Genomic DNA, 262538 nt, shown 5'->3' on the forward strand with positions numbered 1-262538 from the left:
AAAAACTCAAAAAAGCCTGACATATGACAGCTAAATTCTCAACAACTCTGCTCAAAGGATGGTTTTCACTCAGACACATTCACTTGTATCCTTTAGAATGTCCAGCAAGTACTGTGACTTTTGATTGACTATATTGTATGGTTCATATGGAAAAAGAATGGAAGATTTCTACTTGGAAACATGATTGCTCCCTTCAGGAAGAACATGGAGCTGCCTCCAGCACTGCCCTCATCAGTATACTTTCCAGTTATTACTGATACTGTGTATTTTGGCAGCCTTTGCCTCAAGTCACTTATGATCTGTTCAGTTACATGGTGTGCAGACTAAAAACATTCAGTCATAGTCCTCTGAGGGAGCTTGGAATGAAAATATTAATCTTCAAACCCATATTTTATATGTGAATCTCATTATGTGTTAATTAATTTGAAAATACTGCCTCTCTGGTCAGCAGAAATATACCTTACCTATTAATTTACAATGTAGTTAAGACTGATAGAAACTATCCTTTGAGAAAACATGATGTACTAGGGAGTTGCCCTGAATGAAGTAAGAAGTAGCTGAAATTACCAATTATGTCATGAATGTAATTCAGAAGAATTACTAGCTATTTTCTCTCCATGGAAAAATCTGTCCCCAGGCTCAATCCCCACACCCATGTCTGTGCGCTCAGCCAGCCCAAGGCACCCCAGGCAGCAGGCAGCAACCAGGCCACAAAACCCCTGAAATCCTTCATGCTCTCCAGTGCTGAGCATCTCTCTCCCCTGCATCCCTGTTGCCCTGTTTTTTTAAGATTTTTCTAAGCCTTCTGATGTTTACATTCTTGTCACGAACTTTCTCACACACTTTCTGTAAATAACGTATTGTTTTACATTCTTCTATAGAGGAAGAGAAATTTGATGGACTGTTGGTTTGTCCAGTGTCATTGGAGAGGTGGCACTTTCACCCTCCAATCCACTGTCACTTTAAAAAAATCTATAAATGTTGGAGTCAGAAAAATAAACTTCCCTTTTTTACCTCGAGAACAGCGGTGTGTGCGTGTTGTGTTATTTCGTGTCTCACAGTGACAAACCCCTCTTCCCAGCCTCTGTTTCTGAAGGCACATCCTGGGGGCCTTTCTGATTTGTTGATCAGTTTTTTACTGCTCTGGCAGGTTTGTTTTTTTTAAGTGTCCTGAAAGCTTTAAACTGCTGAGACAGGAACACCAGTCAAAATTCCAGCAGAATTTGGGATTAGTTTAGTTATTTTAAAGCTAATCCAAAACTCTTTGGGGGTTTTACTCACATGCTGAGCTTTTGCTTGCCAGATTTATTCTTGTCAAAGCACTTATTGACCACTCCTTTTATAATAAGAAATGGTTTCTTTGTGCCCCAGGGTTAACTATGCCAGATGTTGGTGATCCCTTTTGCCAAACCAATAAAATGCAAAAAATCTCCCTTCTCCCTCCCTGTCCACACTTAGGGAGGTTACAGCTGCCAAAAGCAGGGACTGTGGGACAATCTCTCCTTCTTTTGTCTTACAAATTGCTCTAAAATAGGTCTTACATGCATTAGAATGCAAAATGGAAAATCTTTATGGATTATGTTTCAGAGCATTTGGCTGAATTTCTGCATATTCCTGGTTAGGAAAAAAAGCCACACTTCAGTAGCATTTGGCTAAAAATTTGAGTTTCACTTATCCCTAAAGCTTAGAACTGATTTTGTCTCATGAAAAAATACAATAATTCTCCTGGAAGTAAAGACCCTTATATTTAAGGCAGTCTTAAGTAAACAAATCTAGTAAGTAAATATAATTTATAACTCATATTTTGTTGTCTATCTACCAAGTATGGCAGCTGAGATGTCTGCTTACTTTTGCCTGTGGAACTTCAAAACCTTGACCTGCTGCAGATTGGCTTCAGCAGCACCTGCAAGAGTTCTACAACTGGGAAGGTAAAATGTCAGCCTAGAGAGACAAAAATTATTCTAAAGAATGATTGATAAGAAGCTGCAGGAGGAATAATAGTAACATCTAAGATCTCAGTGCTGAACTTATAGTTTCTCATGAGTCAGCAAAAAAATTGCTCTACTTGCTGGTAGAGCTGGGGTGTCCCAGGCCACACACCTGCCCATGAATGCTCTGGCCCTTTCACTGAGGGGTGGAGGAGGGGGAGTTATTTGTTTTGTTAATAACAAAGAATCATCAAGTTACCCATGAGAACATGTTTGTAACTCTGTGCTGTGACGCCCTTGCCAGCTTTGGGAAGGGTGTTCTGTATGTACAGATGGCATCAAAAGAGTTCAGGAAGCAACCAAGAAGTGGCACCAAATCTATACTGTCCATAAAATGTTTCCTTACAGATGGGGATATTGGTCTCAGCCATGCTATCAATAGCATAATTTATAATTCACCTTTTTCTTCTTCTTTATTTTTCTTTTTCTTTCCACTTTTCCTTCCTGGGAATGTCTTTGATTACAAGTTCCAAGTGAGGAAACACATCAATCAGTTTTCCAAGGATGTTCAAAAGTGCAGTGCAGGAAATGTTGCATATCTTCAGTCAATTTAGGGTAACAGAGAGGAAATTTGAAGATGTAAAACAAACAGAGGAGTTTCAGAGAGCAGACAGCAGGATGGTCAATGCAGAGGCAGTGCTACTAATGTTTGAGTGAGTCCTAGGGAGTGAACTGGGTTAAGGCAAAAGATTAATTCTGTTTGATAGTTGTGAACAAGAAAATGGTAGAGCTTCTCAAAGTGAAAAGCTGCTGCTGTTCTATGCTGAGCAAATGAAACACTATTTTCCTGTTAATTTTCTGAGTCTTTATCTGAACTCTTAGAATCAAGGATGTCAGAAAAAGAATTTATCTTATAATGATCAGTTCTATAGAAAAGGCTGTTATTCACTACTCTTAGCTTTTAAGTTTTGTAGCATTTTGCCTGGTCTAGCAGAAGATTTAAGGATTAAACTATTCTAGCTTTTAAAATTTGACAAAAAAGAGTTTGTTTGCCTGTGAAAACTGTAATTCTCTCAGCAATGATCTTGCATGATTTTACACGAGCCGGGAATAAACCAGTGGATGTTTGGCAAGCAGGGCCCTCTCCTGGTTCATTGCCCCATGACAGCCTTGGGAAGGCAGAGCTGGCTGAGGAGACACGGGAGCCAGTGCTGCCAGTCACTGCTGATACAGATTTAGGGAAGAGTCCTTTCAGGAGGTACTTATGTGCTTTTCCATGGTTTGCTAAATGTCAGAGCATGCATTCAGAGTTTGCAGTCTGGAGCCACACAGAAAGACCTGAACAGAAAAGGATGTTCATTTCAGGATAATCTGATTTGAACAGCATACAACTTTCAAAACAACCTTACATCCTTCACTTTCCTCTCTTTGCTACAAAAAGTTTAGTCAACTCTACATGAAAGTGGAAAATAAAGCAGTGGTCTTTTGTATAACACTGGTTTAACTGCATTTAAACAAGTCCTTGTATGCATGTTAAAGAGTAACTGCTTGCTTTGTACCCTTGTTAAGTAACAAATGATTTCACTATTTGTACTAAAGTCTGTCAGCTTTACCAGAAAGGTTTTCAATAAACTTTATAGAAGATATTGCAAACCCATAACCTACATCTTCATATTTATTCCCAACCTCATTATCCCCAGTATTTCTCAGACAGATGTATCTCTTTGTCTGGAGATCTGGAGCTGAACACACAGCTAATTCCATCCCTGAAGCAACTGCCCAAGCATGCAAGATTAGAGCAGTTTTGAAAGATCTTGCAGATTCCTAATCTCTCTTGCAATTCCAGGGGGCTTTGCTGCTGTGAGTTTCCAGGTGCAGCTAAATGTAAAATGCTCCTGATAGGATTAAGGGGATCTTCATCTATGTACTATGCATAGTACAAGATAATATCTTTCAGTTTTACTGTTCCACGTCACACAGAAATTAATTGTGCCCTTGGAGGGGTTTTGAATGGTCATCATGTTATTATGAGTATATTATCATCATTTTAGTTCTGAGTATAAGAGTAGGATGTTTTCTGGGGCCGCTCTCAATTTTTTAATTAAAGGCCAGATTTTTGGGAAAAAAATTAAAAACTTTAAACTCTACTTCAAGCACAGTTTCCCACAGAATTAGGTTTGCATCTTATTTGCTGAAAAACAAGTTCATTTTGCAAAGTACATCCTGTCATTTATTTACAAATTGTGCAAGTCAGTGTTTGAACATATCAAGAGTTGTCCACACAGACTATGTAGATTCTATTATTTTGTTTACAAAGAAATAATGATGCTTGACTCTTTATCAGGCATTACTTCCCAATTTAATCATATTTGTCATTTTCAGTTTTAACAATGAGCTCATATAGGGTTATGGCTAAAAGTAGAAAGGATATCAGTAAACATTAATACATATCTTACAGTGCTTTTCCCTTTTTTTAGTTTAATAACATATATTAGAGTATTAGAGTGAAATAACTCTTTATTTTTTAACCCAGAGACCCTGAGAAATTGAAATGTACTGACTAGCTTAAAGGACATGAAGAACCCAGTTTTTAATGTAATTCTAAATGAAAGTCCAACCTTTATAATTGAAACTATTACATTGATGTTAATCCAAGTGTGCTTTAAAAATGGAAAAAACCCCTAATTACCAATAGCTGTGTTACTTACATTCCAAAGAAGAACTCTAATAAATGGAAATCTTTATTTATGTCTCTAAATGCTGTATTAAGAGTGCTAATTTCAGGAACTACTCACTACTGTTTAAATCTAGAGCATATTTTATTCTTCCATGAGACTAAGAGACCTTGGTCATTAACCAAGTGTAAAAACTTTTGATATTTTAATCCTAAAATAGAATCTCATTATTCCTATGAGCAGTAGTATCAAGTTACTGTAAATTCAGAGGGAAAAGTGTGTGTATGTGTGACTTCAAGTTATTGCTATGGTGTTGCAGATAACATACATTATGCAGGAACCTGGTTAATGTGCAGACAGCAGTGAGGGAAAGCAATAAAGCACAGCAGTAATAATTTCAAGCTAACACATTATTTTGGATTCTTCTCAGTCAGTTCTTCCTCAGTACACATGAACTTTCAGCTTCGAGAGTTCCCAACAGAAGTAATTTCTGGAATTAATAAGAAATTGTTTAATTTTCCTGAAAAGTTTTGAAAAACATGCTCTGCAGCTCAATAAAATTTTCCTATACTGAAAGTTGAAATAGAGTATTTAATGCAAGTTATTTGGGATAAGTTATATGGCTTTTATAAAGGCATTTATGCACTATTGATAAGAAACCTCTCTGAAGGCCATGCATTGCTCACTAAGCAGATGTATCAAAGATAGCCAGTATAGTCTGACTGGATTTCCAAAATGTAAGGTCCCTCCCCAAGGGAAAGTCATAGATTTGAGAGGGACAGCCTTGTAAGCTGTGAAATAAATAAAACTAAAATTGGGATAAAGAGTCAGTGGAGAGATGTCACTGAAAGATGAATGTCACAGTCTGTCCTACTCAAGATAAGTGATCTAGAGAAGTGAGTAAATAGGGAGGTGACAAAGTTGGAGTTGGTGACAATATTGTGTCCCTCTAAAGTTAAGCACCATAGTAAAACAGTAAAGAAAACGAATGACTGCGAGAAATTGCAGAATACAGGCTATGAGTTGAAAAGGAAAACTGAGTTTTGATTAATGTAAAATCACACATAAGCAAGAAAAAAGGTGATTGAGGGAGGACCAGAAGGAGACAACTTACTTATTCATCAATCAACACAGGTTTCTCGACATTCTTTTTCTGTTTCAAATCTATTGTTGGTACCATCACAACCTCCATACCAGAACTGGCCACAAGAATTGCCATCCTTGTCATAATACCATTTCACCACATAGTTCCAACAATCTCCTGGTTTCATAGGTTCCAGGCACCTTGGATCTGAAAGTGCATCAGTAAAAGTTAGCTTGTATTCTGGGAATAAGTTATGTTATCTTAGAAGTGCCTCCTTCAGTAAGAAAAGCACCCCTTTTGTTTTCTTTCTTGTAGTGCCTGGCCAAATTCCACTTCCATTAATGACTTACCTGAACAGGCCTAAAAAAATAAACGATTAGTTGGAAGCAAGACTGCATGCAGTTGGTAAACAAGGGTATCATCTGAGTCCAAAAATCTGTCTCTGACTGTGTGTGATGTCTGTAGACAGAGCACCCAGAAATACAAAATGTAATAAAATCTAAATCATATTGGAAGAGGGAATGGGGTTTGCTCATCTTCTTTTTTTTTTTTTTTTTTTTGTTACAAACTTGCTACCCAGAACCTGCAGACAGAATTTATTACTCACTTTTCTGGGTTCTTGCAACCTCTGCTTGCCACGCAGCTGGCTGGTGATCTTCAGTAGCAGTTCCACCAACAAAAGGATTGACAGCTGGGCTCAGGGGTCTGATTTCAGATATGTTATAAACTGGGGGAAGTATTGATTGACTGCGAGGAGAGGTGGACACATTGTGGTCCTGAGCAGATGGCAGAGGTTCAGTGTGTGCGGATCGCGATGGATTATGCTGCAAAAGGAGTCAAAATCTTAAAACTCTGTCTGGGCATTATGCTATGACCAAAAAAAAAATAAAAAAAGATAGAATTATGCACGAAACTTTTGCTAAGCAACATGTGAAAAAACACTTTGGAAAGCAGATTGGTTACTGTGATGATTTAGTATGGAGCCATAATTTTCTGACCATGAGAGCATAATGAAAAGGGAAAGTAATGCCTCTGATTTAGCCACTAAGCTGAATTCATTCAATTTAAGCTAAATTCCAGTCACTACTTAGTCTGCAATACAAATAAAACAAAAAATGGGAAGAATTTTTGGGTAAGTCACTGCTGCTTAACATCTAGTACACTCATTGGGCATGATCTGACATCTTCAATCTGTCCTGTTTCTGGTTAACAGCCAGTTGCCAATCATTAGAATTTCAGAATTTACCTTGATAGAAGTAAGTGTTAAGCAGTCAACCCCGCTCTTCAAATGGCAACTATTATCTAAAGATTTGCCTAATATTTTAGTATATTCAAGAAGATTTGTAAGGTCCCTAGTACAGTATAGTACAAACAACTGCCTTAATCAGACATTGATTACCTACTGAGAGCAGAAAGGAATTTGATACTATTCAATATCTTCCCATTTACAGGCCACCACTAACAAAGTCAATTTAAGAAAACTCTTCAGAGTGATTGGAACTCAGTCTAGGTGGAATGTAAAGATGCAGACAATTCGTCCAGTCCTTTGAATTTTGCATTTCTTCTCTAGGTCTGCAAAAAGACTGTGTTTATGATAGTAATTCAACAGTTTGAAGATTTATCCATAACAACAGCAAGCCAGAACCAAGTGTGTGAGCATCTAGTCCTATCTGATATATCTATGAACCTACCTAAGAATCCTTTCTGATTCTTATCACGTTTTATAAAATCAGCATCTATCTAGGTTTACATTTATTTTTCTTAAAAATACAGAATGTCAAAACTGACCCTCAGTGTCTCACAGATCTGTCTAGATATATTATAAGACCAAAACCTAAATTAATCACACTTAGCAAAGGAGCTCTTATTCTTGGAAATTAACCTAGATTTTGAAAGTGAACTGTTTAATTATGAATGATATTATATAAACAATACTACAAGGATTAATAGTGGATAATCCATTGGCTCCTCCACAGGAAGACACTAATATTTAATTACCTGTAATCTGTATTCAATTAATATTTGAATACCAGTATCATGGTCTGCTATATCCATTCCATGCAGCTACACAGGTTTGTATGTCATATATTTTAAACAGTTTATCCATCTGGTTATAAGGGCAAGCAAAGCTCATTTTGTAAAGCTCTAAGTTTTTCTTGACTATTTTAGGCAAAGCAATAAAAATGTCCTAAGGAGTTGACAAATATCCTAATCTGATGCTCCAACAGTGGCTGAAAAAATACCAGACACCTAATAAGGGAGCTAAGGTGATCCACACCTGCAGAAAATATCATCTATTGCATCAAAGCTCTCCTGTCCTGTCTGTCTGTGCAGCAGCACTGTTTTAGAGAGAAGAACCTCAATGCAGGTCAGGAGAAATTTAAAGCTGGAGAACAAAGAGTAACAAATAAGGACTCCTAGAAGTACAGCCCAATGTGGAAAGTGAAAGAACACCAAAAGATTAATGACTTAGAAATATGGCTGGGAACAACCTGGAAAGTGTCTGACCATGACAAGAAGGATTGTACTAACTAATCTAATCAGCTTGCATATAAATAAATGTCTTATCTACTGTGCACCTGCCACAATAGAAATTTAAGAGTTTTAACTCACTTCTAAGATTAATAAGACCTACAAAAAAATGTGAGGACTCTCATCATTTATTGCAACCAAGAGGCAGCCTTGCCTTATTTCTTTTGTAAACATTTGTTCTCAACAAATAAATTCACTCTAACTTGAAAAGTTTTTTTCAAACACTTTGGTCTAGTCAAATGACACGTTATTTGCATATTGAAATGTGAATAAAGATGGCAAAATATTCAAATTCAAATTAAAACACATATTTTAAAAACATTTCATGACTGCTACTAGTTTACTCACTGGGTTACTAGATCCTTCTGTAGGAAGTATATCAGTCTTTGAAGTGGTTGTTTTAGGTAACAGGCTATTAGCATCTTTCCTGGCAATTTCAGGTTCCGGACTTGGAGAAGGAGATAAAATATTGTAATATCTGGTGTACACTGCAGACTCGTTCTCACAGATTTTTGTGATCAGTTTATTTTCAAGAACTGAAAAGATTAATGAAATAATGACATTTTTAAAGGGTAATGAAAAGAAGTCACAATGATTTAGAACAAGGTTTTAGTGCAGTATTAGTCCTAAAGTTTTAATTACAGTGACTTGTGAAAGACCATCTTCTGTAGTTATGTCAAAACGCAAATGATAAGTAATGAAGTAACACAGTCTCTAAATTATTTTATTTTAGTGCCATGTTGTTCTTTTAAGAAAAAACAGATAAAAATACCAAGTACCTCTAAGAAGTAGAAGTCATAGCAGAAAAGAGAATAACAGTTAAAAAAATGAGGGTGAATGAAAGGAAGGGTTTACACATAAGAAAGAAAAAGAAAAACTGGGCAACAGTTTTCTACTTATTTGTAAAACCAAAAAATACCAGGGACTGGGAATATTTTTATGTTGAATGCTGGAGTCTGAGTCAAGGACTTAAATTTAATCCCAGTGGGAACGAGACCAGAGCTTAGATTTTTGTCAATGTCTTCAGTCCAGACTTAACTTCATTTACAATCTCAGCATAGCAAAATAAGTTGATGCTCAGGAAAAGTATAGGCTGGTCTACAGTTAGTCTAGATCAATGTACCTTTTTTTTTATGGGTCATTATAGATTTCCTCTGGATTTTCTCCTGGTTTCACCCATAGCCACAGATATTTTTCAAGACACATACATTTTTTTCCCTGAAACTAGGGTGAAAGCACAGGTTTCCTTATGGCTTTCAGAAAAAGAAAAAAAAAAAAAAGGTCCTTGCAAGAGAAAGTGGAGGGATTCCAAGACTCACAAAACTCAAAAGAAAGAGAGAGAGAGGGAGTTTGAGGTGTTACACCAAAGTGGAAGGAAACCTGCATCTCTCCAGGACGAAACTCTGGCCAAGCACAAAAGGACTGTGAAGCAAGGCTTATGCAATCTCTCACAGAAGAGGAGTACCCCAAAGAGGACCTGGGCTTAGAAAACTGATGTTAATTGTGGTTTCTTGCCTCTGCAAGAGGTAAAAAATTTGGCAAAGGTTTCATTTGGCCAAAGATGATGTGAAACAAGAGTGAGCTTTATCCAAAAGAGAAAAAAAAGCTGCCATGGGAGAGGCCAAACATTCTTTCCAGCTTCCTCTTACTGAAATAGTTTCTTTTACCTGAAAGCGTTACGAAGTCGTCTATCTGATAAACATGTTCTTCATCAGGGTCTGTTGCAATGAGCTGCATTTCTTTCAGGAAGTCATCAAAATGAGGATCAGTCCTTTGTACAATCCCAATGACAAAAATCTCAATATTTGTAGCGTGGGCCTCTCTTACGATGGTGTCCAGCCGTACTTTATCCCGATTGTCCGCCTGTCCATCCGTTATGACAACAGCCACCTTCCTGACGGCTGGGCGCGCTGCCTGGAACAGGTGGATGGCTTCCTGGATGGCAGAGGCTGTGTACGTGCCTTCTCCCAGGTAGGGCATCTCGTCAACAGCTGATTTCAGGTGCTCCTTGCTGGTGTATTGCTTCAGAGTAGACACCAGGTCCACTCTGTGGCTGAAGTTGATAATGCCAATGCGGGTTGTGGCGTGGTTGGCCGAAACCTTGTCAATGAATGTTTTCATAAAGGTTTTGATAATTTTGAAGTTTTCTGGCCCAACACTTTCTGAGCTGTCAATGACGAATACTAGTTCCAGTGGTGTTGTTTTACATTTGATACCACAACCTGAAAGAATAACCATTTAAGACATTTTATGAGAGACAACCTTCAAAAAATGAATTGGACTCACATATCAGATTTAGTCAGTTAAAGCTCAATTAATGAATCAATTTCTAGTTATTGGTACTGAGCACAGAAACAGATCTGGACCAAATTACTTCAGGTATAGTTCTGGCAACATAGTGAGCATTGTTTTCATATCAGTGGTATCCTGACACACAAACATGCAGATGAAAAACCCATTTGGTCAATATAAATCACTGTGTTTTATTAGAACTACATTTTTTTCCATACTGGAATGCTTACCACATATTTCATGGATAAGTCTGATGACATCTTCTCTCTGAAAAAGAGTATTCATTTGTTTTGTGTTCTAGTGTTAAGAATGCTGAAAAATTTATTTATTTACAAAAATGCAGACAGTGTAATATTTCATAAACAGCCTTGTGTAAGACCACATAGCCTTTAAATAATTTTCCCAGATAAACTGCTATTGCTTCAAATAATTTATTTATCTACTTACCGAAAGACCAGGTTCACCTTTTCTTCCCCCAGATCCCTAGAAATGTGTAGAGTGAGATATTTAACAAAAGCCAAATTTGCCTAGTTTCTACTCTGTAAATTTAAGTAACATGAAAATGTGCTTTACCTTTGGCCCTGGAGGGCCTGGGTCTCCAATCTCTCCTTTGGCACCTTTGCTCCCTGTATCACCTTTATCTCCATAGTCTCCCTAATGGAAAACAACTGTATTAAATACAGTCATAGCTCCAGTTTTGTTGATTGTCAGAGCTGGAAGTAAGGTTCAATGAGCTTTAAAGATAAATTTTCTGGCTCTTTTGGTTGTTCTTTTAATTAATAATTTCTGCTGTATGTATTACAAGGAGAATATTTGAAAGCAGGCTCTCAGATAAACAAAAATGGGCAGTAAAAGCATCTTTAAGAAATTTCTGTGAAAAATTACCCTAGTTCTGGAGGGGGAGTAAAGACATCTGTATGCAAAGAATATATAATGTTTGCTGCTCTTTGATTTTCTTGAAGTCTAAAACAATGTTTATACTGGACCTATGCTAATTCATACTTAAGGAGAGATAACTGCCTCAGATCAGCCACTGTGACAAAACTCACTCCACCTCTGCATAAAAACCAAACAAAAACCTGTGAGCTTTCTAAGGAGAAATGAAGAGGCATGCTTGGGCTGCTAAATCCATTGGAAAATACAATGATTCACATTTAGAAGCAAATTTACAATTTTTCCCTCAACTGACTGGACCTTTTGACTTCCAAAAAGTGAGTGGGTTCTGCATTATAAGACAATTGTCACACAATGCAGGTATGAAACATCATAAATAATATTAAACTTCTAAATTACACCCTTTTTTCAAGAAGAAGATTGTCCAGGACAGATTTTTTACTTTTCTCTGGAAATTACTAACCAGCTTACATTTCACTTGAAATTTTAAATCTTATGAATTTATCTAGATTACTGTCCATTTTGATGTTATTCCTCATTATTGCCCAACCAATGGAATCGCACAGCAAACTCCTCTGTTACAGTTCTTACACTTAAATATACTAAGATCTGATCTTTTGTACATATACAAAATTCCTGCTGAACTAAACCATTCCTTATCATCTGTGTCAAGTCTGCTATATTAATAGCAAACAAAAAGTGAGTATTTGGAGAGATTTACATTGGGTCACAAAGATTAGTCAATATACAAGATGAATATGACAATTCATGAAAACATTCCAGTTATCATTATTAAAATGTGGCATTTGGAATGTGAGTGAAAATAAAACTAGGAGGCAGGAATTCGAATCTGTGTGAAAGAGCTTGATATTCACATGAAAGCTCCCAAGCTGCTAGATGTGAATAGCTAAGTGTAGGAAATTCTCACAATTTTTATAACAACCAGGAAGTTATTCAGTAAGGAAAGACTCAAGCTTGGGCTTCAATCATTGTAGAAAAAACCAAGTCAAGTAAAGCAAAGCCCTTAAATGATGTTAATCATAAAGCAATTCCTTCCTTTTTTTTTTTTTTTGTCAGAGCCTGGCAAATAAAAGGGCATTTTTTAATACCTGAAAAATATGAAAAATAAATGAATACATAATTTTAATAACTTAGAATTATTCTCCTGCCAATGGGGATAACTTCATTCTAGATCCTACTTTGTAATCTGATCCTTAATGACCATTAGGATTTTCACAGACTTCAAAGCTGACAATGAGTAGTAGGTACTTACCATACTAGCCCTATAAGGTAAGGTCTTTGTCTTCTGTTTCTCTTGAGATCTGTCACACCAAATAACCAATAAAGGAAGAAAACCCCCTTCTCTTTCCTTACTGCAAACCTAGGATTTACCTTTCGTCCAGGGAGGCCAGTTCCTACTGATCCCTTTGGTCCAGGAAAACCTTTACTTCCTTTTTCTCCCTGAACAAAATGTGAAACTCAAGTTTAACTGAAAATTAATGTAAAATCTATGCTGTTTCTATTCACTTTTAGACATTTGTACTATGTGATGAAGCACACAATTTTCAAAACAAAAGTGGTCTAAGGTTGGAGAAATAAGCAATTGGCTATTATTCAGAACATACAATAAGAAAAGTATATAATGAAGAATATATTCCTGATTAATTAAATGAAAATTTGCCATTCCACTGAAAGAGATGAAAGACAAAAGTAACTTTTCAGAGGCTCATCCTGTCTAGAAGCAGTAAAATGTGGTCCAAACCAAATTTTCTCTAGAAATACCCATTCATGACCTCTCCAGGGCAGACTCTTTTTTCTGATCTTAAGTAAATGAGAAGACATCTCTACTATTCACAGTGTGGAAAGCAGAACACCTTTCTGCTGATAATTCAAAAGACAGTATCTGGCCAGTTACAAAGCTCAAAATTGTTTATAAGGATTGCTACACATACCCTGCTGCATGTACTTAGACTCAAAAAGCACATCCATGTGTGGGCCCACAATGTTATAAAACACAGTTGTTATATATACACAGAAAATTCTTCATAGGTTCTGGTTTCCAGAAACTTTCTTGCTTTATTTAATAGGGTAACACAAATATTTTTTTACAGATCAACTGCTGTATGCATTTTAAACACAGCTAGAAGTGATTATATTTCTTGGTACATAAATGATTCACCAAAATTCACATTACATACGTAATTCACATAACAGCAGTGCCTGGTGAAGATACCAAAACCAGTTCCAGAGAACATCAATGAGATCAGGAGCAGTTACCACATGTATCAAACCTAACTATGATCTTCTTGCTATAATCTCTTTTTTAATGCTTGTATTGGTGCTCACAAATGGGTCTAAAGGGGTCATATTGCTCATAACAGACAGAGAAATGCAAAGGGTTTCCAAGTATTTCCAGCCTTCACCTAAGGTGCACCAGTGCAGCAGGACTGATCACTGACTATTCCTGCTGTCCTGGATAGGGGTTTATGGATTTCTGCAGGCAAAGAAAAAACAGCACACTTAGCCAACCTTCTCTTCCTTGTACCGAGGGCTCCTGGCTCCCATGAGCTGGGAATTCAGCAGGAGTTAGGTAATGAGAAGCAGCTCCTCAAACACACAGTGCACAACAAGTCATGTCCATGGATGGTTTTCCCTGCTCAGATTCCAGATCTGACAGAGATCCTGCTGAGATGCCAGCTTCTGCTTGCACTGGAGCACTGCTTTCACAGCCTTGCCCTGCGAGTATCTCTTGGTCCACTGGCCCCAAATTGGGGAGTGAAATGCTCTGCTTGCCACCAGGGCTACCTATCCCTGACCTGCTAACCAGTAGCCTCTTGCCTCTGGAAGCAGAACTTCCTCTCTCCCCAGTTTCTCACAGCAGCAGCACTTCAGACAGTATTAGGTAGACTGAAAAACAGTGGGTGTATTAAATTCCATAGCTGATCCACTAGGGGGATTTCCTGTAAATAGGAAATACTCCTAAGGTGATGGGATGCACAAGGCAATTTATTTTGCACTGTTACAGGAACTCACAGTGGCTATTTAATCTAATTTCCTTTAAGTCACTTTTTAGCAGGGTTGTGCTTCTCAGGGCCCTGATTTAGGTATTAATGCAAATGGCTTCTAAACACACTGAAACAGTGTGCCAGTTTGTTTCAAGCCTCGCTGTTCAGCACTGGGACAGTCTCTCCTTTCCACTCGGGTCACCCACAGCTTCCTGATTAACTCCTCTGCAGAGCACATACATATGAACCAAAATGAGGATATGCTGTGTATTCCAGTGGTCCTTCAGTAGTAATAAATGTCAGACCCAACAAAATGGTAGATTTCTTGCTGCCATTTGTTACTGTCCATTTGACATTGTTATGATGGTGTTCAGGCAATGAAACCTGAATGGGTCCTACTGTTCTAAGTAAACTCATACCCAGACAGCTGACATTTCTCACAAGCATACATGTGAGTTTCATCCTTTAAAACATCAACCACAGAATCAAATCCTCCTTCCTCTACTTGTGCAACAAGTATCAATCAACATTAGAAGGGTTTATCATAGACTCTATAACTGAGTAAAACCCAAGAAGCTATTTAAAAATATTTATGGCTTTGACAGTTTAATTCATGTACATAATAAATTCAAACCTGACCACCAGTATTACCAAAATGAACTGAGTGCAGATCTAAGAATGTCTAGACTGTGGTTTTGAAAGGGAACCAAGCATTAAAAAAAAAATCTGTGAATATAGCTGTCAACATAAAGTAACTTGAAAACCAACTCATTTTTGGCATGCCATTCTTACCATATACAGACTGAGATCTCTCTCTTTATATAAAAAAAATACTTGAGTGATATTGGTAGCTAAAGTGCAGTAGTAGAGTAACTTTAATCTGATCATGAGTGGCCAAAAAGAATGAAGTTTGATATGTGAAGAAATAGAAGGATAAAATAGACAGACAGAAGTCAACAAGCATTAGTGTGTGGAGCAAACTGGCACTACCAGAGCAAGACAGTTGCAAAAGTCGCTCAGAAATAAGAATTATATAAAAATAATTACATATTTTTATATAACATTCCTAAGAATTATATAAAAATAATTACAATTTTTAAAGGCAATTGTTTAGAAAATAGAAATGGCAAGACTGATCATACCCACACAAGCCATGGAATACTACAGAAACAACAGGAACTGAGTTTGATCCACCATATCATTACAGTTTTGTTTTCAAACCCAAAGACATTTCATAAACAGGACACATTACTTTCCAACATCCCTAAATTTCACAGCCTTGTATTAGAAACATGCCTTTGTTTGATGGTGTGTCAGTGAACTGGCAAGTCATGAACAAAATAAATTCTGAAGGAATCTGTGCTTTTCTGGTAAAGCTTGTATGAAATAATTCCACAATGGACCAAAGAAAGATTATCCTCTGAATCTTTTTGCAAACAATATACATTTTCATAAATTTGGTTTTTTGTTTCAGAATGTCACTGTTTTCCACTGAAGACCTTTTTGCCACTGAATTCTCTGATGTTTTTAGTATCTACAGCCAAAATCACAGTATGAAGAGGCACCTTTTCTAACCAAACTAGAACATTGACCCTTTTACTGAATCACTGGTGGTTGACCACTTAGAGTTGGAGACCTGAGCACAATACTCTTGATCAAGGGAAATATTCAATCATATGCTCAATTTTAAGCACATTGATTTAATGAAAATTGGAGAAATTTGGGTTGTTCTCCATTGGAGCATCCAGCTTTAATAAATTTTTCCATGCATATATGACAAGGCAATTTAACTATTGAATGCTCAGAATATGTTTGTATTTCTCCTTTTAAGAAGACAACTTGTGGCTGGAACTGGGTGACTAAAAACCCAATTAAGAGTATGTGGGCGACTGCCTAATTTCATTTTTATTCCTACATGTGTTTAACTTACTTTGTCACAATAGGTCTCTGTTACTGCCTTTTACAAGTGCAACCCAGAGAAAACTATGGATCTAAGTAAATCAATAAGATGTGGCAGAGATAAACCTTTTGTCTCCGGGTTAAATAGATTTTTCATTACAAGAACAATAGGAGAGCAATTGGATGCAAACAATACTGAAAATCCAGCAAATAAAGAAAATATTGCATATCTTATGAATACAAAAATTAAGTGTAAAATTAATATTTCCAGGAGTTCACTGATTTGGTGGCAAAGACAGAAAGAAGATAGTGAATCTCTTTAAGAAACAGTTTGAGAAGAAAATGAACAGATATCACATTAGCATGAATTACCTTGTCTCCTTGTATGCTGATGCCAGGGGGGCCAGGAGGACCAGGCAAGCCATCACGTCCCATAATACCCTGTAACAGTCAGCAAAAAAAAGCAAAAAAAGAACGATTGGGAGGTAAACTCCTGGTAACACTAAGGAAATAATCCCAAAGTCACTGCAAGCAAAAGAAGTAAAACCCGGTCAAGGATTCTGGGTCTGATTCTTCTCTTCACTGGGGGTCTTAGCAATTATCCTTGGCAAATTCTCAGGAAAGCAAAGGAACAATTAATTTTAAAATAATCAAAGAATAAAATTTACTCATGGCACAGAGTGATATTTTCCTCATTTTTCCCTGCATAGAAGACAACAGAAACCATGTTAACAGAACAGCCTCATGTAGTCACAAAAGAGAGGCACAACAGCAGAGGCACAAAGGACCAGAGCTGCAAAACGTAGTGTAAGTAAATCTGCCAGGTATTTTAGCTAGTTCTTTGGCACTATGGGCATATGCCAAGCCCCTGAGGTGCCAGAGTTTCTAGGAGCACCAGTCATTCAGAAAATCCTAAGTGGGAAGGGACGAGAGACAAGCCAAAGCAGGATGTGCTGATTTGTATCAACAGTCAAAGTCAGGCAGAGCCCGTGTGTTTGCAGGCAGGCTAATCTAACATTTCAAAGTGACCAAGTAAAGTATATCTTTCTGATTACATCAAAATTAAATGATTGATTTTCCTTTTTTAAAAAAATTATTTTTAATTGAAAAACTTTTCAAAATTTGAGCACACTTCATAAAAGTTTCTGTCAAACTCAGGTTGAACTTTTGATTACTGCCTTATAATAAATAATTACTGTGCTCCACTACAGTAAGTGGAAATCATTCAGTGGTATGTATATTACCTAGATTTTGTATATGTTGAATATTTAGGCAGAAGAACAAGAAACCTTGGTCATCATGAAATATAAATTTATAGATATAAACATTTAACTTCTAGATGTTAGTGATGTTCGAAAAGTCATCATTATCATCTCTGGAGACAAAAAGTTTGTTACAAGTTTTCACAAAACCTCTTGCAAAAAATACTCTCTCTCTATATACATATATATATATACATACACACACACACACACACACATATATATATATACACACACGTATACATATACATATACATATGCATATATATATATGGATCATCTCAACCACAAAGCCTTCTCTTTGGCCAGATGAACAATCCCAGTTCTCTCAGCCTTTCCTCATAGGAGAGGGACTACACACACATCCTCACTCTTGAAAACAAAACATTGTTTCCCCACAGAGAATTCCCCTCACATTTTTTCCTTCTCACAGGCTTTGTGCAAAGAGCACATAGTGTCACACTAGGATTTTGACACTCAGTCCAAACTTACTCTTTTCAAACAGGTCTTGTCAGTATGATTTACCAAGGTATTGAAATTGTTGCAGCTTTCAGAAAGCAAGGTAAAATCAGACCCATCCTGATTTAAAAGTATTCATGCCCGGTTGTTTATGGCATATCCGCAGTTGGTAATAGCAGTGTTTCTTCATTCAGATACTAGTTTATACAAAATGGCACTGGAGGGTTCTGTTACTCTCTGCTACTATGCAAAAAGTTACAAAGGCGTATCTTAAACTATCAGAAAGTGGGAAAATATACACAATGTTTCTCCTTATTGCCTTTGTAAAAAAAATTTATAGAGAAACCTGTAATAAAGAAACCCAGGCAAGTACTGAATTTCTTTTCTTATCAGTATGTCTTTTTAAAATTATAAATCACTTTAGTGAAGGGAGAAAAAATTGCCCAGATGTTGCATGCTGGTTGCTTATAGAATTAACTTTTTGTTTTCGTATTTCTTTCCTAATGGTTTTAATGACAAAATAAATTGGATTAAATTTGATTGAGCAAAAATTGCAAACATAAAATTCACATTTAATGTATTTTCCAGCACAAAATAATATCTTGGAAACAGGATAGATACAAGCAGAAGAAATGCATCATTTAGCTAATTTACCATTCTGATAGCTCTGTTCAATCTCCAGATGTAATCTCATAAAGTTTAGCTGCAAATGCAATTTTCATCCCATTAGTATTCTTCCTAATCCAGTTGCTAGAAGTGTATGGTTAGTGACCATGTTTACATGCTTGATTTCTCCTGAAGCTGCACCAATGTAAATCAATAACTGATGAAGATTTTTTGGCACCTGAGAGATCAGGGTCTGGCTGCCAGCATCACAAAAGAGCACAAAAAACTTCAACATGGCATCATACCAACCTTGGGACCCATGTGTCCCCATCCTGGAGGTCCTGGGGGCCCAGGATCACCTTTGATTCCATGGTCTCCCTGCAAATAGTCACAGAAATGTCAGTCATCACCTAGCAAATGTTACATCTGCCATCCACTTACGAAACAGTCAAACCACTGAGTTTAAAAAACAAGCCAAACAAATGCTACATAAATAAACAGCTGCTTTATAGATAGGCATTAAAAAAAAGCAAAATACAGGCACCCACATAATTTGAGCTCTAGGTGAAGAATATTATTTCCCTAGCAATCCATGCAATCAAAGTCCCCAACAGAGTTAGGACTCTACTTATCAGTTTTTAAAAACCCAAAACAAACAAACAAACAAAAAGTGCAAGCAAACCCATTTGGAAACATCACTGTTTTCCCATCATATTTTGCAGTGATCACATTAGCAGGATGCAGGATGGACAGGAAGCTTACTAGTGGAACCATGATCATGATGCTCTTAACTGATACTGTGCTTGTTCTGACACTAGAGAAATTCATCACTTCCAGAACTGTACAATTTAGGCATTTATGCAAACAGAATGAATTTTAATAGCATCGATGTAGATTATAGCACCCTTTCTTTTTTAATAAAAGCCCTAATGTACATACATTTAGCTTGACTTCTGAAGGAAATAAAGCTTAGGTTATATAGTCTGCCTGGGCTTCTGCTTGTCTGTGTTCATTCTCTTTTTTTCTTCCAGAGTATTTTGAACTCATTGGTTGATTTCAGCCAAAATGATCAGAAATGTACAGGCCTTCACCATATTAACTTTCAACAGTTTTGGTGATAGCTGGAGGCTAGCTAATGGAGACAACTTTTTGACATTGTCAATTTATGCTATTACTGAAGAACTAAGAAAATCCAGAGCGAACTCATCCCTCAACCATCAGGCAGAGAAAGGCAGCAGCCCTCTGGTAAGGAGAAAATGAGGGTAACAGAGAGCCTGGTGCTGCCCCTCGTGCTGCAGACAAACCCAGCAAAGGAGGTGGGGAACCAGGGGACATCAGTGATAAAGGGAATGCACAGGGACACATGAGGCAGTTTTGTTTTCCTCAGACCGTGGTTGTACAAGTGAGGGAATAGGCACACATTCAACACATGATTACTAGAAAAGTTCCATCCATTCCTTGAAAAGAAAAAAGTAGCCTATAACTAATAAATTAGAGAAGCAGGTTATTCTGATTTGTGTGTAGCTTGATATTCCTAAACCTCTTCCTCTGCAGGCAAGTGCAAATAAAGAAATGCACTGAGAAGCTGTTGATCATCCAATATATTAAAAACAAAGCAGAAGAAATGGTATTTCTTGACAAAATTAAAAAGAAATCGTTATACAAACTCTTAATTGTACTTATTTTTGCGCTTGGAAAAGCTGTAGAAAGGGTTGTGCCTGCAGAGGGAGCATTCGATCTAGGACAGAGGTGCAAGTATAAATCATAAATCACAGATGTCACTTGAGTTGTGGTAGGTGAAATGAAACAGCACATCAAACAGATTAAAAAGGAAAAAAAACCAGAATCTTTCACTGCTTTTCTTTACATTCTGGGAAGAATGTGTGCAGTCATTATAGTGACTGCTTTTAGGTGCAATTCCCAAGGTTCAGTCTCTAGTTATGCAAACATACTAGGGCCCAAACTATGCTCAGGTATGAAGGATTTGAAGAGGTGGGAACTCTGATTACAAAGGCTAAGGCTCAGACTATGTTTATAATGCTCTTCTTCTTGATGTAACATTTAGCTTTCGAATTTCTTTCCTGTTTCATCCAAAGCACTAGAGACTGGCCAGTTTGAGTCAGGACGTAGGCATGGTATATGGACGCTCTTAGCTTTAAATTGCTGTGTCAGGGTGATTGGGTAAAACTAAGAGCCATGTTCAGCTGGGAGGAAATTTTTCCCTCAGATGACCTAAGGCATTTTTATCAGACCTTCCTTGCCAATGCAGAGCCATGACATTGGCAATGTATCCATCTTCCTACCTAGTACCTCTTATTATCAAAGGAATATTTGTTCTCAGTGTCCCCACAACCTCAATACAATTTTAAGCTGTTTGTAGACCAGCTCTTCATGAGTAGAAGTTGTGCAGAGCAGCCAAAGCTTTCCCTGTCCAAGCCTCTCTCTGAAATCTGTCAGAGATGTCAGAGCTAAGAAATACAGATATTGCATTAAAAGGTACTTTTTAGGAGATCCTGGAATACTGTGGCTTGTGAAACAGCCTGTGAGCTGCTGTAGTGGAAACTGAATGGGAGGTTACCAAACATAAATGATTCCTTATGGCCCAGTACCCAGTACACCTAAAACCTGCTCTTAGACCAGCCCTGGCCAAAAACAGCCTAAGGGTGACCTGAAGTCATCGGCCTCTTCCTCCCATGGGTAACACAGTCTTCCACAGGGTCGTTGCAGGTGAAGGATTGAATTTTAGCCTTACATGCTTAGTTAATACCAGATGTGCCATTGAAAAGCTCTTTTGTAGAGCTTTATAGTAATCCTCACAGTTTCTGTATTTCTTGGTTTAAAGAAAAAGACTTTTCTTTTGCTTTATGAGTTGTGAAGTGGAGCTGTTCTTTTTCCTAAAGTGTCATACTAAATCGTCCTTCAGGGAATTCATTTCAAAAACGATTAATACTGTTCTTTGATGAGGTCTAATTTATTTCCTGCATTGTGCTTGTAGACAAGCTTGACACCATCAGTAAAACAGTGAACTAGAAAAACACTGCTGAAGCAAGAAAAAAAGAGCTGAGTCAAGACACTGTAAAGCGCAGAATTCCAATGTCTATTCTGTACCTTTTTTCAAGAAAAAAACCATTAAATGGCCTAATGGTCAACTGAAAAGTAAATCTTGGATTTTCCAATATATATACCTCATTTACTGTGAAGGATGTGTATTTGATACTGAAACATACAGCAGACACTGCAATACTCTCTTTAGTGAGAGTTAATGGATACAACAGTATTTGTAAGAATAACATATTTTAAAAAAAGGTATTGCATCTCTACTTTCCACATTTTAGTTCAAATACACAAGCCCCGAGCTGCAAAAGTTGTTTATATTGCAACTGCATCCACCCCAAATGTTCATGCACGAGGGACTGTGCTAAGGATTTCAATAATCTTTCTGCTATCCAGTTACTTGCTCTATTTCTAGTGCTGGGCTCTTGCTCTTCAATGTCTGTAACTCACCTCCTAGCTGGCAACAGTGCTTTTAAATCAATTTTTTATTATATTCTGACATTATGTGCTTCTGTTTTAATGCTAGAGAACATAGGGTTCTGCCAAGACTGAATGCATCCCACATGTTTCAGTTTTGTTTTCATGTGAATTTGACCTCTGATACATAAAATTCCTGTCTAGCAGTGTGCACATATGTGAGCCATTTCTGAAAGCAGAGAGAACAGAGCTTTGATTCAGATGAGTGGAACATTCCTATATAATGATCCTCAAAGGAATTTCAAATTAGCTAGTGTGTAAATTTATGAGCCTCTTTTATCAAATAAATGTTCATTTTTTATATGCAGAGATTGTTGCTGCTCTTTTTTTTTGGGGGGGGGGGGTGTGTATAAGAGGTAGCCAGTGCATTTACATTTCATTTGAAAAAACAGAAGATTTTCCATTTTATGAAAGTTCTAGGGGAATTCTTTCAATTCAAGTGAATTCTTTTTCCTTGTGGCACCTTTACTACCAAGATGTTATGCAAAAATTAAAAAATCTGACTGTAATATGCGAAAAAAAATCAGGGAATTAGAAGAAATGTTTATGTATTTAGTTTCTTTTTTTTTTCAGTGCACTCTTTACTATGTTTGGTGTGGATAAAGAGAAGTAAATAAGACATGTTACATCTTGTTGGGTAATGCTTGCTTTGGTGCACCACTCATACACTGCAAAAGCTACAGCTGCTCACTCTGCATAGAACAACAAACTTTTCATTCAATGTGACTAACACACCAATCTAAGCGCATCATCAAAAAGAAGCCCACCTATTTTAAAGTAAAAAATACAAATTGAATTTTTTACTAGATGTTTTTTACTCTTGAATTTTTATTATCTTGACAGGGTGTTAGATGAGCATTACTCTGAGCAGGCAGGTTTGGTGGACAATATCACACTATAACACAAATAAAACATGTAGATCCAAGAAAAAATGTCATACAAAATTTGGTGTAAGCATGATTTGCCCTAATTGTGTTGTGCTACTTGCAAAGACAGCTACTCTGCAGGGTTCTGTTTTCCAGTAACTTGGACCTTAGATTCAAACTACCTAATTCTGACAATTTTTGTGACAACAGAGATGACTTGATGGAAATAAGATACTTTTAGTTTACATGGCAACCCTGATCTGACCTGGAATTGTCAGGAAACACAAGAATAGTGAGAACTATTTATCAGTTTGGTTTTGCCTAAGATAAGAGAATCTATTACTAGACATTAAATTGTGCTATTAGTAATATTAAATATAATGAAATTATTAGAACTTCACATCCTGGTCTCAGCTATTTCACCTTGACTTAGTCAAATCTGGGTCACAGTACCACAGGCCTTTTGCCAAATTTATTATTAATTTATAATTTCCACTAACACAACACAGATCATATCCCCTTACAAAAAGATGCTACCAATAAACCCCCTTTACTGGCACCATGAATAGAATTCACTCCACACATCTTGAGGAATGGTGATACTTTTTATGCTGTTCATAGCTGGAGAAAGGACCAACAAATAAGGATTTTATGTCTTCATAAAGGAATATGAACAACTCTCTTCAACTGGCAATGATTAACATTACTCAGAGCCAATTTCATCAAGTTTGAATGTCAATCTGGCAGTAGCACAGTAACCCCATAACCACTGAACAACATCACCCAGTGCCAGATCCAGACACCTCTTAAACACCTCTAGGAATGGTGACTCCACCACTTCCCCAGGCAAACTATCCCAGTGCTTGACCACCCTACCAGTGAAAAACTTTTTTCTAATATCTAATCTGAATCTCCCTGTCTTATCCCAAGGCCTGTTATATAACAGCTAACCTATGATTGAATTAAAAATATATGTTATCACAAGACTTACAGTGATTTAAAAATAACTATGATAAAAAGATTAGATGCCATGTTCACCACTGCAAAAAGTGGGCATATTTACTTTTACTTTACACCTTTTACCCCTTCATCCCCAATGCATTTCATGATTCCATATTGTACTTCCATCTTTCGTAATCTAGGTTTTCTGATAATTATACAGCTGAAGAGTTTCTTGTCCCAGCACTTACATTAATTCATGGTTGTAAGAACAGAATGGACTTGTGAATCACTTTTGAATCTCTGGTAATAAACAGGCACCATGATTTTTCCAAGCACATTTCTGTATAGCTGTATGTTTGTGGTACTTTTCAGAAACACAGCCACAAACACTGACTTCAAAACTCCCAGCTGTGAGAAATTTCACTGTAATTATTCTAGTGATTTCCTTTCACTTAAAAAAAGGAAATTATTTATTTTCATTTTGGATTTAACTAAAATTTATTTCTATTACTCCCCTCTATTCCCACTGAAGTTGTCATATACGCTTCTGGACTTCATAATCCTTCAACCATGGCATCATAGTGGGAGATCATCTTTTTTGATAATGTGACTTTCCAATTCCTTTTGCAGAATGCATTTAGGAAGCAAGGAACAATTCAGATGTAATGATACCCTAGACATTCTGAAGTCATAAGTTAAGGCTTTATCAATATCTGCCTTGATAATTTCATACAAGATTCTAGGATTTTAGTGAAATGTTCTTCTGTAGTATCAAGAATCATGTACTATAAGACTACATTATAGCAAACCTGATATTTCTATTTGGAAAGATACAGTCTCATACAGAAAAATCTAATTAGTTTAGCCATTTTTTGTAAATTTATATTGAATAACATAACTGAAATCACTTTTAGTTCTTGCATTACTTGATGTGAAATGCCTTGTACTGATAGGCATTAATTCAAAAGAGAAGCATAAAGCCTGGCTTCCCAGATCCCAATGCCATTAGGACCATCCTGTGGTAATAGTAAAGTCAAATCATTCTAAGAATGAAAGTCCTTCAATTTTCCCTTTATTGGGGATGTTTTTGAGAGGTTATTGCATTTTATTTTAAATGTAAATTCTCCTGTTCAGAGAACTGAAGTTGAAAGTTCCTTCTGTTTGGGAAAAAACTTGTTTGGGCAATATTTCTTTTGCTTCCTTCTGCAACAGGCTGCCTGTTTCTTATTTCACATATGCAATGAGGAAATCATTAATAAAACCACTCTGGGATATTTTAAAGCAATTTGTTGTATGATTCTAGTCTTAAGTGTCTTTTCCAAACTTTTCATAACATAACAATTACTATGTGATTTTTTTAGGTGAGTTACATACTGCTTATTGTTTAATAAGACTTTAGCTATTCTGTGCCTTATGGAAAACCTTGGAAGAGTTTCAGAGTTGTACTTCAAATACCTTTATCAGTTTTTTTGTTTGTTTGGGATTTTTGTGAGTTTTGTCTCTAAACAAAAAACCAAATTATTTTAGATAAAGGTTTATACTCTTCTCTTAGGAATCCAACTTAAAAGATATCTCAGTACATCCATGTAACCCAACTCATTCCTCATCCCTCACACTTCTGCCAGAGAAAGGAAGGGCATAATTATTAGGCAATACTGTGCTTGTGTTGGATCCTGACTTCCACCAGCATCTAGAAGCTTCCTGGGCTTCAGATGTATGGAAAACCTGCAAATTTATATCCAGTCTGAGGATAAAGTGAGAACTAGTTTCTGTCACATCAGAAAAGTCTATCACAAGCTTTTCTTCTAACAGAAATGAAATTGGGAGATGAGAATGCAGCATTTCGTCATATATTTGTAGTTCTTAACCAATGCATTTTTTGGAAGATGTCTACCTTGTTTACAAGTCAGGTGCATTGGTCTACCATTGGACAAATACCTTTGGTCCAGCATCTCCCACGCCTTTTGGTCCTTCTGGTCCTGCAGGGCCTGCTGGTCCTGGAGGTCCCTGGTACAGCAGAGAAATAAAGCATGTGTCAGTAGTTGTCTTATTGTACTCGTGTTTTACAACAAAGCAGATAATTTCTTCACATTTCTTTTTAGGAAAACCTAAAAAGACTCAGATTGGTGGAAAAAAGTACAACTCTTGACTTAAGAACATCATCCTCAGCTCAAGGAAAACAGTGAGAAAGCAGACATTGCTCCATGATTCATATGCTGCATTAGACAACTGAAATACCAGAGCTAACCCATCTAAATTTAGGGGTTAGGTAACCCTAAAATATTTGTGTGTACTTGTGTTTGGTAGTCTGTTCTCCTGAACTCCCTGCTCAATTCATCTGCCCCTTCAGCTGCCTTTCATACTGCTGGAGGCATTCCCAGGCTCCCTTTCAGCATTCATAGGGCAGATGGCTTTGACCCACCCTCTCGGGGCCTTTCTGGGTTGCTGCGACCCCGAGATTGTTAAAAGTCTCTTTTCCCAGCCCGGGTGCTTGAAGAAGGAGTCGGAGTTCTTCAGTTCTCGGTCTCAAGGTTGTTTATTGCGTCTTATCTATAAAAAATTTTCTCCTGCCCTGCTGAGGTCCGCCCAGCAGGACAGTTCCAGGCACACTGCCTCCCCCAGGGCGGTGTTATGTCTTTATACTGAAAACTACCTATACAATGTTTACAATGACTTTCCAATACCTATCACCTATGTTAGACAGTGAGCTTCTACTCTAGACCAATCCGTAAGTGCCAACATCACAGCAAAAGATGGAGGCCAAGAAGAAGAAGAAGGAAAAAGGCTGGACACACCCAGCTCCCTCCATCTTGCCTCCTGAACCCCCATATCAAAAACCCTAAAATCTACTTTTCTACCCCATGATAACTTCATTAATATTCTTCTTAAACTGTTGTGGCTTGCTGATCTTCATATAAGGTTGGTAATTTGCTCCATGGGTCACAATCAAACCCACAGGTGTTTTGGGCTCCGTGTCAGGGCTTCTGAGCCTCCTGGCAGGGGTCCCAGACATCCTGGACAGCCAGAGGGATGTTCTGGGTTCCCACACCACCCTGCTACCTACTTAGCCACATAAATCCTGTCCATGTCTGACAGTGCTTTATGAAGTTGGTCTTTCCAGCTCATGGGGCACAGAATGGCAGGGGAAAGATGTTACCATGAGACAGCGCAACAGAACCATTGCAAATTACACAGCATGAAATGTGTCAGGTACATGGCATTACACCAGGAGTTCTGAGTGAATGCCGCATGTAATAATTCTGATCCCAAAGGACCTTCTCAGCATCAGTTTGAATGATAGGAAATTGGAGCTGAGTAGGAATTTTGAAGCACTCAGGTCCCACCTCAGTGCCTTTGGGAATGCTTGGGAGGGTTGTAGTTTGAAATAAAGCTGGATTAGACACATAAAGAAAATAGTGCTAGTGGAAGTTTGACATGTGGTGGTTGAAGGATGGCAACAGTGGAAAAGTTTTCTAGTGGAAAAGAGAGAGGCTGATCAAACATGTCTGTGTGGTTTTGGGTGACTGAAATTTATGATGATATGTCCTTGTAATGGGATGTGCCAGCTGAAAAACTCAGATATTAATTCCTTCTGAAGCCAAGCATCAGAAAAGCAAGAGGTGAAAAAAATCTTCAAATTAGAGGATTTAACTGCCCAGTATGTTAAAAAAAACGGCTGAAAATCCAAGGAACTGGAACTGCAAAATTTGGTCAAGCAGATGGTATTAAAAAACTTGATCAGAGAAGAGTAAAGAAAAGGGAGGCAGAAAAAATAATTCAAAACAGTGATTATATTTAAACACAAATGAGCAGCCATAAAGATTTTTATGGAATTACATGGTGTCCCTTTTATGACAATGAAATGAGAACCATTTCTATCCAGTTCCAACTCCTTGTACAACTGCTGTTGTATCTAGTAAAGGGCTTCAAAATATCCATGATACATTTAAATTAGCTAAAGGATGATTAACTGCACTTAGTTAGGTAACTAAATTTAAGCAACTAAATATTGTGTTATCACATTGTAATTTTGTTGGGGTTTTTTGTTTGTTTGGTTGGTTGGTTGGTTGGTTTGGTCTTTTTGAACACAAAGTACAGAATTTAAACTCTACTTACAGCTTCACCTTTGTCACCTTTGTCAGCTTTTGGTCCTTCGGGTCCAGGAGGTCCAGGTAGTCCTCGGTGCCCCTAAACACAAAACAGGAAGTCAGAAATCGTGCCACTACCTGGACTATCACAGTATAAAGAATATTAACAAATATGTAAGGAAGCTGTTTAAAATCTTTTTGGAAACATAGAATACCAGCTCTTTACAACATAAATACCAAGAGTTACCAGCTCTTAAAATTCATTCACAAAGTTCAGGAATTGCTATGCTTTTTTTATTGTGGTTTCAATTGAATTAATTTAAAATTTAGAAGAATAAGAATTCTTATTAGGAAGTTGTTAATTTCTGGATTTGTTGTTGCAGAGAGAAATTTCCAGAGCATTGACTTTGTATTCAGCCCATACAAAGTTAAATTTATTTTCAAAAACAAACTTTTATCAGTTTAGGGGTAAGTTTGAGCAATAAGAACTGAATTCAGAATACTGAAACATGATATGCCAGCCTTAAGTTATATGTGCACATTTTGCACTTCCAAGTAATCACATTGGTTCTCTCACACAGTAAAGCAAAACTTCATTCTGTAAGGGAAAGTAGGAAAAGAAAGAAATACAACAGTTATAAGAAAAAGAGCAGTCTAAAATGCTCTCTTATCAAGAGACAATCACTCCTTCTGTTGACCCTTCCACCAACTCCCACTAAAGGTTTGTGCATCTGCAAAAGCTCAATGCTTCCTTTCATGGCCAGACAAGAAGCAAATAGAAAACTTTTCCTCTTTCCTCACTCCAGTGAGAGTTTTCCTGACCTTTTTTGAGAAAATTAGCTGAGCTTGAAATAGACTGTTCACAGAACCCAGGAAGAAAACATGTTGCTTTGAAGCATCTCTGAGGGTATGCTGCTGGTCTGTACTGTAGATGCTCACGTGAGAGTACCAGCAATGGGAAATCCTCATGGGTGCGTGTAGGTCCCTCTGAGCACAGTATGGATATTGTGGCTGTACAGAGAGAGCCGCACACCCTTCGTTCTGTCCCACAGAACCAAGAAATATCGATACACTCTATGAAAGAGAGCTGCAGAGAGCTGTCAGCAACTTCTTGAGTGTTGTTAATGTACATAGGTACAACATATCCTCAAGAATGATTACACACAAATATATGAGTATTTCCCTGTCTACTCCAGTAAAAGGAAATAACAAGGAAAATGAAACTACAAGGGACAGAAAACCGTTCTTTCATTGTGCATTGTGCCTGTAAATTTCTACAATAATATAATACTTCAAGAAATCAAGAAGAGAGACCAGTTAGCAGCTCAGACCTCAGCACATGGTCTGTCTGAATACAATGTCCATGTCTGGACAACAAACCAGCTTGTATTTTAGTAGGGTATACAGCTAAAACAAACTTTTGGCCAAAATCTCCTGTCCCATGAATGTCTCTACCATAGACACAAATAAGGTATTCTTATTAACCAATTTAGTCCTATCAGAAAAATCAAAGAGATGTTTTAAGTTATACATCATAGGTTTAGACTAGCAGGTAGGTAAATGAAAAAAGACAAGGTATGAACTCAATGTTCTGGGTAAGATGAAACCCTGAAATTACTTTAGATGAAATATAGATAGTGATCCAAGCATGCCTTATGCCTAAGTAAATTTTATAAAGTAGGTCATTCCTGTATGAATCACGCCCATTCTTGAACCCAATGGGAGAGTTTCACTGAGAGACTTTAAACAGATGTTGACCACCAGATTCAAACTGTGTCAGCTCTTGAAGATGTCTCTTCATGTCTCCTAATTTTTTAATGATGGAATTTTGATTCACCTTTGTAAAAATTTAAACAACCAGCATGCTTCTAGATCATAAATAGCTTTATAATGGAAAGTCAATTTCATCTCTTCCTGATTCTTAATATCCATAGATCTTAAACTGTGAATAAAATGAGAAATGTTTCAGAAATATTTGATAACATTTTTATTTAACAAGAAAGGAAAACATAAATCATGGGTTCATATCTGTTTTTACATCTAATCTCACGACAGTAAAAAACAGCCAAACAGATGTTTTCATTTAATCCCAGCAGGCTGCTGTAAATACCAAACACATACTAACACATTCTCTTCTGTGAGAATTGGGATTTTGTCATGTGTCTGGGCTAGCTATTAGTAGCATAACCATAAATACTATAAATCTACTTAGGTCAAATCCACGGCCAAATCTTATATAAGAAACAGTTCTCCAGTCCAGATTATTTTGTTGGGGCTTTTTAAACAGTCACACAAGGAATGGCCTAGAAGCAATTCTGAGATTACTGCTTCCCACAGTTTTGTGGTGTCTGGAAGAGAAAATCACAGTGACACACTCTAAGTCAGCGCACTGGTAAGAGAGTAAATGCCCCTGGTGCCACAGACAGTCTGCTAAATGAATTTATCTGCTTTTCCACCTTTCCAGGGCAGGTTCTAATGTGTAGCAGTGTGGTAAAATGGATGGTGTTTGCTGCTATCTTCCTGAAAGCATCTTCTGAGAAAGCCACTGGGGCAAGTACAGTCACTCAATCCACACTCACACCACAGCTAGGCCAGCCAAGAAAGAGGGAAAGGGTCTCTGTGTACAGCTCCAGCAAGGTTTATTGTAGAGGCAAGCCAAAGGAGTGTCAAGCCAGGGACAAAAGGCAAACAAACAGGGCAGGGTCCTGGGTTATTATGGGGTCACAGCCAATCATTTGGGGGCACAGGGGTAGTACAAAGGGCAGGGCAAAAGGCAATGACCTATGGGGAAAGGGCAGATTAACATAACACTGCAGAGCATCATGGGAGAAGCCCCTTTCCCTAAGGATGAGGCATTCTCCAAGGCAGTGGTAAATTCTTCCAGGGAAATATCCTAGAAGTTTCCCTAATAGGGCAGGGCCTCCACACTAAAGCAGTTTTCCAAAGTAATGATATGAAGATAGTTGCTTCTACACCCTTTCAAAACAACAACAAAAAATGTATATAAACATAAATCTTGCATCCATAGTGATTAAAAATGAATTTAAACAGCTATTATAATCAAAACCTAATTGATTAAGGATACGACTGCACAACTAAGTCATGTTCATCACTCCTTTTTATAAGAATAATAGAGTGAAGTAATTTCTATGTTACAGACAAAGGAAATTTGGAGTTTTCAAAAATCAGAAATAAAAGTTTCTGAATGCTTCAATGTGCTATTCACCATCCTCTGGTAGAAGTAGTGGTAGAACTGTGTCAAGCCAGGAGTAAATACCACTACTGGTAAAACATTATCATGCAAAATCTATTGAATTAAGTGGCTTTACTTTGAGCTACATTGTGTTAGGTTGGCATACACTAATTGATTTCTGAATTTGGGTATATTGTCTATATTTCCACAAAGTGAAGTTATGGAATTGAGCAGAATATTTTATGTGCAGACATGGTAAAGGAAAAAAAAAAGTTTCTGAAGAAGGTTCCCAATTTTAGTCTGCAAGAGAGATCATAAGAATGGTACCTTTCCCTGAAATACTCCCTTATCAGAAGTGGCAGAAGTCTTAGAGAAAGTTGCAGCCCAGATGACAAGTGATAGAAGTACAATATGATATAAAGTGTGTTAGAGGGGAAGAGGTGAATTTGAAGAACTGTGTTCCTGATGAAGACTTCCTATGGGAAGTTGTAGGGTGAGGTACACTGGACTAGTTATCTATACAATTTTGTGTTTCTTCTTTGTAAAGATAAGAAGTTTATTTTAAAAATAGACATAACATGGAATGATGGAAAAGTTGAAGAATTATTGAATTCCTTTACTTAAAAGGTTCAAGTGGTGTCTATATTTTCACAGGAGTTTTGCATATGTCTCACACTTATTTACTTTCTATCTTTTGTCTAAAAACTCCTACCGTTGGTCCCATTATTGAATTTCCAGGATGCCCATCATCTCCCGGTGGCCCCTGGTATCCTGGATCCCCCTATGCAAAAAGAAACAAATTCAGAATTATATTAACTATATTCAGTTTTAACTTAAAAAGTTTTACAGAGAAGAACACGTATTCAGTTCTTTCTTACAGAGACAATTTTTGAGCTAGGTAACATGAAACCAGCATTTCTAGAGGAAGGTTTCACTACCTTGATTCTGACCTCTTTCACACTTCTGCTTCTCCCCAGCTGTGTAAAAGAGTTTGTTCTACCTTGACAAATAACTTGATGGCTTTAGTTTTCAGATGAGGGTTGAATGTCATAATTCACTTTGAGAGGCCAGATGCACCTGTGGCTCCTGCCTGCTTTTGCCCACAAGCAGGCTGCATAACCTTGTTTCTGTCAGAGCACAAAGAGGACAGCAAGGAAATTCAAAGACAAGTGCTGAGACAGAGTATGTTTAGAAAGCCTATAGATGCAATGGCACAGCACTTCAAAATTGCAAGTTCCATGGTCTGAAGTCTCAGGGAGAAACTCGAGCTTTCCACAAATATTACACAGCTCAACTCTTTGGTAACAGCTCTGTCAGTGGCTTTCCGGGAAAGCAATCCGGCTCAGAACTCACATTCCTTATGTTAACCCTTCATGGAACAGAATTTGGCTCCTTCCGGTGTTTAAACTTTGGAAACAGATGTTTCACTCTACATAAAGTAATTTACTAAGAAAATCTAAAGTTACAATGAAACACTTGCAAATTCTCAGTGAGAAGAGCTTGCACTATTTCAGGAAACATTCACTAGGGAATGCAATGAAATGCTCTAATGCTCTAAACCACTGAGCAGCTGTAACCATGACAAAGAAATATTAGAAAAAACAGCTTTCTAATGTCACTGTCACCATATTAATAACAGCATAATGATTGTTAAGGGAAATAAAACTCCAGTCCTCAAATGTGGGCATAGCTTAAAAGAAATAAACTCCCAATGGACACAACCATGGCTGCCCAGGAGGTAAGACCTCTACCAATCACTAATCACCCTCTCAGATACTTAGAGATGTCCCAAAAAGACCTCAGACTCCCAGAAATAACTCCAAGCTTTGAGAAACATTCTCTGCATTAGAAATTTATCATGTCTGTCTTCTCAATTGCTGACACCAGGATGTTTTAGGAACAAAATTAATAGTTATAATTGTACTTTCCACAGCTGAAAGATAAAACAGACCTGTGTAGTCTGTTACATTATTGATCAACTGTCCAAAACATAGTGGATATTTCTTTAAATCAAAGAAGTTGTGATGGAACTGAAGAGACAAAGTTTTGAATATTTTTGAAAAATCAACTTGCATTTTATAATTACCCAAATGCTTGGGGTTTTTCCAGCAGCTACTGCCCATATAAGCCCTGCTCTAAAATTTAGTGAAGAATTTCAAAAGACTCCTTCAGACTTCATTGATTTTGGATAATGACCCATCTGCTATGACAGTTGTATGAACTGCACTGAACAGAATAAAATCATAGGTAAAAAGACAAGGAACTCTACAAAATTATTATTCAGCATCAATTTATTAATGAACAACCTTGACTCCCTTACTTGTCTATTTAAAAATGCCACATTTTCCCAAAAATATGCTTTGGGAAAACACAAAGAAAGGACATTTAATGAAACTTGTCCTCATACAAGTTGTGCCTTTTAGCATGTCACCTGTATTCTCCTCACATAAAGTTTGTCACATTATTATGGCTTGAAACCAATATAGGATATATGGGCACCTCACAATCTTCTTTTTTTCTTCTACATGATTATATTTTTACTCTAGGAATACCCTGAGCATTTTGCATTTTTGTCTTTTTTTCTCCTCCATGTACAAGCAATTCCAAAACTCATAATATCCCTCTGTGATGTCCTATTGCCAGACTGTATATGTCAGATATATTGTATATACCATACTCTCCCTTGTACTTGTGGAGTGAAGCATATATATTTTTAAGGAAGAAAAAAAATGGGGATGATATTTCTTCAGAATGATACAATATGCATTATGATTCCCTGATTCTAAAAACTAACACCAAAAGTGAAAAATATCAACTCAAATTGAAGTTACCTGACATATTATAGCAAGAATTATTTAAGTAACAGGAGTACTTTATTATTTAATTATCACTGAATTTTATAACAAGAATAATTTAAGTAACAAAAGTGTTTTATTATTCAAATATCACTGAATTTTCAAATATTTTTAAAACCTTCAAAGTTAGGGTATTTTTGCTGAATCCACCTATTTTACTCAAGAGGGCAAGTCCCAGATATTTCAAGTACATTTTTCCCATAGAGAAAACTATCTTGTACATGACATTTCATTTCAAGTAGGACATACAGGCCTGCTGTTCATTTGGAAGTGACATACAAACACTCATCTCAAAAAAACCCAGCATATAACACCCTAGAACTATACATAAACATATTCTGGCAGGTGTTTAATGCCATATTTTAAGAAGCAAAAAGCATGGCAAATTTGGAAAAAAAAACAACTTCAAACAAATTAATTTCACGGGAGGGACCCAACCAAAACAGAAATATAATAAGTTTTTGGGTTTTTTTAAACAAATGGCTTCAGGAGGAAATCATTATGTACCGAGTTCAGTATGCTATTAAAGGTCCTGGCCTCTAACACTGACTGTTAATTTTTAATACTTTTTAGTCCTTATTTCTTAAATTCAGTATTTTTGTTCCTACAACAAGGAATTTTAAGTTCCTTAAACCAGATTCTTTTAATTTTGACAGAAATGTACAATAGAAATTTCCAATCTGTGGTCTCTAAGAAATATGTATCAGATAGTCACCTTTGGTCCAGGAGGTCCCCAAACAGATTGTCCAGGTACACCAGGGGGTCCTGTCTCTCCACGATCACCCTGTTACACAATGGTATAATGTAGACTTAATAGAGAGTTTGACTTTCTGAACTAAAAATAGCTACAATATAGATCTACCTGCAAAACAAACAATATTGTAAAAAATACTTAAATCAACATATTGTTCTTATGAAAGCTGGTCTAAATGTAATGTTTTAAATAACTATTGGTTGAACTGTGTATTTGAATTTTTTTAGTTTTAATTAATTTTTTGGTCTGGCTTACAATCCAATGGAATAACAAGAACACATATTATTTAAATTTCCTTATAATACGTTCAGAGCAACACTTACAAAATATTTTAACAGAAATACTCATGGTTAGAATCACTCAGACAACTTCAGTTTAGCTTATTAGTGCTCATGCATAACTATATGTAATTATATCTTTAACTATTCTTTTTCTCCTTGAGACTACTGTGTCATTTAGGATAGATGATGGAAATATTTCTGCTTTCCCTTTGTTCTGTTAAGTCTATAAGCATCAGATGCTTGAGAAATTTTTACACTGCATAAGCCTCATAGATTTTTTAATAAAATACAGAGAGAAGCATTACCATGGAAGAACAAGCTTACTTTTGGGCCAGCTGGGCCTATTAGTCCTTTAGTACCAATCATTCCTTTGGATCCTTTTTCTCCAGGGTCACCCTGAAGAAAACAAACTTTTTTTTCAGTCACAGCAAAGATTCATTCACAGCTGCAGCTACAGAAATACCCCAAACCACAACAATAATTATTAACCCATAGAGACGTTTAGATGTTCCACCCCAAAGGAAATCCTGCTCATTTCTAGAATGTGACCCAAATGTCCCAAATTATATGAAATGGGAGATAAAAGTTGTCTCTCTACTAATACATATTTCTAGACTTTTAAATTCATATTAAGATATCTAACTATTCTCCTAATTTCTCTAAGTTTCTCTCTCTCTATCAACACACTAAGCTAATCTGTCAGTTCTGAACTTTAATGAAAATTCTGTACTGAATTTTTAGGAAATCTCTACTCCCTATTAACTTTAGTCTCTGTGTTTAGGGTCTCATTTTGCTGCACTTGTTCAGGCTACAATACACATTGCTCTCTCTCTTCAATCCTTCTAAATCATCAGTTAAAATAGAACTGATACTTATGATATAATGAATGAAAAAGTAGGTCAGAAGCCAAACTCTTACAAAAGTCTGTAGTATTTCCCCAGCATGCACATCAAGTCATACCTTTTGACCTAAAAGTCCTTTGCCAGGGGGTCCTTGTGGGCCTCTTGGACCTTCATCTCCCTTTTCCCCCTGACAGAGATTAAATTATTAATTACTTTTCACATAGTTAATTTTACTGATAGACTTATGAGAAACAATGCTTGCATAAATACTTTCCCTAAAAATGTCAGTAAATATCTGGTTATTTTTTAAATGTGAAGTTGCATTTTTAATAGCAATATTTACTACTATTCAAATATTTTCTGATTTAAAGCCTCTAGTCAAAAATGCTGATTTGCTTTCTCCAAATTATGCTTAGTTTATCAATTCTACATGTCAGCCAGCTGCTACCCTCTTGTAAGAGCTGCACAGTAGCTGTATGGAGGCACCTGGAATCACAGCAGCAGTTAAAAATGCAAAGCACTGACTTTTGCTTACTCAGCAGCTCATTAATTTTGTAAAGAGTACAATTAAAAGCTTTCATTTAATTTTCTCTAAAATTACTATTTTGGCCACTCCGCTTTGCACCCCTCTAAATTACTGTCCGCCATTTTGAAATGTATGCTTCTTTTTCCAAATGTGGTGGAGTTTCTCCGAGATCCTCAGAGTTTCCCTTGAGAACAAAGAGCCCTGGGTTCAGCTGTTTGTGCGGGGTCCTGCACCACAGCTGGCAGCTTGCAGCCGCAGCTCAGCACCCTGTGAGATGCCCTAAGTCCCAGTGGTGCAGCATTACTCCTCAGAGTCAGGAAAGACCTGAGCAGGCCACGAGGAACAGGCTAAAGCCGTGAGCTGTCTGCTCTCCAAGGAGATTGTGACATGTGACAGTAGTTAGTTACCCACAAAAGCCAGGGCTGCTTGCCTGCAGCTCAGTTGCTCATTCAGCTGGGAACCACTGTAAGGAGAGTTTGTTGGACATATCTCAGCCAGTTCCTTATCCCTGGCAAAAGTATTGGCATATGCTTTCCTCAAGGGTGAACTCCACTGCAAACCTGCAAATGTTCTGTGTTTCCTTCATCACCCTTTTCGTACACCTTTTACATGTGGTAAAATATATTTCCTTACCTTGTTCCCTGTCAACCCTTTCTCTCCCTTCACCCCCTTCTCTCCTGGGGTTCCTGGAAGACCTGTAGCTCCCTTAAAGAAGAAAAAATTGTTACATCTGCATATTTAAAAAAATCATTTATTCTGTAAAATGCATTCAACAGTTTGTGAAAATATTAATTAAAGATAAATAGTATTTTTCCTCAAATAAAGGTTGTTATTTCCAGTAAGTTAAATACTATATAAAGACACTAATTTTTAATACCCATAAAGTAAGTATTTGAAATTTCTCTCCAAGTTCCCCACCTATTTCGTAAATCTAGGACTTGTATTAAATAAATTTGTATTTATTCAGTGAATAAAACCATGACTGAATGCTGTTTGTTAGTCTGTGCACAATAACAATGTTATATGAATATAATTCACTTGCTAAGTCAAACACCTGGGACTTAAAGGATGATTAACCAAAAATGTCCAATAATTGACTGGACTAACCCCTCATCATTTGTACAAACGGACCAAGGCATTACTTTTAACGTTTACCAGAAAGAGTTGAAAGAATTCATAAGAAGCAGTCCTGCCAAGCATTTCTTTCAAGATCCAAGAAAAAAATCATTAAAAATAAGATGTATGTGCCACCTTACCTGATTTTGGAAGCCCTGCTTAAGGCATTAAAGATATGGTTAACAGTCTTCAAAATGGCATCTGAAGCCAAAGCTTTAAGTTTTTTACATCTCTTCCAACACACAGGCAGTAACACTGACAACCCTGTTGTCATACAGATTGGCTTTTTTTTCCCATCAGAAAAAACAGGGGGACAGAGTTAGCAACCTTTCTAACAGGCCCTGGAAAGACCCCATTAATTGAGAAAAGATTAGGGGAAAACTTGGTTCCAGTTATGGTAGTGGCAATGCTTTTACGACCCTCACTGAAACTCCTTCTTATTTTGACCCCAGTTCATTTATACCAAAAAATCTTCTACTTGGTTTATTAGCAATTACTGGAAGAATTAAAAGACCATGTAAAGAACAATTAAAAATAAGAGCAGGCTCACTTTAATTCCTGATGAGCTAATTCCTGGAAGTCCTGGTTCTCCTTTTTGTCCAGCTTTACCTGGTTCACCCTAGCAACAAAAAGTCTTTAGTTTAATAGAGAAACACACTTTGCCTTCATTGACTTTTGCACAATCTAATTAGCTGCTTACACAGAGAGGAGGATGTGATGACATTCTACAATTCTATGATCCTAAGTGGTCAAGATTTCAACTGGAAAATTATGTTCTTTAAAATCCCCTGTAACTTGTAGGACTGCATCTATTTTATTTAACCCTGCAGTGGGCAGAAAGTCAAAGTGAATCACTCCAACTTTATTCCTTATGCCTCAAAGCAATTTATTTTTTACTTTAGAGGACTACCTCAAAAACTCTTTGGTCCCTGAATGACAAATGAGTCCAAATAAAGAAAAATCAGAGGTCCTGCTTAAGAGAAAGTTTTAGCCTCCTAATTCTTTCCTCCTGTAGCTCTAAAACAGTTAAAGATATAGGAATTCCATTTTTCAATTTTGCTTTATCACCTGAAGAGAACTGGCCTACCACATCACATGTTTCACAGGTACCTATTTTTCTCTACATTAATATCAAATATTGCTGCTTTAACTGCTGCTTACATGCCAAAATTATACCCAGAATAAAATTACTGGTTTTCTCATGCTTTTTCTACACTGACTAATATCTTCCCTTTAAAGATCAAGGTGATTACTAAGAACACTCCTGATTTACAGTTCATCAGTTCATTCCATTTGGTCTTGTATTTCAGCAATTCCCCTTTCCTTGTCTGACAGTGTTCACCTGACACTGTACCACTAGAGGCCTGGGCTTTCACAGCAATAATTGTTTTCCTCACTTTTGTGTTCTCTTCCAGCTTTCCCTCCTTCTGCAGTGCAGGGTCAGCTAGGTACACTTTATTTCTTTTTTCTGTCCCAGTCTTTCTGTGTTTGGTTTTGTTTCTTTCTCACAACAACCATCGAAGGCTGAAGGCCAGGCTGAAGGTGTGGTGGGATTAGCCTGAAGTCTCAAAACCATCGCTGAACTAAAGATAAACTGGTAAAATTATTTACTTGAACACAGCCTATATGTGGCACCAAACTCATTGGACACAAAGATGTCTGAAATATCCTCTTCTTAAAAATATATTGTTACTTTAGAAACAGAAATTCATATTCACAAAGGCTAAGGGCTAATTCTAAGCAGGTAGAAGCCATATATTCCATTCGGGGAAGATCTTGATAACATGGATGGCTTTCTTTCTAAGATTCAAAAGGAATTATTATCCCCAATAAAGTTACATTTTCTTCTCATCAAACACATTTTTGAAAAGCCTGGAAAAGATACTGTTTTGTGACAGTGCTGCTTTTAAAAAACAATATCTGAACCATTACCTTTGGTCCTGGCCAACCAGAACCTCGAGAGCCTTTTGCCCCAGGGTTTCCTGGTGGACCCTGTGCACCCTATAAAGCAAAATAAGTGAGTTTTAGTGCATTAGACTCTTCCACATCTGAAAATCACCACACGTCCATCTTTCAGTTAATAACAATTTTATCTTATCTTTATAAGAAATCTTCCTTCCAAAATTAACAGAACCCAGAAGATCTTTTGGAATGTTTCAGTTTATCAACTGCTAAAGGGTGTGGTCAGGTTTCAAAGGGCTTGACATTCAGAATTGATAGGTACTTAGCCTTGTAAAATTCTTATGTGTATCACTGCCAAAGCAAAGCTATCTGATTTACCTCCTATGCAAATTATTATACAGATTAGACCAAATTTACATTTGCTTGATTCTAAGACCATTCAAATCAGTCAAAATCAGTTGTATTTACAAGCTTTACTTAAAAATTAGTTTGATACTTTCGAAAATAAAAAATCACAATGAGATTTTTAATGTTTTTACATTAAAATTAGAGCTCTGATAAAATATAAAATGAAAACTTTATGCCAATGCTCATTACATGTCCAAAATGTAGACTTACCTGCCTTCCTTGATGGCTTGGTCCTGGTGGTCCTGGTGGGCCCTGTGGTCCTACCTGGCCTTGGTCACCCTATAGAAAAGGTATTCCCAAAAACTAAATTGCAATAGTCCATGCTATCTGATCAACATATTTAAACCAAACACAGAGTAGCAGGCTTCAAGCTGTATTATCTTGAAGTCTGCTGCTTCTATCTGAATTAAATGGAACTCTGGAATTCTGCCTATGAAAACTGATCTAACAAAAATAGTACCCCTTCTTCCCTACAAACTCTGTCTTGTTTATAACATTACATGATCACACCTGTAATTTTATTATTAGAAGGATCCATAGCTCATCTTTACATACTGAGATCAATTTTAAAGATTTTCTTGTACAGAAATACAGACAGCTTCTTGCACAACACTCAGAAGAAAAACTCACAAATGTAAACACAGCAGCTGCAGAGTATATCAAAAACCTAAAAATATCAGTGTTACTTTGCCTGTTCCAGGCCCATTAGATTAGATGACTCAGGGATTTTTGCATTTTAAAATATTTATTTAAAAATTAAAAGATTTTAACTAGAATATTTCTGAAATTATTTTAGGAGGAAAAAAAAGTACATTTCTTCCCTCATACTCTCAGCTGCACAGAATAGAGTCATTAGTGCTCTAAGTTAACATTAACGGGCTCAGCTACTTGCATTGATGGAGCTGCATGGAACAGTGTAACACAGCTGCTCAGATTCAGGTAAAACATACCTTTGTATAGTTGGGATATTGTAAAAAATTAATTGTAATTTAACTACAAATATAATTGATTACACATACAATTATAAATGTACTCTATGCCTCACCTTGTCACCTTTGACTTGGTCACCTTTTGGTCCAGCAGGACCACGGGCACCGTCAGAGCCTTTTTCACCCTAGAAATCGATGATAGTTTTGAAACTTTTATTTAGGAACTTATAAAGAACACTGTCTTAGACAAACAGGTCATCACAATGTGGATAATGAGGAAAAATGCATTCCTTTACAAACAAACTAGAAATATAATCAGTGGAATTACCAAATTAGAGAAAAGAAATTGGTTACAATTCATAACATACTTCATCTGCACTCGTGTTTTTGAACATAGGACTTCAAAAGGAGAAAATTAAATGCTAGGAGGAAGGAAGTTACATTTTGAAAACATGACAATATGCTCACTAGTCCAAGAGATCAGTTCAGACTGAGTGCAAGGAAGTGACTGATGCCGTTTCCATAAAAGGAAGAAAAACCTCGGTTTAGTAATTGAAGGCTCAAGAGAATCTTGAAGCCAATAAAACAGAGGGATATATTTTGATGGGAAACCCAGTTATGATTTATTCATAAATTTTGTTTGTACAATTATTGTTTGTACATTTTTTAAAGAAGTTGACATGTATTAACCTAGCAAACGCCCTAAATGAGATAACTGTCCACAGAGACTCATATAACTCATCTTTCAGTTTCCCAAAATGGTAAGGCAAAATGAAAGCAGTTGCTGAATATCTTCTTCTAATAAAGAACATAAATAGCTCAGTATTTTCTGAAAGACAGTTTGTCTCACTAAGGCTATCAAAAGAAGTTCTCTTATTAAACACATAAATAAGAGAATCATTAACTTACTACTGATAGACAGGATTGTACAATTTTTTTGTAATTACCTGGATAGAATTTCTGAAATCAGTGGGATATTCTGGGAGCACAGTGATTCAGAAATCCAAGATCCATCATTCAGAATTTTATACCAATGGAACTATCAGCGGCCTTAAATAACTTAGACACTACTTCAAATTTGGTCCACAATGTTGAAGAAAGTAATTTCCATAAAACTACCTTATCTCCTTGAATGCCCTGTCCTGTTGAACCTTTTTCACCTGGTGAACCAGGAGGGCCAGGTGGTCCCTGAAAGAAAAACAAATATATATTCAAACTATACCAGCAGTTCAATTTTTTATAGAAATTTTATGTAATTTGCTAGTACAGGATTTTGCAACACTTATGAAACTGGTAAGTGAAAATGCTTCCACAATATCTGAGTGAGCCCCAGCAATTGAAATGAACTGTAGCAACCATTAGTTGGGTCATTTGGAATAGAATAAGACAATGCTGAATTCATGTGAATTACATGATTAATATCTAAAGACTGTACTCTTACAACTCAAATGAATCTGCAGATTTATTTATAAAAGGATTAGTATTACAGTGAAATGTATTCCCTATAATTTCACATGATTTCATTATTTTCACAGTGAAAATCATCAATTTGAACATATTTTTTGTACATAAAGACAGGTTATATAGGCAACACTAGAGAATGTTAATTTTGATTTAAACAAATACAGAAATAAGTATTTTTCTAACACTTTCTGTCCTCTTGCAAAACTCAGCTAACTTTCAGTTTTTAAAGCTAGTAACTATTTTTTAAGGATAATCTTGATTAAACAAAAAGTTTTCCACATATTTTTGTGAGAAAATTAATCTTTCACAAATGAAAGTAACTTTCAAAAATACTAGAATTAATCTAACATCCATCTACATTTGTGGCTTCATATGCATGAGAAAACCATACATCTTTTACATTTAAGTAAGAAACAGCAGCCATTGAGTATTAAATAAAGAGCTTGCCAAAATTCTATTTATTTTATTCAGAAAATAAAAATATAATTAAAAGCATGTAATTTGGGTCCTTGTTCTTGATGGGATCCAAATTACACATAAGAGTTGAGGGATATTTCATCTCTTTTATTTTCATCTTCTTAAAATTTTAATGTAGACAATTTTTAAAGATTATCATCAACTTAAACAAGCAGAAGTATATATATGTATATTCACACATATATAAAAAAAATTATTTTACCAAAACAGACTTGGATATGGTTTTATTCTCCTGCTTGGACAAGCCACACGCAGCTGCTGATTTATTGGGCTGGAATAGCTTGTGCTGCTCCAGACTAAGTACAAGGTAGTTATGGAATCAGTAGCCAATACAACTACTGACAATCAATGACACTCACTAAGACTTATTTTGTTGCATTTAAATTCTCAATGCATATATCACAGACTTACAGGTAATCCTGGCTCACCAATTCCAGGAGGTCCTCGCAATCCAACTCTACCTTCTCGACCTTCAGCACCCTTGTGAAAAAGAAAATTAGAAAGTTCAATCCCAATTCAACTTGGTACTTTTGAAGAGCATAGCATTTATATATAGGTGATTTAATGGCATCACCACAAAGGCTTGAAATCTAATGTGCAACTTCTCCTAAAGGAAAAAGACCCATACATGATGTTCTCGAAATATTTGAAAGTACCTTTCTATTAATACTTGAAACCCAAGATTGCATTCCAGCACTGAAGACTAAGGGGTAACTGCTTAAAATTGCGAAGTCTAAGAGATGAAATGGATGAGGGAGTTAACTCAGACTAAATTTGGCTGCAGCACCAAAGCAGGAATGCTCAGGTGTGAGGGATGCACACTGTAGCGTCTATCTAGATACTTGAATTGAAGCCTGCTTCAGTGGAATATGGCATTGCATGGGAACTCCAGGAGATGTACAGTTTCTGCATCTTCTACTTACAAGGCATCACAATCTTCACAATTTCTCCAGTTTACTGAGGACTGGGTGCTTCAAGGATAAGGGCACAGAGACTTTTATCTTTCTACAAAACGTAAAGAGACAGGGGGTGATGTTTCTTCTCCATAAACTATTTTCCCTTCTGGAAGGACCGAGTGTTGCTCCTTTTACATGGCAAAATACTGGTTTCTGAGCTCATAAACCCTCTCTGTGTTCTGGGGTCTGCCCTACTGCACAGGAAATATGCAGGAATTCAATGAATGTACAAATTGGAGCACTAAAAGCAAAAAAGTATAAGTGTGTTAGATGGTGTCTTTTGGATCCAAACCATAGGGAAAAGATGGCAGAAAGCTACACCAGAGACTCAGCACTAGAACTAGAGTGAGGTCTAGTTCTGCCCAATTTACATATGTCTGACTCTGAGATGCAGGTCTCTGACAAAACTTGTAAATAAGGAGTCATGTTTCCTATGCAGATGCTTTTGTCGTTTTCCATGAGAAGATCTGACTGGCCAGCATAGGCAGACATGACTTTTCCAGGACTGGATTCCACCTTCTAGTCTCTTGCAGTAAAATGAGATGGAGGAATGAAATGCTGCATGAGAGAATCTTGTAAGAACATCTGTTCCCTAGTGAATGACAAGGCAAATCTCTCACTTGGCCATATATCACAGTGACTGAGATGCATTTCTATACCTGGAAATGTAGTTTACTCATTAGTGCAAGCATCTGCTAGTGCTTGAAAATTATCTCACACAGGTAACCCTCATTTAAATGGCATTGTTTCTGACTTCTATCAATAGGATCATCATAAAATTCAAGAGTTGCTGGAAAAGCAGGTCTTTTATCTCTATCCTACGTGGATACAAAAACCTGTCAATCAGTGATAAGATTTTGACTTTGATAAAACTGTAGGTGAGAAATTTAATTCAAAACAATGACTATCCAGAGCTATCATTTAAGAAGCACATTTCTGAGAGTTACCTTGGGTCCTGGCTCTCCAATGCCAGCGGGTCCTGCAGGACCATAGGGACCTGGAGGGCCTTGTTCTCCCTAAAGAGAAAAAATGGAAAGAAACCATTAGTATGAATACAAGTTTAAGCAAATTCTGACAGAGTGTCATTCCAAAGCCTCATTTAGGGCTAGAGAAATACATTTTATACAAAACAATCTAAACCTGTCTTAAATATGTTTAGATTAGAAGCAAGGCCAATACCCTGTCTATACAAGATATAATAATTTTATAAAGTCACTCTTTTATATGTGTCATGAAAGATTAAAATTAAAAAAAAGCCCTGTTTTTTTTTTTGTTCTATCTTTGGTTCCATCTTTCATCCAATATTTCAGTGCTTCCACAGACTTTTCTTGATAGAAAGATGGTATTTGGAAATGAAGCAGTGCTTAAGCTTCCATTGCACTCAAGGTTCTTGTTGTTACAACAAATGCACACATAGCATGACTGTTGTTCCTACTGCAATCTTTGACTGCAGTTTCTTCTTCTCATTCTCTCCAGTATACTGTGTTCCTAACAAAGCCAACACAGCCACATAGTTACTGATTTTCTTTTTACCACAATGTGTTTGTTTTGTGGAAAGGTGTTAATTTTTTGGGATTGAAACTTTTATTTACTTATAAATGTTATATGCTGAGTTCTGCAACCTTTCAATGAGAATTTTGCACTTGAGAAATTAAAAAAAGTGTAAAAAATTACATTTCCTCACAAAATCAATCAGTTTTTAATCAGCCAAAGAATGAAGCTAAGATGCATATAAGTAAAGATACAGCAGAGGTAAATAGACTATTCTTGAAGCTTAATTTCTAATAAATATGCATTTGTAGTGCTACTGCTGCAACTTTAGATCTAGAATAACATGGAACTTGATGCCCAGACTTAATTCCACTACAGAACAGTATAATAATTTGGAAACAGCTATGAAATTTAAGACATTCAAAATGCAAGATTTGCTGGCACATGTTCATAATCTAATAAATCAATACAGCACCATGAGAAGTTATGTTTTAAAAGGCACAAACAAAACTGCTATCATTCAGTGGAATAGCATATCTCCACATAGGACACTGGTATTAACAACAATTGATATTGTGTTAATGTGGTTCTGTGCATGCAGCTATTGTAGAAGTACAGAACATAGCTAAAAGGTTGACTGTCTTCCCAGATAGAACCTATTGTTTGGGTTTCCTAATAATATTTTCATTAAACCTTTGGACCAGAGTTACAATTCGGTTCATTTGTATACAGATTATCATAAATAATGCAATTTTTACTGATATAAAGCCAATTGAAAATTTACCAGTTTTCCTCATACCTATGTTTTTCCTGATGTGTTCATTTGAAACTGATCAAACAAAAATAACAAAAATTCCTCAAACAACCCATCTTCTATGCTTCCTACAGCCTGGTGCCTATGAAGTTTTGACTTTCAGCCCATAGGCTTCCTTGCCTCAGCACCAACTCTGGCTTCAGTACCTTTCCACTTGACAAGCCACATTAACAGGTTTAGCTCTGTGAAGCTTCAGGGCCTGGAGACAGTTTAGGATGGACAGGGACGGATGCAAGAGGTGCCAGAGAGAGAGGAACAGGCACAGGCTGCTGCAAGGCAAGGCAGTATGCTAAGCATTAGCTGCTCCAATCCACAATCCTTGCTTCTTCAATGGGGAAGGCAGGCTGAAATTTCTGTCATGCCAGGATGTATGAATCCAGAATGAATCAAAAAAATATGTGAAGTTGAAAATATATTTTAAAAAATATGCATCAGGTAAAAAAAAAGTATTTCAGCTCTACACAGCACCACTATGCCCTGGGCATGGCAAATGCCACTCAGCACATTGCCTCCAGCTGATAAAATAAAACCTCTGAAATGGTGTAGGAACTTGTTGCATGCTGAAAAATGATAAATACAGGCTCATCCCTCAGCTGAAACAATAAGCCAATAAGCCAACCCCCTTCATTGTACTTAGAAAGTGCTCTCCATTTTTTTTCCCTGTCACCCAAAGGGACATTGCATTTCCTGTCTATGTTGACAGTCCCTGACAGAATTTCCCAAAGACATTAACTCTGAGGGATGCTTCCTATCACAAATAATTCACTTCTTTGCAAGTTTACCCACATGACAGAGCCATGCCTTGAATGCAGATGGGAGTCCTGCTGAAGTTAATATTTTTCCCAAAGCTCTATTTTTTAACCATGATAAAAACATGACACAGTTTTCCTTCCAATAACTGGTGTCATGTGCCTTGCAGGAGCTGTTGCTGTAGGTATGGTATTGGTAGGTGCTGGGGTAGGGAGAGTAAGAAGCCTTGTGATAAAAGTCATGTAGGGTTGTATGAAAATATTGTTCTGTGACACACCTTTTTATGGATGGAAGAGGATGCCTGAATATTAATGGAGAAAGAAACTCAACCTTCTAGCAGACAATATGCAAAACTTGGAAACTTAAATGATTCAGTCTTTTTTAAAGACAGAATGTTTTAAACTTCAAATGGCTATTAACAAATCTGGGTTTTATCTTCTGTGGTCTTGGTGCAACAGGTAATGTGGAATTTATGAAAACCATGAAGTTCTGGCAATAATATCATGTTATGTCTGCACGTAAAAAGAAAATTCTGCTCTTTCAAAAAGGTTTTTGGTAATAATTGTCTTTGTTTAATGTTTTGCTCACATTCCTTCTTCTCCTCTTATTGAGATTTTCCTTCAGGTGGCATGTAGTATCATCTTGAGCAATGGGAAGGAAAATTAAACTTGATGTGGGCTTAATGTTTCTACATATTGAAATTGTACCATTTTAAGCCTGGAACATACCTAACAGTCTAACCCAAAAAACTCACCATCCACTCCCCCTCACTGTTCATTATGTTAGGATGAGTTCCAGTTAGTGCCATCATAAATAATTTATTTCCTTTTTAGAAAGCCCATGCATACTGTAAGGAACACAAACAGACTGTATTTCAGTCTACAGTGTGATAATGATTAAGCAACAGTAAAAAAAAAATCTTTCAAATTTAATTATTTTATCTTTAAAGTGAACATTGGCAACAACAATGCAAATAGATTTAGATATTTTAACAGATATTCTTGATATTTTGTATTTCTTAGTTGAGACATCTAGGAACTAAACTTGTTCAAAGGAAAATTGGACTTTTTCCCAGTCTTCTGGGAAAGTTGCAACTTGCCACATAAGTGAGGAAAGAATTCATATGTCATCAGAGAAGAAGCAGATCCCATAGCAGCTTGTTCTGGGAAATGTATTCAGGAAAATATGCAACGATGGATTTTTTACAGAATTGTCCCAGGATAATTGTATGGGAAAAACTGCTTTGAATATCCACATTTAAACTTAACCTTTTCCTTAGAAGTTTGAATATATGTCTGTTCATAAAACTTTAGCCTTTAATTGAAAATCTTACTATGCAAATCAAATTTTCCAGAAAGGTTCCTTACTACAGAAGTGGATTTTAAGAACATCATTCTCAGCCTTTCCACGAATATATTGTGATCTCTAGAAACATGCATTTTATATCTAGGAGCTGGTTCAAGAGTTTAAATAAACCCCATGTCAATTCTGAAACAATAACCATAAGTACTCCCTGCTCATCACTTTTTTATAAGTGGAACACAGATCATAAATGGATTTCATGACTCAATTTTATAATCTGTAACTATATAATTCAGTTTGTAATTTATTCACTGAAATTTGTGAATAGTCACTATTATTGTCCTCACTAAAAAAAAAATCTTCAAAAATTACCTTGAATTTACTCTTATGGAACCTTACTGGTGCTATAGCATAGAATACATTGTTGTTGGCTTGAGTTTTTTGAAATAAATATTAGTTAAGCATCTGAAAATAAATTAAGAAAAGACAAAAAAAGTCAACTAGTCTGAGTAAATCAATAGATATATGCATGTCTAAAAGAATTTTTTTATCCAACACTGAGAATACTAGGGGGACCCCAATTTAGCTTTGTAAAAATGCTATATTGATTACTAGAACTCTGTTTTCCGTAAAAATCATGATGATTCTGTTTCTTTCCTGGAGAGGAAATCAAGATGAATTAAGTCTTTTTGTCTTAGAATGTTGGATTTTTCCAGGGTTGTATTGCTATTGAAGGGCAAAACTGTATTTTAATGAGAACAAAACAATTTGTTGGTAAATCCAGCAAAAGGCATGAAGTAACCAGTTCAGATGCTTTTCAATTGTATTAACCAACTGAGTTAAGAGATATGTAGAACCTAAGTAGGAAAATGACAGAAATCAGACTACTGGGAAAGTCAGACAACAGGTGGGATTCTCACTGGATAATCTTTATGGTCATTACTGCTTATGATGGACTATATTACATTAACAGAGCAGAACCAACTGTAGCATGGCTTTTCTTTTTCCCAACTTTCCGTTTCTTCTATTTTTAGTATTTTACTAAGTGAGATGGTGTCTTCTGTGTTTTGGAAATTGTTGAATCATCCAGCAAAATCATATCATGGGCCACCCTTGAATTCTTAGTGAGAGAAGGAACACAAAATCTGAGTTCCTTGCTCATATAAGCTGCAGTACGACAAGAGTTGAGTGTCTTTACCTTAGATCCAGGGTTATAAATTGGTGTTCTGCAAATTAAATTAATTATCTCTGTGTGAATTTTTTCCTATTGGTTTTCTTTGTAATTCTCTAAGTTTTACAGCTGAATGAGGTACACTTTGATCCAAGTTTTTATTTTATGTTACAGTATATATAATATGTGATGACTGACAAAGTTGAAGAGTGCCTTAAAGTGAAGCAAATGTCTAAGAAAATAAAAAGGACAGGTGTGAACAGCATTTCTTTTGGTATTTCAAGTTAGAGAAACAGACAAAACAGCATAGAATTTGGCTTTAAAAATAGTTTTCTTTGCATCTTTGATGAAACTTGTCAATGGGCAATAGAAAGTCAGTAAACCAGGAAACAATTAGAAGAATCTGTGTTCTTTGCTCAGGATTTGCTCTGGAAACAGGACCAAGTTGTCTAGTTCAAAACACAGGAGATCAACAGTGAAAACTGCCAGTTCCCAATTCCTAACAACTGTTTGAGTGAAGTGCCCTGTAATCCTCTAATGTTTTTTTCTTAAATTCATTAAATTCTGTGTTGTAAGTTTATTGTTAGCATGTGAACTGTGAACAGTTTAGAACTGGTTAAATGGAAATTTATTTAGTCAGGTAAATTAGTAATAATAATAATCATCATCATCATCATGCTTTTATGGTGTTTAAAATAAAAATGGAGCTCAAATGTCTCATTTTAAATGCCTTGACCTCTTTATGGAGAATGTTCATATATGGTAATAAGATTATTTAGGTGGTTTTGAGATGTTAGAACTTTGCAGGATTGCAAATAAGAGAAAAAATTATAAAAATTTGCATAACAGCAAAACCAGGTTCTGGTTAATGACACACTGAGCTGCCTTCTGGGCAGGATACAGGTTGTTCAACATATTCACACATGGTTTGAAAAGAAGGTGGAAGTAAAGTGATGAAATTTACTTGCATAATAAAGAAGTTATTAAAGGTAAGGATTGATTACAAAGTGCATTAAAAAGACTAAGAGGTAAAGGATGTGATTCAGCTCCATATGATAGCTCCTACACTTTCATGTCTTCATGGGAACAGGTTGGCTGAGCTCCTGGCAGTGGAAATCTGTTCAGTGCAGGCAGTGTGACTTAGAGAGCTTCAACTCACTACTGTCAACAAAATAAAGTAGTATCATTAGAAGGAAAGTATTGTGCAATAAATGAAACTTCACATTGAGAGATTAGCCAGCAGCTTGAGAATAAGAAAATGCATATGAATAAGAGAAGCAAAGAATGAGAAGTTCCTTTAAGTAATTTCTTTGATAATGTTTCTGGATACCATGCTACCTTGCTTCAGACGAGTCAAATTGAATTAGTTGAAGGTGCAATGCCGCCAAGCCTCTCCTGCTGGTGGCTTCCAGAGCCAGTGGCACCCAGACAGAACCCAGATGACACTGTCCCCACCTGTGTCTGCCACCTGGCACTGCAAAGTGAGAGGATTCATCTGTACCCATAATCTACACTACAGAGGTGTGGGATGCACTGAGCCAGCTAGCTATGTGACAGGACTGTACACTCCACAACTGAGACCCAAACTATCTGTAGGCTGAGCTTGATCTGGAGTTTGTATTTGGAGGAACTGAATCTACTCTTTCAAACCTCAACATGGCCCAGTAACAAAGAATAAAAGTTCAGCACCAATGTTCTGTGTTATGTCACACCAGCACCAATGCCACCAAGAGGAAGTCACCAGTTCAATTCAAAAAGCAGGAAGTATTGGAATGCAAAGGCCAAGGAACTGTACTAAGAATAGACTCATTTACTTTATCCAAGGCTATTATAAATACCTGCCACTTTTCAGAGATATGGTATTATGTGTCATGAAAACTAATTTTAAAAGAGCACTTTAATAATCCTTCTGTGAGGACAAAAAGTATTGGAAAGACTGCTATGTGTCTGAACCAAAAAAGGCCTTGACCTTTACTAGCTGAATGGCTGTTTATTAATCTGAAAACAACCACTGATTATCTGTACTGATCATTAAAACATTTTTCACTCATCTCAAATAAGCTCCAAAATGCCAAAGGTTAGCTTTGGCATTAGGTATGGACAGGAGAAAACCCCTAAACATACATATGATTCTTCCATACTCTTTAAGTATAATTATCTAAGTGTATTAGCTAAACTTGTCTGGCAGTATTTTTATTATTATAGATGTCTGAGCATAGAAAATTCTTGACTACAGACTTTAAACAGCAGGCTGGAGAGTTGAAAGCTGATAAGAGAGGGAAGTTCCTCATTCTTACTGAAAATCTGCAGCTAAAGCCTAACAGACCATAAATATTGTATCCATGTAGAGGGATTCCAGAGGAAGATGTATGTATTATACAGCCATGAAAATATATGAAGAGACTGACAGGAAGACAGACAAGATTCAACAAATACGGTTTTGTATATAATAGAAGTATCTGGTTCTACTGTCTTGGACTCATCAGTGTGAAATGACAGATAAAAAAAATTACTGTCATTTGCTGTGCTGAAGTTAGAGAGAGACATGATTTTTCCACCACATGGATGAATAGTTTCTTTCAAACTTCATCCCATTTCTTTTTCCACTTCTGAAGTACTCTGCAGTGGCTTTCCCAATCAAACATTTTTTTTGAGAAGATGAAGAAATGAGAAGTATGAAAAAGCATTTGTCAGGAGGAGGAAAATCATGATAGATGATAATATTCCAAACTTTTAATAATAAATGTTTCCCCAAAAAAATTTATTTCTGTGAATTTTATAATTAAATTGTTGCCTATGAAACAAAACATGAATGTTTATATAGTGCATCTTTTACAAAGCAGCTTTGTATTAATTAATTTGTCCTGTATAACTTAGATTGTCAGCCAGGCGATCGATGATCCTGTCGTAGAAAGTCTTTGTATCAAACTGATAAATGGAAGATCTTTCTGTACCAAACTTTGATGTTAATAACTCTCCCATAGGCAAGACAACCATATTCACATACAGCAATTTCCCAAAGTTTTGCAAACCAGAAAACTTCTTAAATTAATCACACACTTTATCCAACTGAATTTGCCTGACAAGGTGTAGTCATTAACTCTAAATTATCCATTTTAAATATCACTGAGGCATTAATTGTCATAAAATCTCCTACCTTGGCCAATTTCAAAGTTGCCCTGAGTTTATACAGCACACGAGCAATTAAAAATTATTATAAATAATCAGTCTGAAGGTCTTAACCTTCATGTAGAAATACTTAAAATCTTTAAACACAGGCATTGTAGGCAAAAATATTCTAGAAAGAATCACCAAGTGATGGCGAAAGTCAAGACATATTCAGGTGACTGAAATTCTGACATAAGTACTGTGGCCCCAGGGAGGTCCTTGGTTGCATCCTTTTGTGGATGTTCTTGGAGAAATGTTCTTGCAAAATGTTCTTGGAGACCCAGATAAGAAAGCTGATGCATGTGCCAACAATACCAAGCCCTCATCACATGAAGGTGCAGCACACATGTGGGGACATTATTGCTGTGCAAATAACACCACTAGTAAAAAAGCTACGGAAAAAAAAGGACAGTAGACTATAAAAGTTCTACAGAATTTCTGCATCCTCTCTCCCTATGTAAATAACATATTCAACAACACATTCACAACTACATCTTACCTTGTTTCCTTGGATGCCTTTTGGGCCTTGCTGACCTGGATCTCCCCTGATACCCTACAGAAAAGTCAAAGCAAAGAATGAGCTGCCTTTGAAGACATATATAAATGTTAGGGGTTTATTTCCCCCAAATGGAGTACATTATAATATAGCACAATTCTAAGCTCTAAAGGACAAGAGTTTTCTGCATCATACTCTGTGTAGTGCCCAATACATTGAATATTGTTAATATTTAAAAACCAGAGCCAGCAGAAAAACATGGCTGTTTTTCACAGAATTAACAGGTTTTAAGCAGAAGAACCTTACAGAATATAATCTTTCCTTTTTATTTGGTAGCTTTTAGTTCCCTTACCTGAGGTCCCCGAGGTCCCGTAGGGCCCACAGAGCCCTGCAAACCCTGAGGAAAAAATAGATTCAATTATCAGATTAAATGGAAATTCCAATCTGCTTTCAAATGTCAAGCACTTGACATGTACATGTAATGGCTCAAATCTCTGTTGAAGCACTTTCTAGAGACTTTATCCTCTCACCAGAGTACTGCTGCTCTCATACTGTGTTCAGTAATTGCCACATTCCACCCTCAATATTTGGTTAAAATGTTTTTCATATACAACAAGCATAGTGAATGTCTAATTAACATCTTAATTATTTGATTTAGAAAGTTTTATTTGATACAGTTCTTAAAATTTAATCCCTAAAAGCATATTAGGTACAGAATTCTTAATAAAAATGCTACAATGTCTATACCAGAATAACTTCAGATAACTTTGTCTCACTAACTCAAACTGCTGATGAATCAGATTAATCACTTGCCTGGCAGAATCACACTAAAAGTTCACAAAATCCATTAAAAATGCATCCAAAAAGTTCTGATATACAGCATTAAAACCACTGGATTCAGCCTGATTAGTGAGACTGGAAAGTGGTAATGCATAAATGCAACGTTTTCAAATTGGACCCCCAATCATGCCTCAGTATCCATCAACCCAGTTAAAGATCAACCTCAGAATGCTGGATTTGCTTCTCATACAACTGGCTATATGTGTTCTGTGTCTGATTTTGTCTAGCCTAGAATTCTTTCCTTAAAAATAAAGCCATAACATTGTTCTGTCTTCAGGATTTGTGAATGTGAAGGTGGGAATTCTGGAACTGACTGATCCCCATCAGAGGACAAAGTTTTTTCAGCGCTGTCCTCAACAGAAATGAAGCAAGCAGATTTTTGGCAGCCCTGGCACATTTTCTATATCTAGATTTCTTGGCTGCTTTGATTATGTTCTTTGCCAGCTTCTGAACATTTTCGTTTTACCTTAGTAGATGTTTCACATAATGTCATGCTATTTCTCACATGCCTGAATAAAAAAGGTACGATGTTGCTTTATTCCTCTGAGAGATGCAGCTCTCTCCTTTTCCACTGATATGTCAGACTTTTCTGATTCACTGAAGTCTGAAATTTGCTGACATTTTGAACCACAGTATCCCACAAGATATTCTCAGTCTTTAGATTTTCATTATTGTATAATGCCTTTTTTTCTTTGCAATAAATACTTCTGGAATGAATATATATTAATTCCTATTTGAAATTAATCATAAAATAGCAGCTTTCAGGAAATAAAAAACTTTTCAAGGTGGTCTTTGATAAAGGTAAACATAATATGGGTGTTAAAACTGAAGAAATGTGCTTTAATAGAAGGAGAAGTGCAATCTAATTGGTAGTTCTTATCTATTTGAACTATAAACCAGTGGTTTGCATGACTCATACAAATCTGCTTGTATGAACTCAAGATACATGATTATCTCATTTAGCAGTCCATTATCCTTCCATCTTTCAGAATATAAATAAACCAGGTAAAAATCTGAATTCACTTGCAAGACTACTGCCCTCCAGGTTAAAAAGAAAGGAGAACAGGATAGAAGTGTGAATTCGTATCAATCAGCACAGATGGGCTTGTAGACCTGAAAGTTGTTCATGTTGGATAAGAACCTGCTTTTATTGCAATATACACTCAAATTGAAATTAAACTTGTAAGGAAATAAACTGGGTGCTCTCTGCAAGATGCTCAGTCCTGTGTAAGCAAGGCTTGGCAGTGGTCAGGCCAGCTTCTGTTTTAGGTAAGGATCTGTATTTCTTAGGCAAAATGGAAAAAAAGAATGTGGTGAACAGTTGGTTCAGCTCTTACAAATCGTTCTTCTACTATGAATGTATCTCTACCACCAGGGAATTATAAGGTATTCCAAACTTACAATAGTCTTTTCAAGCTGTGCTTATGAATATGTTCCATGATTTTCTGGTATCTTCATCAACATGAAACAGTTCAAATAAAAATTATACTTACTATTTCTCCTTTTGGTCCTGGGGCTCCACATTCTCCTCTTTCACCCTTTATAAGAAATCAAAGGGTTCACAGCTAAACAAGATTATTTGATTATGCTACATGCATTAAAGACTCTGCAAGCAGTAGCACAAGGGGTTTAGTTGACTCTGAGGACTTAGAAGTGGCATCATTATATATGGTCTGTAGGAGATAAGATCTGCTCTACTCAGGATAGGTTGTTCCTGAAAATGCCTGCAAAACATCCAACTTATATCAGAGGATAATATATTTACTATTTAATAAGCTTTGTTGCAGTTTTTCACCCCACTGCACTGTCCCCAGAGATCCTTTCCATGCTCTGATTTCATTACTGTGATGTCTGAGATTTTCCTGAGTAACAATTGTGATATTGCACATATGGAATGAGGAAAGAATTAAGTAATTTACTGATGATTTAACATATCTATAGACACATAAAAAGTAGACCTATGAGTCTATTGTTCCCATTTTCATGAAATCTTATCACAAAATTGACTGAAGCATTTTACTAATAAATACAAAGATTCATAGAGGCACTGCTTTTATTAAAAATGTGGAGATATAAGTGCAAAATGAAGCAAAGTCAAAATGGAATTATCTCTCTTTCATTTTTGACTATGATGGTCCACTTTGCAATTCATCTCTAGAATCCTCCAAGTCACTGAAATGCACAGTTTTTTTTATCTTCTTGGAGAGACTATATGGAAAATTTTCTTGATCGAGCATTAGCCCTTGCAAATTATAAATAGGTTAAAAGCAAACCTCTTTGTGGTAAGTTTTTTCAAAAGCTGATGTCTGTCACATTATGTTTGCAGTAAGCATTTTCTCTTTCTTTCCACTTAACCTCTTATTCAACCCACAACTTCCTTTTCCTTCCAAAAACTCCTTCCCTGGTGGTTGACACTTTTCTTTTTTAATCTTTAGATTACAGTCTCTGATTTTGTGTGTTTTTTATTTCCAGCATTCCAGTCTGTAAGCATTTACATAAATTTTGAATTTACTTCTAGGGATTGCATCAGGAGCTTTCATGACAAAAAGACAAGACAAGCTCTTTTTTCCATTCTTTCACATACACTGTCAGCAAGTGACAATTTATTTTCAGACTACTTCTACAAAAAACTTACCTTGTCTCCCTTGTAGCCAGGAGCTCCCTATTCAAAAATTGAAAAAAACAAAAAAAATCATAAAAGACATAGCAAAGACCTAACATACTCCTAATTTAAGTAGAAAAAGCCCCAATCCCCCCCATAGTAAAGAACTATGTTTCAGAAGTTCAACTATTCACTACAATAAAATATCTCTCTGAAATTGTTTAACATATAGTTCTCTGCAAATCTAGAAGTGTTTTTTTTTTCTCAGATATTAGCTGTAAATATGCCACTCAGTTTGCCACCTCCTAGCAAATACATGCTGCCATTTAAATGGGACTTTTCAACTGAGTTATTCTTATACAGGGAGTAGTGTTAATCTTTCTCCAGTGAATCAACAAGAAGACAGAGAATTATCAGGTGTTAGAACCCACCAAAGAACCATGCAGTGTTTTTATCAGGTCTCTCTTTGGGATAAGTCTAATGCAATTCAATTCAAAATCACACAGCTTCAGAAGTTCCTTCTCCCAGTAGCATCTCATCTCCATATTTAAGCACATGATTAGACAGTTTCTTTCAGTATACATGCTTCTGTAAACCCCACCTAAGTGTAGGTGCTTTAAATAGTTGAATAAAGTAGACACATAAAAAATGAAAATAACATTTTTAGTTCAGAAAATGTGAAAAGACAAAATATGAGTTAGCACTGTAGTAGTCACATACCTCTTCCCCTTTCTCTCCATGGTCTCCTTTGTGAGCATCACCCTATTGGAAACAAGGAATACAATTGAAATATGTATTTCATTAAAACTAAGAACACTGTTAAACAAGCAAGACTGTTGTTTCCTATTTAGTAACGTTCACACTTCTTCCTTGCACAATCAAAGATACACATTTCCTGATCATTAACATAGAAAACTGAACTATTGCATTAAATGACTGAAATATTAGTTATTAGAGTGAGCCACTCTGATCAAGGGATCTGTGCACTGTTAGAAAGCTCTCAGGAACATGAAGAGCCTTCAGCTCTATTCAGAGACATCTGCTGTCAGAGAAAAACTGGAATGATAGGCAGTGCTATCTTGATAGCAGTTTAGTTTTAAATTTTTATCTCATACTTCTAAAGCAGTAACTATAAACTAGCAAACCTCAACATTTAGAACTTCTTTTAACATACTTTTCCTTTGCTATATTGACATCTGTGGTTTGAATAACTGGATAGAAATTTGCCTTATTTCTTTTAAATTCACATTACCTTGTTTCCTTTTGGTCCTGGGTCACCTTTATCCCCTTTGCTGCCATCATTGCCCTGAAACACAGCAGGAAAATGTTATTATAATTATGAAGATAAAATTCTCCAGCTTGTCTAAGACTATATTTTGGTCCAAAATCATCCTGCAATAAGCTTGATAGAAATCCCCATTGATTCAAGTATGGTACATGTGACACAATATTCATTTAGCTAAACCCATTCTGGCATTATAAGGTATCTACAAATACTTTTTTAAACAATATTCAGTGATAAATAAATTTTCTACAGAGCATCTGAAAAATCTAATCCGGAAGGCATTACAGAAAACAAACACAGTTCTTCCTTCCCATTTCTCAATTAACCACCACTATCTCATCTTCTCTGCTTAGAAACTGTACAGAACAGTTTAGGGTCAATATTCAGCAGCCCTAAGGAAAAAATTACTGCACCATTTTTTGTTTCTCTTTAGAGGATCATGATGGTTGGGACTAGAAAATGTGGTGAATACACATCTGTATAACAGGCTACATCTAAAAATTTGGGATACAATAACTTAAAAATTCTTGGATCTAAAATTTTAAATTGCAAACAGAGGTTCTGGTGCACATTATCCAGATGCACATTATCCACAAGGATTGAATGATAGGCCCTGGTGTCATAACCTGCTAATGGTATGGCTGACCCATTGGAGAATTGGGAGAAAGGAAAAAAATTCTGAATGTACCTTGCTTGTCTCTGGGGAACTATTAAAGACAGAAAAATGGTCAGAGAGGTCACCCACTGTCTGAACTCACAGTTCTCTGTTCCTTACTAGAGCCAAGAAATATGTGCTGAAGTGTCACAAGAGAAAAGAGAGTGTTGGAGGCAGAGTTTTAGACCTTTCCTCATAGATCCATTCCCCTCAGACTTTTGATCCTTTACCCCTTACAAAAATAGAAGTTGGTGGTTGGTGAAAACCTTTGTCTAATGGACCTTTTCTTCCCCTTTCCTTGCAAGATTCAAGAAAAACATTTTTATTTGGGCTCCAAAAGCACCTATTTATCCACAGTGTTTTATTACCCAATAATAAAAACATATTTTCAAGATAGTATCTGATTATGGATAGATTTTTTTTTCTGACCTCTTTCAACAGTGGCCTTTCACTACCAACACAACATGCTAAAAATCAATCTTTTTGCAGTGCATGCACAGCTAATGTCTTGTTCACTTAGTAACCAATTAAAGTACAATGCAGCTTTGATCTTTATTAAAATTCAAATTCTTGAGCCTACTCAAATAAACACATACTTACTTTTTCACCTTTGTCTCCTTTTTCTCCCTTTTCACAATCACAGGTCTTCTGCACACACTACAAGGTTAATGGAAAGATAAAGGAGAATGTTTTTCAAATATATTATTTCAAAGTTTTGAAGCAAAAAATTTTGGTTTTGCCTAGTCACAGATGAAATAATAGTGGAATAATAGGAAATAAATGATATTCTAATTTATTTATTTCTCACATAATCATTAAACTTCCATATAGAGCAATGAACATCCATTACTTTATTTATAACAAAAATAAATCTCTTACTGTAGTGACTGTAGTCACTGTAATAATTAAAAATGCTTAAGATAGCATATACATAGTAAACAGTACTGTGAAACCTTACATAAATTTTGAACCATTTTAACATGGCTATGGTTTTCTAACAAGACCACAAATGAATTTGCATATCTTTCATTAGACCTAGTCCACTCTTGTAGGAAGAGTTCTTTATGTCTTACTGTTGACACTACTCACTAATGAGCTAACATCATAGATTTCTCAGGAGAAAAGACAGAAGAAATGCAGGAAAGTTAAAAAAAAAAGTAATCATGGTCAGAAAATTTAACCAGAGATGGAAGGTTGATTAATCCTCAAGTATTGTTTTGTTATAGAAGAAGTAGATTTTGGGAAATCTAGTGCCAATAAGAGTAGCCAAACACAAAGCTCAAAATACCTACCTGCTTCTGTAGCAAGGCTTCCTGAAAATGAAATAAAATTAAAATATTACTTTAATATAGATATGATTTAATTTAACAGAGTACAAATTTTTCCTCTCTAGTTTATAGACTCCCCGAGGTGAATGGTAGAGATGATGAATACCTTCATCCTTCATTCTTTCCTCAAAGGGGAGAGAACCCATCTGTGGAACTACTCACACCGAAATGAGTTCTTGGTAGGAAGAGAGGGTTATTCCAGGTGACACACAGTGATTAGACAAGACATGAGAATTAATGGGATAGCTAAACAGACAGTATTAAGGCACAGTGCTAACAACAGGGACTGTGAAAAGACTTCCTAATCAGAGACCTTCTTTTAGAAGGCCCTACAAACAAAATATGTAGGGGAAGGGCTCAGTGATTATGCACGAGATCAAGCTACCTTCTAAAGTATTTTCATATGCTCAGAGAAACACTCTCTGTGCTGGGATATGTGATCAGAACAGCTGAGCTACTATCATCCAAGCACACAACTCCTTGGAGAGTGACTGCCAGAAGGAAGCTCCATCTGCCCTGACCCCTGCTGTAGCAGAGAAGGGACCACAAAACCCTCTGCACTGTCTTCAGGGCTTACCTAATCAAAATTAAATGAAATCTACCAAGGATAGACACATGACAAGATTAACATCAGCATAACTTACCAGTTCCAATGCTACATCAACTACCAGATTCTCATCATCCAGGCACAGGACACGTTCAGAGGACGAATCACCAGATATCATGCGCAATTTTTGTTTTTGGACTGCTTTCTTAGAAAGGCCAATGGTAACAAAATGTATCCCAAGACTTCTAGCTGTTGTGGCTATACCCTGGACATTAGGGCTGTTTGGGTGATCCACACCATCAGTCATCAAAAAAGCCACTTTCACACTTCTCTTACGACTTTCAGTTTTGAAGAGATGAGTGGCATTTGAAACTGCATAGTAGGAGTAAGTGCCTTGGCCAATGAAGCCCAGGGAACTGATTTTCTCCTTAAAATTCTGGACATTTTTCCAGGCTGTAAATGGATGATCAATGATGACTGTGCTGCTGAACTGCATACTTGCTAGTTTGACACTATACATGTGGGACTTAACTGGCTTCATCTGGAAAATGCTGTCAGTTATGTTATGAACAAAATTCTTCTGTGTATCAAACAACTGATTTTTGGCACTTTCTGAACTGTCTATGATAAAGACTATATCAATGAGACACTCATCACCTGTAAGGGAACAAGAAAGTTGCATCTATGAATTATGGGAACACCTGCGCAACAGATTTCAGATAATTCTCTGCAAAAAATAATTTTCCCAAAGATTCCTCTGTCTTCCCAGTAAAAATTCTAAGGATAAATTCCACTGTAAAACTCCAATAAATTCTAATGAAAATGGTTATGTTAGGGTCTTGATGGGATTGTTTTAGTATTTTAGTTGATTTTGTACAGAAAATCTACCACATGCAATTTCAAACAAAAAATCAGGTTTCTTATAATTTCTCTTAAGAGACATGCATGTCCATGAAAATCATTGATCAAACTGGAATTCATCTCCAAATAGTCAAAAAGTATTTTCCAGCCCTCATAATCAATATAAATCACATTTTACATATTCACATGAAAGTTATCAATTACTAAATAATTATGCTAAAATGCATGGATACATGGAATACAGTCAATCAGAAATTTTAAGAAAATGGTTTTACCTTCATCTTTTGGCATAGGAGAGTAAATATTCTTTCCTCTTTTTCTGTTTTGCCCATGCACTCTCTGGTTTGTTATCACAGCCAGAAGTATAAAGTAAAAGAAAAAACATTTTTTCCTCATAGTGACTTTCATCCCAAATAGACAACTCTTCCTTCCTGTTAAAAGTAAAAAGCACGTGTGAATACCTCATTAATAGAATAAATAAATAAATAAATACAGATACTTTAAGTACATATTTGTGGGAACCATACTTCTAGAGAAAATATATTAAAAACACTTATAAAAAGTAATTTTGTAGGTAGTTTAAGCACAATACTTCAACTGTATACCAGCAATACCAGCAATACTTCAACTGTAGCTCACTTGGATAGTAGAACTGTTTATTACAGATGAAATATGGGTATAGCACTGCCTTTTCTTTCTTAACAAAAAGCCTGAAGCATGAGTATGAACAATTTATTCTTCTAAGAAACAGTGGCTTAATAATGAAATTCAATAAAAGAATATATTATTAATATTACATGGATGTTACAGAATATGTGCAGTATTTTTCATAAGGATTATATTCTATTATAATGACAATATATTGATAAAATTAAAATTAGAATATTTAAATGAGTGATTCAACATATTTTTAGAGAATACTGAACTAAATTAAATACTGAATTAAAACTGATTTACACAAAAAAGCATGTGATTTACAAAAATTAATTTTAAATATCATTAATAATGAAGACAATATGTTAAATGTAAAAATCCTTCCTAAATCTTCTTTTCAAGTCCATCAAGCAGTTACATATACCGAAACCATAAGTGCAGTCCTCTAAAACTAGAGAGGAAATAACAAAGTCTCTTACCTTTGAAGGCATCCAGAAAGCAAATTGTGGATTAAAAAAGTTTTCAGTGTAGAAAATATGGCCTGTAGGTCATACTGGAAAATACCATTTGTTAACCAAAATAAAGCAATCTACAAATAAATACTCTATCCACTTGTAAATTAGCTTTTATTGCTGCTGTTTAGTTGGCCAAAGCTCAAATGAAGACAGTTGGGCACTTGGCCAGTGCTGAGCCAGAGACTGAGCCATTTCATTAAAGGGACAATGTCAGTCTGGGAGCACAAGTGTTTTCCCACTTCAAGTAACTGTACTTTTAAATTTAAAAACCCCACTCTTAGACAACTTACATCTTTACCTTTCATTCTGCCAGTCACATGTCTTCAGCTTGTCTGTGTTAATGTTGCAGCACTGGCTAGATCAGAAATGTGAGAGCAGTACATCACTAGCAGGCTAGAACTGAAGTCTTACCTGATGGTTTGAGAGTCTGCCAGGACTGCAGGACTCAAAGGTGGAAACTGAAGTAGCAATGACAATAATAAAAGACAACTCAAAAAGAAAAAATTCTTCTTGAGCTGGTTTCCTCAGAAATTCTTCCTGCTTTTTAAATCCTCTGAGGGATCAGACACAGACATGGTTTCTAAATGGTGGTCATGCAGGCAGCTTTCAGAATGTTGCATGGAAATTATATTTGCTCTATCTACTGGCAGGCTTCAGAGTAAAATTTTGTTATCACAGTGTTAAATAAAAGAATGGGATGAGAGAAAGCATGCCAATGATAAGCCTCAAGGAATCAAAACATGCCCCAAGGGAGTTAAGTGCAAATGCCCAGCCGAATTTCCTCTAGACAGGCACTGCCTAGCAGGCAAGACATCCCTCAGCACCCTGGTCACAGGGCAGAATCACAGAGTACCCTGAATTGTTAGGGACCCACAAGAATGTAGTCCAACTCCTTGCCCTGCACAGGCCAACATCAAAAATCACACCATGTGCCAAAGGAGTTGTCCAAATGTTTCTTGAACTCTTTCAGGCTTGGGGTGTGACCACTTTCCTGGGGAGCCTGTTCCAGTGCCTGTCCTGGCTGCCAGGACACACTGTCAACTCATGCTCACCTTGCTATCACCCAGGACCTCTACAGCCCTTTTCCTCTTGTTCCCCAGTCTGTCCTTACATGCAAGGTTATCCTGTCTCAGGTGCTGAATGTGGGACTTCATGTTAAATTTTATACAAATGGTGATTGCTGAGCCCTCTAATTTGTCAAGGTCTCCCTGCAGGGCCTCTCTGATGGAATCAACAGCTCCTCTCAATTTAGTAACATCAGCAAATTTACTTAGTATACCTTACAGACCCGTGTCCCAATCATTTAAAAAAATGTTGAAGAGCACAGGGCCAAAGATAGAGCCTCCAGAACCCCACTAGTGACAGGTCACCAGATTACCCTGTTCACTGTAACCCTGTGCCTGACCCCTGAGTCAGTTGCTCACCCATCACATGATGTGTTTATCCAGTTGTGTGATTGATATTTTGTCCAGAAGCATCCTGCAAGAGACAATATAAAAAAACTTCACTGAAATCCAAAAATATAGTATCAACTGGCTTCCTTTGATCAGCTAGGTGGGTTACTTTGTCATAAAAGGAAATTAACTTAGACAAGCAGGATATTTCCCTCATGAAGGCATGCTGGCTGTGACCAATGATGACTATGTTGTCCTTCAGGAGTTTTTCACTACTTCCCAGAATAATCTTATCCATAATTTTACCAGGCACTGATGTGAGACTGACAGACCTGTAGTTACCAGAGTAATTGTTTAGATTTTCTTGAAAATTTGGCCAACACTTGCCAGCTTCCAGACAACTGAAACCTCTCTGCATTCCCAAGAACATTGAAAAATCCTTGAGTGAGGTCTCACAAGGACATAATTCCTTTGAGTACCATGGAATGAATCCCACCAGGCCCTATACACCTAGCAGAATCCAGCTGCAGCAGTAAATACCACACTGGTTCAGGGTTGGCTGGGATATATTGACTAGGAGCTTGTAAGTAAGCCAAGTACATTAAGCTTTTACATAAGCAGAGGACATTTCCTGCTGATTTTAAGAAATGTGGGTAAAAGGGAAAGAATAGGGAAGAAAAGAATAAAGCACAACTGACCAATGCATCTGTCTTCATTAAGGTCAATAGAAACATTCTTCATGTAGCCTGGGTGCATGCTCTCTCTATTGACAGACTGAACACTTCCTTAAGCACACTCTTTCTGCTTCTCCAAGGCTATATCCCTTTACAGACACTTTCAGCTGAAATACACCTTTGCCAGCACCATTGTCTATTTGTGTGTGCTGTGAGCCATGAGCATGACACCATATGTAACTTTAACTAAATTAAAGTGCGAGACAAATATGAAGAAACTCAAAGACATCTTAGCTCTTAGCAAAGATGGAGACAACTCTAATCTGTTTCTGTTGCTGATTTTGGCTGGGGCAGAGTTGATTTTCTCCACAGTAGCTGATATGGGGCTGTTTTGGGTTCATGCTGGAAACAGTGCTGAAAATTCAGGGATATTTCAGCTGCTGCTGAGTAGTGCTTATGCAGGGTCAAGGCCTTTTTTCCTCATCTCACCCCAGCAGGGAGTGGGCTGTGGATGCAGAAGGAGTTGGCAGTGGATGCAGCCAGGACAGCTGACCCCAGCTGACCCAAGGGATATCCCAGACCATATGCTATCACAATCAAGATATAAAGCTGGAGAAAGGTTGCTTGTGGGGTCAAGGCTCAGTCACTGACTGGGCATGTGCCAGCTGGTGGTGAGCAATTGCTTTCATTTGCACCAATTTTGTGGTTTTGTTTCTCTTTGCTATTTTCCTTTTCATTACAATATTATTATTGTTATAGGTTTAAAAAAATTAATAGGTTAATTAATTGGAAAAAAATTAATAAACTGTTGTTCTCTCAACCCGTGTGTTTTCTTATTTTTACCCTTCCAATTGTGTTCCTCCCATCCTGATGAGGCTGGAGTAAGCAAGAGGCTGTGCAGTGCTTAGCTGCTGGCTGGGGTTAAGCCATGACAGGTTGCATGTGAGAGCTGTACCTTTGCCCTATGACTGTACACAGTACCATTCCCACACAGATTTGTCACTCTGTTCACGCTCTGTTAACATGGAATGTACTGAAGGAACATGCTGCTAACAGAAAAAGTCCTACCTGCCACCACTGCTCACCCTCTTCACCCAGTTCAAGAGAGGAAGGACTTGCTGGCCCAGCAGCTGCAGCCTCATCCTAAAGGGCTTCCTTCCTTGAAACCTCTACATCATCTCCTGCCAAATATGTGTCATCTTTATTGAGGCTAATTTTCTTCATTAAGTAAATGTTGCCTTCATTGCACAAGGAAAACAAAGAATTTCAATGGAAGACAATATTTTACACTAAATATCTGTTAGCGCAACAAATGATAATTATTGCTAGCACCCAGCATCTGTTGTAGTAGAGACACTGGTGATGATCAAACATTTCATTAGCAACAAATTACCCACACAGATCACTCATGCTGTTTACATATTTATTCTTACCCTTAATGCATGCTCAGATCAAGACTGCAAACAGCCTATCACATCAACAGCTATGGAAAAAAAAAAGCTTTTTCCAGCAAGTTTTATCTGCACTATGTGTTAAAACAGAATTGAATGAATGGATTTCCAGATGTGTTCAAAGATTTCTCACTTTTTTGAAGGACCTGCAAACATGACTTTCATCTGGCAGAGATCAGAAAATGTAAACACTTATGATTTTTAGACATAAGAATTTGACTAGTCAAATATACATGTACCCTGGTAGAAGCACATGCTATATTTGGACAGTAATGGGGTCAAGTTTGGTTGCATTTTCTGTCTAGAACATCTGTAAATCTGTCACATGTTAGTCTGTAACTGGTCTCTGGGATCAGCCTAAACTCTTTGCTTCTTACTGTGTTTTGGAAGTACAGTAAAAATCTTGACAGCTCCACAACAGGATTGTTGATTTACAATTCAGAGCTTTTAAAATTTTTTTTCACTAGTAGTTTGTAGTATATATTTTCATAGTTTTGTAGTACATATTTTCATAGCTTTGTATTTACTTAGAATTCAAACTTGATGGAAGTAATGCCTCCAGATTTACAGCACTGTTTTAACATTAATACTTCCTGCAAAGCTTGTCAGTACAGCAGTGTTCCAATGGCTGCCCTGAACCACATGCTCTGAACCAGATGCTCAGCATATTCAGCTGCCAGCACTACTGAATCTAAATGCACTCATTATATGACCATACTAAATTCTAGTCTGCAATACAAAATTTTATCTGTACAACTCATTTTGTGTTGCTAGTGAATTTCAAGTAAAAAGCCCTCAGTACCTGCATACATGCTAAGTCATCTCTTCTACTGGAAAAAACAATTTTTAACTTTTGTTCCTCCTGGTACATACCTGCACTCCTTGAATACTTCCTGCTATTCTCATCACTGAAACTCAAAAGATGGTAAAGAAGAAATAAAAAGACAGAGTTGACAAAGATAAGAAAGAGTTTCTGTATGAAGACAAAGTAAATTATGATTCTGTTGCTTGAAAAGCCACAATGGAATGCCAATGTGATACAATCTATACAAGTATGAAAGAAGGTGAATATTCTAGAGTACATGAATGTAAAATGTCAGAGGACTTATACTATGGGTCAGTTGGTTTGATGACATCAATCAAAACTCACTGCCTTAAATTTATATTTTTTTGCCCCGGTGTGCTCTTCACTCAATAAGAATGACAATAATTACTATAAAGAATAGTAGATTTTTTGTTCTCTGGCTAGGAGACATCACTAGTAGGTGCAACTTGAAATAAATATTTTAAGCAGTTTTTTAAAACCAGTGTTCCTAGTACTAGCTGTATATTGACTCAGTGTTGCTGTTATTCATACACTGTGCAAGGAAACTTTTGATTACTTGCCTTTTAAAAACCAGATTGCAGTAAGTGTGTCAAAAGGGTCACTTAGTTGCTGAATATTTAAGCTATGAAGACATTTATGCTATTTAAATCCTGCCCTCTGGTGTATCCACATGATAATGCATAATGATAGTAATGATAATACTTCATACTGGGTGCCTCATTCAGCATTTAATCATTTATACACACCTGGTAAAGGAGGCTACTGTCTGGGCAAAACATTTGTGCCCTTGTAATAGAAGGTGCAAGCTAAAGACCAAGATACTAAAAGACTGAGAAACACTTTGAGGAGGGAGGATATGTCCTGAAAAATTGGTTTTACTCCTTAGCTCCTACCTGATCCTGAGATTCAAAATACCCATTTCACACATTCCTCTCTTTTAGATACCCAGGTTAAGAGCACCAGTACATCACATGGACCTCCTGAGTACTGCAAAGATAATGAAAGCTAAAAGTGAATGTATTGGCAAAGCAGTACCAGCTGCTGAAGTAAGTACAGTTCTAGGTTGTCAGAGAAGTGGAATTACAGTCTTGTTGTGTTACTTACGTAGCACTCACCTGAGAAGTGCTTCGCATTAGTAATAAGGTGAATTATTACTTATATTTGTAAGAAAACAGCATGGATCAAAATGGTAACTGTTTACAACAGATTCACTTTACTTCCTGGCAGTCCCATTTCTGAAATTCCACAGTTTCCATTTAGACTAGGCTCTCTTTGTTTTCCTTAAAGAAAAGACAAACACACACACACACCCCCCCCAGTGCCCACAACAGAAAAAAAAAACCAAACCAAACCAAAAACCACAAAAAACACAACTCCAAAAAACATCCAAAATTCCAATTTAGAATTATCTGTGTAAATGTTTTACTTTACTAACAGCTTAAAGCAAAGGTGGCCAAACGTGTTGCCATTGCAGCACCCATTCTGTAGTTGCTTTGTGGCTACAAAAAATTGTTGGTTTGAATAAGGGCTTTGGTCAGGCTCAGCAACGTGGAATATTGTTTAAAAACAGCATATTTCATTTTCAAATTCTTTAAACAACCTTTGTAAATCCCCTATGTTTCTGCTTATCATAACATATGATAGAGCTCAAGCTGAGCTCTCTCTCTAACAGCCTATAGTGATCAAAACTGAAGAGTTACCTTTTATTTCATGAGTTTTCCTAGAAGAATACAAGCTTTAATACATAAAAAGCCTTGTCCTCTGTCACATATATCCCCTGCTCTATCCTTCTAAAATCACTTCCACAGAGCAGTTTTTCAGTTAATAAAATGCAGTAGTTATCTTCAAAAAAACCCAAATGTACCTGTGAAATTCTTGCTGTATTTATTCCAATTCCCCTTGCTCACATTTCTATGCATCCCACTGAATAAGTACAGCAGCCACCAGTAACATTAATGGAGTAGGTGAAGCTGAGAGTTTTGCACACTTATCCAAGCCTGTGCAGTTGACAAAGGCCATTCTGCCATCAAAAGAAGAGTCACCTTCCTTACTTAAAAGGATTTTTGTTTTGAATGCCTCAATTAACGAATGACCAAGGTGAAAGACCTGGTGAGCCAACTGGACCTGCTGGATCCTCTGAACCTTTTTCACCCCAAAATATATGGCATTTGAATGCAGTAACTTCCATTATGTTTTTAACAAGGAATTGTATAAAATTAAGCGACAATCCCAACATATACAAAGGAAAATAGTATGATCTGTGCAAACAAAAGATTTTTCAGTAGAATACTAAAGCCTGGAGGAAGCAGTCTTGCAACTCATGCCTATGACTTCAGCAATCATGCTGCTGAATCTTTGTAATTTGGAATCTTTGTAATTTTGGATCTTTATAAAGAGACATACATTTTACATAGACTGAGAGATTTGAACTACAGCTTCAAACTCTCTATGTAATGAATACTTTCTTCTCTTACCAAAAATCAGATAAAGCAATACTACCAGGTATGCCTCATGGCATGGAGAAGTAAAACACTATATGTGAAACAGTCTGCTAGGCTCCATCAAGCTTCTGCAAGTTTAAGTAATCAAAACCCAAGTCAGTAGTAATGTTATAAATAGCAGTAATGGAATATATACTTTTTCTTAAAGGAAGAGCAGCAGTAGACTTAGATAACTAAACTAATAATTGACATGTCTTCAAACCCAGTTGTTAACATTGCATTGAAATATACAAAACTCCAGCAGTACTGGGGTGTTTCTGTATTCCTGAAATGATTTAGCTATTTTGGCCAGACATGACACAAACATAACAAATCTCAAAGATTAACATAAACTAAACAAGAAGCTAGCCTTCCAGGAATCAAATATGAAAAAGCATAACAAAGCTGTAGGAAAAAATAGCTTCCACTTAATATAGAAAAAAAATTAACTAGCCCTGGTATACCTTGACCTCTTATGAATTTTAATGTTTCTTTAAAGAAGAAGATAAGTTCAAAATGGAGCTTCACTGTATGAATTCTCCACAGTATTAAAAATTCTTAAAGCACTCAGAGATTTGTACATAGAGCAAACTTGGAATACTCTGAAGTCAGAACAAAGAAAAAAAAAAATATGCATCATCAATAAAGAGAAATTGCTGAAAATAGTTTGAGATACTATGGCGTAAAAGCAATTGTTACATGTAAGTTCACATTAGAAATAAGAAGATCATACAAGGAATATAACAGGGACTGATCATAAGTGCAGGCAACATTTGAGAGACCAAAAAATGTAGGATTAAAATGAGACTTGATGAAAGTCAAGCTGAATTAGATCCTTAATGATTTGGGGGTTTAAAAATGTAAGTTTATTTAACTATATCAATTACAAGAAACAATGAAATATAAAAATCACTTGTTATGCAACGGTGATGAAGAGATTAATAATCACCTAGGTACAACCTCAAAATTAAACAAATATTCAGTATTATTTACAAATAAAGATGCTGCTATTGGACAAAGATGCATATGTGGAGACAGCTAGATGCAAACCAAAAGGATAAATCAGGGCATGGAAAGCAAAAGCAAAGATTCAAGAGTTTCAAAGGTTCAGAAAACTTAGAGGAACTCACAACCTCACTAATGAAATACTGCTGCAGTATTTATTTTGAGATCAGCACAGGAAACATAACTTCTGCATGTGGTAGAATGATCAAATATAAAACATCAACGTCCCAGCAGTTCATGTAACAGCTCTAGTAACTGTGACACAGTGATCCCTCGGGTGGTAACATTCTTTTGCACCCTGAAACACCAAATAGCTCTTATGTTTCTGTTAACTTACTTTGTACCTGCCATTGCACTAACAGCAGCTACTGCTTCAAAATACCATCTTTCATTTTTAACCTCTCTGAATCTCTCCTGTGCCAAAGACACAGGAAACAGCTCTTCTGCAGCTCGTGCATTTGTTAGCAGTTTATTCAGATCATCACTGGGACTCAAGAAATGAGCAGGATATCAGATAGTTAAGCTGCTGATTCCCTAGGACCTGAAAACTTACCCTTAGAATCAAAGTTAGATGATGTGATTATTGCAGGTATTACCTACATTTATAAACTGAACTCCCATACTTTGCCATGGAAAAATGTTATGAATACACAATCTGATTTTCATCTCTGTTAGAAAAAGAACCACCAGTGATTCTTGGAAATTTTGGTGATTCTTAGAAACAGATGTGAAAAGGTCACTATGTTCCACTTCAACAGCTGCAAAGGAAATGGAATAATGAAACTGAAACAGATAAACATGAAAATCCAGTCTGCCAATTTTGCCTCTGACATATGATAGACTACTTAATCTGAATTACTTTTGTATTTTCCCACATGGTTTATCCTATTTTATTTATCAAAACTGCTGATCTCTTAAAGATCTCTGTTATTAAGGAAAAAACCAGCTTGTTTTATGAAGAAAAGTGCTTTTTAAATGGAAGGAATATTACAACGAAATCTAAAACAACAGGGTTGCTGTTCATTAATTTATGCCACAAATGTCATTTAGTGTTGCAGCACTAAATGACATTTGTGGCATAAATTAATGAACCTGTGAAAAATTAACAAATAAAATGCACTTTGTTATACAAATTCTCCACTGTGCTTAGAGACAAGAAAAAAAGACAACAGACATTAACCCAAATGATGTCCAAAGCCACTCCATACACATTTTTAAACTAAAGGCACTGAATACATGCTGGTTATTGAAAAGATGGATGAACAATGACGTATCATACATTTTCTTTAAAATGTTTTGCTAAGTTATAAAAACATGGAAAGGCCATTAAAAAATATATGCTGTAATTAAAAAAAATTAAGTAGGAAAATATTTAATAAGGAAGCCAAAGTATATTAATTTCATTTCCTTTGTTTTATAAAAAAGGATGTAAGAAAAACAGCTAAAGAAAGGAGCTAATGTCCCGACTCTAACAGAGCTGAACAAAACTTTTAAAATGTGATGTTTAAATATTTCCAGGCTGATATCACTGTTTCCATATGAAGGAAGTTACTCTGAGAGACTGAAATTGTCGAATTAGTACTTCAGTTTATAACTTTTATTACAGACAATTTTAAAGAGCATTGAAAACAAAAGGAGAAAGGTAACAGTTCACATCTCCACGGCTTGCAGAAAAGCAAGTTGCAAAATCCTAGCGCATAGAAGTGAGGAAATATGTTTGGGCTTTTTTCCAGGTAATTTATATGTAAGAAAACTTTATCATTTTGTCATCAAATAATGGGAAAAGTTGCCCAGAGATGGTACATAGTCCCCAGCCCCTGTATTTTTGGCTGTTTGTAGGTCCCCAGAAAGAGGGGACAGAGTGAGACTGGATGTGAGGGAGAAACTCTTTGCTGTGAGGGTGGTGAGGCAGCGGCACAGAGTGCCCACAGAAGCGGGGATGTCCCATCCTTGGAAGTGTTCAAGGCCAGGCTGGACAGGGCTCTGAGCACCTGGTACACTGGGAGCTGTCCTTGGCAGGGGCGTTGGAATTGATACCTTAAAACTTCAGCTTTTTTGTATTTAATATATTTGTAATCCTGCAACTCTTTAGTGTATAAATCTAAACTCCATATAGAGTGTGAGAAACGTAAACAAAAGTGAAGGGGGTGGGGACCAAACTTGGGTAATGACTTCATTACCTGAAGCTGTAACTGGGAGATTAACCCCCAATATGCAAAGGGATCAAACTTATGAAAATATGAAAAACTGTGACCTGCGGTCCATTTTTGGGTGCAGCCCCTTGGGGAGCTTCGTCTGCCTTTAAAGTACTTGGAGGCTATTTAATAAATACAACCGCTTTTTATTCTCGTAATTTTGTCTGGTCTCTGGTTTTGGGCAATCTCAAAAGGCATCAGACTGAGATGCTCGCTGTGGGCACAGAATGCTTCAGGCTGGAAGGGGCCGCAGTGGGGGCTCTGGTCTAACCCCCCTACTCCAGCAGGGCCACCCTGGAGCCCACTGCCAGGAATGAGTCTCGAGGGCTCCCGGCTCTCTCCGGCCCGGGGCTCTCCCCGAGCCCAGAGCCCCAAGCCCCGAGCCCAACCCGGCCCGTCCACGCTCCGCTCGGGGCCGCGGAGGCAGGGGCGGACGGCGGCCGGAAGCTCGCGGGCGGGCGGTGCTTCCGCTTCCCCAGCGCGCCGGAAGCGCCGCGGCCGGAAGCCCTGGTGCGCTTCCCGTTCCCGTGCGCGGGCGGCGGGGCCGCTGGCGGCGGCCGGGCTGGAGCCTCCGCGCGCTGGGTGAGCGCTGGAAGCGCCCGGGAACGGACGGACGGACGGAAGGACGGTGGGTGGCAGGGTGGCGGTCTCCCGGCTCCGGTCCGCCCTTGCGGCCGCCTCCGCGCTCCGCGTCTCCTGCCGGAAACGGGCGGCGGGCGGAGGCGGGGGTGACCTGCAGGCACACAGGGGCGGCCCAAGCGTGGTAAATAGTGCTGATTTTTCATACTTCCCGATCTTGCCTGTCTTTTCCACGGTAATAGCAGAGGTGTGTAGGATCTGTGGGGTCTGTTTGCAGGTAGGCACGTGTGGTGCTGGTAGCTGCTGCAAGTATTTTGACAGTAATGTGCCTTTTTGAATGTTGGTGGATCAGATGCGAACCGAGAAAGGGTAGCATTGGGGCAGGTGGTGGGAGTGGGAACTGTACAATAAGATGACAATTTGAATTTCTGTTGAAATCTTCCAAGGCAGGAAGCCTTTCTAGCCTATGGAGCAGGCTTTAGATAAAACTGCCAGCCTCTAATTTTTTTCGCTTAATGTTTTTTAATTAGGCAGGGACATTTTCTTCTAGATGTTTGAGGGCGTGGCTCTTTCCCAGCGGCACACCCACGTGTCCTGGCACAGCGCATCTCGGGTAATGTCTTCTTGCTTAATGCTGGTGAGGAGTTTGTAAACACAGCAAATCCCGCTGTCATCAGTTTGTAGGTGGTCGTGTTGGTTCTGCCTCGGTATGTACATACCAGCAAAAACAACAAGTGTTGTGAGGAGATTGCTTAATGATTTGGCCTGAAATGTGTTATGAGATAAACTCTTGGCTAAAAATAATTTGGTTTTGTTTGTTTAATGATGATTTTTGATAAAGGACTTGGGTTTTGATAACGTTCCTACAAATTATTTTCTCAACAGTTTCCGTATGCATGGATATCACCTGAATCTTCTTAGCACACCTTAAATTGTGTGTCAGCTTACCCTAGCCATGAGTGGCTCCAAACCTGATATCCTGTGGGCCCCCCACCACGTTGACAGATTTGTTGTGTGCGATTCAGAGCTGAGCCTGTATCACATTGACTCTGCTGTGAGCTCGGAGCTCAAGGCAGGGTCCCTGCGCCTGTCGGAGGAGACTACGGCCACGCTGCTGTCCATAAACTCAGACACTCCCTACATGAAATGTGTGGCTTGGTATCCCAAGTATGATCCCGAGTGTCTCCTTGCTGTTGGACAGGCCAATGGCCGAGTGGTGCTTACCAGCCTCGGGCAAGATCACAACTCCAAATCCAAGGATTTGATAGGCAAAGAGTTTGTTCCCAAGCATGCTCGGCAGTGCAATACCCTGGCCTGGAACCCCCTGGACAGCAACTGGCTTGCTGCTGGGCTGGATAAACATCGGGCTGACTTTTCTGTGCTGATCTGGGATATCAGCAGCAAATATGCCCCAGAGACTGCAGTTGCCACAGAGAAAGTGAGGCTTTCAGCAGGAGATGCAGAGGCAGGCCTGGTAGTTACAAAACCACTGTATGAATTAGGGCAGAACGATGCTTGTCTCTCTCTCTGTTGGCTTCCACGGGATCAGAAACTGCTCTTAGCTGGAATGCATCGAAATCTGGCTATCTTTGATCTTAGGAACACAAGCCAAAAAATATTTGTAAACACCAAGGCTGTCCAAGGAGTGACTGTTGATCCCTATTTCCACGATCGTGTTGCTTCCTTCTATGAAGGTCAGGTTGCCATATGGGATTTAAGAAAGTTTGAAAAGCCTGTTTTGACCCTGACAGAGCAACCAAAACCCTTAACAAAAGTTGCATGGTGTCCAACAAGGACTGGACTGTTAGCTACTTTAACAAGGGATAGTAACATCATTAGACTGTATGACATGCAGCATACTCCCACCCCCATTGGAGATGAAACTGAGCCAACAATAATTGAGAGAAGTGTCCAACCATGTGAAAATTACATTGCTTCATTTGCCTGGCATCCCACAAGCCAGAACCGAATGGTGGTAGTGACTCCCAACAGGACTATGTCCGACTTCACTGTTTTTGAAAGAATTTCTCTTGCATGGAGCCCAGTGACATCCTTAATGTGGGCTTGTGGCCGACATTTGTATGAGTGTACAGAAGAGGGAAAGGCTAGCTCCTTGGAAAAAGACATTGCAACCAAAATGCGCCTCAGAGCTCTCTCACGGTATGGTCTTGATACCGAGCAAGTTTGGAGAAATCACCTCCTAGCTGGAAATGAAGATCCTCAGCTGAAGTCCCTTTGGTACACTCTGCATTATATCCTTTATTTTATTGTAGTTGTTGTCCTAAGGAAGTAATATACCTTTATATATAAATCACTTACATAAAATGCATTAAAATCTTTAAATACAATGCAATGTCTTGTAAATACTTTGAATACATTAACAGGCTGTGGCATTTTTTGTGAAAAATTAAGCTTCCTATATATGAAAATACTTATGAAGCAGTATACTGAAGATATGGATCAAAAACTTACAGGAAACAAAGGTCCCTTAGTTTACACTGGCATTAAATCAATTGTGAAGTCATCTTTGGGTAAGAATGTTCTAACTTTGCTATAAGTATTGTTGTAGTATGTTTGCAGAATGATCCACTCATGAGTTTGTCTTTGGCAATTGTTCAAAGAAACTATTCAAAAATATAAAAACAAAGTCTTTCTGTTTGTGTTTTAATAATGTAAGTTAACAGTAATTTCCAGAGTTTTCAGTGTTCTTGGAAAGTCAGTAATTGTAGAAGCATAGTATCCTCAGAAGTAAATCTTTGAACTGTTTCAAACATTTGAGTTTTGATTATGGCGCTAAGAATTCTTGCTCCCTGCATATTATACTTTTTTGCATAATATTATATTCCCTGCAGAATATTGTATTTTTCAAAGCTCCACATCAGGGTGTGGTTCTAGAAAGGTGACTTTGCTGCTGTCACTGCTGTTGCATTAAGTACATTTGTATGACTATGTTTAAATAAGCTGACCTGTTCTGAAGTGGTGATCAACCCTGGGTCATCACATTCTGCCTCTCATGCTGGCTGAAATATTTTTTAGTATAATTTATTATTTGAATACTTCTTTCTCTCTTCAATATATGTCTTATTAATAACTATGCTTCTTGGAACAGAAAATGAGTCTTCATTTTGGGAAAGCTTCTGGCACACTGATGCTGGCTGAGAGCTGGTAGAGCAGGTGCTTGACAATGTATTATGTATTTTCAATTTGAACATACTGAGAGCTCCTGTCAAATGTAACAAGTGTAGAAGAAAGAAAAAAGACTGAGAAATATGTGTCAAGCTTAGGTGCATAATTTTTAGTAGATCAAAATAATTTTGTGCATGCTGCTCCTTGCTTGCAGTTGTAAGCAATGTTAAAGTATTAAAATGCAATACTCAGCTTTTGTACCCTGCTTTATGATTGAAGTCAAAGCCCTGTGTTGTGATTGCAATTGAAACTGTCATTTAAGCATAATTTAACTTACTTCCCATTTCTAGGAACAACGGAGAACCTCAGGCACAGCAGGAGTGGATCTGATAGACAGGCTGATATTATTCAGTATCTGAGTGAGGAGAGATCTTTGGCTTTGCAGCTCTGTGGGTGGATCAAGAAGGGAACAGACTTAGATGTGGAGCCTTTCCTAAATTCATTGGAACAGGAGGGCGACTGGGAGCGAGCTGCTGCTGTAGCACTTTTCAACTTGGACATACGGCGAGCAATACAAATTCTGAATAAAGGGGCTTCCTCAGGAAAAGGTGTGTATTGTGTTTAGCTTTTTATTTTGGCACTATATCACATTAGTAGATTTTTTCTGTTAACACAATTATAGAAGATAGTGTGGAAGAGATGCCTGTTATGTTGTAAAATTGTTACTTAAAACACTGGTATTGGAGCTTGACAAATCCTGCTATTTCACTCATCAGACTACCATATGCCATACTGTCTATTTAAAATAGATCATATGTTTCAGAATTTCCTTCCTCATAAAAGCCCCAGAAAGACTTATGTTTAGAACTAGTGGGATTCCTTTTGCTTTAATAGAACTGCTGGGGGAAAGAGTGTCTGTCTGTGCTTTCCACAGGGAGGGTTCAGACTGGAGACCTGCTGTTTTCAAATTCAAGAATAAAATTGGACTTTCTGACAGAATGAATATTTAGATTTAATAGTTTTCATGTTTTTAGGAAACTTCTTGGCTTGAAACCTTTGTGTACAATTGTCATCCTTCAACTAGGTCTGTTAAACAATGGCTGGATATACAATCCTGTCTTTTCACTTCTTATGGATGTGAATTATGATGATGACAATCTTTTGTGATAGCTATTTCAAAATACCACAAGTAGTGTGATGTTGTTAAAGAGGCTGTCATGCATGTAGATGCTAACTTACCAAAGGCATTTAAAGTAGAAGCTACTATACATGGTAGTGTATGCACATTAATTTAGGTAGTGTTAATTCTACTGCATTTTATGTTGCATCCTGACAACACATTGTGTTTCAAATGGATGTTTCATTTGCAGCTTTAACTGGATTCTTTCACTTTTCATAAATCAGGTGATCTGAACCTTAACGTTGTAGCAATGGCTCTGTCAGGCTACACAGATGAGAAGAACTCACTTTGGAGAGAAATGTGCAGTACTCTGAGACTGCAGTTGAACAATCCCTACTTGTGTGCTATGTTTGCTTTCCTGACGAGTGAGTCTGGTTCATATGATGGTGTTTTGGTGAGTAAATTTCTGTGTTAGGCTAAAATTTCTTTCTGCAATAGGAGCCTATAGATACATGCACTTATGTAGGGGGAGTCCTATATACTCCAAGAATTAATCAAATTTAAACCTATTCTTTTATCCTGGTGCTGGCAAATAGCATATCTGTCTGCAGAAGAGACATCTCATGTTAGTGAATAAGTCATGCGTGAATGGCCAAAATATAGATTATATTTACACATTTTTAGAGGAATTTTATTTTTAGCACGGAGTTATGAAACCTCTAGAAATATATTATCAAAGTAATGTAAGCAGTGGGAAGCAACAGAAGAGAGATTAATAATGGAAATGCAAAAAGCAGACTAAATGCAGTGGAGTTTTGCAGAACTTTCATCCAGCTACATTTGCAATGAAGTGTATTTTATTTTCCCTTGCTTACTTGTTAAGATAATTTCACTTTGTTGAAGGAGTAAATAGAGTAGTTCCAGGGCTTCTGAAAGGGCTACAGACATGCCATTTAAAGGGCAAACTAAACATGAGATACTTTGAGCCTTTGGAGGAGTTAATGTACTTTATTCCTGGTGAGAGATCAGTAGAAATACCTGATTCAGTAGGAATTATTTAGCCTAGGAGAGAGCTGTTGTGGTGCAGCAGAGTAATTGACCCAAAGCTGTTGAAAGTGAAGTTGTCATATTGTTGCTCTTAGGGTAATGAAAAATAAAAATGGCTAGAATCCCAGAGGAGAGAAACCTGAATTTATTTTTTTTTCTTTCTTTCTGTCTGTCTTTGAGAGAGAGTATTGTTGTTCTCTGGATTTTGGGTAGTACTTTTATAGATTTTTTTATTGATGAACTGGCAACTCACATGTGATAAGGTACTGTTTGTTTGGGTTTAATTTTAGTTTTCCTTCAGTGAGACCTGTTGATGTCTGCATGAAAGATTTTGCCAAGCACATCTTGTTTTGGCAGTGTCAGTCACAATTTCTAGTCTGAGAATATCAGAGGGAAAAATATGGGCATAGCTAAGTGCGAGAATTGATACAGAGAAGTATTTTTTTTCTGTGGTGTCACATCTAGTAAAATGAATAAAAAGCAGAAATACTGATACGCTGCTGTACCTCAAGTGTTAATATACTTCTAGAAAATTAATTCTGGATGTTTAATTTTTGTTTGCTTAGGATGTTCTGTTTGCTTTGTTAACTTTTGTTTGCAATTTAAGGAAGGAATGAGTGGTTAGGCTAGTTATTATGTAAATACAGTAAGCGGAACTTGGTTTGTTTTTCTTCTGCCTGTGACTTGGTGGGACACCTGGCTATATGTGCTGGAAGCACTAAGTCCTCTACAGGACTTGCAAAGTTTGTTTTTGTAGAGTTTCATAAACCATGTAGGATGTGTTGTACCAGACTTTGGGGGTAGATTGTTCCCATACCTGCACTCTCCCTCTGATACCTGTACCTGAGTACAAACAAGTTAGCTGATATTTAGAGTTAGCCTTCTCCACATGCCACATTTTCTTTGTACACAATCAATTTCATTGTATTAGTTAGACAGTAGTGCAACTGTTCTGATTTTTACAATGTGTTGGAAAAAGGGAAGCATGTATCTGATGTTAGTAATTCCCATTTTTCTCTCTGAAGTATGAAAATAACGTAGCTGTACGAGACAGAGTGGCATTTGCTTGCAAGTTCCTCAATGATGCTCAGGTAAGTTTGGGGTTGCACATTTAAACAAACTTTTAAACTGGGCTTTATTCAGTGGCAGAAGAAACTCTGGGGTAGTGGGGTGACCAGTGGAAATAATGAGTCATGAGTGATTTGTTTTTTCTTATCACAGTAGTATATAACGTATGGTATTAATCTGGTTTTGAGTTTGTACTTCCAGCTTAATTTTAGATTCTGCTTTTGGTTGGTTGATTTGGGGGCTTTATTGGTTTTGTGGTTTTGGAGGTTTTGTGAGTATTCATTACATGGTAGTTCAGATGCAGTTGCATTAACTGTACACCTGTTTTACTGGAGAGTATTTCTATGTCTTCAGTATTTATTTCCAGATGTTAATGTTCTCTCAAATTATGGTTTGGTTTTGCAGCAGCAATGTTCTATTTTAAATTCACCGAAGTATTCTAAGAATACATAACTTCTCTTCTTGCATTTTCTATCAGGAAGCCTAAAGTTCGTTTATAAACACTTCATTTCATGCAGTTTCGTATGATATAGTAATTTAACTTCTTCTGCATAACATCCAGCAAGCAATGCATTCTGTTAGCTGCAGATGCTGTTTTTACATATATTTATGTATTTCTTCATATATATTTTTTTATAGCTCAACAGGTTTATTGAAAAGCTGACAAATGAAATGAAAGAGGCTGGGAATTTGGAGGGAATACTGTTAACAGGGCTGACAAAAGATGGAGTAGACTTGATGGAAAGTTATGTTGATAGAACTGGAGATGTCCAGACAGCAAGCTATTGCATGCTACAGGTAAGTGTTTCACTCCAAAATAAATTTTATGGAGGAAAACTAAACGTAGTTTCTTTATCTTGTGAACTAAAAAGTATTTTCTGTATTAAATTGGGACAATTGGTTGGTTTGTTATTTTTGTGGAGTCATCTGAAAAACTGAGTGCTAACTGGTAAGTATGTGTCTTCACACTCTCTGGTTGAGGTAGCTTGAGGAGGTAGTAGGGGAAAGAGGCAAAAGAAAATCGTAATCCTTTTCACAGCTGAACTGGGAATACCCATTTATCTGCTTATTGCTGATGTGTTTCCTGACATTTTCAGGAATTTTTTTTTTTTGCTTTCAGGATTTTGATAGGGAACAAAAATGAGGTTTTTTGTTTTCTTGTAGGCTTTGAGTTTTTTTTTTAAATAATGGATTTACCTTGGCCCTTATACAGTAGCAGCTATTGCCAGTGGTGTATTTAACTGCATATGCAATCATGACAAATTGTGAAACATGGCAGAACTTTCAAATCCTTCATCTCACAGACAGAAGTTCTTAGGAGGACGTGACAACACAAGTATTTTCAACCAGGGAGAAACTGAAGAAAATATTTATCAAACTCACATTACAATTTCACAGAAAATTCATATTTTTTGGGATAAATGACACTGTATTATTTCTTATATCTTGTAGTACACTTTGTAAAGGCTTTTGAAAAAGTGAGTAATATGTATTGTGTGCCTTTAATGTGTCTCTGACATTTTTTCCTGCCTACCTTAGGGTTCTCCATCAGATGTACTTAAGGATGAAAGGGTTCAGTACTGGATTGAGAACTACAGGAATCTTTTAGATGCCTGGAGGTTTTGGCATAAACGTGCAGAATTTGATATTCATAGGAGTAAGCTGGATCCCAGCTCAAAGCCTTTAGCCCAGGTAAATATAAATCCTATATGAAATATGACCAGTCCAGAAAGGAACGTGGCATGGTACTTGTGTAAAAAAACCCTTGCTACTGATATCTTGGTTTTCATGAGGATTTATGTGCAAAAGAAAGACTTCAGCTTAGCCTGCCCTAAAAAAAAGGAGGTGTCACTTTTTTCAAATAACAGGTTTTTCAGAAACTGTAACCTATCAACACTTTTCTTCTGGGGAAACTGGAAACTCAGATTTTTTTTTCTCACATGCTGAAAAATAAAGTCAGAGATGTATCACCCAGCTGAATTGGAACTAGTTCAAATTGCTTTTGTTTTAATTGAAAAAACTTTAAAGCTGTTTTGAAGCCCTTGAACCTGAAAATGAAGTGAACAGCAGCAACTTTCATTATCAGTTCTGAAAGTACAATGACCTAAAAACTAACGCCCTGCCCAAGTGCTATCTTCTTAACATCTGGTGGCAGTTTCAGCCAGCATGGTCTTACCATGGCACCTTTTACTCTATCATGTCTGCTAAGTATGTTCATTCTGAGCTTTAGGGCTTGAGAGTTTCTAGTTTTGAATTCATTTATCAGTCATAGCTGTTGAAGCAGAGTTGTTCCAAGTGGGAGGGAGTTGAGTTTACTGCTCCTTCCTTATGTTGTTTAAGATAAATAGCCCTAAAGAATTTGAAATATGCGCTCCTTGGTATCAAGTCACAACTTGTGACACAAGGGATGTAGATAAATAATATTAGGATAATCCTTATGTTGGGGGTTGTAGTGTGAGTCATCTGACTATAAGAGAGAGACCAAACTTTATATAGTAAGTAGAATAAGCCTAGTTTCTTCCATTGCTGAAGATACAGCTTTTATTATAATACCTTAAATAATATCTTTAAAAGTTTTAGCAATTGTGCATGTTTTTATGTGCTTTTGAAGTTAGTGAGCATCATTAAGGCCTACTTCTAAGGGCTGTGTGCTTCATCTATAAGCCAAGATGTTAAGAATTCCTTCACAAGTAGGCTTGGCTTTCCAGAGCACTCTCTAGAATATCTGGTAAATAAATGTTCATTACCTTGAATGATTCACTCACAGGTATAGCAAAAGTGGAACCAAACCAAAAAATTAATGGGCATCTGTTCTCTTTAGGTGTTTGTGAGTTGCAATTTCTGTGGGAAATCAATCTCTTACAGCTGCTCAGCTATTCCTCACCAGGGGCGCGGTTTTAGCCAGTATGGAGTCAGCGGTTCCCCCACCAAGTCCAAAGTTACGAGCTGTCCTGGTTGCCGTAAGCCCCTTCCCCGCTGTGCACTTTGCCTGATAAATATGGGAACACCAGTTTCCAGCTGTCCAGGTATGACACAGAGGGTTTTAATTATTCAGCTACAGCACTAGTTGGAGGCCACATTAGCAGTTCCTATTGAAAGATCTTCTGTTGCACTTCTTTTTTCTATTTGTGCTTATACTGTAAATATTCATACTCATCATTTTGAAGGGAGAAGGACCATAATTACATCCCATCTGATTTTGGGATGAAACCTTTGTTTCAATTCTTAATGGTCACACAGTATTCATAGTCACTTGATTCTCACAGTTTCCATGAGACTGTCAGTCAAATTCCATGGTTAGACAGATGTAAAGATCCAAGTATTGTGAGGATCAGTATTGTGAGCTTTACCACTGAAAGAAATGGGGAGTGTGTTTTCTTGAGATCAATTGCAGGCATGCAACACAAATCATTAAATGTAAAGTAATTAATTTTTAGCTGGAAGAGGAAGAGAGTTGTGGTGTACTTTCTGTTATTAAGTATGAAAGAAAGCATGGGTCATGCTGTCAGAACTAAGAGGTATTATGACTGGAATTGTTTGCTTGTAAATGCCTTTGGCTCAGCATTGTATAATGTCTAAATTAAAAGGATTTTGACCATATTTTTAAGTCAATCTTATTACAGAGCCATGAGCAGCTGTACAGTTGACGTTTTTATTTACCATTCTCATTCTTTCACTGATCTTTGTTATGACTTCTATACTGAACTTTTTCCAACTCATAACTTAGATTTTGTTGATTTTTTTCTAAAGCAGATGATTTCATGTGCAGCAGAACAGGCCATGGATAATCAAATGGATTATAAATCAATCAATAAGACATAAATCACCATTGAACGAGATTCTGTCTGTAAAACTTGTTTAATAGGCTAGTTTAGCATATCTAAAAGATAAGATAAGCAACAGTTTAGCAGTCTAATTCTTTTTTAGCACTCCTCCAGTTCTTAATATTTTTTACTTACTTCTATTTTAAAATCACAATGCTTTTTCACATTATGTTCCTTATTTCAAAATCATTTTAATGGTGTTTCTGGGACTGAAATGTAAATGAAGTGTAATGATTTACAGCCATATTTGTGGGGGTGGGTTTGCCTCTGGACAGGAGGATCCAAGTCAGATGAAAAAGTGGATCTTAGCAAAGACAAGAAGTTAGCCCAGTTCAACAACTGGTTTACTTGGTGTCACAACTGTAGGCATGGTGGACATGCTGGACATATGCTGAGCTGGTTCAGGTAAGTCAGTGTTAAAATTTTGTTATTTCACATGTGTGTTCTGCACTGAGTAGAACATGTCTCCTTCCCTGTATCTATCATTATAAAGTTTAAATAACAGAACTGAACTGTGATACTGAGTTTTTCTGAGATGCTATACCTCTGCACATAGTAAAATGTATAATTGCAAAATTATTTTACCTGTTTTTTCTTTTTTTGACTGTTGCTATTTAGGGACCATACTGAGTGCCCAGTTTCTGCCTGCTCTTGTAAGTGTATGCAGCTGGATACAACAGGGAATCTCGTTCCAGCAGAGACTGTCCAAGCATAAATACTGTTAGAAAATGTGTGGCTCTCTAATGGATGTTCATCACAGTCTAAGCAGATATTTTAGACAAAGGTAATTTGTGACTTACTGTGAAAAAATGAATTGCTATCAAAGTAGTAAAATGATGTGTGTATGACTGTGCTTGGTAGAAACAGGTATTCCTGAGGTGAGCCTATAAGTACAGTGCATGGCCCTTATTTAGAGGACTGAAGAAAAGTGCTCCTGGAATTGTGGACTCTGAATTTGCTAAAATGCAAAGAAGACCTTTATTAAAAAAGTTTTCAGTATAATGCTGATTGGTCCCAAAGCTGACTTTATATGCTGTGAAAGCAGACCTTCAAAATAAACACTTGAAAAGAAGATGGCAAAGTTATGCTATGGATTCCTCTGTTCATTGTTTGATCACTGTCTTATATGCAAATGTTTGTTTATTTCCTTGTAAATTTATTTAAACTGCCACTGCTAACTGCCTTCTAAACATTTTTATTTTAAAGAAAAATTCTTTTCTTTCTCTTGCCAGGTTTTGTTGATAGTAAAGCAATGTCTTTACAATTCAAGTTCTTACTTAACTAGGCTACATATCTAGCTGATGCAGATTTTAATGCTGAAGAATTTGGGGGTTTTCTCTCCTAGTGATGACTGTATCTTAGAGAAGAGTTCCCTGTGAAGTCATGTGACTGTTTCAGTGCAGAGTGCAGGTAAACTATAGGAGGTTGTATCTGATAAATTTTTAACTTAGTACTGTGAAGATCTGAAATCTCAAGGACTGGAGACTTGTAAATATGTAAGTTTTAAACTACGTGAAGTTTTGACTGCAAAGATATTTGAAGACTTTGAGATAATCAGTATTTCCCTGTACTTCTGAAATATATTGGGAAGTGTGGAATCAACCTGTATAAATCCTGCTTCTGGTCACTAGTGGACACCCATCTGCTCCCAGTTTTGAGTAATTGATCAGAGTACTTCTAGATGTGTTACCAGCTGGAATTAAGATTATTTATTAACTTGAGAGAACATCAATGATATTTTGCTAATACTGTGCTAGGAGCTAATTGGTATTGTTGTCCTTGACTTTGTAGGCAACATTCACACAAATTAGGGAAAAAAACCAAACCTGTTTTAAGGTATGTGATAATAACATCAGTTTACTTGGTGTGTGTTTATTTACAGTATATGAGTTACTCAACACTTGTGTGCTATGAAATATGAAATGGAATGCTAGCAATAAACTGGTACTGTTTGCCAGGACTGTGAAAATTGGTGTTTCAAAGAGAATATATTGTAATATACCACTAGTTCTATGTGCTCTAGTGTAGTTTCAAGAAGATAAAATGTGGAAATGTACAAGATATACATGTACTGTGGATGTACAAGATTACATTCAGGACTTTGGGTTATATTTTCTGAGTTAGCATTAATGTTGTAACACATCTGCTGCATTTATTTTGATCTAAAATTGGCAAAGATAATTTTTAAAGTTAAAAATCTAAGAGGTACTTGATATTTCTAGGCATGGGAGAGCAGTTCCTTTTTTTTTCTTTTTAGAATATTTATTTCTCATTCCAGTATTTTTGCACACTTCACATTGCTGTTGAAGAGCTCTTCAAAATGTTCTCCATTTATAAATGTAAACTGGGGCTTACTGTATGATACCCTATTTATATAAATACGGGCAATAAAGGTTTTGGTTTATGTAAATGAGGATTGGTAAGTGTCAAGAATTTGTTTTTTATTCTTGTGTAGTAACATTTAGTAAATTTCTCTGATAATTTCCATGTTGAGGTGAATGCAACTACCAACATATAGTGTCTCATTTTCTCATGTAAAGAAAATTAATCTGTAACATTTTCACCTCGATTATAACTGTGTGTGTCAAATTCTATCACTAAGTTAAATTACATGCTCACTCTAGTACTTATATCTTTGCAGTGTTTTGGATTATGAATGTGTATATTCTGGCACTATGGGTTTTGGTTGTTGCAATTAATAATCAGGCTTTCAGGTCAGTAGTTACATGATCTGCAAAATTTACAAAGCTAAAGTTCTATGTTTTTTAATTACCAGATTCTTTTTTCCTTGTTTTGTTTTTAAATGAATAGATCTGTCACTTTTGGGGTGATTTCTTGTTTTCAGACAAAAATATAGCTACACCCATTTTATTAGCTGCAGTTATTTTTTTGTTTACTGTTGCCTGGTAAATCTCAGCTCAACTCTGCTGAAGGTGTCCTTGCATGCTAAAATGTTGTGATCCTGTGGCTCATGCTGATGGCATTCCATTGTTGTAATTTTGATAGATGTTCCAGCCTTGCAGCCCTTCCTTGATTAAGTACAAGCACTTTATTGTCACACAGGCTGCTTGCTCATGAGCACCACATGAACTGTGAATATGTCCATGCCCAAACCAGGACAGCAGAGCAGGCAAGCAGGGTCAGCCAAGAGCCCAGCAAAAAGGTACCAAGTCTGAGAAATAAGTAATGAATGTAGTGGCAGTGGTCCTCCTCCAAATAGCATGAACTTCTAGAAGTCTGCTCCAGTTACAGCATTCACTTCCTATGCCCCTTCTCCTCTGCCAGGTTCCCACCATGCACCAGCCTCTTGTCCTCCCAAAGAAGCCACCAGCTCCTCTTCATGCCTTCTATTACTGGCTTTGGTGATATCCCTGTCTGGTGTTTCTGATTCCAGTTGCCCTGGTGCCTCCCCTTTGGTCAGTGTCCCAGGAAGCCCCTACTTCCCATTTTATTATCTATGAGGGCTGGCAGTTTCTCACCTTTCATTGTGTGTGCCTGGGGCCCTGCTAACCATCAGGCCTAGCTGGCATGGTTGTGTCTTTCCCCTGGTATTTAAAGTAAAGTATTTAAAGTAGCTGGCAGTTTTCAACATGGCAATGTAGGAAATTATGCTGATAAATGCATATATGACATGAGCACTAGTCTAGTACCAAGAATGTTTTCCAGTTCCTTACATTGCTGTGTGATTTGTACAGCCATGAAGCCAGGGTAGGCCATTTATTCATACAGACTGATGTTCTGTAGAGAAGCAGACCAATGAAAAGTGTGTAAGGGAAACCTTTAGTTGTGTCCAGCTTGCCCTGCCACCTTTCACTGCTGCAGGACTGACAAAGGGAAACCAGCATTTCCCACTTGGTGTGTTCAAACTTTACCTCACCAGACCTCAGAGCCCAGGCTGGTCTCTGAAGTGCTGAAGCCATCTAGTGGCAGGCTGCTCCCCTGGGCACGGGTGCTCTGGGTAACTGTACATAACATTTTACAGAGTATATGTACACAGATTACTAATTTTCTAAAGCAGAATAGAACAAAATAGTTTTAAATGCTAGGAAAACATGCATGCAGTTATTAAGAATGACATTTGATTCTACTGAACACTTAAGAGTGATGATAGACAGGGCATGGCATTGTGCCACATGGACCTTGTGTTTGCTGTAGGAGACTGATTCCTACTTCAGAAGACCTCCTTCCCAGTCAGAGTAACTGTGTATCTGTAACAGAGTATCCATCTTCTAGGTGGGGAGGGAGAAAAAAATAAATCCTCTGTTAACTTGTTCATCCCTCCAGTTTGTAGCGAGTTCAAAGTGTCAGTTTTTGAAACATATTCCTTGACTAGAAAAAGAGATGTCTATAAGTTAGCACAAAGCTATCAGTCTTATTAAGGCAGTAAATCTAACTACTAATCCTGAAACCTGTCTGTATAAAAGTTCAAAGAATATGGCTACAGTTTACTTAAAATACTTTGAAATACTTTATTAATGCCCAGAAAATATTTCCAAAGTTCAATTTTACTTTAAATGTGTTACCTCAAGTGATGCAAAAATTTTGCCAAGTGTTGTAAATAGCCTGGACAGTAACAAAACTGGGGACTGTTGGAAGTTCCTATGGTTAGTCACCATGACAAACTGGCTGAATCCTGGTACTGCTGCTGTCACTCCAAGCAAGAATGAAGGCTGTGATGGGACTTCAACTGTGCTTGAAATTCCCAATCCCAATTCAACATCTCCCAAGTGTTAGCATCATACAAAGACAAGAACCTTGTACTCCACTTTGTTAAATTCAGCTGTGTCAGATCAAATAGAACAGGAGTTGCCACATATCACTGAAAATAGTACTCTAACATTTAATGCTGACACAAATGGCTAAATGCAGTGAATCTTTTATTGGTGAAGATACCATTTCCAAGATGCAAAATACCTCTTCCATACAATAAATTTATATCAAAGCAAATTAAATCAAAAATCTTTATCAATTTTTTCCATACAAGTTTCCTGTAATGTATCCTAGAACCTCTACCAACTAGAAAAGGATGCTTACAAAATTTCAGTTTCTGACAAGTCTAATCTTGCAAGAGAATGCTCCTCATAGATGCAAAAGGGTTAAATATAGACAGTGAGTGAGACATTCACATTTGTTTTCTTTGCTGAATAAATACATTTTCAAAGAAAATACTCTTCATAGGCAACACTTAGCACATGTAACAGTGTCTTTTCAGTATATCTGTTGAAAATAAATGCAACTGTTACCATGCTGTCAGGCAAGAAACCACAGTACTGTAGTCCCCTCTGAAGCTCTAAATATATGTTAATAAAAATCAAGTGTTCCTCCCAGTACCAAATGGGTAGTATTCAGGGAAATCATGAATAATTTTTAGTGCTTCATTGTAGAGTTCCAGATCTGAAAAAGGGCAAAGAAAATGGTTACAATGCATAAGTTCAATTCCCCACAAGTCACTGACACCATTCAAGCACTGCTTATTTTAAAGCAGTACTGTTGAGAGACCCCAGTCTCCCTCAAGCTCCCGTTTTCCCATGGCAGGAACACTCATTGCTTGTTTTCTGGAGGGTTACTTTTAGGCCTGCTAGCTGCACAACCACACAACATGTAGGGCAAGGTGAGAACCATGTGGTCAGGAGTGGGAGATCAGTGAGGCCACAGCAATGATCTAGACTGGCTCCAGCATTGAGTCATTTCCTACAGTTTAACTGTAAACCACTGTATTTGGTACAGAACTTCTCTCATGACACTTTTCTACACCCTGTACTTTATCTGGCAGCTTGAAGAAAGACCTTGTCTGTTAAAAAAAGGTAACTAGGCTTTCCCTTCTTATTTACTGAAGACAAGTTCAGAACTCAAATGAATATGCCATAATGTATAGTCTTACTTACCAAATGAACTTTTATCTTCTCTGAACTGGACATACGATGCACACATGATGGTTGCCTGATTTGTTACTCTTCCCACCACTTCAATAACTCCTGAAATCTCCTCATCCAGCTAGAAAACACACCAAAGATGAAGTTAGTAACACTAAATAGCTGCTGTCTTTACTCCACAGCTAGGAACTCTCCACAGCTGATTTTTGCTCATGACAGATTCTGTTCCATGTCAAACAATACAGTACTACTGGATGGCCTGGTCACCCTCCCCCAAAAAACCCACAAAAAACCTTGATCCACTTAGAGATTTACAGGTTTTGTAACAGCAATTCAATACTAACAAGAAAAAATATGAAGACGAGTCTGAAGAAAGATACTGGTTCATAAGTATAAAAAACTGTGTCATTTCATCACTGAACAGAGACTAATCTAGGACACAGAGAGAGAACAGTTCTGCTTTTAATGCATTCAAATTGCCTTCAAACCTGTGCCAATTATAGAACTCTGTAAAAGTTAAGGAGGTATCACACATTCCAGAGAGCAGTTCCAGTGTTCCACATTCAGAAGGCATATCTGGAAATCATTTCTTAAGTAATGTGTCAGGAAGTGTTCAGAATACAAAGATACTGTCACTAATAAGCCTTTGGTGGAACAAAGGAAAAAAAGGCTAAAAATTATATATTACACCAAAATAATACAGCTTGCATGTTTTCTTTATTTTTTAAGATACAAATTTTAACAGTGCAGTACCATTTTGGTAATGCTTTTCCAATGTCTAAGTCTTGTTTTTTACTTTCTAGTAAGTTTTCTGGAATAATTCCCACAATTTTAGGGTCCTCTGTTGAAAGAGGGAACTAGACATGCACAGAGAGTGAAATATATTGAAAGGGAAAAAAGTTAGCAAGCATTTTGATTAGCACATCTATTAATTTCCCCACTGACATTGGGTGAACTGGAGAGATGAACCTGGCCTTGTTTTTTTTGCACACACCAGTTTCTCCCAAGGCAGTGGGGCACAGACAGAAGTGCCCAGCACTACAGCTTTGCATTTACAGAGTTCAACCACTTCCACTGTTAGAGAAAATGTTATAGAATCATTGGTCAGATGCTAACATCTGAATTTTTGACAACCCAAGGTAGGAAATCTTTTCACAAACTCAAGAAAAAGGTAAGAGATATTTTGTTGCAGTTTGATGTCAGCAATTTTCACATTTATAAGACAAAACTCTGCCAGATTAAACTGCATTTTTCATCAATAGGGACAGACTCTTGTCTTGAAAGACTGAGAAAGTACAATATACTATTGTTTCCCATGGAAATGGCAAGGTTTCTCAGCACTTAACAACTCATGCAGAGAAAAAGATGTAAATATACACATGCGCTGAGTCAAGCCAGAGCATTTGCCATCACAATTAAAATAATTTTTTAACTACAAGATTTCTTGATGGAAAAAACATACTTAGAAGAGAATGTCGAATTATTATTATTTCAGTCGTAGGTGATAACAAAAGAGGCAGTATTTTTGTTCAGTAGTTTTAATTATATCTTATACCCATTGCATTCATTGCTTGGGGTTTTGTTTAAGAAAGAATGCTTCAAGCTAACTATGGAATTTACTGAAACGCTATGACCAAAGAGTTCTAAGAAGATGAAACAATGTTAAGTCAAAAAAACTTTAAAACACCATGTTCTTTTTGATTATAGAAGCTATAAGAAAATGAGAGGAAAGACTGGAATTAAAATAAAGCTAATAAACGTAGTGGAATATATTACACTGTGAACAACTAATAGAGTAAGACGAAATAGCCAGACAGGGATGTGTCTGACAAAGAATGAGTTCTCTCAGCACCAGCTGAAAGTTGATCAAGACTAAGGCAGCTCATGAGTAAGAAGGCTGACTACAAGTTAGCTGAAAGATGCAAGAAAGAGAGGCAATGAAATACAGGTGGAAAAACTCGAAACATGGAACGGATGTACGGGTTTCAGAAGAGACAAAACCTCCGGAATCCACAAGAGGCGGCATCAGGTATTTCCAAAGCACTCCTTAACTTACAGGCTCGCTCAGCTCCACAGTCGTGTGCTTTCCGAGTCCATCCGCAAGCACGACGAGCTTCCCGCTAGAATGAATCTACAAAAGAACATTTAAGTCTAGAAAAAAGGCCTGTGCGCTCCACAGCCTCGGCCGCCTCAGCCGCTTCTTTCCCGCAGAGCCGCGGCCGCCTCCCGCCCGCTCCCAGGCCGCCTGGAGCCGCCGGGCTGCCCCCGGGACGGCGCCAGCCTCTCCCCGCAGAGCCCGGGGCAGCCCCGTCCCCGCTCCCGGAGCCCGCCCGGCGCCCCGCGCACCTTCTCGACGCGCCCCACGAAGCAGACGGGCTGCCCGATGTGCTGCGCCAGCTGCCCCGTGGCGATGCGCGGCCGCGGCACCTCGTGGATGTCGCCCATCGCCGGCGCCGCTTCCCGCCTTCTGCAGAGGGAGGGACGCGGCCCCGGGAACGCGGCGGCCGGGGCGGGACTTCCCTTCCGCCCGAGGCGACCCGGAAGCGGAGGCGGAGGCCGGTGAGAGCGGCGGCGGCGGCCGCGGGAGGGGGGGTGATGGAGGGGCGGCTGTCGGTGCTGCCGCGGCGGGGAGGGCAGCGGGGCCGCGCCCCGGGGAGGCCGGGGGAGCCGGCCGTCAGCTTCCAGCCCTGTCCTGTCATTGAATCCTTGGAAATCGCCCCGTACTTCCCCTCCCCGGCGTTTTCCCTCTCCCTTCAGGTACCGGTTCCGCTCAGGTGTAGATTGGCAGCGTGCCCTGGCAGCCAAGAGGGCAGGAGGCGGCCTGGGGTGCATCAAGCACGGTGCAGACAGAGGAGCCTGTCCCGCTGTAGTCAGCGCTGGTGTGGCCTCACCTGGAACATTGTGTAGCTCTGGGCTCTACAGAGGAGGGAATCAAAGCTGGTGAAGGCAGTGGTCTGTGAGAATCAGCTAAGGACTTCTGGTTTGCCTGGTTTGGAGAAAAGGAGGCTGAGAATTATTCTCATCATTCCACGGCTTCCTGAGGAGGGGAAGCAAAGACACGCGATGCTGATCTCTTCTCCCTGGTATCCAGTGGATATCCCAGGGTACGTGGCAATGATTCAAAGCTGCACCAGAAGAAGTTTAGGTTGAACATTAGGAAGCATTTCTCTTCTGAGAGGGTAGTCAAACTGAAACTGGCTTTCTAGAGAGGTGGTCCATGCCCCAAGCCTGTCAGCATTTAAGAGGCATTTGGAAAATGCCCTTAATAACGTGCTTTAGCTTCTCATCCTCCCTGAAGTGGCCAGGCAGTTGGACCAGATGATCACTGTAGATTCTTTCCAACTGAGCTATTCCATTCTATTAATTTCATTTTATTTTATCACTGAAATTGAGCTGATGCTCAATCCCCAAGTTTAGAATGACAGATGGATGTAGGGCAGATATAGCATCTGGACATGGCACTTGCATGCATCTTGTCTTTTTCCATGTGTTTTCCCAATTGATCCCTGGCATGGATAGGTTCCTCCCAATTGCTTTTGTGGCAAAGGTGACTCACATATCCCAATCTGCATTTGACGTGGTGTTGCCAGCAGGTGGAGGAAGCTGCTGCTTCCCCTCTGCTGTGCACCAGTGAGGCACCAGAGTGCTGGGTGCGAGATACTGGTGGACATACTGGTGATGAGTGGCCAGAGAAGGGTCACAGCAATGATTGAGGCTGGACCATGTTAAATATGACAAAAGACTGAGAGAGCTGCAACTGTTTACCCTAGAGAGGAGAAGGCTCAGAAGGCTCTTATGCATTAATATAAATACCTCAAGGAAGGGTGCACAGAGGACAGTCAGGCTTTATTCAGTTGTGCCCAGTGAAAGGAACAGGGGCAAAAGGTACAAACTGAAACAGGAACATCAGGGAGCGCTTTTGTCACCATGAGAGTGACCAAGCTCTGATACAGGTTGCCCAGAGAGGTTGTGGGGTCTCCATCCTTGGAGGTACTCAGAAGCCACCTGGATATGTTCCTGAACAACCAGGTCTAAGATGGTTCTCCTTAAGTAGGGAGTTGGACAAGGTGGCCTCTGAAGGTCCCTTCCAAGTGCACTCATTCTGTGGCTGTGATTTCCTTTTCTTTTCCAAGACTGGTGTTTCAGGAAGTACTTGGGAAAATCTAACTCTGCTCTGGCTTAAAAGGGCAATCACAAAACTGTGTGCCTGTGTGCTGACTGTCTCTTGTAACCAGGCACGGCCAGTTCAGCTTGCTAACCAGTACCAAGTGGTTTGGTTAGATGGCTGGGGTAGTGTTGTTATATGGCAGTGGCTTGTGTCAGCTTTCCAAGGAAACAAGCTCCTGCCAGAAGCTGTGCAGAGCCAGCATGTGATCAGGGAGTGCTCTGGACTTAATCTTATATGAGATTTAGCTGCTTGCCATCCCCTCAGTGTCACTGTGACGCTCACCTGTTCAGTATTTCATTTGCAAGAAAATATCCTCACCTCCCTAGCATATTTTCAGAGATTTGAAAGGAGAGATCTCATCACTGGAGCTGTTGGAACGAGGTGCAGCAGGCTGCTGCACAGTGGCCCTTCTAGGGCTGAAGAGTTTGAAGGGTCAGTCTAGAAAAACATGTTGTACAGGTTCTTACAAATGCATGTCTGTATCACACTTAGCAGCTGTTGAAGGTTTACATTCAAAAGAAAATTATTTGAAGGGAAAACAGTGGGCTTCAGCCTGTCGAGTATTGTGTTTCACTAACACCTAGCTTTCTCTTTTTGCATTTCCTGTCTTCAGACTTTTGAATGTTTACATCAGTTCAAGTGCTGTTATTTCACTCCTTGTTTATGTCACCTGTGCTTTTATCGTCTGACTTGGTTGTGGCTGATTTTTTATGATTCAGCCTCTTCAAGTGTTTTTATAGTGCGGTAATTTGGGTTGTATAGCTCTTGTATTTCTGCTTTCCTTAAATTTTATAAAAACATTAAAAAGAAATACAAACACTTATGTAATACAGAAAAAAAATCTTTGTTAATGTTTCATTATACATATATCCCTTTTTAAAAAAAAATGGGTTTCTTGCGGTACTTTCGGTTCTTCTGTTTTCAAGAAATATGGACTAAAGAACCATGACTAATGTTAATGCCAGAGCAAAAAATTATATGGCTTTTTTTTCCTTCTTCATGTAGTAACTTACACTAGGCCAAAAGCATTTAGATTGTTCTTTTGGTGTCACAGAGAATATTTTCAACACACATATTCTTGACTCTTCAATTGGTTGTTTTCATGATAAGAAGGATTGCACAGGGCTGTAAACATCTTGCTCTTTTTCTGATTGCTTCTTTATTGGTGAATCACAGCAGATGGTAGTATGGAAGTGAGAATTGCTCTGATGCTCTGTTTTCTTTTTCCATAGATTGTCTATCTTAAGCTGCTAGATGTGAAATTATTCCAGTTCTTTCTTTAAGGTCAGTTTTGTGTTTTCTTCTGTCTTCATTTTATCATTTATGTAATTACTGGCAGTGTCACTGCAATTCTGCTTTGCTGTATTACTGGGCATTGTCTCTTCATCTTAGTCTGCATCTTTGGTGTTTTTAACATTAAATTATGATTCTTCTCTGGTTTTGTGAACATTCAGAAAAGGCTGAAAACCAATAGTAAATATACTAAGATCTTTGTTGTGTAGAAAAACTTCATTGGATTTAACATATTGGTTTGGCTCAAAGGTCGCCTATAGTTCTTGTTAAAGGGGACTGACAAAATGCAGGAGGAATAAATTAACCCCATTGTGCGGCTCTGTAACTCATCTTTGTCCAGTGCCTCGTATGTTCTCAGAGCCTCATAGAAACACAAAATATTTTTTGCAGCCTCACAGAATTGCTGTAGCTCAGAGCTTATTATTTGCTAATGACTGAAGCTGTGCCAAAAGCATTATTCTTAACTATCAGCGATTGTGTTCACTTTTTTTGTGAGAGAGAAACATGAGGAGGAAGGGAATTGCATATTCCTACCAAGGGAGATTTTTATCTTTAGGCAGTGAATTCAATTTCAGGTCTCCTATAGAAATAAAATTAATCCCATCTGGAAGGGAAAAGTGCTGTGCTATATAGGAGAAATGACTGCAGGAATGTGGTACTATCTCTGAATGGTGGGTGTATTTTCTGTGATTTTGTGCTGACAGCTTTTTTAAAAAACCCCACAACTAAGTGCTTTTTTTCTCAGGTCTGTGTGACTGTGCATCCAGGTCTCCAAACTTCCAATTTAATTTTTACTCTGAAATGAAACTTGTATGAAACTGGTTGTTCTGAGCTTTCATTACCTGAAACCTCATCTTATCTAAAAGTAGTAAAACTGCAGCCCGATTCTGCAAGAGCTTAAACTGTGTCCTTATCTTCAAGAGCAAGAGTGTTTCCATTCAGCTCTGTGTTTCTTTGTTGGATATAGGGGCTTTGTTCTGTTTTTAACATGTGATTCAAGAAATTTAGTGGTTGCATTTCCCGTTGCTGGGGAGATTTATGTTTACTTTTGAAGTAGCGCAGTTGATAAGATTCTTAAAAGAGCATCACAAATGCATTACCTGTCTACAGTCTTTCCCTTACCCATGCTGTACTGTATGTAGCTCTGGTTTTTGTTTCTGTGCCAGCTCTATTTTTTGTTTCTGTGCCACCCCTCTGTTTTTTTATTAATTCTTTGTTTTTTAGTTTATATTTAATGGTGTGTTCAACAAAGCTACCGAAAAGCTGAAAGTAATACTTGGTGAGCTCTTCCTTCAACAAGAAAATCTACAAGCACAACTTTTGTTTCTAAGAGGCTCCTAGAGTAGGAAACATGTTAGTCTTTTTAATACGTGTTTTTTATACTGCCTCCCCACATTCACAGTCACAAAATACAGCAGGTACTGTTTTCCTAGTGCTGGACTGGTGATTTTAACAGCATAAGGATTGAGGCCCGAGCTTTGGATGTACTTTCGTTCATTTTGCTTGGTTTTCTGCCTCAGACAAACCGAAATGTGGGTTTTGATTGTAATTTTGTTTAGTTTGGGTTTTTTGTTTTCTGTTAGAGAAATACTGCTGGCAGTGGAATTAAGCTACTTCAGAAACAGAAAATTCCAAAATGAAGATCAGCACTTATGTATGTAGATAAGATGAATCCTTTGGGTTTAAAAAAAAAAAAAAAAGGGGATAGTGTCAACGACAGTAAAAAATCTAGTATGTGAAAGTGCTTGTAACCTTAATTTGGCTAGATCAAATTGTCCTGATTGCTAATTTACTCTGAATTTAAATGCCTATTATCTTTTAAGCAGTGACGTTTAGGTATGTTAAGTATGGAGGATTTAAAAGACTAAAAGTGCATGGTTCCCTACACAAGCCTTTTGTGCCATGTATATACTGATTAAGATGCTTTTCTTTGTGCTAGAAAGAAGGGAAGGGGGACATTAAGTGATAGAGCTGAAAACTGTACAATAATGCAGATCTCAAAAGAGAAAAAAAATGTGATTGGAGCAACTGCAGCTCTGGCACCTCAAGTGACTGACTGGAATCTGAGCCTTTACCAAAGCTATCTGTAAGATTTTGCACATCAAGTTGATTTTGCTTCTTGTTGTGGCACACTTAGGATGAAGGTAAAATTGCATTTTAAACTGTTCCACAAATGCCTCTCCTTTATACATCATTGGAGCAGAAACCTGACTCTCAAGCATTACAGCACAGGTTTTTACCACTTGAGCTATGGGACTGACAACCCTAATTGGTAGCAGGAGAAGACTTATTCCCTCAGGGCTGAAAAAGGAATATGCTGCTGGCGCCATGTGTTGAGCCTGGGTGTGGGGGGAGGTAAGGAATAAATGAGATAATTAGGAGTTTCTACTGTGTAATCTCCATGGAACTGGAAATATCAGTATTTCTCTTGCTAAGGTAGGAAAACAAGCGAAAAGGAATAAAGTGCTGTAAAATAACATTTTTTAAAAATAACTGCATTCCTGGGATCAGATCACAGAATAGTTTGTTCTGTTTTTGTGCACATTAATGTAGTTTATTTGGTGGCCAGAAGTTGTACTGTGTCAGCATAAGCAAGCAGGCCAGGCTGTGGGCTATTCAGTCTTCAAGTCTCAGGTATCAGGCCACAGTTTGAATAGTTGCTGCTTTTGCCATGATCTATTTATACACTGTTCCAGGCCAGTGCTTACACTTCACACAGGACTTTCTGCAGTGTCCAATCACTTGTAACAGCAGGATTTTAGGTAGTTTATATGAATAGTCAGTACTGAGTTGCCATGGGTCCCTGGCCAGGGCAAAAAAAGTCTTGTTTATGGTATCATGAATATTTGGGTGGGGAATGAAGAATTCCAGCAAGTAGTTAATCCAGGATTCTTATCTGTCTTTTTTTCTTTTTTTTTTTAATCTGCACATTTCACAGTAGCACTCTTCACTCTTTCCCACATTCTAAAGATTCTTCTTTGTTAAATTTAGTGTGAAATAATGTTACTGAAGCTTGACTCCATATTCCTCTTTAATTCTTTACCCTGGAGTCCTTTCCTCTGTTGGAGATGTATATTAGATGTTGCTATTGATTTGTCAGTTCCTTCTCTGTAACATGTTGATGTCTGTAAAATAAACCAGAATTCTGCTCCTCAAACTCTGCTTCAAAGTTGAAATTACATTATTCTACTTTTCCCAGTTTTATGTGGGTATTTTAGTAGAGAAGGTCTTTGCATGCCTTTATTTAAGCCTTCCTCTTTGTGTTCAGCACATAATGTGTTTCGGCCAGACCACAGGCTGCTCCATGGGTTGGTGTTGTCCAGGGGTCCAAGTTCAGCCTTTGAGGGACCCTCATGGGTCCCTTCATAGATTTTTAGTATTTTTGTGCTATTTAAGCTACTCATAATTGCTTCTATGTAATCTTCTAGTCCTGCGAGAGGGGATACTGAGCATTTTCTTCTGCAGTCCATGGTTTTATCCCAGTTTTTTCCTTGTTTTGTTCTAGCAGTGGAGTTATTGGCTGCCTTGGAAGATTCTTTTAATCAATTATTGTTGCAAAAAATTTGTTACAAATTATTTTGCTGCCTTTTTTTAAGGAAATCATTGGTAATTGTTAATCAGACATACTCAACTGTTAGGCTGTGTTTAAGATTGCGAACTGGGAAACTGAAAACAGTCACTGCACTCTTTGAAGAGAAAGCTTGTCTAATCACAATACAAAGTAGCAGAAAAATATGAATACATATTTCATATTTTTGATATAAAATATAAATGCTGAAAGGAGTTTCCATCTTTCATTTTCATTGAGAAAAGTTGAAGTTTTGTTAGTTTGTTGGTTTTGTATTTTTTTAATGATTCTTTTCCGTTCATAACTTTGTATAAAAGCCTTTTGTGCTTCACACTACTCTTGCCTCTTGAAGTAAGTTGCTGCATCAACAAGGTGATTTATCTGACACAAAAATGCCTGATATTTCAAATTGGGTAATAAAGATTAGATATGTGGCCTTACTACATACATAGTATATGATCTGGAGTGCATGATCACTTGTAACAGCAGAATTTTAGACAGTTTATATGAATAGTCAGTACTGAGTTGCCACAGGTCCTCAGCAGGACAAAAAAAGTCTTGTTTGTGATATCTGTTGGTGGTTCTGTCAACTTACTGTAAGTTCTGTTATCATATGTTTATTTAACATATTTTGTCTTCATTTTAGATAACACCTCAGAAGACAAAAAGAACCCAAAGAGACTATGTTCAGCTTCTTCCGAAAAAGTCAAGATTCAAAGAAGGTCACAGTGCCAGAGAGAGAAGCAGATGGATTTGTTATTGTGGGTAAGTGGTGCTTCTGTATAAAGCGATTCTTTCATCTTTCAAATTTTGATCTTGAAGTTTCTTTGAGATGCTTAGACTAAATGAAATGTTAAGAAAAGCCATGATAAAAATTGTTCGGTATTCTTACTTTTCCTGACAAGTTAATTTTCCTAGTCTGCTCATTTGGACTAAATAGCTGAAGTTTTATTTACATAAGTCTGAACTCATATTCAGGACCACTGAAAATGTAATTTCTTGTTTTCCTTTCATACTGAGTGGGGAGAAGTTACCTCCTTACAAAACAGTGATGGTCAAAGTTTAGACTTCCAGCTTTATGAGTAGAATTGTGGGAAGGGAATATCTTACTGCAGTTTTTAAAGGACTGGATTTTATTCAGGTTCCTTCATTTTCATTTTACCCCCAGACTTTTTGTATTAGAAACCAAGAGGTGTTTATGAGTTTCTGGTCATGGTGAATGTACATGTTCTGTCTCAGAACCTGACTCTTTAGTTTGATAAGAATTAAGCAGTTTGGGGTTTTCAAAGTCTTCTTTTTATTCAAAAACTAATCTGAAATATACACACCTGTGAATTGGCTAAATTTGGAGCTTTGATCGAGCTCTTACAATTTTGCAGGTCAGCTTAAGTGTGCAGAAGAGAAAAAAAAATTGCTGTTATGCCAAAACTGATCCTTTTCTTTTTTCTCTTTTGACAATTTGTTTTCCTCCTTGTGAATCTGTCATCATCAATATTCAGCTTCTTCTGCTCTGATTTACTGACTCATTCTTATCAGGAATCTCACGGTGTTTCTCTGTTTAATTGTTACTTCTTCTTGAGCATTTTCAAGTTAGAGAAGCCCTTACATTATTGAAGTCTACAGTATGAAAGACTATTGGAACCCTTTCTGAGAACTTAGATTCCTGGCAAAAGCTCTCCATTAAAACAAATCTGTTTCACATCTGTGACTGTGTTGTCATGCTTAATGGCAGCTTTCCACTAGATTTTGTTCACCTGCAGCAGTTCTGATGGCTACATCAAGTCACTCCAGCATTTGCATTGTGGAAGGGTCAAAGGAAACACATCATCATCCCCAAAAAGTCTGGACACCATTTAGCATTTCAGTTTCTATAATAGGCAGAATTCTGCATCCAAATATTGCTATGTCCCACAGTTGCTGATCCTGATTGTGCATTCAGCTTCATTCCTTTTTCCTGAAATGCTGTCAGTGTCTATTTAAACTTTGCTTACATAAATTCGCATAAAATTTATCTGTTAAATATAAATTTAAGAACAATCAATTTCATTTGAGTCTTCTCTTTTTTATTATTTATTATTTTTTGCTCAGACAGAAGTTAATTTTGCTGTCTGCAATGAAATGGACTGCCCTGGCTGAAGAGCTGCCATCAGCCTTATCAGTGAAGCATATCACTGTCTTGCAAGACAAATGTAGTTGCAGAATTATGGGTCAGGACTTGAGTAGATATTTATCTGGAAGGGGTGTTCTTATCTAGGAACAGTGTCAGTGGGGAAAAAAAAATCCAAACCATACCACTTAGCCATTCTGTTAGTTACTATTTTGTTACTCAGATGGAATATTCTGAAGTTTTTCTAAACTGGTGTAAAATATTCTGGAAATCCAATAGTAAATACGTTTAACACATCTCAGTAGCAGATTTCTAGGTCCATAAGTGTGAATACTGCTGTAGGCAGTGAACACTCTCGGAGGGAGTGAGAATTTAATTTCTGACATTTTAAGTTGGTTCTTAAACCTGGTCTTTCATTCAGGGCATATAAGAACAAAAAGCGTCGTTCGCCAATCTACTGTGGACATAGGAGGAATCTTTCTGTATTGGTTGATACTTGAAAAAGTGAGAAGAAAATTCAGTGCTTTACTGAGAAAGCTCCATCACAGCTATTGCCGTGTCAAATCCCGAGAATGATTTTTTTCTTTTCTTTTCATAACTTCTCCAAGTCTTGTTATAAATTGCTATATTTGAAATCTACCTTTTCCTTGTAAAGTATCAATGCATTTGGGAATTCAGTGTCTGACTAGAAAGGTGACTCATAAAAACAGCAGAATCAACAAAACCAACTTTACAGCCTAGCAGCTGAAAGAAATTCTCTGTTTTAGGTTTTGGGGTAAATATTGCATGTGTGGGAGTCAAGCAAAAGTAATTTGTAATTGTCTCTCTACAAAATAAATATAAAATATAATTTCCTACCAGAGACTAAAACATTTTTATGTCTAACTACCAGTTCACTTATTTTCTGGGTAGTGGTCATCTCATCTCTTCATGAAGCTGTAAAAATGGTGCCTGTTCTGTAACAAGCAGAACTATTACTCTGAAAAGGGAAAAGAGGCATCTGAAATGGGCATAACACACACAGTTGGTTTTGATGAGTGAATCAAATGCAGAAATATGGAAAAACGTTTCAGAGGCTTTCCTGATCATCACAAATTGTTTTTAATGTTGACATTCTGAAAGCCAGAATTAAGAAAACAAGTAATTTTCAGTTAGCTTGGGAATCCTGGAGAGTAGTGGTTCTTTAGGAATTCCTCACATTTTGTGTCTTTTGTAATATAAAATAAATTCCAACCTACCATTCATTGCTAGCCTTAGAGAAAAATACAGTTTTAATGCATTTTGGTTTGGCACACCACTAAAAATCTCCCAGCAGTCTCAAAGACCCAAATGTCCTGTAGTCCTAATCTCAGTCTAAGATCAGGAACTGAAAAACTGAGACAGCAATGCTGCTTCCCATATGTGTTTGGCAAGACAGTCAGAAACTCTGCAAAATCCCCATGGTGCTGATGATGCGACCATCAGCTGGGGTGGGTGGTTTTTGCTTGAAGCAACTGAAGATCATAGAATCATAGAATGGGTTGGAAGACACTTTTAAAGATCATTTAATCCAACCTGCCTCCATGGGCATGAACATGTTTTAATAAACCTTGTCATTCAAAGCTCTGTACAGCCTGACTTTGAATATGACTTTTTTGGGCAACCTATTCCAGTGTCTTATCACCCTCATCATTAAAAAATCATATAAATAACTAAAATCAATTAGAATATTGTTCTGTAAGTCCTCTTTCAAAAGGACTGAGAGAAGTTAATTTTGTCTTCAGGTTTGGTTTAAGAGCCCGATGTGCAGGGTCTTTACTTTTCCTGAGAGAATTGCAGTGAGCCAGAGGGAGGGAGCAGCAAATGCTGGTGGCTCCAGCAGGCAGATGAGCCTGCAGCCCAGCGAGGGTGCCAAGGGTGGAGGGGCTTGGGCACAGACCTCCCTGAGGAGCAGGGCAGTGCCACACTCCCTGGACAAGGACACCACAGCTCTGGGGACAGGGACCGGGGCCAGCTGAGACCCTGGTGCCAGGCACTTCTGCAGGGATCAGACACATCTGAGGCCAGGCCAGGAAGCTGGGTCAGAGCATTGTGGTCACCCAGGTTCCCAGGCGTCCCTGCAGGCTGCTTTTGGCAAGGACCAAGGAATGAGGCTTCTCCCAGAGCTCTCTGCCTGGCCCTGCTGGATGTGCTCAGGCTGCGTTGGGTCTGTGCTGGCCGTGGGCACAGAGAGACAGAGCCCTGGCACTGGGCAGGGGCTGCTGAGCCCCGTGCTGTGCTCAGGGCTGGACAGCCAGAGGGTTGTGTTGTCTCTCACTGTGTCTGCAGGCAGCACAGTTCTCTGAGGAACTCTTGATCTGGTCCTTTAACCATGCCTGAGTTCAAGGCTATGTTTACTTTTGAATTGTGTGCTGACAAACCTGATTTTTAAACATATTTAACTTCTGTTTTCTTGCCTGAACCTGGGACAGATTTCACTTTCATTTTTTAACATGTAAATTAACATGGGCTGTCATTTCAGAGCTCTGCTCTCAGCTTCAGGTGCAAACCTCTTAACAAGTGGTAGGGAGTATTGGTACTTACAGGGAGCACTTAAGTGTCACCTAAAGGTCATTTTCTGAGATTGAGAAATTTTGTAATTAAGTTTTTTCAATGAGGAAGTACCTAAGGAAAAGTGAACAAGCACAGGATTCTCATCACAGTAGTTATTGTCACAGACACAGGGAGGCCGTGGCCATGATAAGACAGTTTGGAGGAATTTGGTACTAAATATACACTTCTGCACTGTGAACCTCCATACTTCCTACTGGGCTTTCCTAGAGCTATCTAGGACAGCCATCTAGAATTTGTGAGCAATTTTTGGTTTAATGCTTATTTGTTAATACTTATCCCTATTGGAGTAAGCATGATTTTTGCCTGTCAGGTTTCCTGTCAATAGAAAATAGTCACAGACATAAGAAATTAAGGGTTTTGAAATCTTTTCGAAATAAATAGAATGCTCTGTGGTATTTAAATGAGTCTTGGATTTGTTCAATTAATCAGTGTCCCTTCTGTTTCAATGATGATGTTTGAAGAGAAGAAACTCTACGGAGCAAGTGTGTTCAGGCTCGCACCAGCATCTAAAATGTCACAGAAAAGGAGGTGGGAACTACTGTTGCTCATCCTGTGAGATGAAATACAGTATAAGGCAATTATTTCTTCCTTATTAAAAATACAGAAAAGAACTGGTACTAATACCAGTTGACAGGTAAAAAATTTGGGAACATTTTGTGAGAAGTGGGATGTTGTTGATTTCGTGATTACAACCAGCTATGACAAAGTCAGGAACATAATGGGCTGCAAAAAGAATACACAGGGAGTTTGATAAATTATGGTGGATGATAACAGCTATTCTTATCTTAAAATTTTGGTGGTCAGGTATGACTTACTCTTTTAAGTTAATCTGAGCAAGGCATTTGAACTTTGTCTTATTTCAAATGAGGTACTTGCACCTTCCTCTGATCAGTGTCTATATTGTTGAGTTAAATCAGTATTATAATTCCTTCTTAGGGAATCATCCTCATCTGTAGGCAGGAGTATCCTCACTCCTCTGTGAAACTGTGAAAAGTATGATTTACATCCAGATGAAAGCTTCCCTTTGTCAACTGCAGTTATATTGCAGAAGAACATCCTTAACAAATGGGAAATCTTCTGTACTGAAGATACCAAAAAGTAAAATAATAAGCCCCAGTCAGCTTTTAGTTTTGGAAATCTAAGTTGTTCTTCCAAAGAACAATTTAATGAATATTTGTTCCTCTCCAAACTGCAGTTTCTGTTTTGCCATGAATTTACTCTGTATGCAGGGAATTTTTTGGAGTACTTTGGATAAAGTGCGTATTTGAATTAAGTGACACCCCCGGTGTTACCCAACATGAAAAAAGGCCTTACAATAGAATCCTTACAGTTTCCATATTGATCTTAGTAGTAAAGATCTCTACATATATTTTTTTAAGAACCCCTTCAATGTTTGCCTCTGAGAGAAATGTATATATGTATAAACTTTCTGGAGTGAATCTGTTATGAAATGGAAATTTAATATATTGATACTCCTGAAACAAAGGAGTACCCCCTTACTAGTTCATTACTGCAAATCAAATACTTTTTCTGCTTCCTTCCCTCTGCATACACACCTCAAAGATTAAATGTATCAAGAGATTTGTAAAATCTTAGTGTTACTGCTGCTGTTTGTTTTCCAGGAGTTAGTAGTAATGTGTAGTAAGTCCCTGTAAATATCTACTTTGCTTTTTCATTAATATTTAAGGAGTTTTTGAGTGGTGCTGGTAGGGAAGGTTGGGCTGCAGTGTTTTAAAATATACTGTTACATTACAGAAACATACAAGGCCTTGTGCCAGTTGGAAAAAAGCAGTGTCTCAATGTCCTTTCATTTTCTGCATCAATGGGCTTACATTACCTATTTTTTTATATAACAGGAAGCACTTGTGTAGTTACTTCCAAACTTATAGTTTTTGAATAACCAAGCTACTGGTTTTTTATGGGTTTTGAGGTTAAAATATTTAATACTAATTTTATAGTAATCTGAGATTTGGGGATATCTGTTAATATTTTTATCTAAAGAATACTTTATACATGTCAGCCTGTGCCACTGTAAGTGAACCCTTTTGATGCACACTAAGAAGTCACAGTATTTGAAGTGACCTCTTTCCTGAAGTGCTGCTTTATGGTTTTTATACTTAAAAACCACTAGTTCATCTGGGCATTGAATTTTGCAGCCAGAGTTGATTGAAAAGGGAGGAGGAGGAGGAATTCAGAAGAAACAGTCCTCTCCTGTTACCGATCCTTAGTTGCATATGGAGGTAATGTCTCCATTCAGTGATGAAGTCAAACTAATCCTCTTTGGGACTAATTTTGCACAAAAACAACCTGCGCTTTTCAGAGGTGCCACTAGATGGGGATTTCCCTCGGATTCAGGGCTCCCAGGGCCCTGCTCTCCCCCTTTCACACACTAAAGTGCAGTAGTAGTAATTATCAGTGCACCATTTGATTAGACTCTAGGTTTTCAAGAGATTTATAAAAAGCTTTTTAAAGCCTAATATCAAATCTATAATGACATTCCAACCTAATAAAAACAATGAAGCTTGAAATGTTGACAGCATGTATCTAGATGTTGGCTTGTAATTCGTTCCAAACAGATCTGTTGAGGCCCATGTGGGACCTAAATAACACAAAGAAGTAAATTTGCATATTTTACAGCAGGGGGAAAAAACAGAATGCAAAAACATGAATAATTAGGAGCACAAGCTTCATGCTATATTAATACTGTTGAAAAGCATGTGTTGATTGTATTCTGAAAGCCAGTAGTGATTTGGTTGAGTGAACTCAGTCAGCATCTCTTATGCAGATTAAAGGATCTGGGTTACAGAACAACTGAAATTCATTGTTTTGCTGTATAAGGAGGTATATTTCTTAAAGGAAATGCTTTTTTTTTCCTCTTGGATTCTATATAGCAGAAGGAGTCTTTCTCTTTAATGCATCATCAAAGAATGTTTTTGTTCACAAATGACTGCATTTCTTCATTTATTTGTACACCTCTAGATTTTAAAAACAGTTCTCTCAGCCACAAATCAGATGTTAGTATATTTAGCACTTTAGTATACATGACCTAGTTACTTTTCATTCCACATAATTTCTCTTCCTTTTGCTTTCTAGGGCTTGAGCCCCTGGAACATACTTATGATGCTTTCATCCTATGAATTTATTATTTTTAAATTTGCAGCAAATGCCCTTCTCAAAATATTAGCATACAGGCCAGTTTTGAATCTGAATATTGTGAATGGTTGTGTTGGCTTCTGTTGATTGTAACATAAAATGTGTGGCATACCTTTTATGAAAGAAAAGGTTATTTATGTAAAAATGGTAAATAGTATCAAAAGTGATTTACTGTTTATTTTGGCTGAATATTGTCTTGGCCCCTTAACTCACAACTATCTTAAAAAGTTACCTGGTTTTGACCGTAGACTCAAGGGAGGAGAAAATAAAGAAGATGAAAACTTCTTGTTTAACTTGTTTTAATGCTGGCAATAAAGAATTATGTGCTGCTGTATCAAGCAGCTTTATTTTGGGACTTTAGGAGACAAAATGCATGGAACCAAACACTTGCATTCTGTCTATTAAGTACATCTTCTTAATTTGCATAACCAAAGGAAGAAAATGGTAAAATGTAGCTGTCTTTTTAGAAGTTGATGTAATTGTAAGAGGTTAAAGAGGCATCTGGCAAAAGGTTGTTTTGAGGTCACACATGCATCTGGCAGTTTGCTGCCAGTCCTCTAAAAAAATATTGGTTGGGGTTGCATTCCTGTTTTTCATATTAACTGCCTTCAGACTTGATGTATAATAGTCACTTTCTACAATCCAGGTCTCCAAAGTGCTCCTCAGAGGTTTGGTCCTAGTGATTTTAATTTTTGCAAATACTGATGGAAGCAGACTATGCTGAAGTAAGAAAATCCTTTTTTTGCTAGAAATTTTTTCTTAGAAAAATTTTTTTGGACATGACTGGTCTACAATGATGTGTTTACATAGCTGAGATTGTATTCTTTAACCTTTCTTGTAGTAGGGTGATTACTTTTGACACCTGGCTTCTGACAGTTTTACTCCCATATGTAGAAGTTCACTCTCTAGTAGCAGTGCCATAGTGTATTGGCCTATATAGCATTCTTTAAGCAATTTGAAGTTGAAATATACAAAAGGAAAATTGCCTATTGTAAAACAGAGTAAAACCAGTAAAATATAGTGTAAAAGTAGGGATTTTCAAATGCTGGTTGTAAACTTTGTTTCCCAGAACATGCTGGTCATTATATCTCTTTTATAATTAAAAGTTCTTTGCTTTATGATGCACAGAAAATAATTCAGGGTATGAGAACATATTTTTAGGCCAAGTCTGATTTGCCTATATACAGTGGACTCACAGCTACAGCAAACTGGAAAACAGGAGGTGAAAAATGTGTTGCAGGAGCACAAGTTGATGTTCTGGCAAGTGATAAATTCAGGTTGAAATCCCTCTTTCAGCAATTTACAGCATACTGACATGGTCATTCCTTGCAAAGATGGCCCTAGTCATTAGCTCATGCAATCACTGCCTGTCTGGTTGGAGTCATTCATACTTCTACAGATGTTAATCAGTGCTCATTTTCTCAGAGGGAAATGTTATGTTGAACTTATTGTACACACTACCCTCACTATCTCTTGCAAATAAATGTTTTTGTACTTTTTTTTTCCTCTGGAAGAAGAAAAATTAGTTGTCCAAAGATATACTGTCTTTATTATTTTTAATTAGATATTATAAAGAAACTCAAGAAAGTTTTGTTCTGTGTTTTACAAGTGCTTCAAATCAGTCATATCATAGGCCTCAAGGTGAAATAGTAACATAAGTGTAAGGCTTTTCCTTAAAAATGAAAGGAGGTGGCTTGTCATCTTGGCCAGAAAGATGTGGGTTTTTTAGCTGCTCCTTCTTGGTATACTAGTTGAGTACATTTTCAGTACATTTCAGGAAAAATAAATTAAAGGACATAGGGAACTTACCCATTCAGTTATTTTGCATTTCAGTGCTATTTCATCTGTTTTTGCCCTAACATGTCTTTGGAGGTTACCAAAAATATAATGTGCTTTCTGATGTCTGCTCACAGAGCTGAATGATCTTCAGCTTCTACATAGTGCTTTCCTCCACAAATGAGGGTTGTGTGGACAACAATGACATTTACTCTCTTCCTTCAGTCAAAAAGAAGCATTTGCACACAACATTGACCATGGCTTGCTGGGGAAATTATGCAGTAATCATTATGTTCTGACATGATAATTTAACTATGTGCCTTTTATATCTTTTAGGAAATCTCCACTAATTTTAGTAAACTAATGCTATTTCCATTGTCATGGGGATATCCTACATGACAATAAAAAAAAAGGAAGAACACAACTACCTCCTAGAACTAGTGGGCTGATTCATTAGTGCAGTTTGTTTATCTGTTAGCACACCCCCTGCTGTTAGTAGTTACCCATCTACACTACAGGATATAATCCCAGCCTTAATTCTGTATATTGTTTCCTCAATTTACACATGGTTATTTGCTATAAAAACTGTGTATAGGGCAAAAATTATAATGGACAGGAAATACTTCAATAGCTTAAGTTGATTTAACTCAGAATGTTGGTACAGTGTGTTTCTCTCTCTTCTCTCTCTTTCCTCTTCCCAGCAGTTGACATAAATGTGAGACTTCATATTCATTCAGCAGATGAATACAATCTCTTCATTTCCTTCTTGTTTTTGCCAGGGTGGCTAGGTGAAGTTAGGGGAACATGGGTTAGGTGGATACGGATTTGGTATTTTCTCTGTAAGAATACAAGTACAAACTGTATGGAAATCTCACAGTTGGAAGTATTGAGTTGTCAGTGGTGAGGCTCATTTGTTTTGGTGCTTTGGTGTCTTGTGGCATTTTTTGTGGGTTTTGTTTGTTTTTTTCTTTCAGTTACCCCCAGATTAAAGATTGTGGTTTTGAGCATATAACTGCCATGTGCAATATACATTTTTTTTCCAGTTAAATTGGGCAAGTTTCCTCAAAATGATCCAAAGTCACAGACCTTTCCTGGAACAAAACAAAGCAAACCAGAAAAGATTCTTGCTGTTACAGTGTATAATTTAAAGTATCTTTTTGTTGAGATCTGACTGGAGCAGCAGTATACTGCAGTTGTTCAGGATTTAAACTCACAATTTTCATACTCCCAGGTGAATAAGGGGGAGCAGCAATTCAAACCCCATAATATTAATTTTCGTCCTTATTTCAGTTAGTTTGAAACTTCAGGGGTTTTGAGAGGGATGGAATGGAACCGGCTATTTCTTTGCCATTTTATTTTTCAATGGGAACTTGCCTACCTGATTCTTTCTGAATTATTTCACCCATAGGTCCTGCAGAAGGGCAGGACTACAGAAGATTTGCTTTACAAAAACATTAGAAAAGCTAGTGGAGCAGAAAGCATTCAATATTATCTTTAAAAGATTCTTATTAAATACAAATACCAATGCACCCTTCATTAGGAGGCAAACTTGTGGAGAGGATTTTTTTGGTTGGAACTGTTTTCTTTTACTAACCCACAAGTTATATCAACACTCTTATAAAAAGATGCACAAAGAGCTTTCATTAGATCTAAATACTGACTCCAGTTGAATATAAACCTCAGTTGGATATACCAACTCTCATGAAAATTTACTTCTGCTTTACCACTGAGCAACCCAAAGGTGAGACCCAGTAAAGAACAAGTAGCAGTTTTCAATTCATTGTACTGTGTACTGTGTTTTTAAAAAATTGGAAAGAGTGAACCTAGAAGTAGAATTAAGCATCTCTGAAATTTAGTTTACAAAATCTGTTTAGAGCATATTTGCCTAAAATGACCTACTGGCAAAAAGCAGAGACCAGCAATGAGCATGAATGCTTGGTATGCTCCAGAGTTGAAGTGTCTGAATCAAGGCACCATACCTCAAGCACATCTGTCCACTTGACTCAAGACCAAAAGCTGAAGTTACAGCATGTTCTTCTTGAAATGTGTTTGGTGTGTGTATTTGTGCTTATTCAAGCATTCATCTGAGAAGCAGGAGACCTCAGCTTGAGCTCTGCATAGGCTGAGTGCTGTCAGATGCACATCATCCAGCATCAAGGTCTAAAAGTCCAGTGAGAGGACTCCCAGTGTTTATACTGTTTGCAGAGTGGTTCTACTTCAATAATGCAAGACACAGCAGCTTCTCTGATACTGCATGAGTCATTGAACTTCAGTGGCCTGTGAGTACGAAAATGGGAATATTGATCTCTGCTCCCTGGCCCATGTGTGTGGTGCTTTTTTTATTTCTTAAAATGAAATGACTAAAGCTTTTGAAAAAAAATTTCAGCATAAAGAGACAGAATGTGTTGCCAGCTTCTAGGCATCAGGCTCAGACTTGTTCTGATTTGTTTTACTTCTGTCCCAGGCAACCTTTCCTTTTTGGCTGAGCCAGGTCCAGCTTCCAAAGAAAGGGGAGAAAGGTTCCCAAGGCAATTAAAGTGTAGCTGACAGAGAGAGCTCCCTCTGCTCTCTCTGCTCTCTCTGGCTCTGCAGCCAGGAGTTTGAATATCATCAGACTACAGGGAACAGATTTCAGATCCATTGTTTCTTGAGTAGGCTGGTTTAGAGGGTGAGGGTAAAAGCAGTATCTGCTCTCCTTTTCCCTGGAAATTAAAACAAGGGGAATGTGCCCATTATGTCTGAAACAGGCAGTGGGAAATGTGAGGGGAGACATGAGTTAAGCTGCTTCCCAATCAGATCCAGGACACTGGTGCAGAAGTGACAGCTACTGAATTTAGGTTCCTAATGCATTTTGTGGCTTTTAGGACAGCTGCTTTCTTAGATTATTGTTTCAAGTATTCTTTTGTAGGCTTCCTACCACTTCTAATCTTGTTGATAGCAAAATATGCATACTGTGTGAAGATAATGAGTTGTGCTTTGTTATAATACGCTTTTCATTTAAAGCAGCATTAACAGCAGTCAAATTCTATACATGTAAATCCTTGCTATTGCACTACTTTTTTAGGAGTATTAAGAAACTTTTAAAACAAAGAAGGGAGCAAAATAATTGAGCATCATCCTTGTGACAGCCATGAATGCATTCATTAGCTGTCAAAATTTGATTTTCAAAAGCCCTACTTTGTTGCTGGACAGTGTGTGCAGGCACAGCTGTTTGGCGGAAGAGGGTGCATTTTGTTTGTGCATATTCCTTCTGCTGGCTTTGTGATCCAGTGGGCAGGGGCTCCCAGCCCTCCTGGGGGGCTGACAGTGCTGGCTGGTAAAAGAAATGGGATCTTGTTCTGTGTAAAATAATAGTATCACAGGATATGCTGAGTTGGAAGAGAGCCACAAAGATCAAGTCCAACTCCTCGTCCTGCACAGAGTTGCACCGTGTGCCTGAGAGCATTGTCCAAACACTTCTTGAACTCTATAAGCCATGGTGCTGTGACCACTTCCCTGGGGAGCCTGTTCCAGAGCCCAGCCACCCTTTGCCTAATATTGAACCTAAAGCACCCCTGACACAAGTTCAGGCCATTCTCTCTGGTTCTGTCCCTGGTCACCCAGAGAAGAGATCAGAATCTGTCCCTTCTTTTCCCCTCATGAGGAATTTGTAACTGCAATGAGATTTCCCCTCAGTCTCCTCTTCACCAGGCTGAACAGACCAAGTGACCTCAACCACTCCTGATATGGCTTCCCCTCAAGGCCCTTCACCATCCTTGTTGCCCTCCTTTGGGCACTGTCTATCAGCTTAATGTCTTTTTTATATTGTGGCACCCAAAGCTGCACACATTATTCAAGGTGAGGCTGCCCCAGCTCAGAGCAGAGCAGGACAATCCCCTCCCTTGCCTGGCTGTGCTGTGCCTGATGTCCCCAGGACAAGGGTGGCCCTCCTGGCTGCCAGGGCACTGCTGACTCATATTTAACTTTCTGTCAACCAGAACTCCCAGGTCCCTTTCTGTGGCACTGCTCTCCAGCCTCTCATTCCCCAGTCTGTCTGTACATCCAGGGTTGCCCCATCTCAGATGCAAAATTTGACACTTCCCCTTGTTAAATTTCATACAGTTGGTGATTGCCCTGTCTCTCTGCAGGGCCTCCCTGCCTTTGAGGGGTCAACAGCTCCTCCCAGTTTTGTATCATCTGCAAACTTGCTTAGAATCCTTTCAAGTCTTGTGTCCAGGTCTTCAATAAAGACGTTGAAGAGCACAGGGCCGAGGATGGAGCCTGCAGAACCCCACTAGTGACAGGTCACCAGTCTGATGTCACCCCGTTCACTGTAACCCTTTGTACCCAACCCGTGAGCCAGCTGTTCACACATTGCATGATGTGTTAATCCAGCTTAATGCTGGACATTTTCTCCAGAAGGATCCTGTGGAGACAGTATTGAAAGCTTTTCTGAAATCCAAAAAGTTACATCAACTGGCTTCCCTTCCCTGATCAACTAGGTAAAGTAAAACTTTATAGTAAAAAAAGTAAAACTATAGTGCAGTAAAAGCTGTCCAGCACATTCTGATTTCAAGTTTGATTATAAGAAGTCATTAAGAACTTCAGATTAAATATTCTTAAAATTTTACTTACTTGCATATTGTTTTATTGAGGTTTTTAAACCTGTAGCACTCAGTACTGCTGTGGAAGTTGGTCTAAATTTGTTCAGGGCCATAGTCCAATAGTGTTTGTCTTGTCTTTATCCTTATACTCCTGAGCTAATTTGTCTTGCAATATTTGGGTCTTTTTGCAGTCTTCTATTTTAACACAGAAAGGCAATACTTTTTTTTTTATAGTTTTCTTTAAAGACTCCTCTCCCCCTCAATTTCTCATTATATCTTTTACTGGTTGAGCAGTACAGGCTCATACCTGCTTAATGTCAGCAGGTAACTTTCAGCTGCACATCTTGCATACTGACCTTTGTAACAGATACTCTTGAGCAAGAAATGTTTTCTTTTCTATTTGATGAATCAGATTTAAATCGAAGGATGTCTATGTTACACTTTTGTTTTCTTATTTCAGAAGGTATCATATCTGTAAGTGGTCTTGTCTACTACTTCCTTTCTGTCTTTTTTCCTGCCCTTTCCCTTGGGTCCAGTGAAACTTCTGAATCCTCTGGGTTTATATTTCTTTAAGTCTTCAGCACATTCCTGGCAGCATAAGCCATCTGTTTGCTTACATTCTGTAGCTAAAGTCAATGAACTTCTTGTGCAGGGAATGAATTATGAAGTTAAGACATTTCTGGTGAGAACATGTCTAGGCACTTTTGATCTTGACTCTGGAGATCCGGCTTAACACGGGGTACAAATGAACAAACTCTAAGAGGCTCTTGTTTTAAACCTTCTATTTCCATTCTACTCCTGCTATTTCCATTCTACTACTGATGACTTTCCTCATGTAGACCTCCTGTTACCTTTGCCAACTGGAGAGTGACCAACCCTTAATCTTGTTATCTGTCTGTGTGACTTTAAGTGGTGTAAGTGCTCTGATGTGAGACTTGCAGGTGGGCAAGTTAAGGACCAGCTGATTGATGTAGTGTTTGAGGAGTCCAGTCTATTCTGCCCTTTTGAGAGGGCCGAACCATGTACTACACTGACATGCTGCAAGCAGATGGTGTTGGCTGATGTACTGTGAGGATATTATTTGACTTTTGCTTTATGTCTGGTAGGCTCTTTATTACAGTGAAACCACCCAAAAGAACAGAACCGGTGTTGAAAAAAGCTGATGGTTTCTGAGTTCAGGATTTTAAGTGCATTATTTAAGATAATTAAATAGATAAATGCTATATAAACTGTCTCCAGAAATCATCTGAAGGTCAGAACAAAATGTTATAAAATGTCCTTGTCCTTCTTTCTTCCTTTCAAAACAACAGCTTCCAACTAGAATTGATATTCTGAATTATAAATTGAATGATGTGTATGAAACCTAGTTATGAAGTACAACGTGCAGGTAAACAGGATAAGTAATGTGACCTCACTTGCTTTAGAAACATGCTGAAATGCTAGTCAAGCAGAAGCAGAAATCCCCTGATGTGTATTTACTTTGGCCATTTGTTAAAATCCTGCCTACCTTTAGGTACTCCTTACTTCTGACATATTTATTATCAAAAGACAGAAGATTTTCAGCTTGTACACTTGATGGACAAAGAGGTATCCAAGAGCTTTCTATATTCTTAGACTCCGCATAATCTAGTAAAAAGTTATTTTAGTTCTTAAATAAAAACGTCTTATTTGTACACATTACTGCACACCCTGAGGATAACCATCTAAGAGATGCAGTGGAGCAGCTCAGGAACACTTTGTAGGTTCCCATTAAACCTTTAGGGTGAGTTTACTTGGGGCTGTGTCTGTGGCCTTCCTACTTTTTCAAGGTGGATTTGTGTACAGTTATTTTTGTCAGTAAACCTGGTTTGCTTGCTGGTGAGTGTAATTCATGCTACAGTCAGGGTGGAAGTGTTTGGATGTTTTGGATGTAAGTTTTGTAGATAGATCAAATAAATACAGTTTGAAGGAAGAGCATTGCAGATGGGGAGGCTTTGTTATGTTTTACCTTATTGTGAACTGAATGTCTGGTTACCATTTTTTCCCTATAAGTTCCATCTGTATTTTAGCATGGGAGGGTCATGTTGGCTTTTCCCCCTGCTTACACAATAGAGCATACACACTAGACAGTGGTATTGACTCTCACAGAACACTACTAAAACTTTCCTGCATGTACACCACCTGCTTCTCAACAAAATATTTCTAGCAATCCATATGTATGTTCTTTTCTATTACCACTTAATTCCTTTCTGAACAGTGAACTGAAAGAATAGCTTCAATTAAAATAAGTGTGTGAAGCAGAAATAAATTTGGTGTAATATTAAAGGGGAAAAGATTCAAAGATAAATGTGGAGTTAATTAATGAAGTGGAGCTCCACAGTTCTTGACCATCCCCTGTGATATCTTCTAAGGGAGGATTCTCAAGCAGTCAAATAACAGGAAAACGGTTAGAAAAAGACTGAATAACTGGTTTGGTCTCAAAGCATAATTTAAGTCTTGTGTCCTGCTATTCTTCTTCAATGAGAAAATACCAGGAGAGAGTCAGGTGTGTCTCTGTTTTCCATGATGATGCCCTCTTGACAAAGGGGAATTTCAGGATGTTAAACATTGTGTATGATGGAACCATTGCAACTAAATCTGCTGTTAATGGCTTAGAGCATGAGAGGAAATGGGAGGGGCACCAAATATGTCTTTGATTTACCTTTGAGCTAACTGATTTCAGGTGGCCAGTCTAGTATGTCTGTCCATGTAAATTAGAGCGCCCTTTTGGCCCCAAAGGTAACAAATTTTAAAATGGAAAGGCAGACACACAGAAAAAGCATGTCTTACCAAGACATGGTAGAAAGTATTAGCTATCCCTTTTCAAAATTCAACTTCTACTGTTCATAAGAGTTACATCTCATGGAAACCAACAGCTTTTGGCCAGTTTCCAGACACATGGGAGAAACTTTAGGTTATAATTGTGCTTTACATCTTCTTTTAATTAAAAAAAAAAAAAATAGAAACAACTTCATGTTTACCACAATTTACGTGTGCCTAAGTGTTTTCATGAAAATAAATACTGTACCAATGTGAAAATTTGGTTCTTAAGAAAGTGAGCCTAATCTTCAGGAGTTCTTTTATGTGAATGCATTTCACAGAGATATATGATTATCTGTTCAAATTCTTGGTTTCAAGATTTGACCACAATAAAGTTTTCTTTTTCTGTGTAAACTGAAAGCAATGATAGTCTACTCAGGAGTATGTTTACCTGTCACTTTTTTCATTGAATGAAAGCTGAAAGTTGATGACATGTATTTTATGTGCAGCTGTCTGTGCATTTTCAATATAGGAGGAAATACAATCAGTTCAGCATGACTGGATTACTATAAATAGTGCTAGAAAATACCTTCATTTCCTCTCCACATTTATTTTTGTCATATGCCTTACTGACTGTAACACATAATGTAACCAAAAGTGGAGTGTTATATTTTTATTTTAAAAATGCAACATTAAAACACAGAGTGCTGTCTGTATTTGAGAAACAGAACTGTAAAATAGAGCCCATCTTATAAAAGCATTTTGGACCTGTTTTGCTCTTTTTTTTAGGCAGGTAAGGAATTTACTAATTGCAGATAATAGTGATGAAAGCAAGAATGCAATAAATTTTTGTGCTAAAACCATAAAAAGTTATTTTGAGAACTAAGTGGTACATTTCTGCATTAATAGGAAAAATTAAATAAAATAGGAATAATTAGATAAAAATTATTGTACAATAGTTCTAACTTAATATTCTTTCTTAGTTGAAAAGTGCAAACTTTGAGTGGTTATGCTTTCTATGTATCATCATCTGCTAAACTAGTGTGATTTGCTGGCTTCTAACTAGGTATCAAAATTATTCATTTTATTAGTCTGGTAAGTGCAGGCTGCAATAACACTGTGCATAACATGTCTGAAAGGAAAAGCACCTCCAAAAGCACTCATTCCATTATGAGCAAACCCCATAGAGCCTGCTCTCCCATTTACTGCTCACTAGCCTTAGCCCTGCTCCCTACTCTCCTTCAGTCCCATCCCTTCTCCCACAAATCTCTCCTTTCATGGCTGGCCAGGAATGGCATTCCCAGGACTAGCTGGCCTGCTGGCCCAGCACACAGTGCCACCCCAGATAAACCTAATGCAGCACTTCCCTCTGGCTCTGATGGGTAGCAGCTGACTCCACAGGCTGCTCACAGCCCTCTAACCCTTGGTTGAGCTGATCTGGCTTAGCAGCTCTGGTTTAGGGACTTGCTTGAAGCTTAATTGACACAGGCCAATCATCACAAAAGTTATTAATGAATAACAAATGGAAACACACAGGCCATCCAACTAAAAAAGCCTTAAAAAAAGTTTTAGTTGTGTACTGCTTGGTTTTATAAAGAGTAGTCAAGTCTATAATTGCCTCTGTGTTACTAAGAAAGTAACTTTCAGGAGAGCTGCAAAAAGGTTACTTATGTGGAAAACTTTAGCACCAATTTTGTGGAAAACATTAGCACTGATTGTTCCCAGGGACTTGATTCTCAGTGTTCTACATGGCAAGTAGGTTTTCCATCATTTGTGCCTGTGCCAGGGGAAGATGACAAGCCATTTAGGCATATAAAAGCTGGATGTTAAGGGGTGTGCCTTCCTGTTATGAAACTTGCTGCAATCCTGAAATTCAAAGTAGATGAGAATGCATGCATGACATTGAGAACAATGGAACGAGAGAGTAGGCACTGAAATAAATATGCTGGAATGTAGATTTGTCAGGTTGACTTTCTGATTAAATATAGCTGGAACTTTGCTGTCCCTAAAAGCATACTATTAAGTGAGTTCAAAGCCTGCCACTAGTGAGCTTACTGATATGAGTAGAAACAATTATAGCAAATCTATCTGAGAGCAACCATATGCCAGAAGCTGACCTAAGAGTATGATGAACCAATGATGTTTCATGGATGTATCTTTCAAAAAAAAAAAAAAAAGAAAAGAAAAGAAAAAAACCAAACCAAAACAAAAAACCCCAAGAACCAAAACCGAAACAAAAAAACCTAACCTACCAAAAAAAAAAAAACAAAAAAAAACCACCAAAAAAACTAAAACTAAAACCTAGGAAAAAAAACCCAGTTGTTTGCTTTTGTAAATATTTACACTAGCTAAGTACCTGAATGATGTGATAGCTCAAATGGAGTCCTTTATAGGAGGAAAGTCAAGTATACAAGAAAAATCTTTTAAAAAGCCCTGAAACCAAACCAAAAAGCATGTTTTTAAAAAATCCTATAAGCTATGAGCAGGATGCCACTGCATTGTTCCCGAGAACAGAAGTTCCCACTTAGGAATATAGTGAAGGCGATTGAGAATAGATGGATGATGTGTGATGCATAGAATAAAGAAGTCAAGTCTGCAGAGGTATTGCTTCATAGCTTCAGAGCCATCTAATTTTAAAGCCAAGTGAAATCTAAAGAAAGTAGATCCCTTAGTCCAAGGGCATTGTTGGAGAAAATACTGACATAATGCTTTTATGTCATTATGCTTTTAAATATACAGATGCATTTTTCCACAATTAATTTAGTACTGTGTCCCACAGTAAATTCAGGTTGGAGGAGGTTGGAAAATGTACTCCAGTCCTAGCATGAAAATGTCTGATTATCAGCAGACTCAGGTGAAGTTAGAACACTGTAAGTCTGCAAAAAAACCGTGTTAGTCTCCAAAAAGAGTAGTCATCATGTGTATTTCTACTCCATGTCTGGAGTCATCTTTTTTCTCCTTCCTTCCTGTTGAACAAGATAGCTCTCACTAAGAATTGCAAAGTCTCGACATGATTAAGTGGTTTTTAGAATGTGTAACAATTTCGTATACTTGACACATTGAGATAAGTTGGTTAATATTTCCTATAGACAGTACCTTCAAATTTATTTTTAGTAAAATGTAAGTATTTAAGAATTCCCAAGTGGTGAAAAAGCAGATATCACCCTGAATGTTTACAGCGGCGAGTTTTAGCTTGTACCAGCTGACTTGGGAGAAGACCTTCCTTTCAGTTTCTGTTCATATCAGTGACTTGTGAGAATGAAACAGTGCAGTTGGTAGAACTGGTTTGATAACAAAACAGTTCATCCATGTACTTTGTCTATATTGCTGTATTCCTTTCACTGTGTAAACTGTGCTAAATTTGGGGGACCTAGAAAATAATAGAATAGCTGAGTAAGGGCAGAGCAGATCCCAAACAATTGCCCATTTCCTGAAATCTTTGTACAGAATTTGGAGGCAAAGCAATTCAAGGAAATGCTCAGTATAAAAATGAGAGAGCTGCAATAATTCATGAGATGGATTGTGTTGAGTGGGTCTAGAAGGTTGAGTGTAGGTCTGGCATTGAGAGCTTCTGTTGGCTCTGCTGACTGAAGCTTAATTTTAGTGTCAGTCGAGAAAAGGTTGATGGACTTGTCCTTCCCTTTGGTTTTACACTTCAGTTGATACTAACATTTGGACAATGGTGAGAGTATGGTGTTTGGAGTCTTTCAGGAATGTGAGGCAGTCTCTTAGGCGTTCTGTGTCTCTACACTCTCGTGTTACTGATCCAAATTGCACATGATAGGTTTCTAATAATTACAGATAGTCTTTCATACCTTGTTCCATTTCATCCTGTCTGAGTACCAAATGAACTCTCGTTCTGCTTTCTGTTGCACAGCAGGTAAGTAGAAGACATTTATCAAATCAAAATAAGTGGTGTTTTTAAGTGTTGAATGAGTTGCAGAGCAAGAGAGCTGCACTTGCCTATTTGGCCATCTGCTGGCCACACTGGTGTCTCAGAACCCATTCTGAGTGGTCATGCTGGTTGTGCCTGCTGGTGCATCTCAGATGAAGATTTCCTAATAACTGGAAAACAAATGGAGTTGTGTTGGTACCCTAGAGGGTGAACTTGTAGGTGGAGCTGTTCTAGGTGGAGCAGTTTCCTCTCTGTGTGCACCACCAGAGGGAGATGAACACCGGAGCTGGCAGGAAGAGGAGTGATTTGTGCCAGCAGAGGTTTGCCTAGGCCTGCCTTTTGCACCTGAGAGTACAATACCATGTCAACACCTTTGTGTGTCAAAATCAAGACTGGAGTGGTGGGTGGCTTCTTGTACTCCTGAGTGGAGATCAAGGCCATCACTGTATTTTGAACTTTTTGCTGCTATACCATTGCCTTAGTTAAACCTTGTAGAAAAGAGAATGGTAGTGATATTCCTATGGGCTTTCTTAAACCTTTCTGCCCGGCTGGCCTTTGGATTTTGCGATTGATTGAACTTTAGGCATATCCTCAGTGTGCCTGGTCCATATGTATGAGTCCAGGCAGATTCCCAGCTCATTTTGCCTGAACTTGGTAGGCTGTCTGACATGGCACTTGTGCACTTTCTGATATGCAGCAGCGTTGGGCTGTGCCTGAGCTGCTGAGCGGGCTGGGAGGCGAGGTTTGGTTGGAGTGCCGCAGTAAATGGGGCTCCATTGTCTGGGCTGGCTCCTGCCAGCGCGCAGGGCTTGGCAGAGGAGCTTGTTTGTCAGCACGGAGCTATAGCGGCACATCCTCGGTCTCAAGGGCAAGTGTGTTACTCATTCCCGTCTGGAAACGGATTGATTTAAAAGACTCTTGAGATGAGGTGGTTCTTTAGGTTCAAGAGCCAAATAGAAGTGAAAAAAAATTTATTTTTGACTAGTGTCTGCTACAGATATTGTACTGTAACTTTCTTTACAGTGTCAGTCTGGTAAAATGTAACACAGAGAGGCTGTATTTCAACTAAGATATATATCTTAAGTCTTTTGAGGATTTTAATGAAAAGGAAGTCCTGTTAAATGCCTTTTTTGGGCATCAGTCTTGTTCCAAACCTGTTAGCTTAGTAAGTTTCCTTAAATCTCTTGTCAACTGGTATAATTTTCTCAGAAACTAAGATTTTTAGTCAATCCTTTTAATTGAAATTGGGAGTTTTCTTTAAAGCTTAGGATTTAATTTAAAAAAACCTTAAGAGTTCATCTTTCTTAAGTGGCACATGTCATGACAAAGTTTCTTCAGATATGTATTCCATCTTTAGAATCTGAAAGCAGAATTGTGGTTTTTGAGTGTTTTAAAATTATTATATTGCATCTTATAATTAATCAAATTATTAGAACACAGAATTTGATTTTTAGTAATCATATTTAACCATTTGTTCCTATGCATTAGTAAACAGAAGAAATGGGAAAAAACTACTTAGATGTAGACTCCAGCTCATTATAAATCTCTGCTTTAATCATAGATCCTGCACCTTATCCAGGCACACCTCAGTGACTTGAGCAGTAGAGTATCTGTGTGTCTTTCCCTGTTATTTGTTTACCTGGAATCTTCTGTTTTTATATTAACAATGTCAACAGTTCTGGCCCAATCTTCAGATCTATAGATTGTCCAGAATAGAACAGAAATTAACATCTGATGATGTACAGGCTTGCCCATGAAATAAATTGTTGATTTTCCTTTGAGGATACATTCAGCATTTCCTTAAAAAAAATAAAAATCACAGGTTTTGTAGCTGAATATACTGGATATGGAAACTGCCTTGATTAAGAGAACTGGAAAAGACTGGGCTTTTCCTGCTGTATGATTCTGATATTGGGATACAGCAATGCTCAGTTTAGACAGATGTGACCATGGTGTTCAAAATAGGAATATTTTGCCATAGATTCTGTCACGTTCTTTAAAATTTATTTTAACACTGTTAACATTAAGACTAAGTAATTTCCATTTTATCTTGGTCTAAAGGTGTTTTGTATTAATAACTAACAGGAAAAAAAATCATGTTTAACGTGATTGTGTTTACCATAGCACAGCAAAATTAGCCAGGTTGGCAGGGCTTGCTGAAGAAGACTTATGAGAAGTTTTTCATTAATGGAAAAGTCTTGTAAATATCAACTTTAAAAATAAAATATTAAAGTTGTATACAACATGTTGAAAATAGTTGTCAGGTGTGTTTACATTTGATTTTTGTCATGGCATTTCTGGTCAGCTGCTGACTTTAAGAGAACCACTAAAATTGCAGATGTGGAATATTTTGAAATACTTATTTGGGGGTTGAATTTTTTTTTTCTCAGTTTGCCCAAGAGATATGCTCTTTAACAAATAGCATGGATCTGCTCTAGTTTATCTGTAATTGTGAAATTTGGGTTTGCTAAATATCTTGATTCTTTACTATTTATTTGATATCAAGGACCACGTTTATTAGTTTGGAAGCTGTAGGGGAATCCAGGCTCTCACGACCATTTGTTTCTCTCTTAGACTTACATCCCAGTTAATGAGTTTTATGTTTGTGGGTTTCTTTTATTATAACTTTATATGGTAAACCACGTTAGTTTTTATATCCTGTGATAAGTACATTTAGCTAGCAAAGATCCCCATCCTTGGTCTTTCTCTTTCACTTTTGTGTTCAGCAGCTCCTGAATAACATACTAAAAATAAACTAACTTTACTGAGGTAGTTTGTTTACATTTATATTCAATGAGTCATTGTAGTGTGTTGCTATATGATTAAGATCTATTTTGGCTTTTAATCATACATCCATGTGGTATACTGTTGAAAACAAGTAGTTGAATGTTGAAAATTCTGATTTCTGTCATAGCAATTTAATGATGTCCAAATCTCTGTAAAGTACTAAACTCAGTTTCTGTCTGTTGTCTGAAGATATCAGTAGTCAGCTACAGTGCATTTTTATTGCAGTAGAAGTTCAAGACTTATATTAGCAATAAAACAGATAGCTTAAGTGACCCAGTGCAGACTCTGTAATAGACTGAACAGGAATTTGTGTGACAATAAGGGACACTTTAGGTACTTTATGAGAATAAGACGTCTAAAATGTAGACTTCAGCTACTTAATTTCAAATGAAGCAAATGAGACACCTGTCATAAGACATGTGGGTTTTTTTAGTAAGATTTTTGTCCATGCAATGTCAAACTTTCTGTAAAAGGCTTGTAGGGCCGATAGAGAGGTTAAATAAAGAAAATCAATATTTTCCAAATAGCATGTATGACAATTTAGATAAATTTATATATAGCATTTGATATTTTCTATAACATTTTAACATTTGCTGTCTTGCATGCTATTTTGGGATAAGCTGGCAGATAGTTTTTTTCAGTCCATAGTTCCGTGGTTATCTATCTATATGTGCATCCTCTGGAAAGTGGCAGCCACATGCATTTCATGTGCCAACATTGTGGTGTGGCTGCATGCAAGTTGGATCTGGGAACTGATCAATTAATCAGGTACACACTGAGTGTCTGGCCTGAAGGTGATGATGCAGCCTGGCTGGGATGAGATGCAGAGGGGGTTTCAGCTGCAGCTTGCGCTTAATGCTGTTTAAATTGATTGTGAAACCAGCCCTCAAGGTAAGCCCTGTAGACCATGTGTGTCCTGACTACATTTTTGTAAACAAACATGCAGTGAAGAAAATCCAGTGCTTCTTATAAAATAATTATTGGACTTTTGTGAATTTTCACAGTACAAATTGCTCTTTTTCACAAGTTTGAATCAGAAAATATGTGTGGGCAAAAATGCGAGGGAGAGTTGTTTTCAGTACTTGTCCTTTTTCTGTAAACTGATAATTTTAAGAAAACATTTAAAAAGTAACTAGTGACATATTGTAGAATTAAGTGGACAACATATTTAAAATAAATGAAAAATCAGTTTAAGTTAGCGTATCATGGCTGTATTGATTCCACTAACATAGTTTTTCAGTACTTAGCGCTGTTACGTGGCTTGCTGCTTCTATTGAATTGCTTTGTTTTGGTGTTACCCAGCTGTATGTGTCAGGGTAAACCAGTGAGGAGGTGAGGATCTCAGAATTTTTAGTAGGTGCAGAATTCTGTCCTGGCATGGGTTAAGGCAAATGTGAACCCTGGTTTCTTAGTAAGAAACATATTTTAAGCAGCTGCAAAATTCTTGGTAGGAAACCAGAAGTTTTTATTCCGCAAAAAAATCATGCCAACTGAAATGTCCAGAGTCATTAATTTATGGTTCACTTTGTCAATTTATGGATGCTTAAGTAATGGTGGTTTTCCTGCAGTATCTTTTCTTGTTGGTTTTGTGGGGGCTTTTGTGTTGGTTTTTGCTTCTTTGTTTTGGTGTTTTGGTTTTTTTGTTCTTGATTTTTTCTTTTGGTTTGTTTTTTTTGGGGGATTTTGGTTGTTTTGGTTTTTTGTTTGGTTAGGTTTTTTGTTTTGTTTTGTTTATTAGTTCATCTTTTAGTGTTCCAGTCAAGTGTCACCAAACTGGGTACACTCTTATCCTTCAGAACAGTTTTTCTTCCTATATTGTTTAACTGTAAAGATTTCAAGCATTTACAGTAAACAGTTTAAAACTGAGACAATACTGCTTCATAGTAAGTCTTGCAAAATTAGGGAGCTATATGTATGAAAATCCAAATTAAAACTACCTGCTTCCTTGCACCATGCTACAACATTTCTCAAGGTAACCAAAAGTAGTGCAGGTATAGGATTTATGTACATTTCCATGTGGGCATGCAGGAGGATCATCCCCATCTCAACTATAAGAGCTGCTGCTCTGTGGTACTAGTGGAGTGATTGAATTGCTTTTTAAATTTTCTGCATAGAAAATTTACTGCATTAAGTCAGTTTTGGGCACATTTCTTCAAGTCAGATCTTAATCATATATTTGTGCTTTGCAGCTTTTTTTAGTTTTACAAAAATTAAGCAGATCCTTACATGTCAATGAAGATGTATGTATAAATACACTTTTTTAATGCCTGATAGTATACTTTTGTTTACAGTGACAGTAGCGATGTTTTGAAGAATGTAAAATAAATATTTTGGGATTCTTTTAAACTGAAAAATACTGTCTCACTTGTCTAGTTAGTTGATTGCAGCTTCCTGCTAAATGACAGATTGTTTCCAAATCTGTTTTTACCAAAAAGTTCTTTTAAACACAACAAAAATAATTTACTCCTTAAAACTGAAAAAGCAGATTTTTTTTCTAGCTATTTGACACATATAGAATGTGGGGGTTAGAATAGGGTTTTAATTGAACAGTGTAAAGATTGGGGCTTTAATCTAGCCTTACATATGAAATGTCAGCATTCACAAAGCTCTGATCAGCGAGCAGGGGACTAGGTGCATGGCAGATAGCATTTCTCACTTGTCACTGCTCACCAACCTAAAGAAGCCATGCAGATATGGACACTGTAGTTTTAATCTTGTGCAGACATGCCTTAAAAAACTGTATCAGTTTGTCAAGAATGAAATCTCACTTTGAGAAATACGTGTATATTACAAGTCTGTAACCGGTTCCACTTTCAAGCAGTGTGCAAGTAGCAAATAAAGGAAACTGCAGAATGAAAGAAAAATCACCTCCACTTTACTGAATAAACAATGTTCTCATAGAGCATTGCTCAAGTAATAAATCTTTGTATTTACCAAAGTTGCGTGTAGTAGAAATAGATGTCCAGCTGATAAGAATTTCTTTTTTATAGCTCCATTTATGGCCCTATCACTATCCACAGGACTTGGAATGTAATAAATGACTCCCACAAGTAGATCAAGTAAATTACAGTTTAATGCAATATTGTTTGGTATAGTGGAGGAGTGATTATACTGTTTCTGAACACTCCTGGCTAGTCATCAGAGGAAGGGACACTGGATTATTTTCTGTGCATCTAGTTCTGAAGTACCTGCTGAAGCAAAATGCTTTTTTTTTTTTTTTTGGGTGGGAGGGGGATGAGGGTTTGTGCAGGGACTAAAGCTTGAAAAGAAACATTCCATTACAGGGAAATACAAGGTAATAAACTGACTTAATTCTTCCTTTAGACATGAACATGTTGAAGGCCAAAGCAAGACATTTTTCACTTTAGGAATGAAATAAAAGAAGTTGTGCGTGGCCTTCAGAAAATTGCAGCTGCAGTTACTTATTCTTCTTTTTCATCCCATCCTTTTAGTCTTTGTAATAAAATTTCACCTCTCATTTAAACAATATCATTGCATAGTAGTAATTCCTGTTTGATAATAACTTTGTTTTGTCAGGTAGCCAACTTTACGATGCAATTATTATGGAAAGTGTCCCTGTGCCAAAATTTGTCATCTGACAGGTTAAGAATTGCGCAAATCAAGAAAAATATAAAAGATTTTGGAGGTTTTTTTTTCTTTTCTAAAAATAAAATGTGTGTGGTTGTTGCTAAGTGGCAACCTGGTGTACATGTTCCAGAGAGCAGAATTATGGGAATTGTCTTGAAAACTCTTATGTGTTTTTTTTTGTAATTTTTCCTACCCCTAACTAATTATTACTAATTTTCCTGCAAGTCATAGTCTCAGTATTTTCTAGTGCAAATAGGCCTAACATTTTGCTTTGAAATGAGATGAAGAACATCAGTAGGGTCTCTTCTGCTGGCTCTTCATTAGGGTTGGTGGCCACCAGCAGTCAGGAAGGGGACTGCTGGTGTCACATACCCTTACTGCAATAGTATGCAAGACTCTAGTTGAGGTTTTGACCAGATGGTGTCAGTTATGGAACCAAGAAGCAACCTCAGGAAATACAGAAGTTAAGGCTTGATTACACTGTGTTAACTGTTTATCCGTACACATCGTATTAACAGCTGTAAATAATGACAACAGCCTTTTCTAAAATAGGAATGTCTGAGATGTGACTGTACGTTGTTTTCTGTGCTTAAAAATTATCTTTGCTTTATGCTATGGATTCTTTGCTCTAATGTCTTTGAACTTAAAATTGCAGAAATTTAATTGAATTTGCCTTGTGTTTCAAAAGTAGATTAGTCTTTGAATTTTTGGTTCAGATTTCTCTTGCTAAACAGTATATGAGGACATACATGTTATATTGAAAGCTTCTGTATTCCTTCTCTGCTTCTCAAAGGAAATGTTGAACAGTTGTTACTCTCAGGTAACTTGATCTCAGTAACTGGTATAGAGTTTGTCTTTTTGGTTTTTTATTCATATATGTTTTGCTTTACGTACTTTGTATGCTTGTTTGGTAAAATGCCTTTAGGCAGAACAACTTTTATAGGCAGATGTAATATCTCCTACTAAACATGAGTATCATTAGACAAACTAGACTATTCTGGTTCCACACCATATGTGGGAATGTCAAGAAGGCACCTTGGATATTTGCCCCTTTACTCTTTCTTAACCACCATTTTACATTTAGCACAATCTACTCTTTGGGTTCTCCAGCAGGCTAGGCTCCTTATTTTTATGAGATAAATAGACATAATTGTTATTATCCCAAAGATGGATCCATTGTATTACTGGCCCCAAAACAAAACATGCCCTTGCACTGGCAAGTTGAGCTTATTTAAAGTGCCAGCCCAATTTAACTTTTCTTGCACTCACACTAAATGCAGCACTTGTATTTTGTGAGCCAATTATTTGCATACGTTTAAAAAGCAATCAGATCTGGTCTGTTAGGTCAAGATAATATGAACATAAATGCACATTCTTACAAATAAGCTGCCCTAAAACATAAAGGAGGAAAACAAATGTAGTGTGAAATGCTAGGAAAAAATCAGGCAAGGCATAATTAGCAAAGGACAGTAGAATTGCTGTTTTGTTAGGACTTGAATAGTAACAGTCAATTAAGTTTTCACAACAGGAAACAGCAAAGCATTTAACAAAGAAACATCATCTCTCTCTACAGCATAAAGTCTATACAAAGAATCACAAAACTGAGGCAATTAATAGATCAGAAGTCATGAGTTAAAAAACCAAATGGGACTGACTTAATATTTCTTTGCAAAGAAATCTATCTCTGTATATTGCAATAATTAATAGACCTAATTTTTTAATATAGTATTTGAACAATGGTATTTTATATAAAACAAGCACATATACAAAGCATGGCTGGGGATGTATGTTGTGGTAAATAATATGTAGGATGTAATTGTATGCTTGACAACCGAGGCATAGCCATCATTACTCAAACTAACTGCAAAAAACTCAGATTATCAGTTCAAAGTTAGCTAGTAAGGATATGATTAATGTTTCTTCCCTTCCTTTTCCTCAGTACCAGAATAATGGAAGTGATCTAAGATGGATAAACAGAGGGGCACAGCAGTATTGTGTTAAATGCAAAGAGAAAGAAGTTATAAGCAAATCAAGAACTCAAACTCTTGTAATAAGTTTGAAACTTATACTGAAAAATTTAGCATTTCTACTTAAGTACATTGAATAGCCCCCAGAAAGCTTTGGTGACCATGTAAATGCACCAGGCTCCAATTCAGGTACTTTCATTGAATTTCTCATCATGTGGAGTCTGTAATAAGCTGATTTTCAGTATATAAACAGTAGAGGCTTTCTCTTGCTATAGTATGATCTTGCATACGAAAGGTAATTGCTTTTCTTAGGACCAGAATCAAGCCCCATGAGAGGATACAAGGATATTTCAAGGGTAACACAATTAAGGGAAGAAATAACATTATCTGGAAATGTTCTGTTATCTGGAATTTCTAGCTTACTTCTCTGAAGCTTTTCCAAACATCACGTGTCAGGGCAGTTCAGAAAGGTACAATTTTCCATTTAGTTCCCCAGAGCATGCAGGGATCTGCTTAGCAATTTTTTGAAATGGGGTTATTTTGAGAAAGGCTGATGCCAGATAGATATCCAGTGGATTTTTAATAGCTGTGCTAAGTTGGCTAGTGATGCCATGGGTTTTGATTGTGCTACTTTTACTTTTGTTTATTTAGTATTTTGAATGCCTGATTACAAAGCATATGTAACCTGATGTTACTCCCCTGGTTATTTGGAAAAAACCTCTCAATTCCTTCCCTCTTCTCTCTCCCCACCCAAAAAGTTTAAAAAAAGAAAAGGGGCTGGGGGTGGAGGGAAGGAAGGAAAATATTTAGCCTTATTTAAAACAGAAAGAAGAAGGCTAATGTAAATCAACTCCAGAAACAGTGGATAAGGAGGGAACAGGGAGAGGGGGAACACAACTTGACTCTGCTTTGCCTCTTTTACCCACAGAGGAATGTTGCCAACAGGAATATGGACTTGTTGGAAAATAAATAAAGTGACCTTACTCAGAGCACAAAAAAAGTAAGATAGATCTGTCTGAGTAGGTGTTTTTTTCAATTTTTTTTTTTTTAATATTTGCTTCTGGGCCAGTGCAACAGCACTGTGTTCATTAGACACAGCAATGAGGTCCAACAGTCATACACGGACTAAAATGTGCTTAATGTGGTGCTGCTGCAGCCCAGGACGTGCATGCAGATGTTGTCCAGCAGTGAATGACGTTTCACTTCACTGCATTGCCTTGGGTTTGCATGTTTCCAAGTGTGTTTTTTCTTCTGCACTGTTTTAAGACATTTGTCCACTGTAGAAGTACTTTAAATGTAATAAAGAGAAGCAGTGGCAGCATCTTGGAAATTGTGAATACTCCAAAACCCTTGGTAATAAAAGACTGAAAAAGTACTGGTATCTTGAGACACTATAGAGTCACAGGCAAATGAAATTTAGGGTATGTGACATTTTGTGCTAAATCCCAGACTGCAATTTGAAAAAGTAATTTGGATTCTATTGGACATGAATAAAGTGTTTGGATTTTTTTTAAATTCCCCTGCTCCACTTTGAGCAGAGCTCTAATAGTTGGGGTTTTTTTCTTTTTACTCTGCCATGGCAGCTTTAAATGCCAAAAGATTCTACTGCTGAGAATTTTAAAGAAACATTCTACCTGTGGATAATTTCAGAACCAGAGGAAAAAGCTTAAAACAAACCTTCATTATGTGCCCCTGGAGGTACCCATCACAAATATTTAATATAAAATAACTGATTTCAACTGCCAAAGACATGGTGCTTCTTGATTGGTATGTTTTCATATTAAAACCTAATGCAATAAACAGTACTGCATTCTGTGCCATAAGTGATGAAATTCTAGAGCTCAGTGAATTGCTGATTTTTAGCTGATCTGCAATAAATGTCCATCAGTGTTCACACACACCCCTCTGAGGCACAGTCTAGGACTAGCTTCAAGGGCCATTCTTATAACATCCTTCTGTTTAAAAAACCAGGACAGATAATTTATGTTTAATAGGAGAATAATCTCATGGGGCTTTGCCCAAGAGACTTCCACTTCAGGTGCAGATAGGGCTGACAAGTTCATTTAACATATCAGTGCCACTGCAAGGGGCTGGCTGCTTCTCTCCTGCACCTGACTCAGTCTAGCCATTTGTCTGATTTCTTGGTGATTTGATTCATTTCACTAAGCTGGTGAAAAACAGCTCACCCACCCACACACATTTTGGGGTTTCCTGCCAGCTTAATAATCTGAACTGTCTCTCTGAAGTGTCAGATGAGCAGCAGAGGCAGTCTGAAGGACCAGCCCCCTTAGAGAAATGTCACTGTGGCGTAGCTGTCCTAAAGCTACAGGCTACGAATGGCTGCGTGGTACATAATTTATAAGAAACTGAATTCTGTTACTTCAGGTAAATACTCTGTAAAGCCAGCTGGAGATACCATTCAGAGGTCATGTGTCTTGAGTTGCAGTAAAAACACAAAGATTTTCTACTGTTGAACAAATATTTTAGCAAAGATGGCAAGTACTAAGGAGAGCGTAAAAAGGAAGTGGTGTAACTGGAAGATAACAATGCATAGAAGAGATCAATTAAGAGCAAAACAAGACAGAAGGCATTGAATGAAAGAGTGGCTTTTTTTGTCATTCTTACAATAGCCATCAAAGACAAATATTACCATCAAGAGTAGCCTGTTTAAGCTGTGTCTCATAGCCCAAAGGAATAGCATTCCCAAATGATGGTTCCCATTGGCCTTAACTTTTGCATGGGACCAGGCAGAAATGTTGTACATTCTGCTGCTGTACCATAAATATAGAAATATTTTTAAAAAGCATTTAGCCCTTTCAAATATGGCAGCCTCATATTTGCATTGCCTCATTAAACTGAGGAGACTTAAAACATAAATTGATTACTGAACAAATGTTTTATCAGTTCAGTGGGAGCTTGCAGGCACTACTTTGCTGACTCTATGTACTAGTTACTTCACTTCTCTGATCTCTAAAACGTCTGTGTGGTAAGACCAGCCCTTGCCAGTTCTGTGAAATGCTGCAGATTTAGGGAGAAATACATATGAAAGTGTGCAGAAGCCACTTGCCACTAATCTAATGCTGTAGGAGGGAGGCCACTGTGCAAACAGTGTGAGGTGATGAATGCCTGTGAAATTTGGAAGTGGAACCCTGTCCAGGATGGTGACTCACATAACACAGACAGAGTCTTCACATGCAAGCTGTCTTCCAAAGGCACTGTGCTTTTGCTTTTCTCTGCTTCCCTGGTATGTCAGTGAGTTCAGCCTCTTGATGTTGTCTTCCAGCTCTTTAGCTTGCCGCTTGCAGAGCATACTTTTAGACTTACTCACCTATTCAGAACAAGTGTGTGTAAATACTGTGTGGAAAAAACCCACCCAACTCTATCACCTTACCATTAAACAATGTGGAAAATATTCCATTGCACTGAGAAGAAACTGGTGATCCTTTGTTATGTATATCCATTTATTGATAATATTAGTGTTGTACTACTGAAGCTTATCTATGGCCTCTTGAAATTACCTCTTTCTTTCAGTTGTCCACACTGAAAAGGACTTTTTTGTAAGAGGTTTGTAATGGAAAACCATGTTGTAGCCTTTGAATCTGGTGGTATTATACTCTTTCAAATATCAGTATCAGCACTGCCACTTTCAAATTAATGGAAGTACATGACTAAGAACAAAGGGCTCATGTGATTTCACTGGTTTTAATCCTGGATTATTCAGTCAGAACTTGACCTTAAAATATAGTAATACCAAGTGGGAGGAAAATGCTTGGAATTTTACTGCTTTTCATAGGAAATGATAATGTATCTAACTTTAAAAAAATGTTTATCTAGATTTACTTCTTAACAAAGGTTATGAGAGTGTCCAGTTGATTCCATTAATACCAGGGTATTTTATCAAAATGGGAATTGGATCCAAACACTTCTGTTGCCTCTTGAAATACTGCTAGGATTGCTTATTTCTGATTCTGATCTTATTTTTGATTTAAACTTTGTAGGTTGTGCCTTGCACTTTGTCACAAAATCCCTGTCAATCTTAAATAGTTGAGATTTCAGAGCAGGTATTTTATGTCCTTGTGATGCCCAGTACAACCTTTCAGACCCTGCTAAAAGCCTAACAAAGACTGCTGTATATGCCAAGTGCATTTTGATATTTCTGAAAGAATATTGACTGGGATTGGTTTTTATTTTGCATATCTAAATGTCTGTGTTTGCTTCCTTGAGAGCAACTATTATGAAGAATATATATTTGAAAATGTTGCTTCAAAAGAGTTTTGTGATTTCACTTAGATTTTTGACTTTATTTCACTAAGTACTTACTAGCTTTCTTTTGAGCTCTTAAAGAATGTCACCTGATTTATCTTACTCACATTGCTGCAGTAGCAGGTCTCTCATCTGAAGCCCTTTTCATTAAAAATTTATTTTCTCCCCCACACCCTCTTCCCTGATGAATTCATGTGAACTTTTTTCATGCCCATACAAGGTCTAGTCCTTTCCATGACTGAAAAAAAGGATTCAAAATAATGAAAATGCCAGCAAATAAGTGACTTTGCCTCTGTAAAATTACTGGAGGGCTTGGAGCAGGCAATGATCCTAGAACTTTTCCAAGTAGAGAATTATTAAGAAATCTAGTGCAATAAGGAATTATTAAGAAACTTTAAAAAGAAAAAGGTGAATGTAGGCTCAATATATTCCCTCCTTCCTCTCCCCCTGCTCCTTGTATGTTAGTTATTCTAAAAAATAAGGAAAAAAAAAAGTTACTGAGAGCAGGAGCTACATGGCTGTTTCTGAGAGGGCTGGAATTATTGTAGTCCTGACTTCTAGAGATTTTTCTTATGATTTATTGTAAAATCTGGCTGAAAGTTTTTCTTTAGTCAGAACATTAATTCTTGTCCACCTCTGCCTTGTTCATGACATCTGTGAAGATGTAATAATATTTGAGACTTCTGTCCTTGTGTCATTTGGTTGAAATATGTTGGTTGCTCTTCTTAGAAGAAAAGCCTGAAAGAGAGACTGTTGTGTGTTGAACCTCGTTTGGTTCACTTTTCTCCTTCTTGATCTGGAATCTTCCTGAAGATTGCCGGAAGCTGGGGGAAGTTATCTCTTAACTGGGCTAGTGTTCAAAGAAGTGCAAATAACTCTGCAAACACCTGAGTTCCAGAAACATTTTCGCGTCAGAGGAGGGGCTGTGGAACATTGGTGCATCAGATCCATTGACCTGGATTTGATGGGTGCACTAACAAATTGCAGACTTTTTCATGCCATTTTGTGGGTCTTCCAGGCAGCCTGTGACTTCTCAGTTCTCAAGTAGCAAAACTGAAAGCTGGAAGCACAGCAAAAATCAAATGTAGATTCAAGCTGTTAAATTTTGCTCCTAGAAGTATGAATTTTCAATTCTCATGCTATCTTATATGCAATCTTACCAAAGTGAACATTAGCTGGTCAGGTACTAAGGAGTAACCTACAAAATGAAACAAATACTTTTGCTTCAGGAAGTTGGAGAGTTGTGCTGAATTCAACTGCCTCGAAGATTTAAAAAAAAAAAAAACAAAACAAACCCAAAGGCCAAACAGCTTGGAAGCAACACAATAATTTTGTGACAGGAACCAGGACTTGTCTAAAGAAAAACAAAACAAAACCAAATAAACAAAACAAAACCACAATTAAAAAAGCCCCAAGCAAATCAGTTCTGTACTGTGAAATATAAAGTTTTGGAAGTGAAAGTAGTGTTCCCATTGAAATCAGTAAGTAAAATTTGGAGATAAACATTTACTTGTTCTCATCTTTATGGGTGCCTTTTTTTTGTTTACAGAACCAACTTTAAAAAATCCTGTAAAATAATTTACAAATCTGTTAACCATTTCATATAGAGTGTCTTGACTTGTAAAGTCAAATCTATCAAGTTCTTAAAATACTGAGATATTTTTAAAGATATACTCAAAAGTTGTTCAGTCTTATTAGATCGTTACTCTGAGTTATTACTTCATTTAAAAAATCCAACAAATGTGTAAAATTTGCTTGGAATCATTCTAAAAATGTTGCAGTGATATGTGTAGCCTTAAACACTCACTAACCTTAAAGCTGTCATTCGTTTGCAACACAAGATCAAATAATTTCCAGCTTCTAAAAGTAGAATGAATTGGTAGACTAAGTTTTGGGGTTTTACTCTTTTTACAAGCTAAAAATTATAATTTAGTGAAGCCTTGTGTAATGTGTGGTCTATCCTTAGCCTGGTGTTTCTACTCTGGGTCAAATACAATATGAATAAAGGCAAAATAAATGAAATAGTCATAGGAAAGCAACAGACAATATTTTAAAGAAAAATCCTTAAGGCAACTCAAATTTTTTTTTCCATTCCTGGGAAATGATTGAATTTAAACAACTTGGAGGAGTTGGTTCTCCTTTTTGCATCAGTCAGTCACCATTAGCTTGAGGAAAAAACTACCAAATATTTTCATTTCAGTAAAATAGCAACTCTTTTTAGCTACGTCCAATTTATTTCTGGCCAGGACATCAAATAACTTTAATGTAGAAAAATAACTAAACCCCAAAAATCTGATTGAACATTCACAATTGCTGAAGTAGAAAATTTAACTGAGGTGCAAAGTGTTTCCTGGTCTGACCATCAAGAAAGTGTTATTAGGATATTGTAGGAAACCTATGTAAAGGTTTTGATTTTGATATTTTCATTAGAGTGGTTTCAATACAGAAGAAAAAATTTGTATTTCAGCTTTTCTGTATGTATGTTTTGGGTCTTATTGGGTTTTTTGTTATCAAAACATATATTTTCTTGTCATTACCTAAAAAATGAGTTGACACATACAGAAATTGTGCATCGTAAGTTGTACTAAACCCAATTTTTATTCAAAATATATATTGCAACTTCATTTGCTGCAGCTTCACTGGAATACGATTGTTTTATTTCATATTTTGTAGAGAAGTGTATATTCTTGGAGAGGAAGTGATCAAGAATTGATTGATACTTTGTCTTTATGAAATAAATTGCAATTTTTATAATTGTGTTAATGTATATCAAAAATAATATTTTTGTTGTTCTTATTATTTTTATTTCCATTCCTTATCCTGTCATTGAATATGATATTTAACAGCATCAGTATTGATGGTTGGTTTTTTTTTTAAAGTTAAGCATTGCAATTTCTCTTCAATACATCTGCAGACTTGCTGTAGATGGTCATTAAAAGCATCTCCAGGAAGCCGTGTGGTGTGTGCATGCCTGGGGGAGGGGTTGGCTTTAGTTTTGTTTTTTTATTCATAGAGGAACATTGATGTAAAAATCAAAAGCTCTAAGTAAAAAGAAAACACTTGTTTCCAGAATAGTGAAGACTTTTTTTTCTTTTTTCCCCCCCAGTCTTTTAAAATTTGGAAGTAGTGTGGTTTGTTTTTATTGTGGAAACTCTCAGGAAGAACAATTCAGAGTCGGTGCCATTCTTCCCAGCTGAATGGCGCCTGGTTTGTGAAATGGAGCAGCTGCGGTAGTTTTAGCTTGGCTCACAAAACCATTTGCTTTTTAATCAAGAACTTCAGATTCTGTGATGGTTGTTCATGATGGAGATGGCCAGCTCTGCCCTGAGAGACAGCTGTAGTATAATTGAGACAGACTATGTGAAGCAAATATAAATGCTGGTTGGATGTCTTAAAAGCAGCATATTCACTAAACTGTAACTGAATTTTTTAAAGGATGAGAAGCTTTTATACAGGCAAGAATTTACTACATGATGAAACATTTTATGTATAGTGGTGTTCTTGCATATATTGCATAAACCAGGATTTAAATCTTCAGCATTAACATTCAAGTTATAGAGTACAGTAATCCAAGTTTTGGTGAAGTGTGTCTATAACTGCATAACGAGAAATGCCACAATTTTCCAAAAGCATCATTGCAAATGTAGTTGAGGTCTCTTTCTTAAATTTGTCTGGGACGTGTTTGTTAAAATGCAGATATGCATGTCACACATTCATACAGATGCTTATTATAAGAAATAAAGATGCTTGCATTTTATCAAATGGAATAGGAGGCCACTGGAGGCACAGAGAGGAGTCATTAATCTTTGGTGGCAGTTACACATTTAGAAAAACTTGTTCAAGCAGGTAAGTATTGTGAAAATAAGTGCTCCATCTTGTATAGTGTAAAACCTCAGACTGACAGTTTGTTTTAGAAGGGATTTTTCTAAATAGCAGTTTGACTAAGTAAAAAATATCTTGTTTCAAGCAAGAAATCAAAAAGTGCTGCCCATATGTTAAAAAACAGTTTTAACATTTTGTAGTAATTTTATAGTCACAGTTAATAACTATTTTGAACTTGGAGTGGGTAGTTGTATGTTTAATGCTGAACTATACACTTTTCATTTACATCACAAGTTTGTTATGGAGTTATTATACCTATCAGAATATTTCACTTTCTTCAGGCAGACTATTTCATTTCCTCACTGATTTTAAAATAAAGCTTAGCTTAACTTTTAAACAAACCCTATTCTCAAGCAATATGAAAATAAGGGGCCTTGTGGCAGAATATGATGTTGCTCCTAGATGTCCTCCTTTGTTTTCAAACACTTTGTCCCATTTTATGTTTCCAGTGTGTGCAGTCTCAAACCTCTTTGATGCTGACTAATTGGGGGGGGTGGGAAGACAATGTAAAAGGGTTAATCCGTTACACTGGTATTAATGAGTCAGCTGGATCCCTGCCATTCTCTCCTTTCTGGTTCACTTAGCAGCGATTAGCACAAATGACACTTAGTTCTGTGGGAAGCAAGCTATGAGGATTGTAGGTAATGCAGACCTCGGAGGAGAGCAGCCTAGTCTCAGGTTAATACACGTAGATAAATCCATGCCATGTGGGCTGAGATCAGAATAATCCTGTTTTCCTACTGGACCCCTGAGAACACTGGGAGCAGTGGTAGGGATGTTTTAAGCTCACACGTGATCAAAAGGTGGCCAGGTTGGTTTCTGAACTCCTTTCTCTGCTGTGCTGCTGGGGATTTGAGCTTTGGATATACTCACCTGACACCCAGGCATTAGAACTGAGATGGTGAAAGAAAATAATTACAGGCACGTCTCTGCAACTGAGAGCCCCTTTCTTAAATGCTAGAACTCCTGTGACAAAGTTTTGAAAATGTTTGATTGACTATTTATACAGTGGTAATGTTTCTTTGGTCTGTCCTGAGCTTTTAATTTGGGATTCTGGGACAGTAATAAAGATACACTAATTCAAAGATATATTGTATTTTCATTACTTTTGATTACAACTGCAACTGTAAATTGATTGTAGAAGCAGGTATGGAAAAGGAAATTATCCTTCAGGATACACTTGTAGTCCAGTTACTTTTTACAATGTTTTTTATTAATTTAGAAACAAATTCCAGCAAGACACACTCAGAATACTTCTCTTCCCTTTTCTTCTTTCCCAGATCTCTGCAGTTGCTGGGGTGATCCTAGAGGCATGCTCACATGCCATATCTGAAACTTCATATTGTAGCAGAGCTTTTCTTCTGATGGCAACCTTTCAGAACAGCTGCCTAGGTTTAGTGTACCCTTTGTGTTGGAGGATGGTGTAGAAATCGTGGGTTAGGTTGTTTGTAGGAGTGTTTGACTTCAAATGTCTTCATCTGAGAGCAATTCTTCCAATTTACTCACTGGATGGAAAGATGCTTCTCTGCATACTGAGCAGGTGTTTAACACAGGTTCCTCCTGGGCACCTTTAGAGAAAGTCTGTTAGCAATACCTGTGTGGGGAGCCTGATCTCCTAAATTAGAGATCTGTGTTACAGCTATACCCCTTTCACAGTAAGTTAGCCCCAAAACATTCTGCACATTTGTACACTACATCTGCATTTTGACAAACAACAGGCACAGTCTTTTAACCTCCAAGTTGCTTAGAAAGTTTGATACTGGATGTTTTTCAGGCCTTTGTTCCTATTTAATCCCTTTGGGGCAGAACAGTAACACAAAGGAGTTTTTTCTAACCACAAAGTTTTAAAGTAGTGTGGAGTGTCTCAAAGGCATAATCCTATATGTTGTTTTCTCCTATTTCTGATCTTGCTAATTTAGTAGTTTTTTGGCCAGTAGTGGTTTTGCAAGTGAGGATAATCTAGATTTTATCAGCTCACCACTACCCAAAAGCAAAGGTGCTACTTTCCTCCACTTCAGTGAATCTTGCTTTGCTCCAGCTCGGGTGTTTGCTGGACTTAGTCAATTGGCTCAATTCCCAGAAGAAAATGGGTTCATAAGCAGAAAGTTCCTTTTTGTCAGAGTCAGTGCAAGGGAAAGGCCTTTGAGTGAGGGGAACAGAAATTCCCTTTCTTAATGGTGGTGAGTGATTAGATGGGCTCTTGTGGTCTCACACAACATCACCTTTATTCAGGCCACAATTAAACATGACTGATCATATTGCATGCAAAAATAGTTGCTCTGTTGAGAAAATCACCCTGTCTTAGGCTAGCTCTTATGTAGCTGGGCTGATCTTTTGTCACCCTGAAGGAGGCCAGTCCCCTTGTCTTGCTACAGACTCTACTCTTCTGCTATTTAATTTTTCTGCAGTTTTGTGAACTTTCTTCTGGGGTAGTGTTATGCTGTTCTAAGAAGGTGAATGGGTTCAAAGGGCTTGAGTGATAGAGCAGGTATGGCAAGAGGGAAGACAGAAGTGGGAGGTATGGATGGAAATGCATCCTTGGTTGTTGGTGCTGCTCAGTTGGCTCTGAGTGTTTCATTGCTCATGTATCTGACAAGGATCCAGGTCTGGAACCAGGGCTAAGATGTGAGCAAATTCAGCCAGCAGCAACAGTTCTTTGATTTGGAAAGAGGAGGGGACAGCCTAAGGAGCCAGACTACCCTCAGAATGGATGAGGTGAATGGCAGGAGCAAACAGCTCAGAGTAGAGAGGAAAGACAGGTCACAAATTCTGGCAGCATTTGGCAGCCACATACATTTTCTGCTCTGTTGCAGTGTTTGTGTGTGTAAAATTCCAGGCACAAAATCTGTTGTCTTCACCTTAAAGGAGGTATGAAGGAGATACAAAGGAAGATATGAAATCAGTTGTCTTCCAGACAGAAGCTGTGTCTTTGGGGAAAAAAATGGTGTCATGTTGTTTATGGCTCTGGATTTTTTTTCCTTCTTGTTTTTTCTACCTATCAGGCTGCATGATGATTGTGAGCAAACTGCAGTGTGATCTGAATATAGGACATGTTCCTGAGTAGAGCACACATAAAGCAGTAACTGCATCATGGAAACTTAATTCTCTCTTGTTTTGTGAAAAATCGTTAATGTACCACAGCAGCTGCCTATCAGATACAGGAGTGCAGGTCTTTGTGACCTAGAATTTCATCTGCCAGCTTGCAGCCAGTTGAATCAGTCTGTGTTAACACTGCCCTTTGTGCAGAGGATGGGTTGATTCATTGGTTTTGTAGGGAGACATCAGGGTGACATTGTTGGTCTGTGCTTTTCTCTGAGTACTGAGTTCAAGTAGGAAGTGATAAGAGCATGGCTAGGAATGGGAAAGAATATCAATATGACTGTTTCAGCCCTCATCTTCACAAAATTCCTCGTGTTCAGGGTTCAGATCAGTGCATCATAAACAGAATTTACAAAAATTGTATGACCTCACCTACTTTCTTAATACCTGAAAGAAATAAAAATACTTGGATGGATTCTTCACATTGACCAAGCCAGATTTTAGATTTTTCATAAAATTGCTTTATCCATTGCATTTTTTCAAGCTAGTCTATGGAAGTAGCTAAAGAGCTGTCATCCAGACTGATACTAATACATCCAAAGAGGGCTCCTTCAACACAGCAGTGCAGCATTGTGTAAAGTGCTCACATGTCTGATTCGCTGGGGCTGATGGAGTGAAAATGAATGCAACTTTCTCATGAGAAGAAAGCTAAAGAGAGAAAGTTGCACTGTTGAACCCATGAAGAAAAGGAGGAAAACTAAGAATATGTATTAATCTTCAGTTTCCTACAGCCTACTGATAATAATAAAAATTAGGATTTCCTAATATAATAGGGATTTGCAATTTTTTTCCTATGTTTAAGAACTTCTTCATGTTTTTGTTATATGAGGTCTAGCACACCTTTGAAACTTTCCATGTTGATTTTTCTTATGTCTGGAGTGAAGTACATTTAGATCCGAAATATCCTGCTTTTTCATGGTGGAAGGCAAGAATGATTCTACGATAGGGTCTGCTTCTGCAAGGCAGTTTGACTGTCTGAAGAAAGGGTAACTGCTTCTTGCTCCTGGCAGCAGGATTACTTTCCATCACCCATGTGCCAGCTCTGCCAGCTCATTTGACATCTCTGATTTAGCTCACAAAACCAGCAGAAAACTAACCCAGCAAAATAGGGAGTGTATAATAGATGTGTTTATCTTTTTGTAAGCCAGTTCAGTGAGCTCAGGCAGCTCACAAGCACCTGGGAGAATTTGGGGGCCACCACAAAAGAAAGAGCTGGAGCACCCATGCTGAGAGGAGAGGCAGGACTGCTCCTGTTGGCAGCACTGAGCTATTAGCCTGACTCAGCCATGTTGTGAAAGCTCACCCTTAGGTAATAATGTTCACACTACAGGTTGACTGACAGTTCTTCAAATAGTAGCCAGAAGGGAGTTACCAGCTGTACCCAGTTTGTTTTTGTAGGGTGGCCTTGTCTGTTTTCAGTGTGCTGTGTTTTGAAACAGATACTTATTCTATTCTAATCGTGTTATTGCATGAAAAAGTTCTGCAGAAAAATTACATGTGCAGGGTGGACCTGTCTGGGAACTTGCTGTTGAGCAAGTGGATAAGGAGCCACAGAACCTGGAAAACTTTGTGCTTTGTGCTGGGACAATTTGCCAGTTGCATTTGGAGGGACTCAGAAACCCTTGTACTTCTATTCTGCTGAGTGTTGCCAGCCTGAAAGCCTGAGGCAGAGTGTGGTCCTTCATCTTTGAACACTGTGAAGTTTTTGTCAGAAGATCTGGTAGCCCCTGTTTATGCAGTTTACCAGTTATCACCGTGGATCTTAAGTGCCCCTAAGCCTGGAGTTCCATGGAAACCTTGGCTGCAGGGTTTGAAACCCACCGTGGCTCACCCCTTCAGCTCCCCAGGGCCTCTGCAGAAGTGGTGGGTGGTTGCCATCTCAGGAAAAAAAGAAATGCTCTTTTTCTGAAAGCTGACCATCTGCCTTTCTGCTCTTGAAGCTGGCATGAATCCTACGTGGGTGTTTTCGTTTTGTTTTTCTTACAAATTGAAATGTTTAATATTCAGCTGGAAAATTCCATTTCAATGCAGAGTTTAGGGAAGGCACTGATTTACAGTGTAGGCATAACTTAACACAAGCATTTGTAGCCCTCAGTTTCACACCATGGACAGCTGATAATAAAACAGCTGCTCTGATCTTTCTTCATTTTCTCCACATATAAAAAGAATATGGTACAAAGTCCTGGCAGATTTTTCTTTAAAATGAATTATTCAAGTACTGCACAATTATGTTTTTTTCTCTTTGCTTAGTGGGCAGCGTTAATGTCACTTTTTGGTGTACATGCAAACATTTGGGCATTTCACTGAATAATACAGCTAAAAACATATCAGCTGGACTTTTACATCTGTTGCTCTTGTATCTTTGTAAATGGATATTTTAATGTGGTGAGGCTTTTTTAGACTTTGTAAAGCAAATTCCTTTGTTCAAGAATTTTTATTCATCTCTTTTTCTCCTCCCCAAAATAACTTCTGCCCTGCTCTTTGGATACTTTTAAAGAATTATTCTAGTTCTTTTTTCTGCTGATAATTCTTTCTTTTTTTTAACAGATCTGCACTACTATGTTTGTGTAATGCAAAAATGCAATTGAATAGTTAGAAAGGTTTTTAAGTAATGAAGCCAGACATACTAAAAATCTCTGAATATTTAATACTATTTATGTTGTTGCCATTAAAACCAAGGAATCTAGCAGTAATATGTTGAAATGAACATTTTCATTTTGTTTACACACATACTAGTCAAGAGTAATCCAGAAGTTCTGTGGTATAGTTTCTTCTACAAAGCTGGATTTAAAATAAAGTTCCTGGAAATACTAAACCAGCTTAAAGCACAAAAATAATCAGAAAATAACACTTTAATCCTAGTTAATCCACATTATTGACCTATGTGCTCTAAATAAATAAATAAAATTAGGTAGTCCTTTAATCATCAGTGTGGAGCTGGTTATTCATGACAGAGGTATGATCCAAAATTCAGCTACTATGCAGGGTTTTGTCCTTTCTGAGGACATGTTAAATGGATTTATGTTTTAGTTTGTGAGGAGACTTGGTTGATTAGTTTTAGATCCCTTTGTAAGTCTGAGATCAGAAGATGTTACTAATACAACAGAATTAACAGTGTAACCCAAAAGTAGTTTTTCAGGGCGTTATGGAAGCAGAGATACTTTGTTATTGAATAATCTGTTGAGATTGCTTTTGGATGTAGGTTTTCCTTTTAAAAAATACTCAAAGCCTCTCTGTACCAATTTTAGGTATGTTTATAAAGTTGTGCTTGTCACTTCAAAAAATGCAGAGAATTTATGCTTTTTAGAGAAAAAACCCCATGCTGTTGGGAAATAGTCTGCAAGCATGTTTCAGAAATGCAAAAGCAGCAGAGGATGTCCCATAAGGTTTTCTGCTCAGAATTGACATATAGTCATAGTCACATAAGATTTCCAGGCTGATGTCTAGAAAATAACTTAAAAAAAAAAAGTAGGGAGGGAATATTTTTTGAACCACAGTATTTGTAAGCCTTCTAGTAGAATCTTAGGTATTATGATTTAACTTTCTGCATCAGTTGTATTGTGCCTGTATGGCATGCAGACATTTAAGTGTGTTTCAGGGTATCTCTATAACTTTGTATGTGGTCTTTATGTTTTAAATTAATTCTGCTTAACTTTGTTTCAAAATTAGTGGGGTTTCCATGCCTCTGAGAGGATAGTAGCATTTGGGTATGAAATGATTATTACTTTGGAGATTTCTCATAACTATCCTACGTAAAAGTTAACTTAAATGAGTGTTCTGTCCTATCATCAGTTTTCTCCCACTAAGTATTAACTCAGCCTTCTGGTACTTTCAGGGTTTCTAGACAACATGACAAAAAATTTATAACAAGTAATGTGAATATTGTAGGCAGCTGCTCATTTGAAGGCTGGTTATTGGCATGAGGCTGTCTGTGATCATGAGTTCATCTCAGTGCATCTTGGGACAAAGGTATAAGTGGCCCTAATATGAGTTGACTGATTTGTAAAAATTCACAAATTTTTAGGTGGGATTTTTCCTCTTTATAAAAAGAGTATTTCTTGTTTTAAATAGCTGAAATGCTATCAAGAGAATAAAACACAGCATTCCCTGGAATAGTTTATCAAGGATCTCCTTGAGGATTTCCTAGTCCTTCTACCCTGCTAGAACAGCCCTGAGCATTTCCCTGCATTGTTACAGTGGCCTCCCTTGTCTTCCCTTCATTCACAGTCACCAGCCACAGCAGGATTTGCCACTTGACCAAGCAGGCCAAGAATAACAGAGCAATGGGTTTTTCCTTCAGCTGGGGCATTGCTCCTAGTCTCTTTTTACTACCCAGGTGTAGATGGTTATATTCTGTAAATTCTAAATATCTCCAAATCTTCTGTGCCAGTTTCAACCACATTTGACAATGTTTTCCTGTGTTATCAAGGACAGAAGACTGGTCATGTAAATCTAATTCCATAGGAAACCAGCTTAAATTTGCATTATTTGTTTTCTAATATAATTTACATTTATGTAACAAGCTTCATATACAAATATCAGGCTATCAGCACCTCAGTTTTTGACAGGCAAATAAATTTAATGCATGTTGGACCTACTGAAATGCAAGTTGCACAGGGTAACCAAGACACTGAACAGGCAAACCATGCAGCAGGTTTTTAAGTGCTAGGAAAATCTCTGTCCTCATCAGTGGCTTCAGCGTGTGCTGTTTGCTTTCTGGACAGGATTGCCTTTAGAACCACATCATGAATAAAACAGAAGGAAGGGAATCCTAATGTCACAGTTAAGTGAGGATACTGAAATAATGTTGATTTCATAGTGGAAAGTGGAATGTTACAGTATATATACACCTTTGAGAAACAACTGAGCCTGTAATCTGGGATAGGTTTTATAGGTGGATTAAATAGTGACAAGGAAATGATGCTGCTAAAACATGTTAAAGGGGAGGTTCCTTGCCAGCACTGCTCTGTGTGAGCTGTACTATTGTCTTACTCTGAGTTTGTTGTTATTACTGATGTTTTCCCAAAGCCTTTTACCATTCATCAGGAACTGAAGAGGTAAAGACTTCTATTGTTTTGAGATTAAATTTATCATCATCCTCACAAGCATAATAAGAAAATGCAGGAAGGATTGTGAAGATTGTGACTGTCATGTTCTCTCAAAGGTAAACAAGAGAAAGTTAGGCAAGAGAAATAGAACAAATAAAGGGAAACAATGTTGTCTTTATCTCCATCCCTTGGAAAAGCAAAAAGGATCTAGTGGGAGACTGTAATCCTGGAAGAAAATTAAGCTTGCAAACTGAGGCTTCTTTTGCACTTGTTGCATACCAGCCAATTGATACAGCAGAGTGGGATTATGTGAAGTGTAGACATCTTCCAGGAAGCAGATTTGAGAGTGAAGTGGAAAGAGATTATGTGAATTAATGCTAAACTGTTCTAAATATCTAAAAATGTAAGGGACTTTTTGATTTATTCCTAGTCTTAAGAACAATGTACTTGTTCCGTGGGATGATTCAGCTGGTCTAGCTGAGTGTGACAATCAGGTATCACTGAGTCTAAAATAAAAAGAGAACAAATCAGTTTATAAAACTTTTCAAAAAAGTACATTAAATGGTCGGCTTCCCCAGAAAAGCGTGATTCACTTGGCCTTGAAAGGTTACATTTGTTTTGATATGGAATGGCTTAACTGACAGATGAAGTGAGTGACGGGAAGATTTAGAGTTTCTCTAGGAACGTCAAGAACTGTGACTTAGTGCATGAAGAGACTGGCCTATGGCATCTGATCTATACCTTCTAGGCAGATTTGCTGATTTTTTTTTTTAGGGCCAATATTCATGATAAATACCAACATCCAATACATATGCTGGGGGCTTGTCCACACAGTATCAGCTGAACATTGGAAGAGCAGTGAATAGTTCTGAGGTTTCCCTGAGGCAGTGGCACACACACACTGATAAGCACAAATCTTGGGTCAGAAGACTTAGAAGATGTACATTTATCTTGTTTGGCTTTTTCTTTCAACTTTTTCCTTAAAAAATGACTGAACATGTCATAAGCCCTTACTTGGATCTATGCTGTTGATTGCTTCAGTCCTAAGGTTGTATTGAGTAGCTGGTAAGTCCCATCACTTGCTCATTCTGATAGCACAACCTGATAAGAAAGGTGTGGCAGCATCTAAGGTAATGAAGTCTAGAATAGCATTTCCAAATAGCAGAATGGAAAAACGAGATCTCTGGAAAGATATGCTGTGGTGAGGGAGCTCAGTGTTTTGTGGACTACTGAGGAACGCTGGCATGCAAGTGAGATTAATTCCTGACATTTCTTTATGCTTGACATGAAAGTCTCATAACCTAAAACCAAAGAAAAATAACATTTCATCACGGGGATTGTGGCTTATGGACTAATTAATTCTACAGCTTGCATTGAATGTGACTGTGAACCTGCACGTAACAAACAGTAGAGGGATAGATAAAACTGAGAGATGAGAGATGTTGAGGAAGCTCCTTCTTTGGAGCCTCAAAATTCAGCCAAACAACCTGAGGTACATGGTTTCTTTCACTTTGAAGTTAGCCCTGCACTGAACTGGAGATTGGACTGGTGTGATCTCCAGGATTCCTTCCAACCAAAATTTTGCTACAAAGCTTTGGCTTTGGATTCATCAGCTTTCTGAAAGGGCGCCTCTTAAAAGAGAGCCTTTGCCATGGGGGTTGGAGGAGTTGGAACGATTTAGCCTCAGTGAAGTAGTTGGAGATGGAGTTAGAGCTAAACTCTAAGGGTCCTTTGTTTCAGGATTCAGGAAAGCTTTGAAAGAAGTGAAACTTTTGAGTAGTTGGAAATATAGAAATAAAACACTTTTTGCAAACTTAAAAATATGTACATGTGAGATATGGAAACTACAGGAGCCTCTAATCATCTTATATTGTTTCTCTATTGCTATCTTCTGAAAAATTTTTGTTTGGGGAAACAAAATATTTTTCACAGGAAGTTTTTAATCTATGATTTCAGTGTGATCTTGATAATGGGAGCAGGTTTGAGGACACCCTGACAGAATTGTTTAGGAAAATGGAGACTCTACATTAAGAATGCCTGCAGAAGGATGGGATACCAAAATCAGACTGGGTGACAATGTGGAGTGCCACTCCCATAATCTCCAACGGCATGTGCTGTAGCTGGATTTGCTATTCTTCTTAAATGGGAAAGGAGTGAACCTTGTTGCTTCATGTCTGCAAATGAAAAACCATTCAGGATAATGTTTACCTTGTTACAGTTTTCCCCCTGCCTTTTACAAGTTTGAGGAAATCAGTTTCAGGATTCTCATTGCTGGGTTTATGTAGATTTTTCTCGTGGTTCATCAGGAGAATTAGAGAAGATACTGGTTAAGTTCTACCCCCTATCAAAAATTTATTTGTAGGACCTCTTAATACACTGTTGATACTCAATGTATGGCTGCCAAACACTTGCCAGACCTCTGCCTCAGCATGGACTTAGCCAGACTTCCTTCTCACTCACCCTTATGCAGCATAAACTCTTAAACTCTTGTTTTGCTGGAAGTTGCAGCTGTGGAGAATCTTTCTGCTGATATGTTGGGTTTTTTTAGGGGATATTATTAGCTTGTTGAAATGAAACTGCTGTTGATATGAAAAGCTTTAATATGAAACCAGGATGAGGTGACCTGAAACTAGGATGACTTCATTGTTTTGCCAACTAGATATGTATTCTTATAAGGCTATAATGTCTTGGCCATGCACACGTGGATGATAATGAAGATTAATGTGTAGTTTTATAGCACTAATACTAGACAGAGTGATAGTCCCACTTTTAAGCAAATGGAGGAACCAACTATTCATCAATGTCCCATCTGTGCCATTGAAGAGGACAGCACTGGCCAGTGCCTTATTTGATTCAGATGGAACACTGAATGATCTGTTGACCACCAATGCAAACTGTTGAATTACTTACAATTTATTGTGTACAATCTATTCAGGACAGGTGGAATAGATGATCTTTAAAGTTCCTTTCCAACCCAAACCATTCAGTGCTTCTATGCTCATTAGCAAAGTTTTCTAAGGGTCTTCCCTCTGTCTTCCCTGTCTTCTGTTAGTTGTCTTGATCCCATAAAATCAACACAATTCTGTGTTTTGGGTACTGCCATCGAGGTTCCCTGGCACCACCCCACTGCAGTCCTCAGCTCACTCCCTGGGTAGAAACTGGCTGGTAAGTGAAAGATGTGAGACCCTGGAAGTGAGTGCTGGAGAACCAAGCAGGGCTGGAAGAGACTGAGCAGAAACACATTTCATCCCTGCTGAAAAACCTGGAGGCAGAGAGGAGAGCAGGACTTGAAAAAGGGGTGCTATCAGCCCCCTTTGCATGGAAGTGCCATTGCAGGGGCTCCTGGGACTCAGATGTTCAGAGGGAATTACAATACTTCTTAAATACCTCCTGAGATTGAAAGCACTGTCAGTATTGATGGACTGAAGCCTGAAGTTCTGCTAGTTTATCCTGGAGCAGGGTAACTTAAAATTGCTGTGTCTGACCTTTCTTCCTTATCTCAGGGAGAGAGGGGAAGATTTATGAGTAAGAAAGAAGGAAAAGAAACTGCAGCAAAACTTTGATGCTTCCACAGAGTCAGTCCCCCCTGTTTTCAGATCTTACTAATCCTCTCTTAAAACTTTTTGTCTTTTTGCTGCCAAGCAGAAGCCAGAATATTCTTTGTTCTTGCCACCTCTATGCAGGACATAGAAGATAATGACAGGCAACAAAGAGTTAAGCAACTAACTAAAGTATAATGGAAAATAGCTGTCTTCCTTTTGAAGCTGAAGGTGCCATTTGAAAATCCATGTATTTGGTAGCTAGTTATTGCTTGCTGTGTTGAACGTGCTTCAGTGTCTCACAGGAGTTTACACAGACCAGGACAAATGGCAGTCTGCATTATAAAGTACATTTACAATTGGTTTTAATTTATTAAACTGAGGGTGGGCTAGGCTTTTAAATGTTGTCTGTTGATCAAGAGACTACACAGCTTGAGATTAACAAAATGCTGGAAGAGGAAAGAGTATAAATAGAAACACCACTTCCTTGTTGAGTAGAAGCCAAACTTGTGGGTGAACCTTTCTATATGAGAGTTTGCTGAGGTCCAGATAGGCAGCTGAATGCAGATTTCTGAAGACACCAAAACCTCTGAGTTCTGAGGCAGGATATACATAGTATATACTGAGGACTGGACTAGGTATTTCTTTCCTGTGGAACACCTGGCTGCAGTTCTTAGAAAAAGATACCAGTGGAACTTGGAGAATGTTGGTGAAAATCCAGCATCAGCTTAGTGAAACAAGAAAAGTATTTGTGATCTTTCAGTGGAACACTGATTATTTGGGCCTGGAAAAGGCTTAATATAACTGAAAAACAGCCTCCCAACACAACCTTATCTGGGCAGTAGGATAAATATGCCTACTACTTTCTTTTCAAACTTTAAATATTTTCCCATTGCTATGGAAGGGAATATTTTACAGCAATGAGCATGATTGGTTTTTTCCTGATAAATTTTCCCAGTAAAGTACTGCATATTACAGATTATGCTGCTGATATTTAAACCATATTACATTTCATGAAGTGCCCTCTATTTCTAATTCTTATAGATTTTAGACAGTATACATAATTTTTTGATATATGACTTAGATTTATTTTCTAGAGGAGTTTTATGACTGAAATTTGCACAATGCTTAAACCAAGGAATATATGAGCCATAATCTAAATGGTTTTTTAAATAAGTGATTTTGTCTTTTATCCCCTGATTAAAATACAGCTTTAAAGTTGCTCTAGTTCAAACAAATTATTCAAGCAATCTTATGGCCTATATTTTTACAGGAGTTTAGACTAGGTGATTACCATGGTCCTTTTGCCCTTATCTGTGAACATATTTGCAGTTCTGATGAATTTCAGTTTTGATGAAAGACTTTATGGGGGTGCTTTCCACTAAGGCAATGTATTTGTGATCTTTTTCCAGAGCCAGATTTCAGTTGCTTAGTTTGGCAAAAATATGGTGATATACCTATTTACATCAAGATTGTGTAAGAGAACTTGTTTGAGTTTGTTTGGGGGGGGTTTCTCCCAGGTTTGGAGGGGAGGGTGGCTTGGTTGTTTGGGGTTTTTCCCCAGTCAGAAGCTATCAACTAAAATGTCTGAAGTGCTCAAAAGGAGCCACACAGGTCCTGCACCCAAAGGTCTGTGCTCTCATGGATGTCTGTCTGTTTGGTGTTTGGCATCTTCCCCCTTCCTCACATAGATGGGTAGGAAGAGGAGATCACAGGGTTGCAGAGGAAAAGAGGAAAACCCAGAGCAGAGGGAAGCATTTTAAAGGCTGAGCCTGAAGAGGAAAGACAAACTATGACTTCCACTAAAGGAAAGAGATTAGACTGTAAATCACTGGGAAACCAAGGCAAGCTAAACAAAAAAACCAAAACAAAAAGACGAAAAAAAACCAAACAAACAAAAAAACACCACAAAAAAAAATTGTGGGTGGCTAAACATGATGAGTCAGCTATGGCAAGCTAGATAGGGTTGGGAATTGATAGAGCTGGGGAGATATGTCACAGTTAATTAATTATTTGGGCCAGTAGAAATAAGGATGACTAATTGGTTGAATATTTGAGATAGGAACCAGTGAAATAAATACACTGAAAATACCAATTTATCTGGAAAAATATTCCATCCTGCTGGATGTCTTAGACAGTTTGATGTCTTTGGCAGCTGCCTATCACTGCTTCAACTCCATTAACTCAATTAATAAAAGTCTGTACAAAGAGTCATGGCTTATCCTTGCAGGACTATATGCCTGAAAATTTGGCAAGATGTTGGGGTTTCCCCATTTTATTTTTTTTTTAACAAAGAAAAATTCTGATTGAAGTGCAGTTTCACAAAGGCACTTTGAATTGTGAAACAATACACGTATTCCTATACTGAGCTTGTGAATTTTGGGAGCTGGATGACAAAGTTCTAAGTAAAAAATTTAATTTCTCTCTAAATGAGTTGTTTTTTTTTTTCCTTTCTTATGATCATTTATGACCTTTTGGTCCTGATTACGAACCAAGACTCTTTTCATCTTAAGGAAAACTAATCATGTGGAAAAAGTATATTCTGGATAGCATTAACACGTATGCATTGAGAAACCATTTTGTTAGGTTGTTCAAAGTGCTTAAGTAGCCTTACTCCTGGAGAAATTGATCTAGCCTGAATTTGGTACAATTTAAATCTGTTTGCAATCTCATCCACAGCAAGTGTATCAAAAATACACCTTACTGCCCTCTTCCTGCATCTGTTAACCACTTTTACACGTCCCTGAGGCAGGGTGCATTTACAAAGCTTATAATAATTTTTGTTTGCAGACCTCTACTTCATTACAAATGTAAAATAGTTGTTTAACATTCATGATTTTCATGACTGTTATTTACCTTATTATCTTATAAGTGCTTACAAATTGTGTTTTTCAAGGTACTGGGAGTGGAATGGAAGATTAACTGAATCCCCATCTCCTTCATTCTCCCACACCCCTTTTTTTAATAGCTCTTGTGAATGCAAGTACTTTGGAGTATTTTATGTAGAGAATTACTAGTTTACTAAGAAGTATCTTTCAACTCCAGAAAAGGCCTGGGAAAGTGTAGACAATAATGAAATTAATAGGCATCAAAGACCATGACAAGGACAGTGATGATGATTCTCTGCATACACTGCTAGGAATAATATTTGGGTATTAAAAGCAGACACAAAAATTAGATATTAGTGCTTGTTTTCATAAAAAAACTACCAAATATTGCATTGTGCTTGAGGGATCTGACCAGTCAGACCTGTATGGAGCAAACATGTATGGACCTGAGTGCCATTGACTTTTCAGCCTAGCTGGGCACAGGCAGAAGCTGGCTGCTGTTTCCAAAGGCTTCTGCCTGGTGCATTGGCTCTAAGTAAACCTCTGAAAAAAATGGAATAGGGGAGCCAGAACCACTGGTTTAGCAAAGTTAAACTACAGTAACTTGAATCCTTTTATTTTGAATTGTTGCTGCAGGACTCTTTAAAGATACAGACTTCCAAAATACGGAATTACAGAAAGCAGTATGAATTCAAATAAAAATAAAACCAAAATTATGTAACGACATCTTTAATCTTTCTCAGTTGTCTGCTCTTACAAACTATTTACTGACTAGTACTAACAGCAGAAGGACATAATCTGCATAATCTTTACAGCTTCTGGTACACTCTTCCATTGACAAAGAAAATTGGAGAAGATAGGATAGGTAGATGTTAGTTTTGCAACATCTGAGAAACAAATTCTGGTTTTGTTTTTTTTTGGTTTTTTTTACTACCTCTACCTTTTAAATAAAATTGATAATGTACCTTCTGTCTTAAAAATAAATGTGAAAGTTATTGTCTCTGGTTTATTGCTGTGATCTGCCCATCTTTAGATCAGTACCGGCTGCAGGTTTTGGGATAAACTGAGTTGTGTCTTCTTGGTAAAATCCTGGGCAGAGGTAGCCCCATGTATGCAATGGGAGGAGATTGGTGCCCAGCCTGCCAAGCAGTCTCTATCCCCATACAGTCAAAACCAGTCAATTTCTCAGAATGCTTTGTCTCTCTCTCTGCACTCATGCACAGATATCAGCCGTGTGGAAATGAGGCTACAAATGAGGATAGAGTAACAGTGCTTCTAGCCTGCCATTGGATTGGGATGGGATGGATGTGCACCTGGTATCTCCTTTCCACTACATAGTCACACTGCTCTGTACCATTTGCTAAATATTAGAACCTAATGGTCCTAAAGTATGCAAAAAAGGGGCCTTGCTTTTTTCTTTTCTCCCCTTTTTCCTCAAGAATTTTTTCCTTTAAATAATTTATACAGGTTTGTTCCTGGGTTTTGCAGATCACTTCGCAACGCTTTTGTCTTTATGTTCAAAATTTCTCAGTTCTCTCATTTTCTTTCATGTTCAAAATTGTAAATAAAATGTGGCAACAGAGTCCCCTTTCTCAGGGTATAATTTGATTTTAGGAAGACTGAAGAGGTTTTCTTACTTTATGTAAAATTTCAGTGATTTGAAAGGGTTTTTTTAACTTTGGTAGGTGACACAGCTGATGATCAAAGTAGAGACTCAAAGGATAAAACTTCATTTCCGGAGACCAGACCGAGGTGCAGTCAGCCTTCACAGGTAGGAGACTTTTTCCTTATGCACACATGATGAAACTTCCATAGCAGCTCATTTAAGAAGCATGAATGTCCTGCAGAAGATGATTTCACCACATTCACATCTTCCATTGGCTGAGTCACTCCCAGCCTTCCTCATCATCTGTCATAAAATCAGCATTGCTATTAATTAGATGGCAATAATATGAAGTCCACTGCTGTGGATTTGAAAAGGAAATAGTAGAAATCTGGGCTGTATGGTATTGCTGGGTATCTTATTTTTATACTTGAGTTGTGCAAGCATGAAACTGTAGCTAGAATGTTAATGAATTGCATAGAAGCATTTCTGTGGTGAGTAGTAATGGCAAAAGTCACACATTTACATAAACTGTCTATTTCCACAACTGCCATTATGAGTAACCTGTAAACATGTGAGTATAATAGATTGTCTTTACTTTGTGTTTCCTTTCTGTTTCTCTACTGTGTGGCTGTAAATCTGAACTTCTTTTTCTTTGGTATATTTGATATTTGATACATGTTCACAGGCAAAGGCTTTTCAGAATATTTCTGCATATGCTGTACGTCTTCTCCATGAACTCTGAAAATGTTTTTGTACCAAGCATGGGCCTGTTTTCCATTGCCATGTAGTTTTAGACATTTGCAAGGTGACTGAAGATGTTTGGCTTGGACTTTTTGTGCTTTTGTGATGGTTCATTTATTTTGCTTAACCTATCCTGTCGCTTTTTCCCATATCTCACCTCGGTACTAACAGTGTCTGTCTGTCTCTTTTCAATGCTGTTTCACTATTTATTATTGCTGAGTCCCTAGGTATAGTAGAGGTGTGTGTGACAATTTTCCACCCCTTAGGGATGGTCTCTGTGTATGTGTGGCCTGTAGTCTTCTTTTCTAATAAAAAATTTAAATTGTATCCTGTACAGAAATCTTTAATTCATCGTAAGTAATGAGTACTTTGCCTTCTGATAATGTTAAAGTATGAATTAGTTCCAACCAATTGCAAAGTTTTAGTCTGACTTTAAGATCCACATCTGAGCCAGGGTGTTTTGCAACTGAAGTCCTGCAGATCTGGGCAGTATAATTCATTGATGTAGTTATCTACTGGACAAACCTAGTTTCCTTTAATGTGATGTCCTTGCTGGGGATGGTGAACTGCCAGTTACTGCAGCCTTGGTGGTTTGTTCAGTTCTGTGGAATTTCAGGAAAAGAGGAACTTGTATTGATTTTAAGTTTTATGAGTTAGAGAGAAGAAGCGAAGTTTTCAAAACAAAATAGCAGATATTATAGGAAAAATGAACAAAGATATATTTTCACCTTTCTATTAAACTACTTACATGTCAGAAATATGCAATACACAAAAATACAAAAATATGAACTGGCTTGGGACAGAATCAGTTAAATTAAGATCCAGCACTATTTAGGCAATTCTTTCCAGTCTAGATTTCAGTATTTGGACTTTACATTTACTCAAAGGAATTCTCAAGTTCTCAAATTAAGTAGAATAATTGTGAATCATGGAAATTAAATGGATAATTCTGGCCATTAGGAAAGTAATGTTCTTCCTTACAGGGGTGAGTATATTTTTATAGATTAGTGGGAGAATTTACCAATTTAGAGAAACTGGAAAAGCATTGTATTACATATTCAGTATGTCATAGAGACATAGCACATCAATTGAAGTAATAACCTTGTTAGTATAAAACCAGAAATTCTTGATAAATGTAGAACAGTATGCTAAAATATAGTTGTTACTGCAAAGTGGCATCTGATATTTATCATGCAGAACTGAACAAAAGAACATTTAGTTCATCAACTGCTTCATCATTTCAGTTGCTGGAAACCTGCTTTTATTTTTAAATATAAACTTTTTCACTACTTATTAGATATAAACTTTGTGGAACATGAAAAATGCTTTTGGAAATGAGATTTAAAGAAGAATGACATAATACTTTGTTCATGGATTTTCAAAGGGGAAATGAGGTTGAGTTTGATTTTTTGAAGAAATTGTTTTCTGGGCTGTTTTTTGGTAATGGCTATCATCTTTGGAATTTCACATTTCCTTAGGTACTATTGGATTTGTTTGCTGTACAATCACTGAATTGTCAAGTTCGTATATTTGTATCATTTTGTATAAATTATTTAAACCATTGCACAAATCAAAGTTTACATCAAGACGGTCTTGCTGTCACTAGGAACGTGTAACAGAACCTCTTGCAAGCCCTGCCATACCCCAGTTGGGGTTGTTTTCAGCTGTTTGGATATTGCATGCATGTTAGGGGAATTGCAAGTCATTGGAAACTCCTTGGAGGAAGGAGTTATCAAAGGCCAACTTAAGCCCAAACATTTTGTGTCCTGCTTTGAACAAGCTCCCATATGGAATGTCCTCTCCACCGCCTCAAGTGTGGGCAGGGGGTTGGTGCTGGTCAGTCCTAGGGGGATGTGTTGCTGTCCAGCAGGGTAATGAGTGCTCTGGCCCTAATCAAGCATGGCTGATCCCTCTGAAGTTGCTTCAGGCTCATGAGCTAAAAGTCACACACACATTTAAGTGCTTCTCTGGATTGAGTCCAAAAGGGTTAGTGCTCTGCAGGGCTGAGAACTTAGATCAGTCTTATTAGTGACTAAATTGGTAAATTAGTGACCATGAAATACAAAGCTAATTTTAACTGCAACACAATCATAATAGAAAGAGACACTATGGTTGTGTTTTTTTTAATGCTTGTGATTTTTCCATTATTACCATACAATTTCCAGATAATTCATTTCATTGGGAAATTGAGGTTATAGAAAATAGCAGAATGGAAAGGTTGGTTTTGATATATGAAGAGTGCTAGAGAGCCCAGTAATGTGATGGGGTTAGTTTTGATAATGAGCTATTCAATTGGTGAAGCAAATTAGTACAACCATGTATTTTTGCCCTACTGTGAGAGCAATTATGTAGCATATCTATTAGGAGACATAAAAAATATTTTTGACAGATGGTATGGCTTTGAATTAGGATTTATGAAGATTATTGTATGTCTGGTGTCCAGGACACCTGGGATTATTACATTGATGTAAGAAACAACAACAAAAAAAATTCTATTTCTGGTAATCACTGCAGTGTTTTGTATCTCCCTACTGTCACCTTAAAAAGCAGTTCATGTTTATATGATCTTGCACTTCTGGATAATCTGACATGGGCCCTTTAGCCAACAGATGTCAGCAGATTTAATGGGGGAAAACTGGACTAGTAAGTGTATTAAAATAAACTACTAAAATTGAAAGCCATCTTTAGATTTTAAATTAGGATTTTTATCTTGCTGTGTCTTTGATTTTTTGTTTTTCCTTATAGTCCTACTTCTCCCTCAAACACTTAATAGTTATTGCCTTCTATCTAAGGAGCTTGTTATATGTTTTCTAGGGCAAGAGAGAATCTCCCAAGGGATTACTTAATCCATAATTATCTAATTTATATGTTGTTGTTATAGCCACTCTAATTATATACCTTGCTGTGATTCTTATCATCTCAGGACTTAATTTTCTTTATGAATTGTAATAGTTCTGCTATGATTCTTGTGCCCTTTCTTTTCATAATTTGCTGTTAAAAGCTGAGAACACAGCAGATAGAAGTTCCTGAAGTAAATTTTAAATTATCTGTGATTTTATGCATATAGAAATAGGTATGCACCATTTTAGGCAAGTATCTAAATAAATTAGGAATTTTTTAAATGTTTTAATTGGCATTGACTCATTAAAATCATCCTTTATACAGCTGCTGTGTAAAGGGTTCTGCATGTATGTAAATAACAGTTTCCTAGACATCTGGTATGGGGATGTATGAGTCATTTTATATGATATATAAAATATATCATAGTATTTAGATATATATAGTATAAGAAATATGTAGTAGAGGTGATAATGAGAATTGAGAATCCACAGAGTAGTAGAAAAATAATTTAGTTTTTTTTTTACCCTTCTAGTGAAATTAACAGGTATCGCTGAAGCTGATAGACTTTTAGGATATCCTTTAGAGCAGATCAGGTGATATCATTCCAGGGCATGAATAATATTACTGTTATCTTGTTTTCTTTTTTTTTTTTTCAATTCAAAAATTTGCTTCTATCAGACCTATTATTTGGTTCTTTTTTCCTTAAGTTTGTCTGTCTGGATTATTTTCACAAGTTACTGGAAAAGGAGTTATTACTGATCGTGTCTCTGTTCACTTACTGACTCTTGGTTTATGGTTCAGGGGGTACCATATTTAAAATCACAAGAAGGGTGTTCTGGGCTAGATTTGTTGCATCAGTTTAAATTCCCTACATTTACTTTAGAGAAAGCAGTTTATATTTCAAATTTATTGTGATCACATTATTTGTGATTAGTGTGCTCTCTTTTAACAAAATCCAGAATCTATTAAAAATGTTGTTGCTTAGCTTGGCTTTTTTTTTTAGAAGCTCTTATAAGGTAGAATTCTAGTCATTGCCTGGTTAGACTAATTGCTTGTCATATGTCATATTAACTCTAAGATCTTCTTTTTCACATATAAAACCCGTAAAGCATGTTGGTCCATATTTTCTCTCTTCTTAATTGCATATGTAAGCAATAATCACTTAATGAAATTATCCATTCTTAGAAGGGACTGGAATAAGACTGTCTGGAGCGAGTCATCAAGCATATACTTTTCTCTGAAAAGAGAAGCTGGTACCATCAGAAGAAAGATGTTATGTTTTACTCAGCTATCATGCATGATCACAGACTGTAAGAAGTGAAGTTTTAACATTATCTTTAAATAAGAATGACTTGTGGGCAGCCTTGGCAGCTGCAATGGACATCACCTTTCTTAGCTTCCTTCATCCTTTGTGTGTATGGTAAATAGCTGGGACTTCATTGGGGAATCCATGTGCAGCCACAGATGGAAAGTGCATATGAAGTAGAGCTGGCATATGATAAGAAAGGCACAGTATATGCTTGTGATCTTACTGAGAACAAAGGTAAATAGCCCATTCAGTTAAAAAAAAATCAAATATTGCATATTACAGCTATTACATTTTACAACTGTTACATGTTACAAGTATTAGTGTGCAATAACATATTTACTTTGTAAAGCTTCATTATATTACAATGTTCATATTACTATCTGTTAGATAATTTACCAAAATATTTAGGAGGTCTTTTCATTCTAGGAAGATCTCCAGAACACATAGACCAGCGGGCTTTTGTCTGCCCTTACTGGACAACAGCTGGACGACTCAGGGGGAAGGGGAGGGATTATATACACGTTATGTATAAATATATTAGGTATATGTATGTATATGAGAAAGTTTGCTCCTCATGTCACAAAGGATTAGTTTCAGTGGCCTCACAAACAGCTTTTTATAAACTGTGATTTGTGCATGCTACTGACCCAGGGTCAACCAGTGAGACCCAGGGTGTCTTGCAAGACTATCACCTTGTAGGGTTTTTCTCAATTCTAAGGTGAATAGCTGGACTGGTTTGTGTAACACGATACCCAGCTGGGGTCATTCAGATACTTAGTAATCACAGCAGCATCATTAATACTATGTCCATTGTCTTTTTTTTTTTTTTAAAGGAAAGCATTATATTTTTAGATATAGGGAACTTGGGTGGGAATTGAGAGATGTGAATTGACACGGCTGTCACCAACTTCCTCTCTGAACTTAGGAAACAGTTCATTTTAAAAAACGTAATGCAGTGATGTCTTACACTTTTCTGTAGCACTTTGCAAGTGTGAAATGCTGTTAAACCCTTTGTGTAACTTCAGCTGAGATTTCAGTACAAGAACTGAGGAAGCCTTACAGTCTTCCCAGGTGGGGCATGAATGTTCTGTCTGGCCAGCAAATACATGTGAACACAGCAAATGGATTGGAGCAGCCCCCTCTCCCACAGCCCTGCCTGTGGAGGCCAGAGTCAGTGCTGCAGTCAGATTGCACAATTTGTGAGGTTTGAGCAACAGAAGACCAAATGACATCCTGTAGGGAAAGAACGACACACAGGCGTGGTATATTTTCATAATTCAGTGCCTATAGATAGCAAAGTATATTCCCACATGTAAAAAGTTCATAAAATAGTGTAGTTGGCCTGATTTTCAGACATATACACCAAATGGTGATCAAGGTACATGTATGCAGAAGCACACTATGCATAATTCCCTATTTAGTTTGGGCAGAGACTCACTTAATATTTGGTTTAATTGCTTGCTTATTCAGTTACATTGATTGGTTATTTGTAGCAAGAGATGCTCAAACTAGGTGCCCATATGTTCCCATCACATTTTTTAGCCTTTCTCTAATTTTGGGATCTTCTGACTAGCTAATCCCAGATAAAACTACTGATTATCCTGTATCTCTTGCCCAAATACACGTGGTTAGACTAAAAGCCAGTAATGCTGGTTCCCTTTGCTGCTGTCAACAAATTGATCAGTTAGTCATCCTGCCTCTCAGAGCAAACCTTCTGGGCTTTCCCAATATTAAAATTGATCTAAAATGCAGTGTAGATCATACATTACTTGATCAGACTGTGTGTGAACATGGCACAGTGATATTTACAAGGTGGTGCATTAGCATAAAATGGTGGGTGAAAGACTGTAGGGTAGGGCAGCTCGTTAACAATTACTCTAAACAGCAAATAAGGGAAACAACAATGTCCTTAGCTTAGTTGCACTGCCACTTTCAGAGGGAAAAGAATAACCAAACATTAAACTCACCACAAATAGCAGTGGGCAGTCCATTTTAATGAAAGAAAACATGACATGGAAATTGTCCCATTTAAGCCCAGAATGCTAATATTGGTAGACAGGAGTATGTTTTTCTGTACTTCCCATCAGTGTTGTTTGATCCTTTTGCTGCAATGTAGTTCTGCTGTAATTTTTGCTTTGAGAAAAACCAAACTGGAACTTCATAGCTCCTGTCCTTCTTGTGAGAGACTGGGCATTGGGAAGAACATATTCAAATTTTGTTCTAAAGCACTTTTGAAAAATACAAAATAAAATATTTGTTTACAGTTTTATTTTCTTTGCTTCCACAGTACTACAAATTTTAAGAATGTGTTTCTACTGTTTTAATGTGATTAACAGCACTGCTAGATAAAATTAAATGTATCTTTAAAAAAAAAGTACCTTTCTTGCTTTTCTTTGTGATCCAATTATTTTTCCATCCATAGAGAACAAGGAGTCAAAGAGGCTACTTTATTTAAAAGAGGTGGACCAGTATTAGTTCCTTTAAAATTAATTAATTAATTAATTAATTTGTTTTTTGCTGCTTTTAGAGTCATGACACTTTTATTCCTGAATCTGGAAAAGCTGCTCAGTCGCTGCTGAGGACAACTCAGTCTTGTTGCTGTTTGTAGGCTGGAGCTTTTACAAACTCTGGCTCCTGGCAACCTGTTTGCTGAAGGTGGTGTTGACAAGTGTTCCAGTAACAGACTGTTTATGGAGGAAATTAAAGTCAAATACTCATCCTTCCTTTCTCTTACTGACCCAAATCTCTATGGAGAAAGCAGGTGGAAAGTTGTATGAGAAGATACTTGCTTAATTCTTTTTTACTTTGGCATTAAAATATTTTAAGTTTGTAAACAGGACATATTGCTAGTCTTGCCCCGTGCTTGGAATTTAAGCAGCATGATAAAATCCTCAGAACATAGCATTTGGTACAGCAATTTTTATTCATGCATCTGTGTAAGAATCCTTTTAAGATCCAGGGGTTTAGTTACTTAACAAAACTCTTGAAAGCACAGCTGAGGATGTTGTTCCCAGGTATTGCTGGAGGAAGACTGACTTGAGTTCAGACTAGTAATTCTTTTCTGTCCCCTCTACTTCTTTTCTGAAGGTCAAATCCAAGATAATTTTCTTTTCCTGTCCTCTGATTGAAATTCTTTCCCCTCTTTTTCCTCTCATTGATATTGACAATCTAGGGAGATATTTCATTGATGTTACTGACTCCCTCAGTTACTCAAGGAGAGATTTCCTTTCCTTAAAAAAACCCCCAAATCAACAACAAAACAACCTTCTGATCTATACTTTTCCCAGTTGCTCTAGTTTGCTGGAAAATGTATTGGCTTTATTTTTGTGTGCAACTATGTTTGCTAAATATTTTCTTACTGTTTTTGTTTAATTGTCAAAATTCTTTTTTTTTTTTTCCTTGTAGACAGCTCTCTTTTGCATTCAAATCCTTGGATTTTCACACAGTATAGTAATGAGAGAATGCAGTGTTAGCCCTCATTTCAGAGGTTCTGCTCCATGGACACCTGCCATCTCAGAGAAGCTGTCATCTTTTTCCTACCATAGCAGATTACCCCATTGGAGCTTCTACAGTAGCAGGGGGTGGGAACAAGAGATAGAGAGACAAGAATGCAGAGACCCAGTTAGTCTAAGTTTCTGCTGTTCAGGAGATAAACCTCCCAAAAGTCTTTAGGATATTTTTTTAACTTGAGGCAGTAGAGAAAATACCACATCTTGTTGTCACTAAGTACATCGACAAAATGTAGCTGCTAAATTAAAACAAATTATTTAAATACTGTTTTTTAATTTAATTTTTTTGTTTAATTATGCTGTTAAAGTTTTATATTAAAATAATGTCTTAGTATATTCTCTGGCTGTGTTTAAACTCAGTTACCTGAATTTTGCATTACATCATGAATGAAGGTAGCAGCAAAATAAATGTAAATGCTTTGTGCTTTTCTTTTGGATGATACTGAAGTTACAAAACAAATCCATTATCAGCATTTATCAGACTTGCCTGTTCATTTTGCAATATATTGACTTGTCCTTCACTTCTAATTTGTGGTTGTGGAATGCAGTGGATGTCTAGAGCTCTGTGCATTTTCAATTACTCAAATTCTTCTGGCTTGCATTTCACTTACTATAGTAATTTTCATTAACTTTTTAATCTTTCAGCACACATGCTTTAGAAAAAAAGGAAAAAAAATATCTGGCCTTGTTAGTACAATTTCCTGGCATTAGCAGAAGCACAATATACTAAATAATGTTCATGTTGCTTGTTATGTTGAGATCTTTGCTATGAATAGCTTGCATAGTACTATGAAGGAACAGAGGGTCTAGATAAACTGTTCCTTGTTGAACCCACACCCCTGTCTTTCTTCTAAGATAATTTTTGTTACAATAATTATCTTGTATAATTATTGTATAATTATTGTATAATAATAATTGTGTTGCAGAGGGGACTGCACTGTAAAGATGGTGCCCTAAAACTCAGGGGCCTCCAGAGAGGAACAGGGAGGCAGCAAGGAAAGGAGCCCTGATATTGAGGGGGCACAAGGGTTGATACAGGTCTTCAATTTTCAGACCCAACAGTGGGGAAATTGGTTTGGATAGAAGGAAAGATAAGAGCATAATTACTTTACTTAATGGTAGGAAATTAAGCTTTATAATTTTAATAAAGCTTTAGACCTTTTTCTTTATAGTTTCCTATTATAGATGCCCACATTTGTGATGTTTTGGTTCTCTGTCTTCAAAAAATTACTGAATGAAATAAAAAATAGGAGTTAGGAGTAAAGGAATAAAAGTATGAATTTGAAATAAAAATATCATTATATAATTTTGGTTATATTAAATTCAATATATTTGTAAATATATATATTTATAAATATATCTAAATTTATCACTAACCCCCTCAAAATATTTCCTTTGATGTATTTTTATAGGGAATTGCGTAAAACCAGAACCTTCATCTTGTACTGGTTTGAGTTTGCAAAATTGGTAACAAAGAAAGTAATTTTTTTTTCCTAGGATGACAAAATAAGGTAGTTGGTTTAGACACAAGATTTGAAGTCTTTTGTAGTACTTTAGAGTACTTTTCAGGGGAGAATTACATTCTATAGGTTCTCATAAATAACTCACAGGCATCTCTTGTATTTATTAGGATTATTGAGAAAAATAGGTCTGCTTCTGGAAAAAACCATATTTTTACAGAAAATGTACATTTTTTTACATTAACACACTTTAACCATGGAACATTCAGAGTATCCAGAGTTCAAATGGTGACCTTGCAGTTCTCCCTCTCTACAGAGATAAACAGTTTTATGGCTGTTTGAGAGGGTAATAATCACATCTAATTACAGCAAGTTTATTCTGCATTTGCACTATAGAGTTCTTCTAGTAATTGCACTTTTCCAATTGCTTTAATGCCAATAAGGATTCAGAAATGTACATCAGTATTGATACTGAAAGTGTGGTTTAGCTAAACTTTCTGTGCTGTTCTTTGCAGGCCAAGGTACTACATGAGGAGCTTTGCTGTAATAAAGAAAAACTGTAGAATGTCAGAGCCTCTTTTCATTGTTTCTTTAGAATTTTTTTCTTTAATATTTCAGTGATATTAACCTGACCTTGATTCCATTCTAGTTAAGAAACAGCTGAAAAGCATGCTCTAGAGGAGAAAGAAAAATACCTAAAATGTATGTAAAAAATTAGTTAAAATATTCTTAAACTCTTTATTTTAAAAATTGGTTCTATTTTACTCTGAATAGCAGTATTGATAAACTTCTACAGGTAGCAGCAGCTCTTTAAGAAAGACAAATTGCTGCTGTATTACAAAATAAGTCTCATAAGAAGCTTGGAAACTAGAGCCCAAAGCAAATGAGAAAGCTGATTTCCACTGAGAACCATTCTTGCTTTTAAAAGTCTCCTCAAGGACTCAGTGTTAACCCAAACCCTTCAGCCTGCAGGTCTGCCCTCCTGCAGCCCCTGAGAGCACCAGTCCTTGGCCTCTGCTGCAATCCCAGACACTGCAGTTCTGCTAAGAAAGCAAGCAAGCAACCAGAAGAAATCTGGATACAGCAAGAAGCTACTGCAAGGTCTCCAGCACTTCTAACATCTAATTTTGCTCTCCCAGCTCAGAGTAGCTTTTCTCTTGAGTCTTTGGAGGGGAAAGCTGATTACAATTTTGAATGAACCTTGAAAGAATAGCATCTCTCATTATTCACATGTGGTTTTCTGAAACCATAGGGCATCTGTATTGTGCTTGCCCAGGTGGGTTTGTTCCTTTCTTACAGTCCTGTAAGGATGCAGGTCACATACTTACTGGTGTGTTGGGCTGGTTTTGTGTTAATGTTTTGTGTTGGGGGTTTTGTGGTACTTGAAAATCATCCTTTTGTGCACTTTCCCCACCACTACCAAGGTTTTACTGGTCCTGCTTGGACATCAGAAGGAATTTTGGACATCAGAAAGAATTTCTTCACAGAAGGGGTTGTTAAAATTGGAATGGACTGCCCAGAGAGATGATGGAGTCACGATCCCTGGAGGTGTTTAAGAAAATCCTGGACATGGCTCTCAGTGCCATGGTCTGGTTGACAAGGTGGTGTCTGGTGATAGGTTGGACTCAGTGATCCCTGAGGTCTTTTCCAATCTTACTGATTCTGTGATCATGTTCCCCTAGGTTAAATTTCTGAATGCAAACCTTGTGAGTATTTTTTCTTTCCTCCTCTGTTCATCTTTGCCATTACCATTTTTATTTGAAAAGTGAATTGTTGTCATCAATGGAGATACTCATTCTGGAGTTCCCACAAATTTTCTAAGGACATCCAGTGAGTACCCTAAAGCATCAACCAAAGCACATTGGAGGAACAATCCCATATGACAATTTCCATTTCTAGGTACATCAGTAACTACTGCATAGTGCTAAATGAATTCTAGATACCTTATGATTCACTATTTCCAGTAATACCATGAAGTTGCCTAAAATAAAGATAATTTTTTATCACCAGTCACATAGCAAGTGTCTGTCATAAGTATTATATTGCTGGATATTTACTAAATATTCTGTAAGACTAAAGGTACTGTTTCTTTCTCAAGGCTGTTTTTAAAAGAAAAGTAGGTCTGTTTCTGGAAAAAAAACATCTTTCTTACAAAACGTGTAATTTTTAAAAAAATAATAATTTTTGATAGAAAATCTTGTCTGAGGGTTTGGATAATGATAATGCTGGCACTAATCTTTGATTCTCCTTCAGAGCACTGTAAATACAGCTTCTCCAGTACATTGTAAAATGTGTGGTTTTTCTTCCTTATGAGACTCTTGGCAAACTTTATGGTTAATACAAAGACATGCAGCAAATTAGATGTTTTTAAAAACAACTGAGAAACATCTTTTAACAAAGATAAAAAATTAATAATCTACTTTAGAGGGTAGTATTATACTTTGTTTCAAAACAACATTGTTTTCAGAGCCCAATTAGTATCTGGTGGCCAGCTACTATATATATTTACATAGTGTTTCTTTTCTCCTGTTCTTTTGGATTGCAAACCAAGAATACAGAAGACACTGTGCTTATTTGAATTAAATTTTATTGCCATGCCTTATGTAATTTTTACTAATTTTTTGACTCCTTGGTGTATGGTGAAATGTAAATCAGTGATCTTCTTGGTCCATTCAATTAATATTTCTCATAGCAGGATTGTGTGTCATAGCATTTGGCAGTGCTCAGTTTAGCTAATGTCCAGATAATATGCTCTGAATGCTCTGTACTCTGGCTAAGTAAGTTAGGCATTTCAGTAGAAACCAGTGTGACTAATGTGCAATATCAAATTCTCTAGGACTTGCACTTCTATATGTGCTTGAGGAATGCATGCATAAAGCATAAGCCATTTCATAACCTTGACCTGGGTTGCATCACAGCATTCTGTGCTGGTGTTTGTGCTGGAAGTGACCCTGGCACCCATGGGTGACTGATGTTCTCCACCAGAGGGTCCAGTTCTTCATCACATCACCTGAAAGCCTGCTGGGGAGCTTGGCTTCAAACGGGTTTAAATGGGCTGAGATGTATTTCATTCATATTCACCATATGAATGAAATACATCTTAGCCCATTTAAAGGTTATCTTCACATTTTGGAAGCACAGAAGCATGTCTGGTTTGATAGGGTCTTGCACAGGAGGCCAGCATCTAAATATTACTACAGGAATGCTCAGAAACAGCTCTGCATAGCAAAGGGCAGTGACTGCCTGTGGTGACTGCTCCAGGCAGAACTGAAAATTTTCTTCTTGTTACCTGAATTCTTCAGGACAGGAACTTTTTTCTTCATATAGAGAAGTAATATAAAATGTTACTTCTTATAAACAAAAAAGTGAAGGCAAACTTTTTAAGATCATTAAAAATAACTGTTTTCATGGGAGAGACAGTAGTGGATTAAATAGGAAACTGAAATAGAAAATCTAGACTCCTTTTTCATTTGTGTTGTGAATGGATCTTGTCATATTAGGCCCAAGACCTTCTCACGAGGGGTTGAGTAAACTAAGACCCAAAGACCACTGGAATTAAGATAAGATCATGTCATTTGTTAAACTGACCTGACACTTTCCTTTGTTTCTTACCAGTACTGTGTTTATGTTAACCATTTTCTTTCTGATACTATTTTGACTATTCAAATAGAATCATAACCTATTAAGACTATTAAGAACCCCACTGACAGTATGCAGAGATTGAGTTCAGTAAAATGATGCTTTCACTGTAAAATAATTCTAACATAATTCATCCTTCCTTGCTGCAGTCTTGCTTTCAACTATGGAGTGGGACTTGGGAGTTAGCAAAGCTGGTCCTTGCTCCATCACTGTCAGTATATTGTATCTGCTGTGTACAGAAAGGTCTTCAATTTCTGGGTCTGCCCATTTAGCACCATTCTAACAAATGTAATAAGGTTTATGGAGGAAAAAATATCCAGGATGCTTTGTTCTTGCTCTGACTTTTTCCCCCTCTTTGAAGTTAGTTTTGTCACGTGATGGTCTAATTTGAATTGTAAATTGTCTTCATGCAGCTTGGGGGACAATTGAGATATAAACAGGTGCTCATAAAAGTATAATTTGCCAATCAAAATAAACATTAGATTCTAGGGATTTCTGATTATCATCTGAATGATGGGAATAGGACAGTGAGTGAGGGATCATTTTCCCCTGAAATGTGGGAGGGGAGAGACGCAGAAAGGTCTTTGAAGATCTGGTTTAATTGATTCCTAGATGTAACCCAGTTTTTCAGCTGGGGCTTTCTGGCTTCCCTTCAGAATATGGGAATGATGAAAGACAAGCAATTACCAACACCTCAATAAATGAAGTTCTTTCTTTCAAGAGGGAATGTAATAAATTCCTGCCGAGTAGAAATTAAGAGAAGTTTTTAAGTTTACAGCAGCAACAAATTTAAGGACTCACCTGAAGTGTTGTGGGGCATTCTTTCAGATGAGCATTAACATAAATAAATGTTCTGTCTGTTTGGCAATGTTCTTAGCAAGAGAATATGTGTGTACCAGAAGATGTTTTTGACTTCTGTTCTAATGCATACCTTGGGCCCTGGCAAGAAGGAAGACTTCTCTCAAAATGTTAGCAATGAGCAGCCATAGAAGCTAATACCTCTTAAAGGGAGTGCTGATTGGAGATAACTGTGCTGATGAGAAAAGAAAAGTACAAGAGGTTTTAGTGTTTTTCCTGAACTTTACTATTGCCCATTGTTTTTTTTTTTTTTTTTCACACAGCTTGGAAAGTTGGAATAGAACTATGGAATAGAACTATCTTCCTGACTTCTCTGCTAGCTTTCCTATTTTCCCTGTTCTCTAAAGGTACCAGAATCAGTAAGGAAAGCCAAAAGAAATCTTTTCTATCAGCTGTTGCCTCTGCTGTTGCATGTAGCTTTCTGAAGAGCTCTTAGTTACATCTAAAAATGGAGAACTGAGAAAAGGAAAGACAGGGAAAATAAAGACATATCTGTAAACTGTAGCTGTAGGAATTCTGTAGTAATAGCCATACCAGTATTACAGTAGCATGGAGAATGTTGTTGTGTATTGGATCTTAACCAGTAAGGTTAGTAACTGTATGTAGCAATCACTCCTTTTAATAAACTTCTTAACTTTCAGAAATTTTCCGTTATTAGCCTGTGACATGATAGTAACAGATCTTGGGAAGTTTATCTTAAGCCTGTGGTTTCAAATCATAGTATGAACAAAAGCTTCCAAGTGAGGGCCCCTTTGAGTGCAGCACCACTCACTAACCCTTGTGTCCCAGCAGGCTGTGGAGGAGCACGTGCCACCCAGGACAGTGCTGGTTTATCTGTCCTACCAGAGGAAATGTTGGGTTGTGTAAGGAATGACTAGTGCTCAGGCTGTGCTCAAGGCAAAGCCAGTCCTTTCTTTGGGAAGAAGATGAAGTGTCTTTTCCCTGGGCTAAATGCTCTGGGCAAGAAAACAAAGCACCCACCACCACTCCACCACCCAAACTGTTCTTCTGTCAGACAGCAACGCCCTCAGGGTCTCTGGAACAGCCATCATCTGGGATATTCAACTTTAGCATAGATCAGATATTGAGCAGCATTACACCCCTAAAAATCATGGGTGCGGGCAGCCTCCATATGACTGGACTCATTTCACTCTTAGGATCAAGTGAATACCAAATTAGTGTTTCAAGCTTTCAGTGCTCTTTCTTCCCTAATAGCTGTGTAAGCTGTGAAGTTTTCTGGCTGCATGTTGAATATGGGAGGTTGAAAGGAAGAAGTCTGGGCTGCATCAAAGTCAGAAATTCCTGTCTGTGTTCATGGCTCTGACATGATTTGTTAAGCACTTTTGAACATGTTACTGAATATCTCTGCACGTGTGCTGATACAAAGTAGAAATCCTTACAACAAACATCTCGCTCCTAGAGATCACAGAATCATTGAGTGGTTTGTGTTGGGAGGAACCTCAAAGATTATCTCCAACTCCCAACTCCCCTGCCATTGCCAGGGACACCTTCCACTAGACCAGGTTGCTCAGAGCCTGTTATCAGGAACATCATTATGGGTGTCTAATGAGAGGTATCATTTTGTATAGAATTTTATTGCTATAAACAGTAAAAAAATTACATTTGATTTCTAGAGGCAGAGTAAATAATATTTTCTTTGTTCATTAAATGGCAAAAGTGCCAGGATAAACACTTAGTAAGATCATATTGGTAGCTCAGGATCAAAACTTGCAAGTCTATTGTGTCCAATATTATTCTCTAAATTGTGTTGAATACTTCTGTTGTTCTGCAAGTTTTTATATTCCTTGTTGGTTTTGCATCTTGGGTTGTTGTTGTTGTTGTTGTTTTTTAAGTTTTAACTGTGTTTTTCTATAAAGAGCTTATTTGGCACTGCATATATTTCCCTATACAAAAGAACTTACCAGCCTGTCATGCAATTCTATTTCACACTGGCAAGCAACATCATTAATCCTTTGAAATAACTGGGATAGGACAGTTCTTAATCACTTAAAGTCATGCTTTTCTTGGACAACTTCTGAAAAGGCACAAGGGGAACAAAAGATGGAGCTTCATCAGTTTATGAAAGGAATTGTATGAAATAATTTCCCCTAAACAAGACTGAACATAATGACAAAAAGTCCCGTGAGCCTTATGGGTTTCATAAATACAGAGTAATGCTGGGTAGCCAGTCTGAGTTCAAGAAGTGTTTGGACAACATTCTCAGGCACATGGTGTGACTCTTGGGGTGTTCTGTGCAGGGTCAGGAGCTGGACTCAATGATCCCAATTTCCCTTCCAACTCAGCATATTCTGTGTTTCTGTGATCTCAGTAATCATTACAAATAGTCTTATTTTTGTTTTAGCCTTAATTCTGGTGGACCTGAACCAAATAATTATATCAACATGTATTAAGAATTGCTATTTTAGATCTACCTAAACTGAACTCTGAAACTGCTTTTATTTATTTGTTTGGGGGGTTTTTTTGTGTCTCTTTGTTAGTAGGTCCTTGTGGTTCTAAGTAAAAAGCCATAGCTGCCTGATTTGCAGTGTGTAAATTTCTGTTCCTCTGTTCTCTTTAGATAAATGCGGGGCAGCGGTCACAGTTGCCTGTATCAAGCACAGAGATGGGAAATCAAAGGAGCCAGGCTTTGGAGAGCAGCCCTTTCATGTCAGATCTCCTGAGCGATGTCCCCTTTGCCCTGGCGCCACATGTGTTAGCAGTGCAGGGCACCCACAGGGACGTTCCTGACCGGCTGCTCACCTACGACATCAATGATAATTTATCAAGGTTTTGGTATGACTTCACACTTGAAAATTCAGTGCTTTGTGATCCGTAATGTTCTCTTTATCTTTTCTGCCTCTGTCAAGGAACAAGTCTTAAATTGAAATAAAGACTTACTTTAATTGACTAATATTTGGGGGCTTGCCGCTGGTATATCAAAGAGGTTGTTATTCAAAACTGTGATATATTTCTTAGCTTTAAGGGAACTATAACTTAGTACATTAAATATTGCATTTATTTCTAAAGAAATCAAGCCTCAGTAGGAGACTGGCTGCTGGTATCTACTTCCAGTAGGTAGGCTGCAGACACAAACATTTGACTTTAAGAGGAAGTCTATGTCTCAACTGTTTTGTTATTTCAATTAGTTACAAAACACATAGATCCTGTTACACATATTAAGATCACATCTTGATTTTGTACAGATAGAAACCAATATTAATGCTAAAGCAATGCTGCTCTGCACTACTGGACAGAGAGCTTTTCAGTGAAACCAAGTTTTAAAACTCAGAGTTAATTACAAGCCCTTAAGTAATCATTAAGACTTAATAGAATTGGTTAAACTTACCAATTTTAAAGTGAGAATCAGTTGCTTCCTTCCCTTTTCCAGTAGATGTATTTTGTCTGTCTCATTTTGTGCCTGCCTGGAGAAGTTGTCCCTGCCTGCCTGTTGGCTGCTGTTTGTTCTCATTACCACATGTGTTCCTGATTTATATACAGATCAGCTTTTCCATTTTAACCTCTTTGCCCCCTGAAGAAGGAAATCTCAGGACACGTACTTTTAATGGTCACACCCTTCTTTTTTTAATTTGTGTGCCAGAGGTACAGATGGCAATGTTTAACAACAGGAAAACATTACATTATTTCTTATCCGACTAAATTAAACTGCTAAATGCCTAAACACACATTCTCACAGACCACTGTGTCCCCACTCACAAGCTTTGAGCATTTTACCAGCTAAGACCAGAGCTGCTGTTCCACCAGCAACAGCTCTCTGATGTCACATCACAGTTTGTGATGGATGTGTGATCTGTGGCACACACTTGTTTTCTCTCTTGGGGTACAATATATAGATTGTGCTAAATGTTGGTGGATATTTTCCTGTATTTTTTATGCTCTTGCACTCTTGTGGTAGCTTAAAGTACATGTATTTTCAGACTTGGGTCCTCTTACAGTATTTGAGATGAATACTGTAAAATTATGAAGAAATTACATTGTGAATATGTCTTAGGTTGTTAAATATTAATGGTTTAGAATTTTTTAAATGTGCATATTTTATATTTTTGACAGCTGTGTTCTTAAATGTTTTGAAGGTATTGTTTCAAGGGGAATATCTGTGCTGCACTCAAATAAAAAAGCAAAGTAATAATGAGTTATTTTTTATATGTGAGAGTTATTATGTGGTTTCACTTATATTGTTTACTACAGCTCTGACCATTCAGCTTTCATAGGAACTTGAACTTGGAAATTCAGTTTGAAAATCTTTTCAGTGTCATTTTAAAATTAGTGTCCTTCTAATAAAATATATCACACTCTCATCTGATGGATTCTCTGTGCTGTGTTGGTGACTTGGAATGGTTTAGGTGGCATCCATGACACTGCTTGGAGAATACTGTGGCTGGGAGCTGGGAAGAACTCAGGTACTCAGGCCACATTGAAGAAGGAATTAATTTTATGAAGTTGTTCAGAACTGTTTTGTTTTCTGAGTTTTTTAGTTAACACATACTCAAAGCACTAAAATAATTTTATTATTTTATATCCAGTAGTTAAAAAATGGATCATTCTACAAATAGCATGTTTCCATTCAAGCTGTCCATTTTGAATCTGAAATGTTTCTGCAGCTGAGCTGGTCTAGAAGCAGAGCTGTAAAGCACTGTTGAAGACCAAACAAACTCACAATACTGGTTCTTTATTTGCTAGCTGACTTGGTATGTAATTTTTGCAATAATTTTTTGCCTAAAGTTAGACAATTTATCTAAAATAATTACATCTTGTCAGATTTGAGCTCTTTGCACTCATAGGTATCCTTTCAAAAGGAAAGGAGCAGCAAAGGAGAGTAGGGAGGAGATTGTATTCACCATGATGAGAAATGTGGACAGTAGGTATAGACATTTGGTCTTCGTCCTTAATTGTCTCCTGTAAAGGGTAAAATTTAGACCCAGCAAAGCACCACTAATGAGCAAGGGTACAGGGAATGTGTCTCCTGACCCCTTTAGCAGAGGCTGGGGCTCAAACCTCTCCCTTGCTTGAGGATGTCCCTAAAATTGGATTGATGCCTTATGGCACGTGTTCAAAGGTAAATCAAAGAACAACTGCATCCAAAGCAGCCTGTCAGAAGGCTGACTGGGAGATGGTCCCTACAGACAACTCCCTGCTGACAGAGTCAGAGATGGAACCAGACAATGTTGTGTCCAGCAGGTCAGTCAAGCTGGTGGCTCCAGATCTGGTTTCTGCTGTTTCTGTATAGTGTGATCCAAACCCTGATATGACAGTCAGCAAATACACACTTGTGTGGTCTCAGAGGAGAGGGCTTCACCCTGGAGCACCTAAAGGAGGAAGGCAAAGAGCATGTTCACCACAGCAATTACAGTACCTCAAAATAACACACAGTTTATTGCATTTTTAGCTGGAGAACCTGTTACGTTCACAAAAGCACTAAAGCAGCCTCCTGGGCAAGATGAGAGGGTTGTTCTGAACAATAGCATAAAACTGGAGCTTGAGCAACTGCCCTCCTGCCCACAGCCACCCTTCTGTTATGACATGATCATTCATCTTGCTTTGGGTTTTCTCTGCTCAGCCTAGTGACTAGGGAGAGGAACCAGAAGTGCAACTCCTGGGGGTAACTCCTTCCCTCCCTGAGTAACTGCAACTCCTCTACTGATGACAGGGCCATTCCTGATTAACCAGATTTCTTTTTGAAGCCAGGGACTGTACAACAACAAAGAAGCAGAATATCCTCCTTAAATTCCAAAGGTAGACTCCTGTTTGGTGCTGTAGCAAGACAAAGGTTTAGTAAGCCAAGCTGAGTTCATTCAGCCTACCCTGCTGTGCTACAACTTTTCATCAACATTAAGCCTGACCTTCTGTAATGAGCTCACAAAATTAGGAAGCATGTGAGTTGGGCCAGACTTCTTCCCATCAATATGTCAAATTCCTTAAATGAAGAAAAAAGATTTTAACTTCTTGTATCCTCCATTGAAACTGTGTTCTTTCTTTACTAGAAGATAATTTTGTACTTTGAGTCTCCTAGAGAACTACTACCTCTTCTTTTCAATGTTCTTCTGAGAGATGAGTTCCCACAGACCCTTTCTTAGCTGTCCTGCCTGAATCACAGCCATGGAAACTGATTGAAGTGCAGATGGTAAGAACATGCTGACACCATCATACTGGTGATCTGAATCAGGACACAAATCAGTATCATGTCCCATAGTCCTTTTTGTGCACATGTAGTAGACAGCACAATAGTGCCTGCCCATTACCATAAGTAATGGGAGATTATCAGTGGATCACATACTGTTTGAACATTTTGGAACAGATCCTTCTTTTTAGTCTGCAGCCTTCCATGCAGAATTCTTTCTAAATTGTGTTTTACTCCAAAAACTGTCATTGAATGTTCAATTAAAGTTTACTTTCTGATACTGTATCAGAGTAGCTCAAAGAGCTTTGTTGTATCACAGCTCAGTGTTTTCTCCCTTCTACAGAAGCAAAAGTCTGGCTGTATGGTTCACAAAATAAACCAGAAGTTGTAAAGATTTCAGCAGGTTATGATGGGATGTTGGAGAAGCGGTTTTTTAATTCTGTAGCAAAAGAGAGTATCTAGTGATGGAAGTGAAAGTTATGGTGACCCCAGAAGGATGCAGCAGCTGTAGACCAGAGACAGGAGAGGGCTTAGTTCTGCTAGCCAATTCAATTCACTTTTCCTTGCTGCAAAGATAAAATAAACCCTTGAGATCAAAGATCTAATTTACAAGGCTGTCCTCTCAAGTCAGTTGACACATGTACTTCAATAACAGAACATGAAAGAAACTGCTCACAAGCAAACAAAAAAAAGATGAGCCTTGATTATAAACATCCTTCATCCAACCCTTTGTGGATATCAGCATCATGGTTAGAGTAGCCTCTCACATCCAAATGTTCATGTAAGTGTTCTGGGAGGTCAGCTTTGAGCATCCATCTAAATCTCATTGGAAAAGAAGCAGATGGGCTCAGAAAACAAAGCCCCAGGTGGAATAGCCCATCACAGAGCTGGGAATTACTTATTTAAAGCAACTGATACTAGTAGAATTTTAGTCTGACCTTGTGCCAGCCTTTTTATGAAGAGTTCTGCTATTTGTCTGTTTTCCTTTAGAAAATGAAGCAACATGTGACATATTGTGAGCTGTAGTGTAATTTCCTTTTCCAGCTGTTTTTTAAAACTACTGGTGCATCTGCTTGGCTTATTCTGCTCTTGAAGACACTTTTAGATTCCTTTGCATTTTTTTCCTTTAGATTCCTTTGAGTTTGTCTCTGATATGTTTAGATAGGGCTTATGTAGAATATTTGATATCTGTATTATCAATTTATTCAGAGGATCTTTTTGTTCTTATTGGTTTTGTTATTATATCTTCTGCAGTTTGCCTAGTTCTCCTTCAGTTGTCTCTCAAATAAAAAACATCTACACTTCTTCCTCTATTTGTCAGAGTGGAATAGAACATATGCATTAAATTTATCCCAGAAAGGACTGCCAAATTTTATTTCAAATAATAGTACAGTACTTGCAGGTATTACATATGAATCATAGTATAATTATGGCTAAAAGTGGACACATGGGGTTAATGTTCACTATCTTTTAATGTTGTTCCATTCATGCTGTAATTGAACTTCTGTTTTGAGGGCAAAGTAGGAAAGTGTTGTAATGTCAATTGATACTGATTTAATAGAGGAATTTAAAACTTCCTTTTAACCAGATGTAGATTGCAGTATATGCACCTACCCAATGATCAAGTTAAAATAACTGCTTCAAATCTTGAAGTTGCCATCCTGTTAAGAAATGGTATCAACAAAGAAGCCATTGATTGAGAAATGGAAATGTAGTATTTTCCTGTAGATCTCTCAAATGCTTTACAGTACAAGTCAGTATTAAAAAAATTCATCTTGAATCTTAATATCATACATTGAAGACAAATTATTTAATCCTAGGACAGCTGTAAAAACTAGAGTGAGTGAACAAAGATGGCTGACATATTTTGGTTTACTTAGAGGCTTGCTAGCTAAATTATTTCATGTTACAGTTATTCACATCAAAAATTTTGTGTAACACTGTTGTTATAGCTATTGATTTGTACAAATCTGAGAGAAACTGTAGGAATAAAGCCATTGTCCAGGCTTTGTCCAAAGCTGTTCACCTTCATAATTAAGACTTCTGAGTCTTCTCAAACTCAGAGACTTCACCACCACCTCTGATGGCTGTCTGTTCTTCTGAAGAAAGCTGTACCTTATTTTAGAAACAGCCTTAGCAGTTTGCCTGTGCCACTTCACCCTGCCTAAACCAGGAGGGGAGATTTCAGATGTGATGCTAAAGGCTGAATGCTAGAACAGGGAGTCACCCCAAGACTGGTCTGTTCACCACAGATATCAAAAAGAAGTCAGATAAGATTTGCTCTGCAAGGATCTCCTGTAGCACTGGAAATCTCTGGCTGTTTATAAGACTACATGCACAGTGTCTCAAAACATTACTTGTTGGTATTAGATTGGGTTTTATAATCTTAATGGCACAGAGCAAGAAAAATGTTTCCAGTGTGACCTCGGCAACAGCAATTTAGCTGTAAAAAGATTATTTTCTCCTATATAGTTAGGAAGAATAAAAATCACCTACTACACCCTTCTTAAACAGATGAAGTAATTCAAATGAAGGATAAAATCTTACTTGGAAATTTGCAAATAGGTTATTCTGGTTTTAGATAAATTAACTGAACAAGGCCTTTCTGGCACCTTCTGCCTCATCTTGCTTCAAAGAGTTTTTCTGGCTCGTGCACAAACTCATATTCTGCTCTCCCAAAGAAACGATGAAGATAACGCTGAAAAAGTTCTCCTTTGAAACATCATCCATTTCTGATATATCACTGCAGCCTGGAGATCACTTCTGATAATATCACTGTTGTCTGGAGATCATGACCAATAATTTGTCTCTTTTAGAGGCTTTCCACTGAAATTGGTATTAAAACAGGTGATGTGTGCAGAGCAGTCTCAGCAAACTGGATCAGTGTAGGCTTTGCCTGAGCAATACAGAGGAGAGAAGGCATCCCCACAGTGAGATTTAGTATAGAGCACTGGTGGCATTGGAAATTAGAATATCCTAAGCTTTTGATCAGGGAGGAAAAATAAGGTTACAATTTGGCTGTCTGCTCTTATATTTAACAGTATTGAGGGTCTAATAGCTGACAGAAATGCTTTTAACAACACAATTACAAAGCAACACTTGGGTTCCTCTATTTACCTTTTCCCCTTGTATGTATCTATTGATCATAAAACTCCTCTGGCCTAGAGAAATCCCTTTCCACAGTGTTTACTATCATTAAGTAATGTTTATTACATTATTAAGATGATGAAATTTGAGGTAAATAGGGGGAATGATTCTTACCTGAGGATTTCCTCCCTGACCCTTTTGTCCCAGATCCGTCCAGCCTGACCTCACAGGTGCCTTTCCAAAGTGCCTGGTGGTGTGCTGGCCCTGGCCAGGCCACAAAGGCCGAGCAGGGAATTTCTCAGACACAAATCTTCTCTCTTCTCTGCTTCCTCCATGCTGATGTGCCTAATTACAATCCCAGTCATCCTAGTTTCCATCTGCTGGGAGGAGGGACGGGAAAGAGGAGCTCTTTGTGCACAATTAAGATGAGAATAACCCTCTGGCTTGTCCTCTCTTCCTTTGGCTGTCTATGCGGGGAGCCAGCTGCTGCCAGAGACAGCTCCAGCAGCATGCCTGCAACAGGACAAAGTTATCTATTTCAGCTTTTTGTCCTTCTTGTCTCCCTATGGATTATATCTGCAGAGATCAGAACTGTCACTGGGCTGTATTATAAATGGGAATTAATTTACTTTTAAATAAGTATTTTGATTTGTTCACAGTGTTTAAGACCCGATGATGTGGTCTGGGGAAGATTCAGTGGGCTGTTTCTCTGCTCCAAATATAATGAAAGAGCTGGTCTGTTGCCAGCCATGGAGGAGGGAGGAGGAGGAAATTAGAATATGTAGCATTTAAGGAAAAAGTCAGATAAAAATAAAACTTAATTCTGTAGATACAGTTTTACTCATGAATTGAACTGCAGTTCAGAGAAGGGAGATGCAGAGGAAGTCAATTTATAATGACCACACAAATTCTAAAATGGATGGAGGTGGATTTCAGAACATACTGCTTAGTTGTAGGCCAGCAATCAGAATTTTTCAATCTGCTGCTTCCTCCAAATGTGTGAAAAAACAGCCTTGTGGGTTCACATCACTGCTCAGTTGCCAGTTGGTGCCTACATCTTGCCCTCAGCACAGTGATATTTTATGCACAGACAAAAAAAGCAGTTCTAGATGGGAAAATAGATTTTTATATGAACTTGTATTTCAGCAAAGTTATATCTTACACCATCATAAATAAGAACAGGGTTTGTCCTAAAGATCATAGCAAAATTATGTATTAGCAATTATGTAATTAATGTAAAGGGTACATATATGTACAGAGAATGTGGATATATGTTACATATGTGTCTGTATATGTAGGTATGTATAGACACACAAGGTGATTATTCACAAAGAGTGAATTCCACATGGAGTGAGACTGGTCCTAAGTATCTTCAGAAAAATTTTTGTATGTACTTTAATCCAGTTAGAGGCCTCATATGGCTCTACTGGCTGAAAACCTGTGTTGTTTTGCCATCTCTTCTGTTAATAACAGGTACCAAACAGTCCACATGAAAAAAATACCAGACTCTTTTTTTTTTTAATGCCACGTACAAAATAGTACTTGAAATTTTCCTAGTTGTAATTTGTGTGAAGGGGAAAAGAGACTATTTACACAGACAAAGCTGCAGTTTCCAGACCTGAATCTTTGCTCATTCCATGTGAACCATGTGCGTTTAAGAACTGTTCTCTATCCTCATAATTCCTTATTATAGGAAATTGCAATTGGCAGCAATCAGGTTAAGTATTTAAATATTTTTTATTTAATTGAGGGGATTAAATTCACATTTCCAATTTAAAATATTTCCCCATCCTAACTACAAAACCTGGTTGTATTTTTAAAGCTTTTTTAAAATGTCAATACTGACTTAATGTGAAAACACATTACTATCTTTTTCTTGTCATTTAAAGACAGACTCATCCTCTAGTAGGCATCAAATAATGTATTATTTTGATTCTTTACTCATCTTCTCTATCCCTTTCCCCATGGCTGACTTTATGTCATATTTGGAAAAAATCCTCATAAGGAAATTGCTGGCAGAATCTGGTCAAGAACAGTGATCCCTCTTGGTAGAGGATCAAGTCCAACTGTTTTTCTGTAGTCTACATTTTGTTTTTAGATTTTTTTAGTCTAAATGACTTCGATATTTCCAAGTACAAGGCTCAGAGAAAAGGAATTGTGCTGACCTCTTCTTTGAAGTAAGATTAAAAAAAGGACAGGGAGAAAGTCTATTAAAATGTGGCTGCCTTCCATGGTTTTTAAAAATGTGCTGTTTGTGTGTGCAATGCCTGCCAAGGAGTCTGTCTGCATCTTGTGTGTTCCAGTCAACAGCGCACGCCCTTCAATTGCATCTCATCTCCATTTTCGGGCAACTCCATCTCACCTTTTCTGTGCTCTCAGGAAATATCTGAGAATTTCATCAGTACAGTCATCTGTGCCTTTTTCATGGTGGTTTGAGCTCTCAGGCTGCTGGGGCCACTGAGCAGCTCCTGAACCCCAGGGCTGTTGGCAGCCCAGGTGGGATGGCACTGGGAGCCACTGGGATGGATTCTGGGGCAAGAGCTGCATTCAGGCTGTCCTGAGGTTGGCTTTCTTTTTAAAATCTAGACCATTAAAGCCATTTCATTCTAATCTAAAAGAGCATGAATATTGCAATGCTAAGCATAGCATGGGAGTTCTGCTGCTTTGTGGGGGAATATTCTCCTTGTGGAGTGTTTCCAGAAGCTCAGCAGAGTGGCTGTTCCTGGGGTTCCTGAAAGGCAGCCAGTGCAGGAGCTGTGCTTTGTAGGCCAGCACACCCTGCTAATTGCCAGCTTCACTGCACAGATTGGAGCCTGCAGCCCCTCACTGGGCTCACCTGCTGATCCTGCAGGCTGAGGGATCATTGATCTCAGTGGAAGCAAGCAGATCAATTGGGAAACAGGAAGGTGTTTTTGACTACTAAGGCAAAATTTTGCTCCCATTACTGTGTCCCATTTCCAAACTCCTGCTGTATCTGAACTCTGCTTCTCATGGACACAGATTCCTAACTCACAATTACTAGTAATTATGCATCTAATTCAGGGGTCTGAAAGACTTCTTTCCTGAGACACACACCCAAATTGTATCCTGGTTGCACATCAAGACGAGGCTGTGGCATCTGCTGTTTTTTCCCCTACTTTGCCTTCATTTGGAAGGAGCGTGTGCAGCTAGAGGAGGAGTTCTGCATTTTGTCAGATCCCCACCTGAACCATCAGAGGTCCAGGCCTTGGCACACAGCTTCCTACATCCCAGAGCATCCCTTCCCAAAGTTGACAGTAACTCAGTGGCAGTCTCATGGCTTTCATGAGGGGCTCCTCATCCTCAGGGTTAAATCCTCACCTTCCTCCTCTATTTAAACAGAAGGATATGTATTCCACCTTTATATAACTGGTTATAAAAAAATGAAGGTTTTAAGAAAAACAACCAAGTAAGATCATTTGAGTACAGTCTGTTTATAGCCAAATACCATTAGAGAACAAATGTTTCCAGGTGTTGCTCAGTGTGAAGGATGAAGTAAGCCTGGTGGCATGGGCAAACAAGTTCTGCGCGCTTGGGTTCACCACAGCAGCCCTGCAGCTCCCTCCGTGCCTCAGGCAGCCCAGAGCAATCTCCACGAGAGGTGGAGGTGCCACTCCTGGGCTGGAGGTGCTTGGCAATTGTCCCATCCCACCGGGACCAATGCCTTTGGGCACCTGGACAGCGGCAGAGCAAGCTTCACATCAACCTGCTGCTCACTGGGGGCTGTCTCTGGGTGTACAGGGTGTAGTGGCAGTTCCTTAACCTGCAGAGCAAGGATGCAGTGGGAGCAGCAAGTAATGGAATTGCTGGCTTTGAAATTCATGCAGGAGGGCTGCACCTTTAGAGGATGGGAGGTTTTCAGAAAATTTGGAGCCCTATCCATCCTCCTAAATAGAGGTCAATTTAAGATGACACTTTGTTATTATTTAGAGTAGCAATGCTTCTCACTAGCCTTGTCAATATTCCAGCAAGTAATGCTGCCCAAGGGGAATGGATCTATAGAGTAAAAATCCCAAGGCTGAAGGCTTAACACCCACTCTCACACATATTTCTAGTTTAGACTGCTGTTGCTCTTGCCCTACGGGCTGAATGTCCTCTGGATTCCACATCACATATCCTGGTTTAGTTTCACCCAAAGGGAAACCAGCTTTCCTGCCCTGAGATGACTTTGGGATTGAAATGGAAACATGGTAAGTTGGAATTTCCTGGAGCCAAAGTCCCAAGCTGAAATGCTGACATGTACTCATCCCTTCTGTCTAAACCTTAGGACTTCACTGGGAGAGCTCAGCAAGCTCAGACTCGAGCTCAGGAGATGCTGAAGTTGTTCTTGTGAAATCATAAACCAGGGATTTATCATGGCAATTACATAATAATTATGTAATTGCTACAAAAGTGGGATTTGTCATAAAATCAGTTATCCTCTTAGCTTCTCGATGCAGATCAAATAACAATAATTTCATTCAAGAATATTCTCTAGTTTCCTACCTTATTTCATTCCCTGGATATAATGAAACACTATAAAAAATTATTGCTCTTTTTTCTCCATACTTTGCCTTTCATTCAAATGTAAATGTAAATGTTGTGGAGACAAATGTTGCATTTTTTTGACAATTTTTTAAAATTACTATTCCGAATAGAAAGGAAACAAACTCAACATGGAGTGAAACATAAAATATGTCACTGCTGGGTTTACATTACTTAAAACTGTAAAATAATGTGACCTTTTTTTCCACTTTTAATATTATTTTTTGGCAAAGTAATTTTGAAAACAACAAAACATTTAAAGTTATTTTTAATGACAAACTACTCTTTCCCCTACAAGTTAAAAGTTGCCAGAATAGTAAAGCATGTGAAGAGTTTAAATTTTGATGATCATTGACTTTCCAGTGGAAAATATTCTCAGTAAACTGATTAGTTGCTTCTTTAAAAGCAAGGAGGAAGAAACAATATTTAGTTGGGAAATATCTTAGCTATCCAATAGGCAAAGCAACTATAAAGTTTTAAAACCTCCTCCAGGTTCTTCACCATCACTATCTGAGATAACCTTCTAATTATGACTGGCACCATTTGGGAGCTTTGTGATGGGAATTTTTTACCTGAAAAAATAATTAGGAATGTGAATTGTGTTTTGTGTATGACACATGTGCTTTTATAACTTTTCCCCTAATAACACCATGAGATGTAACATAGCCTGGTAGTACCTACTAAGGGTTTTGGTCCAAAGAAGAAGAAATTTTCTCTATACAGCCTTCAGATGTAACTTTTTGGACTTCTATATTGATATATGCAGCTTTAATGCAGCTTTATATGACTCCTGTATTTATATGCCTTCTATATTGAGGGGCTTTGTATTTCTGCTGTAAACAGTCACCTCCCCTAATCCATACTGTATGGAACAATTTGAAAACAACATTATTAACGGGAAGTACCCACAGAAAGTATAATCGCATTTGATTTTAGAAAATAACAAAAAGCTGAGCATGCTGCCTGGATCTCACTTGTCTATTTCCCTTTTACAAAAGATATTTGGGCTGTGGATAATTTATAAACAAATAGTATTATGTTATTGATCCCTAATCTCCATGGTTACTGGGATCCTCAGTTGCATGTGTAAAGCAGCATGAGCCAGAGAGGGCTGGAAATGTGGGAATCATTCTAAAGGACAAAGAGGGTAATTTCCTTTATTTTACACATTGGCATAAGTGGCAAAGCTGTTTTATCTTTGCATGAGGATTTGGTGAGAAAAAAGCAATGTTGTACTCAAGCACCATAAGCCAGGTTCTTGCAAGTGAGAGTGCACTGAAGTTAATGGTGTGCTGGTCAGACCCAGATCCTGATCTTTGTCCATGGTGTTGTTACAGACTTTTCTGGAACTTTCCACTTGTCATAGTGGGTTCTGTGAGAACACCACCAACTCAAGAGTCACTCTCTTATAATGTCACATTAAATGAGGGTAAGCACTCAGCCTTGTACAGTCAAGTTTTTAAACATTTTTTTTTCTTCTTGCTGTATGAAAGACCCAGACAACTAACTGGAGTGCTATTGTTGTTATTATTATTATTAAAAATATAAAGCATGAAAATATCCTACACATAAGTACCCTAAAACTGAGCTTTCCCACACCACTACCTCTATTTTTCAGTTCCAGTAATCTCAGACAGTTCTTGGAGCAACAGTGTGGAAAACTTTAAAGCAAACTTTGGTGAAGTTTACTTTTTTAACAAACTTGTTTTTAATACCCTTCTATGTCACCTTTGAACCAACCAGAAGCAGCTTAATCCTCCTCTAGATACCTTGAGTAACCACGTTAAAATGTAAATAGAAATTAGTGGAGGAAGTTTTGCCTCTTGATTGAAATAACTTGGAAGAAAAAACCTCTATTAGTCTCCACACACTGATTATTCTTTGACTTTTCCTTATCGGGTTCTTTTCCATTTACTTTTAGTTTCCCTCTTTCTGAATTCAATTTCCCCTAGCCTCATCTTTGTGGAATATTTATCCTGCCACAAGCTATTCCCCAAGGCTGTGGATATCTGCTTTCCAATCTAGCTGCAGAGGCAACTGCTCTGAAGGACATGGTCACCTTTTCCATGGGCTCACCAACTGCTCCTTCTCCTTGCATTCCTGCATATTTTTTTAAACAGAAAGATACTGCCTGTTAGCCTAGTCAATATTTTAATACTCTCTGGCCACTCTCCTCTCTGTCCTTTTATTAAAAGGCACTTTTAAGATTCCTTCCCAAATAAAGCATGTTAATGATTTTTTTATTCTTTTTCCACTGTAAGTTTACTCCCAAATATGGTATTTTTGGCATGTGTCGTATCTCTCAAGGCTCCTAGTGGAGTGGATACTTACAACTAGGAGTAGATATTAAAAAACAAAAATGAGATTTACAAAGAATGTTCTTTCACATAATGTATTTCAGAAAAAGTAGCAGAAATGAAAGCATTTAAATACGCAAGAGCCATAAAGTTGTTAAACCAAGATGCTAAGGCACTACTGTAGCCACGGAAGGACCATAAGCAATAAAAAGATCCACTTTTGGAACACAAAGTGTAAAAAAGACTATAGAAAACAAGTAATTCAGCATATGGAAAGAGGATTTGTGGCTGTTTCTGGCTACAGAAAGTCTCAAAAGTTGACAACAGGAGTCATTCCAGAATGACACTTCCATAAAAAACAGTGAAGCAACAATATACTTCTATCTACGTTTCTGTGTAATTGCATCATTCCCTGCCCCAGATGTCTAATTTCCCGAAAAATTCCATCTTCAAAAGGAAAACAGTGGCCACGAATCAAGCTGAAATGAACCCACAAGTGAGAACTGAAAACTGGGGTTTGCAAAGTCAGTCTTTGGAAAATTACCACAAGATGTATATATGAAAAATTATTAAAAATGGCTCCAGAAATCAGAAAGACTCATTTTGTCTCCACTCCTTCCTAAATAAGAATAATAAATTGCAAAATATGCAAGGCTAGATCACATTAGAGAATTCTCATAAATTATATATTACATAGTTGGACATTAAACTGTTAATCCAGGAAAGCTTCAGAGTATGGGTTTCCAATTTCCACTTTATGAATTTTTGTCAGCACAGCTTCCTGTGGTCAGATGATGTATCCTGTCAGTGCCAGGCTTTTTTCCCCCCAAATACTTAATTGAATTTTAATGACGTGCAGAATCTCACACACCGGTGCTTTGTTGAAAGGCAGTGCTAGAGACCATTCCCATTTTTTGTTCCTGATTGCACCTCTGTGATTTCTTACTATATTAATTCTTGTAAGCATGTCTAATTTTCTCACCAAAGACTTGAACACGGGAGCCTTAATTAAACACATTAGTAGTCATGGAACAATTAACCTAAGTCTTCCACAGAAAGAATTGGTCTGCAGGGAAGAGGAGTCGAACACTGAGTGCACTGTGTGCTAGCACTTTATTTACAGAGAAAACCCCAAATCAAATCAATATCAGTTTGCCTAAAGAAGAAACTATCATGCTTCATGGACTGAGACACTAAAGTCTTCTTCTCGCCTATTTTTCTTAATACATGGCTGCTGTCCTGGAGCTTAATCAGAATTCATGAAGCTGCTGAAGTCGAGAAAGATTATTGATCTTATTAAAGATGCAACAGCACCAGACTGAGGAGATGGAGCCTCCAGAGGAAAGAGAGGATGGGAGCCTGTGGGAGAGGCTGAGCAGCTCCACTTCACTCTGTGTTAGCTCACACTGGCACGAGAAACCAGAGGCAATTTTCTTTCATAGATCAAGAGCTTTAACGCCAGGGCACAACTGCCCCAGGTTGAGCACTTACATCTCTCCACCTACAGCTGCAAAGTATGCCTTCCTGGTCATCATCAACAATGTTTTAATTAACTTTGGAAGCTTAATTCCTCCTTCACTTAATCCCATTTAATGCTACTGGAAACAAAGGAGTGGCATAGGTGTAGCTGGATGGGAATTTAGAAATTGTAGGTTACAAGGATGTTACAGATGGCCTAACTTGACTGACACAGCTGGTACTAACAGAGAGAGAAATCATCTAGGTACACTTTTGTATCCTAGGGTTTCTTCTGTACTAACCCCAGAGTGCAAATTAATGGCTCTTAATTAGGGGGCATTTTGTTTAGACTGACCCCAAATATTTTTTCTTTTTTTTTATGAGGAACAGAAAAACTGCAGAAGTCCCAATTCAGATAAGTTGTTACTTTTGACAGGAAATAGCTTCTTTTATTCAGAAGTAACTAGAACAAGAGGAATCAAAGCACTCAGATCACAGAAATTTGGAGGTGGGGGTACCCCCCGCTGAACACCTGCATGGTTATGCTGCTTCACTCACTGAGATGCAAGAAACTGGGTTAAATTTGGAGGGATCCTTCAGCCTCAAGGACCAGGATCTTTGGAGCTGAATCTCACTCAGTCTCTCCTGCTATAACTCTTCCTCTAATATAAATAATCCTCCCTCTATATAAAATGCATAATAAATATTAGGTCAGTCAGAGCCCATCCCTAAGACACAAACTCCTTACTTCTGGTCCTCATAATTTTTTTTTCCCACTGCCAAATGGATGGAAAGAATGATGGCACAGCAGGAGAGTCACTGGCTGCTGCCTCCCTTCCCAGTCCGAGGAGGGCAGAGGAGTGTGCAGCTGGACACCTTCAGGGTGGTGACCTTGAGCTGCTCCTCCCCTGTCCTGTGCCCTGCCCTTAGAGGTGCTGCTACACCCTGATGTTCACTCACATGCACAAAACACACCAGTATCAGGAACGGGGATTGGGGACCTCATCTCAGGAAGGAATACAACATGGTAATTAAAGGACAAATTTAGGAAATTAAAAAGTTCAATTCAAATAATCTCATGAAGAAGAAGGTCTTGGCCATACATCTCCCAGGTTCTGCATTATTCAAGTGCCAAGTATTGCATCAAAGGAAGCACAAATCCTTTTGTTTCCTCCTCCAGCTTTATTTATCTAGGTAAAAAAGCCAGCTGAAACTATTTGGCAAATCTGATGCAGATTAAAGTGGGGGGAAACTAAACCCAGTACTTTTGATAATTACTGTAGCCATCTAAAACATTTGCCCAGCTGAACACCACAGTGGTATTCTTACAGCACACCTGCGCAGGCAGGATTGTCAAGCTAAACTGGAATTCGTTTTATCTCTCCACTGCAGGTGAAAATTAAAAGTTAAAACCAGAAAGAAGCAACACAGGTCTTCTGGCTAGCAACCATCTCTTGATAAAAGATGACATGCAGCTGCTCTTATCAGGGTAAAGGCTGCTGCCAGAGAGGTAAGAAAGAATTTTTAGATTCATTTCCATTGCAAAAGGAATTAGCTGGGTGAGCTGTGCTGCTTGGAAGAATACTTTCTGATTCCCTACTCTTTCCAGACATGGCCCTTTCTATTGGGGTGTGTCCCTGCATTTCAGCCCAGACCATTCTTTGGCTGGTGAGGGGGAACCCTGTCCTTCAGCAGAGAGAGAGCAGCCCAGGTATTGCTCCCTGTGCTTGTCCTCCAGGAACGCTGGGCAATGGGGGAGCCGTGAGCTGGACCACAGCACTTATGGTGTGCAAAGGGCTCTGCTGTGCTTGAATTTCATGTCAGTGATATATTTCCCAAAATCCATGGAGCAGGTTGATCCTGCAGTTCCACTGTGTTATTCAGGCAGTATCATAAATAATCTTTTCACTTACAATGTGTAGATTCTGTATTTATGATGTATCCAACTTATTTGAGCGTTAATTGTGAAAAGGAGACAAAGCTTCATCAAGAAAATAATTAGAAAAAGGCCATCTCAATATTAACAAGTATTTACGGAGTATGCCCCATGGCAAAGAAGAATTTTGTTCTGATTTTCCTACATTGGAAAAGCAAACTTTTGCCTCTTGCAACACTCCTCTGAAATCAGCCTTGGTGGTTTCTGTGCAGTGAGGTCTAACCTTGTCTTGCAGCTGTGGATCCACATGTGCCAACCCGCATATGTCATGTACGTTTTAAGCAAATAATTGCATGCAAAGTGTTTTATTTCAAGACTGAAACATTGTTCCAGGACAGGTAGTATAGGAGTGAGGCCAGGTGGGTGGACCTTTGAAGGACTTTTTCCAAGGCAAGGAAGGGACCATGATAAAGCTCTCTCTGATCCTGTAGGTGTGATTGTAAAAAGACCAATGAAGAGAGAGATGACTTTAAGATACAGCAAACACTGTGTTCCCATTAATGGGAATAATCCATGCCAGCCCACTGTGTGCTGAGCAGTATTTGTCTTGCACAAAATGTGCAAAATAATCTCAATATACTGTTTGAGAGACAGGAAATACCTGTTCAGAAAAAAAAAGTAAAAAGGCAGTGGGACAACTATAAAGTACGTACTATCAGCAATAAGTGTACTCAAAAATAAACCTTCAAAAGGCCAGAATTGCTCTTGTGGGACTTCCTTGGGACTTCCTTGTCTTTCCAGAGTAAACATACCAGTACCACTATAAATAGACATCTTCTAAGAAATCATATATAGTTTGAACCATTTAGGATTGATTTGGGGAAACATGAAAAAGCATCTCATAGAAAGTCCATTGGCATGTTTCACTGGTGTGAATAGTTACACATTTTCTTTATGTATGTCACACACTCAGTAACTGAGGAAGAAAGCAAGATACGTGGGTACAAAAATTAACTCATAATTCCGACTCTCATTATCCAATAAATTTCTTGTAGATATTTGTTTCTCAAATCAGACATGGACTACACCAGACATTTGAAGTAACATTATTTTTATTTATAGGACAGCAGTAGGTTGAAATCAAGATTTCTCTTTCCAAAGACATATATGCTGATACATAACAAAATCTGGCACATCTACTAACTTTTTATTTTAAAAAGCCTGTCAATAAGATATAATAAGCAAGTTCTTTTCTCTTCTGAATCTGTATGAATTTGTAATAGTGTCCTTATATAATCGATATTTTTCTCCTAAAGGGTCAGGTTTCCTTCTTTGGCAGAATACTTTTAATTAAGGCACACCCATAAACACTGGAATGTTGGAGGATGATGTTTATTGGAGCTGCTGCTGCATGCTTGTGAGTATGCTACACATCTTGAAAGAAAATGGTGGTTTCAAGATAAACCTAAATGTCTTATAACAGCTTTTTCTGTACTTTTAATTTATGCTGCTTTTGAACATGTTAAATTTTAGTTTTATGTAGGCTCAGCCCAGTACTTTTCTACCAAGTGTGTAGGGGAGTGATGCACTACAGGCTGTAATTTAGGGGCAGGTTGGAACTGCCTGAAATATGCATATCTTCATAATTTATTCCTAAATGCTATTATTACCTGAACTCTCTGTAGTTTCAGCACTAAATATCCTTTCCTTCCCCCTGCACTGGGGTGGAAAGGCGGTGGGAGGAAGCAAAGTCATTTTTGCTTCTGTGGCTGCCAAGCTGCGTGCCAGAGGCTCCGGGAGCCCACGCAAGCTGGGGGATAGAGCTGGGCTGCCAAGGGCTCTGCTGGCTCTGGGCAAAGCAGGGATTTTCCAAACACTAAGCCATCCTCAGAGAGGTGGTGCTGGACTGTGGGCACACTCAAAGCCAATGCACAAATGGTAAAAGCCTACCTGCCTAAAGGAAACACTTAAAAGTGAGAGGTGTGTATTAATGTGGTGCTCAGCTGTCACAGCAATGTCCATTCCATGCATCGAATCCAATCCTTGCATCAAAGGACCAAAGTGACCCCACCCATGTATATATTACCCTTTCTAAACACATTACTACTGCAAAAGCCCTTGGGATCTTTGCTCTCATAAACTTTATAGTTACTTTTCCATGGTGGCAAAGTCCCTCCTGTACAGCTATTTATGTTCTTGAGTGTTTCTATGACACTGATGCCAATTAACATTCCTTATTTGCATATAATAAAGTGGGATATTTTTAGTGTTGTTTAGCATGGCTAGCTTGTATATATGGCAAATAGCAACTAAATAAAGAAATGGAAATGTAATGAACTGTTTGAGGGGAATTTATGAGCAAGAATTCTTCCTTGGAAAGCTTGCTGCTTGAGAGAAGGAAAGCTGATTTATCTGGGAACCTAAACTTCCACAGGATGATATGTTCCAGATTTTCAGACTATTGGATAGATAAGGCAAGCTTCTAAATCTTCCAAACTCCATGTGTTTGATCATGTCACTGCTAAAATTAGGCAGCACAAAGCTTAAATTATAGTAATGTAAAAATTATAAGCAGATAATGACATTTACACAGCAGTTATGGGCTGTTTATCCACAGGACTATTGAGGGAATGGGGAAATAAATGCCTGGGAGTTGGCAAAACACTAACAGCAGAAGTGGGCTTCCACTTGCATAAACACAGGAATAGGATTTCTGGTTTTATTTTCAAAATCTCTTTGTGTAAATTCAATTATTACTATTGACAGGGAGCAAGAATTTTGAAAATGTCATCTTGTTTTAATCTACAGAGACATGTATTTCCTGAGTGGCAGAATACAAAAACTAGCTCTCTGAAAGTTGCTTGAAAAGTAATCAGTTCCTACACAAATTCAATATTATATTTGAATTTTTTGTCACTGTACGAGGATCTGAATCTTATTTACACTTTGGACATGAGACTGGAAACAGTTTTAAAATTTTTACATATCTGTCACATTGATTCAAATTACACAAGAAATTTGTACATATCTGTCATATTGATTCAAATGATGTAATAACTTCTCCATGTTTAAAACCTGAAAGTATGTTTAATTTATAAATACAAACATCTAATTTAAAAAACGCTATCTTGAAATCAGCTTCACACACCTCTACCTCCTCTTATCCATGTTATCAGTTCTTTCTTTTTCAAGAGAAGATCTAATTAGCAAAACCATGTTCTTTCTCCTTTCATTCACTCTCCCACTTTCTTCTCTCATTCCCAACCCCTTTTCCTGGCAATTCTTATCAGATTTTCATTTTACCCCTCCTTCTTTACCAGTAATCCTGTAATTTTCTATTTGTAGGGTTTCTTCCCTTGTTTGTTGTAACTCTTCAGAAATATCCCAGTATACATAGTGTCTCCATATTTTACTGAATCCTACATTTGAACTAATTTTCCTCTCATATTTCTACTGAATTTTCCTCCTGTCCATAAGTTTTAAAATAAAATAATTCATTGCCTGAAATTATGACCCCAGATGGCTTTCTGACAACTTCACCTTTTCCCAAGATGTCTTTAATTTCAGCTGCTTATGCCCCACTCAGCTCTTTTGAGGTCACCATTAGTGATGTGATCAAATCTCAGGACTCCTTCCACCTCCACAGCCTGTGAGGTTATTGCTCATGCTGGCACTCAGAAATATTGTCCTCTCTTGACTCACCATTGAAAAGAGGTGGTTTTTTTTTCTTTTCTTGTTTTCCTTAACCTTTCTTTCAGCTGTGGTAGATGTCCATCCTGAATTTCAACAGATACTTCACCAGGCTCTCTTTTTACCTCTTAGTATTCTACTTGTGGGTTTTTCTAGGTGATTTCTTCCAGTTTTGTCAATGCAACTGTCATATCTAGAATGCAACTTCTCCACTTTTCATTACCCATGCCTGATTTCCCCTTGAGCCTAAAATACTGAAGTAAAGATAACCTCCTTGAATTTTCTCTCTGATTTTATCAGCCTCTCTCTGTATCCTTTCCTGGCACTCATTTCCCTTCAGTGCCTTCTTGAATAGAAGTTAGGAGTATCCATTGGGCACTCACCTGTAATCTTATCTCTTATCTTACTGTGCAGTTTGTTGTTCCAGGCTGACAATGCCATTTTCAGTTGCCCTTACATCTTCTGTCTCTCAGAAGTTCTTTCATATATGTATTTCAAGCTTTCTTATAGAAAACTAGAAAAAATAGAGTTTAAAAAAGACTGTGAAGCCTTCCTTCAAAGTTATCTCAAATCCCACTACTTTCATGATGCATTCAGGAAACAGAATTGATACCAGGCTGTGGCATTTTCAGTGGGGAGTGCTTGTTTTCATTTATTTGTAGATTTTAAAAAATACCGTGTGCTACATTTAACAGCCTAAATATCTAGACTATACTAAATACATACTGTTCCTCTCTTGCTCCCATCTTAAGGGGTTTTTTCTTCAGTTTCTCTTATAAATATTGCAAGGGGTTTTTTGTTCTAAAAAGTGCTTTTTGGGCATGCACAGTAACCAGTACAATATCCCATGACATGACAAATAATACTAACTTAATTTTTTCGCTCTACTCACATGACACTGATAAGATTTCAGAAAGCACTTTGCCCAGACACCTGTAGTGGCACATGCACAGCAATAAGACCCAGTGCTAAATTACATGATGGCAAAAAAGTAATTAAGTTTGAATATGTCAGGTGATTTGATACATTAATATTGTCAACTTACTTCAAAGCATTGAAATACTGTAGAAATGTAGCTTGAAAGCAAATCTTTGTGTCTTTTCAAACAAACACTTCTATCAATATCTTTTCACAATCAAGATTTCACCCCTATTTTTAGGATAGTGATGTAGATAGGGATTCCCATTGCTGCCAGTCAGAACTGTCCATATCAGGGCAGAATAAGGGGATGAAGAAATATTTATTTTCTGTGTATATACAATGCCAGACATAATAGCATCACAAGTAACTAACAGGTAAGAAAACAGTTGAAATAAAGTTGGTTAGCAAATATTTTGAATTTCATTTCTTAAAGGTGTGAGAATCACAGACCATTTCTGATCAGCATATTCTAATTTTATACAAACCAAAAAATTACCAAATACACAAAGGTCAAGCCCACTGGATTGCATAACTTATAAATCACTTCAAGAGAGTTAAGTGTGAAAGCTGATATGAAAGTGTGAGTTGCTAACCACGGTCACAGCTGACTGAGCATTTTGTTTATTCTCTAACCAGATTCTGCTTCAGGAGTCTGTACCACAACTAATTAACCATAATGCTTTATAATTGTATAAACAGAATATATAACAGATCTTTATGATATATAATTAATTCTGCCCGTAAGGAAAGCTTTTATAAGTCAAACCATGTGCTGTTGGAGAACTGCCTCTTTATGTTCTCCCTTACAAGTCATGAATATTTCCCTGACAGCAGAGCTCTGGGAACATTCTAGAAAATAATGTTCGTTAAGGCCTGCCAGGTGTTTTCTTACAGACTGACTACTGGGAGCTCCATCTCTGAAGCTGGGGTGGTTGCAGCTGCCTCTGCTCCTTCCTTTATGCAGACTGCACTGAGGAAAGGCAGTTTGGTACAGAAAAATTTCTGGTTTTAAAGATCAAACTCGCTTGCTGTTGTCACGCTTTTGTTTAATCTTGAGTTTTGTCAGCCTTACTTTTCTGTATTTTTTTGTGCATTAAATTTCAGGCTGAACTCAATCATTGCTGCAAGATCAGAACAAGAACCCAGACAAACACAAACGATTTTGGGTTATGACCCATGAATAAGCACCACTCAATATGGTTAGAGGATGGCCATTCTCCCATCTGCTGTTTGATTTTCTTGTCCTTCCTGTGGAAAACAAACAAACAAACAAACAAACAAACCAACAACAAACATGCATGAGTACAGGAGACTTGGGAGATCAGACACCTGATTTCACTGTATGAAGACCTTTTTCTTGAAGCAACAGAAAAGACAGCATCCATCTCTAAGAACTGTTCACTCAAAGGGGTGAGTCACCCTTACATCTGGAGCTTTGTGTGTCCCAGGCCAGAGCTAGTAGCAAAATGTTGAAACAGCAGGTCTAGGAGAGCTGAAAGTACCCTGAAAGACTCCACCAGACTGTTTGCAGAGAAACCCTATCTTTGTAAAATGCTAATCAGAGCCAGCAAATTTCCAGGCATCCCAAGATGAGAAACTCATCCACCTAGTACTCTGCTGATGGTCTAGCAGGAGATCCATTTCTAAGCACCCCTGTGCCTTACGACATCGGCTCACTCTTAGGACATCTTAAATGTACATAATAAAAGAAGTTAATGTGAAGATAAATTGTTTGCTGGAACAAAAAAAAAAAAAAAAAGGAAATAAAGAGAAGAAACAAAAGAAAGAGTGAGCAAAGAGCAGAAGCCTCCTTGATCTAGCCATCACTTGGCTGAATGGGAGGCACAGGTTCACATTACACTCCTTTGGAATGATAATCACACCCTTCTTTGAGGCTGACACACCACTGGGAGGATTATCTTTGCAGGGCAGCCCAGATCCTACTCACTGATAAAGCTGCTGTATCTGAAAAGTATTTGGCAGAACTGTCACCACACACACAAACAGAGGAGCTGACTCCTAACCTCAGAGGCTTGGTATGGGGAGGTGTCTGCATCAGCTCCTGTGCCCTCCAGATCAACTCTACAGATCACCTTTGCAACTTGGACAAGAACACACGGTTTCCTTGGGGAGCTTTGAGGTGGTTTTATTAATGGTTTCAAAGCCTTCTGAGGTAACATTTTCAAGGTAACAAGTTTTTTCTTCACCCATTGCTTTCCCACCAACACCCACTTCTGAACATACAGCTTTCTTCTGTCTCCTTGTGGGCTAAGAAGTCACCAAAAAATTATTCTTTTTTGCTTTTCTTTCCAAAATTAAAAGATACTACTTCTTCTACCCTTTCATGATCAACTGTACTTATTACTCCCTTTTTCTAGACTCCTTATGAGTTATGTCACATATCACCATTTTTCCATAAACATTTTCTGTTTAACATTCCTGTTTATTGGTAGAGCCTAAACCATAACTCAGTACTATAGGGGAAGGTCTTCCCCTTGAGACCTTTCATCATGGGTGTATAATAACTGAGTAATTACATCAAAGAGTTTGGTTTCTGCATGATGGCACTGATTCCCACTGTTTATGGGAAGGCTCTCTCTCCACCAGCAGTGGTTACATTGTATCTCAAGCATCACGGAAATAATGCCTGGCTACATCTACTTGGCTGGCATGTAGAAGTTTGAATTTCTTCACGTAACGTGTGTGCTTTGTTTCATTTAGGGCTAAAAAGAATCTGAAGAAATTATCCAGTAGATGTGCTTCATTGGAACTGTTCTGATCTCTCAGAGAAAGAACTCTCTTTATGGCCAAATAATGCTTATGGATAGACTTGCCAAACAATGCTTTTCTTTCCAAGGACCCATAAATCTCAGAGTACTTTTGAGAGTAATAAATGTTGCAATAATGTTGTTCTTGATTACAGGCAAGACTGTAACAGCTCTGACTGGTAGTGATTCCATAATTATGTTTGATTACAGACAGGCTCTGTGCAATTCAAGGGGGTTATTTGTTGCCTTCTATCTGTCCTGGATTCCACTGGGGACCGAGATCACGCCATGCCACATACACAGCTTACTCAGCTGCCTTCCTCAGAGCGTTGTCACTAAAGCAAAGCATTTAATGGCAGGAGCTGCGATAGTTGGGTGTGCAAAACCTTTTATGGAACTGTAATTAAGCCACTATGGAACTACTTCAAGTGAGGGCCACTGCCTAAGAGGATCCTGAATTTCAGCAGCCCTTGAGGACCTGATCTTGCATACTTCATAGTGTGCAGGGGCTAAAGTTACTCGTGCCTTTATTACAAGGACAGTAAGGGCCAAAGTGACAATGAGAAATAAACTCTATCTCTAACATTGTCCACACTTTCTATTACTAAAGAATTTATTAAAAGGAAAAGCTCCATTAAGTCTAATAGCCCTCCCTCTGTCAATGAACAATAAAAAAAAAAAATCATGCCTTACAATTTATTCTCTAGTGCTTTGTTTATTCAGTATTAAATGACTCATGGAATAAGGTTTCCACCTCTCCCCGTGGGAGATTATTCCAGCTGCTGAGGGCCTACTAGCAGCTCCCTTTCTTTCTTTTCTCTTTTAATGATGCTGAAGTTTTGCATTATATTTTACTTTGGGATGTAAAAGATTCACATCCCCAAACTTGCTTTAAAATGCAATTAAAGCTGTTGACATGGACTCAGAAATCCAAGGAAATACGCAATTAAAACAGAAATCCATCATATATTTCACTTAAATTCGGTGCCACCTCATCTGAACATTTTTAAGCTAACGGCACATTTCCTTGCTTTTACAGGTTTGTTGCTTACTGTTATGTAAATGTACTTTTATTGTATTTAGCATGATGTATTATAAATTAGCATTAGGCAAACTCCTAAAGCCTGTTTTATAGCTGTCACACCACAAACCACATTTACAAATAAATATTTGTTTCTACAGGTGAGTATATTACCTACTTGGAAATGATAATTATTTCCAGCATTTTGACTCAGGGCTGTGCCTCTGCTACGGTCCCACAACCTGTTGTATGCACAGAATGGAACATTCTTACAAAGAATACTTTGCTTATAGGAGTAGCATGCCCTAAAATTCTTTAAATGTGTCTCTCTAATGCATTTTATTGTTATTATTATTATCAGGTGCTGCAAAATCTATTTTAAAAGAGAATATTCTCCTGCTTTGAAAATTCATAGCGTGTTTACCTCCCAGTAGTAGTTGTGGAGCCCACCCTGTCACTCAACAGCATCCCATTTGGCTGGTAAAGGAACAGTGATGATAAGTTCCAAATAAAATTGAGTCCTGTTTGTTGTGCCTAGAAAGAAAGGTCGTGGTGAACAAGGCTTTATTTATCAGGAACAGTGAAGTAGGATAACTAGAGGGGTAGAAGCAACCCAGAAAAGGACTCTCTGAAATGAAGGTTGAAGTTCCCTAACTCTCAGATTTGCCTTTTAAACCAGTGTTGTCAAAATGCACCTTTATTAACACCAGCACTAATCTGACAGCTAGGACACTGGTGTGGTAGGGGCATTCATGATTAATGCAGTTCAAAATAAACAACACAAAACCAGATACAGACCAAATCAAGAAATCTTAATAGAAAGATATCAGGGACTCTACTATCAGACACTTATTGCTGTTTTAATGGATCACAATGGCTTCAAATCTACCTTGTTATGGGATGCTGCTCATTTAAAAAGTTTGATATCATATAAATCAAAGTACCATAAGTACATTTGTGCTTTCCTAATATCCTTAGCAAGGTAACTGCTCACATGAAATGGTGTTTCTCCTATCTTTTATTATATTGGTGAAAATGGTAATAGATATAACAATATCATTATATTGAAATTGCTACTGGCATTTGCTTACTCTTTCTACCTTTTCCATTAAAGATACTACTGTGCTGTGCATAATAGACACTACCTAAGTGCTCTGAAAACATTTTTTCCCCTCACAGATGGTTCTATGATGTGGCATGAAGCTATTTTAAGGAATAATCACTTTTGTTATGTCAACATGAAGTGTTGCATTATTTGCTATTATTATTGATATCTTTTAGATAGGGGAGTGGTAAGAGAAATTATAGTAAAGAACTGCTAGAAGTGTCCATTACATTTAACATGGCAGGTTATCAGAATACCAGCCATTTTACCTGTGTTTCAATCAGTTTCACTTTGGAGAATAGCAACCACACATACTTGTCCAAAAGTGTCCTCATACCAAATGCCTAAAAATGGAAAAGAGGGAAAATAAACCTGCAAGATCCCTCAGCTCCTCATTTGAAGAACCTGGGCTTAGCCCCAGCTGTGCAAACCAGACTTTTTTCACAAATTATGAGCAGGGGAAGGGAGATGAAGATGGTGGTTGAGTCAAGCAACAAAACTCAGAATAGAAATGTAGGACAGGATTGCTATCTGCAGGAAATTCAGCTTCCCATGGGACATGGTCTGACATGGTTAACTTGCCAGTAAAGGAAAGCCTTGAACAGAGTTACCTGTACCAATGAACAGAAAGGAAAACTTCAGACTAAATGCAGAGCTGGAAGGAAGGTTTGGTGATTTTAGCTGTGTGTTAAATGTTTGCCTTTATGTTAAAGCAGATGCCTAAGGAATACATAATTCAAAAGTCCAAAGTGGTTGGCCTATTTTCCTGAAGAGAAGAGAATGTAGTAGTAGGTCTGATTCCAGATGAGATAAGACTTTGTTATAACAAACTTAATGTTAATGGGCAGGTTCTGGTTTAAGTGAGTTATTCAGTATCACAAAAAGACTTCTGACAGATAGGAAAAAAAAAAGACAACTATCCAAAATGGTATTCAATTTTCTTAAGGGAAAATCTTACAGCTGGCTCTTATCCTGTAGTTTCCTGGCTTGTTCATTATGCAGTCCTCACTGCTAGTGACAATCCTTTGCACTGAATGAAATAATGTGAACAGTAGCATTTGACTAAAAAGAAAGTACTATAATACCTTCTGGCTGAAATTTGACCATAAACTTGATTCTGAAATTTTTGAAGTTTGTGAGCATTCATAAATACCAAATTTGACCTAGTATAAATACTGTTGGACCACAGGTCTAACAGCGTTTTACTTAATGCATATTTCCCATATCCAGGAAAAAAAGACATGAGAAAAAGAAACCTAACACCTGACCACATGCTTAACCCTAAATTGGATGATTAGAAGTGTTAAGGTAAGTCCTCAGTGGTGGGTTTCCTTTGGTTGTTGGAAGATAACTTGAGCATGTAGAGACTTGGGAGCAATCACGAGTTGGAAGCACCAACAAAGTACCAACAAAGCCAGCAGTGGGGATAATGATGTTGTATCAGCAGCCCTGGAGAATTCAAGGGCTCAAATGCAAGGTAATTCCCAAGAGACTTGGGGATAGAGAGTGCTTGGCTGATCTGAGGAGATCATACCTGTGCCACCGAACATTTGAGAGCAGTGAGAAGATGGAGTGTGGTTGATGAAGATGAAGGCAGTGTCTGTCTGTCAAAAATCCTTGTAGTAAAAACAATTCCATATATATTTTTCCCCGTTACTGTCTCATTCTAGCTAGAACTTTGTTTGAAGGCAAAACAGGCCAAAAATGAAACCAACATCTCCACAGCTTGAGACAGATATTTTCTGGGAAAATGGGCCACTGCTGCTTCAGCAGAGTTACTCAGCTCCAGATAGGAGTTACATTTCACATGGGGGCCCTTAGAACAGGTGATGCTCCCATTCCTGCCCAGAGATGCTCCAAGGCCACAGAGGCAAGCCTGTTTTAGCCTCAGTTTTGTCATTTGAGAGCTGCAGTTTGGGTCATTAGGGGTTGTTCTAGTTTTTGGCCACAGATAATGCTTTCTGGTCATCATCTCTTTCAGAATATTACTGGGATGTAAGTACTTCTTCTTGTTATTTCTCTCTTCCCAAATGTAATATTCCCAACTGTATATTCATTATAAATAAGAGAAACACAGGGAATGGACCTCTGAACATACATGAAGGCAAATGCACCCTTTCTCATTACTGTTTTGTGTTAGATACTGTGTGAATATCCCAAAGACACTCACAAAGGACTTGATTACAAGTGGAATGGGGAAAGGGCAGCAAAGAAAACATAGAGGGAGATAAGAGAGACATAAAAATAATGAAACACTGGGAGCAGAGTATTGATGTCCTTATGCCCTGGTAAGGGCATAGAAACAAAAGTTATGTCCAGATTTGAAGAGTTTGCCCTCTCTAAAACCTTCAAGTAGGAACAAAATAAGGATTAGGATTGCATAGTGTCTAATGACTGCTTAAAACTTCTCAGTTTCCATGACTCATGGCACTCATGTAAATCTGTTTCTGACCTCAAGAGATGAACCCATTATCAATCAATAATAGTAGGAGAGATGAAGAGATGTGAGTAATTTTGTTTCACTCTTGCCTGTCACTGCCCTGCTCCTAGAGTTCACTCCCTTGCTGTTGTGCTCTTGCTGTGATGTATAATTTCCACTGCTCTCAGGATGCCTCTCCCAGAAGCTGTGTTAAGGATCTCCTTGTCTCCCAGGCGGATTTAAGATTCAGAAATACCTGTTACCTCCAGTATAAACTCCCTTAAGCACATGCCAGCTGGCAAGGTAGTTCCTTAAAGTGGTAAAGAGAAGCGAAAAATGCCTTTAACGTGGCTTTTGAAAAGTTGAAAAGGGTATTTAAGGCAATCATGGGTTTTTTAAAGATATGAAAATTCTGATAGGAGCTCAGTTTTTACTTCACTTTTCCTGTAATATCTTCTTGGTATTATACAGCAGTGGTACTCCCTGAGGGAACTACTCTGGAACCTAGATGAAAAACAGTGAAAAATTCAACAGTTGGTATTCCACTTTAAAATACTTTCTTCTAGAAGAATACTCTCTTCATCTTTTCTGAAATCACTTTTCCCTAGGCACATGGCATGGTGCTGTAACATGTATCCTAACTCTAGTTTAGAAAGAATTAGGATGGAGATAACTTTTGGGGAGCTAAGTCTCCCCAATACAGCTGTCGATGTGCCTGGTAACAGTTTGGCTGCAAGCAGTCCCAGTGGATCTTTTCTTCTCTGGCTGCTGTGAAGGCAAGTGAAGAGGTGATTCAGTTTGGACTGTGAGGCTGTGGCATGGTCCTCAGCTTTTTTGGAAAGGAAGACTTACTATGATATTTTACTCTAACATGCCCTATGGGTGTTCTTGTTTTGGGGCTGGTGGGACTTTCTTTGTCAGACATTTGCCTTGTCTTTACACATCTATTCTCCCTATCCAAGTACCTTGCTTGATCCATGTGCAAGAACGTGGAAATTGTAAAATTTAGCCATTGTAAAATAGTATTTAAACAGACAAATTCAAGACTTACATTAGTTCATCCTTATTTTAGTCTGACATAACCCTCAGCCTTGGCAATAGGTAGAATTTGTCAGCTATTGTTAGTCAAAGGTGCACTTTCTTTCTCAGCTGACACCAGATGATTTTTGGTCTGTAAGACATAACTGTATCAGCAATGTCATCTGACAGAGGTACAGATGTAGGAAAACGTGCTTACTGCTTAAAACGCGGCTGATATTACTGTTTGGCAGATGGCTACTACAGGTGAATGCTTTCCAGTCATTTTAAGCCCAGTGCAGTGAAGCAGAAAAAAAATAAACTGGATGGACTTCATAGCATGTGATTAAGTGCAAAATCCTTGGGGGAAAAAGTCTCTACAGCCCAGTTTTACAAACACATTTGGCTCATGCTAGCAGAAAACAAAAAGACCGGACTAGTGGAAAAATACATGGTTGCTGATTTTTGTTAAAATGAACTTATAGGAGTGGCTTTGTTGGCTGAGCACGTTCACGTGGATGTGCAGTGTATTATTCCAACCCTTTCTGTAACATAACCATGGTCACTGCGTCACATGGTGCCAGTGCAAACAAAGTCTTGCTAACAGCCCATGAATAGGAGCATTTTTTGAGAATACGGTTTCTCATTGGGACTATCGACTGATTCCTGTGCTACCAAGGGACAACGATAGCTATGGACAGCTTTGGAGGTATAGAAGTGCAGTCATCTGAAGCATGCAAAATAAAAATTAGTGTTTGTTATATAATCAAAAAAATGCTACAGGGGATACAGTTAATTCTGTTACACTTAGTGATTCCTGATTGGTAGGCAGTATCTAAAATAAGAGAGGGTATCTTGTTAAACATTCTACTTCTATGTATATTCCATGTTCTTTTTATTCTCCTAATGTTTGAATCTGAGAGGCCATCATTGAGCTGACTTCCTTCACATAGCAAGACTCCCTGCATTTTCCCTTCTTCTCCATTAGCATCCTATTTGCATCAGATCCAAAATAAGCACTGTTTTCTTGATGGACTCAGCTCAACTTATCTTTCTGATCTCACAGCCATTTATTTTCTTAGCTATTAAGCTACTCATCCTAACCCTCATTTTGCTTCTCATCGTTTCAGGTTATGAATTCATCTAACGGCAGCTCTTTTTGCTAGAACAAAAGCACTTTCTAAAAATATCACTGTAAAACTTTTTCTTTTCCTCTTGACGTTCTCCGAGAAGTGTTTTTGGACGCATATTAGGAAAAACAGAGTAATATTCTATATACACTTATAGGAAATGATGAAACCACACTTATTTAGATTTTGAAGAACATCTTGATTTTTTAACGAACGTAGAAATACTGTCAAGGTTTGATGGACATGAACAGACTTTGTTGCGAGAAATTCTGGCTGTTTCTGAGCCTTCCCCGCATCGGAGCGGAGTAAGCGTGAGGAGGCCGACAGTACCCTGGGAACAGGGACAGCGCCAGACTTGGTACGGAGCACTGCCTCTCCTCAGTCAGTGTTAAGTCGGCATCCCGTAAAGTCCGCTTTGAACTGAGAAGCTCATCCCGGCACCTCACCCGGCGCCCACCAGGGCTGCTCTCCGGCCGCTCCCCCGACGGGCTCCGCATCCCAGCGAGAACGAGCCCGCCCCTGCCGCCGCCGCCGCCACATCCCACTTCCCCCGGCCCGCCTCTCCGCCAACCGCCACACCCCCGCCGCGCTGCCCGCTCCCATTGGCTGAGAGCGACGAGCGACAGGGCCCCTGGCCAATGGGACCCGCGCTGGTGCCGCGCTGGCGCCCAATGGGCTCGCGCGCCCACCGCCCCTGCCCGTCGCGGCCGGGCGCTGGGGCTGCGTGGTGCCATTCGGAGGGCGGGCGGCGTGGGGAGCGGATGGTGCTGGTAGCGGCTCCCGGGCGCTGGCGGGGGCAGGAGCAAGAGCTGGCTGCGAGCGCCTCCCCCCCTCCCCATCCTTCCCCCTCCGGCTGCGTGTCCCCTCGTCGTGCTGTGCCGCCGACCGCCCTGAGCCGGCAGTGCTGTACGATGTGAGCGGCCGTTGGGCTCGGCAGCGCCCCCGGTGCTCTCGACGCTGGGGCGGGCAGCGATGGCCAGAGCCTGGCGTGGAAGCAGCAGCCGCCGTCGCCGATAGGAAACGCCGGGGGCAGCTGGGCAGGCGGCGCGGAGACTCCCCAGGGCCGTGCAGCGCTTGTCCCGCCCCGCCCCCTCCCTCCTTCCCTCCCTTCCTCCTCCTCTCCCCGCGGCCGGTGCATGCGGGGCGCTGGGGGCCGAGCTCGGGTCCCCCGCAGCCACCGGAGCGAGTGACCCCCGGGGGTCTTGCGCATCCCCGCTATGTCCTCGTCCAGCTCCTCGCAAACCCCCCCGTCCCACCACCAGCCCCCGCCGCAGAGGATGAGGCGCGGCGCCGCCGGGTCCCCCACCGCCGCCACGGCCGGGGGCCCCGGTAACGGCGCCGGGGGAGGCTCGGCGGGGACTAGCCGGCTGCTCCAGCCTATCCGAGCGACCGTCCCGTACCAGCTCCTGCGGGGCAACCAGCACAGCCCGACCCGCTCCCCATCCGCCTCGGTGGGCAGCAACACGGGCCCGGGGGGCGGCGGGGGTCGCGGCGGAGGCAGCCCCCCACCGCCGCCCAGCGCGACGCCGCCGCTGGCGGCGGGCGGCGGAGGGGAGTCGGGCAGGGTGAAGGGCAGGCAGCGGCGGTCGCCGGAGAGCGGCGGCAGCAGGAGGAGCAGCTCACCTGAGAGACGGAGCCCCAGTTCCCCGGTGTACAGAGGTAAAGCACCGGGAGAAAGCCGGTCCGGTTTCCCTGCCCCGCGGGGGTGCTGGCCGGGCCGGGGCCGCCCAGGCTCCGGGCACCCCGGGCTCTGTTTTCCGCTGCTGGGCTGCGCCCTACCTTCCCCCGGGCCAGCGGGGGTGGGACACCGGGGGACTCCCGGCCCGACGGGAGTAGCCCCGCCGGAGCCTCAGGGAGCGGGTCGGGGGACGAGGGCGAGCCTTAAATCCCCCGCCCCCGGGGCAGGTGTCGTGCCCGGGTTTGCTTGGCCGGGAAGCGGGGGGAAAAGCGCTTTGTCCCGCCGCCCTGCCCCGCCATGGGGGGAGGCGACGCCTGAAGTGTCATCCTCGTCTCGGGCAAGGTGAGGATCCTGCCTAGGAAAACACCCCCGCGCCGGCCTTGGGAGGAGCGGCGGGGGCGAGCCCGGGGCCGGCGGCGGCTCCGCTCCGCTCCCCGCCCCGGGCGGAGGAGCAGCGGGGGCTCCGATGGAGCTGCTCCTGCCGCTTCTGCCCTTGGCCTCGGGCTCTGGCAGCGGAGGTGTGCAACAGGGAAGCGAGCCTAAAATTAACCCGCTTCCCTGTCTCCAGCTGTAACTACCTAGTAGGGGTGATAATGAGTTAGATTTATATCTGGGGTGTCACAACCCAGTTCTGAAGCGTGTGTTAAAACCAAGCCTCAAATGCTCTTCCTTTCTGCAGAGCTCGGTTTCCTAAAAAACTTGCATTTTTGTAAGATCATAGGTTAAAAGATGTGGTGTTTCCAAGGACAGGCTCCAAAACAAGGAAATTCCCATATTGAGGTACTTAAAAACATGTCTGTCCCTTGTGATACTTAGTACTGAATCCTTGGGACTGTACAAAACTCAACCATACAAAACCCACTAGAAACCAATCCCCGTGTAGCCAAAATAGGCCTGTAAAGTTTAAAACGTAAAATTGATCCCCAGCAAGTCCAACTTTAACCTGTGTCAGGTTGTCTGTTAAATTACTGAATGTGTTAAAGTGGCAGTGGCCATCTTACCTCCCCCACTCCCTTCTGCCTTCTCCCATCACTTGAGCAGTTGAATGAATTGGACTAAATGCACTTTTTATGTTGTCCTGCTGTAGCTATCAGGTATCGCACATCATCTCTTTCTGGGAATGCTTTCTGTGGTTCGATACCACTTGCTTTTTTTGTCCCTTCCATGAGTCTTAACTGTGTGTGATTTCTGTGGCAAATTGTGGTCTGTGTTGGATGCCAGCATGTGTTGTAGCAGTGGAATCTTACCTTCTTTCCTCTTCAGTTTTTATGTGTAGTAAACCCTTGCTGTCTGTAGTAGTTGCAACTTGGGCAGATCTGTCATCAGTATTGTCCTAGGTTGGGGCAGCGTTTTACAAATGAGCAAAATGTCACTGCCAGTTACAAATGGAGTTAATTTGCCCTATGCATCTGCTTATGCAGATGACCTAATTGATTGTGTTATAATCTGACCAGAGATACTTTGTAATGTATTTTTCAAAAAGAGTATTTCTGCAGAGGGTTTTGCGTGCTTGAAAATGGAACTGAGCTTCTGTGGTTTTGATTCATTCAAGCTCTATTTAAAATTTTAAAGATCATATTTTTCTGACTGTATGGAGCACTAAATGTCGATTTCTTTTTTTGCCTCCAACCGTTGGAAAATGCTAATGGGAAACTAGGAAAAACTAAAATATCTGTGTGCATGAGTAGTGGTAGTGCTGATGATGAGCAGTAAATTATTTAATTATGGGAACTCGGAGGAAAACATTGTAGTGGTGCAGTGTATAAAGCCTACGCTTAAGGTGTATTGGAGAGGGAGCAATATGGGCAGTTACCTGCAAGCCACAAAAATACGGCAAAGCTGTGAAGTACTTCATTAATGTGTATGATTTTTTTGTTGGAGGGGAAATTTTAATTTTATAAAGTGGTTTCAGTCTTCTTCATCTATGGGCTATTTTAGCCTTAATAAATCAGACTGTAAATTAGTACTGATTGACTTTTCTGTCATTAGACTTGTTTGAGCTTGCCTCCTGGTGAACTGCGTCACAGAGCTTGATTTGGTTTAATGAGTGCAGTGTATAAAATCATAAATGGTCCGTCGAGAAATGCTCCCTGTAATCTGTATGCACTGCAAAGAATTCGTTCCCCCTCCTCCAGGTCAAGCCAGCTGCTGCTGCAGAAGCTGACATCCTTTAGCAAATCCTGAATGAATGAATGAAAACAACGTGATCGCCCTAATAATGACCACAATTGCACACGTCAACAGCTTTATTTTACTGAAATACAGGCACCATTTTCTAGCAGGCGAGAGTAATAAGATACTCTATTTCTTCAGTCTTGCAAATGAAAAAAGGTTACCAAACCTCCCCTTCATCTGCCCCTCCACCCCCCCCAAAGCTAGAGGTGTTTTTACACAATTTGGAATATAGTTCCATGCCATGGGACAGTATTTTCTCTTTGTTTCTCTGCTTGTTCTCAGCATTTTAGTAAATGATGTGTGGACGCTAAAAGCATGTTTGTAGTCTGTATGGTGATAATAGTATATAGAAATTTGATTACTGAGCTGGAAGACTACTGCAGTAATAATGGAGGACTTGAAGAAAAAATTAAATGTTCCATTTTCAGACATGGACCATTTTGCTGTGGCTTGTTAAACAATGCTACTCCAGCTATTTATAGTTGTTATCAGTATGCAAGTCTTGGGGAAGTGGCTTGATTAAGTTTTTTGTCAGTTTTTCAAAGCCATTTCCCACTGCTGTAAAATGTGAGCTTAGGCTCGAGGTTTAATCCTGTTGTTTTTCTCACCAGTGCAGGAGATGTGTTTGTCTTTGGCTCTGCAGTCTGACTTGGATGCTTGTTCTGGAAACTGCTTATGATTCTGATGGATAGATGTTATTCTCCTAAGACACCTGTCCCCTCCCCACCTCCTTTAAGCCTTTTTCAATATCTTTGCCTTGAACTGGCTATCCTGCTAAGCCATTTTGTGTGGATATTTTAGTGATTTGCTAGAGGTTCCTTTATGAAGGAGATTTCTGTGCAAACACTCCAGCTTTGAGCCTCTACAGGTCAGAGCAGCTACCACTGCAGGCGCTGACATCACTACTACATGAATGAAAGCAGCAGGGTCTGTTTCTTCTCCCATCATCATGTTTTCTACCCTTTCTTTCTAGTATACTGTAAAGGTTTTTGTTCTGTAGCAACACCCTGTGTTTTTAGGACTGAAACTTTCAATAATGTGATATTTTCTTTTAAGCAAATTTGAGGACTTGTAGTTGTTAGCAAGCCATCAATGCCACTAGCAGTATTTGGTTAGTACTGTTGCTGAATGGGTTAGAAATCATAATGTTAGATATATATTTTTAAGGTGCTAAAACAAGAGGGAAAAAGAGGGGAAAACCTGATATCATTGGATAAATCTGCAATGTGCAAGTCTACACCTTTCCTCTTTCTTGAAATGTGTTTATTCCTTACTAGTAGATATTTTTTATAGTGTGTGTTCGTGTTTTGGAGAGCTGGCAGTGGAAAAAGTGTCTGGTTGAATGTAACAACACATAAGTTTTCTTAGAGGGAATATATCTGTTAGATCTCTGAGTGCATAAAAGTAATGTCAACAGAATCTGAAGCTGTGTGGTTTATGACAAAGGATATTCTGGTGATAATCCAAAAAAGCCAAACCCTTGGACATGTCAAATAAAACTTCCTATTTGCCTGTGGACACATCTTTTAAAGAAAAAAAGCAACTTGTTTTCCTCCTTGCCTTACCTGGATAAAATCAGCAGTGTCTGGTGTTATGTAAAGTAGCTTGTATAAATATCAGAGTGGGTTTCCTGTTTAGTTTCTTTTTTTCATGATACGTTAATATTTTGTATACAAGGAGGGTGTGAATTACTTCTATGATTCAAAATCAACACTGCTCTCACCAAATGCTTTGATTTTGGTTTTAACTCTTGTGGTACTGTAATATGCCTCATATTTTTCTAACTTTCACTTACGTATTTTATAGAACAAACTTTTTGCCATTCCATTTCCAGATGTTAAAGACAAACGTTAGTTTTAAGGACATATGAAAAATACTGTGATCAGTTTGGCTGTTAAAGGTTCCCGGTGTCTTTAACTTCCCAAAATAACTCCTGAAGATTTGCCAGCATGAGTGAGAGAAAGGAATTACAAAGGATGCAAAACAACTGCATAACCCAGTTCAGTGTAAGAAGTATATATATCTGGTTTTAGGCTAGTGGAATTAGGAGTGGAGTAAAACAAACAATATTGTTGATCTCTAGACTTGTAAGGGATATCAATATTTAAAAAAAAATCCAAAATTTGTACTTCAAAAGGTAGAACTATTTTAATATCCTGGATTCAAGCTGTCCAATATTTTGTCATCAAAGGCATTTATACCAGAGATCAAGAAGATCTTGCCTTTTTTTCTAGCAAATGTAGGTAAGGAAGTAGTTTTTGTGACGCTTCCTATTTCCTGATCCTTGAATAATGTGGTATTCCCATAACTGTATGGCCAAAACAGTTTTGCTCCAGCTTCGTCCCTCTCGCTTCCCAAAATAGCTTTCATTGGAATATAATATGATGACATAAAGGACCCTGGCTGAATTTGATCCAGTTGTCCTGAACTCAGAGCCTTTTTAACTACATGTTTTAACATGACTATAAATGAGAATGGTGTATTAAATGTCTTTAATAAATAATGCTTTATAAAACAAATTAATTGAGCTTCTTTCAGGTGTTAAACTGCAGGAAGAAAAAATAGGAAGGTATTTTCTTTGTTGGACTTGAATAGTGCTGTAGCAAGGCATTAGCTTTGAAGACAGAACCCCCCTGTTTCATGGAAAAAAAAAAAACTAACTTAAAAAGTGTATGATTATATCTGTTTTAAATCACTACTTGAGCTTTAATTCTTATTTTGTGGACAGAAGCAATTATTCTTGTGTTACATATGGGCAAACTGAGGTTACTTGCCAACGTCTGTGCATAGTAAAACAGTGGCAAATACTGAAATTTGGTTTCTGAAATTCATGGTTCCTGTGTTTTGTTGTTTTCTTTCCCCTGGCAGTGGGGTGAATGGAGGTTCTTAAAATGTATTTTAAAATTCAGGGAGGGTAGATCAGTGGAATGTATCTTCGAATCTTACAAAAAAGGCAGTGTTCGCCAAGTCTAGACTGCTATGTTGCAAAAATTCACAGTGGAAAGCCAGTTATTTTCAAAATGGCTTTTTTGCTATTACTCTATATCATTATGAAAAAAATAATAAAAAAACCTGATGCAGTAATTCTGAAGTTTCAGTTAAGTCTAGACTTGAAAGCAGTAGTTGAAACTATGCAAAATGTATTGGAAATAGAGTATATGGTTCTCAGTGTTTCAGTATAAATGAATATCTACAATACATTTTAAATGTGACTTTACCAGTTGATTAATTATCTTCATCTGAAGAGGATAATATTTTTTTAACGTGCAGTGAAAAGTGGAAGTTTCTGTTTAAATCAGTTGACAGTTACTTCAGTAGAGAACAGTGCTGCCAGCATTTGACAAAACAGGTAGCTCTTCATGGATTTCACATTTGTTCTTGGGAAGTTGTTAAAATAGTGGAGTTTAAACATCAACTAGCATTTTTTAATAAGTATCTTTTATTGATGAAAAAAAATGACCCTGTATTAAACATACATAACTAGAAAATTGTGCTCAAGTATTTACCTGTCAATGATCATCATCTTGCTTTAGTGTTAGTATTTAAATGGATGTTTATGTTAGTCTTTCAGTGCTGCCTCCTTTTGTAGTGCTTAAACAATGGCTTAAGGCATTTCCAGGCAAGTGAAATATTATTTACATCTCATCATTAGAATACATCACAGCAACTTGTCAGCCGGAGATTATGACCTTTTCCTTTGTGTCACCATTTTTAAGGTTTGGGTCATTGCAAAATGAAGAGCATTGGAGATCAGGGTGAAGGAAAACGGGCGTTTGTACTTAATAATCAAATTCTGAATAACAATTTTGAATGTATATTCACATCCCTGAAATGAGATAGTCTTTCAGTTATGCTTTAATTTTTTCCCATCTGATGTGACTCTGAAGCTCATCCCTACCATACAAGTAGTTTTGAGTTGGAGCTGAAATGCTGAGGTGCAGAAAGGGATCAGAGGCTTGTGCAGTATGGATAGCACACAGAGTACCATGACCCAGGGTGAAATAGTGATCCTTTGGAATGGCGAGTCGGGCTCTCCAGTTTTACCTTCCTGAAGCTGAGATGGTGTCCATGGAAGCCTTCATCCACGGCTGAAACTGAAAAACGTGTGCTTTCAGGAACTCTTCCCTGCCCTCCCAGCTGTGTGAGTCTGGGCTTAGGACCAGAGCTGTTCTGTACATGGCCCCCTTGGACTGTCTGGTGATAACTCTGCTCCCACAATGTCTCCTGGCAGTAGGACAGAGGGAGGCGTGTAGCTCCTGGAAGTGTGTCTTGGAGGGAGGCACAGGCAGGCCAGGTGTGGCTGTGTTGAGGAGTGCCCTCACTCAGCCTGCTGTCTCAGGCCCTGCAACACCATCGCTGCCCTGGGTGTGTTCATTTCACCTCTCCTCCTTTGGTACATGCACTTCCTAGCTGCTGCTGCTGATTCCTGCCAAACTATTCACCCTGTTAGATTAGTTTTCTCTGACAGGGAGAAAAAGCACCCAGAAGGTGTGTCTGTACTCAAGCTCTAACAGTTTTCTGCACAAAAAACTTGTAAATGGGGGATTAACCTAAACAGTTTGTTTTAGGTCAGTGAAGATAGTTGTGATGGGAGGTTTTCATTTTTTGTAGTAGTAGATCAGCTTTCCATATTAAATACTGTTGCTTTGCAGATTGTATATACTTCCTAGGAGGTCATGCAATGTTATGAGCTTGAGTTTGGAAACTTTAATGCAAAGTACTGTATGGTCAGGCTTCCTTATTTAGTGTTGCATATGCCCCAGTGATAAATGATGCCACTAATGTTGGTATTTATAGGACTTTCACTGCTGCTGGTGTTAAATTGAGGAGTAGCTGTTTGCAATGGATGTTGTTCTCACATGAGTGAATAACAGCATTGGTTCTTACATGCTGTTTATTTTGCACAACTTGAAACTAGCTTTACCCAAACTATGCATCATTTCCTCTTTAGGAAGAAAGTGTCTCGTAAGAAAGTATCTTGTATTTTGCTCGCAAGAGGTAGTAGTTCTGTCATAGGTATTAGTTCTGTCATGGTTTTTGAATAATCTAATATCCTCTCTAGAATATTTTCTTCTCAATCTGCTGAGAGCCTAAACAAGAACAGTAATTCAAGTGTCTCATTCCTTGAACAAAGCTAGTCACCTGTTTGGAGAAGGCCTCAGCCTCCTTTCCTGTGCCCTTACCACCACGCATCAAGCAGTGCTATAAACACACTTCTGAACTTCAGGAATTAATGCTTATTTCTGATTGTCAGGTCATTGTAAGTTGACTGACATTCAAACTTGAATTTGAAACTAATTTCTGTAGCTAAATCAGTTTTAATGTTATATAGTAAGTGTAAATCTGTCTTCTAGAAATGTTTTGTGTAACAGTAGTTACTCAGTTGTGAGCTGATTAAATGTATGGCAATGTGGGTATTGTTATATTATGTGCCTTTTAATCTCAGTTGTTTTGATGTACAATGCCTCTTCTGGAGTTCTCAAAGAAATAATTAGTAAAGGTTGGCTAGCTGGATTACCTGGGTGTCTGTTACATTTTTAAGTCTTCATAGTTAGAAAAGAACCCCAAACATTTTAATATGGGTGCTTAGGTTGCAGTACAAAAATAAAAAAAAACCACTAAACTCTAATAATTGTTTGACATTTGTCAGCATTTGGAGACCAAGCTATCATTTGGAAATAACATGTTCTTACCAGGAAACAAGTTTTTGTTATTCAGTGTTCAATTACTAGCTAATTCAATTAGTTGTAGTCTGTAAATACAAACCCCACTTCAAATTATGCCATGAAGTCAGAAGTTGGCTATCAGGGAGCAGATTACCTAAGTGCAAATGCACATTCCCAGGTTTGTGAACATGCAGCTCTTGGGGACAACAGTGCAGTTGCTTTTCTTAGATGAAGTGCTGTATCCATGCTGGATCAGAAATGTTGCTGGATAAACCTTGAAAATTTTGTGCTGGGTTCCCATAGCTCAGGCTACAGAGAGACAGCCTAGAGGAGCCAGCTCTACAAGAGCTGTGAATTTCTGTAGGTATTTAACATGATCCCAGTACCACTCCTTGTGCATGCCATGGTAGAGCTCCTAGCCCAGAAGGACAAGAAGATGGTGGTGGCTGTAGTAGGTACTCAGTGGTACTGTCTGTGCCATGGAAATGTTGGGTGAGTCCAGTGCTCACACATGGAGTCCAGTTCAGTGCTGAGTGCCAGCTAGTCAGTCTTTCTGGAATCTGGAGCCCTGGACAGTACATTATGAAAACCAAGTGGCTTTGCAGCTTTGACTCTGTGAGCTAGGTGTTACACCTCCATATTCAGCATATATTATTCTAAATCTTTGTTGTATATGATATCTTAACTTTCTGCTTTTCAAAGCAATGAAGAGTTGAGCGGCTCGCTGAAAGTTAAACCCAGATTTACGCTGTGTCCCGGAACAGACTTTGACCAGTGTGACTCTAAAAATACCAGCTAACTGCTGAAGAATGCAGAATGAGACTTAGGTTTACACAGTAGCTGGGAAGCTGCCAGGTTAAAGGAGAAGCTGTCTTCACAGAAGTAAATTTCTGTTCAAGGTCTTAAAATCTTCATTCTTAACTGATAGCTGTGTTTGCATAATTGTGGTAATTGATAGTGGAATACCATGCTTCCTTTCTCCCATGCTCTGATTCCTCTGCTATTTCACCTTCAGTGGCTCCTTTGTTGTACCTGATAACCTGCCTGGAACAATTATCTTTGCAATGTTTTCTTCACCCACAAAGAAACCATAAAATACATTTGAAATACTTTCTGTTCTTTTCAAAGGGAGCAAGGAAAAGGCCTAATCTGGAAGAGAAAAATTTCTCGTGGGCAAAAATGTGATTAACTCATGTATATTTAAAAGTAATGTGTATTTGAAAAATGTCCATACAAGGAACTGACTGCAGACACATACTCAGTGTAGGATATTGTTCACGTGGAAGATCCAAATAAACATTGGTGTTGCTGTAGAAAGAGAGGCTCATTCTTTCAAAAGAAGTTGTTTAGCAAAGTGTGCGGTCCATATATTATTTAAAATATTTTGTAAATGTGTTGTATAGATCTACCTTAATTTCTTCCAAAGAGGGAACTAGGCTATTCAGATGATTGGAGGTGCATGATTTGTCTTTAGTGGTGTGTATAGCCTTTAATATGGAGCCAAAGGATACAGGGAGATCTTTTGACTGCAAGATTTACAGTAGAAACTTAGACTGGCAACACTGAAAATAGGAATTACCAATTGAAACAACTCAAAATTTCGGAGAATCAGAAGAAATGGGTGTGCTGACACTGTGTATGAAAAGAAATGTTAGATCTAGCCTTTGTTCAGTCATGCAATTTTGCATGGTATATACAGCAAAAGAAGAAAATCCTACGTAGAGGTTTTTTTAAAACTCATGCATCTGGAGTAAAGTTTTGGATTTCAGAAGAAAGTAGTTTGAAAATTTGTCTAAACAGGGTTGCTCTGCCTTGAATAACAGAGAATCTGTTTTAATGAAAAATGTTAACACTATTGGAGTCTTTCAGACATCAGAAAAGTTCAAGGATGTGATCTGATTGTATGGGCACTTACCTTGAAAAGGCTGCTAGGAGTAGGCAGAGCACCTGCAAGAAACAGCAGGAAGAACTGAGAAAAGAATGTCATGTTACCAATCAAAAGGTGAACCTTAGCTGAGAATTGTTAAAACATGAACAGGCTTGGACTTTGTGTGCTTTAAAAGAGATAATAGAAACATGCAGATTGAAAAATGAGGAAAAACTTGGAACCATTTGGTATGAAGAAAAAAAGATCTGAGAATGATCTGAGACTGATCTGCTAGAATGTTTGGTTTCAAAGTCAGCTCCAAGGAGTAGTAGCTACAGTCTCAGAGGAAATAGCACAGATGTTTATTCAATGCTTTGCACTCACCAGAAAAAAAGTCTAAGAAATCACTTTCCATAAGGATGGTGATTTTTAACCCAGAAGGATTAAAATCCCCCAAATTGTAAGGGACAAGGATAATTTGGAATTAAGAATTACCAAGACTGTGATGAATACAGGTTGAATATTTCAGTAAAGTTAATTCAGAGATCTCTTTTGCAGGATTCTGGAAGAGCCTACTTAGAAATTGACATTTATTCAAATTTCTGAGGCAGTCTTGTTAGTAAGAGTGACATCATTAGAGAATAGATACTTCCTGAGTATAGCAGGGACATCAGCAATGCTGATGTTTTAAAAATGTTGTGTCCAGTTCTAAAGTATGGAGAACTATTGGTGGAACCTCAGATTGGAAGGGATGGTAGAAGCCAGGGAGAAATGTTAAAGTGCAAAATGAGCTTTCCAAGTGGTGTCATGCTAACCTGGTCATTTTGATAAGAAAACTGATCTTCTAGATGGGAAGTAGATCTTATCTGTTTAGGCAAATTTTGAAATTAGGGTGATGAAACCATTGATGAATATTGAGAGGTTTAATTAGTGCACAGGAAGATTATGCAAGAAGAGTTTAAGAGCCATGGGAATTGAAGTAATAATTTAAAAAAATTAGATTTAAAAGTAAAAAGTGGAAGTTAATGTATGTGGGGTTGTACTCGATCAGAGTATCTTTTCCTCACAGGAGGAGCATCTCATTTGGAAATTCTGGAGGGTGGAGTTGGGTGATGGTGAGATCTCTGAACTGCCAGCATGAAGTAACAGGAAAAACTTCTGAGCACAGGTCTGGTCTTACATGAAGAGCACTTGGCCACACAGGGGCTGCTGAGGCATTGAATGGTGTATTGCACACTCTTTTCATGCTCCACAGTTCAAGAAAGGTAAAGTCAAACTGGAGCTGACTCAGAGAAGGACTCACAGGTTAGGAGTTTAACCATGTGATTCTAAAAAAATCAGAATAAAAATATGGTTGCTTTGTCAGAATCCAGGTGAGCAAGGAAGGGTATGAGTGGGTGGATTGGATTGACAGTGTAAGTATTTATATATTAAACTGTAAGAAGGCCTGAAACCATCAGGAAAAGAAAAGTTCCTGGGTTTTTTTTCCAGCAGGAGTTGTGATGACAGATAGTTGCTGTAAGACTGACTGTACTCTGTTTTGAAGTGATTGTGTTTTTCAGTGGTAGCTGCGAAGTGGGCTCCAGATTTAGGAAGTTGTTTCTAGTCTTTGTTTCTATGTCTTAACTGATAATGAAAAGATAATTTATTCAGTCATCAAAGTTGAGCACTCTAATTTAGGCAATCAATTTTAATCTGGTTTTACATTTCTATTTTCAGTTTTTTTTCCCCAGAAAAATATATTATTGTTGTTTAGTATCATTTGCTCTAGCAAGGAGCATGCTTTCTATCTAATAATTGATGATCATTATGATGGCATTGTATAGCCTCTGTGCATTGATTACAGTTCTTTGTGGATTTTGATTGTGGAAATAGGGAGTTGTGCCTTCTGATTTGTTTTATTCATTATTATGCCCAGCTGCATTTTGATGGAAAGAAGAATTAGATTAAAGGTTTACAAAACCCTCACTTTCTACATCTTGTTAAATTTTAAGTATTGTCTTTATAACAACAACAACAACAACAAAAAATCCCTTCAGAGTCATCAAATTTATTTGAAAAAAACTGTTCTTCAGTTACTGAATCAACTGCATGTGTTTATATTGACCCCAAGAACCCCAAGCTTTAGTGCTGTTCTTGGTTCCCAGTTTGGTTCTCAATATTGGATACATAGCGTAGATGATTCAGCAGATCTAAATTAATGAACTGATAGGAAGGAAATCCTCTGTATCTGCTGAAGTGTCCAACAGTTAATTGATGGTTGTTTCAGTGTGCTTTTTCCCAAGTACTAGCTGCTGAGCTCCAATCAAATTTGTCTTAACTTTATAGTACAAACACTTTATTGAATGATACTAAGTTTAGGTATTTGTGTAGTATTTAAATTTGAAATAATAATCTTACAAAGAAAAATATATTCTAAAAATGTGACATACACAAAAATGTGAAGGTTTGGAATTAGTGCTTTTTACTTACATGTCATCCTGCTAGAAGAGTGCAAGTGTGTAGGCTACATCTGTTGAACAAAGCAGGCTTTTGTGCCATGAAATCCTACAGGTCCTATGCATGCCAGCAGTAATCCTTGTTAGAAGAATAGTTTAGCTTTAGCGGGCTGAAACTTTCTGCCATATGGTTTGTTTACTTTTCTTACAGAGATTAGAGCGTTCTTTCTGTGTTTGATCTCTAAGGATAATGTTGATTTTAAACAGGGGAGTTTTGCTGTGGACAAAATCTGACTTCTGAAATATATTCGTAGTCACGTTTTACCTGTACCTCTGGTTGGGGGGAATAAGGGACATGAGGCAGAGACCTTGCTTCAACATACATGCATAGGCAACCAGGGCTTTCAGTCAACTGCAGGTCCAGTGAAATATGCCTTACAAATTCATCCATGTGTTCTGCTTCCCCTGGTGTCCATACTAGCCCTGTGCCATCCTGTATGGCCAGGTGTCCTTGAGAGTCCTGCATGAAACCTCCATTATGGAAGGACCAGAAGATCTCTTCCCTTTTCAGATGACTTAGTGATACCTATAAAAAAGAACTCAATGTAGTTGATTCCTAAATCCCATACTATGGGTCAGTGTGTGTGTACAATTTTCCTTTGAAGGAACAAGCTGGTTTTGTCTTATATTGTTTTCCCAGTACAGATGATGTCCTGTCTTGATAGACTTCTGTTTCTTGCAGTTCAGTCTGAATTCTCATAAGCCTTGTCAGGTACAAAACCAAATCAGCCCTGGCTACCAGACTGTAAAACGATCTGTGTGGAAGACGGGCTCCCCTCTCGTTTTGGGTTTTTGTTTTTTTTTTTTTTTTTCCTCCCTGCAGAATTCTGGGCGTAGAAAGCATATGATTCATGGACCTGGATCTCTGAAAGGATCTTCACTCTCAAGAAGTAGCCTGCTTTCTGCTTGTTTGGCTTTGGTTGTTGGAGCCTTGGTTAGATTGTGGTGCTGCTCTGTGCTGCCTTTATTCTTCCCTACAGTTAGCATGGTGAGAGGAAGTTAGATGGATTTAGTCTGTCTCTTTAGGGGAGTAACTTCAAAATGTCAGCCCTCTTCTTTTTTAGTCATTCTCTCTTGTGATTTTTAAAGATAGAAACTGGGGCATAATTTCTGAAATTGATACTACTGAACCAAAACCAGTGTGGTGCCCATAATGAAAACAAGTTTTAAGGAGCTGAAACGTAAAGTACTTTAGAGATGTATCAGAAGGTAACTTGAAAAGACTGTCTCTTCTTATATTCTCTTAGAATTATAGTTTTGGTAGCAAGCATGGTACTACTTTTTAAATGTTTGAAAATGTTAGTATTTTGTTTTGTTTTAAGCTATTAAAGAGATTAGGTTATTTAATTTGAAATTATGAAGGAAGAGTGCAGTAATTTAACATTTTTTCAATAGCATAAAAGGGCGCTGTGGGTTTTTTAAAGATCCTATTTAAAATCCCATTTTTTGTTATTTTGTATGAGCAGTATATGGCAAACAGCATGCTCTTTGTTGCTCTGCACCTTTCTGAACAGTTAATGCAGTCATGCAGCCATTTAGCAGATTGGGTCAGAAACAAGTCTGTCAGTCACTGGCAACTGGGAAATGTCTTTTGAGCCAATAGATCTCTTTACTTCTCTGGAGTAAAACTTCAGGGGACCCCAAATCCCTTGTTAATCTTTTTCATGAGAGATTTTGGCTCCAATTACAAGAGAAAAGCCTTCTTGAGAATGAAGATTGAAATATTTTTTTAGAGTGGCCTCTAAATCCCCATTATTCAATCTTTTTCCTGGCAAAGTCATAGAGACAAGTTCTGCAAATTAAACAGGCACCAGTTTGACCATCTACCTACATAATCAGAGCAGGAGAGACCAATCAGATACACATTCAGGTATCAGTACCCTGTCACTATATACGTGCTTAAAAAGCAAGCAAAAAACCCCAAACAAACCTCTCCTGACCAGACTCTTCAGAGACAGAGTTCTATTGAATCCAGAAGTCTGCTTTTATGATACTCAGGGAATCACTGTCCAAAGTAAGCAAGAGCAAAGGTATCCCTTTTTCATGCTTTTACAAGGTGTAACAGGAGAGGGGACTTTTAATTAGGTGTAGGACAGTCATCAGTAGCTGCTGTGGGAAATGTGACTTAAGTGATGCCAGGCATCATTCACTGTGGGTCACCATCCCTCAATATTCAGCTTTCCATTTCTAGTTTTTCATTTCCTAGACTGCATTCCCACATAATTCATTATTTAAGAAGCACTCACACAGGGACTTCAGCGTCTCCTTGGGTTAGTAGATTGTTGTAAATTTCATGTCAGATCGGATAGGAATGTCCTAGAAATATCTGATACTATTTTATGGTGGTATACACAGTCTCTGAATATCCTTTGGGCCAGACTATTTGAACTCTGTGGCTCTTGAAAAGAGTCTTAAGCAGATTGGGATATCCATCATAGTGAGTCTTCCCAAGAGTATTTTTGGAGAAAATTCTTTTGAAGTTAGTATTTATTTCCTAGATAAAATCTGAAATTCTTCAGGAATGGATGAGTCCTAAGCTTGGGACTCATTTCGTGAGTAGCTTGTGACCTGAAGGTTGTGCAGGGTGCTAGCAACTAAACTGAAGAGAAATGACATCTCATGAAAATTATTGGGAAATTTAATACTGATATTTCATGGTCTCAGGTTAGTAGTTTAAGTTAAAGAACTTTGAAGAAAAGAAATTAAGAAATTACTGCAAGAATATTGTTTAACCTTTTGGCTGGACAGTGTCGCAGTGACATCAAAAGTGAGATGACAATACTCCTAGTTTTGGAGAAGATGAATTTTATTTTTATTTCATATTTTTCTCTCAGTTTGAGAGGAGTCTGTGTTATCTGAGATTCTCAGGATAATTTTAGTCCTTTAAAATCAGTTATATCTATGCAAGTACATGAGTGGAAAAGTTCTGGCCAAATTTGAACTGGATTTGCTAACTGTTGAAAGAAACATGGGAAGAAAAGATGTTGACAGATGAGCTCTGGTGGATTGAGCTGAACCAGTTTTTTTACTGCTACCAATGCTAGCTGTCAGTCTTGCTGTTCTGTTGCAGGTGATTTTCCTCCTTGCACATGTGGCACAAAGCTATTTAAGCTAAAAATGGACTGTGAACATGGCTTTCAGATTATGTGCAGGTTAGCTGCCTCTATCCTAGATGGGAATGCAAGCTCTTCATTTTAGAGCTGCAGCAGATGGGTTTATTTGAGCCCCCTGTCCTTTTCACAAGAGCTGTCGTGTTAGGCTCTTACTGAATTACATTTTGCTATCAGAGAAATGGAAACCTTTTTTCAGTCAGTCTAGGTGGTAAAACTAGAATTCTCTTTGCTCTCAGTGCAGCATGCAGAATCATGATTTCATGCAGGTTATTTTACTTGATTCCTGCTGGGAGGTAGGATCACACCGAATTTTGCCAGCTGTAGCATTCAGGTGGACCATTGTGTCACTTTGTGGAACATTCATAACTAGAATGGTGTAGCAATTTGTCCTAAATTCATGCCATTAAAACTTGTGGCATATTTTCAGTAACACAGAATCACAGAATATTCTGACTTGGGACTCAGAAGCATCATAGAGTGCCACTCTTAAGAGAACAGCCATACAGGGATCAAACCTACAGCCTGGGCATTATTATCATCATGCTCTAATCAACCAAGCTAATCTCAGTGGTCATGAGGTATTTTGCCTTGCTGCAAGTATATGTCTTGCTTTTCTTACTTCTAGATGACTTCCTCAGGTAAAGTTACACTGCTTAGGTGCTGTGATCTTGTTTGCTTATTCTGGAGGTAGGACTGAGTTTCATATGAGATATCTCACTTGTCACTAAAACAAACGAATCCTTTGACTTACTGCTGCAGTAAAATCCATTCATACCCTTGTCAGGTGAGTTTTAGTCTGAAATTTTGAAAAAATCAGTCTTTAATTTTAGAGATTTCTTAATATTGCTGAAGCCTTTCTGAACGCTGAAGTCTGTTGGCTATCTTCAGGAACTGTTGAAGCACTTCAGATGTTTTGATTCACTGAGAAAACTGGAGCACGAAGTTTCCAACCGGAGAAAGTGATTTGGGCTGGAGAAGGGTAATTCATTATAGTAGCATCAACATTCCATTGACAATGAAAATTTGGGAAGAAGTGTAATGTAGTACCTTCCTAGAGTAGTGGGAAGCCAGACGTATGCTGAGGTGAGAAAAGCAAGACTAAGAAATAAACCCTGAGAGCAGTTCTAATGTTTAGAAAACTACTGAAGCTGACCTGATCTGCCACTGTTGGGGTCCGGTACATTGATGCTCGCCAGGGCATTCCATGATGTCTGAGTACATTACTATCCAAGACACTTTGTCATATACTAATTTGCAAAAGTTCCTTCAAATGTCATACTTATAGATCCCTTCTCCTTTATTTTTTATTTCTAACGATACATCATAAGAGGTGAGGAACCGAAACTGTTATTGAACAGAACAGAGGGCTGCTGCCCTTCTAACTCTCCTGGTGGTTTCTGCCCATTATGTTGTGCCAACTCTGCTGTAATGGGGAAGACCCTGTGTTTATGACTTTAGGGGGTGCACTTTAGTTTTCATTATGTTTAACTCAGTGAATTGTTTTGCCTGGTGGATTCACGCATCTGTCTGTGCATGCCATCTCAAAGGAGATGGAAGGAGTGCAGACGATGGTGGAATAGGGATGGCATTAAATCCATCTCAAAAGAGATGGGAGGAGCACGATGGAGTAGGGATAACATTAAATTAGCATTAACTTGAATTGGTTTATGCAGTTGAGAAGTGGTTTATTTACTTAAGTCAGAGAAACATTGATGAATGGTAGGGACTTTGGAAAACACATATTGAACTTTTTCTTCTCTCAGCGTTAAGGCTTGACAATGTCTTGCAGTCCACTTCCAAGATGCCCATAGAAAAACAAAACAAGTAATTTTTAGTAGTGTTGATTTCTCTTCAGTTTTAATGGCATTATTTTAGTTGTTAATGTTGGGATTTCTGTTGCCTTTCCTCTGGGTGTAGAACAAGTTACAAATCTTAGCTAATTGTCTGGTTGTATATATTTTGTTGTATCTTTTGGGCTTGTGCTTTCTTGAGTTTAGTCCTTACTTCCTCATCTTCAAACATTACCTTGTGCGTTGTTTCTGACTTGTTTTAAAGGGTGTTTTTGAGAAACTTTCAAAACTTGGGCTGAGAGAGTAGCATAGTGCCATAGCATGACAGGGAAGGTTGGAAGAATTCTTTGTAGCTTTTTACCCATTAAATGCACTTGTGTTTCCACACAAATGTAAACACTACTTTAATTTTTGAAGTTTGTCATCTCTGTTTTGAATTTCAGACTTATTTACTTTTAATAGTTCAAGGATCTTTCTGAAAATGTAGATTTGTCACAATTGGAATTCTATAAGGATAGATCTGTTAGATATGGTAGAGATTTGATTTATAGATAAGGCAGTCAGAATAATTATAGTGTAAAAGTCAGCATGATACATTACATCATGTCCAATTCACAGCATTATTTAGAATCCTTCACCTAAAATGAGTAGCTAATGCAGTGTTTCAGCAAGTCTATATATTTGTCTAAAATGGTCTGGTTTAATAGTGTCTTCATATATCATACTATAACATACTGTATTAGTGCAAGCTATGCCTTAATTGTGCTGAATGCTGTATATCACATTGATGATGGACTCTGCCTTTTGAGATCCATCAGTCCTAGGTGATACACAAATAGAAAATACTTGTGAAGGCCAGTGGCCATGTTTGGACTCAGAATTGTGCTGCCAGGTCTGCTCTCATGTTTCTGAGCAGTCAGTAAGCTTTTGGTGGGTCAGATTAGTGCGTTGCACATGATTAGCTTGGAAGTTATCTCACTTGTGAATTTCTTCTAGTAGGGGTGAGCAGAGCAGACAGTAGCTGCCATATAGGGCTTAGGTTGGCTAATGTGAAGTCTAGAAAATGAAGTAATTTTGCCTAAAGGACAAAGCAGACAAAGATAATCCAGAGAGCATGCCATAAAATTCTGTTCTTTCCCACATCAATCTTGTGAATCACCCTGCACTTTGCTCTCCCAGTGAAATGCAAGGAAAAGTGTTCCATGATCCAGGTGTATGGCGAGAAAAGTACAGGGAGGAGTCGAGGACTGCAGGCTCAATGATGAGTGAAAACAAACAAGGCAGCTGCTCTGACCAGCACTCTGTCAGAGGGAAAGCTGGAATCACACTCTCAGCTTGCTAAGGCCTGCAGTGCAATCTTGTAAATAATAAGGAATTGATTTAAATTATGAAATAATATGGAAAAGAGGATAAATCAGATATGCATCCTCTTAACAACCACAATTTTTCTCATGATTTGTATTTTAGTATTTAGGAAGCTAAGCAAGCTGACTTAAAAAGTGCTATGCTGTATTTTCTATTTCTGCATGTCTGGCTTTCCTGAGTTGCATCATCACTGTATTTAAATTTGCTTGGTGTTTTTTGCTGATGAAAATACATAGCATAAGTAGCCCAGTTCTTTGCAGATATGAACACCTTAAGCATTGGGGTTTTTGTAACTGTTACATTTTCCCTTTTCTGTTTTTCTTTTTTGTCTGATGTATTTGCTTTGATGTGATGGCATTCTTTTCAGCTTGGCATTTAGACAAAGGTTTCTGATGTTTTCTTGCCATTGTGTGTCATAGCTAGCTTTTAACATTTCACATCAAATTTAGCCTGACTTTTTTGTTGATTTTGTTCTGGTTTTCTACAGTGGACAGGCCAAAATCCCAGCAAATCAGAACTTCTGGTACCATAAGGCGAACTTCTTCTTTGGACACAATAACAGGACCTTACCTCACAGGACAGTGGCCACGTGATCCCCATGTACACTACCCTTCATGTATGAAAGATAAATCTACTCAGGTAAAAGCAGTAAAACAAGAAAACAGAGATGTTTCATATAATTGATGTCTACTCAATTTAATTGTGGAGAAATGTGGATTCACTTAATTTTATTAGAAATATGAAATCCTAAAATAAGTTACAGTAGCTTTTTTTAATCTTTACCAATGCAGTAACATTGTATGTGAGGATAATATTTTTATGGTTTTAGAAAACAGTTGTTAAAAATAATTTTCTCAATGTGGGCAGATCTATTGAGGCTAAATAAGCAGATACCAATCTCAGCCTTGTATCTGGTTTATTTTAAAGCTGCTATGTGCAAAATTCTGCTGAGTGTTATTTAAGAAAAAGCATCCATGTAACAGTGGCTGACAAACTAAAAGATTTTACTAAATCATGGTAATAAATCTGTCAGTCTCAAAAACTGTGTGTTTGTGTGTGTGTGGGACTGAGGGAAGGCCACTGAGGTTATTCATGGCCGGATACTCTTGTGATAGCCTTGGATTCTCTTCAGGGCTCTGTCCTTAGCAGGACCCTCTGGCAGGTAGGTTGCTGGGGCATTCTGCTGCTCCAGTGCTCTTTGGCTAGAAAGGTGAATGTTCTTTCTTGTCTGCTTCTTCCTTGTGCTGGAGTTGTTGCCTGCAAAGATGATCACTATCAGATTAAAAATACATAATTCTAACCACCCCTCCCCAGTTATTATCAAAGGAGCTGCATTCTTTTTTGCAGCAGTACTTTTGAGGTTTGGAATAAGCTATCTGAGTTTGTCTTCCAAACTAAATTGGAAACGAGAAGAAACTAGCTATCTTTAGTTCTAGTTTCGATCTAACAGGCCACGTAGGTTTGGTTTGTTAAATCAGTTATTTATCTCTTGTGCCACGCACGATTCTGATCCATAGTTATCATGGGTCTTGAAATAGATTCTATGAATCTAGTCTTTTGTGCAATACTGAGTTTCTCAGGACAAGTTAGAATGTATATAGAAGTTTCCTCATCTCTAAAATATGGTGTTGTGTGGCACAGGAAGCCCTTTGATGGGGTAAAGATAAGTACAGAATGCTTAGAAAAGAAAAAAAAAGGGTCTGTCTGTTTCAGAAATCTTACTTAATGAATTTGAGAAACTGATGATTAAAATGCTCCAAGAAAATTTTTAGAAACTGTAATGCGGAACCTTTGGAAAAAGCTGTCTTCATGTCCTGCTCATTTTGAAATGAGACAGTAAGTTTTAGCCAAAAAACAGCAGTCATATTTACTGTCACAAAAGATCTTCTTAAAAAGCTCTTAATCCTGGATTTATTTTCAAGATGCCTTCTTTTCACAATACTATGACTTTAAAGTCTTTCTGTTTTGAAAGCTTTGTAGTTACTGTATTTCTCAACCTCACTCTTAAAATACATATCCATATCAGTCTTTACAAATACCCTTATGAATAGAAAATTTAGAATATTTAAACATTCAGAAACAAACATTTTCACTAGTTACAGAAAAGATAAACAAACTGTTCTATAAATATTTCAACTCCAAGTATTTGGCAGTAAAATTGCTTTCCTAGTGAGCTCAAGTAAGTGTTCAGGTTATGTGTATGTTTGACTGCCTCCCTTTGCCTCATTCAGAAACTAAAACTGAAATTTTACTGTTTCGGCATAATCAAGTATAAAAGAGAGGAAAAGCATACTGTTGTCATTACAAAATGAAGCATTATTTCAAAGGGGTAGGAGCAGGTAGATGTCAAGGTTTGCATTTGTGGATATTTTCCAGCATGGAATTCTATTAGCTGTCTTTTTATTCAAATTGTGCCAGACTCAACCATTTATCAGTGCTTAAGTTGAGTCACTACTTGGGACTATGAATATGTAAAATGGAACAAGCATATTGATATGCACAGTGATTTCCAGCTGGAGGGCTTTTTTTATTTGGTGGTTTGGTGGTTTTTTTTGGTTTTATTTTTTGGATTTTTTTTGGGTTGGTTGGGTTTTTTGTTTTTGGGATTTTTTTGGGTGGGTTTTTTTTGTTTTTGTTTTTGTTTGTTTGTTTGTTTTTGGTTTTTTTTCCAAATAAAATGCTCACTAGGGAGGCTGTAGATGATCATAAAACATTGTCTTACATTTTGGTGTGTGTCTGGATTTTTGTTGTTTGAGCTCTGTGTAGTTTGAAGTATATCTAATTTCAAGACCTGAGGATGAGTTCCAAGTTGTTGATAGGATGCATGCATAGCAAATTAAGTTAAATAAAAAGAAGTTGATGAAAATCAATAAACCATTTTTCTGTGTGAGCACGTTTCATTGGAGAATAAGTTATCTCTTGTTTTACTTCTAAATTCAAGAACAATGTTGTCAGTATAACTACATTGTAGGTGGAATAATTATTTCTCTTTCAAGGGTATATTTTGTTCCTAATTAAATGTTAACCTAAAATCCAAATTTTGTTCAGTTTTGTTAAGGTGGTGATTATGTCTGTTCCAGCTTTCTTAGAATTCTTGTTTTTTTAAAGAAGAGAGAGTTTCTGGTCTTCATGGTGATCAGATGAGCCTTTAATGAGCTTTATTCCAAGTCCTTGTTTCCACTTAAATTCTTTCAGCTTGTATAGTACTCACGAATGAAATGTTTCTTCATAATAATAGAAGGGAGGGAACAGAATTCTGCTTGGTTTAGTTTGTCATATCTTGGAGAATAGGAACCACAGTTCATATTTCTGTGTCTCTCTCACTTGCCTCAAGTGTTTTGACTGAAAGTACAGAAGAGAAGTGGTTGTTTGCTTTTGGAAAAATGCACTGTAACACTGCATTGTGGTATTGTACAATTCAGCATTTCTCAGAATTCTGTGTGTATGTTCGTGCGTCTATATGTGCATATACATGCAACTGGCTGATCTTTAAGGAGCAGCACATTTTGGATAACCAGAGGTGTGCAATTTTATTTAGTAGTGTTTTAAGTATTTCAGAAATGCAGGTAAACTTCTTATTATAAGAAGTTACTTGTGTTGATATACTTTTTGATCTCCTTCTGAGTTCCTCCATTGTCCTACTTTCCTTTCCTTATGTAAAATCTGAACTTTTCATTAAGGCCATTTAAAACTCAGTATGATTTCTTCCCCCATTTTTCTGTCTCTTTTGGGAGCACTGATGGAACAATTTTGTACACCACTTCTTTATGCTTCATCACTGAAGTATTTCCCCCTTCATAGTGTAAAGAACAACTCAATGTTGAAATGGCTGTCTAACCTTGGAATCTTCAGAAACATTTGGATAATTGTCAGAATTAATAAATACAATTTTTTGGCAGTAGCTATGTAATTTAAAAGATATTTATAAAATTAAAAAAAGAGATTAAAAAGAAACATGATATTCATGTCATAACAAAAATATAGTCAGTTAAAGTTTGTCATGGAGTCTTTCTCAATCTAAATAATAAAAAGAAGTGAACAAATGGCCTAGTGGCATTTTATTATCCAGTGATTTCCAGTTGATGACTTAGGCACATCCAGTAATATTGGAATCCAGTTTTTCTCATTGTATATGGCAATTAGGTATGGAACAAATGAAACTGAAGAAAGTTTGCAAAATGCCTTTCAGAATTTTTATTTCTCTCTAACCTAGAGAATAATGCAGAGTTTTTAGGCTAAAATATGTTTTTCTTATGGGTAGATCAAGGCTTTAATGTAGCTAGCTGTCATTAGGCACTTTTTTTTTCTTCTGGGTAAATTTTTTTTTTCTGTAATATTAAGAGACATAAACAAAGAGGCTCAATTCCATGAAGCTTTTTTACTGGTGTATTAGTTATAATTGATTTTTGTGGGATATTTTAATGATGTATATTGGCAGAAAGGACAGGGAATAAGATATGTCACAGAGCTGTGAATTTGTCATTCTGACTTAACCTGTCTGATGTTTAAGAGTGATCATCTGCAGTCAAATTGACTTCTAACTAGGCAATTTCTCTTTGTAAAGTTTCTAGATGGCCTTTGAATGCTTTAGAAATACCTGAAAACACATCAGTTTTTATCTTCTAGTGCTGCCATTGGGTTTCTTTTGAATGCGGGAGTTTTTCAAAAACATGTTGCTTCCCCTGTAAAGCATAGACATATGTAGATATTCCAGAGTGCAGGCTGGATGTAGTAATTGGACTGAAAGGCTAGCAATAAATATGAGATACTTAAGGTAACACAGTATTATTTTAGGTTTAGGTAGCTTGGTATGCTATGCAGTCATTCTGATCTAAGTGGAAAGAATGTAGGTGTATGTCCCTGGCATGGATGGAAAAGCAAGGCAGGGTTACCAAATGTGTTGGAAGAAGAGCTGATCTCTACCAGGCTGGGTGAATCAGAACTATGGTAATTGTGATTTACATGAAGGCTGAAGAGAAAAAACAGATGTGGCATTCTGAGCATGTCTGTTCCATGTGTCAGCTGAAATGGACCACAAATCTTATCATCTTGAAAACAAGGGATCTGTGTCTTGTAGCTGCAGCATGCATTATCCAGTGTTTTCAATGATCTCCCCCTAAAATCTCAGCTTCTTAGTGTGGCCTTGCAGGACTAATCCTTTGTCGTGAAATTCAGTGCATCACTTCTGTGATGCTCTGAAATGTTACCAGTTTCAGAGATAGTGCCTGACATCTCTTACTGTGGGAGGTACTCTCACCCTCTCTCTGACTTGAAGTGCAGCAACTGTGGTTTTGTTTGTGGTTCAGAAATATTTCTTCTAATACAATTCTGAATTACATTCTGGCTTTAATGTTATTTTTTTCATATGTTTAACACTTCAGGAGCACACTTGCAGCTTCAAATGAAGGCTTCCATTGATAAGCTTGTTTTGTGGAAGTTGTAAATAAGATGAGAAAACAATTTCCGTGAAATGTGACAGATTGTGGGTGCTACACACCCCCATCTTATTTGTGATCTAAATGACAGCATATAAGTGAGATATGAGGTGTTCATACATAAGCTAACCTTAGAAAAGCAGAATTTCTGTTTGAATACAAGTCTGGGGTGCTTCTTAAAAGCTTTTCCTTGAATACAAAGATTTGTTGTTAGAAACTCAAAATTATTCTTCATTTAATGTGCATTACAGCATAGTGCAAGCAGCAATTTCCAGGGTTTGAAGAAGACTACCTTGTAATAATATTCTAGTAACCACTTATGTTGTATTATTTTTGTAAAGCTTTTTCTTTTTTAAATTTTCCCCTAAATAGTCCATAAATGTTACACTATCTGACTTCAGTACTGTGCTAGAAGCACCATACAATGTTTGTAATCTAATAGTGCAGGTAAAATGGGGTTCACAGATAGTCTGCCCCCTGCATACTGTGTATGTATCCTTTGCAGGTTGTGTCTTGACTCATTTTACCAGGGGCTGAAAGCATCCATGTAGTGCTTGTCTCAAGGGGGATGCTATTTCAGTGGAAGAGAATGTCAAAGCATTCTTGAACAAGTACAAAATTTAGTATTAAGTGAATAGATATTTTCTGATTTTTATTTTTGATTTCTGAGTAGATCCTCTGTACTATAAGGATTCCCACCTCTCTCTCCTAGCAGTCAGTGGTGGTGTTGATGAAGGTCTTTAGGGGTTGATCTTATTTTGTGTTTTGTTCTTGCTATCTGGATCAATATCTGTTTATTAAAAATACAGTCAGGCTTGTGTGTTCTACATATTTGTTTTGGTTTTTAACTGTTTACTTCTCTGTATTGAGAAAGTCAGTTTGGCTTTTTAGATTCTTGATACCTTTTCAGTTTATTAAGCTGTAGTTGAAAGGATATGATCACTTATAGTGATCCCTGGTACACCCTTGTGCACTGCAGGTAAGTACTTAGGCCCCCAAACTGCCTGGTTCTGCTTCATCCTGGTGTTCCCCAAATGGTGGAGCAGTGCTGTATTCAGAAGACACTCTTTAGAAGATAAATTTTCTTGGAATTGCCTTTTTATTGCTGGTGTCATGTGAGGATATGGTTCCAGCTGTACTTGGGAAATAGTAAAATATTGAAAGAGCAATTTAAATTGCAAAGTAAATTGTAACAGATTGTGAAAGCCTCTGATTTTAAAAAAGTAAAGAATTTTCCCCATTTTTACTAGTTTAGTAGGAATCTGCAAGCTACTTCAATGTTTTTTAAAAAAACAACATTTGAACCCAACAGAAGGTCTTCGGCACAAATTTCAGGGAGATGAATCTGCAAAACCAAGTAATTATTTAGAAGGTGGCTCTGTTAAAATGCAGAGCAAGCAGATGGACACACACACAGGTAGCACATGCATATGGCAGAGGCTCTGCTTTGGGTCAGGAGAGTTAAGTGCTGCCTGGCTCTGAGGGTCTGCCTTATCTTTCACGTAGTTTAAGTAGCTGCTTTAACTTTTCACATTTGATTTTATTCTTTTTTTTCATAACGACATTATCTTCTGGTTTCTTCCCCAGACCCAAACAGAAGTGGGTATTTCATAACAAGACCATGTAATAAGTACACAGAACCCTTAACTTTTCATATAGGGATTTACTTTTTCAGTCATGAAAAAAACTTCAAGACTGACTTTTTCCATTTGGTTTTCTAGTCACCCACACAGCTTGCTGGGTCTTTGGTTGAAATATTACTGGTGGTGTAAAAATAACAGAGAAAAAGTCCCACCAAAACCATGGAAAGTGCAGGGGTGGCAGAAAACACAGGAGGGTTTTGTAGGCCTGTGCACGCAGAGGCAGAGCAGATGAAGTGTTAGCACTGATGGGTTAGGTGCTGCGCTGTAGGCTCTATAACACCATGGCAGTGTGGTGGTTGTGGAGGTGCAGCCCATGCTCTGAAGTTACAGTTCTGAGCTTGATAGTGCCATGGCTGGCCTGGCCCTAGGGCTGCTCCCAGCTCCCCTTGCAGGGCAGGGGCCAGCTGAAGGGCTTGGTTTGATGGTGTTCTCCGGAGTGGTGCCCAGCCTCCTCCCTCAGCCAAACAAAGAGTCTCTGGCATCCCTGTGGGTACCACAGAAGCTTCCAGATCCTAGATGGGAAGCAAGAGTAAGGGAAGCTGTGGAGGAGCTGGGTTTCCATGCATGAGAACAAGGCCCACAGGCATGTGGATCCTATATCCTATTTGTCTTGTGGGCTGGGGTTTTTTTCTCCCTAGAAGTGTTAGCAGTGGTCCCCTCCCTTAAAAACCCCATGGACAAATTGTTATTTTCAGTTTTATTTCTTGTGCGCTTACTGTGAAAGACTCAGCTAATACTAGTAGGAGTTGTCAGGGAAAAAAATGCCAACTTAAACAGATTTATATTTATGTGCCTGTAGCACTGAGTTTCATATAGTTCATATCCCAAACTCTTCCTGAATTTTAGATGTTTCCATTGTTCGTGTGACTCTCTTGTTCAGGAATTCTGGTGGATAACCTCAATTTTCATTATAGCCTTGTGGCAAATACGCATAGTGGTTGAGAGTTTGGGCTTTCTGATGCTTCTCAGTCTTTGGGGTTTAATTTTAGCTCCTACATTTAAGGACAGTCACCAGACTTGCAGACTTTGAGATATGGCTGGAAAAGGCCTGCTTGTTACTGTGCTGCTCATGGAAGTTGGTGCCAGAAGTAATAAATGGTGTATAAAACTCTTATCTAGTCAGAGTTAGCAAGAAGGGATTGGTTCTGTGGTCCAGTGGTTGAGGAAGACAGGTAGGAGAAGTGAATCCTGGCTTGAGTTTGTTCTACAGTATTTTTAATGTTGTGGATTTCTAAAAACTATCCATTAAGTGAAATGTAGACATGGATGCCAAAGCACAGTGGGAGCAGCCAGGTAAGATTTTTTTGTCAGGCCTCTGATTCCTTCTTCAGTAATGTGCATTATTGTCATCCTTTGTAAGTGCAGGTTTACAAAGCTTTGTTTTCTATATTGCTTTTTATTTATTGAGATTATTAGTGCTGCATATTGGGTTCTAAAATTTATTCACATAACTGACACTGCCTAAAGAGTAAGGCAGTAATTTGTGCCAGAAGTTTTTCTCACCTGGAGGACTCAGTACAGCATATTTTCTTTTCTTTTCCCTTGTAGACACCCAGCTGTTGGGCTGAGGAGGGAGCAGAAAAGAGATCCCACCAGCGCTCGGCATCGTGGGGAAGTGCTGATCAGCTGAAAGAGGTGAGAAGTTTTGCACAGTGGAGCCTTTCAAGATTTGATAAGCCCAAGACATTTTCTTAAACCCTATCTGGAGTCCAGGAAACTGCACCCTTTCCCTCTCCTCTTTTGCTTTTGAAACAGGTTTTACCCCCAGTCTAAGAGTTGTTTGAAGAGTGATTGTTATTTTATGCTTGTTGGACTTCCTCCCTTAATACTATGAAGTGTTGATTGTGAAAGAGTGGCCAGAGTTAGCCTTGAGGAACCAGCTTCTTTTTCAATGTTAGTTAGCTTTCTGACCTTTAACACTGCTCTCCTGGAAGAAGCAAGTGTCAGGTGGTATGTTCACATATCCTTGCTCAGAAATTTTGTTCAAATTTTAGGTTGGAGATGGAGAGGACACCACTTCCACAAAAAAAGTGTTGATACAGTAATGGTATGAGTACTTGAACTGGTCTTTAATCATAAATATTTTGCTGTAGACAATTGCAACTAGAAAGAGTCTACAAAAAGTGGATTTGCATGATGAGAAAGTTGATACGGTAAAATGGTCTCCAGCTCAGCTGAAATGACAGTATCTCAGTTTTTGTCCCAGTAACCTCCCTGTTGTCCAGAATTTGAGTAACTAAATCTGTCCAGAACCTAATAAGGGGCTACATTCAGCCTCATGCCTCTGTCAGGAAGAGTGTGTCCTCGCTTCAAGAATTCCATTTTTCTTTTAGAAAAATGAATCTTGCAGGATGTTTCTGTGATGGAACTTTTCCCTCATACTCTGGGCTTTTTGCATGCTCTTTCCTGACTCCCTGTTGAATAGGGCCTTCAAAAATGAGAAGGAATGTATAGGTTATCTAAGGAGAAGAAGTTAAAAGGCAGTATATAGTCTTCTGGACAGCCATTGATAGAATAATTGTCAGAAGGAGTGATGCAAGTTTAATTCCTCAAATTTTAAAATCACGTTTGACAAATACGGAATAATCTTGCAATCCATTGGTGGCAATAGCCTCATTTGTAAAGGTGAGGTCCTGGGCCACAGATAGGTTGATCAAAAGAGGGTTTTTTGTTCCCATCTCACAGAATACATCTTATGAAGCCTTGATGTATTGATACCTGGGCCTTGAGTTGCTTGGATGACTTCACCTGCAGATGTGAGGAAGCATTCACAGTCACAGATTAAGTGACCAGAAATAAGTGCGGAAGGAGTTTTGTGTCTGAGAAGTTTTGGCTTAAACTTTACCTACCAGCACAAAGAAATGATCATACAGACAGGAGTAGCATCTGTTTCTCTGGGATAATGTTTCCTTGCTTTTGCTGAGAGACTATCCTTCATACTCTGGCAGTTTCCTATCAGTTTGTGCAACAAGCAGCTCTTCTTCACCACGGGCCTGTGGCTGTCAGTGATAGTGAACCCTTCAGCATGTAAGCAAGTCTCTGCCATTTGATAACAGTGATCCATTGTGCTGGGTTCCCACCCTCTTGGTGTACTGACCACAAGAGAAAGATAAGAAATGTGTGGTCAGTGTGCTTCACAGTTCCTTTTTTTGCTAGAATTCCTTAGTAGACAAAATCGGTTCTGTGGAAGAGAGTTGTTTCTATCCAAACTTTGCAATGGTTGTTCACCCCAAAACCTACCCTTTTCTTCTTCAGCATACAGTTCTTCCCCTTCCTCTGTTTTCCTTTCTCCAGCTACTCAGGGCAATTTTCTTGCCTTTCTAGTTCCTTGGGTTCATAACCCATGTCATACTTCATGCATCATCCAGCCACTATTCATCTACCCTGTTTGAGCTCTTACTTTCTTAATTCCAGCTCCTTGTTAGTTCTGGCTATCCATTGTTTGGCTTCTATTTTATCTCTTTCGTTTTCCTTTCCCTCAGTGTCAGCCTGTGTGGTGAGTGTTAAGTGTTTGTTCAATTTGTGTTTGTCTGTGCACTCGGTTTCTTTGTGCCACATTAACCTCCAGTTCCTGGAAGGAGAAATTCCCTGGTGTGGTTCTACTCAAACTGTAAAGCCCATGAGAGACAGAATTGTTAACAAGTGTAGCTGCCAGTTCCAGATATCTTTCTTGAACATGTGCAAACTGAATTTTTTGCCAAAGCTTCCCCAAATGTAAAGATTCTTCTAGAGGACAAGAGGAGCACGTTTGCAGCATAAAGGACCCTCAGGCAAATGTTTGGCTTTTTCATCCAAAACAGTGGAGAACAGAACCATGCAGGTAAAAAGCTAAAGTAATGTGCTTTGGCACATAAAATGGTAAAATCTTTTCCACCCTCCCTTTCATTTTAAATCACATTCTTAAACAGCCCTAGCACCTCTACTGAAGTCTCTGATGGGAAGGAGATAGAGTAGAATGTTGCATGGTAGACATCTGACAAAGCTGTTGGCAGCTGAAAGCAAGAGCATAATTAATGAAAATATCACCTTCTCCTGGGCAACTGCATTTGTTATGTGTAGTGTAGGTAACATTCTGCTCAGAATTTTGAATTGTTTTTTACAATATTTGACAGTAAACAAGTAGATAGCTGTTGGCAGTTTCCATGACTTGTTTTAGCAATTTGTATTCATGTTTTCTTACTGCAGAAACTATTGTAATGATTTCTAGCATTTTTTTAATATATTGGCAGTGTAAACTAGCTAAACACTTGTGTGATAGTTACTGGTTTTGATAAGATTGTGCATTTAAGTTCAAAAATTAGTTTTTTCCTTGGTTAATTTGAGTATTAAAATTATATAAATTTCTTTAATACTGCTAACTCTTTTTTAGAGATTTTAAAATGAAAACATCCAAGCAAGCAAATGAATTCAGAATGGCCACTTACAAAAAGGATTTCAGTTTGGATAGTGAAACTTTGCCCTTAATTGAAATAGCTGTGTGTCAGAATTAAGGCTGTCTAGCACTAAAATAGATCTATATTTGCTTTCTTGTTGTGAGTCTATTAGAAATTTAGAAGTCTTTAGCTCTCAATATAAACTTTCCTTTAATAATTTCATAACAAAATCTACTTTTAAAGAATTTGTTTATTCTGAAGGGCTCTACTACTTGATTTTAAGAAGTCTTAAGTGTGACTTGTCTAAGATGATGCCACACTGCTTTAACATTGTTTCAGTAGATACATGTCTTGACTGGGACATAAAGATTGTGGTCAGTCTTTATACTGGACACTCATATTTTTTCCCTTTTCAACCTGAATAATTAGTTTGAAATGCTCTTGTTGTTGTTCAGGGACAATTTTAGTTATAGCTTACCCTGAACTGGAATTTACCCAGAACTGGGAAAAACCCTTTATTTAAAACTATTAATTTTTGCTTTGTATAGGCTTTTAAAGACATATTTCAGACAGCTGACATTTCACTTCCCTTAAGCAGCTCTCTGTGCTGTGTCTGTTACACAGACAGCAGCAGCCCCCATTGGAAGGTCCCTTTTGCTCTAACAGAGTACTTGAAAAGGACTTAGGAATAAAAGAGAATTGAATATGAGAGCTTGCATGCCTAATGTGCTTTCATATAGCAATTGAAAGATTGTATTGAAAGGTTTAGGGAGAATTTCTAATGCTTGTTTTGCTCTTTGACCTACTGGTTAACTTGTTTATTAACAAACATTTAATGAATGAGATGGAGCTCACTCATTAACAAGGAGTTTGTGGCTTGATCAGCAATAGGAAGTTACCATGTTGTGTAGGCTGAGCTGTAGAAATGCAGCCTAGTGACTGGTAAATATTAGTGAGCATTTGAGAGGTATGGTGGGGTGTGTCAGGTTCCTTCATCTTAGTCTGCATCTAGGTCCCTTCAAAAGGGAAAAATTACCAGAATATTTAGATAATCCCAGTGTTGTAAAGAACTGACCTAATTGGGTTATTTCTCAATTTTGTGCCATTAGTTATATTAGACTGCATGCATGTCACAAGTGGCATAGAGAAAATTCATATTATTCATTGTACAGCTTTGAGCTATAGAAATATCTTAGCAAGCAAAAAATATATTTATAGGAGATTTTCCTGACTTGTTTGTTCAGTAATCCTGGATGGTCATCTTACCTTTGGCTGACAGTAAACCATGAAGGACTTTGTGCCCTGAATGACTTTGTGTAGGTTTCTGATGCACTGCTCTTTGTGTTTTCTCAGTGTTTTTTGTTGTGGGGGTTTTTTATAAATTACTTTAAAATAGGTGAAGAGAAGAGTCTTTCCACTGCATCAGCAGCATTGCAGACTACAGTCATTTGGAAGAGCAAAGTCTAAAATTTTCTTAATTTTTTTGAAATGTGCATAGATCTGTGCTGTGTTTTCTCTCTCCATGCAGTCACATCAAAGTACTTGCCAAATGTGAATTAAAATATATTATTTTGAAATTTACTACCAAATATGTTTATACATTGAAATATAGCAAAACAGTTTTAGATAACAAATAGCTTTCGAACATTGGAAATAGCATTCAAATTAGGTTTACTCCTTGATGAATTCCTTGATTTTAATTTTTTTTGGCTGTGTTTTACTTTCAGCTGTATCCTCTAAGAAAATAATTGTACTTTCTAAGGAGAATCTTCTGACCATCTTCAAGTTAGATAGGCAGGGAGAGCATTTGAATTGGTAAACAAAAATTATTCACATGTAATGGATCTAAGGGCACATATGTGCAAGGCTAAGGCTTAAATATCTCCAACAAGTGGGTGCTCTAGGATACAGATTAGATGTTTTTGTGATGATTTGCACATGTTCCTTAATATGACTGTGTACACCCCAGTCACACTAATGCTCAGTTATGTTAGACTGCATGCAGTTGGGCATGGGGGGGAAGTGGTGTCCCAAACCCTGTCTGTTCTCAGCTGCTTGGTGAAAATTGAGGGTTTTGTTACTGCCCTTTGGTTTCCCCAGTGCAGTACATGGTTCCTTTCCTGCCACTTCCTTGTCACCATTTTCTTTTCACAGATCTGGTCTAATGCTGGATCTTCAAATGCCTGTTTTCCTGATACCACTCACTTGGCACCATTTTCTTTGCACAGAGACTCCCTAGCTCATATTCGCTGCACCAGTGGAGTGCCCAGGAGACAGAATCTACTGTTTCTTTGAGATAATTGGTAAAACAGGTGCCATCAAGGCATATGTTTCAGACTCTTCTCTTACTCCATGAATTTTATTTGTTTTGTGAAAATTAGTGTAGCTCATACTGTAGATCATTTTGCTTATGTTTGGTGCTCTGGCACTTTTCTGCTGCCTGAGAAGAAGGTGTAGATAAACTTGGAGGAAGCTAGCACAGCTATTTGCTGTTGGTAGGAGTGGCTTTATTTCAGCTTGAGATAGAAAATAATTGGTAATTAAAAGATAATATTGTAGAAGAAAAAAAGCTATTGCAATTTCAAGATTAGCAAGTGGTAGAATGCCTGTGGACTCCCCTTGGTGAGGAGATGGAGCATCATTCAGTTCAGTGGATTTGGTGTACTCATTGACACTGCCAGCTTGCTGGTTGTCTGTGCCAGCAAGCCTCTGTCTCCCAGGTCCGCAGGATAAATAGGAAATGGCAGATTCCTTTTTATAAGCCCATGTTACTTTCTCATTTTCTTGTCCAAAAGTAACTGCAACATCATGGACAGCTAGGGTCCAGCAAGTTCAGGGCTAAGGATATGTGATCTAAGAAGGCACATCTGTTTCTTCACTGCATTGCTTGTTTGGCTTAAGAGATTGTATCAGCTCCAGATACACAGTCAAATCAACATTTTTCCATCTTCTGTTTCTCCTCAGTGACCCAAGCACTCTTTCCTTTGTTAGTGTCAAGAGCCTACTGACTGCCACAACACACATACTCTTGAGGTGGCTGAGAGAACCCTAAATTCCAGGGATCCATTGATTCCTTTCACAGTATCAGAGCTTCAAGGTTTTTGGCTAGCCTAGAGACATACCAGCCTATCAACACTCTCCCATTTAGAGTTTTCACTGTGCAAATTTTGCAGTGAGAGGCTATGTTGTCAAAGATTTGCAAGCTTATTTGTGACAGAAATCAGTCAGTCAGATCTCTCAGGTGGTATTGTGTAGATATTTTCTTTTCATAGTGTGCTCTTGAGGAAAACTCAGAAACTGTATTTCATCTAAATTAAACAAAATGATGTATTTAACTTTTTGACTTAGGAAGAAGTGCACAGAGTCAAGGAGAGACAGTAGAAACGAAAGATTTATATACAGCACTCTCCTTGCTTTCTGATTATTCTTATAGCCAGCCATCTCTGTCCACAGCTGTCTTCTGATCCAGGCATCATTTTTCTCCTCTGTTTTTAAAGGGGAAGATGAAGATTATTTCCCAGTTCTCCCCATTCTTCAATATTCCAATGTAAGACATAAATATTTGTAATGTGTGTATATTTACCAGAGTAGTTACCTGCATGTTTTTCATCTATATGTTAGATTTCCTAACTTCTACAAGGAAAAGGGGAGATTTCTAGACAAATGGATTTATTTTTTTAGACATGAAATATACCTCTTCAGACTGCAAAGTTTCTTGCAATATGGTGCTCGAGTTCTACCTTTGATGAAGAGTTTAGTGTCCCAGTTCTCTAAATGTGGCTCATCTGTGTAAGTAATGCAGTTGTATTAGGGCTCTGTTGTTCTGGGTGTATTCAACACACAGACCCTTTTGGAACTCTTGAACTGTTTGTGTGTTGTTTAAAGATCAAAGTATTCAGCCATTTCTGAGTAGCAGTTCTCTAAATATGGGTAATGAGCTGTGGCAAAACTTGATGTGAAGCCTTAAAGATAGATTGTTCTTCTGTGAGTGCTACCAGAAGCAGCACAAGGAAGAGTTCACAGCCTGCAGCAGAGCTCCATCCAAACCTCTTCACCAAGCACTGTCATCTCTGACACTGTGAGGAGTGATGTGAAGTGATTTTCTGACATGGAGTTGCTTTGCAAGAGTACCAGTGATATATTTAACTACATGGAAATAACCACAGAGTGCATGTACTTGTGAGTTGTCACTCAGAAGGAGAGGTTAGTTTCCAGCTGATGTATGAATTCCATGTGCGTTCGTTCTCCTTACTTGCCCTTTGGGTTTTTGAAAATTGTATCTCTACCTGAGTTAAAAATGAAATGGGGCCATGCATGGCCTTGTATTCCAGTGTGCTGAGCATGAGGAACAGTAGGATTTGAGCCTAAGGGAACAAATTATCCAGTTTTAAGGAAGTGTCTGTACCTGTTGTGTGAATTTGCACACAGTCTAAACTTCTGAGAGGTAGAGGTAAGTACTCTCTTTCATGTAGAAGTTTCCCAGGAGGAATAAATAAGTAGAGGAATCCCAAAATGAAATTCTTTGGTTTCTTGTTAAAGAGCAGGTCAAATGGATAATGGCTTTAGTTGCATTTGACATTTAAAATGTAACTTTTGATTAGACATCTTTGCATCAGACAGCTGGAAAGATAATTCCGTCTGCCTAAAGGAATCTGTGGTAATATTGCCTGCAGGGAAGTGCTATTAAATGTATTAAATAAGTATTCCTAGATGAACAGTGCATTTTGAGTGCCAGTTGTTTGTGAAGGTTCTTTACTTTTATGATGAATTATCATGAAAAATCTTTGTTTTGGTTTAAGATCAAGCAAATTAAACTGTAGGCTATTAAGTCCCCAGTTTAAACAGTTACAGATTATAAGATGCTACAAATTGTCATTCTGACTGCTTTTATTTGCATCAGATATTATAGTGCTTGTGTGTAAATGAGGAAATTCAATAAATAAACTAAGCCTGTTGTCATATTCAGATTGGTGAATGGGGCAGATACTTTGGAGTAAGTATCTGATAAGCAGAAAGAAGCTTTAATGCTCATACTTCAAGGAAAGGCAATCCTATATGCCTGTAAAATCCTCCAAGAGGATTAAAATGTCCATGATTCACTTCATATGTGAAGATTTGAGCAGGTACCCATTTCATACCTCATTCTCACACCAGTGAACTCCTCTCCAGCAGATTGCCAAGCTGAGGCAGCAGCTGCAGCGCAGCAAGGCGAGCAGCCGGCACAGCAAAGAGAAGGAACGTCAGTCACCGCTCCATGGCAACCACATAGCACTCAGTCAGACTCAGGTAAGGGGAGCTCCTCACATCAACAGCCTCCCACCTCAGCAACCTTGGCTGAGCAGCCTGCTGAGCCTTCCCATCTATCCTGTGTTTGCTCTCTGGTGTGGCACATCAAATGCTTACAGGCTGATACTGCTGTGCCTTCACTGGACTTTATCTGATGGTCGTCATATAATAAAGGAAGGGTTGCACCATGATAGCAACTGAAATATATTATGATGCTGTAAAAGTTATGGGCATGGCCAGATAAGGCTGTGCTTCCAGGGATGCATACTTGCTTCCAAGACTAATTTTTTTTGTGGTAAACTTTCAAAGCTCCTCTGGAAGGCATTTACTTATCAGTTTTGCAACCTAATTCCATCTGGGCCAGTAAAAAAAAAAAGAAAAGAAAGAAAACAAAGTACCAAAGCAGGATGCAGTGGAGGATACCCAAAGCAGTCCTGATCTAGTCACTACAACCTGTCAGCAAAATTGAAACCCAGTTACAGTTCTAAAGCTCAGGTGAGGTTCAGCCAATATCTTTATAAATCTTAAGGCACTTGTAGAAAGCATTTAACCATGGCTTATTTGAGAGTGCAGATATTTGAGTCCTGATTAAATTTCACCTATAGTAGATCCTTAACTTGGACTCCCTGTTACTAACAGGCCACTCTCTGAACAGCTGAAGTGTTGTTTCTGTTGTGGTATTTCCTGAGTACCTTTTTAACTACCTGGTGTTCTGTAGCAGCTAGTTACTGCACCTGATTGAGCTGTGATGGCTGTTTCCTTACATTCCTTCTATGGGGATAAAATCTTGTGGTCAGATCCTAATGCAGGAAGACAATAGGAATTTGATGTTCTTCCTGGACCTGTTAGCCTTCATAACAAAGGATCCTACTACATTTGACATAGAAAAGGGTTTTGCTTTACATCTCAAAGTAAGCTGTTGCAAGTACCTGTGCCATTATGGTCACATAGCAGACAGTCTTTGACACAGATGAAACCCACCTAGGACATATGCTGTGGAGAAAGATTGTTTAGTACTTGGAGCTCACTTTGTCATTGCTCATGTGACATTTTGGTTTCTCAGGAAGATGTTCTCTGGTAAAGCCATTCTGCAGGCTGTGTGTTCTGGCAGCCAGAGAATGCTTGCAGGCAAATGACTTGCACCTTGGGAGCTGCACATTGTGCAAGATGCACTTGATAAGAACTCAAAAAATGCTTACATTTTGTCTTAAGCATCCTGTGATTCTGTGAGGAGGAGGAGGAGGAGAACAAGTTGATTGACACATGAGGCTGTTCATGGCTCTGTGTGTAGCTGCTGCCAAGGTGAAGCTTTTAAGGTTGAGTGTGCAAGACTCTGCAATCTCAGGAATGTTTCCTGTTGGTAACAGAGCTCCACTCAACAGCCTTTTCTGAAAATCATATTTGTGCTCACTTAGATGCTCTTTTCTTAAACTCAAGATGATTTCTCTTAAGACCTTTAACATAAAGTTCCGAAAAGGTATTAGCTAATAAAATTAAAGGTTCTGAATGAATGTTTTATTTTGCATTCACTAAAACCAATCAAAAGAGACTAAAAGTGCATTAGGTGAATATTTTGGTTGAGTCATTAAGCTTTAGGAATGTTATGAAAGGCCTTTTGGATCCCAGTTAGCATCAGGGCCCCATGCACTCCCCATCCCCCTGCAGTGTAAACCTTAGTCTGTGCCTCTGGAAAGTACATACACCTGTCTATTGACTACCAAGTGAAGTCATAGAGTGTTTTGGTTATACAACTCTTCTTTGACTTAAGGAGAGATGATTTTATTGGCTTTTGATTTATACAGGCATTTGTTTTTATTTAAATTCACCAAGTAAAGATGATCTTCTAAATGGCAAAATTAATACACACTTTCTTACTTAAGCTTTTAGTTTTGGTGTCAGATTTCTGCCTTTATTCTGTTTTCCATCTTTAAATCATGTTGCTGTCTGCCTTCTAGGCTTGTATTTCCAGATCTGTCCCTATGCCACTGTCAAGCATTTCAGTGCCAAAATCAACTGCTTCACGTGTGCCGTGTAATGTAGAAGGAATAAGCCCTGAACTGGAAAAAGTATTCATTAAGGAGAACAGTGGAAAAGAAGAGGTATCCAAGGTAAGCATATAGTAACATGTTTATGGTTGTTATCTCTTTGTAATCGGTAAACACAGGGAAAACCTTCCTCTTGAGGAACCTTCGTTGTGGCTGAAATTACAAATAATTTTCTTCAAAGAACTGTTTGTTTGAAAACTTTGTTTTGGTGTTTTAGCATGGTGGGTTTTTGTTTTTGAGTTTTCTTTTTTATTTTTAAAGGGCTTCTGGCCAAACCTACATTGTTAAGAATGCCCTTTCTGTAGAGAACTTGCAAGTTTTTGTGAGAGATAGAAGTGTTAGAACATTCAGACACTTCAGGCTGCAGTAATAAGTAATTAGAGATCAGGAGATTGTTATATTTGCTTCATTTTGCACTCTTTTTCTTGAGCAGGATGTAAGTTTCCAGCACTATGCTCTCCTTTTTGGTTTTAATGCTTTTTTTCCATAGACTGAATGTGGACCATTTTACTGCCATGAAACCTCTGTGATCTGTCATGGGAGATGTCTGTATGGAAAATACTGACAAATGGGGCAGCTTTGCTTTGGAGCATTGGACTTTTCATTGAGGAATTTGATGACACTGAAAATGTGGAATACTTGGTTTACAGCCACTGTTTCCTGAACAGCCAGTGAAAATTTTCTGCTGTGGAATAAAGTACTCCATGTTTTTTTCCTAATCTCCAAGTTGTAGGTGCTTTTCTCATGAATGGTCATATAACAGCAATTCAGTATACAAATCAAGCTATAAAACTTCCATCAGAGGCTTAAGATTCTGAAACTTTATATTTGCAGTTCTTCATATCAGTAGTAAACTTAAATTTTTTTGGAGTAGTCTTGGCTTCTCCAGACCCCTAGTTGTGTGGACAAAGCAGTCTTAAGAATGTTGTAGTAGTTCTATGCGAAGTTTTCTTTCCTAAGTCTGTCTTATGCCTTTAGAAGAGGTGTGTATTGTGCCAGGGGAATAAGGAAAAAAAACCAAACATGCAGCCTGAATGCCCAGCTCAACAAGCCTTGTTGCAGCATCTGCAAAGAGTAGAAAAAAGTGTGTATTGCAGTGCCACCATTGATGTTGCTATGGCTGGGGTTGTAATCTCCTGTAGTTGGAGGATATTTCATTTATCTATCAGACAAATCATCCTTGTAAATGTTGTCCTTGGGTTTTAACAGCTTCTTGCTTGGGATGCAGAGCTCTCCTGTGTTACTGAATGTACTGACTCTGATCCAGCAACCCAGTTAAGCACATACTTAAGTGCATTGTTGGATTTGGGCCAGAGGTGCTCGCAGTTTACGCAACCAAGGCAATCGTGAACCCTTCCTCCAAACATTCAGCTGGCAAGAGCTTCAGACACAAAAGAAAGTCATAAATCAGACCTTGCCCTTGAAGTCAAGTCCATCTTTGTGGGCAGAGGGTTGTTTCCTGCTATGTAACTGTTAATTTCTGTGAACTCTGGTCTTGTGGGACTCCTAGCACTGTCTGTGAGATTACAAGCTCTCAGTTTGGTTATAGAAGATCATAACAAGATCATAATTTACTTAAATCTTACTGCTGGTGAACTTTCTCCTAATACAGCAGTTTAGCCTGGGGGACTAGGGGCAGCTGGGTCAAAGGTTAGGAACCAGTGAACAAAAGATAAACCATAGGAAACCAAACTCTAGTGATCCTGTTCGTTTTTCTTTCAGTTTTCTGCCATTCTTTCTCGCTGTAACATTTTGTATTTTTAGAAACTCTTTTAAAAGCACAGTCAAAGATAGTTTGTTGCTTTGGAATATGTCTTCTGTCTTAACTCACACTGATTTAGTTCTGTTACTTCTCTGAAATGTTTAAAAAAAAATTTGTTTTAGCATCTTAATGATGGTTAAAATTGTAGTTATAAAAGCAAAAATAACCAAACCTCTCTTGTGTTGTTCAGTTATTTTTGTATTTCATAAAGATAGTTGAGGATTAGTAACGTCTTTGTGTCATTACAGTCAATAGGATTTTTAAAAGGTAAAGTTTAGAGAGATTGCATAGTGGTCAAAATACTCAAAAAATTTCATTCTTTGCAGTTTGGCCATAGCTGTATTTTTTCACATAATTAATCTTGCTTAATTAGCTGAAGGTATTCCCTTTTTGCTTTCATAAAATGAATTTGTCCTTTTTGAGCCACTTCTTCATCACCTCTTTCTCCTCAAATTTATTAATAAACTTCTAATTAATGTTCTAATGCATTTATTCAAAATTCTTGGATATATTTTCCTTCCTTCTTTTTATAACTTGCTGATTGACTCTCATAAGGTGTGATGGTGTGTCTCTGTTCTCACCATAACTTGTAAGATGGGATCAGTTTTTGTGAAGTTGTTGCACCTTTTGTTCTTTGTCCCATTGTAATTCCACAACACCATCATTGGAGACTCAGGTGCAAAAAGATGATGGGCTTTTTGTAGGGATTAGGGGATAAGAGGTGTTCCCTCTTTTGGAATACAGTAGTGGAAATTATGAAAAGTGCCCTGTAGCAGAACACAGAAACATTCATAGGCCTCCTGTTAGGAAAAACATTCTACTGGAACAAGTATACAGAAGTAATTAGAAATAAATAAATTTTGATGGATTATCAAGACAGTGCAAGTAAACTGATTACTGTGTTCCTTGTTTGATTTCTAATGCTTCTGGAAGGAGATGGCAAGGTGGTTTTATGTACCTGTCTGGAAACTTAATCCTTTAATAAAATGACTTCTTTTATTTTGCACAGATGCAGAGGATCCTTACTTAACTTCTCATAGCCTTCATCTGAAAATAATTTTTTTCCTAAGTGTTCCTTCCTAGGGTACATTATGGTTTTTGCACTTGCACCTTATAAAGTACATTGATGCTTCCCTGATGCCAGCAGGAAGAAGCACTTTCCTGTGTTGGCCTTTGTGTTCCAGTCTGGAGGAAAGTTTTTCAATCAATAGCATTGAATGCTTTGCTCTGAAGAAGTTGCCTCCTAAATAGATGTACAGCTTGTGAGGAGACTCCCATTGGTAATGCTCTTACAGACTGGTGGCATTCCTGATTCTTCTAAGTGGAGTGTTGTTGAGGTTTTTTCCAGCAAAAAGATTGATGCTGAAAACAAATTGGTGAATGGTAACAATGTATTGAGAAATGCATACGTGTTGTCAAATGCAGCTTTTTCCTGCCTTTGCTGGGAGATGAGAGCACTATGTGACTGTGTCCAAGAACACACATCCAGTAGGGATGGACAAATGTCCTGTCAGAATGCATTTGACATAAGGTTTGTACATGACATACTTGGAAAAAAACCCTCAAGAAATAGCACATAGAATGCAGTAATTTCTAGTTGTTTTCCATGCATTGGGCATTATGGGAAGTAATAGCAGCTGTACCAAATTAGTTACCCTCTTTCTTATCTTATAAGGTTGTGAGAACTTCAGTTTTAGAATAGTTCAGGCATGACTCATAGAAAGTAACTTCAAAAGTGTTTTTTTCCATTGATCAGGTTTGATATATAAAGTTTTTAACAAGCTAAATACTTCTAGTTGATGTTTTCATGGTGATTTTTCTACTTGTCAGCAATGAGGGAAAGATAAATACAAGAACACAGCAATCTAAGATTAACTGGCATTTTTTATGCCTAATAAATGTTACTGCACTTGTAAAGAATGATAAATATTTAGTATTTTCTGCTTGTGTGTATATTTAGATATGTGTTTAAAAATATGGATTATTTTTGTATCTCAGGCTTTAGTTCAGGGGAGATTGAAATATGTGATGTGGGATATACTTCTTGACTGCCTGAGACTACATTGTTCCTCCAGGTGTGGAAGAACATCTGTGTTATCCTGAAGTCTTTAATTATGTGATCACTTGCTGTTTCTTTCCCCTCCCTGGAATCCTTGTTTTACCTGTTGCATAGACCATAGTGTATGCCCTTAATGAGCAGCTGTTTGGTGTTTTTCCCTTCTCCTCCTTAGATTTGTGTCCTCGTGCTTACTGTTACACCTTGCTTTGAAGTCAGAAATGTGAATTTTTGCCTAAGATTTTGCTTCTTTATAATAGGAGCATGTCTGAAATTTTGTTCACTTTACATCACAGTTATGTGAGAAGAAAGATGGTATTATTTACACTTTATGAATGGGAAAACACAAATCCATCAGGGTTCTATAGTGTGGTTGTTCAGGTAACTCCGGATGTTGCATTCCATTTTAGAAGTTCAAAATCCTAAGTCTCTTGTAGCCTCCTTCTGCATCTGTTAATGCAGAGGACTTGCAAATCAGACCTGTATAAACTGGGCATCCAGAAGAGATACTATAGAAGACAGAGGTTGGTTTAGTTGATTCTCTGACATTTCACAGTATTTTTGTGGCAGAGAGAGAAATAAAAATGCTGTTTTGTTTGGCAGTTTTTTTGGTGGTTTTTTTTGGTGGGGTGTGGTTTTTTTTTTTTTTTGTGTGGTCTTTTTTTCTTTGTTGGTTTGGTTATGATAATTATGAGACTGCTTTCTTTCTGCAGCTTCAGTTTTGTTTTCTCTCTTCTGTCTGTGTAACAAATGCTACAGAGCTGCAGCTCTGTGCATTGAATGAGTCAGGGCCTGTTGGGGTGATGGGAATGGAGCACCAAGTCATGTTGTAACGCATATGCAGTGGGAGCTGAGCTGTTGGAACAGACCACACAGCTGTGCCCAGACCTTACAGCGTTTGATGGAGCAGCTGTAATGTTCCCTTAAGTGTGTTTCTTTGCTCTTACTTGAAATATGAAATGGTATTAACTGGAAGACTCATAAGAAGAAAATTATCTTCCTGCTCTGCTCTGTCTGCCTCTTTGTGTAATATGTGGTGGTTTTCTGGGTAGACTGTTGCTGAAAAAGGGAGAATGTGATATTCAGCCAATAGGTGTCATGTCCTTGTTGCTAGCAAAAGTGTTGGGTTGAATTTTAGGCTCTGGAACAAGCTGTTACAGTTTTGGAATATATGCGGAAGAGGGGCAATAAAATAAAAATGTTCACTTGAAGTGAGAAGGAAAAAGACATTAATTTTTTGTAGGTAGAACATTTAAGCTGTTCTTTATGGTTTGGAAACAGTTTTCACTGAAGCGAGAATAAAAATTTTTTAAATCTTCAGACATTTTTTCCCCTTTGCTTCTAAGCAAGACTCTAATTCCCACTTGGTTTCATACATTTAAAGCAGCACTGTCTTTATTAAAAAACTAATTTTCCATTTGGAAGGACAAATAAGTAGAGCATGCCAATCTACTGCTGTGAACATTTCTATGCAGTGTGTTGCAGAGTGGGATGCAGCATCACTGTGGCCAGTGCCAGCTAGGCTGACACAGGCAGGTAGAGCTTACTGGCTTTGGGTCAAGACAAAGCTTGTGAGCCTTGTTACAAAGCCTGCTTCATGTGTGCATCATCTGTAAAAGGATGGAATGTAGGGCTGTGCTGGAGAATTGCAACTTACTAGCAAAACTTGGATGGTTTCCTTTTATAATTGTAATTCGGTTGGTTGTTATGGCAATAGTATGCCATTGTGTTTGACATTTTCTACTTTCCCTTTTATCCAAATGTGATCTCTGTCGGGGTACTTGTTTTTGTATTATAATAGCAGTGACCTTTATTGAAAATTGTAGTACTACATATAATTAGTGAGGAAGGTTTGCTTTTTTAACTATCATAAAAACACAACACTGGCATGTGTTGAATTGTGGATGTTAACTTTGCATTGGAACATGTGCACGTTGCCCCAGTACTCCATATAATTAATGTATGTTATATCCATTGTACACTGCATTACTTTCTTATGTGAGATCTCCCTGTTCTCTCTAAAATGCCATGTTTGTTCTTCTTAGGGCCTTTGCTGATGGGTGCTGCAGGCTGACATTGCTGGTGAGTTTGATCTTTTCTGGGTAACTGCTTGTTTCTCTTGCAGCCTTTGGACATCCCCGACGGGCGGCGGGCGCCGTTGCCCGCTCACTACCGCAGCAGCAGCACGCGGAGCATCGACACGCAGACGCCCTCTGTGCAGGAGCGCAGCAGCAGCTGCAGCAGCCACTCACCCTGTGTCTCTCCCTTCTGCCCTCCTGAATCTCAGGATGGCAGCCCCTGTTCAACAGAAGATTTGCTCTATGACCGTGATAAAGGTGAGAGTAGAATGGCCTGCCTTTACCTATGGGAGGCGTGCGATGTCATGCTTTTACAACTACCTTCATTTTACTCATTACATCAGTTTTTGTTTTTGTTTGATGGTTGTGGAGGGATTGAGGATTTATCTGAAAATTGGTTTTGTTTGTTTACATATCTTTTTCCCTCTTGTTTGTGAAACTTCACAAACATCTTCCATAAATACGTCAGAGGAGCACAGCAAACAGTTACCTATTTCTGAAGATTCTAATGTGAAGAATTCAGACTCTAACATGTGTAACTTTAAGAAAGGTTTCAGGAAGGTTTGTGGTAGACTGTATATTTATTGTAGGTGAATTGCTTGCTGTTAAAAATGATGATGAAGTTTTGGACTGCTTTTAAAAGAACTCTGCTTCTGAACTCTTATATTCTACTAGGAGTTGTTTGATGAGGAGCTCAGATACCTGTTTGAACAGCCTGGTGGAGGGTAATTACTTCTCTGTGTATGCTGCAAAGCAGCTCAGAAATTCTGAATAATTTATGCATTTATCAATATCCTGCATTTTTTTCGAAGCCTGTAAAATGTTGTTTGGTTTTATAGTGGTAGTACAACTGGAGTTTCAGGAATTAAGAGTTATGGACAGACTATGGAGTATGAGTATACGGGCACCAGTGTAAAAAGGACTGTGGTTTTTTTGACAACTGTTTACTAATAAAATTACCCTTGTGCTTCTGGTCAGCTAGCTGAAACATGGACTCAGTATGGAGGATGTAGGATTTGGGTAAATCATGCAAGCTAAGAGGAGTAAGTTTCATATAGGAAATGAAAACTTCTAAGATTTAGCATATGTTTATTTACCAGTGGGCTAAAGATATCAGAGTTTTGAGGTTGTAAGTAAGGTTAAGTGCTTTTTTTGTAAATACTGTCTGTTTATTAAGAGTTAAAGTAATTTGGAACTAGGCTTGGGGAAGTCAACAGGAGAAACACTTTTCTTGATTTCTGAAAAGTATTTTTTTCCACAGCTTGGATTTAAAAGGAAATAGTGGAAAACTAATCCATCTGCCCAAATCCTGAACTGGGGGTGGGTGTGTGCAAGTTAACCACATTAAAGTAGAAGTCTTACCTCAAAATGAGAGTTGGCTATGCTCCAAAAATAAGTGTTTTTAGCTTGTCCCCACCATACTCCTCTTTCGTATACTATGCATGTGAATTTTAATATGTTGTTGAGACTGAATCACTATAGAAACATCTACTAAAGTATTAGCACAGAAAAAGCATCTTGACAGGTAAATTGGTTCATATATGTCCTGATAACAAATAAAAGTTAAAAAGCAAGGAAATGAATAATTCCTTTTGCAGTCAGTACTTCGTTATCACAGTAATGGGAATTTTCTCTGGTACATTATTGGCAGTAGTGAGTGAAGACAGTTTGAAATAGTGCATCTAGCCTTTTTAATGCTTTTCAAGGCTTTTTATCTCTTGCCTTGGATTTTTTGAACAGCTGAATCGAGTGAAATTTATGAATAGATCCTTATTTGTGGATTTTGGTTTTAAGACTGGCTTTAATGCTAGGCTTGCATCAAAAGTCTTCTCCAGGAGAAGTGTGTAGGTGATGATGATAAACAGCCAGTTTTTTAAGTCATCATGATGGCATTTTCAACTTGGTTAAAGTAAGGTACACAATACTGTGCGTATGAAAGATAAAACTTTGAACTTCTCATCAGAACTTAAGTTTTTAAGGGCAAGGTAAAAACTAGGAAAACATGTAGCAGTTTTCCAAGAGAGAGTAATTTCTTCAGAGGTTGCAGTAGTATAGTCAAAAAGGTGCTTTTTGCTCTCATATCATCTAGATACTACAGGCCAGTTGTTCTGAATTAGAGTATTGCTTCAAAATTAATAAATTATGGATAAATGAGGGATATGGCTGTAAATTACAACAGAATAGCAAGTTTGAGGGATGGTTTATTACATTTGTTGTGGCTGTTAACTGCTCTTTACAATAAAAACTTGGGAAGGTTTTCACACCTTCATTTTAAAAGCTTTTGTGAGCTAGAATAAAACCATCTCCTATTTTTTGTGAGGCCTGTTAAGTTTGAAAATATGCATTGTGTAACCAAATATAGATGTTTTGGTGACCTTTTCTTGTTACTTTTCTAAAAGCTTTGTTTTTCTCTTGATGAAAATAACTTGTATTTACCATTAAAAAGTGGAGTTACTGGTGTTACTGATGGTCATGGGGTGTGTTGCTGAATAGGAAAGGAAGGTTAGTTTGACTAAGAGACTAAGCAGTGAGAGGAGCCAATGTTCTGTACAGACACAGCACTGCTTTACATTCCTAAAGCATCTTTTACTTTTTGTGCAAAGCTGTGCTTTGGCCTGAGGCCCCCCCAGCTGCCTTTTGGACTCTATCAACTGGTGGGTTTACCTTTCTGCAAGAAGCTGTTAAATAATTGAATTTTTCAAAAGTGAGTGAAAGCTAATTTTCAGAAAAGGCTCACAGTATTGCTCTGGACAGAGCAGTGATACTACACAGTGTTGATTAGAGCAGACAAGGAAGGGTTGGGAAAGAATGTGTTTTCATGGCGCCTGGATTTTGTATTAAAATTCTGGTTTCACTAGAATCTGTTTTGTGAAACTGGTCCATGAAACTGTAATTCAGAGCCCCACATAGCATCCTCAGCAGCTGTGACAGAGGTGAAATTCAAAGACATCTGAAGGTATAAGCAGATGAAATCTGGAGGGGTTTCTTTGTACAAATAGAGATTGTATATCCTGTTTTTCAGGGACTTTGATTTAGGCAGCATTTAGGAGTCCCACTGTTGCTAGCAGGCTCTTCCAGGTAACATGCTTGTGAAGATGCTTGTTAAATTCTGGGCATCTGATCCATAGCTCTTTAAAGGAAAGTTGTTAGTGGAGTCTTAGGATAGTCTTATTAGTAATTTTTGAACCTATCAAAAATAATCCCAAGGCTCACTGGCTGTTCCTTGTTAAAGTACAGTCACTCAAAAAACTGCTCTACAGATTGTTTTTTAGTTACCCTCTTTTGTTGTTCTAATATGTGCAAGATATGATTTCCTGTATTAAGGTTAAAATAGTATCATTAGTGTTTGAATTACACTCTTAAAATGCTTTCTAGATAACAGAATATATGTGTTTTAAATTTGTGTCCAGAAGTTCGGCGTGATAAGCCTCCATATTGTCTGCTGTGCATTTGTAGCAAGGAAATTCCCTTTAAAGATTCCACAATCAGTCAGTGTCGATGGGATGGGATGGAATGGAGTGGAATGCTGTGGAATGGAATGCAATGGAGCGGGATGGGATGGGATGGGATGGAATGCAATGGAATACAGTGGAGCGGGATGGGATGGGTGGGCTGGGTCACGCCGGCAGGGCGCCCCCTGCTGGAGGGAGCCGAGGGCTCGGCCTTGTGGCCTGGGGGAGCAGCGAGCGCGCCCATCAAACCCGGGACAGCGCACATGGATGTGCCGTGCCGGCAGGGGTTAATGATGGGACAGTTCAGCGCTGCAGAGCCCACAGGATGCACAAGTGGATCTGGCTTAAGCTGTGAATGCCACCTCTTGCACTTAACTGGTGGCCTGTGCTCCCAGTCCCTTCTGCTCTCACCCAAGGCCCAGCTTGCATGTGCGAGTCTCCTCACAATTCTCCAACAGCGCGTGCCTTGCGTTTGGGCAAAATGAAAATCCAACAACTTCACAAGCTTTAAAAGCTGGGAGGGTAAAGAGAAATACTTGTTTAGCAGCTGTCTCACGTAGAAAGTTTCAGCCAGGCAGGGCTAACTAAACCAAAAACTTGATTGAAAGCTGAACTGGCTAGTAGACAAGACTCTTAAATCTTCCAAGAACTGACTTAACTTTGAATTCTGTTTGATTCTTCCCTTGGATGTACTGCCATGGTTTTCCACTATTCAGTGTAATGAACAGTAGTACATTTTATGTCTCTAATTTTTTAAATAGAAACTTGGATGTTCAATTTTAAATATTAGCAGGAGGAAACAAACTGTCTGGGTTCTGTTAATGATTTCTGTGTTTGGAATGAGTGGTGTGGGCCAACAGTGGAAAGATGCCAACAGGACCATCATGCTCCCAACTTGGCAAATATCTGTATCGTCTCTAAGCATTTTCTGCCTTCGTAGTTACCACCAAAAATTCTGTAAATAGAAGTTCTGTATTCACTCTACAGCAGGAAAGAGCTGAATAATCAATATGCTACTGAGGTTCACTTCAACATTATTTTTTATCTCGTATCTTGCATAATAAATCTTCAAAAGGAAGTGTGACATTTGAATCGATTTGTTTCTTCTTGTAAGAGGAAGCAGAAATGTTTCAAAACCTCTAATGATTAGCCTTAGTATTTGAGTCATGGTAATATAATAGTTTGTGTAGTTATCTTTGCAAGCTGTTAAAGACAAATCTCTCCACTTTGGTGAAGTTAGATTGTAGTGCTTTGGATAGCTGAAAAAGCAACACACATGCACAGCAGAGAAGTAAACAAAGGCTATAAACTTGAGTTAAAAATAATGTACCCCACATGAGTGGAAAGACTTGAAAAGGGCTAAAGCAAGAGTAGCTATTTCTCTCCAGTTAAGGTGTGTTTGTAAGTTGGTGGGTCCTCATTAATTTTGCTATTTCGTTTTTTAATTGAAATCCTAAGCAGGGAATGGGGAACCAATAATACTACCTTGGCAGAGGTGTTGCGCTTTGAAAAGGTAGAAGCAGCTGGAGAAAGCTAATTTTCTGTGGATAGCTATTTCTGTACCTACTTTATTTCCTTAATGCATTTACTATCATGTTGTTAGCAGGACTGTTTAAAGTGAACCCTTCCATAATCCAAAGATTTGAACCTTCTGTGCTTCTATCATTACCAGACTTGAGCCTTCTCTTATACTTTCTGAGAAGTACAAATAAATCTGCCCATTGCCTTTTGTCCTAGATCTTCTCACCTTTAATTCTAAGCGTGTCTGGCTAAAATACACACAGGCAGCTGGAGTTATGAAGAATACCTGTATTATATAGCAAGTAGTGATGAGAGAATTAAACTGTAGAAGTTTTATTCTAGATTCTAAAGCAACTTCACAACTGTGAAGCAAGTAAGATAAGACATTGTAATGATAAGGTAGCAGTACCTGTGTTACAAATGTGTTTTGTTTAGTTCTGACTTCTGAGCTGCTCATGAGGCTAATAAGGCAATATTCCAGTGAAGAATTATGTTTTAAAATAAGATACAAGCTGTATACACTGTTTATACAGTGAGAAGGTGTTTTATCATTACCACTCTTAATTCTTCTGCATGTATTATGCATATTACCTTGTTCATTTATGGGTTTTGAGCTATGCAATAAAGAATGTATTTGTTTCCAGGATCACAGCTCTGCTTTGTTCCAGTTGCAGTGTTCTGGATAAAAATATCCTCCTGTTATGTGTTGTTATACAATAGATTGCTGCTGCACCGAAGCTGTTACTCGGAAGAAATGTGCTATACAAGGGTGTTAGAAGTAGCCTGCAATAAAGGAAGCGTTGTGGTAGAAGCAAACCAGCGTAGTGGCTAAATTGTGAAAAAAGGCATCTTGTTTGGAAATCGAATTTAATTAAAAAGCACTCTCAATCTCTAGTAATATAACTGCTTTAAATTTTCAGACAGTGGGAGTAGCTCACCGTTGCCCAAGTATGCCTCATCTCCCAAACCAAACAACAGCTACATGTTCAAACGAGAGCCCCCAGAGGGATGTGAGCGAGTGAAGGTCTTTGAGGAAATGTCGTAAGTAATGCCTTTTATATCAGCTGGTATCTGCAAAGCAGTAAACCTGTTTACTGAGCCTATTCAACTGCAGATGAATAAACTATTCCAGCTGATGGGTTTTGCAGGAGCAAACTATTCTTATAGTTTGTGCAACAGAGAAGTTCAAGTGTTTACATTGGTGTGAAGAGAAAATGGAGTCTTTTACCTCTTTTTGTGTGTTTACAAAAGGCAACAAAAATCCAAGCAGGAAAGATAAGGTACATTAATTTCCTAAGCATTTATATAAACCTCTTTCCATGTATTTTTTAACATTTTAAATTTTCATGGCTTAAGCAAAAACTCCCCGTGTCATAATTACCCATTTCAAGCATAGGTCGCATTTTGATGTGTATAAAACATAGAAAATGGAATGAAACATACTAAAAGTCTTTGTAGATGGTAGTATGCTTATGGCATAGACTTTGCTCAATATTTTTGCTGAGCAAGAAATTGGAAATGAAACTCTTGGACATCATGTCTTTTTTCCCTGGACCCAGCAGTATTTGAGCACAGCACATGCTGTTGAGGTTGCATGCTAAGCTCCTGTGGATGAAAGAATTAAGGAGGGGATGTTTCTTGCTCTAGCAGCATTCGTTGCCTTCTGGGTGGTAAAGGGAGCAATGTTGGATTGTGGAAAAAGCCTCCAGACAAATTGTGGAATATGGGAAATGAGAGGTCTGTTTTGTGGAGGTCCTCAAAGGAATTTAAAATGACTAAATGTGTTGTTGCTGCATCGCTTATCAAAGAAGAATTTGTGCCATTCTGAATTAATCATGGCATTTTTTCATGTGCATATGTACTGCAGATTTTTCGTGCTGGAAGTTGCATGTTTGTCCAGTAATTACCAAGTCATTTTTTGTGATGGTACTATTTTTAATGCTGTGGATCAGTTAGCTGACTACCAATATGGAAGATGTTTGCCCCTTTGTCCAATTAATCCCATTCCTTGTCATTCACATTTTAGCAACGTATAGAACCACAAAGTTCACAATGTGAAGGGCATCTCAGCTGGCCAGATATATAATCTTTTTTCTCGTTGTAGGTCTCGTCAGCCTGTCTCAGCCCCTCTCTTTTCATGTCCTGACAAAAACAAGGTTAATTTCATCCCAACCGGATCAGCTTTCTGTCCTGTAAAACTCCTGGGCCCCCTCCTTCCCGCTTCAGACCTGACGCTGAAGAGCTCTCCCAACTCGGCTCAAAGCACAGCTCTGAGCACCCTCACTGTTGAGCAGCTTTCGTCCCGGGTCTCTTTCTCATCTCTGTCAGATGACACCAGCACAATGGACTCCCCAGAGACCCCGGTACAGCCGTGCCAGCAGCAGCAGCCGCTCCTGCAGGAGATTCAGACTGAAGAGCATTCCTCTCCTCAGAGCTACGTGTTGATCTAGAGCAAGGTGGAGCAGGCCTCTGCCCCAGACAAGGAGGGAGGAGATCCTAGTTCAGATACATCTGCATGAGGTGGCAACCTTTCAGAACACCACAGAATACTTAGCAGCATTCAACAAATATCTCAACATTGTTCTTGGCAGGGACAGAATCCATATTTGGCATTTTTTTTGTGAGAAAGCAGTAATGCCTGCAGAATCCATATTACATGAAATGTTTCAAGTGGAGACTATGCATTTCATAGTACGTTTGACCAGATTAGTACTGTGTCCTGTGTTCTGTTTCAAATTCTACAGTATAAATAAGCTCTCTCTATATATAAAAAAATGTTGCCTGTCTGAATAGAAAATGTCTTGCTGTGTTGTGTCCTATGGAAAATACTGTACTTCAGGATTATGTTTACAATTGATCCAGGTGTTTATGTTTCTAACTTCTGTAATACACACAATGCAAAAAAAAAAAAAAAATGGCCACAGCAGTTGCACAGTGCCCACCCTATGGCCTAGCTTCAGGTACTTCTCTTGAAGTGTAAACTCAGGTAACTTGGAATGTATATCATATTGGAATATAAAATATTTTACAGCTACAAAGCTAAAGAGGGAACATCACTCTTTTGCCTTTCCTTGTTTTATGCATTATATTTCCTCATTACATTCCACTTTCTTGGAATAAGTGCATTCAGATCCAGGTGAATGATGACCCTGGACATGGGTGAACATGAGGAGAACCAGCAAATCTGTGATGTATATCACTTTGTCATGTGCTTACAAGTAAAACAGCTGTTGCATTTACTGTCATTTCAATAGATGTAAAATTGTGGCATTGAAAGGTTTCAGGTGTTGCTCAGTTAATGACTGTTAAACTGTTGCAAATAAAGTGTTCAGTACTAGGCTGTACATGAGAAACATTCCACATTGTGTGTGAGAGGATTTTGAAAGACAAGAATGTTTTTGTTAAAGGACAGAAATTCTTTTAGGTTTCACGGGGGGGTGTGGGGGGGTGATTGGGGATTTCCTCTCATGGTTTTTGTTGGCAGTTAAGGATGTGAAATGCTACTGTTACCGTCTAAAAGTCAAATTAATGTTTAGTTTCTCTTTTGGAAATGTTCATTCATTTGCTGGTTGGAAATAGGTTTTCAGATTTTGTTGAGCAGTGTTAGGTGAGCGGCGTTTTATTTATGTAGTGAGTAATTGTGTTTGGATGAAAGTCCAGAAGTAGTAAGTGGGTGTTCTAAGAGGGGTGGGGAAAACAATAGTTTTAAGTTCATGTTACTTAAAGCTTCTCCCATAACTTTCAGTTACTTAAGCTGTGTGTGTAAAAGTGTGTTTCCCCCCCCCCCCCTCCTTAAGTGTAAATAAAAGAAAAATCCATGTAAAATAATCCTGGTTTTGCAGGCTGGACACTGTCTCAAAATAGTACATGGCAAGATTGGGTTTGTGACACTCTTCTATTGTGCTAGAAAAAGAGGAGCATTGCTTTCAGAGATAATTTCCTGTGATACCAAGAGGACCCCAAAGGCAAAATAAACTTGATGTTCTTGCTCCATTGCTTTCAGCTCAGTGGAACTGCGTGTATGCTGTCTGCTCCTAAGAGAATAAGGTTCACCATTTCCAGGAATTGAAGAGATTAGTGGCCTGCAGCTACTAGGAGCATTTAAACATGCTCTTTTATGTTTTCTTCTGCTTTGGAAGATGAGATTGGAGGGGGATGAGAGTGAGCCACCAGTAACTAGTCACTAGATATGTGCTTTTTTTGGAGATACAGCATTGCTTCCTTTTTATTACTGAGTTTTTGTTAACGCTGTCTTACAAGGTGGAATTCGCAGCCTATAAAACATCCACTGTTTTTGGACTCCCCTTGCAGAAAACATAGGAGAGAGGTCTGTCTCTAACCATTTTCATGTGAAAAAGCTTATTGAAACACAGCAGCCATCTTTAACCCTACTAATCTCAGGCCTAGGTGAAAACACTATATATTTTATAGACTGAAGATAAAGGGGAGGAAATACTCGTGATGTAAGTATCGATTCCTTTTAATATTTTTCTTTCTAGACTAACATTGCAGTATGATGACCTTTTTATGCTCTGGCTATGTCCAGATATGAAATTGTAGTCTCAGTTATTGGTGTTAGGTTACCAGGGGATATGATGAGTGGTTTTTAGATCAGTGCTGAACTCTGTACAGTATTTGCAATGCCATTACATGTTCTTTATATTTTTTCCATGAGAAACTAAATATTAATTAAAATGCACATTTGTTCTTAGCAGAATTGAAGATTTTGAACCAAATGTGTTAAAGCGAATGCTTTGCCATGTAAATTTCCCAGCAGTTGTTTATCTCAATTGTATTCTACATTCAGCTGTAGAAATTTGTCAAATATTGTTTAAAGTTTTGTACATAGTTGTACTGTTATTTCTAGCCACTGTGCTGAACAGTATTCAAGTTATCACACAATATTGCTTTACACAAGGAAATGTGTGGCTTTTGTTTTGTATTTTTTTTTGGTATAGAAGTTCCTGTGTCTTATTTAAATAAAAATTATAGTTAAAAAAAAAAAAAGTGGTGGGGGCAACACACAGAAGCAGTGGTTCATTTCTTTGTTTTTGTAAACTGTACATAGAACACCATAGAAGGAGATTAAATTTTAATATTGTTCCAAATTTACATCTAGAATAATGCCAACCATGTATGACTAGTGTGCTGTGTCTTCTAGAACAAGATAATCTTTTATCTATTGATTTTTACATAATACTGTACTCAGGAGTGGGGAAAACCCCTTAAAATAGCTGAATGTTTAAATATACTTTAAATAGCGTACTCTATTTCAACATAGCACAGGAAAAAAAATCAGTTAAGAGTTGTTTGAAACTGTGTATCTGCTGCTGTGTTTGTGGTATGGCTAATTTCAAGTTATCTGTTGAAAATTATGAAAGCCATTAGATGTTTCACTATGTGAAACTAAACTAAACTCCTAAAGGATGTGGTATAAATCTACTGACAGTCTTGGTTTCATGTTGTTTTGTATGACTCAAATGATTGTCATTCGAGTTGCAGAATAATTCTTTCCAGATGGGGATGGAGGGTAAGGAGGAAGAAAGAAGGATAATATTTAAATACATGTAAATCCTCCAAAGTCAGTGTTTACTGAAGAGTACTATGGCAATAACCATCAAGAACAGATTAATGCTTATTGTCGTCAGTCAGTGGAAATTTTAAGTTTTCAGCATCCTAAAGATTACAAAGTTTTTATGTGACTGTGTTAAAAACGTTAACTGGAACTTAACTAAAAGCCCAGGGCCAGAAGCTGGACTTGAATGACCCTTGTGGGTCCCTTCCAACATAGGATATTCTGTGGTTCTGTGATCCCACCCACCTATGGGAATGCTTGGTGTCCTTCAGTCAGAAATGGCTTCATTTCAGCCTTTTCAATATCAGCTTGAAGGGGTTCCTAGGAGTAATTTTGTGACCACCCTGTCCCCTAAATGGATTTGGCTGCAGCAGTTTCAGGCTGTCCTTGGGTGGGAGGGTGTTTTCTCAGGAAATACTTTGACAAAAGCCTGTAGCTTGCCCTGCAGAGATGTGATGCAGTTTGTGTCCCATGAACCTAGGCCTTGCCTGGTTAGTCACATTTTGGATTTTTTTCCATATGAGCCACACTTTGTGGGCTGTGTGTAACTCACTGCCTCTGTCTTCCCCAAAGCCAAAACAAGGAGTCTGAAAAGCACTGAGAGTAGAGAGCTAATGAAAAAATTTTGCTTTGAGTCCCTGTTTTGTGAATATAAGATCTTAGCTTGAGCATATTTTTCTAGTAATTTGTGGCTCTGGCAGTGAATGCTTCAGAGGCTGGAGGTCTGTGTAAGGAGAGCCCTTGGCTGTGTGTGCTGGGGTAGGGGACTACAGATAGTGAGTGACCTGCTGCTTTTAGGAAACAGGGTGCTGTCTGGGAAGTGATTTCTGGCTTCCTGATAAATTAGCTCTTGGGAAGGGCCAGGTACTGGCACAAGGATAGAATCTCAGAATCTTCACAGTATGCAAGTGTAAGGAGTAACACAAACAAGAGAAATGGTGATGTCAGCCAACATCTCTTAATTTATTCAGTTGTAAGCAAACACCATGGAGGCTTAGCAAAACCAGCTCCTCCTACCCTGGCCTTCCTCCAGGGTACTGGATTGGGACCTTCAGACATTACTTGAGGTACAAGCCAAGCAGTTTGGAGATGACAGATAACTAGTAGAAGTTTACACCAATTACTGTTGTAAAACAGCCTGCCTTGCTATGCAAAACACAGCCATAAAAACACAGATTTGAGGTAACTCAGCTCAGGGAAGAAATAGCCAAAGTTCCTACTGTGTATGTCCAGAACCTAAATGCAAGGAAAAAGTGAATTAAAGCTGGGAAAGTACACACATTACATGTACAGTCATCCATACTTGGTACTTGGCTGAAGGAAGTTTGATGAAAGAGTGACATGCAGTTAAAATATGTGTATCTTGTTTCTGTTTGCATTAATGTAAACAGTCCTGGAAAACGCTGGTCTGGGAGAGACTGTAAAAGGCTCAGGAAGAGCTATAGGAATAAAGTACTGGAAAAACTAGAAGGTGGCTGTGTAGGAGCTCAACATGATTAACTTGATGGTTGAAGAGTGACTTAATTTCAGTTAGTAAATACCTACACATAGGAAATACTAATGAGCTTAAAGTTTAGCAGACATGGAATATTAAGCAGTAAGAAAATGAAGGTAGATGACTTAATATTAAAAATGTGGATTTGTTTTGGCACTAAGTATAATTAATTATTGGACCAATGTGCAAGGATTTTTTTCCCCAAGTATTGATATGTTTAAAATGAAATGATTTTACAAAGGATGTGTTCAAATATGGTTTTTATAAGCCTTACTAACTTGCGATTATTTGGGGCATTTTACATTTCAATTGATGGTTAAGAGGTGAAATTTTTTTAACTACCCTTGTAATTGTTGCCTCACTAAAGAAGCACATGCTGCAATATTTTCAGCTAGGGTGTTAACACATCTTTTAAACTGTCTGGAATAGGGTTTTGAGGGTAACTTTTGGCTTCTGGGAATTTTTGGTCTGTCAAACACGAATGAGGTCTCCAGTAAAGTAGATGTAGTTGAGTAGCTTTATTAGTTCTTTTGATTTTGACACCTCCTCTATAGCAGCATAATTATGGAGAGATGGTAAGAAACTGGAGAGTAGGAGTTGTCTTTTTGGAGGGTAACAGGTCCCAGAAAGAATTTTCAAGTGTTACTCAAGTGGGGCTGAGAGGAGGTAGGGAGTTCCCTCAGTAAAGGCCACATTGGAAATGAGTGAACATATAAGTCAAACTGCAAATTCAGTTGATGACAAGAAAGAAGAGCAATTAGATGAAGCTGGATAGAGAGCTGACCCCATTTTTAAGAATAGTTGAAATTTTATCTGAGGTTATAAGAAGTTCTGATGGGAAATTTTTAGGCTGCCTTGATCTGTAGCCTGGAAAGCTCAGAGGCAGAGGAACTGGAAGTCTGGGAGAAGGTTGTGTAATCTCTTCCCCCCCTTGAATTAGAGACTGAGCTTCACAAGAAAGCACAGTTAGGCTAATAACTGCCTGTAGAAAAGTAAGGGGGTGTATGTGTGAGATTTATTTTTGTGTATGTGCATAGTGAAGTGTGTGTGGTTAAACTTTTCAGTGCTTTTTTGCAGCTGTTGGTTGAAAATAGGGTTTGCTCAGGGCAGTAGTAATACCCATGGTAATCTATTTCTTGTACCTTTGTTTTTAATTTTTACTTCTGCAAATAAGTAGTAAGTAGTATCATCTAACACAACAGGTGTTAACTAAAACTGGGTGTCCACCTGCTTTCTGCAGGTAAGATCTGAGTGCTCTGAGATTTTTATGGACAGAGGTTCTTTCTGCAAGGAGGACAAAGCTGAAAGAGACTTTCTGTTAAAGATTGTTGCCAAAAGTCTGGCTGATGCAATTACTCCTGTTCTGAGTTTTATTTGGATAAGAATTTCTAGATGTACCCTATCTTTGTGATGCAGAGGTTTCTCAGAGAGTAGCAGCTTCCCTTTCCATAAGGTTGGTGCTATCCTTGGGCTTGTTACATAGGGAAGTAAGAACTCATTCTTGTGAAAGATTTAAAGAGGGTGTTGCCTTTGGAAACTAAATACTGTTATTAGGAAATGGGAGGTGGTGGGGACAAGCACTTAAATCTGCTTTTGTGATTCCTTTGGATTCTAGTTCATTGTACATCCTGAGAATGCTGAGATCCATTCATTTTGATGTCAGTTGGTGAAAATATAGGAAGGTTCAGATGTAGCTTTCCATCTCTGTGACAGCACTGAGATGGTACCATACTACCTACTTTCACTGCATGGTTATATTTTGGATGGGGCACGCAGGTGTATTTTAAGGATTGTCACTTCATTCAGGGGCTCTTGTTCATGAAATGAGTTTGGGTACAATGGTGGATCTGGTTTTGGTTCTAGTGGAGAATTCCAAGGAGATTGTTTAAACACCTCCTGAATTGAGTACCTAAGAAATCTGTTCTCTTCTAGGGAGGATTTTCTGGTTTTCCTCTTCTGCAGGGGAATACTAAACCTTTGGGGGTAGGAGAGTGATGAAGATGGGAGCAGTAGGTCTTGCACTTTCTAAACAATGGGGAAGCAAAGACAGCCTAGGTCCCTGATATGGAGGGCAACCTTGTATATCTGTATTGATACATACAGGATGTTCCTTGGGTTAGGAACACAGCAGATGCCTTAATACTCCAGAGGAGTATTAGCCTGGATAAATGTCATTTGTTCTATAAATCAGGCCATCTGTAGATTGCAATCTGTCCCTTTGGTTGCATCCTGGCTGAAAGGCTGTGAATGCTGCTCTGTATCATGACTTGCCTTTATATTCAGTAAGTGAGAAAATATACCTCCAATATACCTCCAGACTGGACAAGAAACTGGTACCTCTGTCAGGAACATCATTGCCTGAGTCATGATAAGACTGGCCCCAAGCTACTTGATGCTGTCGTGCCTCAGGGGTTTGTTTGTTTTGGTTTTTTTTTTTTTTTTTTTTTCCTGATAGGCCCTGGTGCAGAAACTTAAGCACCTTGATGGAGTTTTAGAGATTGCTGATGGTGTGTATATTGGATTAATCTTCCCTGAAGAAAGACACTTCATTTTGGCAGTTGGCTCCTGTAGAAAGGAGCTTGGTTAGTATTGGTGCTGCTACACAGCAGGACTTACTTTGGGTCTATAGAAGCATTTTCTTGTACCTTGAAACACTTGCCTTTTTTCACTTGGATAACAACCACTAAAGAAAACAACATTACATACCTCAACCTCAGTTAAGCCCTGCATTAAATACTTCACATGTTTATGGGGAACAGAAAGGGAACCCAAACCACTTATAGACAAGCTGCACTGTTCATTAAAAACCACCCCAGGACAAACAGTTCAATCTGCTCCTCCAAATCTCAAGCAGGAAAATGACCTTTATGGATTTTTAGTGCTTTTCAATTGCATTTAATATTTGCTACAGGATGGGCTGATCAAATGGATGGGAGCAAGAGAGGGGCTGTAAAGCAGTGTCAGTGCAGCCCTTCTTCCTGAATGCTTCTGTTTGCTTTTTAATCTTACTTCCTTTTATACTTTGTTTCAGAAATATTCCCATGGCTTAAACTGCAAGCAGTGAGGTGGACTGCACACTCTGAGGTCTAGCCAGGCTTTGAAGCATAGCAGTAGTAACTTACGAACATTGCAAAGGCTGCTGAAGCCAAGAGGTCCCCTGCCTCCAAGGAGACCTGGGTCACTTAGCTTAAAAATGAAAGCAAAAGTTGCAAAGTGCTGCAGGGGGGGAGGGAAGGTTAACAATTCAGAAAAGCAAGATTTTGTTCAAGTAAGGTGTCTTGTAATCATTCCCCTACATGAAGAGCAGCAACAGCTGTGAGTATCTTGCATGTGAGCTTGGCTGTGGTTTGGTGACAAGTAGAGGTGACCACAGGTCTTGCCTGAGGGCTGTACAGGGCAGTGCTGCTGCCATCTCCTCAGTGTGCAGCCTCACACCCCTCTGTGCCCTCTGATGTGTCAAACTTTTTGTTTTGTTTTGTTTTTGGTTTTTTTTGTGGGGGGGGAGGGGAGGGAGGGTGGCAAGTTTTCAGCCAGATCAGTGCCACTGCTGGCTCTTTTCCAGCGCTGGAGATGACCTGCTGGGACAGTGGTGGCCCATGTTTGGATGGGTTTGGGACGCTCACAGCCCTGGGCAGGCTTCTGTGACTTTCAGAGCACAGACTGGCTCTTGGGGAAAGAGCCTTGGATTGCTCCTGTGCCTTGGGCTCTTGCAACCATGGTTGCTGACTCCAAATGCAGGGAAAACCTTGCAGAAGAGGCTGGATCAGCCCAAGAGCCAGCTGAACTGCAGATCAGAAAAGTCCCCCATGGGGCTTGTCTCATGTTTTGTGTTGTCTTCTAAAAATCTTTCTGAAAATCAAACTCAGTGACGGCTGGTCTCTGCTGTCAGGCTTTGGTGTTCTGAAGCTCTGGTGCTCAAGTTCAAGGCAGAGATGGTCATGGGAGCACCACACAGACTGCCAGAACAGTCCAGAAAAATAAGCAGCTGTAACAGCAAAGTGGCTCCTGATATCAGTTCCTGCATTTTATATGTCAGGGGTTTATTCTGAGGATTGTGCTTGGAATAACAGGAGTTTGGGCTTTTTCCTTGTCACATCCTGCTCCTGTTGCATCCAGCATGCTTGTTTCCTGCAGCCAGCTGTTATCCACCCACCTAGATGGAGACAGGGCTGGATGATTTAATTGTGTAGCGCTTTTAAAGTTGTTTTTTACCTTGCTCCAGCCTACTGATGAAACAAGCATATGGCTTCCAACACCTGTCCTCGGGCCTTTCCTACTGCCATTATAGCTGTGGAAGTCCAAAATAAAAGAAGCAGACTGCAAAGTAATCTTCTGGCATAGATGAAATATTTCACTTTAAAGAGAAGACTGGCTGTAACTTCTTTAGCAGCTTAGGTAGGTCTGCTATCTCTTCTGAAATTGCTTTTCTACTTTTTTTCCTCATATTTTTGGGTATTCCCTATCCCAAAAAGGATTTCAACAGCAACCAGTGTAAATAGCTCAGGTAGTGTCAGCCAAGCTTCTACCTCCAAGCTACCGCTTGCTTTTCCTGATTTAAATTTTGTAATTTTTTGCAAGCAGCCAAAACTTCAAACCCACTATGGATTAATTACAAGGCTGGGCCCATCAAGCTTTTGCTATGGTAGAACAGAGTTAGAAGGTGATGCAGCTGCTGGGAGCTGAACACTGCTGTCTGGGAAAGAGTGACCTCCTTGCTTGGTCACAGCCTTGCAGAATGATTTGGATTGGCAGGGACCTCTAAAGGTCTTCTAGTCCAAACCCTCTGCCAGGGACATTTTTTAATGAGATGAGGTTCTTCATAGCCCCATTGAACCAGACCTTGAACATTTCCTGGGCTGGGGTGTCTGTCACTTTCCTGGCCAAACAGTACCAATGTCTCACCACAAAACATTTCTTATGTGCAATCTAAACCCTACACTCTCAGCTAAAAACCTGCCTCTTGTCCTTAGGCCCCAGTAGTGTCTGTCTCAGTCTTACAATCTGTATGAATTGAAAAGAAAGTCCCACAGTAAAGTCTCCCCCCAGAGACTTCTGCATCCCAGGCTGAACAACCCCAGCTCTCTCAGCCTTTTTTTCACAGGACAGCTGCTCCAGCCCTGCTGACTGGTTTCGTGGCCCTCCTCTGGACCCAGTCCGGCAGGGAGAGCTCCTGTGCTGGCAAACACCTTGTCTGACTTGGAGGGAGGGCCACACTTTAGCCCTTAGGGTTTGTAATTAGTATGTGAAGGGAAAAGCCAATTTTATGCCTGGGAGAGCACTGTTAATGAGTGGCCAGGTACTGCTCTGACTGACTGCAAGGCCAGTCCACCTTGGTGCTGGAGGCTGGCTGGGCACCCAAGGCCAGACTGGCTGGACCTGCAGGGCCTGTTTGGCCACAGTGCCCTTGTTTGCTGTCCCAGGAGAGGCTCTGTGCCTGTGCACTCCCTGTGCGCTCCCTGTGTGTGCACTGAGCACAGCAGAGGGAGGATGGCAGCCCCAGCTGCTCTGCTGTGCTTGGTTGGCCAGTGAGGTGCTAGATCATCTCTGCATTTCTGCTGCTCAGCTGAGGCAAAGCCTGGTGGTTGCTCTGCTTCCTGCCTCCCCCATATGGTGGCTTGTTTAAAAATAAGATAAAAGGAGCAGAAGTTGTAAAAGTAGGCTAACCAGAGGAGGATTTGCAGTAAGTGCTTGGAAGAAAGCTTGAAGAAGTGAGGAGGAACCCAATACTGGCAGCTGCACCTGTACCATGTTCATTCTTGCTGCTGCCCTGACATCTGAGCATCTTTGGGAACTGCACTGAGAGAAGACAGGATCTTCCAGCTGCCCTTCCTGTGTTCTGGGCCTATTTGACTCCACACACCCTCAGCACAGAACTGGACAGTGCACCCACCATTCACTCCTTGGTGCTGCTCATCCCGTCTCCCGTGGCACTCACAGTGGGATGTGGCTGGAAGGATGCAGACAGCACTTTACAGAGGCCCTTTCCCTTTACAGGAAAAGGCAGCATGATGCCAGCACCTGGGCACTGTGGCCTCACACCAACCTCCTACTCTGCTGAGCCCTTCCAGGCTCAGATGCTGTCAGGGCTTGTAGGCCATGACATTTCCTGTATTTCCACTTGGAGTAAAGCTGCTTGCTGGTCACCTTGTTGCTCAGGTGGTCCCACTTAGCACATGCAGCCCCTAATGTTTGAAAGGAATTTAAAAGGATGCCTGGGGAAAGCAGGTGGCTGCTTGTGGGCAAGTGGTCCTGCTTCAAAGTACATCAGTGTCATGCCCATGCAATGCTGGATATGGACACAGCAGAAAGGAACAAGGTAAGTCCTATTCTACCCTGTTGAAATAAATCATGGTCATTTCAAAAGGCCAGAAAAGTTACTTTAAAAAGTTACTTGTTAGTTTTTTCTATGAGCTG

The 262538-nt window shown here is 38.2% G+C and overlaps 5 protein-coding genes across 12 annotated transcripts; 3 read left to right on the forward strand and 2 right to left on the reverse strand.

Moving 5' to 3' along the window:
- Positions 1-5724: 5724 nt before the first annotated feature.
- Positions 5725-61472, reverse strand: COL28A1 (collagen type XXVIII alpha 1 chain). The gene is made up of 34 exons (XM_054274153.1): positions 61352-61472; positions 60313-60872; positions 59633-59653; positions 58941-58997; positions 57653-57706; positions 57121-57162; positions 56434-56460; positions 55292-55336; positions 53311-53355; positions 52962-53015; positions 44714-44782; positions 43222-43290; positions 41989-42057; positions 40986-41054; positions 40151-40219; positions 39563-39631; positions 38181-38249; positions 37148-37219; positions 36107-36175; positions 35471-35542; positions 34827-34895; positions 31969-32037; positions 28092-28163; positions 25914-25982; positions 18946-19014; positions 16682-16750; positions 12798-12866; positions 11085-11165; positions 10959-10994; positions 10742-10778; positions 9887-10441; positions 8568-8755; positions 6295-6511; positions 5725-5894 (listed from the first exon to the last, which is right to left on the reverse strand). Exons 1-34 carry the CDS (start codon positions 61470-61472, stop codon positions 5725-5727), a joined length of 3492 nt encoding a protein of 1163 aa, XP_054130128.1.
- Positions 61473-72812: 11340 nt separating this feature from the next.
- On the forward strand, positions 72813-85447 carry MIOS (meiosis regulator for oocyte development). Of its 4 annotated transcripts, none has more exons than XM_054274157.1 (11): positions 72813-72852; positions 73735-75101; positions 75282-75380; positions 76326-76583; positions 77380-77549; positions 79168-79233; positions 79850-80008; positions 80750-80902; positions 82032-82236; positions 83310-83439; positions 83653-85447. In XM_054274157.1, exons 2-11 carry the CDS (start codon positions 73805-73807, stop codon positions 83747-83749), a joined length of 2634 nt encoding a protein of 877 aa, XP_054130132.1. In that variant the 5' UTR covers positions 72813-72852; positions 73735-73804; the 3' UTR covers positions 83750-85447. The 4 variants fall into 4 exon arrangements, with proteins under 4 accessions (XP_054130132.1, XP_054130130.1, XP_054130131.1 ...); XM_054274155.1 differs by having other exon boundaries at positions 72814-72902; XM_054274156.1 differs by lacking the exon at positions 72813-72852 and adding an exon at positions 72868-72910.
- Positions 85448-87894: 2447 nt separating this feature from the next.
- RPA3 (replication protein A3) lies at positions 87895-91404 on the reverse strand. Its single transcript, XM_054274166.1, has 4 exons — positions 91254-91404; positions 90964-91038; positions 88920-89028; positions 87895-88428 (listed from the first exon to the last, which is right to left on the reverse strand). The coding sequence occupies exons 1-4, from the start codon at positions 91350-91352 to the stop codon at positions 88346-88348; spliced, it is 366 nt and encodes a 121-aa protein (XP_054130141.1). The 5' UTR covers positions 91353-91404; the 3' UTR covers positions 87895-88345.
- A 19-nt stretch (positions 91405-91423) lies between these two features.
- UMAD1 (UBAP1-MVB12-associated (UMA) domain containing 1) lies at positions 91424-170146 on the forward strand. 2 transcript variants are annotated; one of them, XM_054274164.1, is made up of 5 exons: positions 91441-91466; positions 94308-94359; positions 98583-98701; positions 151507-151592; positions 168363-170146. In XM_054274164.1, the coding sequence occupies exons 3-5, from the start codon at positions 98620-98622 to the stop codon at positions 168618-168620; spliced, it is 426 nt and encodes a 141-aa protein (XP_054130139.1). In that variant the 5' UTR covers positions 91441-91466; positions 94308-94359; positions 98583-98619; the 3' UTR covers positions 168621-170146. The 2 variants fall into 2 exon arrangements, with proteins under 2 accessions (XP_054130140.1, XP_054130139.1); XM_054274165.1 differs by lacking the exon at positions 94308-94359 and having other exon boundaries at positions 91424-91466.
- Positions 170147-200450: 30304 nt separating this feature from the next.
- GLCCI1 (glucocorticoid induced 1) lies at positions 200451-253678 on the forward strand. Of its 4 annotated transcripts, none has more exons than XM_054274158.1 (8): positions 200451-200910; positions 219891-220042; positions 228030-228116; positions 236024-236140; positions 238096-238248; positions 244129-244339; positions 249975-250095; positions 251159-253678. In XM_054274158.1, exons 1-8 carry the CDS (start codon positions 200469-200471, stop codon positions 251502-251504), a joined length of 1629 nt encoding a protein of 542 aa, XP_054130133.1. In that variant the 5' UTR covers positions 200451-200468; the 3' UTR covers positions 251505-253678. The 4 variants fall into 4 exon arrangements, with proteins under 4 accessions (XP_054130133.1, XP_054130134.1, XP_054130137.1 ...); XM_054274159.1 differs by having other exon boundaries at positions 236027-236140; XM_054274162.1 differs by lacking the exon at positions 249975-250095 and having other exon boundaries at positions 251159-251337.
- Positions 253679-262538: the final 8860 nt, after the last annotated feature.

The sequence above is a fragment of the Melozone crissalis genome, unplaced genomic scaffold (genome assembly GCF_028551555.1).
Source record: "Melozone crissalis strain CALT ecotype California unplaced genomic scaffold, PUWL_Pcris_2 ptg000016l_1, whole genome shotgun sequence".
NCBI classification, from domain to species: domain Eukaryota; kingdom Metazoa; phylum Chordata; class Aves; order Passeriformes; family Passerellidae; genus Melozone; species Melozone crissalis.

Excerpts from the sequence above, each read along its gene's own strand:
- COL28A1 (XM_054274153.1), bottom strand. The coding sequence starts at position 61,472 with ATGAGGAAAAAATGTTTTTTCTTTTACTTTATACTTCTGGCTGTGATA. Across the intron at positions 40,220-40,985 it reads ACCAAGTCAAAGGTGACAAG|GGTGACCAAGGCCAGGTAGG; the intron begins GTGAGGCATAGA and ends CCTTTTCTATAG. Across the intron at positions 10,779-10,958 it reads AAGGTGAACCTGGTCTTTCG|AGAGAAGATGTCATCAGACT; the intron begins GTAAGTAGATAA and ends ACTCTTTTTCAG.
- UMAD1 (XM_054274165.1), top strand. The coding sequence starts at position 98,620 with ATGTTCAGCTTCTTCCGAAAAAGTCAAGATTCAAAGAAGGTCACAGTG. Across the intron at positions 98,702-151,506 it reads AGATGGATTTGTTATTGTGG|GTGACACAGCTGATGATCAA; the intron begins GTAAGTGGTGCT and ends TAACTTTGGTAG. Across the intron at positions 151,593-168,362 it reads GGTGCAGTCAGCCTTCACAG|ATAAATGCGGGGCAGCGGTC; the intron begins GTAGGAGACTTT and ends TGTTCTCTTTAG.
- MIOS (XM_054274157.1), top strand. The coding sequence starts at position 73,805 with ATGAGTGGCTCCAAACCTGATATCCTGTGGGCCCCCCACCACGTTGAC. Across the intron at positions 75,102-75,281 it reads CCTTTGGTACACTCTGCATT|TTATGAAGCAGTATACTGAA; the intron begins ATATCCTTTATT and ends ATATGAAAATAC. Across the intron at positions 83,440-83,652 it reads CATATGCTGAGCTGGTTCAG|GGACCATACTGAGTGCCCAG; the intron begins GTAAGTCAGTGT and ends GTTGCTATTTAG.
- RPA3 (XM_054274166.1), bottom strand. The coding sequence starts at position 91,352 with ATGGGCGACATCCACGAGGTGCCGCGGCCGCGCATCGCCACGGGGCAG. Across the intron at positions 91,039-91,253 it reads TCGTGGGGCGCGTCGAGAAG|ATTCATTCTAGCGGGAAGCT; the intron begins GTGCGCGGGGCG and ends GTTCTTTTGTAG. Across the intron at positions 88,429-88,919 it reads AGAAGATAAAAGTTCATTTG|ATCTGGAACTCTACAATGAA; the intron begins GTAAGTAAGACT and ends GCCCTTTTTCAG.
- GLCCI1 (XM_054274158.1), top strand. The coding sequence starts at position 200,469 with ATGTCCTCGTCCAGCTCCTCGCAAACCCCCCCGTCCCACCACCAGCCC. Across the intron at positions 200,911-219,890 it reads CAGTTCCCCGGTGTACAGAG|TGGACAGGCCAAAATCCCAG; the intron begins GTAAAGCACCGG and ends GGTTTTCTACAG. Across the intron at positions 228,117-236,023 it reads GTGCTGATCAGCTGAAAGAG|CAGATTGCCAAGCTGAGGCA; the intron begins GTGAGAAGTTTT and ends ACTCCTCTCCAG.